We start from the raw sequence: 243793 nt of genomic DNA, 5'->3' as shown, positions 1-243793 counted from the left end.
GCGTACATAATTAAGACCGTAATACGTTAATTACAAAGCTCGCACATCCCACTGATAACAATAGCAACGGATTTAGCAGCAGATGCGTTCCAGACTATTGAAGAGATGCTAGAAAAACTGTAATTTGCGAAATTGGAAGTTTCGATTTTTCTTTCCAATTGTTCAGTGGCTTCAATTATTCCGAATGAAAGAAATTCGAAGCTGGCGGAATTGATGCGCTGCTTGCTTTATGGCATTTTTTTTTTTGTTTTTTCTCCAGTACACTCAAGGTGAATTCTCTTCTTTAACATTCGAAGAAGACTTCGACCGGCGAATCTGTATTCCGTACTGTGTACACCTTTGAGGACTTGGCCGTCGCTTTGCTGCTTCTTACTCGGTCTGCCTAGACCTTGATCGGTTTTTTTTTTTTCGCCCACCGTTCTTTTATTATGTCCGCCCTCCGTTTTCCCCCCCAAAATATCACTCGAGTCGCATTTTATTTTCCCCTAGGTGTCGTACATAGTCCCCACATTTTCTCTGCCCTTTTTTCGTAGCCACCTCCGAGGCCTGGTTATCGCCCTAATCTCGAATATCGTAAATCCACGAGTACACCGCCAAAAAGTAAGGTCTTCCATTATCCTAAGTAATCCCCCTCGAGTCGAATTGTGAATAATTGTTACCACCGGTTAGAAGAAGAATAAAGAAAATTTCGGAGAACGTCAACACTTTGAAAATCAACCCTGAGACCCAAAAATGAAGTACACGCAATTTAAACTATGCTTTGCCACGAGATACTTCAGAATTTCAAAGGGACAAAACTATGCGCCGCCCGAAGCAATACAAACTTATCACGTTTTTCGTCGCCTTACGCAAACTCCTCGCGAATTTCAAACACACGTGCGGTTCTTCTCTCCCACTGCCTCGTCTGCAGTGCTACAATTTTCCGACGGTGGATTTCAGGTGAATAATTAAAATACCAGGCGTCTCACCTGCGATCGCGATTTTACGTCCTTCACAATTTTATCATTCTGAGATTCGGAAGAGGGTAGAAACTGCCTCGGTTATTCGTCAGATATGTGGATCACACGACTCGCTCACAGAATTACAAATTCACCCGCACCGCGGTCTCTAACAAATGTTATATTAATCTACTACTCTGATCGGCTGTTATAATAATTGTCTTTTGCACGGGCATCCAATATTTCATAACTTTATCTAACCGGAGTCGAATGAAATTTTACTCGTACTTCCGATAAACTCGAAATTTCGAATCGAGTTATTGAACTTTTGGAATAGGTCAGGCCGCGTCTATTCATAACTAAAGTATTCATGAGTTGCTAAAGTTTCATCGTGATCGGAAGAACTTGCAAACCGTAAAAATGAAGAGTCGCCGTTAATATTCCAAGTAGACGCAGCGTTTGTAGTCTGAAACTTAAAATAAAAAACTACGTTCATCAACAGGCTCCAACCTCGTCGAAAAATTCGATGAATTCTCGAGAAACTTGGCTGCGGTAGGTCAGTCGATTGATAGAAACGGATCAAAATGATTGCAAACTTGACTGATGTCAAAAAAAAAACTGCTAAATTATTTGATGTATCGCAGAGTAAATATGACCATGCTCATAAATGAATCGCCGATTGAACTTGAAACGCAAATCAAGGGAAATCGGGCGAACCTTGACAAAGTTCTGTGGAGAGGGAGGAGCCCTTGAAATTCTCTGAGATCCGCTCGGTTGGACGGTCTATTTGAGAACATTATGCCACTTACAGTTGGTTACATTATTTTATAAACATGTCGTATACACAGATATTTTCCACGTAATCGATAACGCGAGTCTCCGAAACACGTCAAAGAACTTAGCACCACTGTCCCACTTTACGGGAATTAAATAAATCTTTCACAATCGTACTTTGCCGAGGATCCTGCCGTGCATCTTTAATATTATTTCTCGAATTTTCATGCCCCCGGTTCTGGTCACGTACTTAGATCGGTGCAAAGATGAGCTTCTGGTTTTGATACCCGAAGCGTCTAGGTAATGCCTTTACCTATGGTAATCCCTGTTCGTAACTTGGGCGAACTTTTCTTCGAGATAAAAGCTTTGTTAATGCAAGGCAGACTAATTTAAGTCTAAAGAAAATCGTCGCGGTATGGAAATACGAGGTTAATCATAGCGCGGCTCTAATTGAAACTTCGTAAGCATCCGTTTCAAGATTAATCTTTACCATCGATTCCTCTAAGCATGGCGACGGCTGGATTCCAAATGCTTATTGAAAGTTCAAGAGGATGTATCACTAGCCATGGAATATTTTCAGACAGGTTGGATTACGAAAAGCAAAGGTTCTGAATTCAACAGCTGCTCTCAATTACCGCTTCAGTTCGTCGGACAACAGTTCGATAATCGGTTCGAGCGCGTTGAATGTTTCTTGAAAAATTTTCAAGTTTCAGCGAAAGCTCCGCGTTTAACACCTTCTGCGTGTCAGTGTGGAGTGACATCAACCTTCGAATAAGCAATCAAGTTATCTTCTCCATGACAGAACTAAACTTTCCGCGATAATCTGCGAACGTCAAAATCCGAACGGGACAGGGTGCGGGAATGATGTACAACCCTGTACACTAATGACTATCCCCTTCGGAACAATAGTTCGTTGTGTTCGAGGCGTGTATACGACCCCTTTCCGCGATTCAAGCGCCTACACATCTTTGCATTGAAATTATTTTCTGAATAAACTTGTGATATGGGCCGGCAAACAGAATTTCCATTTGCATACGGAACAACTCAACCTGGTGTAATTAATCTTAAAGCCACTCGCTAAATTGATTCGACTCGCAAGTCTCCGCTCTGGACTTCACATACTCACCCGCAAAATTTCCACGGCTTTACGGTCACCAAACGCTCGTGCCAGCAAATCAACTACACCTGACATTTTTCATACAAATTTCTACCACGCTCATATATTTATAGCGCGAGGGACGAGGCTTCTGTCGTCCTGAAAAAAAATGTGACGATGAAAAAAAAAAAAAACAGGAAGAAAGAAGTCCTCTATCTACTTTTTCCAGATATAAAGTCTAAAGTATCGCACGGTAAAGAGCTGAGCTAGATGAAAGCTCGAGAGTTAATATTTGTTTTCAAAGATATATACTCGTCATCAAGAACTTTTGCGCTGCATCAAATATAAGGTGTGTTTAAATTCAAAGTTCGAGACGTTAGGTATAATTTTCTTGCCTGTATATTACAGTTGATCAAATTATATACTTGACGAGGCGAAGTTTATACAGGTGAACAGGTTCGGCGTACTCAAATAGCATTGATTTTTAATCAGAGGTAATTAGAAAAGGCAGGTAATCAAAACATCACCGGGTTTCCATAGAGAATCGTAATTAAGATAAAAGTTTTTTGTGTTTTCTTCTTTATTCTCTACAATTTGAACCGAGTACAGGAGAAATTCTATCAGAGTTGTTATTCGGCATGCCGAAAATTATAGTAATTAGGTAGCTTGATTGGGATCACTAATTCATAATTAAGGTCCCTGAGAATTACGATTCGGAATACAACTGAGATAGGTGATTACTGTTTTGAGGGAGGAAATGAAACAATCAAACGTCATGAACCTACTGTTCAAAGGTATCTAATTCGTAATTAAAGATTCCGTAACATACAATTGTGAATGGTGTTCATCGATACAAATAATGTGGTTGGAAAGTTGATGAGAAATTATAGAAGTGTTTCTTACCGTACAAAAGTTTTTCGTTGAATCTGCGTCAATGGATTACAACTTACATGGATACATAGAATCTCTTAACAAATTAAGGCGAAAGGTTCCTCGCTGTTTTTCGTAAGATAAACGTGCGTGGATATAAATCGATCGGAAGTAGATTTACAAGAACTTGTTTTCAGGATTGGTCCTGCTCGTTGTAGCCGTAACTGGTGCCTGGTATCGATCCTGAAACAAATGACAAGAAAATTTCATAAACTTCCACGCTTCGGTGAAAATATTCATGCGATACAAGCGTCACTGAGATCATATGTGCGGACGAAGTGGCGTGTAATGGCAAAAAACGAGAATGAAAAGGATAACGAACGAAGACAAAATGATAAAAACCGGGTAACAGCGTTAATGGGTAGAAAATAGCACGGCGAGCAAGTACTTCAATATCGACGCGATACTTGATCCTCCGAAGTAACGAATTTTCGAAAGACTTTTTCGACAAAGTTTTATACGACATGTCGATGCGAAAGCACAAAAAATGATCAGCGATGAAAAGTGTGATCCGGTTTCTTTACATTCTGACTATCATATGCATTTTAATCGATCGTTTGAGAATAAAAAATGTGACAATGAAAAACGAGACGTAATAATTCGTGCATCACCGGAGTTCACATTCAACGCAATTATAGCAGAGTAGTCGTAGTTAAGAACTGCTATATGAAAGCAGCGCGAAGAGCTTTTCCATATAATTTCATAGAATGAAAATGACATTAAACACTCACGATCCTCGTTCAAAGCATTCGAATTGAGTGAGTAATTGAGCATGCTCAATAAAAGAGGTTCGCAATATTGCCGTCAGACACTGGGGTTCGAATAGAAAAAAAATAAATAAAGAAATAAAAAAGGTTCAGTCACAAACAAATATATACGGTAAGATCGTAGTTGGAAGATACGCGAAACATTTTTCCTTACAGCTGTTACGCTTTAAAATGACGATTTATTTTCGCGTTTCAAGCGACGCGGCGGTGGACAACTTGGCGACGACACGACATGATGTATCATACGTCAGATTATATGGTACATATGTATATCCATTCACTATTGTTCGTTTACGGTGAGAGAGAGAAAATGTTCGTATTGAACTAATTGTGATTTTAATAAAACGAAACTTTTATCAATGGGTGTAGTTGCGGTGACGAGTATTGAAGGTAATTCTCCAGGATCGAAACTAACATGATTCGGTATAAAAAGCTTTACCGAGTTGCAGAAACCATTGTGATGTTTCCATCCGGTATTCGGTAACGAAGTGAACTGAATACCGAGTTATTTCGAATCGAAAATTCAATTGTCTCAGTCATAAAATGTCAAAAGGACGTCGCACGGTTATGGATGATAAAGAATTATAATAAAAATCGTTCCATACGAGCGGCGCGTTGCGAAGAAGAATACCGAACAATAGGAGTTTAAGGGTGTCGGTGATTGTTCTAGAGAATGAAATAAACTTCCTGATCAAGTATCGATTCAATAACCGTTGAGATGCTATATTCGTAAGCTCTGAAAGGTAGAGGGAATAATTTTCGAAGAATGGATGACCCGATGGTCGAGGAGTTGCGAGTTTACAGTCGACGTCTGGTGGAACGGCTAAAAGATAAAGAAGCGGAGGTGGCTGATTTACAAGAAAAATTTTCAAAACTTCAGGGCCGCTATTCTCAACTGGACTATGCGTTCAGGAAAAATTTAGAACTTCACCAACATCACATGATGGAAATTTACGACTTGCGTCTCGCCCAAGCAGGTGAGAATACATATTTTTCTGTATAAAATATGTCTGCACGTATGCAGCGGCTTAGGCGACAAAAAAAAAAAAAAATCACATATAGATACAGCTATATCAGAATGGAAATAGATGTATTGTCTTCACAGATATATATCGCCCACTGAAATTCAAACGTGAATTTTTATACTGCGATATTGGATATTATTTCGTATATCTTTCGGAGTATCGGTTGATAAAAATTTCGAAAAGTTGCTGTTTAAATATTAGCAAGCAATACGAATAATACGACAATCGTTATTAAGAAAGTTATCCCGATCCTTTCAGAACTGAGTAAAACTGAAAAGAACCGTCGGAAACAATTATACAAGATGGAAAATCAGTTGATTAATGTGACGAGGGAAAAAGAAGTCGCTAAAAGCGATCTCGCCTATTGGAAACAGTCTCTAATTGATCAAAAGCAATTCTACGAAGGGTAAGTGCTGTAGCAACGGTTAATAAAAATCGAAAAATGTAGAAACATAGATGTTATGAAACGAAAAAGATCACCTGGTGAAACGATAACCTTTCGTATAGCCTTGTGAAATGGATTGCAAATGACAAATAAAGCAAAAATGTCACAGACAATCGTATACAGGAAAACGTTGGATAGGGTTTTCCCGATAATCGTCATATCACGTCACTTCTTTTACGATACCCCTAACGAAACTCTGAATTAAAAACGAGATCGAATCGCCGAAATTCTATAGGAAAAGAAATAGAATTCTCAAATTCTCTACGCTATACAGCAAAAAGCTCTCAGAAGGCAAGCAATTTTTTTTCCCTTTTACGACCCCTCATCTAAACGATAAACCACAGTCGGGTTGTGTTAACCGGCCAACTGAACTTCCAACCAATGAACCTATAAAAAAACTTTTCTAATTCTCCAATACTTACTCACCAATGATTAACACGAACTTTCCCTATTGCGTGATCGTGATCGGTTTTCAATGATTGGATTTCTCGACTAGACTGCAACTACTCATTTCTCGAGATTTCTACACTCCATATTTGTGCCAACAAGTAGCAACGTGGAAGGTGTAAAGTCATTCGCAAGTACATCGCATGTACTCAGATAAAAAAAACTACTATTACATTTTAATAAAAATCACCGAGAAATGGGATAAAACATTTCGTGAAATATCTGGTCGGATGATGGACTGAATTTTAAGCTCGCAGTAAAACGGTATAAGATGCTTGAAATTATACACACGAGCTGAGCGATAAGATAATGAGAGTTCCTGTACAAATGACCAACAACCATTATACAACCGCGATGAGATTATATATATCGAATTTTGAAACTTCATTTTTCACGTAAGCGGGCTATGTAAAGTCTCACACAGGTCACCGCCATACCATGTACCATACGTTAACTAAATACGTAGCTAGTAGCTCCTGTCTATAAGGAGGGAAAAGGTGAGCCCGGTAACCTAACAAAGATTGATGAGGAAGCAGATTGGTCAGGAAGTTCGCATCGTCGGTTTTTGCCCACCCCCAGCGTTCGAAAAAAAACTAAATAAAATAAAATGAGTTTAAAAAAGGGCGAGAGCGATGTTTAGCTACACCTACATTATCCGCAAATGTTTATCGAAAACTCAAAATCTATCCCCGATGTCTCCGAGAGGGCGAGATTTAAAAAGCTCCAAATAACCCACCCATCCGAACATACACGTGGGTAAAGTTGAAGCTTTCCGTTCGATTCTGACGCTATTTTCTTTCTCTTTTGCACGCCCCGCTATACCTCTTCTTCCACCATTACGAAAATTCGACCTAAAAGTACCCGGTGTACAATATCATATTGGTATCGCTTTTAGATTCGATCGTTCAACGAAACGAAAAAATGAATCAAACACGACTTTGGCATTCGTCGTCATCGTGAAAACGTACTTAGATCGTCTATGCCGATCCCATGAAAGGCGCGATCCGAATCACCACGAAAGTGCCTGAAAGGGCATGAAGAGAGGAGGTATCGCATGATGTAAATTTCGTCCAGTTAATTACGTCCAAAGATTATATAACGTCGGCAGTACAGTGTATAGTCGCTAGACCCGAAGTAGCACTTCCGCAAAGCTTACGATCAAGTGTTGATGCCAGCTGCTTTTGGGAATAAATTAAGCTGTTATCCGTACGCCGGGCACGTATTAGGTGAGCTTTTCGTACAAAGAGAGAGAGAGAGAGAGAGAGATGGGGCGTTAAGTCGTAAGAACAGAAACGGATTAATTTCAAACCTGCACGTAGTTACATGTGTGCGCGATACATAACCGTGCGATATAACATACCTATGGCTGTGAGACTTGATCGAATTTATGAATACAAAAGAGAAGGGAACCCGCCACTTAATACTTTGGGCGAAACGTAGCTTTCCACGGAGAGGATTTTCCGCATAAAATACGAACGTGCCGGTCTCCGCCCTGTATTAACTTTGGCAGCTACCACCGCGGTTCATTTGCATGAGCCTCAGGAAACGTGAGGTATAGCAGAAATCCTATAAGGTACATAGGTACACGATAGCGTTAATGAGATTACAAACAGTCTGGTCGGCTTATGGGCTTAGATTATTCAGAAACCCGAAGACTATTCCAATCATAACGGTTATCCCAACAATGATTTACCCTTCGGAAATCTATCGGGGTGTCGTCAGAGTCGAGCGATAAAATATCGTAGGTATCGTAAATTGTCTTCGATTAGAATTCTAATGTTTCGAACGGAGAGGTTTCTGAACTCAGAAAAATCTCTACGCTGGAGAACACCCTTGACACGTCGGATGTGATTCGGAACTTTTTATCATTTCGCACAAGTGAGCCAGAAGGCGGATAAAAGTATACAAGCGAGTCAGATAAATGGATTCGAAAAACTGACGAATGATAACTAATATTATGAATGAAATACCACAGCATGAAATACACCTAACATAAAACTTTTCTAGAGTGTTCCGATTTCGTGACGTTGTCTGAACAGCGAATTGCCGATTCACCCTAAAACCGATACCGAAATGAAAAGTATTCTTTGGTGGACAGCCGATAGATTGATGGCGAAGCTTTCGTTGCTACAGACAAGATACGCGTAGGTAGATGTACATGTATCCCGGTAACCGAAAACCGAAAATTAAGTCATGTTCGCGGGTCGTTTTCGGCTTGTGAATAAGTATGGGTTGGACTTGTAGTGTACCTTCACGTGTCACTAGCCACGCCACTCGAAGCCACAAAGTTCTACCAGCTCGTAGAAAGTAACGATTTAACGAGAGCGAGGAGTTACGAGGGTTGTTGCTCGTCCCGGAGAATGTTACAAAGGAAACTCGGTGTTGGCGAGAAAGAACGCGCCATTTCACTATCATGCGAATTTATAAGATGGTAGTGGCGTGCAGGTTCAGAGTTTTATCAGATATATCTGCACCGCACGTACGCGTAGTCTTTTGCTCAAATTTATGCGTTCAAGATGCATTTGTCATTTCTCATAAAACTGTGATTTCCGCGTGACGTTTGTGCAGATCTTTATTGGTTCTGAAAACTTATCGGACAGGATTTTTTTCAACCTTCTCCCCAGAGACTAGAAATCGCTGCACTTTGATGAGAAAATTCAGTCTCTGTCGCCAGTATTTTCTACATTCGTTGATGCATGAAAGGTCAATCAGAAAAAGGGCAAAGGATACGAGGACGTCGGTGAAAAAAAAAATTAAGAAAAAAAGAATCTTAATGAAGTCTAGAAAGTCAACCTTTGGAAATATAACAAGATGAACAGAAGAATAGAATACCCCGTCTAATTGCGAGTTTAATTTTAGAAAACGGTGAAAGACGAGTGTACCCAAACTCACTCACTATGCCGAAGTCAAAGCGTGAAATGCACAAACGACCTGGTCTTCTGTTATTGCTTAATTTTGTGTTGTTCTTCCTTTTTCTTTATTTCTTTTCTGCTTTTCCGGGGTATCCTTTATTTAACTACCACAGCGGATGCGAATATGCTATTATCACGACACATCTCGCGAAATTGGTATATACTTGCGCAGGTAATTCGAATCCCTTCGAATGTTTGAACGGCGCGAAAACATTCAAACTAATTGCCCGGGTTTTTTGTTTCATAGAAACAGCTATAACGACGCCTTCATACTTACACTTGGCATCGTTCAACTATTACTTCCCAAACTATTTCAATGCAATATTTATTTTGTAATAATCCTCTCGATGGGAAAAATTCGCAGCTCAATTTAGTAAACGGATTCGTGTTCCTGAGGTCAAAATACGTGAAAAAGTGTCATTCAATGGATTTTAAAAATACTTCATTTCTAGCCAAAATCGAAAAAACCCCTTGGAATTTTGTCGATTTTGGCCCAAAAAAAAATTTTTTTTTTTATATGCTATTCTTATGTAATTTGAGCTCAGGAATCCGAATTCGAAAGTTAAATTAATTCATTTACAAAATTATTCGAGTTATCGCCATTTTTTCGCATTTTTTACCATAAAAATGGACATATCTCGAAGGGAAAAAATCGTAGCTCAATTTGGACAACGGATTCGTGTTCCTGACGTCAAAATACATAAGAAAAGTGCCATACGATCAATTTTAAAAAATAAAAAATTTTGCCTAAAATTTGAGATTTTTCCAAGGGGTACCCCTTACGATTTTTTCAAATTTCGACCAAAAATTTTTATTTTTTAAAATTGATCGTATGGCACTTTTCTTATGTATTTTGACCTCAGGAACACGAATCCGTTGTCCAAATTGAGCTACGATTTTTTCCCTTCGAGATATCCTCAAATTTATGCCAAAAAATGCGATAATTCGGCGATAACTCGGTCATTTTTGCAGATAGATCAATTTTTCTTCTGGATTCGGATTTCTGAGCTCAAATTACATCAATATAGACTAAGAAATCAATTTTTTATTTTTGACCCCAAAAAGCTGAAAATTGGCGATAACTCGGTGAATTTTAGAGATAAGTCAATTTTTCTTTCAGATTTGGATTCCTGAGATCAAAATACGTCGGAAAAGTGTAATACAAACAATTTTGAAAGTACTTTACTTTTGACCCAAATATCAACATTTTTTTATGGGTTCTTCTATGCTATTCTCATGTTGTTTGATCTCGGGAATCTGAATTCACGAGTCAAATTGATCTATCTGTGAAATTGATCGAGTTGTCGCCAATTTATGGATTAACAGCGGGTCAAAACTCACATTGATATTGAAGTGATACTTATGGTAGTCATACTGCTGATAGTTCTTTCCCTGGTAGTCATACTGCTGATAGTTCTTCCCCTGGTAGTACGTCGTATCCCTATGACGTGAGTTGACGTTGGTATTGAATCCCGACGTATTCACGTTACGCTGGTTGGAGTTCATGGATCCTGGCCAGTGTAGCGGATATCTCCATCTTTGGTCTGAGGACAGAGAAAAAAAATCCTGATTTGGAAGCCAGCTATAGAGACGTCGACGTTAGTAGAGACTCTTGGGCGACTTTACTTTGGTGGAATAGTCAGAAGTCAACAATAATATGTGAGTTACGCGAGTGTCGCGGGAAACTATAAGCGCGCACGCAATTTCGACGTAGACTTGAACCTTCGTTGAGGAAAAAAGCTTATATCCAAGCCGGGGTGACTGTTCAAATTCCAACTCCCAAAGGTATATAATACCGCAGACTCACGCGCCGGCTTTAGCAAAAAATACCAGCTCCAAAAACGTAATTCAAAGTCCCTTATACATAGTCATTTTTTTGCGCCAACGTAGAGAATGATAAGATCCCTTTGGTGGGTAAAATGGATAAAAGATGAGCCGATTCCGATCGGAGTTTGAACGCGTAAAAATCGAACACCTGTCGGATCATTGAATCCTATTGAAAGGATCATCGAACAAAGCACGTGACTAATCGCTTTTTTTCCATACTCTGCAGCTTTCGCGCATAAAATATTCGCATATCTCATGGAACATGAGGTACACACCGTATCGGAAAATAGCTACGTAACTTTATATAACCGTGAGGAATATTATGCAACGAACTTATACTGCGGACAGTAAAATCTTATCGGTTGCACTCACGATCAGCCCATAACCCAACTGCCTTAAGAACGATGTAAAACGAAAATTAAAAAATATGTTTTCGATCGGCTGATACCGTTTCTATTGATTTCATCGACTGGTACGAAAAAAGATTCGTGAAAAAAAATCCAGAACGAAAACGTTACAACCAAACTATTCCAATTTGTTTTATCTAGTGTTACCGCGCGAACACGCGTGGTGAGGAATGAAATTAATACGGCAAACAAAAGCTCGAAAGCATGGGTTACGTGGGTTTGCATCCCTAATGAGACTTTTTGCTTGATTTTTGTTACATTAGTGCTTAGTCATCCGTGCTCGCGTTTTTGTCACCGCTATAATGAGAGATTCGAGCTTCATGCTCCGAATTATATAGCACGGGGTGACCTCCGCCACTATTTGCACCACCGGTGTCATTATTTTGCCTGTCACCATGTGCTCTTTTAATTTGAAAAACCAAAGAACGTATCTTTTCAATTCAAAATAACGAGATCATGTGCCGCCAGCGTTCAAGTACACGCTTGTCATCGCGTTATGTTCTTTTATTTTTTCTATTTTTTGTTCTTCAAGAAAACATGAAGAATACGTCAGAGAATTCGAGTTGAGAATCCACGCCGCGGAAGCCGTCCATCAAAAAACTCTTGAGGAAACCCAGATTACAGCCGAAAAGCAAATTCAAACGTTGGTCGCTCGGTGGAAAACGGAAGAAGAAAAGGTGGGAATTTGCACACACTTCAACTTTTCTTTTTTTTTTTTTTTTCTTCTCATTTCGAAAATCTCCAGTTAATTCGTACGAACTTTCAAACAGCCCTTACGTTTTTATTAATCCAAAAAAAAAAGAAAAACTCCGTTAATCATTTTCATACAAGATCTCCAAACAATACATATTTTCACACGATGTGTATGCGATCGTCGTCTAAGTCCCCCCCGAAATGTTTAAGTTTTGTTGGTCCCAATGGTAACCAATTGGGGATGTGCGGTGAAATGAAAGGAGCGTTAAAAAAGAGGAAGAAAAGGAAGAAATAATCCTAATTTCCAGAATCGTTAAGATGGTTTATGCCATTATACCGGAAAAAGTGTAAGAAGGTTGGGGGGCATTCAACTATCCAGCGTAGAAGGAGGCAGGGAGATAATTCTTGGGCTGTAAAACTAATCCAGGCTCAGAGTGTGAGCGGGGATATAAATGCGAAGTTAGTATACGTGTGTATACGTATACCATGTATGTGAGTATTTTCCAGACTTGGTAATGTAAGAGAAGACCCTCTCGTTCGTAAAGAAGGAGAAATAAAGACCATTTGTCACCGCACGTAAAACATTAAGCACCCGTTCCCATGTTAGTCCAACGTTAGATGCTGTACGTGTATACGTATGTAGGTGCATTAGGGATGTATATCCATATACTTATGCGTGTATATACTTACAAAGACGTACGTGTCTCTTCCGTATCGATCTTCACCCGCGAAAAGGCGTTCGAGACAACCACCCTCTTCTATACGGACACAACTGCACTTTCTAGAATTAACCGAAATTAAAACGAGATCCGCAATAAAAAACTTAGAACGTTTCAAAATAAAACGTGTTGACCAACCGTTGATTTTCTTTTTTTTTTCGTTCGTCCTGTTTCGTTTAAATCATTTCCATTTCATTCGGAATCAAGATTAAAAATCTCAATCATAAAGTTCAGCATCATTGCACGTTGATCGTTAAGAACAAAAAAAAAAAGACACAATCTCACGACTCACGGATGAAAATTATGGAAATCGCCTTTTTTTTTTTCTTTTGAAACGATAATCACCAACTAATCGTACCGAGGTGACGAATTTACGTAGCGTTGCCATAAGTATAACCACGTCGCATTTAACCCCCGACTGTAGAAACCACACAACCATGATGGGAACGACCGAAAAAGCTGAGACACGATGTGCCTGTCATACGAAGTAGGTTACTAGGTTGTTTGTTCACCAGTCATCTTGATCACCATTTACTATGGGTATCATGCTCCGCACGTAGCAAGTTATCAATCTCACCCTGTACACCGGTAGGGGTTTGAATTTAAATGTCCATCATCACTCTTCGTTGTCATTGTATTTCGACCCTCGGCATATTGTCCGGGCTTTCTCTTATTTCATCTGAGGTCTATGACATTATAGTCTACGTAAATATGGAAATCTGTTACACTAATTGTTTCGAAAATAATAGGAAAAAAATAATATTAATATAGGATGGTAATACGACACCGCTATTGTTTATAATACTCGGTACACAGAGTGCTAATCATAAAATGTGCGAGTAATACTAGAAGGTGTAATTTTGTGTCGCTTTAAGTTCTGCTATTTATAGCACGCGTACGACCGCTCGCTCTCCTATGGAACTTCTGGGGTCGAAATGAAAAATTACAGCACAGAAAACAAAAAAAGACATTCCTTGCTTTCGTGAAATACTCGCACGAAGGTATCGCAATGGTCATTCTAAAAATTATGTTGTTTTTCTAGTTCTTTACTACCGTCCATGATTCGATGAAGTTTGTTTCAGGCTAAAGAGTGTAAAAGAAAAGAGATTATGCTGCAAGGTGACGTTGATGTCCTGAGACACAGGACCCAAGAATTAGCAAATCTGATCGAAGCCTTTTCGGAAACAAATGGCAACGTAACAGCGATCGTTAGTTGCATCGCCAAAGGTGAATAAATAGTAGAACAATTTTCAGTCAAAATCAGGATGAGATTGAAATACTGTTCGAGAGAATACTAATTGTCTGAGTTATCAATTTTCCACGACGTGTATTACGGAATGTTTCAGTATTGAGGAGTTTGAATGTTCCCAAAGACGATTACGAGAATCGACTGACATTACTCCATCAAGAGTTGAATCGCAAGACTCTCGAACCAACCATAAATCCCGACGAGGGTATCTCTGATTACAAAACGTTGAAGAGCCAAAACTTAGTATTAAGGGAAGTCGTTAAGAAGTTGAAAAGCGAATTGACTACAGTTCAAAAGGTAATTCGATTTGTTTTCGTTGGTGAAGTTCACTCCGGATATTACAAAGTGCATTGCCACTTTATTCCGGCGTATACACACGTTCGCGCAAGAGACGTACAAATAGTAAACTAAAATGCATTTCCCCCGTACCGGCGAGATCTACGAACCTACGATTCGACAGCAGAAAAATTAAATGAAATGTTGGATTTCACACACAGCGGTTATAACGACACGGTAGTAACAGAGATTACTTCGTTTTCTTTCAACGCAGAACAGAGAAGTCGTTTCGAAGTCGCTCGCGGAAGAGCCCCCCGCTGATACCCATGGGGAAGAGTTAGCTGGTGACTGTAACTCGAAAAACAGTAAAAGTCGGTGTTTGTCCCCGGAACATGACGTCGACGCGATAAAATCAGGGACAGAAATACGGAAAAGCACGGCGGAACGAGAAACGAAATCGAGTGAATATGGAGAGCGGACTATAATACCCGATGGAAATTGTAAACCGGGTAATTCTGTTGCGTTAACCAAGTCGGTGCGGACCTTCGAAGAGTTCGAAAGAGAAGGGCTGAGCTTTGACGGTAACGGAAGTCAAGAAGCTTATTGGCAGATTCGAAAAGGGCCCGAGAAAACGATCGAGGACCGAGAAACGCGAGACGACGTGAAGGGTTCTGAATCTAATTCAGTCAATGAAAATCTGGAGTCGTCGAGAAATAGACAACTGTCTGGAAAAGTTGATGCAGAAAAACTTCAAGAGCGGAGCAACGGAGACCAACCAATTTGTCGGGGTCGATTGGAGCCGATAGAATCTCACCAAAATTCCGTAACGTACAAAGAGTACACAATAGCGTTTTCGAAAAGTTTATATCTGAAAGTTCGGCATCCGATCTATCGGAGGTTTGACAGAGGAAAGTTTCAGCTGAGATCTGTTTCGTCGGAGAAAGAATATGAAGAGATACCCGTCGATCAGGCGGTCTTATTCCTCAATTTCGAAAATGACTTCGTTTTTTCTCAGAAATTTAGAACGACTAATTGCAGTATCCAGACTCTGCCAATTTCCACTGCGAGTGTCTTTACTCAGACAATTAAAGAGCTTGAAGAAAATCTGCCGGGGAGCCAAGCGCGAAATGGAGTAAAGGTACGTTTTTTAATTGGTTTGTCTGAGCAAAATTTTTTCTACCGTGATTAATTCGATTTTCGTCTACTCTGTCTACTCGAATGGTTTTTCACGCTGACCATTTTGAAAGCGTAATGTTAGGCACGTTGACAGATTACCAATAATGAGAATAACTCGTAAGTAAGCTCTGAAAGCTCGGAATACCTTTAACATTGAAACGAGTGTTCAAAATTCAGGCAAAATTTCATTGAAAACAAAGCAAAGGGTTTTCGTCATCCCTTCTGCCGGTCAGAAGAATATAAACGATTGCAAAGTTTTTTCCGACCGTGATATGGTAAATTTGACGTGAGAATGCTCATTTTCAAATATCACAGCTATTGGGGTTGCACAACAGCTGCGCGATTCGCATGATCCGGAATGAATCGTAAATGTCGAACGTTGTTGATCTTGCACCGCGCAAATATTTTCAGTATACTTAAACGCGAATTATTGGCACGTCTGGTTGACATTTTACTCGTGAATGCCAATTAATCGGGCAACATCTCCTCGCGTTCCGTAAATCGACCGTCTGCACGATTTACATGTCATTACATCTAGTCCAATAAACCTGACGATTGTTGCACACCGGTAATTTATACGCTTATCGTCAACTGCATACCCAATTCGAAACACCTGCAGTGAGGTCGTCTAGATAATTCGATTGATTCGTCAAGTGGGAGCAATTTCAGTAGTCAACTCTATACGTTCTTCCATTAATTCTGAACTACTTGCAACGACGCGTCGGAGTCGCAGAGCGTTCAAATTTAGCAAAACCGATCCTCTCTCTTCCTTTTATCGAAATGAAACTCAAACAGGGAGAAAAAGTGATGTATTTCTTTCAGCGCGGACGAATGTGGTTCTTCCAAAAATCACCTCGGACTTGTCATTTTTCTTTTTCCTCTCGCCATATCATTGATCTGATGTCGAGTTTTACAGAAAGAAAAAAAAAAACAAAAAAACAAACTTCGCCAAACTTAACCGCGGGGGGTTTTTTTCTTTTTTTTTCCTACGACGCCCTCGGCCTCAGACGAAACAGGTCACTTGTGTATAATCACGTCGCGATACATTCGTTGATAAATGGATCTTCTGCTTTTTTCTCGTTAGATATTGAACAGTGAGTGGCGGGCTATGGAACGCAGCGTACGTGATTTGGAAAAAACAGTTTCCGAAGCCTGCGAGGAAACTCTGGCGGACGCAAGATCCATGATTCTTAGCAGTAAAAAATTTCCGCCTAGCGAAAAATTCTTTGACTGCGTCAGATATTTATCACAGTGTCGTACTACGTGATATACCTGCAACACACTGTACATGATTCGAGTTGAATGTTTATATTTTCTCAAAAATGTAGGTACGTCGATTTTCTTAACTCATAACTCACATGTATTGAGAAAAATCAAATTCCATTCATTTATATACATATTTTAGAATTCATCGGTCGACACTTTCCAAACCAACTATCCAGTTCGAAAATTCGGTATCTATATTCCATACCCTGCACTGACCTACCAACGGTTTAACGCTACTTTTTCGATAAAACATACCATCCTGAATTTCATCGTACGACGATAAAACTACCTCGACGGTTGGTAATCGGACGACCGGTCTCCGAATCGAATAACGGAGTAAAAACGTCGGGATAATTTAATACCAATGCACATGTTAGTAACCGATACTTAAACGTATCCAAATGGAAATGCATACCATCCACTGAGGTCTTGAGAAAAACCGTATCATCTGTCGAACCCATAGGTTTCGAGCCCTCATTTTTGGACTGGTATATCAGCGAACGGGACATTGTAGGGATTGCTTTTTCCCCCCTCTTTGTACATACCTACCTGTTTGCATTTAGATTAATTTTTCCAGATTATCGTTCTGTAATTCGACGGATTACTTACTGATTGTGAGAGTTAATTCCGGCGAATTATCTTAAAAAAACAAGCTGTATCTTCACTGGGAAAAACAATCAATGAAAGAACTAAAAAAAACTATCTAGGCATAGCGTTTGCGATTAAACAAAAACGCTATTGGAAAACGCATAATATTATAAAATAAATTCATCGGTTGAATTAGAAAGTATACTCCAGCAGTTTTTCCTATCGACAGTTGGCAAAGATATTAAAAAAACGATAGGAAGGAGATCGAGGAGCAAGATATATAAACTCTGTGAGGTGAATTAGGTACTTGAACTGTTATTATTATTATTGTGATTATTATTAAATCTATTAATTATGTTATTGTTATCATTTTTCTTGTTATTGTAACTATTACAACTACATTATTTATTGTTAGAATTGTGATTGGTAAAATTTAGACTGTATACTACCGATCGTGCGCTATCCCATGTACTTTTAATACAATAATAATATTACATTTTATTTTCGTGAGTATGTGCTCAAGTGAAATTCTGCACAACCCGATAAACCGTCATAATTTATGAAATTAGTTAAATTAAAACTGCCACAGCACAATAATAGCGAATTAAATCGTGTGCGTGACGAGAATTTTACTGTTGGAAAATCCAAACACTCGATTCATCTATTTATACGTATAATCAAAATGTGATCATTCGAAAAGTAAGTAGCGAAATTTTCTGCTGTACTCAATCAATTGGTAAGCTTAAGACTAATGTTAATTGAATTTATTCCATATCAGGAGAAAAAACGCTGGTAAATTTTCACAAAATTAATTGCGAACGAAGAAATAGAGAATTGTCTTTTTCATTATTGTTTTTTCCATTCATCTATTCAAATAGATAGATTCAAATCTGACACAACATTTTGCTAAATACAAAAATATCTAAAGACATGACGTTTAGAAAACTATTGATGATATGAGGTATACATACTCAATATTTTTTTTTATGTGTATACCTATCATCTCTAAAACTACGAATGATTAATTTATGTATGTATAACTGTATATAATATTATATATACATATACATTGGCATGTGTATATGTGTCTGTGTGTACATTTGTATAATACAATATTATACCATGTATATGTCAGTGATAATAAATAACTCTGTCATTCTCATTATTATAATATTTTCTGTTTTCATTACGTTTCATATAGACATATTTTATATAGATATATGTATATCAACTAGGGTGGTCCTCAACAGGGTCGTTTTCGAATCTCGATGCTCCCAGGGACTTAAACGCTTCCAAATAAATTCAAAGAAAGTCGAATTCGAGGTCAAAGTTCAGTTTATATAAAATTATCATCAGAATAACTTTTGAACCAGTCGATTTGGCGAAAAATCATAAGAGATTTTTTTTGTAGAGCGTTGAATTGGCTATTACAATATGAATTTCCATAATTTTCTATATATTTGTCAACGACCTATAAAATGTCAAAGAACAAAACATGTTATTCTCCTGTTATTTCCATAAGAAACTTCGGTGGCAGTGAGGACTATCTTAGAGTTGATATTAAAAGCCCAGATTTTCAGGAAATTTCTTTAAATTTATTTGGGAGCGTTTGAGCCCCTGGGAGCATCAAAATTCGAAAACAACCCTGTTAAGGACTACCCTAATATCAACGTACAAAAACATTCCACAATTAGAATACAAATGAATTTACAAGAAAAATTCTTAGTCTCTTCAAAAGTCGTAGCCATTAGCGAGCTTTTGCGGTTCGGACTTCCCGTAATATTTGGGGCACCGACGAAAATTGCGTGAAACCCACTCTTAATCAGTAGAATTGAGGAATGTCATTTCTTTTTTTTCAAACGCACACAAGCTTTTTTTTACCAATCATCGATAAGTGATAACATCAAGTTAACAGAAGAAAAAAGGTTCATAATATTTAGGGGGTGAAAAACTAAAGGGAGCAAAAAACTTCTAATCCATGACCACTGTTTAATCCTAAACGTGACTCATTATCGATGACCGTTTAAAAAAAGCTTTACAAAGTCGTTAAATTAATTCTACTAACGTCACTGGATGACACGCCGCTAAAAATTTGGAACCATGAAAATTAATTTTACGGTTCCATGAAAATTAATTACTTGTAGTTGGGAAAAAATTGGGCAGTGTATTGCCACGTGATGAAGACTATATCCTCGACTATATCGTTCAAACACTAAGATCTAGCGTTGGGTTAGCGTTGCGTAGGGTCACTGAACTCGGAACGTATGAAATCCGAGTAATAACGTAAAGTGAAAGTAACAAAGTGCAGTATATTTTTATGTCCTGTCGTATTTGTAATTTGGATACCGTTGAATATGATATAATATGTACGTAGAGCACCCTCACAGTAATCCTGCATTTGCTTTCATATCAGATTTTATTTTTACCCAATTCGAATAATTGCTAATCGAGCTGAGTGTTTAGTGCTTCCGAATCCATGGCATGGACTTTCATTGGAACTGCCATCAGTTATATCTCGCTATTGTTGATCAAACGATTTGAACCACGATATGAAAGTCGACGCGTCTACCAGGGATTGTTATAAATTGCAAGCTTGTTACAATTATGTTGTGATTAATCTACTGTGAAAGAAAGCGGTCAATTGTTAAGAATACTTCTGTGTCGCCATGGCGTCTACACTAATTTCATATCAGTCAAGACGCACACGTCAAGGGCTGGTACATCCAACTAAAACGCATCAGAAACTCGTTCTATGTAGTTTTTTTTCAGTTTCGTAGTAACATAAGAAGTCGTATAGTCTAATTGCAGCGAGGCAAGTAAGATGATAATTAAAATCGATGTGGCGATTAAAATCAGATATTCATTACACAATTCAGTCCAAGTTTCATCGTCTCGCATTTCTGAATTGCAGTTTTTGACCCAACGCATATCAAACTGTCTCGTTATAAATTACGGTACATGCATACTAATTTTGAAAACGCAGCTGATAGTTATCCGTGTCAAAATCGACAAAATGTACGATTTCCTCTGAAATCAGTTTGGTAAATGATAATCTTTCATCCTAATGCATGGGCAAGTCATAATACAAATTAATCAGAATTCAATTATATCAGTTCGCCGTATCATGTCAACATCAAACCTGCCCTCTCCGTATTTTAATTCGGTAAGTCCCCTCCCTCTTGAATAGTTTTTAGTGCAACAGATGTGAATTATATCGGCTAATCGGAAAGTTTTACGCACTGGAAAACTGACGCAGCGATAATTCAAAATTTGAATTGCGATTTCATCGTTTCGGATAATAAGTCTTTCACGTGCGATGTCAAAAATCCGTGGGTAAAGTCATAGGCATTTGACGTTGTCATTAAATATGACAGCAGCGCTACCTTAAGTAGGGGTCTACCTGACATTACAGTTGAACTTGGTAGGCCCTTACCTTACTTCCATTTACAAATAATCACTACTTCAAGCATCGCAAATTTAAAAATCTTCGTTTGACCATAATTATTTAAACTATTTCTTTGACATTATTTATCTTTTCTGTTTCTTATGCCTGTGAGAAAAGGTCCGATGATCACGTGGGGCCTGGCACTAGGAGGTCGCGTTCCTAGTGATGCTCTGGACGACGCGTTGTCCCCACCAAGCTTCCAAGTTGAACGGCTCGAAGTCTGAATAGATAGGTTTATGGAATCGACTTTTTTGTTTTAGGTCTACTACATTCATTGATGCCGATAGCTACGGAGCGTGAAACACGTGCATTTTTTGTGCACCGCATCTTCATTCAAAGCACCTTATTTCCACATCGTCAAGCACAAAATATCAGGATATGCATACGAATATAGTAATTTATACATTACAAGCTCACGAAAAGCAATGTTTATCCTCAAAAGGAAGTGAAGAAATAACATCAACGTCTTTTCGTGACAACGCAGAACATTTCATGCAGTGAATTCAGCCAAATCGATTATGTGCGAGAATAGAATAAAAATATAATTTACGTAATGGAATGTGTGAAGCGTGTGAAGGCACTTCGAAAAGTAGGTTTGCTCGTTGTGTATCCTCCTTCCCCCCTTCCATTGAGCACGTTCACTTTCAGAATTTATGTTAAAGCGAATAGCTTTAAAATAGCAGAATGCAGGTCAGGAATCCAATACCAAATGAACGATGGGTAGAAGAGCGAATAATTCAAAATACTGTTAAATGGGAACTATATAAACCGTTAAGCGGTAGTTTAAAAGCATTGAATCATAAAAATGATCAGGGTTTCTGCTGCGATTGCATTTCGGAAAAAAACATTGGAGATAGTTCTAGGCTTTCAATCATCAAACGAATCAAGCAATCTGAAAATAACACATCAGTGTTGACTATAATGATGAATGTCATAGATTAAAAAAGCACTCGGTGAACGCGTGACTCACAATCAGAACGGAAAACAGACGCGATTGTAATGTGGGAGTTTGTCAGTGTTGATAAGCGTGGACATAAATGTTATAGGTCTCATGGATTAATTCAAGTGAAAAAATTATAACTGTGTTATCAGAAAGTAGCCAGTAGCCTTTATATTAGGATATTGCAGCAATTAGCTTTCAGACCGATAGCGGGAATCGTTCAATATTTGGTGATACACCGATAGTCATGATTACCATGCACGTGACCCTTGCAAATTAATGACTCAGCTAGATCAGACTTTGCGGTGAATTTGTGACACATTAAATTGACCTCAATGAAAGCATCAGAGTTTTTCAAATTGCAGCAATATATCTCGAAGGAACGTAGTTTAGACGTGAACTAATTTTTTTTTAGGAAAAAGTTATGAAGAAAAAGAATGATAAAGACGTTTTCAACGTCGATATTTTAATTACAATATCGTTTTGTGAAGTTGTAACATACAAAAAAAAAGATTAGTCTGAAATGTAAAAAAACCGCTATCAGTATAGGTCATCGCCGCAATGCCTACCGAACCAAACTAATCCAGTTTGATTCGAATCATTTTTTCAGACGAAACGGAAATAACTATTATTCGCGCACCAAGCATGTATTTATTTGACCTTATTTGAGGCGTGAATAATGATTTTATGAATATGATAGAACACACTTGTTGGCATGAGTCACTGGATGCAGATTTGTCAGAAATCAATGACCCACAGCTCTAGAATATAACGAATTCATGTCTCTTGACCGGAAACGAATTGTGGATCAAATGAATAGTCATTGGGTGAGGATAACGAATGGAGATGATGCAAGAATAACATATTCTATTTATTATATTGATGCTGTGCAATCAAGCCTATTATTTGTTATGGGTATGGTTTTTCAGAAAGATGTAGACAAACTATAAGCAAGTTTGTATATAGTTAGCATGCACATAATAGATATCAAATTCGTTGCGCATGGTTAATCAATTCACTGTGCAGATAGAGAATACGTTTGGAGCAAAGTTTTTGATAAACGTGCAATAAAAAGCATTGACCATGCGTTGAATTTCAATAAATCATGAATGTACATTATAACATACCTTTGAGCTGGGGATTGGGTGTTTGCTCCTGGTAGTATGTAACAAATGCTCCATGTCGATAATGTACATTGTTGCGTTGCTGGTGGCACATATCCAGTTCTCTCGAGACACTATTCCATGCTAAAGGAGAAATTATGATTTGGTGAACATCATTCTGTTGCTAATCAGATCACATAAAAATATAAAAATGTACAAATAAAAATATAAAAATAAAAAATCTTCATCCTTACAGTCGTAGATATATTTTATCAGGGCATCATGCTGCGCTGGAGGCTCTGGCTGTAGCCTAGCAGGAATGGCGGATGGTCTCTTCCCATTCATCGCTGCCATTTGTGATCTTCCACTATGACAGAAACATTTGTTATGAGAACCTAGGTGCTGTATGGATCTTTATACAAAATCTTAAAACCAGAATGATTATTATGGCTAGAAGATGATAATGAAGTGTTATTATATTGCTCAGTGTTTGCAGGAATTTTTTATCAGAAGATCTCTCATTTACGAGTTTCCTTGTGCATCAAATATAAGAGTAAAAATAGACGACACTTCAATAATGAGGTTCTATAAGTTGAATAACATATTCTCAAGTTCGGATTCATAGTTGGATTATTTAAGTATTAGTGGGAAAGTAATTAAATTCGAAACAGTTGGGAATATCATGTTGCTCAGATATCCTTTGGCATATGCTCATTATGGATTTGTGCTAATGCAGTGTAGATGAAAGATAAGCAGAAGAATGCTGGGATCGAAAAACCTGTTGTGGCGAACGTGTCAAAAGTCACGCACGTGATTAGGAAAAGGAACACATGCAAACCATCCCGATATACATCAGAAAGCAATATGGCCGTAGTCATTTATGACATTTGACTGAACAAGAACCTCAAAACAAAAATCTATAACGTCAAATAAGTATCTGCGCAGTCACACGTTGGCCTTAATAATTTTCGGAGAAATAAAAACAACGGGGAATTCACAACCAATATCGGTTATCCAATAACCAAATAACGCATGAACTTAATATAGAAATTACAAAATTAATACCTCATTTTTTCAGGGTAAATGTGTCAGTAGTCGATTTTACCCAGACTCTTCGGGTTTGCTTCTCAGTGACGGAAGGTGTTTTCTTCAATTTTATTATTCTGATGTGGTTTGAAACAGGCGGCCAGACACAATTCCAAAAAAAACTGTATCTCACTGCAGTCACAACGAACTCGACAACCAGCTATGTTTATTTCACACAACGGGCTTGCTCGAAATGCAATTGTCAACAAATCTGTCCCCAGTCCGTATCCGTACAAGAATTTTTGACACTAACTATCACAAGGTACGAAACTGTCAAGCCACTACTGCGCAGCTGTGCATGACGTCTACTATGGCTAGAGTCATCAGCGCCGTTACCACTGATCACTGGCGGCTGATACCGAAAATAAGTGAGGGCGTAGTAGGCGAAAATCCAAAATAGCTAGACGAAAAAAGTTGCTACCCTATTTTCTCTCTGATCTACACTCTACACTAAAAAAAATTTTTTAGACATCGTGTTCGAAGAAATATCCAACATGGCGTCATCGGCACGTAAAGGTATTACAAAAGTCAACTAATAAATATACAAACATGTTTCGGTTGAATCAGACGAATCAAATATTTGAATAAAATTTTTTCAATCGTCTTTTAGTTGGCTTCTTGTTGAGGGGATGGAATGAAATCCCCGAATTCGTTGGGTCATCGGTTATGGCATTGATTGGATTCGGCCTTGCTGGATCTGCTCTATGGCTCTATTACGAGAAAGAGGCCTGGAATAAGAAATACAAGATGCACTACACAGGTAAGGATGACAGCTCTGTAGAATCATTATTTTATCATGAGAAGTTCAACTATCCTATAATACGATGGTATTGCCAACACTTGGGTGTTAGAGAACATTACATAACCTGTCGCAGTTTTTGAGTTGACAGATAGTATTGTAACGATTGTTATTTAGTAGATCTTGGTGTAATATGCTTTTGCTTCAATCTCTCATTTCTCTCCTCACCAATTATTCTTTTGATAACTTTTTTCATGTTTATTTACAGTCATGAGGCCAGATGATCCACGAATCGCAAACATAAAAAAACACAGTGGCCTAGACAACTGATGCATCGTGACTTTCTGACCAGCATAGTAACTTTATAATATTTCCCTGTAATTATTTGTCTTAAATATACATATTTTAATTCTGTATCACTGTTTGAGAACTGTCACTTGTCCTAATCCTGAGATCCTTCCAAAATGGAGCTACAAACAAGACTTACAAAAATTGGATTCTACATGGTGTGGCCATTGCCAAAGATGTAAAACTACTACAAGTAGTAAGAAACAAAGAATATCAACATAACCGATGAACAAAGGTTCAAACTACTCTTGAAAACTCATGAGTTATCGATAGAGTTTTAACGTCATGGAAAGAGACGTTAACATCCTAGTACTGAAATGTAGTTTTGAATGCATTGCTTTGTCGTACTAAAACTTAAAGTAATCTTCAACGATCGGCAACGGCCATACCATGTTGAATACACCGGTTCTCGTCCGATCACCGAAGTTAAGCAACATTGGGCGCGGTTAGTACTTGGATGGGTGACCGCTTGGGAACACCGCGTGCCGTTGGCACATTTTTTTGGAAATTTTCCCAAACAGCTGGTTTCATTTTCGACTTGACCAAAATTATATTTTCTCCTTGTTTCCAAAACATAACGATGTCCGTTCACGTACCAATATTTCTGTCCATTTTACTGGGCTCTTATGCAATAGGAGCCGAGATGGCAATCTTTAGAACAACGAAACTGTAACATCTGGGCCATGTGTAAACGGCACCTACATGATTATTTGAATATGTAATAATTGCAATAAATGATTGAATTTCGAAGTATCATGGATGAAGCTTTGTCACTTAATTATACTTCGCGAGGCGCATTCATGGTAGAATAAATATGACTGTAAACAAGATTTACAAACAATATATATAGAATTGAGTTTAGTTCGAGTAAGTTACGGGTGCATTCATGAACCTTATCGTGAAATTACTAAAGTTGCAAATGCTCCGCGCACGTTCACATCACAGTAAATCATAATAATTTTAAACTACACAAACAATGAAGCTTATCTATTTTCCAACCGATTGTATTACTGCGGGAAAAATTCGATTACTTTCGAATACTCCATTACCGTAAACTGGAGCACCGTTTGTTCTATCGAATTACTAATGGATTGATTCCAAATTTTTGTTCTGCAAACTGTTGACTCGGATCATTATTTGAGTGGGTAATTTCCCGTTTGGGAAATATTGCATCAATTCGTCCACTACAAAAAACGGAGATAACATTAAATCGGAATTTCATTTTCGAAAATTCGAACCGTTCGAGTGTTGTTTCCCGAAGAAAAAACGAAATCTCCCTCCTTTGCCATTTAAAATCAATGAAAGAAAGTAACATCCACATCTGAACGAGAAACTTTTCAATTGAACTTATGCTACTTCTTTTACCTTATCAAAAAGGCCGTCAGGGACATCACCTATTAAGGTGCCATTCGTATACCGAAAGGCCTCTTCAAATCACCGTGACAAGAACCAGCTGAGGAACGTGCGTGCAAAAAGCTCTTGTTGATACGTCTGGAACAACACATAAGGCTCATTCGCTATGCACCCTCCGAGCTCAGTCGTGTACCTACATAGGTATAATCGAGGGTATAATATTGTTGCACGCTGCCAACCCCCGATCTACACATATCCCCTACGCACCAGGTGATTATCGAGTCTTCAAATTTCTCCCTTGTAGGCGGGTTCAGTACCTGCGGAGAACCGAGTGTACTCAGCAGTGATAGTGGCATTCCCTTTATTCGTTTATAATTCCATATATAGACGCGGAAAGCCCTGACCTGGTTTTATCGAGTCGATGTTTTTTGGATGCAGGTTTCCAAAAATCAATTCAATCGGCATTTAATGAAATCAGAGAATGCATTCTTGCGTTCCATATTACGCATTTAAAATCAGCAGGAATCGGCGAGGGTTTCAACACGCAAGATGCTTGGCAAGGGTGGTCATCCATCATCATAATCGCACGTGCCAGACCGCAATCGCACGTCGGTTGTATTTCGCTATTATCGTACGATCCTCCAACGTAATGGGAATCTAATCAGCTATGCCTTGTCGTCAACAATGTCGTCGTCCCCCACAGTATGACCCGGAAATCGCGGCATACTACTTCATTACTTCTATTCGAATGTAAATCTTGTATAAGCGAATGAATTAGTCATGTGAGTAGGATCGGAGCAAATCTATATCGGGCACTAATTGATTCGGTAACATGGAATTTTTACTGATCCTCAAGCGTGGATATGTTTAATATTCCCATGTAACGGAATGAACCAATTTTCATATCCGAATTCCACCCAAAAAATATTTTTAATTCGAATACGCATTGGAATTCCCTCAGGTGAAAATATCACCGATGTTGAGTCTCCGATTTGACGGCTCAAAATCGTGGGTATGAGCCGGTCGATGACGATCAAACGTCAAGATTGCAATCGATGAAATCCGAAGGAATTTGACGAGCTTTGATCAATCTCAATTTCCTCGAAGGCTACTACACAATGCCAGATGCATTTTATTCAAAGTTAATCAGTTGGGTAGTGAGCTTGCAGTTATGCCACCAACATAATGGAACACACAAAGTTCCGAACCACAATGACCCCAACAAAATTGTTAATAAATCAAGTTGACATCGAGTCAATGCGGAAGCTGGTTATTACCTACCTCGGCATAAGCAAAACAATATTTATGCCCCAAGTTTTCTCGTAAATCTTCTGTCAGTTGGACGCATCACGGAGTTCGTATACTTCGCAAAATTATCGAGACCGTATCGCCTTACAATCAGCTTAGAACAATATGTTGCTAACAAACAAGCTATATGGGGTGTAAAACTCGCGCATCTTCTCATCTCCATTTACAGAATCCTCGATCCTCGTGCGGCTCGGATGTCAGGTCTGAATTTTATTCAAACGAGAATTCTCCACTCGTTAATTTTACTCAATAAAGTTACACGCGGATTCCGCGTTATAGGTCTCATAAACTAGAACAGGTATAAAAATGAACTCCGTAGTCCCAGTTGCTCAGAGTTTCCGATATTTATATTCGCTACACGCACGGTAAAATAGCCATATGCAGAGTATATCGTGTGCGAGCGATAATGTCCGGCTATAGCTGTGTACGGGGTGGATGATGAAACATCTCTATGAACACAACGTGCACGAAGGGCGTATAGGTATACGTATATGCATATTCTGCAGCAACTGGGGCACACCACGTGCAAATATCCGAACATGCACCGGGCGGACTCTTTTAATTTACGAACAATTAGACGAACCAAAACAATTTTCACTTTTTCATATTTCGATTGACGCGAATTTCGGTCGTCAACAATTATAGATATTCGTAAAAATTTGTGCGACATTCGAAAATAGATGAAATTTTTTTCACAAGCATAGTATAAGCAAAGTATGAGGACTACATACTTGAAAAAAAAAAGAACAAAAAACCTCTCACGCCAATTGATTTTTAGTTGCTGGACATTTTTTTCTCGTCAGATATCGTCGTGAAACGAAAAAAAAAAAAAATTGCACATTAGTTTTTTCAGGGCAACCCGCGAAGTTCATCGTAATCACCCGTTACATATAAAGTAGACGTATGCGAAGGCACGCCTTTGTGCAGTCCGAGGCGTAACGTAGCGTATACCCTGTGGCATCTGTATGTATATGCTTATTCAAGTGCACATATACCAACGTGAAATTGTACAGAAGGGTCGGTCGCATGGTTCGCCGCTTTACGAGAATACAAGCCCATTGCACGAGGCTTATACTTATTCCCTGTATAAGCTTCCGTGTATGTGAATCCGATTTTCACGGGGTACAGTTTTTACACTTTCTTAAGTTCGCCGCTCGCCGAGCTCGGCGAGGATATTTAATGTCGGTGCCTGCAACTGGCGTTGCGAAAAATATTTAAAAGAAAATTTCTCCAACTGTTTTCCTTATTTTATTTTTCTATTCGTTGTTTTTTTTTTTTTTTTTCGTTTTGTTTTTTACTTTTTTCCCCCCTCACATTTTCTCTCCCATACTTGCTTTTTTCCTCGTATATAGTTCTGTTGACGAAGTGGCAAACTTTTCGCTATCTTTACTCGTTACCCCTGCTCCCAAACGAGTATTTTATGGAAATTTTTGAACCGCGAGAATAAATTTGGACCAACGCGTTTCGGGGGCCTATATAATACCTACACACGAATTGCGGGTAGTTTAAATATGAGTTTGCAAGGATGCAGTCGCGTGCAGATGCCAACATTTTTCTTTCTTTTTTTCTTCTATCTTCCCGCCTTACACTCTGTAGGGATTTATGAAACAGTCGAGGAAAAACACATTATCCTTGGAATACTCACGAGCAATCCAAGAGAAAATTTTATCGATCAATCGAAATGACTGTTAGAATTTGTATTAGGATAGAGAGAATTCATTAGAATCTCCTCTAATTAGTTCGGGAGATTTTAGAGGGAATCTTTTTGCAAGTAAAACTGGTTGTGCGTCAAGGTTATAACTGGCAGACAAATTCCTAGGTAATTAGCATAGAGTAGTTATCGTAATTACCTCGTCAAAGGTTAGAACAGCGTTGGAAGATTTTCTTGAATGTCCTTCACACGTGTTGCTAGGAGACTAGTACGTCTGAAAATCAGATAGGCGAGCGAAGAAAGCAGAGCTTAGAGTTGTCGACGAGCTTCCTACGAAAAATCTTTACTAGCAGCTGAGATTTTCCTTCGTCTCTACAAATATATCTCGGGATAAATTATCCCAAAATTTCGAGGGACATTTTTCACGAAGTGCGATAACGACCGGTATACGAATGAGATGAAGAAATCTAACATTTTCGTACATAGCATGCGAATAACGCTGCAAAAAAAAAAAAAAGCTTTCGCGATAGTTTGGCGATACGTGTACATAGAAATATTTTGTCAACGGATCGGTAACATAACTGCACTATGGGACAAAGGTATGTATGTACGTGGAGAAAAAGTAAGGGATTTATTTCGATCAGGATTTGCCAGACGTCGCTGAAAAAAAAACTCTCGAAAAACTGATGGTGAAGATACCAGAGTAATCAAAGCAACAAATCCGGAAGGTCCATTTATCAAGGTGGATCCACGATTGGATGTAGATACAACTTTGCGGCACTGGTCGCATTCAGGCTAATCCGTATATTCCGGCAATTCTCAGTTTGATTGATCGATACAAGTATTTCCAGTTTTCGAATAAAAAAAATTATAAACGTCATAATAATTAGATGGAATAAAGTAATGAAATCAAAATCTGTAGCTCAAGCTCAAATGAGTGATCAAATTTTCCCGTTTTCGATGCCCGTGATTATACTCGTGCTTTGCTTCTATAACGATAAGCTTTCTCCATTTTTTTTTCTTCTCTGTGCCCACAGTTGCAACAATATGAGCGCGTTCGCGGTGACGCTGTCGGAAGTGTACTTGCAGAGCGTATTTCAATACAGTACTTGCGAAACACTTGAAATATACTCAGAATCTCATGCTACTCATCATTACCCTCCATAGACCCGCATTCTATACGAATCGAGTCTGAAGCGCGAGGGGTATGAAATACGAGACGCGATCCTCGAAAGCCGTATCTCGTCATATTCATTGGCAAAAGCACTCGAAGAACTCTCCCGGTTGTGCATAATAGCAAAAATCGATGTAACGCAACTGCAAAAATTTTAGACAATGGAGCCAATCAGGCCGCCATATCGGACTACATCAAACATGCGGTATACGAACGTGAATCTGCATGAAGTTCGTCTCAAGATATTTCCATGTTGAAATCGTTGAACGATGCCATTTATCAACCAGATATACATTGAATAGGCAGCGTGTCGGTGTGTGAATCCACATGACAAGATTCGTCGATGGAGGGAAAGAGCTTGTCGATCATATTCCCACAGGGTTTTGTGGGTCGCGATCTGCCAATGGAGTTATCCTCGTCAACCTCACATCGCCCCCTGTCACCGTTGAAAATTTATTGTTTTTTTTTTTTTTCTTTTTCTAGGATAGATTTACGCGTACGTGTGCAGATAAGAGTGTGCGGTAACGTCTATATATTGTACGAAGTTAATTCACTACCCCCACCGATGTGGTAAGGGTGGTTGGGATTGGTTTACGATTAAAGATACAAATTGGGCGATACCAGCAATCGAACGGCCTTCGGGGTTCGCAGCTGAGAAATTTCCACGCCAGTTATACCGTAAACTTCGTTGTTCAATTAATGAATGCAATCGGGGATTGGGGAGTGAATAATTAGCGAGTCGAAATCAACCAATTAATCGCGAAGTATACTTTCGTGGTACAGTTTGTCACTTAATAGTGATACGTGTCAACAGTTGGGAGTTGAAATTATCGGTCTGAGACCGGGGAACCAAGGCAAATAGGGCCAACGATTGTTTTTTTTTTTTTTACCCCCTTATTTCAGGGTGCTCAACACTGATTTATTGCTGGAAGTTCATAGAAACCCAACGTCGTTTTTTCGCACGTACGCTGCAATGCGGAGCAACCTTTGAGGCTGAAATTCTACAATTTCGAAACAGTCAAAAAATCAGATGAGACAAAAGTGATTCATGAGAGAAAAAAGCAGAATACATTTAGCGAATCTCTGGCACATTTTCGTTTGACCAGAGTTTCTGGCGTAACTAACGGTTGCTGTAACCGACAGAACACCCCTTTGGACATCAAAATTCCAGCCTTCACTTTGACATGTTATCAAAGTTATGTCGACAACCTGTCGCCCAACAACTTCTATCTGATATAACAATAACAACCGCACTGCAAACTATTTCGGAATGCGAAATTGATCACAAAGCCAACAAAATTATGCATCACGCGATCCTGTTATCAAATCTTTCCTAGTGTCAAAATAATCAACACGTTATACCTTAGAAACTCCCGTAAAAAGGACACAAACTTTTTCCATGAATATTCGCCACAGATATGAAGAAAAAATGTCGAAAAGAAACATACAACCAATACGAACACGCGATAAAAATTATAAGCCAGGCTTAATTGGTGTTTGGATAAGCCGGCGTTACTGCAACATCCGCCACAAAGCAAAGTGTGTGTACGTACATTGAATTAGAATTAATGAAAAAAGCGCTACAAAGTCCGACAAACCTTTTTTTTTTATATTCCGTTATTTTTATTTGGTTTTTTCTCTTTTTCAGCATCCAGTTAGAAGCTCCCTGAGAATTTTACTTTGATGGCGTTTAGCTGTCGAACACCACAGGAGGCACACTGCACGTCCTGTCGTGCGATAGGTTAACGTCGTTGCACGTTCATAATAACTGGGCCACGCCACCCTCTTCAGCATCGCGACGTTTTTTTTTTCCTTTTTTTGTTTTTTTGTTTTTTTTTTTTCTTCGTCCATCCTCCTTGTAATTACCAAAACTTTTTACCAACGGTAAAACCCCATTCTGACCGAATAACGATGAAACGCCTTTGCACGTCTAGCTCGCTAATAACAACGGATAACATTAAATAATAAACGTGCTTCGGGAATTAATTTCTACCACCCTTCGAGGATAAAAAGTAATCGACCGAAAATAATAAAAACAACAATATATTTTTATTAAAAAAATATACGTCAAAAAGCTCGTGAAAAAGAATAACGCGATCGGTTAACCGGTTGAAAGTTTTGAGCTGATGCACTTTACTTTTAACGATTCCCCCCTGTATACCAGTGGACGTGTCGCACTAATCACGCTAACTATAACGCCCAAGAACGAAAGCTAGTACTTTGTCTAACTTGAGTAGAAAAATGAAGAGAAGAAAGAGAAGAAGAAAAAAAAATATCATAATTGAGCACTTTCAGTTCTTTCGACTTTTCCGCAACCGTAGGGGCAGTATAGGTATACTATAACGCGGTGTCCAGTAGTTTGCTAAAATTACTTCCCCTTACGGTCGAAAGCGTGAAGATATTTATCGAGCGCATAGAACCAAACGACGGCGGGGGTGTTTTCCCTCTAGTGAGCGGTGAATTTTTCTCTCCTACTGCATTATTTTTTTTTTTTTTTGTCCGTTCATTCTTTTTGCTGTTTTCTCTCTTCTTATCTCGAAATTCAACCCCCCACATAATATCCGACCGGTAAGAGCATCATACAATACATTGGAGCAGCGGGGTTCTGGGGGCAAACTGGAGAAGTACGTACATACCTATGCTCGCGTCGGATGAAATTCAACCAGAGTAACCAACCACTGGTGCATGTGCTACTACGACTGTCACATACGAAAGTCTGGGTTTTGTCTAGTTCGAAAAAATTCAGTACAACCGATAGGGCATTACGTAATTGGAAAAGCTGCGAATTGGCAAGAAACAAAAAAGCCAACTGTCCAAAATGACGTTAATTGATGGATTCATTCGCACCACGATGATGATTGTTAATTCTACGAGTTAATCGCGAATTATCTGTTGAATCTGAGCTGTTCGGATTTTTGTTGTACGTCGTGAACTTGAGACCCCTTCACTGTGGGACCCCATCGAAGGGTTGGATAAAATAAATGACCCGAAACTTTTTAATGTAACAACATTGAGGAAGGATTACCGAAAGCACATCTATAGTATATGCATGAAGTGGTGTCACATTTTGCACTGTAAGTCGTTTGCATCCACGATTCTTGAATTCCGTCTATACGATTAGGGAAAGTGTATAGGTATGTATGCATGTACAGAGGCTTCAATTTTTCATCCGAAAGCTGCTTTCACGGGTCATCGTATGCTTTAACTCGCAATCCCCCGAGGGTAGAGGAGATGGATGTATATATGTATATACGTACGTATATATAGATTTATAACGTCTACCGGGTGACCCTTGGATTTCTGTGCTTTATATGTAGCTCTCAAAGTTCAAGGTTTCTGACGCTGATTTCTTCGACTCCATAGAAACCAGTAAGAAGCTCATAAGATTTCGGTTGATCTTCGGAATAGCCAAACGCAAATCTGAACCGACGTAATGATGCTTCGATTTGAATTCACTCCCAAACTAGTCGATGAATTTGAGTTTCTGATGATATCGAAATACCATGTCCCGCTTTTCGATACGAAAGATTACCTAATTCCAAATACATCCTGATACTTTTTTTTAAAACGGCGACAACAAATATTGATAGGAGGATTCTAGCTGTTATGAAATTCAGAACACAGTTGCAGAATATTTCTCACCTTGGCTATTCGTCTTGGATATTTATCAAATTTACATCGTAACTCGCACAAAAAAAATAAGAAGAGAAAATGAAGCGTATGGAGTTACTCAAGCTCTCTCACCTGCAGTACATTGCATCCTGTCGTTTCGAACGATGAAAGTGTGATTTGAATATCGGAAAATGAAGCCTTGCAGATTACCATTGGAATTTAAAATTCAAGATTTTAACTTTGTCAATAGCTACCACCCGTTACAGCGAGAGGAAGTAATTTTAAATTAAAAGTCTCAAGTTCTGAAACCGCTATTGCAGCTTGTATAAATAAGGTAGCACAGTTGGTCAGTTGGAACTAGTCTGCCGGTGGAAATTGCCCAAGCCGACAGTTGAACAATCGTTAATCAGTATGCAAAATTCGACCTATTTCGTGTCCAGTGTCGAAGGACGAAGGACGAAGGACGAAATTCGGTAGGTGGTACAGAATAGAAAGCGAAGTTGACGTCGTCTCAAGCAGGTCTTCCGAAATCCTCCCGGCAGCCCTCTGGTTATAAGTAGAAGCCTTTAGGGTTACCTCGGTAAAATTGCGGGAAATTCCTCAGTTTCTGGGTATTTGGCAGCCGGAGGAATAAAGTAGGTACCTATACCTACCTACCTTCCCACCTACCAACCCACCTACCTACCCTCCTTTTTAGAAGGTTCGTGGTTGGATTTCTATACGAACACCAAAGACGCCCTGAATTGTACGAGGATGCCGCGCGGGACTCCGTCAGACCCGAAACCACCTATATGCGGGGTCACGCTTTGCATACTCTATCCTATCTGCTACCTTCCTTCCTACACCAAACTCCACAGCTGGGCACTCGATATATTTTTAAACTCTTAGTCAGCAGAACCGTTAGCGAAAAATTAGCAATAAAGGTACGAAAACGTGGCTAATCGATTAACAACCCTCCGTCAAAATTAATACCCTACAAGCTACACGCAGTTTGTAAAATTTCCCGTTCGTTTTTATGCACCGCAGGATCTACGGTTAAAATTCTCGTAACGAATCGCCTGTTTTCTGTTCTACAAAGTCGAAGCGCGTCACAAAATGCGCATAAATATTCAACACGTATCCCGTATCAGCGTTTCATAATTTTGTTTGATCAAAATATTCAAATTCACGTTTACGTTAATGCCGACAAAAAAAAAGCTCACAACGGATGTTGAAAAATACTTAGTTGATTTTTTGTAAAAATACCGACCGTAACCGATTCTGCACCAGGGTCCAAATAATGGAAATATCCGCGGTACCGACGCGACGGTGCGCACAACAGTGTGTTTAAATTAACCAAAATTTTTCAAATTTATAAATTGCCTGGTACAATCGTGTCGGACGATTTGTTACAACTTCGCTACAAAACCCTGACTTGAATTATTCTCGCACATATAAATCAGATACATGCACAATAACTTTCGAGCGAAAGAAATGCGACGTGCGGGTATGTAAAAAACATCAAAGAAGGGTTTTCCTCCGAAGTAAGTTGGAACAAGATATTTGAGAAATGAATAGCCCATTCCTCTGGCGGAAAGTTCACTGAATTTTCGTGGGTTTTTAGGACGACGATATACATATATATCGGGACTTGTTTTCGAAGAAGTATCGTAAGTTCTACTTTCGTACGTTCGTAGCAATATGTATAGGGAAAAAGGACGTACGAAATAGTTTCCACGCGGAATTTCCTCGGTATTACACCGCACATTTGCCCCCCGGTCAATCGAGTCCCAGCCACTTAAATTCCTACGGCCAAAAATAATTCCTCTCCCGGTCTCATGGAAATTTGTAGAATTATGCCTCGGGAAATAATGAATAAAACATGTAAAACCAAAGCCCGCAATAGGCAGAACTACCATTACTCGAAGAGAAATAAAAAAGAGAAATGAACGAAAAAAGCTCAAGAACAGAAGAAAATTATGCCTGCCGGATATCGTGATTAAGACCGGTAGGTAAAAAAAAAAAAAGAAAAAATTATGTGACGGAGGCGGAATGGGGATAGTGAAATAATGATCGAGGGGTGCAAGATATGTTCGTAAGAATTTACGTTGTGGACGGGGTTTTAAGAGCGTCGTGACGCGCAGGGTCGCAGGATCGCCTAGACGCCTCGAAAGCTTCCACCCCTCGAGTTACACCGATGCTGGTTCAGTCGACGCTTCGACTTTGCGTAAACCATTGCGTCGGGTTATAGAGAGGTATCGCAGTTTCGCCAGAGACACCTCGTCCATGTATTAATTCATGAAACGATCAATCGGCTCGTACGCTGATCGAGAATCCATTGACTGTGAAAGAAAAGTGGCTTATTAAAAAAAAGAATTCAATGAACGAATAAATAGGGTTTACCAAAATTTCCTCAAATATATTTTATCGTCGAATCTAGACTTTTGTGCAGTGTGTATTGTGAAAATAATGGACGTTGGTTATACCCCCATACCATAAAGCGGAATAACAGTCTGTGAATAAATCTGGCAACGATCGGAATTGTAAAAAAGAGAAAAACAGAAAAAAAGCAATACGAAGGCAAAGGGCCATTTAGGTCCTTATTTTCAGGTCGGTGTATGTCTCAACCGTTGAATATACTCGGTTCGAGCAGTACCGATCTACCTTCACCTCTGAGGTACGACGTTACTCACAATCACGATGATTATTTCAATTCGTGTCAAGTATCCCCTCGAACCAACGGGTTTCCCTAATTTGATCCGGTGACCGCCAAAATCGGCGCTCTGCTGCGAATCGATCAAATTCGATCACCGAATAGATACCGCGAAGAAGATCGAACTTTCTTCTTTCGTCGCACGTTTGTAGAATTTATGATTCTTCGCAAACTTTCTTCATCGTCAACCCGCTTTGTCTAGTCCTTCTCTTTTTCGTTGTCTGTTTGTTTTTTTTTCGCGTCCATCACACGGGGATTAAATTTCTCTGAATCCGTGTCGCACTCGTCGCGCACACACACTACTCTCGACATAATAATTTATGCATGTAATTAGCTGTCTGCAAATAAGGAGGTGTGTACGAGGTACACATAATTAGTCGTTTGCTACGACAAAGTTTTCACCGAGGTCATACGAGTGGCGGTGGTTCTGGACTAGTCAACCCTTACCACCTTTCGGTGTATTCCTCTTACTTGGTTAACACGTTGCATTTGGAGGTTGACGGAAATCTCGCACCTTTTCATTAGAGAAATTCGAGTCTCATGTCAATATTTGACTTGGATTATTTTAGACTACATGTCCTCGGATATAAAGGATTAGGACCGCGGTAAGTCAAACAATCGCCCGCGTCTGCAACTTGGTTACTCGGTCGGTGTGGTCGAAAGAAAATGGAAAACGAAAAATTTTCATCAAATACATCGCGCCTAGGCTCGATAAAGTGAGCCGGCTTAAGCCAATCAACTTGTAAGAAGAATTAGCCGGGTAAGAAAAATATTTGAAAAAAAGGTCCGAGTCACCTTAATTGAAAACCGAAAAAAAAACTACGCGATGTGCTGAGTCAACTTTTCATTATACTGATACGGATTTAGTGAACTTTTTTTGAAAAAAAAAAAAAAGAAAACGCTGTGGAAATTATCGTTAAAAGTAGAAAAAAGAGAAGCTGCGATCGCATGTCGGGTGTAAGGGTGATACAGAGAAAACGCGTACTTGGGAGTTGGCCAAAACGACTATATCGTCTGTCTAACTCGTTCTATATTCCATCGAGAGACAGCTGTTGCCTGCGCCTAACTTGTTGCACCCTTGGATTAAGTCTCACTCGTGGTGCAGAATGCAATAACAATTTCACAAGTCGTTGTATATGGGTGCAGGTACAACAAGTTTACCCGATAAATTACCCCAGCGAACATCAACTCGTGGTTATTTCGTTCTACGATTCTTAAGGGAGAGAAAAATAGCCGACTGTAAAGCTTCAAATCCTCTTTGAAAGCTTCCTGCCAACCGACTGGAAATTCTCGTAACAGATAAAATTTAAAATTCTAGTAACGAAAAGTAAAATGATAATGGAAGTCATTTTGTTCCGCAGGTATACCACCTGCAGTCATATCGTGATGAGATAGTGAATTTGTCTATTTCTTTTTTCTCTTTTTTTTTTCAATTTAACGTCCTCTGACAATCAGATATGGCTTATGAACTCACGCATGTATTTGTACAGTTAGATAGATCGGGAAGATTAATGTGTGCGACTAGGGTGTGCCCGCAAGGTTCGTTATAAACGTCCTCATACCATAAGCCGCCGAGCGCCATATGTAATTACTAGACATATCGTTTATTTGACTCAGAGGGTGTGCAAAAAAAAAATATAATTCAATTTTCCATTATATTCTGGACGAATCTCGACGGAGATTTTCCGGACATCATTTCGAAAAGCATTGAAAAAATTTTTTCGAATATGCAGATATCGCGGTAGGGCAATTCGTGATGAAAGTCTTTTTTCGAATACGTTATGTCGTAGGAACGTTGGAAAATGTATTCCAGAATAATTTATCCGCGAACTCGCAATAATTTTTTGTTTCTCTACTTTTTGTATGTATTTTGTATTCATATTAGCATTGCTCATGCAGTACGCGGTGTGAAAGTAAGCCGTAAATCACGAGGGCTAAGGCTAAGCTCGTGAGATCCATGATGAAAAATAATCGCCTGTACGCAATTGAGAAGTCTAGAACGACAGTCGGGCCAATTTTTCATTTATTTAAATTCTTCCTTTGTCAGAAAATAAGAGAAAACAACGAAAAATGAACGAATCTATATTTTGTCTCCGAGTACTGTATCAAATGCGTGCGCGTGGATCTAGATCAGGTTTTTCGCAAGTCGAATCTTTGTAAAAAAACAACTGTCGCAGTTCGTAGTGGACCTGATTTCGGTCCGGATGCGAAAGGAATATTATTAATCCAAAGGCTAAAAATCACGCGGAGTCAGGTACAAAATTGTGCATCTTATTATCTGGATAAAACCACCCCTTGATATACAAACGCTGTTAATCCAACTGAAAAACTGAGGGGAAAAAAATAACGGAATAAACAAGAACTGTAAATAACAAAACGCGGCAATTCTATCTTATAATTACAGAAAAATAAAGAAAAGTGTTCGTCGTTTCATAAAATTTTCAGAACCACGCGAATAATATGCATGAAAATTACAAACTTTCACGATTTAGTTTTGTAGTTATACACAAGAAGCTCGTACAATACGAGAACTTACTGCGAAAACTTCACTTATCCATTTTCCTCTTCACAGAAAGCCCGTTTTAAACTTCTAACGCGCATATACACGATGTACATTAAAATATACCGCACATCAACGAGAAGCAACGATGAATAAATTTTTCAATTCATCATTACGACGATCTCACTCAAACGCGCAATTTTTGTAACGACATTTTTTCTATTGTCAAGTTTTTTCGTCCCTCAAATTTTGTCGCCCGTGCTTACGTGGTAGTTTTTCAAGGGAACCCTGAATACCGCGTGAGCGTATTTTTTAATTACTCGAAAAAAAAAGGAAAGATAAAAAAATTAGGATGGGAGGAAAAAAGTGATGAACGAAAATTCCCCATTGGATATAGGTATAGTGTGCGCGCATAGGCGTTGACGATTGATTTGGTTCACCCCTTTATAAAATATGTATTTTTACAATGAGCGGTATAACGATTTTGCGTATATATACGTGTACATATACCTAGACGTGTGTTACGAGCGCGTAAAATAATCGACGTGTATAACCGGCGCGTATTATACAAGCGCGTTATGCTCAGTCAGCGTTATTGAAAAAGGATGTATTATAGGTGTATGTATATATAGTGCTCGCTGTAATTCCGCGGATTTTCCGAATTTATTCATTCGCTTTGCTCATATCATTCACCCTGCACCGCTTTATAACGATGAAATACCTTATAGGTATATCCGAAATAACTTGCCCGAATAATTTCCTTCTACGGTGTTTCTCGCCGACTTTTTTCTTTACCTCTCGTTGGTTTTGTTTTATTTTTCTCATTTTAATTTCGCGAACTAAAGCGGAGAACTGTTTGGATCGAAAATTGTATTATTTGTTGAATTTTATTTCATTTTCAATTAAAACTTTACCAACGAATCCCTCCCACCCGTATAACACCTACATTCATCTGCGATAATTCGTCTTCGTCCCAATACAAATCACACGACGATTGATCGTTCGGGTTACGGAAGTCACCGACCATAAAATGATCCATCTCTTCACATTTATTCAACCGGTGGCATCGAGTGCAAGTTCGGATTGCAAATAATATGCAAAAAAGCTTTAAATATGAATGAATCGAGGTTAAGGAGCACCGCAAATAACAAGCTAACGACAAGCGAAAATCTAAAACCGCACTCAGAATTTCCACTCAACCGCTGCAATAGCATGAAGAAAAAAATTAAATGTAATTGAAAAAAAAAAAAAAACGAGCCGTAAAACGTCCTGGTGTCTCGGACGCTTTGACCTTTTTTGGTATCGAACTCATTTTTTTTTTTTTTTTTGTCTAAAAGAATTGGCTCTTGTTTAATTTCCTTCATACACGCGGATTTTAATTTGATTTGAATCCGGCGAGCGATATTACTTCCGAACTTATTAAATTAATTAAACGAAGAAAAAAGAAATGAGTTTCGATCCGTTTTGAATTCTGAGAGCAAACGTTGCGTTTGTAATTATTTCTCCGAATTTTGAGGATGCTGCGGATTTTCAGAGTCCAAAGATCCTCGTCTGTTGAAGAAAATTGCGTAGTTCCTATCCGAATAGTTTTCGTATGATACTTTTGATGTCGCGTCGCGAATCGTTACGACGTTTATACGAATTAGTAATTTTCATCGAGAATTTCGTGATTAATCATACAGCCTAAGCTGGCAGACGGTGTTGGCGTAGATGGTAGTCCTCTGATTTTGACAGATTGCTTAATTACGGCACTCTGAACTCCACCCGAAACTCGCACTGGTTGCTATATTTCTGTACCTTCCGCAAAGAGAAGCTCCACACGTTCGCAATCCGTAGGACCTCAACGACTATTATTATACTCCGCACAAACCTACGAAAACTTATACTAACGATGCGCAAGGGATAAGGCCAGCTGGGTCAATTCTTGGCATAACTTCGGTGTTCATCTATATCGCTTATAGGTACGATAAGTATAAAAAAAAAAAAAAATTACATTCCCACAAACTGATAGAGAATTCAACCGCACGTATACCGCGGTACGGAACATCGATATTCTAGTCCACTTTGCGAACAGCCCACTATTTAAAAAACAGGAATTCACGTAGTTCATTCATTCGCGTGGGAAAGACACAGCTGACACCTACCCCAACCGAGTCAATACATTGTTCGATGCCTAATTGAAATACAAATTGCTAAAAAAAAAAAAAAACCTCACCATACTCCCGGCGCAAACTTCGGACATTTTTGACGAAAAAATTTTTCAAAAATATTCAGAAGAATCACTTCACCCGATGGATTTTTCGTAACAAATAAACGCAAGGTAACGACAAGAAAGAGGAATTTTTTTATTGAAGTTCTTAATTTGTTTGGTGAATTTTTGTTCCACGATTTATTCCGATTTTATTACTAGCCGGGCGAAGCTTTACTATTCTCCGCTCATCGTCGGGACGATTATTTGGCACGTTTCCCCCAATGAGAATGCCGAATGATTTATCGTGGGCCGGTATCAACGATGGCGAAATTCGTATGACATACACGTTGATTTAGTTAGGGAGGACAAATTTTCTCTAATCCAAATATATTTGGATTCGTTAGCTTTCGAATTAGAAGACTTCCCTCACTTTATGATGCGCCGTTTTGCGCCCTTGAGTAAAAAAGGAAACTAAGCTCCGGAGATGAATTAGTGGATAATTCATTTCGAATTACGTTCAGATCCGATTTACCACTTACAATAATTAGAAACACTCAGATGCAATATCCGGCGAAAGAATACACCGTGCAGAAGCACACGCACACCCACACACACACACGCGCACACACCCATACCTACACGTGTACTCCGCGAACTTCCAATTTCAAGATAACTGAAACTACGGTGGAAATTGCCAGTATGTTTACATTTCATGAGAACGGAAACGTAATCAGCAGTGATTAGCAATCTGAAATCGGGATTTTCAAACCTTTAGCAAGTCATTCAACGAGTGCTGAATCACAGCGCTGTAGTGAAAAAAGAATTAAGGACTCCGAATGGCTCTGAATTTTCATGGCAATTAAGTTTACTGATGATTTTCAGAGCTGCTGACGACGTTTAATGGTCGTTCATTAATGCTTTGGGAAAAGTCTTTGTACAAATCGTTGTTTGTATTATGACCTAATTCGGACTATACGTCAAGTGTAATGAAAGCACTTCCCTTGAGATGCACTAACAAGCAGTAATCAAATTAATTTATACCAGAGATTACAAATTATTTCTACCGGCTAAAGAACATCTCGAGTAACATCGTATGCTCCGATTCAACGAAATGCTGTTCCGATGTCATAGAAGATGTCGTTTCGTTCGATGGAGTTCGCGCAACGGACTCGATTCGCAAATATTTCACGCGAAAAATAACGAAGATGCGTTCTGTCAGACCTGAGAAATTTGAACAAATATTGATGAATTTTGTACAAACTCTGGCTTGGTAGGATGAAAAGGTGGACAGAATGGACAATTTTTCTGACACGTCAAAGCTGCACAGAACACGCATAGCCATGATCCCATGTGACCTGCAATCACGCGAAACGGGAACATCATCTACAATGTTCAATTTGCAATTTCAAACGGTCCGCTGACTCGTTTGGACCTTTTGTCTTCACCCGTGTTGCCGCAGGTTAGAGATTGAAAAGTGGCTATGAGCAATGTCCTATAATCTGCTTTGCGGCGACTGCTTTTGTTTCATTGATTGCTCGTGGTTCGGATTTAGCAAACCATCATTTTTACTCAACGTTTACGTACACGCGATGCGATCAGCTACCCTTCGCTGCATCTGATTGCGTTGCGGAGTGGTCGTTGGATTCCGAATAACGTCAGGACCCGTAGAAATATAGCAGGGGGTGTTCCAAAAATATGGCTGAATTTCTCCACGAGTTTGTCGTACGCTACGCACGGCATATTTGTTGGGAAGAAAGTCGAGTGCTCGTTTGCGAGTAATCTCATGCCTCGCGTTCGACTCGCATCGAGAAAAGATGAAATTACAAAAGGGACGTACCGTACCGTGCCCTCGCGGTAGTCGATCCTACGGGGACTCAGCCAGTCGATGCGACGCTGTAGAAATCAATCCAGAACTTCAGCTTTCAACGTAAAATTCCAACGTCAAATAATTCCGTCCGATCGATAAGCGCAGAGCTTTCTTGCCGAAAATTCTTACTTTTTTGCCGGCGTAAAGCTAATTTAGGAATGCTTGATCTCTCACCCTCAGTGTCTGGAGTAGGTGGTAAGTCGCGTTCCTTTCCATCCATCGATGTCGCGTCACGAAAGCGTTTCGCGTGTAGGATACGGTATACGTATATATGTATGTATGTATAATCGACGTACGTATCCGTTTCTAAGGGAAAAATTTACCGCCGGTATTACAAGATCAGAGCTCCTTTTCTTCCCCGCAGAGTCATCCGTTGTAAAAGAAGCGCGTGCGGTCCTACGTTAAATCCACCTCGAACAACGAACACATTTACCCGAACAGCCAGTCATAAAACCGCGTGTGGTCGGGTACGCCGATGTTTAGTTAACGAGACTCGAGGGACGTGAGGGCGGATGCAGAGGGTCGCAATTCTTCTTTTCTTTTCCTTCAATTTTTATACTTTTCCTGCGTTTCTTTTTTTCTCTCTCTCTCTCTCTCTCTCTTCCTCCCATTTGGACAAATTCCGTCTTTGGTACGGACAAAAGAGTCGTGAAAATAAGACTGTGTTTTGGTGCAATTTACCCTTTTCTTTGCTTCAGATGAAAAATACGACGACCGCTACGTACACACCGATATACGTGTAACGAAAGAGCTTTCGTTCTTCTTGTTGTAAAAAATACTCGTAGCGTTGCGAAAAACATCTTAATGAAAAGTAAAGCAAAGAATATCACCGTCTTAATGATAGGACGTAGGTTATATTGTTGTCGTTGTATTGGGATATTTTTATACGTCAGATCGTTAACGATAACGTCCAATGACAATGGTGTAACCTAGACATGGCGTGATTTACTTGATAAAAATCTTCACATAAAAATCCAGTAACGCCAGTGATCATCGCGCGACTCGACTCCTTTCTATCGAGACCGCCTTTTCAGGGTAAAACTACCCGCTCAATTTCCACCCATTTTACTTTGTTATCCTCTGCATTGTCGTACGCGATATACCGGGTACGATGTATCCGTAGTAATTTATGACATAGCCAGTCAAGCTTACTTTGATTTATACGGACAACGACCGATTTTTCGAGTATGTTAAAATCTCCGATGAGTGATCGCGTTCGAAATGAATCTAGCTTGAAAAAAACGTAGCTACAGTTGGGAATCAGTTTCACATTTTGATTTGTTGTTTCTTTATTTTTTTTGTTTTTCTTCGTTTTTGATGGAATCAAGAGTGGTGAAATTGCTGAGGGTACGCGGCTTCGAGTGCATAACGTCAATAAATAACTAGGCCGGACTACAGAAGGCCGAGGGGCTACTGCCGCTGGTGCTGCACAGGCTGTTTGATTAATAACAAACTTTGATTTGATTTCGCGTTGACGTTCGACTCGATAAAATTGTCCAACGATTGATCGATGGGGTATAATTACACGTGTGTGGACATTGAAATAAGGATCTCTGGAAAATCGAGAATAAATAATTTACGAAATTCGTTTTTTGCGTCATTCAATCCCTACCAGATTGCTGCCCGAAGGCGAACCGTAATCCGTTATTCATCTGCGACCGTACGTCTCGATCTTTTCTGCTGAAGTTTTTACAACAAGAACGGAATCTCAAGTGCTGCTTCGGTTACAGGTCAGAAAAATTCTCATTTCTAATCAGAACGAGCGCTTAGGCAGCTTTAATCTCTCCATCCTCGTTCCGAGCTTTTTTTTGCTCTCACGCAGTACTTGGCCTCCCGTAATGAGACACGGGCCGGAAGACAATGGACGTGAAAAAACGGAAACAAAAAAAAAAAAAAAGAAATAAGGTGAAAGAAAAAAGTATTCGAGGTCCTCGTTTTGCCACACTGTCATAAGTGAGTGGCGCGACTCAAGTTTACAACACTTTTGTACGACTTTATGCGTGTATGGGTATACTTTCACCGAAGTGTTTCCAAGTCGAATAAGGACAATCTTCAAATCGCACGCGGGAAAAAACGGCAAAAGAAAAGATGTGAAAAGAGGGAGAATGAGGGGACAAAAAAAAAATATATATATATATATATAATTGGAGAGGGAGAACAATTTTAATCTTCAACTTTGAATTTGAGTGATTCCTTCCGCGTAAGCTGACAGTGGCGGAGATACGCGTCTGAAGGTGAACTTAATCTGGTGAGATGAATTTGCCGTCGTCACGTGTATAACGTAGGGTTGGTGAGCTTTGCTTTTAGTTAGTATTCCGCGTCCTCCAGAAACAAATGCCGGTCGCGATACATGTGTGTCCGTGTATTTTGCCAGTGGGTGGGTTTTCCCCACCAGGTTTTCGCATCCTCCGGATCCCTTCAGTCGCGGTGGTACGTGGTTACCTATATAAAGTTCCACCTTTCCTTCGCTTAATGAACTTTTGACCCGCTTTGAAGAGGAAATTTTGTGGTCAACCGTATACGGTAGTGGTACGTGTTCACGGACTATTTATCAACCCCCAATCTTTAGAAAACGGCGCTTTAATTAATGACCATCAAAATCTGGGCCCATTGTGCCTATAGTGGGTATTTTTAAAACTAGAATGCGACTGCCAATTTTTTTTTTCTTCAACGTTGAAGAGGACATATGTGGTCGATTTTTTTTTTATGAATGGCAATTTCATTCATTATGTAACTGAATGTGAAAATGTAACAGAATTATCGATACGGTATTTGCAGTTTTCGCTCTTGCATGAAAAAGAGCAAAAAGAAATTCATCCGAGTTCACGTGTATTAAAAACGCGTTCATCGTCTGGCCTACATATAATATTCCGAGTTGGAAAAAATACAACGACCATGCACGCTACCATATCGGTCTTTTGTTTTGGGGTTTACCAAGAGAACGATACTGACAGCTATTGTTATGGCGTGTTCAGTGAGCGCGACGAATAATCGATTATTGCAACGTACCCCTTTCAAAATTTCTTTGTTAGTTGCTCGTGGACAATAAAAAAAAAAGCCAGAAAAAATGTGAAGATCGGTGTGACCAGCTTTGAAAAAATTCGAATGGTACCTTCAAAAAGTTCTTACGCTCCGATGGAATCTGTCACAGCGAATTTTTTTTTTTTTTTTGCAAGTTTGATAATCGAGTTGAGTAGAACTGATATTAATCCCGCTAATCAACCGTGCTTTGATCGCGAGTATCTAAAAAAAACTAGCTTTCGCCAATCTGGAAAGTTTCTAATGTAATTTTCAGCTCAAAAGTGGAAGCTTTTAAATCAGCACTGCAAGGAAAGCGAAGTTACCAAATTTATACGAGCACTTCCCGTTCGCTCTGAAGTTATACCTACCTACACGGTAGTTATCGCTTCGGTTTTCTCCGGATGCATATTATCATCGCATATTTTTATGTGAAATTCTTTTTCTCAAAATTTAGATTGCTTGTGAACAGAGGAGATAACGCATCGCTCCTTTGTGATGGATGAGGGACCGTATCTTCAATTTGACTAGAATAGAAATATTTTCGAAAAATATATTCCATTAGTACTCTAAATATTTACGTTGCGGGTTGTGAAATCTGGATTTATGGTACCGAACGCGTTATATATTCGTATGGATAACTTGATACGGGTGTACGTACTCACGCATGTATATACGTATGTACGGAACATTTGAGATTTACGCAAAAGATTTCAGGGCGTTGATTACAAGATGACTTTTGGCGATATCGAAACTCGGCAAACAACGCTCACCGAAGTTTCCAATCGGCTCGTAAATTCTGATTTAAATCCCCCCTGAACCGACGCCTCGAATTTATTCGTTTATCCTGTACGGTATACTTCTGCCCTAAATCTTTCATTCTTTTTTCTTCAACGAACAATTAGCAGTCGATAGGTTGATGACTACATCATACGTAACGCCTGTTTTCATTGAAACGAAATAATTGCCGCCGCCATAATATTTGTAATACCTTTTTATTTGCTTTCCGAATTGCTCGAGCTTTTATTTTGTACCTATCTGCTTTCGAAAAATCGGCTTCTGATTGATTCGACAAATTCCTGTGCAGATCTCGCCAATTCATTACACAGCGTTGAAAATTGTCGCGGATACCTTCCCCCTCGTGAATTTTTACAATTTCGTTTCCCCTTAATTTCTCGATACACAAGACTCTCTTTACGCGACCTTAGGAAATAATAATCAATACGACGAACCAAGTCACATTTATAAAACTTTGAAGTCAAGAATTGAGATGAAAAAAAGATGAAATAAAAGAAAATAATTTCAACCGAACGAAAAGATAAAAACATTAAAAAAATAAAAGTCGATTACAAACTGGAAAAGACTTCAAATTTATTTGACAAGTAGCTGAACGGAATAAAAAAAAAAAAGAAAAAAAAAAAACTCGTCTCATTTGCGTAGTCGGTAAAAATTCCACGGAAGCTCGATCCAATTACTTGTACAAAGAAATTTTAATCTCCTGTGATAGGTTGATGCTTTTGAGCCGGTTGTCGCAGGTTCGACGTTTAAAAATCAATGAAAATCTTAAGCTTCCGGTCTCGGTTCCGGTAGATTCTGTGATATTAGTTTGCCGAACGATCTCACCGCGACTGAAAATAAAATAACAAAGAAGACGTGATTCGCTTCGAATTCATCGCAGGTGTGTACGGGCACAATGGGTAACCCGAAAACGTACATGAACTTGAAAATCTTCCGTCAATATTTCCGGAAAATTTTTTCCCTCTTTTTTTACAAAAACCGTTTCATTGGGAAGTACGTTGAAACTCTCGCACGTCCCGTACGGTGAGATTTATAGTGACAAAGAAGAAGATGTGCACGGAATACATCTCACGAGAAATCAGTTCGGAGTACCAACAAAAGTATCATATTTTTGAAACCAAAACAAAAAAAAGAAAAGATGAGAGCAATATTTCACACACAAATATCAACCCATTCCTGAATAATATCGCACGATAATTTCGCGTCCCTTATGAAATAGTCAAATATAGCTCGACGGTATCGGATCAGATGCTTGTCAAAATAATGAGGCACAATCTGATCACAGTCGTATCGAACGGTACATTATACAGGGGGTGCTTTAACGTCGGAATATCGTCGCCTGATTACCTTCGTACAGTGTTTGTAAAGGAAATGGAAAAAAAAAAACCGACTGCACCTCAGCGCTTGAATTTTTAACTTTTGACTCGTCGAATTTTCTCGACTTCTAATGAAAATGAAGTGAACTATTGTTACATACGTGATTCTTTTCGTTCACTGAAATCTACTCGAATTGGAACGAAGGGGGTCTTCGTAATTTCTACGCCGAATGTTCGGTCATTTGGAAACCAAGAAGTTTTTTCTATTACATTTCTAGTATCGCGCGTTGGTGGTCCATATCCGAAAGTTTGCTTTTTTTGACGCCCGACTCGTCTCATCCTTTTTAAAAACCTCGAGAATGGAGAGCTAGGAGTATTATGTAAATCACGATATCTGCCACAGGATGAAGCGGCGTATACCTTATACATAAACTCCCAAGGCTTTTGAACAGCTACGACTTGAAACGATGGAACGACTCCGCTGTGCAGCTTCTTATCTCGACTCAGCACAACGAGTATACGAACTGGCAGATTGTACACGTCGGGCTTACACAGTTGGTGTATCCTTATCCTTTAATTTTCATCCTTTCCCGAATTTAGCACGAAAATTATGACGTCCTCTGATCATCTATGTTTGAAAATATCTCACTTTGTACCAAAGAAGAGTCTAGCTGAGAAAAAAACGTTCAACTTTCGAACCGACCTGCGTCATTACTTCGACACCATTTTGATCGCGTATAAAAATTTGCTTGAGTAATTTTACAAGAATCTCTGCGACCCAAGAGGTCATCATATTCGCAGAAGGTAGAACTCCATTTTTAATCAAGTATTTACGCAGAGTTATTTAGAATTCCTTTTTGCCTTTTCTTTTCAAATATTCACGTGCAAGGATCCCTCGCAAGAATGTCCCTCACGACTTTATTAACCGTGTACTTCTTCCTGTAACTGAGAGTAAGCGGAGAAAACCCTTTTGGAGGGCACGCGTGATTTGTCGGGAAATTCGGATCGGTTCACATTTTTGCAGAATATTCAAAGTTATTCCTTGTAAATTAAAAAAAAAAAAAAAAAAATGAAATAAAGTAGCTGTAACATCTGCGGCGGAACCGAAAATTGACTGGCAGGCAGACAGACCGTGTAGACCGCAAGAAGAAAACTTTTCACCACGGAATTCTATTGAATTTTATTCGCTACAGGGTTAGTGGGCCAAGAGAAAAAAAAGATAAAAAAGCTGCCTCTGCTTGCTTTCCGAAAAAAAAAAAATAAAAAAAAAATTCGAGACGAAGAGGACTAGGAAGAGAATTTGAAATTCTTTTATAGCAAGAGGTTTGCGAAAGCAAATTTATTTAGGACTCTCGATATATCGAAGGAAAGACTTTTATTCCTCCATCTTTGAACAACGCTTGCGAAATATCTCGGAGAACCGTTGTCTGATTTTATGGATATCCATCGGTATCGCGAGATGGTCCGAAGAACAGGAAACTTATTATCCCGACTCGAACACCTTCGCTCGTAGCTTCCTCGAGAAACTGTGAATAAATTTCAAATAGTTTGGAAAATTTTACTTTGACAACACATACATGGCGTACACGTGAAGATATCCGTAACACTTCGATACGAAATAATCAATATAGCTCTGTTCAGTCTCTCGCGAATCCTCGCTTCCCAGGTGATATACTTCCGTTTCAAGATTTATCGTCCAGACGCTCTCACAGCTAAACGAAATTCTGGATTTTTGTCGAATAGTAAAAAGAGAACCGCAGCTACGCCGTAGCTAACGGATCGCACTATTTGTCGAGAAACTTTTGCCGACCAACAAACAATCCTTCGTCACGAACACAAAAAGAGACGAACGTACTACGCGCACACGACGATCGAGAGTTTTACTCGACACGTGAGATCGACGAATCGGATAAAAATTTCGAATATCTCCGGAGCGATTCCTGATGTACTTTTGAAAATGATACCAATCACATTACGGCAATGTGATAATCTTTAAAAATTGATTCAAGAAAGTTTCATGTTCATGTCGAGTGTGAGATCGTACAGCCGGAAAGTGAGGATACTGTACCACATCTGTACCGTGCCCGTTTATCACGGGATTTACAGAACAAGGTGTTCAAGACCTCTGACAATCTGAATCTCTGACAAGGTGAAAATCTCTCATCTACTCGCGGTACGACAAAGTGAAGTTTTTCACAATTTCGAAACAATGAGTTTCAACAGCTTTCGGTATCGTTCGCTTCGAAAATGACCCTATCGGTGGGCGATTCCTTTGAAATTTTCGACGATCAAAAATTACCGTCGGACCCCGGGATAATTAATTCCACTTGGCATCCGTGTACTTCATTCTCATTCCGCGATGCGATTAGGACCGCTAATGGGAACATGTCCCTCGTCTCGTCAGCAGCAAACAAACCTTCTCTCATCCTACGCGGTAACGTTATCCGGATATTCGGACCGCTCAGACGTGACTAACACGTCCTAAAAAACATCCTGCGAACTCTCGTCAATTATCGCATGGCTTGTAGAACTCGAGCACGCTTGTTTTCTCCCTATAACTATACACGTGTTGACGCTCTCCAATAAATTTCAAAGCTCGATTCGAGCACGTACTTCGCGACGATAACAAGATATCAACTCCCTCGAACGTTTGGAAATTTTCAAAAATTTTCGTACATTCGATCGTTAGCAAGGGAGTGATTTGTTGTAATTCGTGAGACTGATTTCCATATTATTTTTCGTAGCTATCTTCTGTCTTCCACGTTGATAATAATAATCATTGTAACAAATTACAGGCGGCTCTTGCGGCTTATAAATTCTCAGGGATGCTGCGCTCCGATCTATAAGCAAGCGGGATATAAATTGTAAACAGGGCTGCTCCGTAGCCTTCTCTCTGAATATCGAAAGTCTTTAATAATATTCTAAGAACTTCGTCCGATAGCTACTTTCTCCCCGTCTTAGCGATATATACCTGTTCTTGCGTTATAAATTTTCCAAGATATAACTCACTTGAAAAGTGGCATGCCGAAACTCCGTCGTATACAGGAACCGCCAGCCTTACCGAAAATCGTTTTATCGAGTTAGGGTGTGTATTTGAAACAGTAAATTTCATCATAAAAATCGCCCTGTATCGCGTTCTCGCGAGCTTGAAACACCTCGCACTTATTCAGACGATCTGAATAAACAAGTATAAACGCTCGAAATGTGACTGATTTTTAGTTTTCCAAGGAAAAAACTCCCATAATTTGTTTTTTCCTCAAATTCCCATCGTTCCATTTTCACTTGACGGCCCGTCAGCCTCGCCACTTGTGTAAAAAGCAGGGTATAAACGTCTGGAAGCTTCTGTCACCCACTTTGGAAGCAACCTCGCTCTCGCGTTAATTAAGAAAACGAGTGTTTTTCCATTTTATTTTATTTATTTTTTTCTTAATTTTATTTTTCTTTGAAACGTATATAGGTATATACCAAAAAAAAAACGGAGCTTAAGAACCCGCCGAGAGGTGACCTTCGCGGAACTCGGTATCATTAATCTTAGAAGTTAATTAAATAATTAACCAATTTTTCCGTCTCGCTGGCGTAATTGGAACACGCTGCAGTCGAGTTAAACGAGAATTCTCAACTTGATATAACCGCTCCTAAGTAGAAACTCACCGGATCCAAAACGACATATTTGCCGTGCGAGGTGCAGGTGAGACGACTACGGGAAGACGAATTTTTTAGTAGTCGTACGCTCGACTTGTCTTGAGCGAGTGTTCCGGTTAGCATAAAATCACATTGGTAACCGGTGAACGAGGTTGTTCGACAGAATTTAGACTAGGAACGGAAACGATGTGCATAAATTGATTAGATTCTGAACATTCCGCAATTTGGAATTGCCCATAACTAAGCAGCTGAGTACTCAGACCGTGAGGAACGCCCCCCCCCCCCCGTGTCCCTCGGCTTTGTTCTCTCATATACATATATCCGGTATCAGCTCTATTCGAGAATGCTGACGCTCCTGGAGGACCCTTGTGCCCGATGGCCTCTGGGCGATTTCTTCGAGCAATATTGTATAGGAACGGAAAACTTGTAGATTCGACCAAGTTTCCACCTTCGACCTGAACCACTAGATATAAGCTATCTTATTTTATTCAAACCGGTCACGTAATGTGGATCCTGAAAATTTTCACCCCTAAAATTAGTCTATGATCATTTTCGTCGAACTTTTTTTTAGGAGAAGAACCAAAAATCGCAAGTCGTCGCTATATTTAAATTACCGTTACTTTATATTTCCCGTTGAATAAAAGCAAAGCAATAGTTACTCACGAGTAGTCATCAACGTCTTGGAGGGTTTATTGTTGTACAATGTGTATTACTCGCGGCTACAATATGTACATGTATAATTAAATCTAGGAAGGCGATTTCCAAGGGGGCGCTTACGGAGACAGCTTTTCGCCGGCTTAAAGCGCAGGAGGAAGGGGAAAATAGGTGGGGTGGTTTTTGTTTTGCGTTCAGCCACCGTTCTTTCGCGATAGCGAGCAGCTTTTACGCGCTGAAGATATTCTCGTCGCGCAAAACACAGGAAACGCAAGGTGAAGACTTTGTCAATGAGAAACGAATGACATCAATCATTCCGTTAAATAGCTTCTGCTGCTGCTGGTGTATATATTCTACCCGTGTATACAGAGCTCTACTCTCTTTTTCACGCGATACTTTTCATCGCTCGTTATTCATCGCTTCAACTTTTTTGAAACCCTTTTCACGTTGGAATTATCGCACCGCGAAGCACATCCGGAAATTTGAATCATTAGGCTAACCGCGTGTACGACCCCATTGAGAATACGCGTGAACCTTTTCATTAGTTATCGGAGGGTTTTCCGTTCAACGTACCTATCTATTTTGTGCAATCTGGTAATTTTATAACCACCGCGAAAAGCACCACCGTCTATCTTTACGCGAAATGTCACGATGAAAAAAAAAAAAAACCAAAAATACGACATCGGCATGGGGTGATAGGCAATTAGCTGATGCTATTAGGGTACATCGCTTAGTTTCTGAAGCTTCCTGAGCTTTGACTCGCGAAAGCAAAAAAAAATTCGGAAAAGTTGACAGACTGTTACTTTCAGAACGATTTTTACCTCGGTCAGTGGAGCGTACGGCGACCGAGCGATATCTGTTGCAAAGTATACTTTACCCCGTGAAGTGGAGAGTCGACAGTAAAATACACTCGAGTGTTATTCTGTAATTTAATTTTCTGAAGTGTTGAAAATTGATCAAGGTCGCCCGAATGCTTCTGATTTAATGTTTCACTGGATATGTATTGATCGAAAAATAGATAAGGACCTATCGCGGATACGTTCCTAGGGGATATCCACGCATGCATGCACACGTTTTTCAGCCGAATGAGAGTTCGATATTTTGAACGACGATATCGTCCATGTGATTTTAATTTTCTTTCCCAAATTGGCGAGTATAACGAACTCGAAGCAAATATACATACCCCTACATACACGCATGGTTTTTCATGAATAATATTCGACGCGAAATTATCAACGCAAACGATATATATATCTACTGGATTCGTTTTTTTTTTTTTTTTTTCATCTCGTCCGGCGTCACCAGGGGTTAATTTCCCATTCCCTTACATTCTTTAGTCGCCAAAGCGTTTCAATCGAATAAAATTTTTAACACTTAAATATACTACGGGGTTTGTTAAACATAAAATATTTGCGGTAGGCTGATGAACGGGTCGATTCCCTTCCTCCGCCTTCAACAGAAACTCAGCTAACGTTCAACGTTATAGCCAGTACATCCACCCGTACAGTTCGCTATACGGTATACGTACACCCTGATAAACCGTGGATGGATTTTAAAAATTCAGCGACTTTTTGTACCGTACAAACTCTCTCTCCCTCGCTCTTCTAACGTGTAAGTTTATAAACCATACCCCGACAGGTTTTTCGTATTTTTTATTTTATTTCTTTTCTCTACTTCTCTACGAACCGCACATACCTAACCGAATCAGTAGCTGCTGCACAGCCGGAAAGAGCTGCCCATTACGACATCGTCGATTGTTCGACAGCAACCTTCGTCGGTTCTGTTGGATCTAGATATGGGTATGTCGGTATAGATGGCCAGATGGGTCTTGATAGGGCATATTCGTGTCCGCGACCGCTACACGATTTTCCTTGTCAAAACTCTAAAACACATTTCCTGTACACGTGTTCCACATATTCCGACTGTCACGTCACTCGATGAGAAGGTGAAATGATATTTTAGGTAACGTGTACAATGATTACAATTCATCGAGCAAATATTTAATGACCATGTGTACCATCGCGGTGCGACTGAAAATTCGTTCTCCGATCTAATTAGATCGGACCAAATTGATAACTGCCGAAATGACAGCGCGATTCGAAATGACCGATGTATGTATGTGGGTGGACATAATTCATCCGAACTCGTAGGATATCGATTGATGAAATTTCGTACCTGTGAATATATTTTCTCCGGCAAATTTACCGATTTTTTCCCTTCTCTCGAATCACGTTTTGGTTCATCATTAGCGCGAACTCTAGTATCGTATGTCATGTGCATATCGGCAAGGTTTCAATAATCATGCCAATCGTCACGTCATTATATCGAATTTAATTGGTAAATGCATCACGTAAAACCTGTGCGGTTATCAAGGGAGTACAACATTAGAATTTACGATAACATAATCAAAAACTTTGAGTTACAATACAAATTTTATTCCGAACGATGGTGGTGGGTATCGGGTGAACTTTTTTCAAGCTTTTTTCGAAACGCTTCTCGATGCATCGATAATTTTTCGGGTGAAGTATTTTCCGCGAAAACTAGACCACTACGGTTTTACTGTATGGCGAGGCAGGTAATTGCAACTATTCTTTTCCAGAACGAGTTTGTTATTCGGAATTTCGGGAGGATTTATATTCCACTTTTTTTTACATTTTCATAAAACGTGCGACCCGCGCAGACGGAGTTGGGCAACGATTATTATTTATCTGTCGAGTACCCTGACAAGTTGTGCTCTCCCAGCGGAACGTCGCCATTTCTATTTCAAAGGTGGTTGAGCGATTCTTCTTTCCCCGAACTGTTTAAACCCGGTGTGCATAATTTCTCTGCGTGAGTCTACGACGACGTTTTAGACGACTTATTGGATCGACGCGGAGGTTTGAAAATTCTGGGAAAAATTAACTTTCGGTTTCTTCGACTCGACTTCGAATCGCAAGTCCGATTATTCGAATAAATCCCGAACTCTCGAGATCGCAGGAATTCATGACATCTAACATTTCGCGATAATGAATATAAGAAAAAAAAAAAAAAAAAAAAAAGAAACTTTTCAGCTCGTAAAAGCCCCTGGATCGTAAGAAGTTTATTCGAAATAAATCTTTTCGTTTTTTCCTGGTATTTATCGCGGTATGAGTCACCTTTATAAAATCCAGAATTGGGTCAGGCTTGCGGTAAGAAGACATTTAGCAATGGCGATAGGCTTCGTCAGTCGATAGAATTAAAACCCGAGGTTTTTGCTCGAGAACTTCGTGAGATCCTACGAATATAATTCTAACCAGAATTCAGCTTCGGGAGTTTTTACCAGCGATTTTTATCTCAGGAAGATTCGAATATATTCAAAAGCCACTCATCCGTTGACTGCAAGTATCAGACAGACTTGGGGACATGAGATGCCAAACTATCCCCATAACCATCCCCGCAAGCTTCGCTTTTTCAAATTCTCTTTTCCGGATCAGTGAAAACTTCCAACAACGGATATGTCAATCCAACTATTATCTCTGGTCTCCGAACTTCCGACGTCAAACGTCAGACACTCACATTCCGTGCATGCACAGTTACAGTCAATGACTGTTGGCTCGCATTCACGCGAAAGACTGAACGAGCGCGGAAACTGGAACGCTTTTACATTCGGAATAATGCGATGCTGGAGTATCGTAACTATGATATACCGATCAAGTTGTGCCGGTGGATACCGTCCGAACCATTGATAAGACTCTGCACAAACTACGCGCAGCAATTCTTGGGTCTATGTTCACAAACAAAGTTGGAAAGCTCACTGAATCTTTTAAACTCGACAGCTCAATTCTGAGTTTCCATTGTCTCGAGTATTGTTAAAAAATCTTCGAGTGAAACGTAAAAAGTTCCCTATATAGAGTAAGCATAGCCAATTGTTCAGGGATTCATTGTTTCAGCTGGAGGTGTGCGGGCGAATTGTGTGCTGCGTGCAGCGGTTGTGTGGTACAAACGACAGCGAACCAAGTCACAACAGTATCAGAGGAAGAGATCGCGGACGTCGTGGGGGGCAGGCGGTGGGGGAGGAGATGCCGCCCGTCGCCGTCAGCCCAAGTCCCGCATCCACCTCGTCTCAAGAAGATTCCTGTAAACCACCACCTCGCAACTGCTATCGTCTCGTTCTCCTGGGAAGCGCAAGGGTTGGAAAGACAGCTATCGTCGCCAGGTGAGTCAAAGTTTACGTCTCCTCGAAGGTAACGTTCATCGATCCGTAACCCAATGCAGGGCTTTTAGTCCTGAAACTTATACGGCGGGGGTGATCGGCGAACGCAAACACAAATGCAGCAACCGCTCCGTCGCTTCGAACGTGTTAACCGCACCGTTTAGTGGTAACCGTTTGAAAATCAGGTTCGTTCCAAGGCCTACAAATTTTCACAAATTGAGAAAAAATCGTCGAAGGAATGCTCACGGTGTGCCGGTGTATCTGTTCACCTGGTGCGCTTGTAATTGGCAAGATTAGGGGTAAACTCGGTTGCTGATTGCCCGATTGTGAGTCTCTGCGGAAAGATGAACTTTGGTCACGAACGTTTCGTGATCTCGAATAGGTTTCGTACGAGAGCTTTGGGGTGGGCATAAATTGCGCAACACGTCCGCCACCAAGAATAATTGTATCCGCATCTGGTGTAACCGGAAGCTATGCTAATTGACTAATCGGGCTAATTATTGTTATATCCATATAACGCGAATATTATAACGATCACACATTATGAGAACACTATTTCATCTCTGTACGTCGTAAATTAAATTTATATCGTCCCCGGACCTCTCGAATATTCTTTGATTTCCTCCGATTCTTTTCGCCCCATCGTGAATTCTTCAGGGTATATCATCTCCTCCGTCGTAACGCCGACCGTACATTTTTCAATAGAAATTTTCGAGATCAGAAAAATTACCTATAAATAAACCTCGAGTTTCGTACGAGTACGTCCGATTCGAGTGCGATAAAAATTTCACGTACGATCCAGAATATTACGGTCGGTAATGGAATCAATCAATCAATCAATTTCAGTTCCACAAAATTTCCGTGTAGAAGACTTTTGACATGAGCCGTGTATAAACCGCAAGAGATACCCTTCAATAGATTACTGTATAATTAAACACTATAATTGATTTTCCGTGACAAGCCTAGCAATTTTGAATCACCGTCACGGTGCCTGCTCAATGCAGTTATAATCCGTTTATATCAGCTAATGGCTATGTTCAACCGTGCAGTATGACGCGTTTAACCGAAGAGAAATTGCTCCCCGTTTTTTTTTTTTTCCTTCTCCAAAAAGGACTGTTCGGAATTGAAAATTTCAGTAACACAAACGCTCGCTACACTGACACTTCCGATGGTTTACTTACCACGAAAAAAGAGAAGGAAATAAATGTTCCGTCCATACGTTTGTACATACATTACGGGAAAAGAGTAAACAATTTTTGGGTCAAGCGAAGTAACTGTTCAATGTTTGTTTTCCACGTGCGATTTTTCCGAACTTCTGAGATCAATATTACCGTATACGTGACGTGAGGCGTGAATCTTCCCCGTTTTATTACAATCTTACGGAGTACGCTCGAGTGTTACGTGGACAGGAGGAGAGAAAAGTATATAGAGCGTGAATTTTATCGGAGAGTCCGTATAGAATTCACGTATGTATGCGGTGGGTTACGAGGGTGATTTTAGCGAGAAATATACCATAACTGGAAATAGGATCTATTTCCTAGCCAGCTACGAGTTATCGGTTCGAAAAATCCAGCTTATGTGGTATAAAGCAGCACGCGTGCTTCAATTGTCGGCGTGAAATTTTTAAGGAAGAATCTTATCCAACGTATACTGATGTTCGGATCAGGGATAAAACGAAGAATTTGCCGAACCATAAGCGGACGGCTTCATGTAAATCGTGAACGTGATATGGAAAGATTTCCTATAGCAAACTGCTCCAGGAAATGGAAGCAAAAAGGTAGATCCCCTGGCGAACCGAGAAAGGATCTTCCCTTTTTTTTTTTTTTTTTTTCCTCTTCTCTTTTCTGGCCGACTTTTCATTTCCAGAATTTGTAACAAGATTTAGATTTTCATTTTCAAGTTTTATGGGAAAACTGTTATCCGTCCGTATGGTTGACCCTTTGGGGATTTTTTTCTTCGGTTGACCTAGTTCGACAAAAAGGACTTTTGATTATCTCGAAGATTTTCATTCCAGGTTTCTGTCCAACAAATTCGAGGAGAGCTACACGCCAACGATCGAAGACTTTCACCGGAAGTTGTACAGAATCAGAGGCGAGGTTCATCAGCTGGATCTTTTAGATACCAGTGGAAACCACCCCTTCCCCGCAATGAGAAGATTATCATTTTTGACAGGTAAGATGTGAGAAATAAAAAAAAAAGAAATCACCTTCAATCGAAAATGTCATGGCTAGAAAAAATGCAGACGAGCTTTTTTTCTTCTTTATTTGCTCAACCCACCCACCGAAATGAGTTTTTTTTTATGGGTAACCTTGAACAGGGGTGAAAATTGAAATTTAATTTCAGCAAATTGACCGAAGAACGAAAAGAAAAAGAGATGTTTGTACTGACCTCTAAATTACATCTGGTTATTTTGATACTCTCGAGACTCTGAACAAATTTTGAACACAGTTGTTTGCTCGCCTAAGTCTCGACTCTTCGCAGCTCCGTTTACACGGTATTTAATGTAGGTACCGCGACGCTCAGCCGAATTATAAATGCCTGACTTTAATTACGGAGAATGTTTTTTTTTTTTTTTTATCTATTTCATTTATTTTTTTGTTCGTTAGTTTTTTACCCACGTTTCTTTTTTCTCTTTCGTATGCTCAGACGCTCACAAAACTCACTTCATATTCGAGTTAACCAAGTTGCCATAATAACTGTGTTTTATGATACCCCCGAGACTGCAAATGAACAAACAAAACTACAAAAGTCAGACATATTTATATAGCAGAGATATACACACAAATTCACCATGACATTAATTATACAAGATTTGAAAATAAAGGGGATAGTAATGTATCAAACCTTTTCACTCTTTAATTCGATGTAAACGTCGGACATCGTAATGTTGACGATTAAGAAAAAACAAAAAATCGTTTCGATCATTCATTAAAACCTTTTACTACCATTTATTTCTCCTCTCTGATTTGAGCTTCACCGAGAATTGTTGCTTTTTTTTTTTTACCAAGCTAGTAGTAAGTGCTTCCGTCCGACCGTTTCGTGATTAATCTGTCCCACGTGTAACTCCAATTTATTGGTAACCGACTAAATTTCTCAACACCGTCGGTGCTGGCGGCTATAAAGGATAGTAGTTTCCCACTGAAGCGTGAAAGGTTTACGCACTTAGGTCAAGAGTATAGGGTAGGTGGGTGGCGAGACTCGGGCTGTTGAGTAGTCAACAAGTTGAGCTGACGATCGGGCTAGCCAAGAGCAAGGCTAGAGTTGTACCGGGCTGGGGATTGCAGGCGCGAGGGTCTGAATAGCGAAAACGTTCGATAACCGGGCTTACCTTCTCAACCCCCTCCCCCTCCCCCCCCCCCTCCTTTCTCTCCACCCCCGCGAAGTCAAAGTTGACTCTCTATACAGCGTTCTCCGATACCTGCCTAATCCTCTGCTAGAAAGTCAGCTCTTTTCAACATCCGCGCGTCTCGTCTCACGACCAGTTAATTTCAATTTAGATCTCAATTTTGACGAGAATTTGGATCTGTAATGTACAATGGCGTTCCTGATACACGCATCAAAAGTTCTACGTATCAACCACACTCCGAAATTCAACGTCGAATAACCGCGTCAACCGCAGATTTTTTATTATTCGGATCGGAATTTCTCACAAGCGAATAATTCGCCCTTATACTTCTAGATAACTCGATAACTCGAGTAATTGCGTTTTTTTTTTATCTTATTTCCGGTGATTCCAAATATCGCGAACAGCAATGGGACGTGGGAACGTATGGGGTTCCTTTCGAAAAGAATCGATCTTGGCTTCTAGGGTCTTCGCGGAGGATATTTCTGATTTTAATTCCCCTTGACATAAGTACCGTTCAGAAACCAAAACTATGCAGATCAGTTTAGTGAAGTTTACCGAAACTGTTATATGGTTATTATACGGCGTCGACGTGGTTCGCGAGAAAATTATCCAATTTAAATTTCGTAGGACGTTTGAAACATTGTTTGCCATGTCCGTGGAACGTGCCTTTGAGGGTGCAAGGGTAGCAGGTGAGGACAAATAAAAAAAAAGTCACTCGCTCGAATGAGTTATGTAATTTGAAAATTGAAGCGCGGGCCAAGGTACGATATGAGAAAACGTACATAAAAAAAAAAAAAAAAAAAGAAAAAAAAAAGAGAGAGAGAAAAGAAAGATTACTCACGGAGCGATGGGGTGAACATGCGATATACCCGTAGCTACGACCTGTACGCGAATGGGACACAGAGAGTTGCGAATGACGAGATTACGTAGACCATGTGGAAAAAAAAACAAAAATAAGCAGAAAACGTGGCGGTGATGCGTCGGTGTTGGTGTAAGAAAATTTAATGGATCGATTACGAACGCTCGAGCGAATCTCGTTTCGCAGCTCGCGACGCTAGTTTGTAGGCACTTTGTGAAGTTTGATTGAACGTAGCCTTCGAGTATGTGTTTGTAGACCCATCGAGATACACGTAATCGCTTATAGTGTATGCGTTATATACACTTATCTGGTGTGTGAGCCGAAGCCTTGAAACGTAAATCATCGCCGCCTATATACGTATAATGTAATGGGAAGGGTTGAATTTCCACACACACGCGCGCACACACACACGCGTATTTCGCCATATTTCTATACGTGCAGGGCCCCGAGGTGACAGAGAGTCGGCAGGTGAAAATTAACGAGAGATAAATAATTTGACGGAACCGAAGAACAATTCTCGTGTTTAGAACATATTAATCGTCATTGTCGGAGGGAATAACACTCGCGTTGTTGTAGATTCGGCTAATCGGATTACTCAAATATTCCAACTCTGGATACGTCGTGTTTGATATTTCGCGGAACTCGACGGTTGCAGAAGATTTATCATTTGAATTTTAATCGTCTACGCTTGTTTCCAATAGCGGGAAACTCAGCATCGAATCTGGTCTGGTAAACTTTTCTAGATATCGGGTTCATTTATTATTCAGGCCCCGGCTACGTACACATTATATCGCGGCCTCGGAAACGAGACTCGTAATCTTCACTCCACATGACTTTGCAATATTCACTTCCGTAGCCAATGGTGCGAAGTAAGAACGAAACGATAAGTTATTGAGGGTTAAAATGAATTCAAGGCGTTCGTTCTTCTCCGTGGATCGGTGTATTTTGTCTTCTTGTCCCTCCTTTCCAATCCTCTACTTCCTTTTTTTTCTTTCTCTTGGACTCAAGAGAGCGAATTAATTTTGCTCAGGTAATACGGTGTGCTCCCCCCAAAATTTCATCGTTCCAAAGATAAAAAATGAGTCCTCCAAACAACCCTCTATGAATTTTCAACAGTTCCGTCATTCGGTTCGGTTCGGTGTCGTATTTTTCCATTTTTTAGAGTACCTTACACCCTGGTATTCATTTTCATAATAATGCCACGAACGTTTTTCATCGTACAATAATTATTAAAAGTAATTTGGTACCCAACAACTAATTGTAAAAGCGGTGCCGTCGCACAGAGAAAGGAAGAAGCGAAGAAAGCACATATTTCGGAGTAAGCGAAGCGGCGAATTTAACTATAAAATGACATGAATAAATTACTGCGGTTGGCAGTTGTTAATTAAGTCATCGGAGCGGTACTTATGGTCCTGCAGACTATGTATACCTCCGATCATTTTGCGTGAGAGCGTTGTGTAAACCATTTTCATTGCCGGGCAATTTATTCCGATCATCTTGATAGCGGTGCGTTCGATCTGATTCCATTTTTTGAACCGACTAATTTTCGAGGTAAAAAAAATAAAAATCAGCTAGTTTAAAAAATGAGAAAAGTCCGGCGATACGTGCGTCAAGATTGTAGTAATAAAAAGGAAAATTTATACACAATCTTCAGACTGAAATAGAAGTGGAACTGCTTCAAGACTTCTCTGCATGGAGCAGGGATCTTATCTCTGCTTGTAAAAGCACTCCGAACTGAGAAACTCGTATATTTTTGTGTGCAGCGTATATATCCCGTCTTCATTTTTCACGTATCTCTTCTCCCCTGGGAAAATTTGCCAGGAATTCCAAAGGATTTTTCATTTATGCTAAAAGTGGTGGAGGTATTGTCCCTGAAAAATATACCTCCTATTATAGCTCTCACGGTTTTTCTGTTCTTCATTTTCGCTCTCAATTATTAATTTCTCGCGGTCTGAAATATCCTCGACAAACGCATCGCGAACAACCTCGCGAACGACGATCAAAATAAAACAAGAAAATGATCTCGAAATGCGTCGACTCCGCAACATCGGGGTGGTGGTTGCAAAAAAGGCTGCATTCTCGTTTTTCCACATTTCAGGTGATCTTTTCGTCGTAGTGTTTAGTATGGACAGCAGAGAGTCCTTCGAGGAAGCCATAAGGCTGAGGGAAGCAATTTTAGAAACAAAAGTGAGCGCTACTCAAGGGGGTGCGAAGGGTAGAAGGCATCAAAACCTGAAAGTTCCAATGGTTATAGCTGGGAACAAATGCGACCGCGACATAAAGTAAGAGTCACATTATCCGTGTACCGCCTCATAGTACATCACCGGCGCGGACGTTAATTTTCGCTAATAAAGGTAACTAATTACAACCCTCTTTCCGCCATCAGAACTGTGACGGTTGAAGAGGCCCAACAATACTGTACGACCCAGGACGACTGTTGCGTTTTCATTGAAGTATCTGCCAAGCGGAATTACCACGTCGATGAACTATTCTACCAACTTTTTGTCGTCGCCGGATTACCCTTGGAAATGGCACCAAACCATCACCGAAAAGTTCCCCTCAACTTTGGTTCACCAACTATGCTACCGCCTTCACAGGTACGTACCCACCACTATAACATATTTATCTCTCTCCAGGGATTTTGCCTAAAACTTTGCGAAACTGCGTAACAAAAACCGACTGAAAAAAAAAAAACAGGGGATGATGACGTAAGTCCCGCCTTACCCGTACCGGTTGTAGTAGTAGCTTGTTAGCTATGCGTAAGAGCTGTGTAATTTCGGGTCAAGATAATTTGGAATTTCCCCACGATTATAAGCTGAATTTGGAAAACGTCGAGAATGCCGAGTGCACTAAAAATTTTCTGCCACATTTTTCAGCCGAAACACAAAGCCACTTTGAGCATAAAGCGACGTTTGAGCGACGCTTGCGGCGTTGTAGCGCCGAACGTTCGTCGCCCCAGTATTCGTACGGACCTTATGATCATGAGGACAAAGACGTGCTCTTTGGGAACCGGAAACGAGAACAACACGCCCGGTTCAAGAATTACACTGAGGTCATCGGACACTAGGAAAACGTGTACGATACAATGATACGTCTTCGCCAACTGAAAAAAGGAAATACCAGAGTAGAAATAAGAAACAGATTTCTCAGCATTACCCCCTTCCATCATCCCACGCGAGACATGAATTGTAGTACGCGTACCCAATGAATCACGGTTACGTTATAAATATATAAATACATATATATATATATATACATTGTAAGAATAACGATAATAATAATTGCATAAAGATAATTGAAACGAGTGTAGTAATAATGTTGCTGAAAAAAAGGAAGTAATAAATACAATAATTATGTTATAACAACAATAATAGAAATAAAAATTATGTAGAATATCCATAATGCTGATATCGATGATGATGATGATGATGATGATGATGATAATGATGATGATGCTGGTGTTTTAATAGTTATATAGCAATAGCCAAGTTGAATTTCAATGTTGCGCAAATATATTTCATTGAAATATGATATTTTTCTCTATTATATACATACCGTAGTAAACTTGACCATGAGGCTTTGACCAACCGATTTGAGCGAGCTTGTGCCTACGCATATTATGAGCCAAACGGATTTCTAATTGTAATAGAACGAGCATAATCTTCACGAGAAGATTAAAAAGAAGAATTTTTTTTCCATAACGTATAAATCATCCACTTTTAAACTGACAATCGATTTCCAATAATAATTGACGTGATTTTGCTTCACGTCGTTGATGAAATTTTAATTAAAAATCACGAGAATAATCCTTTAGTATAAGTTTTAGTCTCGAAGATATAATAATTGCGTAATCTCCGATTTGGAATGATTCGATAGTTTTTTTTTGTCCGCTTTAGAGCGCTATTAATGTTCAAAGATATTTGATTTTCGTTACGTATGTATATCAATTTTTGTTGTGTTTCGATAAATTTCGTACGTGTTGGCAAGAATTAATTCATCAAACAGAATTAGAACATAATCATGAAATATTTAATTACGCTATAAAATACACACCCCCAATTTTACTGAAGCAATAACATCATCGTTGTAGGTATGATAGATATTATACCGTACTAATTAAGTATATTGACTCGCTAGATGAACTTGTATAATAATGTGAAACTTTGAAAATTTATTCGCTCGTTAAATTCGCGGATGAACATGAAAGATTAAACAAAAAAAAAAAAAAGGAAAAAATAATGCGTCAGCGCTTGATTACACAGCTAAATCCAATGTACCAATGCGAGAAAAAAAAAAATATTATGAACATATTCAATAAGCAACCTGCGTAACGTACTTGTACATCTGACGAAAATTTTATTGCGATCATCAAGATACTCATATCAGTATACGTGTTCGCATTTTATATAAATAAAGCCTGTCTTATACTTCGTTGGATCCTGATAACCATTTCCTCAAACAACTTTTCATGATCGATTTGGTTGATTTTTTTCTGTTCTGACGATTATCGATTAATTGGTATAGATGTCCTAACAAATAATGGTGTTGATTATTACCGTTATAATTTTTATCCCAGAAATATAACGGACGCATTAATTAAACAGTGGAATCATCAAGTTGAAAAGTATTCATACCATCGATTCTCGAGGGAAGTCAAAAGGTGGGTCTGCGTAGAATTGGAATGTTGAATGAAATTTATACACGAACCTTAGTAATATCGGAACCGAGCGCTAATTGCTATTATCGCAGCTCTTGGGAAATTTCAAATAACCTCCATAATGTCCCTCGAGGTAACCCGTTATCGGCGATATGTGCCAAGATTTTTTTTTCTTCTTTCAAATATATTCGATAAGCCGGGACGATGAGCTTTTTCATTCAAAATATACAGAGTCGAAAACTGTGACGTCCTCGTGCGTTCTTATTTTTCGTAACGGTGAATTATTTAACAGCTCGTCTTGACAAAGGCGAAAGATTCTCGGTCGAAAATCGGAACAAAAACCGTGAAACCGAATAGGATCTCTTTCTAATTCCGAAGGGATCCATTAGCGATAGCATTTTCTTTCTCTGTGCAGGGAAGTTCTATTTTATACCATCGCAAACGACACGTATCTGAGCGACTCTACATATATAAATAAAAGAAAAAGGGTTTACTTTCTGGGGAGCAAGTTTTTTCCCTTTGGAGCGAATCTCTTTTTCTTAGCATATTCACTACTCGTAAGCCAACGAGGAGGACCCTCGATGTTGGAGCGGCCTACCACTATTTCAACGTTTCATGTGAAATCAATACGACTCTCTCGGGTTCTCTCTACGTGGATCTCTAAATCTGTTATGAAATTATCGTCCACTGATCCGACGACGTAAATAACATACATAGTTCGCGAGAATGGTTACACGAATCCCAAAGTCGCCACGTACCAGAACTTCGGATAACGCTCCTAATTAATCCCAGTGATTTTCGCAGATTTTCAACTCTCGTTTCAGTTTACCTTCCGCGTGTATTTCGAAAAGTGAAAAGTCAGCTGTCCGCGAACGAATTTTTTCAATTCAATTGACACTTTGAAAAGCACGGATCACAGTGCGGCTGGTTCTTATTCGCACCACTTTCGATTTCACCAAGTTCACGTATAAGCGGTGTAAAAAGAGCCGTAAAGCTCGTCCGTAAGCCAGGCCGAGTTTATATAAGAAAAACGTAAAGTGGTCCTGGAGGCGTTGTATTATCTCGGTGAGCACGTTTTGCCGATTTTCTGAAGACAAATAACCCGGTAATTCGGAATCACATAGCTCGAGATATCCGATGGATTTACGTTACATCGATCGAGGTATTTGACGATGTCACGATCGCCTTCAACTTCAACATTGCTAGGTTGCATTTTTTTTCAGACCCGGCATCTGATCTGCAGGCCAACGTCACGAATGGGGCATTCCGATGCCGTGACTGTGACAGAGGGTCGAAGGGGGGTAAAAAAAAAGTTAGGGAATCGCGAACGACCCTTGCGGGTTTCTCTCTTATCGAGAGAACTAAAATTCCCATCAGGTCTGACGAGCAAATCGTTCACAGTAGAATCCTGTGAATGGTGTAAATCAGACGAGAAAAAAAAAAAAATCTCAGCGACGTCAATGTTGACGAGAAGAGACGAATCGTATAAAAATATGTAGATCCGAGTCGAGTCTCACCCCTTATCTCTGTAGTCGAACGTTTTTTTATGAAAATTTTTTATTCCAACGGCTCACCCGGGAGTCGCGGGAACCGCGGGGCGTGGTATTGTAACCGAAAAAAGAACAAACAACTTTACGACGATCCCAAAATCCACTTTTTATGAAGATGTTGAGGCGATTTAATAAGCGGCGGGTTATTTCACGCCCAAGAGAAAAAGCACATTCCTTCGCTCGTACGTTTGCTTTTTTCATTCAGGTACTTTTGGTCCCAGGTTGTCACGTCAGATTCTGTTGTTGAGTAAGGGGTATTTTTCTCGCACTCTTCAAATTACATCGTGTCGATTAATGGTGTATCTACAATGAATACTTTTCTATTCGACCATTTGAGACGTTTTATAGTGATCAACGTTATGTGGTAATGATTACTCTCAACATTTCGCTTTTTCTCTAATCCTAGATCACACCATATACCTATGTTAATAGAAATTATGTACTGATTATTTTTACTCGGTATTCCAGGTATACTTTGACAAAAATATCTGCCCACGATCAGACGTGATTAACGTGACCTGTGCACGTAACACGCACTTACGTCTGTGGTCTAGTGTTTTTCAATGATATGTAAATGCAACCGATAGTTCGCTGTTACTTTTCTAAAGGGTTCTTTTTTATTATTCACACAAGCCGTGCGATTATGCGAAGGACGTGAAACCACTCGTATAGCGATATTTCCTCCATTCCATCAGATCAATTATGATGTCAGATATAACAGGAGACGTTTAACGAGGTGAGGAAAAAATTCTTTCATCATTTCCGGCAACTTCAATGCCCAGCTAATTAACCAGTTGATTGCAACACACGTTTTTACGGGGATTTGAAAATATCTGCGACCAACGACAGCGTTTATGCGCTCTGGCAAAAAAAGAAAAGAAAAAAAAGTCAGACCGCACTGACGTTTATCGGCAACATTTTCCCGACGCATTAACATCCCAAAGACGCGCCTGTTTTCATTGCGGATCATGAAATGCAAGTATAATTGACCTGGATATGAGTACAGAGGATAAAAATCATGTGTCGTAGACGCAGGCGCGTCTGATAATAGATATCTCTACGAGTGGGGATAAAATGGCTGATATTACATCAAGTTCACAGAGTGAAACTGTTTTTATCTATACGTTGTACTATCTTTGCGTTAAACACGTGATACCGCGATGAGTTGAACGAGCTTCGGTGGAACACGTTACAGAGAAAAGAGAAAAAAACGAATTAACACACGTGGTGTGCGGTAACGTTTTTCAACAACAGTATGAGCTACGGAGGCCGGATTCTATTCAATCAGAAAGTGAAAGCCGGTGGTCGAGGATCGCGACGCGCAAGTCTTCGAAGAGCTCATCGCCGACGACGATGTAAACGTTGATGCAGCCCTGACTTACGTAAGCTGCTGCAGCATAGTTGCGATTCTAATTTCGTTCATGTGATAATATTTGTGCGGCATTACCGAGTTTTTTCGTTATCTGAAAAAATAACGTTCGTCGTGTTCTAATTGTTCAAATTTGAAGTATCTCATGAGTCGCGAAGTCCGAATGGAACCGAATTTCGTCAGTGATGAAAAATCAACGAAGAACAATGCCACGGAGTTGAATGAAATTTAACAAATAAAATTGAACAATCGGCACAGTGGTTTGCCTCGAGTAAAATATCTTCGAACCCCAAGTTTATCCGTCCTTGTGTTCGTCGTCGTTCTATCGATTTTTAAAAATGACGTCGCGGGTAAACGGCAGCAACGTTTTTACCTACGAAACTCTCGTCCACGCTCTTTCGGGTGCAGCGGTTAGTACAAAATCTGAATATTCTTCCACTTTGAAATTACATCTATTCCTACAATTATATTTTGATAATTTTGTGTTTCGATTTGTTTTTTCACAGGGGAGCGTTGTCGCCATGACGACTTTTTTTCCCTTGGACACCGTACGCAGTAGACTACAAAGTGAGTATAGACAAAATTAAATCACTGCAGGTTGACTTTCCGCAATTTTATGCCGCTAATAAATCATACTGGAAAAACAGTAAAACTGACATTGGTAAGGTAAAAAAAAAAAACTGCATCTATTCAGCAAGACTTTTGTTTGGCTTCTACTTGATTTGCGGCGGTGATCTGCATATTGCGCGAGTATCAAGTGCAAAAACTTTTACAGAGGGGCAATTATGAGTTTCGTATCACATGAGGGGTCATTTGAAATTCAAATATTCTTCACGTACATTTCCCTTCGACGACTCTTAATTTTCACAAAATTAGAATTCGATGAATTGACTATGAAATTAACTGTCGAACAATGGACGCTGAAAATGATACCGAGAACAGTAAATATAAAAGAATCATGTGTGATAAATTTTTCAAATTACACAATACACGTAACCGTAGCTTCATACTGGCATAATGCGCTCACGTACGCACTAATTCGATTATCGGCTTATTCTAGAAATGTAAAATTATTCCAATCCGGTAAGTTCCATACAGAAGTATGCCGCTTATATAACGGTTAACTTTGTTCTTTTTCAGTCGAAGAAGGCCACGAGTCTAAAAACACACTGGCTATTATACGGGAACTGATCGCAAAGGAAGGATTGTAAGTTCTAGTCATCGTTTTGCTCATGCACATTTATGCAACGACATAACATAAAATTTTAAATAATGGTCATTGAAACTTATTGCGCCTGTTCCAATGGTTCTCGACGTTCGACTCGACTCTCATTGGTCACAGTAAATGGAAACAAATATTACAATATCCGCGCACCGCTTTGAAAAGTACAAAAATACACATTTATATACTCAGCTGTAAGGGAATCATGAATATTGAGCATAAAAATTGTCAAAGTAACGCTAAATAAATCATTTACATCATGCTTCCCATAGTTCTAAGTTCGGTCTACGCAACTCTCGAGTAGTTTTCGCTTATTTAATGTGTGAAATATCATGTCACAAGTGCGAAAATGCCGACGGATATGAAATTTTTGTAAATTACTTTGGTCAACATAAATTATTTTATTTTCAGGCGTATGAATATTGTGTAATAATAATAATCAGGACGATAATGAATCGCATTTTACAGCTTGACGTTGTACAGAGGAATAGTCCCGGTACTTCAAAGTCTTTGCGCCAGCAACTTCGTTTACTTTTACACATTTCATGGCCTGAAAATCCTAAGAAGCTCCCGGCACCAAAGCGCCGGAAATGATCTCCTCATGGCTTCGATCGCTGGTTAGATTAATTGCCCGAATCGTGTTTAACATTTCCGAAATTTCTTCTCGACTTGAAATCAATTACTTATACACGCAAGTTACGCTTTGACGTTGACAGTTTTTCTTTCAAATGCATTCAGGTGTAATTAACGTTCTAACGACGACTCCATTATGGGTCGTCAACACGAGGCTAAAGATGAAAGGAATCGAGACGCACAGCGAACAGAGCAAAAGCGAATTCAATACGCTTTACGGTAAGCATGTTCCAACATTTACAAAAAAACACTTTGATATTTGAAATTCAAAACGAACTTGTGTAAATCACGACACATGAAACAGGAGAACCTTTTTACAGACTCATCGAGTTGTCCCAAATAAATTTTCCACCGACGCGATGTTCTCTGACTCACAATCACATTCGAAGTCATCAAAGTTCTATTTATTCACAATAGAATAAATAAAATATAACGAAAGTTTTTTAAAGCCAAAATCTAATAACTGTTTCGCAAGTACAGAAGATAGAAATTCATGAATGACTCGAAATCTTCCAGTAATTCTTCGTTATTCGGTTTTGGACTTTTCACATCTAATCGAAAATGTTTTCGTCCACGTGTTGCAGCAAGTGAATAGAATTTTTCTCCACTTGTGCTCATTTCTTTGGCTAATTTCAGATGAATAATATTTTATCTACAGAGGGAATTATTCACATATGGAAAACTGAGGGTATCCAAAAACTTTGGGCCGGAACGCTCCCGAGTTTATTGTTGGTATCGAATCCCGCCATACAATTCATGACCTACGAGGCAATTAAGAGACGAATCGGAAAAATTTGCGGCGCAACAGCACCGCCCGCCATCGTCTTTTTTCTCATTGGGGCAGTAGCGAAGACCGTCGCAACTACCGTGACTTACCCCTTACAATTGGCTCAAACTAAACTCAGGGTAAGATCATCATGTTCATATTTCATTCAATTTCACTCTTTGGTAACCCGATAAAATAGAACCACGTTATTCTATTCTTTCAGCATGGCCACAGCTACCACAATCTATCACCCGACGCCGGGACCCTTCAGATTCTGATTTACATTTTGAAGTGAGTTTGCGCGTACTTGAATAATATGTATGACGAATGGCGTCATATTGACGAACAATTATTTAAGCATGCCACGTTGTATTTAATTATCGCGTATAAAATTACGTTGTTTGTTATCGGGTATTTACTTAGGCAGTACGTGTCAGCGTAAATTAACCTGATATTTAAATCCGTATATACACCTGTTCCAGGAAACACGGAGTTGCTGGATTGTACAGAGGAATGGAAGCGAAACTTTTGCAAACAGTATTGACGGCTGCACTCATGTTCTTGGCATACGAAAAAATTGCTGCTTTTGTATTTAGGTTATTACTACAGAATCGGATAGTACGATAATAAAATGATATCGAGTCCGATATGAGTGTTGTATAAATTACAAGGTAAAAAAAAAATAAACGGATGATTTTGATGCGAAGCATTTGTAACTGGTTGTACAAATTACATAATTCCTCACAGCATTCGAAAGTGGGTCTACGACTAAAACCAATCGATGTGTCTTATAATTTTTCTGCTCTCAACAGCGAATAATTGATGATTACTCGATCGATTGCACGAGTAGATAATTTTGGCTTTCAGATTTGGATTCCTGAGCTGATTATACGTGAGATTGCCCTTGAGAAGCCAAAAAAAAAATCGATTTTTAGGACAAAAGTAAAGTAGTTTGAAAATTGATTGTATTACACTTTTCCGACGTATTTTGACCTCAGGAATCCAAATCTGAAAGAAAAATTGACCTATCTGTAAAATTGACCGAGTTATCGCCAATTTTCAGCTTTTTGGGGTCAAAAATAAAAAATTGATTTTTTAGTCTATATTAATGTAATTTGAGCTCAGAAATCCGAATCCGGAAGAGAAAATGATCTATCTGCAAAAATGACCGAGTTATCCCCATTTTTTCGCATTTTTTACCATAAAAATGGAGATATCTCGAAGGGAAAAAATCGTAGCTCAATTTTGACAACGGATTCGTGTTCCTGAGGTCAAAATACATAAGAAAAGTGCCATACGATCAATTTTTAAAAATAAAAATTTTTGGTCAAAATTTGAAAAAATCGTAAGGGGTACCCCTTGGAAAAATTTCAAATTTTGGCCAAAAATTTTTATTTTTAAAAATTGATCGTATGGCACTTTTCTTACGTATTTTGACCTCAGGAACACGAATCCGTTGTCCAAATTGAGCTACGATTTTTTCCCTTCGAGATATCCTCAAATTTATGCAAAAAAATGCGAAAAAATGGGGATAACTCGGTCATTTTTGAAGATAGATCAATTTTTCTTCCGGATTTGGATTTCTGAGCTCGAACTACATAAATATAGACTAAAAAATCAATTTTTTATTTTTGACCCGAAAAAGCTGAAAATTGGCGATAACTCGGTCAATTTTACAGATAGGTCAATTTTTCTTTCAGATTTGGATTCCTGAGGTCAAAATACGTCGGAAAAGTGTAATACAATCAATTTTCAAACTACTTTACTTTTGTCCTAAAAATCGATTTTTTTTTTGGCTTCTCAAGGGCAATCTCACGTATAATCAGCTCAGGAATCCAAATCTGAAAGCCAAAATCATTTACTCATGCAATCGATCGAGTAATCATCAATCATTCGCTGTTGGGAGCGGAAAAATTATAAGACATATCGATAGGTTTTAGTCATAGACCCACTTTGATTCGTCGCAATCCATGCATGGGTCGAAATATTCGAATTCTTCAATTTACCAACGAGCCCGAGCTTTGCTGGAGTTAGCGTAGCCAGCAGCGTAGCGCTTTGTTGTGAGACGTCACCTTCGGGGCTGAGCAGAGGTCACGCCCCACAACAAACCGCTCGCCCGTGGCTACCTGACCCCAGCAAAGCTCGGGTTCGCTGGTAATTTGAGAAATTCGAATATTGTCAATACATGTTCACGTGGTCATGTATTTTTTCCAGCAACTTACTCTGTGCACAAATTGGCGCGATATTTTATGATGACAAATGACGAGCAATGGCTCGTCCAGCTGTCGTGTGGCGTCAAAATATCATGAAATATTCGCGTCCTTCCGAATTTTAAAATAAGCTTCGATAACTGAAACTTCTCAATTTTGCCGAATGTCTTACGGGCTGCCACCCTACTTTAATTCAAAATTAATGACATTCCCAACGAAGATTTTGAGTAGTTCCGAGTAACTCAAAAAATTCAGCAATGTAACATTCAAAAAATATTATACGCGAGGTTAAGCCTTGATTGATTCAAATTTCTAAGTCAATTTTCTCTGAATCAATTATCCCCGTCTAAACTGAAGGTGCATAAAAACCCCGAGGCCCCTATTCAAGGTATGCCCCATCTCTCGCCCCCTATGTTTTTCGTTTATCATTTTTCTGTGATTTCTTTCCCATCGATTTCCGAAAAATATATTAAAATTCGTCGTTCATTCGAAACAGAAATATTTTTAACACAGAATATAATTTCTGGATGCCGAATGGCACGATCGAGGTAACTGTTAAGAATCGGAATGACCGCGCAAATATGAGTAAAAAACAAGGTGGTACGAACTTGCGCGTTGGGGTCAGAAGTCCACAACGTAATAACGTGGTACTGGAAGCTTCTCCAAGTGCTGAAATCGCTTCCTACGATTACGAAGCTGTCACGAGTCCTTCGGAGTGCCGCGATACAGATCATGACGACGAAAACGAAGTTGAAGTAACTCTCGTAAAAGACTGTCCTCATCTAGGGAGGTGTGAAGTGACGTTGCAGGATCTGGGAAAAGAGTCAAATAATCTGAAAACTTCGTTTGCACAAACGATAGAAAAATTGACGTCAGATAGGGAAAGTATTGGTGATCCTAAGGATCAAAATGTGGCGAGATCAACATGTCGAACTACGGGCGAGTCGAAGACAGCGGCTGTGGACCTCAAGGTATGCTGAATTTTTACGATAATCATGCATTGGTTGGATCCAAAAATCATCTGCATGGTTTATAAAATTTGTTCGAAGAATTCGCCCGAGCGAGTAATAAATCAAAGAAGTGATGCGAAAAAGCACGAACGAATCCCCGCTATCGCCCGACATGAAAAAAGCAAGCAAAACCTTCAGAAAGTAAAAACGAACCTGAAGGATTCACTCAAACGTAAAGTCGTAAATTCGTCGGTTTTGGACGGCAATAGAAACAGCAAAATTCCAAGGTCTACTAAAATTGCCGGGGCCACAACAAAAGTTTGCCCGGTAACATATTTTCGCTTATATAATTCGGGTTTTATCGGTTACTGTAGAAATAATATTTGTCCAACATTATTTGTAACATTAGCGTGGCATGCCACGAACGTGTTCTAGATTGCCCAACTTCCTTCGAAAAGAAACTCGAAAAAATGCTTGCCTACCCGTCCAGTTTACATTCCTCGACGAGGAGCAAAAAAGTAAGCTCGTTTTCGCGATCAAACTTGATGTCAATTAACAATTTCTCTCTCAATTGTATCACGTGAAAACTGTGAGTATCGTACTAAAAGACCACATTCGTTTGATCAGCAACTTCGTCAGCGTACCGAAAGAGGATATATTGCGAAAAACTTACGAAAACTTAAGACACGTTCACCGCTTTCAAGCATCCGGAGTCGAAGTCAAATCCTCAGCGTTGAAATTATCTGGACATTTGTGAGTTGGCCTTCACTTTCTGGATGTCTTTCAGCGGGCGATTCTGACTACAAACTAAATCAACCCGATATTTACCTTTCTCAGAGTTGGTTTGCGAAAGGAACAATTCGCCGATACTAAGATAGTAAATAAAGCTTGCCTGGAACCTCCGAGGACATTGGTCATCGACGCGGGTGATAATTATTCGCCGTCGTCAAAAATATCTTCCCAAAAACTATTACCACTAAGAAAAGCCTGCCGCTCTTGCAACGATCAGAGAGAAACTCTCAATTTAAAACTGGGCGTACGCGAGGTTTTGCAGGATCCATGGAACGACGTAAGAAGTGCGCCAGAAACCCGATCCCAAGTCGGATGGCCAAAGTAATTGCGAAAGATCGGGTAACGATCGAACTACATTGATTCAGATTCGACAACTCTGTACGTCATACTTTACATTTAGTGACATGATCATTCGAAATTCCGATAGGACCCTGGAGATGGATCGATTCCGCGAATCCACGTCAGAGGAACTTGACCTGTCTTCGGACTCTTACAGTACCGACAGCAGTTTGAAACGGAGAAGGCAGAAATATTTTCAAGAAAAAAACTTTAGAACCAAAAATTCAGCCGGTAGGTCAAACTCCCCGCGGATCAAACCTCGTGCCAAAGTTCGTTTTTCCTTCTTGAACACCCTATTTGATATCGTTTTTTGGCCGTTTCTTTTTCTTCGTACAAATCGTTGAACACTATTTTTTTATCATCTGCTGTCGCAGAAACCTAACTGGTATAATGGCATGATCATCAACCGGTTGTGGTTGAGGTTCATTTTAATAAACAATTATTATTGTTTCAAATTTCGGATAAGCGAATACAATGTTATACAATATCGCGAAATATCGTGGAGTCCTCTTCGGTTTCGAAGAATTATCTCACTTATCATCGTGCATTTGTATCAATATTACGAGGTAAGTAGCAACTGCGCCTAAGAGCTGAAAAATAAAATACACATGAAACAAATTCCTTATAAACACAGGGGTGTGATTACTTACACTATGCACCATTTTACCGTTGACATCAAAGAACTGACATGCAGGGAAATCATGAATTTCCAGTTCAAGCTGCATCAAGAAATCTCGAATCTGTTGGGCAGACATATTACAAATATATTCAAATAAACGAAGAGACTAATCATGAGCTTTTTCAATTTTTGAGTCTGATCTAGAAATTTCGTTGAAAAATTCATAGGAATATTGATCCTCGCCTCATCCATCGTCGTGGAGTTATGGTTTCCCTTCATCATCAATTCCTGCAGTACAATAGAAGTAACCTTTGCTTCGGATACTGTAGATTCGCAAGCCCCGGTCACAACGATTAAACATGTGAGAACAAATATGGTCCAGCTAACTTTTGTAATAGCTATCAAAAGAACTGCAGTATTCATATCAGACTTCGTCATCAAATAAGTTTCCCAGAGTGAGACGGTTACCGTCATCAACGTAGTCGATGCTGCCATGAAAATATGTGGACCGTGAGCTTCGACTATCTTGGACCGAGAAATCATCGAGATAAGTAATGCGAAGACCGAAGTGCCCACAGTTTCATTTTTTCTTGCTTTTTTAGTAAAGAAACTTACCCGGTTCGCGATGTCCCACAATTCGTGATAGCATTCTCTCAATATTTTCAATTTTTCAAAATTAACATCATCGGTTACTTCCCTGCGAACAACTTATCTTTTATACAAAAGCATAGAACAAATAAGGTAAATCAATTTGCTGATTTTCACTGGTGCTCAATTACTCTTATTCACAATGTCAATGTGATCGTTAAAATCGTTCGTTAATTCAAACCTGGAAACTATCCTCGTCGTGATGTTTGCCTTCGCCCCACGATTGTCCATCCGACGGATAATCCCGTTTATTAATTTAAAACGTTCTCGGATTATCGAAAAAATGATACAAATAGAGCAATCTATCATGCTAGAGCCGTTCCTAAGCATTATGGTCAAAACGACGCTCATAAACGCTATTGAGTGATCTCCATTTCCACCGTTCGCCATCCAGTAATTGTAATAGAAAAAAGCATTCAACAGAACTGGCATCACACCGAAGTATACCAATTGCAAAATTAGGAGCCTGAAAGGTCTTTGAGTAATTTATTAAGGCTATAACTGTTATTCGTCACTAAAAATAAGATGTAATCAATTGACAGTGCCACGTTATTGTCTCGGTACTTTTTTTTTTCTTTTTACTCTATAATCAGTAGGATAAACCAACGCACGCACCTATAGGTGTTTCTGTTGTTCGCGCGAGCACCCAAACTTTTCAAAGCTTCGTCGATGATTTCAAAGTCGTTTAAAGGGATCATGTATCTGGAGAATTGGACAGATTTAAATGATACTTCGTTTCCATAACTAATTGCGTATGTATTGAAGTTGATTTACCTTTTTGAATCCAGAAAGGTGAACATGAAGTCTATGGTCCCCGATATTGTGTCACCGACTTGTTTCAAAATGCGGACAAATAGTTTCAACCAGAAATTTTGGAAATCCTTCGTTGCGTGGAACATCCAAATTTTGTAAGAAAGAGAAAATTCGATAGCGAAGATGAGAACGAGCTGAATTTTGAGCCAATACCATCTTGGGGAGGGTATTGGGTTGATTCCAAAGAGTCGCATGGCCACCAATAAAGGGCTGATGGAATTGGACAACTTCATTCCGCTACACGATATGTTTACTTGTTCTTATTTATTGAATCGACAAATCGGCGTAAATCTGTTTATAACTAAAATTCTAATACGGCCGATCAAAATCACTCATTATTCAGATTCGATGGTCCCGGTACGGCTAATGTATAACACACGAAAAATGCAACGACAATGAAAATCCGTGCGTTGCATATTATGCGCGATATTAATGGTATCAGATAATGTATCAAACTCCACGACCAAACTCGTGTTGCAATACACCTAATGGATCAGATATCTTTGTTTCTACATTTATTAACATCCAGCGTTTTAATGCTGTGAAAATTACATGTGAAAATCGATATAGTATATTTGAATAATTTATCCCAGCTGAAAAAAGCGTGCCTAGAAGTAACATTTATTATGCTTGAGAAAAGTGCTTTTTCGAGATGACGTACCAGGTCACTGCAAAAGTCTCACTACATTATTTTTTATGGAATAGCTTAATCCCGAGGACTCACTAAACATTGAACATAAAGAAAAATTTCTAATTGTCCAACAGTTTCGATCTCGGAAATTCTAACGATTGATCCACAGGTCGATATTCGTTTTTCAGAAACTATCGTCTTCCCCTATTTGTATCAGGATAACAAGGTAGATGGTAGCTGTGCCCAGAATCTGAAAAATAAAATACACCGTTGGGCCACATCGTTTGAGATTTAGAATTACGTTTGATAATCACTCACACCATGAACCATTGTACTGTTGACTTCGAAAAACTTGCACGCAGTAAATTCTTGCACTTCCAGTTGATGCTGCATCAAGAAATCTCTGATCTATAGTAAAATAAAAACTATGCATTTACGTATCGCAAGTTTTTCTTTTCCGCTGTTAGAGACAAGTAAGTTCCAAACGTTCGTTGGAAACTTTATGTGGAAGTGCGTTTTTATACCTCATTTTTCGTCGCGCTACGCCATTTATCTTTCATGAGTAACTCCTGGAGAACAATACCAGTAACCTGTGCTTCGGCTAATGTGAACTCGCAAGCTTGGGCCAGAAATAATAACCTTATTATATAAAGTAGGGCCCAGGCTATTTCCGAACTAACAGCCGCGATGTTATAGATGCCGGGCTTTACTCGTAGATAGGCTTGCCAAAGGCTAACAGTCACTATAGTCAACGAAGCAGCCGCTGCCACAAGGAGATGGAGACCGTAGGCTTGATTCACCTTACAAAAGCAAAAATACCAAAATGTTACGTCCAAAATGCTCAAGAATCATTTTTCCTTATAATAAATCCCCTTAATGGCTCACCTACTTCGTTTTATGCTATTATGCCTTTCTTTCAACAGCGACTTACCCGGTTTGAAATGTCCCACAACTCGTGGTACTGTTCTCTCGAAATTTTCAGTTCTCGTAAAACGATATCTTCTGTGACTTCGCTAAAATCGAGTAAAGACGAAAAATCATAGATGTATTAATCTCAGAAGATTCATTAATTTGGATAATTTTCCCGCACTGAAATAATCGGATTGTGAAAATGCGAGACGATTTTCTGACCTGGAAATTTCTGTGACCTCGGCGTTAGTCATCGGCCTATTTTTGGCCCGACGAATAGTCATATTAATTAATTTGAACCGCTCTCTGACGATTGATAAAACAGTGCAGAAAGAGCAGTCTACTACCACAAAGCTGTAGATTATCATTAAAGCAGAAGCGCCGGCCATCGCCGCGATCCCAATATAATCGTTGCTGTTCTTTATTAGTACGATTGAGTAAACGTGCCACAAACTCATTAGAAATGATACCACGCCAAAGAAGACCAGATGTAAAAGTTGCAGCCTGAAAGTCTTTCGGTTAATAACGATACTTCTTTACAATGCAATGTGACCACAAAATATGTCATTTTTTCTACGTAAATCCCAATTAATTAATTTATTTCTTTATTTCTCTGGTTATATGATAGGTAGGGTGAGACGTAAATCTACTTACCTATAGGGGCCTGTATCATCTACACGTAGGCCAAGATTTTTCAAGGTTCCGTCGAAAATTTCAAAGTCCTTTAACGGAATCATGTACCTAGAAAATCATTATGTTGGAATGAATCTTCAATTATTATGGATGCATGCTGCTGATATGTCGAACTCGATTTACCTTTTTGGATCCAAAAGAGTAGTGACGACGATAATGGATTCCGAACTTACACGCCAAGTATCGTGAATGGTGTACACAAACACGGTGAACCAAAAATTTTCATAACATTGTCCTAATTCGTAATGCCAAGCTTTCGACATTAGAAATAACTTACATGTGAATAGCAATATGAGGTAAACTTTCGACCAACGCGAAATTGGGTTGAGTCCTACGAGTCGGGTAGCCACCGATAAGGGACCGATGGCATTGCGTAACTTCATTTTCTTTCCAAACGACGGTTTCTAATTATTTTTTATATCGTCAAGGTCTGTGGCAACGTCGAACACAGAATTTTGATTCGACATATTATAAAAGTCAACGATCATACACATTCATTTCTAAATTATGACGCTCGTAATTTCAGTTCAGTGAATACGTCCCGGTACTACTGTTTCAGAAATGAGAAAAAGTAATAACAAAGTAATATCAATTAGTACATTTTCATATTTTTGATTACGTTAATGCTAACGGATCATCCGTCAAAGTTCACCACTGAATGAGGTTTTTAATATACTTAATAGATCAGATATATGTATCTCTCCGAAAAGTATACCTATACTTATCGCGTATTCGATATCTCACAATTGACCCGTTGTTGCTAAATTATGCGGTGTTCAAATAATGACATGGAATAAATGTCTGTCGAAAAGAAAACGAGTTTTTAATCATCCAACCGTTTAAAAAGCGCTATCAGCAAACGGTAATGAAAGTCTACTTTTTCGTAGATTTGACTTCTGCCTTTCAGAAGATTAATCAAAATTCGGTTTTATTTTAACTTCGGTTACAGTGGTACAAATTATTCGATAAATACGAGAAGCAATAATTTCTTCTCAATGAAATTACGTCAGTAATTATTTCACTTGTGACGAATTCCTGTCGGCTTTGTAGGAATTATGGCCTTCCCCCATTTGAATCAAAATTACAAGATAAGAAGAAACTGCGCTCAGAATCTAGAAAATAAAATTCAACTTTGGAATGACTCGGCTTCTAACATTTAGAATCGAGTCGTACAATGATCACTTACACCACTGACCATTGTGCGATTTATTTTAAAAAAATTGCACGCTGTAAAATCTTGAACTTCCAGTTGATGCTGCATCAGAAAATCTCGAATCTATAAAAATCACGATAATTTTGAATACACAATGGCAATGAGAAAATCTTTTATTAAGAAATACTCAGAATTTATACATTTGATTCCCTTGCCTCACTTTTCGTCGTGGATTGCCAGTTCCCGTTCATCATCAAATCCTGAAGCACAACGCAGGTCGTCTTTGCTTCGTGCACTACAGACTCGCAAGCTTGAGCCAACAAAAATATTCTTGACGTAACGAATACAGCCCATTTGATTTTCACACCGAGAATCCAATTGTCAGAGTAACCTGAATTCGTTTCCTCGTAACCTTCCCAAAGTAAGACGGTCGTTATCGCGAATGCACTCGTCGCTGCCACAAGAAGGTGCAAACCATAAGCTTCATTCACCTCGTGCGAGAGAAAAAAAAAAGATTATTATGATTTGGTTTTTTCCTTTTTTATTATTAGTTTGAGTGTCTTACTCGCATTGCAATGACCCACAATTCGTGATACTGTTCTCTCAATATTTTGAGCCCCCGGAACACGATGTCATCCGCGATTTTGCTGAAACTAAGTTCGAATGAAAAGACACCGTTAAGAAATGATTGTATACGTCAAACCCCTCGGATCGTGAAAATCTTAATCATTTAATTGGCAAATTTCCGACCTGGAAATTCCTGCCACTCTGACGTCCTCCCTTGGCCAAAGATTTTCGGCCCGATGAATGATCGAGTTTATTACTCTGAGCCGCTCTTTGATTATGGATAAAATGGTGCAGAAGGAACAATCTACCATTCCATAACTGAACAGTGACGTTATGGTGAAAATGTGACCCGTCATCATCATACTGAAATATTTGTTGCGTGTTGGCTCGTTGTAAATGTAGAAATTCCAGACGGACAGCAGAAATGGCGTCGCGACGAAAAAAATTATTTGTAACAGTTGCCACCTAAAATTTCTCTGGATATGTTATTCTCCGTAGCGAATCGTTTGCTAGGATAATGATACAGGTCTGTTAGATTTAAGTTATCAAAACTCATGTTTCACTTTTTTCAGCTCAATACACGGATTCATTTTCAGTTCCGGTAACCGAAAATCTAACACATAGAAATCGCATAAAATTATTTCGTCAAAAAAGATTTTTTCACTGTTCATATTCTGTCGATTATTCTACAGATGAGTAATGGATAATCAGGATAAATAATATAATCAATGGACATATTCACCTAAAGGTGCTTTCGTTATTTACACGTACTCCGAAGTTCTCTAAAGTTTCATCGATAACAGTAAAGTCCTTCAGAGGTAGCACGTATCTGCAATTAATCAGTTTTTCTCATGAGTCGTGGGTTTTGGAAACTTGTAATTACTCGATATACCTCGTTGGATTCAAAAATGTTGTGACGATGACGAGAAACCCTGCAACGGCTCGAGCTCCGTCTTTGAAAGCGTGCACAGTAACTCTGAACCAAAAATTTTCGACTTCTATCACACTATAATGGGCTTCCACAGATTCATAAAATATAAATGTTTGTGCTGCGAAAAAAATTATCAGATGAACTTTCCTCCGCCAGGATATCGGATTCATCCCAATCGTACGCGTAGCCACCAATAATATCCTGGTTGCATCGGATAACGACATTCTTTCGGCTCCGACCGTTTGTCTCATTTCGTTCATAACTTAGATGATAGGTAATTGAATAAAATTTCAAGATGTGAATCCTGAAACAGTTCTTCGAGAACTGACCCATCTCTAAATTTGATTCCGTCTATCTACCACGATGTAGTTTTAAAAAAGTGTAAAAATATTAGAAGCAAAAAAAGTCATAACAAAGTAGGCAATAAGCGATTCCCATGGGTATTGAATTGTGTCAATGTTATCGGTTTATTCGTCAATGACATCATTTCCAATTGGTCATTTTTTCTACGTACGCGCGTGCATTTAATCAATCAGACTGTTCGGTTTCATGTTATACATTAGCGCACCGACAACATCGGTGAATTATTATTATCACGCATCTGGTAATTGATTTTACTTATTCATCGGACGAGAAATGAGTGAAGAAAAATTTTCCGACTCTTTAATTAGGGAAAGAGCTCTTGGGTTTGCAATTCATTTATACGTAGCGCATCGCGTACGAGAAATTCCTATAAGTTCCCGAACTAACCGCGTGTGCTGAAGGTAGATCATAAGAGAAACTAGTTAATTCTTGCACAATAATGATGATTATTAACCAGTTGATTCATGATAGCACTGCACAAAAGTTTTTGCATAATTTGGAAATTTATCTAATCCTAATTCGAATGTGACATTTTTTATACAGCAATAGAAACGATTCCGTCCACACCTTTTACATGATTAACCTGGCGGTGTGTGACATTTTTTTCTTTCAATCTTCCTCATTTGATATTTGAATTTCTGAATTATACTGCGCTGTTGTTTGCCTCAATTGCAGCTAATCGACGAGCATTAGATCCACCCATTTGTATCAGAATCACAAGATATGTACAGACCGCACTTACCATCTGAGGAAACAAATCGTACGTTGATGTTACTTGTCAATAAAATATAGTGGCAATTGATGGTGGATATATTACTCACACCACAGATTAATCTGAAGTTAAAATCGAAGAACCTGCAAGCCGAGAAATTCTGGACTTCCATTTTTAGCTGTACCAAAAAATCTCGAATCTGTGAACAAACCGTTGCAAAGCTAGAAAATTTATCATACAAAAGCAAGTCGAGGATTCCAATGCCAAATCTAACGGTAATTTGGAACGGAAGAAATGATGAGTGTTTAACAATGAACTGAAAAATGCGAACCTCACTCTTTGTTGGCGAACGATGGTCCGCTTTTATTCCTGAAACTTGGACCACACCGATGGTAATTTTCGCCTCGGCAATCATTGACTCGCATGTTTTTGCTAACCAGAACAATCTTAGAAAGTAAAAAATTGCCCAGACGGTTTTCCCGGCGATATCATGAAGCACAGTTAAATTGGTGCCGTGGCGGGTAGAAATTGTTAGAGCAAAATAGCATTCCCATAATTTAACAGTTATCATTGCTAATGAAACTGTTGCTGCCACGAGTAAGTGAGGACCATAGGACATATTCACCTTTGACAAGAGTTGAGGAAGGTTTTCTTAAATTACAATGTCCGTAAAATTTATGCCTGAACAATCGAAAACTGCATACAAAGATGAAAACGAATGTTTCCATGTCATATTGCCGAATTACCTGTTTTATGATCTTCCATAAGAAATGATACTGTTTTCTCAACGTCTTCAGCTCCTTCAAAGCGATGACATCGCTATTTTCACTGATTGAGAAAACGAATTATTTCAAACGTATGAAAGATGAAATTTTTTCATTTGATTACCTGGTAACTCGAATAACTTCGATCCTCAAGTTCCGACCAGAATTATTTTCATTCCGACGTAGGATCGAATTCATCACCCTGAAACGCTCTTTGATGATGAAAAGTGTGGTAGCAAAACAAGAGTCTGCTGCGGCGCAAATTGAAATTGATAGCGCCGCGAAGAATCTACCACCCAGAAATAGTATGAACCTGGAAGTACCCACTGGTGGCAGGTACAGAGATAGATCCGAAATCCAGACCAGCATAGGTAATAGCCAGAAGTAAATGAGGTGTCGCATTTCCGCCCTGAAACTTCTCTGATCATTTCTCTGCGCAGGTTGCCGAATATGGTTGTAATATTTTTCGAAAATCTACATCCGATTCTACGAATATTTCACCAATCAGAAATTAATTGCAACGAAAATTTCGAACACTCACCTGTACGTGATTTTGTTGTCTATGGATACGCCTAAGCTTCTCAAAACTGCATCAAGTATTCTGAATTCTTTCAGCGGAATCATAAATCTGAGGATAATTTTTTGAGTCACGTAATTCACCAAGAATCGGCAGTGATTATTTTCTCTAAATCTTGATCGAAGCAGCGTGTAATAATCAGAATGAATTTTTTCCCGATAAACTTACCTATTTGAATCCCACAGGCAAGGTGCCAAAACAAAAAACGCTAATATCAGACGGCAGAAGTCCTGGAAAGCTCGTAAAAATACGGTAACCCACATCATGATTAGAAGATTTTGTTTCATGAAATATCCCCAAACTGCGCATAACACCGATAGATTAATTGCCATAACGAATACGGTGTGAATTTTATACCAGCTGGATTTTGGATTCATTCCAAGTAATCGCGAAACCAAAATTATCGGTTTAGTTACTTCCGACAGTGACATCTCCGTCACCTTTATCAGTTTCTTCTTCTGGTCCATGACTGATAAATACTACCCCAATAAATGAAATCCAAAGATCAAATACAGTAACGAGCAGACAATTCGAACGCAACGCGTTATGGTCGAACAATAAGCCAACCACAACGCGTTGAAGAACAAACCGACCACAACGCGTTACTATAGAATACGTTTTGGTCGCTTACTGCGCTTGGTATTTTGCAAGACACATATTTCATGAGGATTTTCACTCTTACGGGCAATTCCATTGTTACCATATTGATGAATCTTGGGTGTTTGCGGTTCTGAAACTGGATCAGACATTTGCAAATTGACCGTTTTATACGAGTATGGCTCTCATTACTGATATTAAAAGCTCTCGAAGAACTACATTCGTTTCCGTTTATATTTATCATATTTATCATAAACATGTCGTGATCTACAATCGCCTCCAATTAATTATAGAATAATACGCACAATGGTTTGACATTGTTGTACATGAAATTCATATTCCCACTTGAAGTTGATATGTAAATCAATACTACACTATGGACTCTAATATGATTGAAGTTCCACGCTTCATGTAAAAAGGAATCTGAATCGATTTTTTATTCGTCTCAACATCTTCACAATACTAGGACTGAGAAAAATAGATTTCAATTAGTTTTTTCAATGTATCAAACGGCGTACAAAATGTGATGTGAATAGATACGTAGAAAACATTGTACGAATGTTACAAATCGTGACAATAGCCTCGTAATTATTTCGAGATCATTTTGGTGCGACCGGTAGAGATTGTTTTAATCCTCGTTACTTTTAACAATTAACTTTTAACAATGTTGCATACGGACCTCGGTGATGCGTTTGGAAAAGCACTGAAATTATTATCGTGGCTATAGCGATATTGTACAGCTCGCCGATTCCTGAAATAAAAAATTAGGCAAATCGCTTCATAATCTAAAACTGCGATACAATTGATATCCACATAAATTGTAAATCATCTCCCGTTCTTACAATGTACCATGGAAGCTGTGCTCAAATTGTGCAAAGATTTGGTAAAATGTGACATAAAAATTGTTTCATGTAAGTTATCGATCTCCTCAACGATGTTTTCTAAAATGACCCTCAAAAGTTTATCATCCTTGATTATCGCTTTGTCAGCCATAATTCCAAAGTTCATATTCCCACCATAACTCAACGCAGAAACACCGATTCCGGTTGTACCCCTGTAAAGAATTTGTGTTAGTTTTTTAATACAAATTTGGATTATGATTAATGTCACAAAAATAATAATCTGTCCATGATCAATGACGATGGACTGACCTATGTGGGACCCAAAATACGATACTTCCGACGCGCTGCCCGAGAATTTGAATTTCTCTGGGCCCCGGAATGTTGCTGAACACAATAGTACTGTGGCTTTCAAGTATCGGTCGTAAAAGTAGTTCGGGCAATATCGCTGAGACCCATTTCATCACCCAGAAATTGATCAAGTAATCCGGTTCACCTCTCAGCTTGTACGAAGACTTCGCAACGTCAAAGAGACGCTCCAATATCGTGAGGTTTCTTTTTTTACTCACGATGTTCTTTGCCTCGTCTTCTGTACTCCCAGAAATACAGAGAGGCAGCAATCCGACGGAAAACCCATTCTCCAAAATCAAACTGTTCGTCGGAACCGACATTCGGGATGGAAGCACCACCGTCAAGGATTTTGGAGCTGATTCGCCGACCTGACAGTAAATTTTTCGTTAATGATACGTAACGAAGCATTTTGTGACTCTAAATAAAACAACTTTTGAAACTAATACCTGTGTAATGATATTGATATCGTGCAGAGGGTTTTACCTGTTCGAAATACTTGTACAGACTGGACGATAATGCAGCCAGAATGACATCACCGAATCTGGTACCGGTTGCATTTTTTATTTGTTGGATTTTGGTCAGAAGGCTTGTACCGTTTATATCCTTACTGGACTCGCTCTCAATCCAAGAAGAGATGATTTTTTCTCCAGATAATTTTGGAACATGCAGTGCACTGTAATCATTCATTGACATGTAATATAATTCCCTCCGAAAGCTCTGGAGCTCAAGTTCGCGAGAAAAATCGATTAACGTACCTGTTATCCATGCTGCGAAGTGCCTGATGCACAATACAAGACGGCATCTTCACGAGAACCACGACAACCGTGGAGATTTTGCAGAAATTAGACGATACAATCTCCACAAAATGTGTGGTAGAATTCTTGACTTTGGACAAAGCAATGCTGAAGAGAGCTTCGATTTCGTTGAATGAAAAGAACTTTCCTAGATTCGTCAGTAAATTACTCTTCAGATTTTTTTTCAACTGAGAACAAATTGTCAAACTGAAGGGCATCGAAGCTCCGAGAAGGTATTCATTATTTCGCAACATGAACTCGTTGCTGAAATCAGGAAACAGAACATTTTTGAGGTCGTTCATTTCATCTTTGTTATTTGGAACCGATTTTTCAGGTTTCGCTTTCCTCAGTTTATTTTCGAAAGTGATCTGGACAGTCTTAGAATCGGCAATCTTCGACAAAAGGAGCCTGAAAAGTGCGAATCCATCCCCAAGAGCATGATGAACCCTGAAAATGATCGGTATCCTGGCTACATGTCCTCGATCATCGATTTTCCCATGAAAAATTAATCCCTCTTCCATGTTTTTCAATCGATCGAACTCTGCGTTCGTATCAACATTTCTGCCAAGCAAAATCTCCCAAGATCCCTGATCCCCCTGCGGTAGGGGCAAAGTACACAATTTTGACAATATCCTGTCCATTCGGTCATTGTCACACTTCCCTTCAGTCAGATCATCATCAATGATCGTGTCCAACCATTTGACATGTTCCACAATATCAACAGTGTTACATTTCTCCCAGTAAAAGTAACCATATTTCTTTTTACGCAGGCACGATAATTTATCAAGCTCACTTTCTCCAGAAGTGAGAAGTCTCTGTTCGCTCAACCTTCTCAATTTTACCATCAAATCAAGATCGTTCGTATACACCTTAGATTCTAGAGTGGCTGAGATGTTAATGATAGATTTACAAGCTGAACTTTCGAGTGCCCAAACGCAATCGGTACCGTCTAAAAGTCCTCGAAATTTATCTCCTAGCTGAATTCTTAGCACCAAATTGATCATGCATCTGTAGACGTACAGGATTGTGAGGCACAGAAAAACCATTGGCAATATTATGAAAAAAGACAACAAATTCAAAATTAAATGAAACATGGCTTTAAATCTGATGTACTCCATTTGGAGAGGCGCTTCAAAGAGATCTTCCTGAAAAATAAAGTGCAACAGCTTTTCACTTTGGAATTCTCATGGTACAATTTATTATTTATAGCTGGTTTATAACATGACCTTATATCACCCAAATTGAAATTATTCGTACCTTTATCACTGTGGTCATCAGATTGGATATACAAGCCGTAGTCAAAAGTCCCGTGACGATTCCTAGCTCCGCTGGATTTTCAGTGATAAGTTCCTGTTCGTAATCGGTTTTATTCCCACTCATTATATCTGGACGACGCAAGATATTATCGAGGGTGAAATCAAATGCATCTCGAAAGCGCCACTCCATCTATTCATTGAGTAAATTAGATTCAGAACAATAATTGATCCTGTAAGGCAATTTACACATGATGATTTTTTCACACTCTCACGTTTATTCACGAAGACGTACTTTCTGATTTTTTATTCGACTGAAAGCTTTTACTTACGAAAAAATGATTCGTGTACACAATTGTAGTTTTAAGGGCGGCGAGGCATTTAATGGAGGTGAAAGGAAACAGAGCAACTCATATATCAGAATCACCCTACTAGTAAAACTGGTACATCCAATAAGGGTAATTGGTTTAAACAAATACGATTGCCAATAATACGTAACATCACCAGGCGACTATATGCGACACATTTTTTTACATAAAGTTACAATAACAAAAAAGGCATATTTCTGAATTCTTTTATTATTCCGATGACAATGATGATCATGATTCCGGGACATATAAATGAAAACAGGTAAAATTATTTACAGTTAATGTGCAGACTCGACATTGTAGATACAATGGAAATATCAGAAATTCTTGTCGCAGAAAGAAACCGTTGACGAAGTCCGGCTGCTTCTACAGCTACGTTTGGCGTCTTGAAGAAGTGTACGAAGTACAGAATTTTCGTATGCCAAACGATCGCATCTTCGTGCTTCGCGAGCCAGTAGAGCATTTTGGGTTGGGAGAATGAAACTTTCTGATTTACTCGACTTCACTGCAGTACTCTGAGCTTTTTTCAATGCATCCTGTAATCATTATATAATGTTAACAATTTTCAATTCGGTTACGAATACGAAAACTGCATACAAAAGCAATTTGTAAACCTGCAATGTTTCAACAGAACTTCTAAATCGAATCTCCTGTTCATCTTTTCGCTGTTTCAAGGATAGAAATTTTGTACATATATTTTCAATCGTTGTCTCTCGTTGGATCAACTTCTCCGCCAAGTCAAGTAGCCTTTGCTGAAGATCTTCGATCTAGAAGATCAACCAAATAAATTTTCAGTTTTTGATTCTATATTTACGAATACCAGTTACCTCCCTATCTTTGGCTTTTAGGATGCATTCCTTACTGGCGACGTCCTTTTTCAGCCTGTTATTTTGTTCGAGTAAAGCGTCGTATCTGTGAAATATCAAAAATCATAGCGTTTTTGCCAACAGTTTTGGGTGAAACACTTTTTGAAAAAATGTACTTCCGACTCCAGATACGCTGGACATCTTTTCGCAACGATTCCGGTAATGTGTTGATGGAAGTTTTCACGCGACCGAAACCTATTTCTGCGGCATTCTGACGAAAAAGATCTTTCGAGACAAGTTGAGTCAGTTCAAATATTAATGATGATAATGCCATTGTAAAGAATGAACTTACTTAACATATTTTTATTCCGTTTCTTCGCTTTGTCTAAATCGACCTGTAGGCTTATGTTCTTGACTTTGGTCTGAGAGTATCTCAAGGTATGCTCGGTTTCCAAGGCACGTGATTCGCGCAAGCTTTCGTCCAAGGACCTCAAATTATGCTGAATCTCTTTCAATTTATCTTCATAATTTCGTTTGCAGTTATCTGCTGGCAGATCATAAAGCTCGCAATTGTGCAATATGACCGTATTGAATAATAGGTACTTGACGAAAATTCTGTCTCGAGATTTTTCAATCCTTGCTCGTCTTCCGTATGTCTCGGAGCATCTACCGCAGAATCCGTGATCTCTAATTTGTGTTTATTTTTTCTGAATTCCAAATAATCATTCGACGAAGACACACCGTTGATTCCCCTCTTTTTCTCGTTCACATTATATGGAAGAGAATTTTTTAGATCGGCCTCGTTATCAGGTGACACAGGTTCGTTTTGACCCTGTCAATTTTTACATAATTTAGCCATATCCCTCTGACTGTTATCCATCAAAAGTCAATGGTATTTTTACGGTGTATGTTGAATGCCATTGCAGTGCAATCTCGTTACCCATTTGCTATTGCAGCGTTTAAAGGTTAGCAGGACCAGAAAAAGAAATTCTAATGACAAAATGTGATAGGCCAGAGAAAAAACGATCCGCAATTTTTTCGAACTTTTATTGCAAATGTAATAGCATTTAGTACGGCTATTGCTACAAGTTTTGATGAAGAAATAACATTTATATATATATATACCATACATATTCTTTTCGTTTTAAAAAAATAAAACTAAGATCATAACTGGTTTAAATCTTGGTGAGTAACAATAATATTCAGGTAACAGATAAGAATAATTTTCGTAAAAAAATAAAACATTTTTTTTTCAGTTGTTGAGATGAAAACGGCTGCTTGGGTCTTTGACTTATTTGTCGTCACTAGCAGCTTCAATATTTTCTACTTCCATGGTCGATTCGTCTTTCGGATCAACCGTTTTCTCTACGTTGTCTTCTGGTTTTGAGTCAGTCGGTTTCTGCGATTCCATACTGTCGGATTCCTGCAATATTGTGAAAAGTGGACTGTAGTGATTTAAATAAATGGTGAAATTTTTCTATTTCTATTTAATAATTTTGAGTCACATACTTTCTTGCCGGTTTCCTTGATTCCACAAATTTCGAGTAAATTATACTTTTTGTACTTGTAGTAATCTGGTATTACAGAGAGAAGACATACTGAACGTATCACTTCCACAACAACAGCAAGTTCCGGATTTTTCAAGTCTGCTTTGTTTCCAGGATTTTTCCTTGTGATAATTTCAGCAAGATCCTCGATTATATGATTTCGTTTGATACTGTTATTACTATGTCGACTGAAACGAAACAAGATTTCATGTGTAAATCATTCGTGATAATTGTGACCCTCATTGACTCTTTGTATACACACTTGATCACAATGGAGAATGTCCTTGGTTCTTCTGTAAAATATTTTCCAAGTAGTACATCAGCTCTCATTTTGATATCATCCAGGTATGCTTTACACACTATTTGGATGGGCAGTAGTCTCATCAAAAACCTGGTGCGTTGTTTTTTTGTTTCATTTAATTCTTTAACAATAGTTGAAACAACTTCCAGAGGTTCGGGCAAACTCGTTTGTATGAATACAACACTTTTTACACCAGTGTCTAGTACCTGCGTACAAAGTTAGTCATGAGATCAGAAAGCAACACCATTTTTATAGTTCCATCAATTCTGACAATAGATTACTCACTTGAAAACGACGCTTCGATGGGGGCTTTGCGGAATTGGCTTTTAGTTCTGCAACCTCTTTTTTCAAAGCCGTTGAAATATCCTCTTCTTCATCATCCTTGCATTCTTTGTCGGGACAATTATCTGGCAAGGTATCATTTGTTGATGCTTTTTCGTCTGATAGTTCAGTTTCAGCCTAGAGTATATTTTCAATAGGTATTTGATAATAGAATGCGAAAAATGTATGTATGTGTTCTTGACGGCTTAAGAAAGTTAGGGCTAAGAACATCATGATAAATTGATCAATAACTATACCTTTTCAGGACCATACAGATTATCTGCGAATTCAGTGAGAACGTTATACGCCTCTCGCACACAATCTTTTTCGTGAAAATTGCACGTGCAGAAAAAACCTCTCATACCAGGTTCCAGCTTGCGTTTTTTCGGGCTGTATTGGGTCATACCAAAATAATTTCTTTTACGTGTTACAAATTCCATTTTGAAATATGAGCACCGGCGTTACTTTCAGGTTATGATACAATAAAGAACGTCCGATCAACGTCGAACAGTTTTGAACGTTTGTTGTCGAATGGAATGAAACACACCGACTAGTCCCTATTCTGTGGCAGCACCCACTGAATTCTACAAATCTGCCCTACATCGATTCTTTTCAGCAACTAGTCTCCCCAATGGTTGGTGACGAAGGGCTGTGATTGGTCATAGGAATGATAGCAAATAGTGACAAGTCCGAATTCGTTGATCGAGGGTAAATATTTAAAAATGTGTAGAATACTTATGAAATGTTACACTTATCCAAGTCGTTAAATATTCCCATGGATAAATTATTTCTACAGGAAAAATACACCTACAGAATGAATAAGTACATTAAATTATAACATCGTTTGAATGTATAATGCAATTTATTTTATTAATGTTTAGCATAGGTATGCAAAGCGGCATTACTTCAAAATCAGAAGTCTAGCCACTGAAAATTTTTATTCTCCTGACTCGAGATATCACCTAGAAAATCACTGGACAAAAATGATAGCTGACTCTTCTGTGGTCTGTGCATTTGAATTCGTATATTCCGTATACCGGTATGGATTGGTTTAAAATCGTACAAATATCTTCATGGTCAGTTCCCAATAAATGTAACACATAAATAATCAATTATGTTACTCTATGATGGCACAATGACAGAATTTATTAAATCCTTCAATCGCGATCTTCAATCAATCTAATCTCTTTCCAATCATCAGCCTCACACTAATACTTACTTTTCCGTCAACAAACTCTACTCACATTTGATTATAAACCGAGAGGATAGATCATTTAATTGACTTAAACAATTCATAGATCCTTATGATCAAACATACAGACTTTGGCCTTTTATACCTCTGATCGGACATTGTCATATCACAGCAGACTGCGACTGGTGGGTTAAACTACAGGGCATAGAAACTAGACAAGTATTACGAATAGAAATAGGAAACGTTCCGTTCACATCTAATATTTGGATTGTGTTTCTCTATGACAGATATTCTGTCACTAACTTAAACTAAAGATATAATGACACTTTCAAGGAGAAAAACCATGATTCACTTCCAACTTGTGTTTGTTGCATACTTTCACGAAGATATTAATATGTAGTATTTACAGTGTTGCATATCAAGTTTTCAATGCTTTCATAGGAGATTGATGTTTTCTAGCCAATGTACTTGTCACAGCCATGTGAGCTAGAAAAACCGTTCTTATGTAACAACCGCGAGTGCCATTACAGGGAATTTCAATGTGTACGGTAAACGTTAAAGCCGGAGAACTGCCAGCGCCTTTCCATGTTTGCACCAATGCCAGATAATTCTTGCTTGAAAACTTGTGGAAATCGTTGCATGAGTGTTTCAACTTCATTTGGCCTAAGCCCAGGTTCCATCTTTTGTAAATAGGACCATACGTAATCCACACTAGCGCCAAATGGATGAATATGTAGAAACGTTGCTATTAAGCCTGCGTACATATGATAAAAAAATTAGAACTGTAAAATAACACGTCATACAAAGATCTGTTATATATTATATAGTACTCTCACCAATTAGTTTGGCATCTTTTTGATTGACTTGTACGCAGCCAGGAAGTAGCATCGGTGGTTTGGGAGGTCTGGGTTCTTCATTAACGTCATCATCCTTGTCCAATGTAATTATTTCACTTTCTGGAGGATCGTCTTTTTTCGTGGCATTCAATTTTAAAGTCAAGTCTTTTATTTTCTGATCATCTTGCACCTGTTGCTTCTTAGACTGCATGAGCTGTTCTTGCATTCCCTTTAGCGTTTGTTGCAACATTTTCATTTGCTTGTCCTTTGCGTCAAGGTCTGCTTTAGTTTCGGATTTCAAAAGATCCACCTATAATAAAAGATCAAACAATTTATAATTGCCACGGGTGTCTCATAATTCACGATAATTTATCTCTTGCTATCACACAAACCTCATTTTTATATGCCTCTAGTTGACATCGTAAACTATCATTTTCTTCTTTCAAATTCTGCAACCCCTCGACATCGTCATTGGTTTCGGATTGACTGCGAGTCTTTTTCCGCTGAGGCTCATCCTCCGAATCGGAAACATCCATTTCGCCCTCACCTTCCATCAAAGCATCTTCCAATTGTACTGCTTTTATTTCCTGTGATGAAATTCCATGAAATTCGGACGTGCATAAATTTACATGATTCAAGAGGTACTTGTACAATCACTGGCATGCACACCCTGTAGCTGGGTAAAGTACATTATTTGTACTGAAAATGAGAACTTGATCAGTTGGCTACATGGGATAGTGATAATTATATATATTCCATCGCTAGAAGGCTACTTATTGGTACGCAACACGTTTATACATGGCCTGGCTGTATATGTACATGACATTTCTTATTGTAGGATTATCTTCACACATGGATTATGAAATTTTATATGCACAGTTTGGCCATGTACGATGTTGCTATGTACTACTGGATCATATGCAAATTCATCATTTACTTGACAAATAAGGGAGGTGTACTTTGCATCAAGCAAATAGATATAAATCTTTTCTGTACTTCAGAACCCAAATGATATTCTCAATGCGGTAGTAGTGGTTGATGTAACTAGGATAACTGTTCAACTTGAGGTTCAATATTGCTGTTCAGTTGACCTCGTTAATTTAAAAGTATTAAGTGTTGAGTTTTTTTTTTTTAAATCATACAGTCCGTATGCCTCATATGTAGGTGCTACTCATTTTTATGTGATTAGTCTCCGTGCTTACCTAGACAACGAATATAATTAGCTGGTAATTCTTTTACTTATAATGCTTCTGAAGTACAGAAATAAACATACTAGTCAATAAAAAGCAGTGTCGAATTTTCATTTCACTGGTAATCCGTGTCACTTGGCTTCTGATCAGTGAATGATCCTTGTATCTTTCCATATGGATTTCAGAGCTCGATCTTTATCATTATTACCTTCTATGCCTGATATCCTGCGACTGACCGACTCTGAGCTAAAATATTTTACCTTCTCATTTCTTAGCGTATTGCCAGAGACAAATTATGTCGTGTGGAAAACGTGTCTGACTGTCTGGTTGTCGTTAACACAAGTTTTTGTGTTCTCTCAATTCCACTTACCTGCGCATTATCTGTATTCGGTTTTTTTTTTTAAGCTAAATATTGCATTGGTATTTGCATCGCACAATGCAAAATTGTATAGTTCAATTGGTGAATAGTTTTCCCGTAGTCAAAGCTAGTGTCCCTTTGTATGAGCCAGTTTGACCGAGGCGATGAAATGGTTTACTTTATTCAAATATTTCAAAGTGCGATCTATTTGAAGTTAATTTTTTTCAGAGACAAATTTCTACATGTGCAAGTAATTGAATTTTGAAAGTTTTTTAATTGTATGTAATCAAATAGGAAACAGATTCGTGTTTACTAATGCGTGTCATGAGAGTACACCTATAGATCTCTTCCAACTCTCTTAGAGTTTTTGATCGACAATATTGATGAAGATCGTGATCGTATTGATTGTCATGCAATTTAACAACATTGGAAGGCTATATACCATGAATTCTCAGATTTGAGCACCGAGCCTAGGCCAAACCTTTAGATTATTTATTGTTAATACGTTAAACTATTTGGGACACTAGGTATGTCAGTGTGAGTGTATTTACATACCGAAGACTGTTTCTTCCACATCTCAATATTCTTCCTTTGAGCCTTGGTGAAGTGGTCCCAGACCTTCTTGTGACTCGCCGCCGTGAACACACGTTCGATCTGACTGACTGTTGATGATGCGGATGTTGCATGTCGCATACAAGAACACAACAAATCCTCTATTGTACACCCTACTTGACTCGAAACTGAGATTTTATACTGTACTGTATGCATTTAGTTGTAGTTTTCTAACAAAGGTATATCCAAAGATCGAAGAAACAGAGGGATTCTCCAGGACCCTTCCTCTTTTCGTTCCACGACAGGTGAATCTTTTACCTAGACCTTTCAGTTACTCTACACAGCTCATTGGCAAAAGAGACGGGAAACTGTATGATTGAGATAATATAATTTCGCAAGATGAAATTCAGTATATTTATGAAGACCATTCGTAATAAAAATCTTGCAAAGCCAATATCGTATATCAGTTATAGTTTTGCCTATGAGCTTTGCTGAGTAGTTGGTTCAAAATTATGCCTACTTTACAACATAAAAACACTTTTAATTTCTGAATGTGCTGCGATGTCCAATGAGTGCCCATGGAATAATCACAGAAGTCACCGGTGTCGTTGCTAGTTTGATAAAAATAACTTAATAGCAGTTTAATAAATTCGAATATTCTGCTTCACACAGTTTTCAAGTCCACCCTAGTATCCAGTATGCCTTGATGAACTATAGAAAACTCACGATAGTTTCAGACTATAATTTATGCGATCACAGAATAATGTAACACAATAATTTACTTCATATTTTATGCACATACGCTTTAACCGCGTATGTAAAAATCTGTAATTTTCTTCGAAAACAATCGTGGAAACCAGTTTTGAATGTCAATAACATAGGATTGTAATAACTATGGTTGTTAATCACATGAATGCCAGTCTGAAACTGGGTGATGTGTAAAAACCGTAATGCCCAACACCATATAATTTTTGGAATCCCCAGGCATGCAATTCTTGAATATTCTATGTGGTTTAAAAAAAATCAATATCTGGAGAACTGCAAATTTGATCTTGAACGAGCAGAGGGAGACTAGAATCAAAAATTGTCTTCACCCACCTTATTATCTCCTAGGTTCTTCAACTGTTAAAGTGAGTCACAACTAATTGTAAGCTAATAATCGCAATGGTGATTGCATAGGACGTTCTTAGTATTGCAAGCCAATTAATACCATTAGACTAGTTCTGAAGCCGCATCAATTATTTTCCGTCAAGAATAATTGAATTTCAACCTATTCTTTGGCTTGCTATGGAATTACTTTATGTATCAACACAGAATTCACCACCACCCTGTTTTCTTATTCTCTGAACTACTCTGATATTTCCTTAAAAGTTTTATAAATAATTTCAGTCATTTAACATTTTCTATCACAACGCCTGTGTATAAACCGAATATTTTTGGAAGCGTTATCGATTGCATTTGACAAAGTTTTCGCATAATTTCAAGTCACTAAACAAAGGTGATTACTAACATCGATCTCAGTTTCAATTTATGTCTGCTGGAAATCAAGTACGTTAAATTATGGTGCGGCGATGGTCCCAACAATAAATGGCAGACACTTACCAGGGAAATTGAAACTTCGGAATCGCATTGCGTTCGTTGAGTAATGATATATGAATCAATAAGCATACTTACATTGAATTAGCAGGCCTTGCATCTTGCCCTTCATTAATTCCTTGGCTTTATGGAGTTCCTCCTCATAAGATGCCTTTTCCGTGAGCAGCCGACGGACGTGAGAATTAGTCGACTGAATCATTGAGTAGAATGTATTGGAGTTGCGCTTCACACAGTCACCGCGTTCCAACCAAGTTACTACCACCTATAACAGTCGTATTCGGAGTTAGTTACAGAATTTCATTGTTTCCGAACCAACATGATAATCAATATTACTGACCTGTACAGCTTTCATAAATGAGTCATCTTGCTTAATTTTTTCACATATGTTAGATGCTTCGTGATCTGTGTAGTGGACCACAGGTGGCGGACTAGAAGGTGGCCTTTGCCTTTCTTTTTCTACCCTCTCTCTGTGACGTTGCTCTCTCTGCAACTGTCTTTGTCTGCACTCCCACTCATACTGATCATCCCTTGCCTGCACAAAGTTAGCATTATAATGAAATTGGAAGTAGATGAGAAGATAAAATTTGGCAGATTTCAATGCAAGCAAAAATCTATGTGGTTTCTACCTGAGCAAAGTCAACATGAAGACGTCCGGTATTAGCAGCATCTCCGCTAGAACCAAGCCGGACTCTGTACCCTGACAGGTAAATAGCTGCGTCTACACTAGCCTCTAAGACAAATCGGATATGGCAAAAGTTCTTCTTCGATAGGCGCAACGTCGTGATTTCACCACAACGCTCGAATATTTCTTGAATAACAGCCTCGGTAATGTTTTCCGGAAGTCCTGTTACAATTTTTATCACTTTCATCATCACAAATGTCTTACAAATGTAGAATACTCTACCAAACAGTCGTACCTCCTACAAAAATGGTCCTGCAACCGGGAGGTCTTTCTCTTGTAGTTGGAGGTGGAGCATTTGGGTTTGGTGGAAATAATGTGCAGCTCTTACAATGAATTATTTCTTTCGTTCCTTGAGGTCCTGCTGGCGGAGGTGGCAGTGCTCCAGACATTATCTGTGCTGCAGCATCGGTCATTATTTGCTCAGGACCGAGCATCTGAGCCCCTAGCATCGCTCCATCATGTGGCATCATTCCCATTCCCATTGGTCCATAACCATGGCCCATATGATGTCCCAGAGCCATCTCACTCATCATAGGACCCATAGGACCCATAGGTCCCATCCCCATCATAGAATATCCTACGCCCATACCCCATACTCCTGTTGGAGTATCCATTTGAGGACCCATATTTGGAGTGTGTGATGTACCGCTTGTACTGGTATTTGAAGGAGGATTTTCACTGCCATTAGTATTGCAACTATTGTGACTAGAAATTGAATTGTTTCTTTCTTCAGTTCGCCGTTCATCTCGCCTATCTCTATCATTTCTATCATCTCGCCTATCTCTTTCGCGCTCCCTCCTCTCTCCACGGTCACTTCTCAACCTGATGATAAAGAATTCGGGCTAACTTTGCAAGTATTTCGTATTATACATATGAATGTTTGATGAAATTTTTCAAACCTGCGTCCACCATCCCGGTTTTCTCTTTCTCGATCCCTTTCTCTATCTCTATCCCTTCTGTTATCACTTTTATCACTTCTTCTATCATTACCATCATCAGTGCTCTCTCTGGCCATCGGAGGTTGATTTTTGTTTGTACTAAACTCAAGAGGAGAATCATTCATCCCTGGAATAGATATCTGAGGTGGTAATGGTGGGAAACCTGGACCCATCGCAGTCTGTGCGGTCAATTCCATGAATCCTTGGGGGCCAGGCATTGGGCCTAGAGGTCCCATTGGTCCTATTCCTGTAAATTGAATGAAAAAAATTCATGGCAAACTGCTGCAGTGATATTTTTCATATTGATTCTATCTATATTTTTTAAGCATACCGAACAGTAAAATATGGTTAAGTCTTACCCATAGGAGGCATTGGTGTGGATGGCATACCCGGAAAATTATATGCCATATTAATCTGGCTTTTGACTGCTACTACGGCCAAGAATTATTCTGTTACCATGCGACATCGGTAGTTAACACGAAAACCTTAATCGCACGGCGCGTGGGTCGATACTGAACGCATTCCTAGCTAGTAAGTAAACCGCAACCCTCTCACTCCACGCAAACACGGCTTACACACACGGTGCTCTACACAATCAACTCCAGAAATACCGATTCCAATATGGCAGATCATTACACCTCCTTGTTTATTATTTGCTGAAATTTAATCGTTCATACGCGCAAGCGCTACATTTAATAATGAAAGTGAACGAAAAGACCCGTCTTGTTGGCAAGAATGTTATTTTGGTACCGTATACAGCAACACATGTTCAGAAGTGAGTAAAAATTAAATACTTTGATAGACAGATTTCCATTCATGCGCATGGAGTGCAACCCGCCGGCGCATTAAAGGTCATTTCATTGGACATTGAACAATCGCAATCCGTGTATCGATTATCATTGTCGCACCAAAATTTCAAATATTCATTCGTGTTACACTTACAATTAGTTAAGTAATTTCTGTTGGTCTTTCTTAGGCCAACACTTGTTCCGTTTTTGTTAATTCCATACTCCTGCGATGCACACCTAAATCAATGCCCCATCTATTCTTTCTACCACTGACAATGAGTAGAAATTAAAATATTTCAGATACCATGAGTGGATGAAGTCCCCAGAACTGCAACACTTTACTGCGTCCGAACCGCTGACTTTGGAGCAGGAATATGCTATGCAAAAGAGTTGGTTCGAGGATGAAGATAGTATAAATTTATTTTGTCATAAAGAATTAGTATACCTAAACAAAAATTATCATTCAACAGTTGTTAATAATTTGTTTACACTTAATTCCAGAATGCACCTTTATCATTCTAGACAAAAGTCGATATGATAAAACGCATAGTGAAATTGGTAAGACAAATTATTTCATTTGTACTTGAAACAAACGGTGGAGTTAAATGCTTTCCTGTACAATTGGTTCCATAAATTTAGATGCTATGATTGGGGATACGAATTTATTTTTTAACAATTCGGATGAGAGGGGTACTGCTGAGGCCGAAATTATGATAGCAGACGAGAAATCCAGAGAAAAAAGAATGGGTTGGGAAGCTATGATACTAATGCTACGCTATGGTAAATACTAGATTGGTATTAAATTTGCACAACCGAATGTATTTCAATAAATTTCTACTCTGTAATGATTCCTGTGCAGGGTTCGAAAAATTAAAGGTGAACAAATACCAGGTAAAAATTTCGATGGACAATGAAAAGAGCCTAAGAATGTTTTCTAAATTAAAATTTCATGAGGTAATAATTCGTATTCCCCATCTACTTACTCTCTATTGTATTCGGTTAGCTCTAAATTGTGCATAACTTTATAATTGCACATTGCAGGTAGAACGAAGTTCGGTATTTCAAGAAATCACTTTCACCAAGGACTGTGAAGAAGATTGGATAAAATGGCTGGTTTCCGAAACTGCAGATGCAATACGGGACGAAAATTATGAATGATGTACCTTTTCTTGATGACAAAAAATATCGGTTTCATATTTTCCTGATTCTAATTACAAACATAATTGTTTAATTTTTGTTTCGCAACTATTTTTTCTCAAAATCTGTACCATGTTATATTTGCATAATAAATAATACACAACTCATAGAACACCCTCACAAAATAATGGCTGAAGGTTTCAGACTACTTTAAGTATATTATTGGTCGTGATTGAACCGAAGTGGCTTAATAACTTGAGTTCCTCATTCCCTCCATTTGATACATCAATGTCGGTCCAGCGTGTAATCAGCTATTTTGCTCCTATCGAACAGTTTGTACTCATAACAGAATATAAAGTCAAATTCAGTGGTCAAATTGTGACTAGAAACTGCACGTAGTGTGTGCAAATAGATTCGAAAATGAATCGCAATTTTTCGTGAAAAATCAAATAAACACAGGTTCAAAAAGAACTGTGTAACGACGTAAATAAGGTAACGTGAATGTAGTAAGTAAGCTAATAATTGTTGGGTGTAAAGCTAATTGTTATAGAATCGAGACAATTCCATAATACTATTCCGTACTATGCATTGTGACGATCGTTTTCATACAAATCTGTTCCGAATGTGTGACCTTTGCGATTAAATTTATGTTATTCATTGAGTGGTAAAAAAAAAAAAAAAAATACCAAATGTTCACCCTTACACCTATCCAGTGGAAGCTAATTATTATGAACAGCCGCAGTGCCATTAGGGGTAAAAAATATGATATAATTGTTACTGATTTTTTTCTTGGCGCACATTGCAAAGCGCATTGGAGCAATAAGCTCTATTTGGTGAGTTTGAGCTGCTCGAGAAGCTGCTCCTGCTCGGTCAATACCAGAGCGACAGCGTGCAGGCGAACGTCCACAGGGGCGTGAAGGATGAACGGAGGGAACTAGCAAATATATTTGAAATTATATCTTGTATACATGTGGGAACCTAAATCGAAAATGTCGTGTACGCTATGCTGTGAAAATTTATTCATCAACGGTTCTATAATAATATTTGGTCGAATAGAAAGATTCAACAACGAAATGTAAAGTGAATTTAATGATAGTTAGTCAACCAGGAGATCGTACATTGCTCAATTTATCTTTTCATCTGGTGAGTTTACAATTGATTTTTTCGAAAAATTTAGATTTTACGTTTAGAGACTAAAAGTATACAATATTTCATTCACAAACCTGTGGATAATTTTTAATCTAAACTATCTTAAAAAAAAGTAAAGAAATACCCGTTCTGCTAAATAAAATAAAATGAAAGTACCTATATCTATAGCACAATCATGTTTTTCTGACATCCTATGTATATTAAATATTATATCCATATCTGGTGTAACCAACTGGCTTTGTAATTGCAAAATACAAAAGCCGCATTGCGGTATTTACAGATACTAATATAAAAGCACCCTACGTTTGTCAACTACAATCTTCAATGTGTTTCATTTCGTCATGATGCTTTTCATTTTCCATTTCTCAAAACTCCCTCAAAATCCGCAGCTTAAAAAAGTGTGAAATTTACGTAATTTAATAATTGCAATGGCTTTTCCAGGATCTCTCAGCGATCAGTCCTTGCATTTGGGACAGAATATAAAATCATGGGCATTTCTTCAAGAGTTGCCCATCTTGGGACTCTTCCTCGTAGAAGACCCTTGTTTTTTAATGCTATTGTCTACGGGTCTCTCTACACATCGGCAGAATTTGTTCAGCAGACTTGGACAAAAAATCACACGGTGAACTATATTTTTATGAATTTCAACTATTCGTCTTGTAATTTATGTTTTCCACTATGAAAATTGTTAGCATTTACGTCTAATTATATTTATTATAGTATAATTTATGCATCGCAAATCTGAGAAAAGGTGTTTGTTCAATAGTCGACTCAATTTCCGTCGCAAGAAACAATGAAAAAAATTTTTGCAAAATTTTGTGTTATATTTTTTTCTTTTTCTATTTTCTTTATTCAGTTCAAATCACCTGACCAAAATCATGCCCCGACAATAATTGCCGTTGCCGATGGGCCTACCGCATGGCCTGTTGCGTCGGTTCAGAAATTGAATAAGGTATTGGGCCTCGACCAGGACGCAGCGACGATACCAGGAGATTACAATTGGGCCCAACTTAAAAGATTTGCAATCTACGGCTGCCTTTTAGCAGGCCCAATCTTACATGGATGGTATAGATATGCCTATACCTAATTCAGCTTATCATTTTACATGCATCGTCCTAAATTCGATTCATAAAAAAAATTATCTAATTTCACTGCCTTCATTCTCTTTCGCTGCATTATCCAATGTATCCCGGTATACATGTACGGCTTTCTCAATGAGCACTGCTTGAAAATTTATGATACATTATCCTGACCTACTATAATCGTACTATACACGTATACCTAATTCGTTTTCCGATATTTTCTGCACCTCTACATTAAGTTTCATAGTCGATCAACTATATTAATTAATTTTCTGTGGGATGAATAGTCATAGGATACATATATGAACATTCATGCTGCTAATTTGGATACAAGGTATATTCAATTATTATCAACAAATTGTCGTAGCTCAAGTGGTCCAATCCTTACAATGACTTCCAGTCTGAGATTTTTGAAAGATGCCGCTAATTGGATTTTTTTATAGAGATATGTCATTGATTCGTATGGTATTAGTTTGATTTGAGCGATAGTTTGAGGAATACCCCGTACCTTAATTATTTGACAATTTTATCGAACTCGCTTCATTTTGCCTGGACTCCAATCGCTCTTGTGATTTATTATTATACGCACTTTTTCAGGATCAGCACCAATGTGAATGCTACAAACTTCAAAAGATTATATCACATTCATTGGATTTAATTCTAATATTTATTATCACGTAATATACTACTGCGCTAACAGAAAAAAAAAAAAAAAAACTTTTACATCGTCAAACTATTTTATAAATCTTAAATAATTTAATTTGTCTAAAGGTACCGGTGGCTGGACGCTGTCTACAGTGGTACTTCCAAGAAAATTGTTTTCAAGAAACTTCTAGTAGACCAATTTGTCTTGACGCCAGCATTGCTCGCCTTCTTTTTCATTAGTTAGTTATACCTATGGTTATACATTATTACGATGGATTCGATTAATTGAGGAATAATTTAAAAATCGGCAAGTTTGAGAAGAAAACTCCTGTTGCAGGCATGAACCTTATGGAAGGAAAATCAGACATCTTGGCGGAGTGTAAAGCAAAATTTTTCGCCGCTTTCGGGGTAATGATGAATCCTTTAACCGATGTGATAATAAAATAACAACCAGTTTACCTTCAGAAATCAAACGGTTGACATGTATTTTATAATTTGTTTGAAGATTGCCTGCATTTATTGGATTCCTGTACAAACTTTGAACTTCATCATCGTTCCTCCTGCTTTTCGAGTGCTCTACGTCGGAGTCGCAGCCTTCTGTTGGGTTAATATTCTTTGCTACGTGAAACGCCAACCACAAACGAACAATACAAAAGGAGAATGTGTGAACGGTGAAATAGGGGAATAAAAAAAATTTACCTAGACCTCAAAAACATTTTTACTGGTTTTCGCCGATGTCATGCGTTACTGAAATTGGCTAATTACCAACAATATTTCTAAGTTGTAATATTTCAATTATTGATAACAATTAGAAAAAGTCTTTAAAACCAATGCTCAACATAATTACATTTTTTTACCACAAAAAATTCAAATAGGAAAATATTATTTAAGGGCTGTTTCGATGGTTTGAAAGTCAGTCATCTTCGCGAGGAAGTTCCTAACGTGAATGGAAAGAATCTCAAATCATGCTTGACTTCACTATCTATTGACCAAAATCTGGGCGTGCTGCAGTTGATCAAATCACTAAAAAAGATATTTTTCAGTCACCAGTTTTTTATTCAAAGTGATGTCCAATAGAGCGTAGAACGTCTTACTGTAGTTGGTAACTGGATTAGATATATAAATTTGAAGAGGGATAGTCATGGAGATTATTTATTTTTGCAAAATGTGATAAAAAATTTTAATTATTAATCTTTGCTTGAGAAAAATACATGATTAGATTCACGTACGTTTCTGATGAATCTATAGAGCTACAACGTTTCTCTAACTGGCTGATAATCATTTCGTAGACCTGGAAAAAGTTAGAAATTTAAAATCAACACACTCGGCTTTGAAAAATTCCGAGACAAGATCGAAGAAATAATAATCAAAGCTCGGTCGTTCTCTCCCACCTGGACATGGGTAGGGGTTCCCAACGCGATGTCCTGTGCTTGCAATATTGGCATGGACTTTACCGACTCAATTAGCTGGGGATCGTATTACCCGGCTGCAACACCAAATTTTGTTTTCACCATGCCTGGACTGACGCTCTGAAAGCATTTTTCTCTTCATTAGTTTTTTGTATTCCTTCGGTCATAGCTGTGACCGCCAATTCGGTATCTGGGTACAAAGACGAATGCCTTACCAGGAAAGTGACCCCTCACACCGTCAAGACGTGAAAGAAGGGCAAAGGAAATCAATTACCTGATCTGAGGTAAAAAACTACTCCGCATCTGAAATTGGGGGAAATGAAGAACACAAAAGCTGTATCAATTTTACATAATGTTTATTATCCATAGTGTACTCAGAAAATTTACGGCCACAACCAGTGGGCCACTTTTTATTTATCATTTATAATAATAATATTATAATATCATTCATCATTAATATTATTTAATAATATTATTTGATCAAATGCGATCATCACAATGTTATTTTCTATTCTCTGTTCCTTTTCGTTTTCTTTTTTTTATCCATCGTCCATTCTGCTTCGTTCATTTTTTTGTTTCCTATATTCGTTACTAATTATATACGTCCAACGCAGTAAATAATTATTACAAATAACACCTGATAACTCAATTATTTTTCTTTTCTTCTTCATCGGTTTCCCTCTTCAAAGTCTCCCTCTTTTTTGTTGTAATTTTCACACATATCTTTCATTATTATACCTATACAAATTACTTGATAATTAGGAAAGAAATTTTATTATTAATATAATGATAATAAAAGTAACAATAATAAAAATACTGATAAAACACAGTAAAAAATACAACCTATGTCTCGTAGTGAACTTAAATGAAATTAGCACAAGAAAAAAAATTGAATGAATGTATTACGCTTATACCAGTGAGTAAAAATGAAATTTGATTTTGTCATTTAGTTTTTCCCTTTTTTTCCTTGCTATTACAATTTATGTAAACTTTACAGAATCTAATTTGAAAATTGTTCACAGGTATTGGATTTACAATATTCGGTTGTAATTGTAATTTACTCATATAACTTTGTATAGTCACTATTTTTATTATTATCAGTTGATTATCTAATTCTGTTGTTATTATTATTATTAATATATCATGATTATTATAATCATTGTGATGATTATGATGATGAAATGATGACGATGACAATGATTATTATTATTATTTATATTGTTATTTATTATTATTATTTTTACCTGGTTTTCTTTTAAAAAAATAATCCCACGATCCTAATTCACCTTTATTACTCTTTCGTTTAATCTCTTATCCTTCATCCTCTGTCTCCGCTGCATTTAAATTCCGAACGCTGCAGATCGATGAAATATACATAATATGTTACAAAAGCATGAATTTAATATTCTTATAAATCTTCTTTTTTTTTCCTTATTCCACGCATCAATAATTGTATGTATTATATTTATATTAATAATGTAGTATGTAAATCAAATGATTAGGTAATGAAAAAATAAACGAAATGTCGTAAGATACATATAATGGTGTGTTAATAAAATAAATTTAGCAGCGAAAACTTTTTTTTTTCATCAAAATCAATATTTGGATGTTCGAATGAATAAGTTGATAACGAATCTTTTTGCAATTTGTATTTATTCTCTTATTTTTTTTTTTTTTTTTTTGTTTATTAAAAACACAGTCATCATCATGATGTTATATTCCCTGGTGTATTATGTCGTCAAAATCCTTTTTATTGTTAGTTCAAAGGAAAAAATAAAATATAACAAATAATAATAATAATAATAATACGAAAATGCAGTCGTGCAAGTGTATGAGATTATTATTCGACTTGAATTATATATGATGTATTTTAAATCGTTAGAAAAATTCGTTTCAATTATTAATTTATTAATTTATTTAATTAGAGCCGAGTAAAGTTGATTTCTCTTTGTCGAAATTTTGTAATTATTTCATGGGTCATAACAATAATGATAATTTTACTAATTCCCTATCAATCAGGACGATGAATATTCGTCATAGCACACAAACGATATAATTATTAATTAACGCCAAATATATTAACTTGACGCATGAGACATGAATAAAAAAAAATCATAGCTATATGCTCTCATTGATGCAATTTCTTTTTCTACATCAAAAAAAAAATCTTTGTACCGGATGAATTTTAAATAACCAGGAATAGTGTTTATAAGATAAATAAAACAATTAAATCACAATGAACTTGCTCATCACCAATTATCATCATTGTTATTAATATATCCTGAGATTTTTCGAATTCATTTATTTAATTGTTCTTCTGCAATTCGTAGCTGGTTAGAAATATTCAATCAATTAATAGTCTCTGTCTCTGATGAACGAAAGAAGACAGATGGTATAAGTTGGTATATAATAATAATAATAATTATTACTTATGTATTGGAAAAATGTCAGTATATTGAATTATACTCGTAATGTTATTATTAATAATATTATTATTACTATGATTATTATTATTAATAGTATTATAATTATTTATGTATAAACCTGTACCTTACATAAAGATTCGGGTTTTGTGACGCTATCTATATTTATATGATGTATCTGTACTTTATTTATATTATGTATATGGAACCGCTAGGCGCTTTTTTCTCAAATGTAAATGACAAAAATTCTAGCTTCTTTCTAGTCTTAATTTTGTCATCGTAGGTGTAGTGCTTCTAACTATTTCTTTTCCGATTCTTCAGTATCATTTGTCGCTGATATACCGTATCATTGTCAGTACTTTATGTTGTTCTTCCATTCCATTTTTCTCTAATTTTTACCTTCATCGCTCTCTTAGTAAGTATTATTTTATTTTTCACACATTTTGCTTTTTTTTTTCTTTATTTAAAATTTATCTTTTTACTAAATATATCACAAACTGTCGGTGAATTTGTTGTAAGTAGCTGTGACGTTGTAACTAGAATTTGATTTTAGTGAATTATTTAAATGTAGATGTGACAAAAATGAAAGCAAATAAAGTATCAAGAACAATATAAGAATATTGAAAACGCGATCACTAAAATATTGTAATTATTACTTATTGTTAGTCATTTCCTTGTTTTTCTTTGCTGTCAATGAAAAGTTTACATTATTGTGGTACGACAAACCTAATGAATATTTTAGTTATAACGTTAAAACTACTTTGCACCGCAAAAAAAATATATATATATATTTATATTTATAATAATATACTTGTTAACTGTATAATAGTATATTAATATTTATGTATATACGAATTATATCAATGTATATTATTATTAATATTATTACTATTATCCAATTAATAATATCATTATTACATAGGCTACGACAATATACTAGGTGTATGTACGAGATCCGAAATTTTTGAATGAAAAAGATCGAGGTGAACGTCTGACTTTATGTGTTTCTGGTTATTATAATTATTTTATTTGTTTAATCAATAATCTTTCATTTTTCATTTTTCATTTCTCATTTTTATTTAAGTACCGTATGATTTGTAAGATCAATTTATTGTGGCGTAAGTTTATTGAGTTTGGAGCGTCGATTGGGTATTTTCTGTACTTTTCTTTTCTCACTAGATCTGCGTGCTCTTGTCAAGTTTTATGTTAGGATATTTTTGATGAAAATCATCCTTGAAAATAACATACATGCATGTAACATTTTCAGTAAACGGTATGAAAAAATGAGAAAAAAATGAAGAGATGGAAAAAAATGCTACGAACAACTGAAAAAAATCAAAAATTGAGTGCAATAGTATAAAAAAAAAAATACAATGAGTGACCATTCACTTGTTGAGTTTATCGACACAAATATTAAATATCAGGAATATGGTAATGTTCTTCATGTAACAAATCTGTTGAATTCTTTTATCCCATTACGCATCAGATTGTAACCATTAGTAGGGAATTTGGATAGCTGAATCATAAGCTTTTTGCAAAGACGAGCACAGCCAAGCAGCAAAATAAAAGAAAACATGGTTGCTATGAAAATTATCAGTAGTTTTCTATTATACGACTGCGTATGGCATAAACCTACACGTCTGAGCGTATATTAATGCCTAAACATCGAATTTCTATGTGGAGTTGTACTTGCCCTCTCATGTATTCTAATATAATAATTTATCAGATAGAACGTTAGTCTAGTAGATAATATTTACGATTAAGGTTATCATTTTTGATTTGTTATAGGCCTATAATACGAAGCTAGGCAACTATACCCTATATCTATAACTATTTTTATATACGTCATAAAATATTGCAACTAATGGCGATTAGGTACGATTCTTTTTTTTCTACCTTTAGTTTACTACTTGCCTTTATAATTGTCATTATTTTGTTTCTCCTATCTTTGATCTCGAATAAATTGCATAGTCATAATCTAATTGAAATGATCAAGACAACATCGAAAGCTACACGTGGATCATAATAATATGAATAGTATTATGTAAGATAAGTATGAGTATAAATATTGAGAGATATCATCATTATCATTAATTAGTATTTCAATTGAATTATTCATTATCGTTTAATCAAGATTATTTTATGCATTCCTTTTTGGTAATAACTTAAAGTTATTCTTTTTCGTTTTTCTATTTTTTTCTTATTTTCACGCTATTTTATTTGTGTATTTATTCATCCATTTAGTTTTTTTTTTTTTTTTTTTCTCTAAAGCCTATACAAAATATGGGACGGCTTTAAATTGTTGTTCTTTGTTATTCGATTGTTCAATTCTCACATTAATCTTACTGTCTTTTTTTTTGTTTCTTTATTACTTCATATTGTTTTCGAACAGAAAACCTTAACTGAATTTTAATTACATTCAATAATAATTTGAACGTAATTAGATTAATCGAAAGCCACATATCCAGTTTTCGTTTTCTTGTTCGTTCTTTGCTTGGGAAGGGAGCGGGGGAGCGGGTCGCGTAGCGCAAAAGCAGCTGAGTACATACTACGAGTGCTATAGATAAAAAATAGACATAGATAATCGGTTTGCATTACATAAACTTGATACAGCTGCTAAAATCCCCTGACTAAAGTTAGGAAGCTCATCGTCATCCATTTTGTTAACTGGTCTTTTTTTTATTTTAATTTTGTTTTCATACGTATTCGTTCCCATGGGTATATGTATAAAATAATTGTTTCACTTATTTTATGTTCAGCTTCTTTCCTTTTCTTGATATTTCCTCATCTCGTCATCAATCAGTTGTCATAGTATATCTATGATACTTATCATGGTAGGTATCTAAATTTGTCTGCGTTTATTTATATAGTGCGTTTTTTTGTTTTCAACATTTCTCTTGATATTCTTCGTTTTTTCCCCTCATCTTTTTCTTTTCTCTGTCTAATTTTTGTTGCTGTTGTTGTTGGTATCTAGTTATTTCATAGTTTATTAATCATTTCTTAATTTTGTCGTGTAATAATTTTATTTTTAATATTTTATTGTTATTAAACACTACTTCGTATCGAAGGGAGGGACATAATATAATATATACGTATGCAATATTTTTATATCTGATTATTACGTGTTCTGAATCTGTATGTATGTAATTTCTTGTGATTTATTCACGTCGTTACTAAGTACCATTACCATCCTTATAATTAGATTTATTTTATCATACATATTACAAAGAGTATTATTGTTATTATCATCATTATTATTACATTGTTATTATTATTATGTTTATCACTATTACATCATATAGTGTTATACCTGTACATCATAGCTACGATTATGACAATTTAAATCTTATACAGTTATTTTTCCTTCAATTTGTTCATTCGAATTTGTCAGTGTTAATACTATCGAAAAATATGAAATAATTAAAAATGATAAATATCAAAGATGAGGTAACGTTAAATAGCTGCTTTTTTTCCTCCTCTTTCGTTTTACTTCTAAAAATGATCTGAAAAATAACTAATTTGTTGATAATACGTTAATGTGACGTTATTAGTAATAATAATAATAATAATTACAATGGAAATGATAATATTTAACTATTCGGGTATGTTGAATATCTATCTAAATATTGTATGTATACAAAAATAAAATTCGATACCGAATAACGGAATAGTCATGCGGTGATAATTACGGTTTTATATTATTTTTTTTTTTAATTTCACGATTGCTATGAAGAACGCCTGACGATGCGTTTTGTATTCGGGTTGTTGTTAATTATTACTTCTCTCAAACAATCAATTTTTTTTCCCATTACTTATTTCGCTACCCCCATTTTCAAATATAATTATAGGTATGATAGTTGTTGCTCTCGATTCATGAAAACGCACAATTCTTCTCTAGCTGCAATTTTTTTAACTTGTTTCGTTTTCTTTTTTTCGCTTTCTCACGATTGTTCATCAATTATCAAGTAATCACAATAAAATCATGAACTTCTAGTTCATTACGTGATATTTATGGTTACTCTTCTTGTTCTTCTCGGTTTTTCAACCCCTCAATTTCGTTCTCTGAAATTCTTTTTTCGTTTCAAGTATTTTAGTTATATAATGTAATTATATGTATATATATATGAAGGTATATATTTACATAAATAACTTTCAGCGTATATATATTACAATCTATACGCCTACCTCGATCTTTCCCTACTAATACCAAAGGTCTTTTATTCAAATTTTTTGAGGTTTAAATAGTGTCATTTGATTCTTAAATGCTGTACAGGAACATTTACTTACTTTGATAATAATTTATTCATTCTTATTGTAATTATCATTATCATTGTTATTATTATTATGACTATTATTCTTACTAATATTAGTCACGCTCCTTTTTTCTTATATCTGTTTTTGTTTCGTTTATTTTTTTAATCTTGTATATTTATAACGCATTCGTCATGCATTAATTTACATACGATCATTGTGTATGTAAGCATACCCATGATAATATCATAATATTATGGATATTATATTTTATATTTTAATTTATTTTTTTTTTGCTTCACTTTTTTTACTTTTTTTATTTGATCAATTTTTATATATATATATATATATGAATAGTTTTGTTTTACTTTTTCATTTCAATTATTTTATTGTAGTTTATGTTTTATGGTTCAAATAATAATTGAAAAAAGAACGGTGCCTACTAATTTGGGCCTTTTTTAGGAGGACCCCAAGTTAATACTATAATATGTGTGTATAGTATACAGAGTTAAATGACTAGTTCAAAAGTACAGTACCTTCAAGTCGGGGCTGATACAATTAGAAAAAAATTGCAAACAAAAAGAAGTAATACGGAATTATAATACTATAATATATAAAACTAAGAGTAGTAACAATCATAATAATAATATTAATAAGAATAATAATAATAAAAATAAAAACCTGTTATTTAATATTCAATATTATATACGTGCCTCTTAACTTAACATACACATGTAGATACACAGAAGACTGTAATACTTGGATTAATTTGTTTTAGGAACAAGTATCAATAATAAAAATAAATTGAATAATTAAAAAAAATAATAATGGCCGCACATTAGTTGATTTTCTTCGCACACATGTAATCATATAATTTTTCTCTTTTTTTTTACACGCTAAAATTTAGTTCATCACGAATTTTTTCTTTCTTCATTTTTATTTTTTTAATCTACGCTAAATTTCATTTCTTGTAATTATAATGATAATTTCAGTTGCCAAATAATCTCCTTTTAATTTTTGTTTATGCATCGTTGAAATACATAATACCTATATGCGGTTATTTTATGTATTTCATTAGATTAGATCGGAGTCCCCCAGCCCGCACCGAATTAATCTATTCTCGTCCGTAATATTCAAACTAGTAGGTAATCAAAGTTAATAATTCCTATGTATGAATTATATTCATGAGATATATCGTTTGTCACTCGTTAATTTCTAGTTCAATTTAATTGTTGTTTTGTATTCTCATTCTTTTTCGTGTGTTTTTCTATTCACGTCCGTTCATTTGATATTCTTGTCAAATATTAATGTTTTCTTTTTCTTTGTTTTTTCTCGCTCTCTCACTAGTTTAACTTTGTAATTCTATAATATATAGTTAATAATATTCATACATATATTCTATATATATATCGTTTGTTTTTTTTTCTGTTTTCGTTTTTTTTTTCTCTTTCCATATAACTATATATGTATCGAACTGATAATTAGAAAATATAATCGGGTCCTCATGTATAAGATAAACTGTATAGAATATCATATTTTAATGTATTTCAGACCCAGAAAACGTTATTACTAATATTACCATTATAGTAATTATTATTTTAGTTACTTTTTTTCGTTTTGTTTTACCCAAATAAAATTCTATCCATTAACTACAGAATTTCAAATGAAAATATGTATCTTACATATATTTTGTATATATTTTATTTTATTTTTTTTCATAGGAGGTCGAGGTTCCTTGTTCTTTCGCTCTTTTCATTTTTCTTCTTTTTTATTTTCGTCTTTTTTCTAACTGAACATACTTCGTAATATTTATTATAACATGATATTCACCATAATAATAATTATAAGTAAAATGTAAACGAGATAGCACCAGTTTTATTAATTACATTTCTGGGACTCAGCTGGCAGGGAGAAAGGAGGATGGAAAGAAAGGTTTTGCACGTTTTTGAACGCTTTTTGTTCTTCTTTTTTTTTGCCTCCTTTTCTGTAATTGTAATTACTACTGTTATTTTTCAAGAAGGGGGTTTCCAACAGTGCCAACATTTTTTCTATTCGATTAGCTTTTACTCGGTGAACTGCGCTTTCGTGCAGTCACCCCGTTTCAATTCGTTGATACATAAGAGTTATTTTTCTCGTTTTCTTTTTCTGTTCCTAATTATTTCCTAATCCTAAATAAATTATAAAGATTGAAAATCAATTTCAATTAATGTATCCTTTTGTTGAATTACGTTTTTTTTTTTTGGCTCATGTACTCGGGTAAGTGCTACCTTGCGGCGCGTTCTTGTCATGTTTTTTGCCTCGAACATAAATTAAATTTTTTCTTTTATTTCATCTTTTCCGTCAATTTCACATCTTCTAACAAGGTAAGATTATCATATCACCCACGATTTTGTATCCGTTTTATATGTAAGTAGTAACTAAAATTAACGATTCGACGTGGTAATTGTTTGCCTTGATTTCTTTTTCATAAGTTTCTCTTTCCTCCTTCATTTTAGATCTGTATAGTTACTTTACGTTATTATATTATAATATGAGAGACTCTATCAGATTTACTATGGGGTTGTGCTGGTTGTGGTGGCGGTTGTGGCGGTAGGCGTTGGAACGGATGCGGTGAGGGCCATGAGCGGCGCGGGTGGCAGAGATACGGGTATGTGGTAGTATTTACACTGGGGACGAACGCAGGCACCCTTTGCAGCGTCTCTGCACACCGTCACTCGGTTCTCGATCACCTCCACGCTTCCTGAGAAAAACAACGGTGATGACTAGAAAATATAGTTCGATCGATTGAACTACCCGCAATGGTATTATAACAGCTGGAGAATGAATCGTCGTCGCAAGTTAATATCGTCGCGGCAAGTCGAATTTGGATCCGAAGAGGAAAAAATGAAAGGAAACCGGCATTTTGACACGCGAATGATAACGACGTGTGATAAATCGTTGAAAAATGTTTATAATTAAACTCACCGTCATGGAGATGGATGAACTTGCAGGCGGGTCGATTGCACAACTGCCGATTAAAATCTTGGCACACCGGGAGGGTGTCCAGTAACTGAAATAAAATAAGGCCGACAGCTTTATAAGTTGATCGATGATTATTTATCCAGGGCATTTTGTTCTCTCTTCGTTAGTCTCTTTGTTATTACTCTTTTTCTTTTTATAGTTCTCTCTCCTATTTTTCTAAAAAGAACAGCCCAACTATGTTATCTTAATATTTAAATCTTAATGACTAATACAATCTTCCAGCTCCTTAGAGCACTTGGGTATAGTTATGAACACCTCTATACATGCTCTAAACATTGGATCCGATTGATTTATTATCCTAAATTATATGGTATAAATAAGTATAGTTAAACTATCATCGACTTACTCGAATAATCAACAACGTAATTTTTCGTAATTTGATCGTGATGCGACAAAAGAAAAAAAAATAGAAAACAAGTAACCAAAACCAAACAAAAAATTATCAGAATAGTCGTTGACTGTTCGGGTACGTTGACATTATTAAAAATAATAATGATAAATAACATTTTGATTTGCAGTAGAACGTTTTTCCTTTTTCTTTCGTTTTTTTTTTTTTTTTTTAAAGGGGTCCTGTATTCCCTGTACTTAATTATATTATAAGATTGATAGAATAAAATTGGAAACAAGAAAAGACGAAGTAGAAAATAACGAACAAAAAATCAAACTATAACTAACCGAAACAAGGAAAAAGAAAAAAATTATTGGCGGACCACCATAGCGATAACATTTTAAGCGAGTCCCTGAATCGCCGCCGTCTCTGCCATTATAATTTTTTTTTTCTTCGATTGCACTTCGATTACAAATTAAAAGCAAAAAGGAATGAATACGCGTGCGTACGATGATAGGTGATTTTGATTCGCAGGTAACATTTTCGGATAATTGAAAAAAAATTAGATAAAAGTTCACTAATGGGGAAAAGAACCAGTCCTTGAAGACAAACACGTCATAGTTAGTGTATATAACCGATGAAGAATTTTCGAAACAATTTTGATAGGATTTTCAATTTTCTTTTTTATGTCATATTTTTTTTGCAGCCCTCTCTCCTCGTCGGGCCATTTAGCTGCACGTAGTGACTAGACTTGATTATATATCATGTATATATGTGTATATGTAATGTATGCATTATTTTTTTTTCTTTCTTTCTCATTATGAATTTCTTTTTTCTTCATAATAGCTGAATATTATATACGTGTGTATCAATATGTATTCAATAACGGGAATATAATATAATTTCAGTCAATGAATTTTACATAGATTGATGACAACCAAAAATGTATCTATATATGTATATCAAAGCAAAAAATAAATCACACCGATTTTATCAGAAAATTCTAACACTTCTGCGACGAGATAAACTGCATGACAAACATTTAGTTGATGAAAAAAATGAATCAATAAAATCAGAAATGATTACAGTTACGCAATTAATTCGAGTAACTGTAACGATTTACGAATTTATTTGTACGTAAAATTGTTCAGATTCGAACTAGTTGATTACGAGCAGGTGTATAAAAAAATTGAATTAAACAAATAACTAATTAATTATAAATTTACCAATATCTCGACGTTCAACGAATAAATGCAAATATATGTATAGGTAATTCAGCAAAATTTGATTATATATATAGATGTATATATATATAGTTTCTACGTATAGTATAACATTAAATAAACAACAATATTTCAACAAATTTGAAAGATGATTTCAGTAGAACAAAATATATAGATAACAATATATCAGCAAGACGTTAGGTTTGGGTATGCAAATTCGAAAGCATTTTATAACAATCATCTACTGAAAAAACGAATATGAAGAATCATTTTTTTTTTCAAATTTATAAAATGAAAAATTTTGAATGAAAAATTTTTGTCGCATAAATATTGTATGTGTAGTAGTCATTGTTACAAAATATATACCAAGGCTCACCATAGAAGCGTGCAAATAGATTTTCACTGCATATACATATATAATGAACGTTTTAATATTCAATTAGGACCAAAAGCTGATTGTGTAGTAATAAAAAAATTTAAAATAAAATCAGAAAAAAATTATAACAATAGCAATCAGTGACAGTATACTAGTAGAAGTATATAGAAGTAGCGATAGCGGTAGCGGTATTCGTGTGTCGGTATCGGAACAAGAAAAAAAAAAATAAAATAATTAATGAACGGGAAATAATAATAACAACAACAATGGCATCAGTAAAGAACGATAATTAAATATTTTTTGGGTTATACGATAATTTCTTGAAATTGCGGTAGGTATAAATATATATATATAATATGTATAGGTATATAAGTAATTTTCTACGAACACATAGTCTGGTCATGCAAATAATGGCCCGGGAGAAGGGGGAGGAGTTTTTCTTTTTTTGATTTTTTTAATTTTTTCACTCCCAATGGATTGGTAAATTGATACTTGAACGATTGTTGAAAAAAACCAAATGTAAAAAAAATTAACAAATAAACTCAGGAGAACCAGCTCGCCTGCCCGTTTGATCGTTTTTCTGCGTGAATTATCGATATGACATGGAAAAAAACAATAAAAAGAAATAAATAGGAGAATAAATGAATCAAGAAATACATTCACTCGCTGTATGGTCACTACTCAAGCTACAGAAAAAATAAGGTAATTAAGATTCACGCAAAAAAACCGTGTTCGTAAGGCAGGGTATGAATTATTATTGACACAAATGTATAGCTGCGCTGAGAAAATTGACTGTAGGTAATTTGTAGTGGTAATAATAATGAAATTAATTATTTTAATAATGATAATAATAATAATAATAATAATAATGAACAACAACGTAACAAAATATTTGGGGACTTTAAGCTTTGAAATTAATAAATATGTATACATACATATATACGCACGTGTACGTATGACTTGTCGTACGTATATGTGTATACATATTTGATATGTTTATATTCTACTGCAAATAATTTCAACACTATTAAATCAACTGCGGCTCCGCAACCATAACCAGCATATTATTCAACAAAATATTCGTGTCTATATAGATATCAATGTTATCTCTGTATAACAGTACATGGGTAAAATATATATTCAGTTCCATTCGTTTCAACGCATCAAACACGACAATACCATCATACCAATATGGAAATATAATGCTTATATATTCACCGCGAAGCGTTACAAATTCTCTAAGCTTCTGAGATTTATTAGAACACGATTTTTCACTAGTTTGTTGGATTTTATTTCATTTTCTTTTATTCTCTCCTCTCTTTACTTCGTTCTTCATTTACCTCCGAACACTTCACCCATATTTTAGATTCGAAACAGGAATTAATGAGAATTTGAATGACGAAGGAACAAAAAAAAAGTTAAACCGACTGAAATTTTTCTCAGTTTTCCCATATCACGTATGCAATAAGTATGGAAAAATTCCATACTCGATATGGTAACACACGTACGGATCATATATGGATAATAGAATACAGACGAAGTGTAGTGGAGGGTGAAGTATTTGGAAAAAATGAAGAATTCAAAGAAAAAGAAAACGAAAACCAAACACATATACATGCTCATAATATATATAACATATCGATTTACGATTTGCGTTTGTGTGCTGTGTATGTGTTAAACAAATCGAAGAAAAAAAAAACAGAACGAATTAAACATATATTGCATATATTCGATCAAAACTGGAATTGAATTTATTTGTCATATAAATTTGGAGAGTAAAAAAATTAAAAAAAAATTATCGAACGACAAGTCAAGCAAATGTGATTTTATGCACATATTTCTTTTACCCTTTTTTTGTTTTTTCTCAATATCTGAATTTTCCAAAAGTGTTTTGTTATCGAAATAATCTACATCGATACCACATATAATGTAGCGTATTACAGCCGACAACGTATAAAATATATAATATATATATGCCATGTGTTTAATGATGATAACAATAATGGTAGTAATAATAATAATAATACTAATCATAATACCGTAACGAAATAATGATAGACAAACACCAGATATATAAGGCAGTGGTTATTTTAAGTTATAGTTGCGGTGAGCAGCAGTCGTGAGGGAGGATTCCCCCTAAGCTACGTGTTAGCCAAAGTTGCCGTAGGGAAGATGATGAAAAAAATGTATAAAAACCATAGAGTGAAACCAAATCAGAATAGCTACCCATCGAATCGAATGACAAAACGATGAAATTTATTGTCAAATCATTTACGTCAGAAAGTTCTTTTTCCGAAGAGTTGTATATTGAAAATTCCTCGAGCTGATTAAATTCGGAAAAAAATTTATAGATTTCTAATACAGGAGTTACAATAATTCTACACAATCCCTACGGCAACTTTGTGTGTTAGCGGCAATAAAAGTTTCGGGCTTGCAAAAAGTTTTGTGTAAAATTTCAGACTCTATAAATTTTCTCCTCTCCAATTTCGACTACTGTACTCATTTTTGTTTTGCCACTACGTTGAAAGATTGTTCCATTTTTTTTCATTTTTTTTCTTTTGCAAATAAAACATTATATTCACATTTACATGTACAGGCCCGATACTTGATAAAAACTGGTTACAATAATGAGTCTACCTGTCCGCAGCTGTCTGTGTAGACGACACAGTGAGCGTTTTGGGGCACCACTTGGGCCCCGACAGTGGCTAAGGCTGCTAAGGCGGTCCACATGCAGCAAACGAGGCAGTGTTCGTACGGTATTTTTTTTTTTTTTTTTTCATTTATTATACATGTATACATTTATATATTTTTTGGTATATATACGTATGCATATAGTTTTTTTTTTATAGTTGATAATGTGGTAGTTTTGATTTTTTTTTTTTTTCAAATTAATTATCGTTTGGTTTAACGTTTATTTTATCATTTGTTAAATTTAATTCAATTTTAATTGGTTATACCAATATTGTTACATATTTTTTTTGGTTTTTCGTTTTAGGTATACATTAATTATACATACGACGATTTACAAAATTTAATTTTTAAAATTTATTTACATGAAAATTTAGTTGAGTATATACGCAGGTATAGAATCGCCATTTTTTCGTTGATATGACGTTACGAGATGGAACGAAGGAAAAAAAAGCATTAATGACGAAAATAAGAAATATTGGAGGTATAATTTTAATACGTTTTAAGTGAAAAAGTTTTTTGTTTATTATTTATTCATTTATTTATTTATTTATTGTTTTTATTCACGCGCCACGAACAGAGACATAATTGTAGACGATTTAGTTGGCGTATCAATTTTTAACAGTATAGAATCATAAAGAAAAAGAATCGGAACGTTCAAAAATTAAGAGTAGATATCAATCATTGCGATGTGTATTTTATTTTATAAGTTGTGATTATTTTGAAGTTTTTTTTTAATTTGCGTACGTTAAGTTAAGTAATTGGAAAAAATAAAAATCAATTCATTTACATACGGGGGTTGAAAGATATGAATGTTCGCGCAAAAAAAGAGAAAATAATATTATTCGTTGGTTAATTGCAACACGATTATTATCAGAAGCCGCAGTTATTCATTTAATGCAACGTTATTATGTGATATTAAATAAAATCACGCGCGTGAATCGAGATTCGTAGTGTACCGCGAACGTGCGTATGGTGCGACAATTTCCGCGTTTTATTTTATTTCATTTTATTTCATTTTATTTTTTTATATTCGTTTATTTCGTTTTGAATTAAATTTGTTTAAATATGATATTATTACATGTAATAACGAGAATTACAAGAAGTGACGGGCATCATATGGCAATAATGCAGCGGCAGTGCACACATACCAAGCCAGCGATTCAGAATATCGAAATATACGTCAATATATATATTGGTATATATATTAGAATTAGGCGGTACAGGATTATAAATGGTAGTAAATAGTAGTAGTATAGTGGTAGTAGTAGTGGCAGTAGTAGTAGTTGTAGTAGTAATAGTAGTAATATAATAAGTAATAACAACATAGTGACGGCAATCCGCCCCCAAAAAATCGACGGCGGCGGCAGCAGCGGAGGATATAACATGGTATATATATTTATAGCACAAAACGATGTTCATCAAATATGTAAATTAAATTTGTTTGTTGTTGTTTGTTGTTTGTTGTCATTGATGTTGTTTTCATCATTATGAGTTTCAATATTTTTTCGATTTTGATTTTGTTGTTTTTTTTCATCCGATGATGAAACGTTACGTTTCACCGATCGTCAATCGAATGGATTTGAATAAAGGGGAAATATTATATCATACAACGGTTGAAAACCAATCGTTTAACACGGGTCATTTTTTTTTTTTTTTGCACGCATATGAAATTATCAATTCGTTTTCGTTGTTTGATCGGGAATTATGGTGCAGATACACAGAGAAAAAGAAAGAGAGGAGTTTACGAAATGGTCATAATCACAGAGTGATCAAATTTCGTTGATTCGGATTTTCGTTTCATCATCAATTGATGGGATTTTTTATTTAATGGTATTTTTTTTGTTTGTTGAGAAATTTTCGATTTTCGTTAGGATGAAGTTTGCAGGAACGAATACGTAAAGGATATTATAAATGTAACCAACATTAACATGCGTGTGTAGGATTCGATGCAGGAGGTGAAGACGATGTCGTGTCGTAGAAAATGGGGTATAAGGTGGTATACCAGGTACCAGGCGGTGCACAGCAGAAATTATTTCGGTTTTTGGTTGTTTTTTTTCCAAAATATTTGTAGCCAGGAATAAAGGATGATGAGGTATTGCGGGATGTCATTGTTTTCCAGGATGGTTATGGGTTTGGTGGTTTTTTTTTTGGTTTTTTCATGGTAATACAACGAATTTCAGGCCATATAGTCGTACACAGCGTCCATAGTAGGCAGAGGCAGGCATGAAACAGAAAGATCAAAGAAAAATCATGAATTTTTTTTTCTCTTTTTACTACACTTCATTCAACCTGGTTTTTCTTATTTTTTTATTTTTTTTTTTTCAACTAACATGCTCGGCAAATCTGAAAATTGTTGCACAGAAATATAAATAACAGAAAAGACAACAGATAAATTTTACTACATAGACGCGTACAAGTATATAATAGATATAATTATTCTTCGATGCATCGAACTGAAGTTTTAGGATGAAAAAATGACCTTTTTTTGTTCTTAATTGATGGCTTTCCTCATGCATGAATTCTTTCTTTTTTTCTTTCATGCATTATAGTTTGAACTTAGCATATTACAAAGTTTGTAGGACATTTATTTATTTTTTTTCTAATTTTAATGATGAATTGTTAAAACGTAGTCATGTAACATTTGATTTATAATGTTCAAGCGTGTTTCTTTTTTTAAACATATGTAGGCGTAGTGAATGATGTTGATGATCATGCAATTCTTCACGAGATTAAGATGAATGTGATGTGGAAATCATATGTAAAGTTTTACACTGTTAATTACCAAGAGAAAAAAAAAAAAAAAACAAACTGAAAGACAAAATTACAAGCAATGCAACGAACTACACACTTCTCACCTGATTCATGGAAAATTTTTAATGTGCATCGCAATAATTAATTGGCTGCAGCGAAATTTTTCGTATAGATAGGTACCTACGGTTACATTCGATTACGAGATCCAACATATCGAATCCGATGTGTTTAAAGCACAAAGCCTGGACGCAACAAAGCTGCAAACTTAATTAGATGTTTGATTTTTTCTTGTTGTTTTTACCATATACTACTACTACTATATATGTATATATATATATATCAATTGATGCAGCAGCTGCTTACCCCCCACCAAGGTGTTTTTTCACAGATGAGATAATTGAATGGTGAATTGTAATCTTTTTTCTTTCTCTCCTTTCATTTTTCCATCAGAAAACAGCGTCGAATTTTGCAAAGCCAAGTTAGTTACTTACTCTCAAAAACACACGACACCTGATGGACAAGCCATCGCATGGACATTCGCTGCTGTTTTCTTTCCATTATCATTTGTTTGATTTTAGTTTTTTTTTTTTTTTCTGTTTTATGTTCCTAATTAATTGATCGATTGATAAGCCATTTTGTTTCAACACCATCAACTACCTGCTGCTGATTGTCCTGATGCTGTTGCTGCTGCTGCTGCTAATTACTTAAATATATATATGATAAATTTATGTATGTATATATCAATATCAGCGTAAGTAAAATTTACTGCGTATACAGCGGTGCGCTACTCAATATGCCATGACACAAGCATTCAAGTAAATTCAGTAATGTAATATAATAGTACGATAGTAATGTTAGGAGTGATATAAGGGATGGTTTTTTTATTGTTTCATTTTTCAAGGAACTTCGAATATTCGAGTAGGCTGTGTATGCTAAAAGCGGGATGTAGGAATCCATTTGATTTTTCTTTTTTGTTTGGAACAAGGGAGTCCGAAAATTCACTTTTTACCCTGCAGGTAGCAGCGGCGTGAGACCATTACGAACACTATTCACGGGGACATGACGATCGGTGCAACTGGTTTATTCTTGTGATTTTCTTTTTTCCAAAACTTCCAACGTCCATTTCACGACAGGATTGAGGAACTGGAAATCTCGCGTGGACCAGGGAGAACGAGTCCGTTTTTGTGTACGATTGTAAAATGTGAATGGCGTACAAGTAAATTATAACGTTTTTTCTTTCCGATGTTTCTTTCTCTTCGTCCATTTTCTCTTCTCTTTTCGTCTGCTTTTGCGGAGACGAAAATGAATGAAAAGACAAAAAAAAAGAGAATGAAAAAAAGAAAGAAAAAGTCAAGGATTTACGAATGAATGTTTTGCCAAAGTGTGTAAATGATGTGATACTCTCTTCACTTTTCCCTAAGTTTTTTTTTTGTTTAATTATCTGTTAATTGTGAACGTAAATTGTTGCGATGATAATTTTAATTGATTAAAAAGCAACATCTAGTATCTACGAGGACCGCCCATCAACTAGTGCTTTGCTTGGCTTTGCATTGCTGGGTTTGGTATGGTATTTTTTTTTGTTTGTTTCAGTTTTTTAATAATTTCTTTTTATTGGATTGGATTGGCTTGGCATGATTTGGCGTGGCCTGGCTTCGTCCGCTCCCCGTAGCCCATCTTCCATCGACAGCTGATCGGTATTGCTCAGTGGTTGCAATTGGAAATGGTAAAGTACCGTAGGTAGTAGGCCGCTATACATGATGGTTACGTATAGAAGATCGTGATGTTAAAAAAAAAAAAGTAAAAAAAAAAAAAAAAAACGAAAAAATCCAAAAGAATTTTCATTAAAAATAGAATAAATTAAAAGCACAACTTCTCCGCACCGCCGCGTGTCGCAAGCAAAGCTCGAACAACAAAACCCTCTTTTACTTTTAGCGGCAACAATGACCAACATAACAAAGAACCAGGAAATATAAATAGGGTGGTGGTGCTGCAGCATCGACCTCGAAGTTCTAATTAATTTATATAGGGATCTAATTAATAGCCGACTTTCGTCACACCTCGTAGCAACAAGCGAGGTTCGAGGATCGGATTTAACAATCAGGTCATCTAAATAAACGAAACAAGACAAAGGAGTAAAAAGAAGATTAAAAAAATGCAAATTACTGAAAACCGCTTCTGAGAGGGACAATATTTTCACACCGGTATCACCTGATCGAGTAATTCACGATCCCGCTGATGCAATTCAGGTAATTAGGACACGACAAAGGTGACGTTAATTAAACTGAGAGTCATTGCAGAAGAATAATTAAACGAAAAACTAGTAAATTTAAAATATTTGTTACCAATATATTTTAATATATATGTGTATATATTTTTTGTTTTCTTTCTACTAACATCGCCTTGATCGTAGATGGTATCATAATAATATAGGATATATGATAATTATACCATGATAAAAATACACAGATATAACGTTTGGATTTTTTATGGTTCATTTTTGATTGATCAATTCTTTTTTCCTTCATCTTCTGAATGTGCGTGTAATAATTAAAGGGGTGTATGATAAGGATCAGCTGATCAGGATAGTTGTAATCGATAGATAGATAATATAGATGAAATAAGAATAAAGCATTAATAAAACAAATATTCATGCATTTTTCAAGCATTATTATTACAAATACTGACTGACTGACTTTCTCGCATATCTTTCAAAAAATTTCTCTCACACTTCTATCGCTCTCACACTCTTTTTTTGTTTTTTTTCTTGGTATTTTTTTTCACTCGACAGGCCCCACGAAAATGCAGACGCAATATTCCATTCAATCAAGCCGATTCCGATCAAATAATCAATTATATCAATAATTACTTAGATATTCAACTCGTATCAATTAATTAATTAAATACAAGTTATATATAAATAACTACACAACATCAATCTCTCACAATAATGATAATAACGATAATAATAATAATGATAAAGTTAATCAGAATAATAAAAAGAATGATAATAATAATAATGATAATAATAGTAATATTGTTATAATAATCTTCATAATAAAATCGACGGATAATTATTATTATCATAGGATCTCATAATTAATAATAATAATAATAATAATAATACATTAATAAAAATACATTTACATACATGTATATATGTATATGTATACATTGACTGATTATATATACGATTTTTCAGGCTATAGGTATTATTGTATACATATAGTAATAATATATATCAATTATTATAACACAATAAATCGATCGTTTGATCGATCGATCGCAAGGCGCCCGCGCCCTCGCAGACATACTTGGTGCGGTTGCTCGAAGAAATGGAGAAAAAAAAAGAAAAAAAAAAGAAATGAAGAACGAAGACGGGAACGAAGATTTGTTTACCTCTTTTCAAAATTTATCGGCGGTGAAATTGAAGCACATACGAGAAACAAATATAATTTACTTCTGTAATTAATCAAAACTATACCATACATATAGGTACGATATCCACAAAATGTAAACGAAAATTGAGGACTGTAGTCATTTTTTTATATATATACAACATATATATATTCGAATGTATGTATCATATTTATTCGTTGATTGTGTGCGTCGATGATCATCGATCAATAGAAAATTGGAAGAAAAAAATCACGAAATATGATGAAACAAAGAAAAATAAAGTTCTGAAGAGTGGATGTAAAAAAAAAAAAAAATACTTTGCATCTGCAATTTCCGAGGCCTAAAAATTAACACATGAGTGTACCGATAATAAAATAATAATAATAATAATAATAATAATAATAACAATAACAACAATAATAATAATAATGATAATGATAATATTAATGGCGATACTAATGATATATATGCATATACTATGAAGTGTATACAGATATATATATATGTGTGTATATATATGTAACAACAAATGTACATGGAGAGACAGTTACAGGACACAATGTAATAAATACTACCTGTATGTATGTAAATGTATGTAACTATGTGTTTGTTTGTTCGGTCATCTTTTTTTTATTAATTTTTCAAATATGTATGGCAATCAAATGCCGAAGTTCTATATTTTTTGTTTCTTATGTGTCGATTTTTTTCCATTCTACGTTTTCATGTCTGCGTTATCATTTTTTTTTTCTTCCTTTCTGTTACTGCATGTAATTTTTGTTCAGAAGGATAATAGGTAATAATAATTCTTAATAATTTAATAATAATTCGATATAGAAGAATAATAGTATTAATCAATAATAATGATAAGAATAGCAATATAGTAATGATATATATCGTATGTATGATTAGTATATAGGTAGGTAGGTGGTTAAATTTACTTAATTATTACCGTATTTTTTTTTTTTTGTTTTTTTTCTTCTCGTTTTCTTTTCTTTTTTTTTTTGTCTGTTTGTTTTTCGATTTTATCGTTGCACTTTGGCTAATTAAATATTATAGGTGTAGGTATGTAAGTAACATCATCAATCGTTATTATATATGTTATGTATATATATACATATGTATATCGAATATAAATGTCGTATGTGATATCTATATAAATTTCGGTTTTATATATTTCACGCATGGTATGTAAATATTATATGTATATCGTATGCGTGCAATGGTAGTTGATCAATAGTTCATTTATTCGTTCATTTTTGCATTTTACTTTTCACGATCTTGATGAGTGTTCTCGTGTTGAAAAAAAATTCCTCGCGATTGAGTTTTTTTCGTCAATGTATATTAATATTCATTTTATTTTCATATTCATTCCAATTCTTCGTGTATAATCTTTAAATATATTCATTCCGTATGGCAATATTTTTTATTCTTATTTTTTTACGTTCTTATTAAACGCGTATGATTATTAGGCTATACCGTGTGTCCTAGAGTTTACAATGCAGTATGTCTGGTTGCCTGCAGACGGACGCCGCCATTCCTATAGCGCCACGTTCATTCACGGACCTTAGTTTGAACTGCCGATAAAGCGTGAGCTCGATGGAAAGCGATCAGATATACTGCGGTGTAATCGCTGGGATACGCGGTGTATTATTATTATTATTATTATGATAGTGCTTAATGTAATGACAATTAATATTTATCGAATTATATATATTTCACTTCGGTTGCTTTTTTTCTTTCTTTCTTTTTTTTTCTTCTTTCGTTTCGTGTGTAAGAGACGTACGCGTATTTCGTGTATATATTATATATTTACGTAGGTGCAATAAAAGGCACTTGTATACCTATATAAATATATTATATAATATTTATGTGTATATATATATATGTGTATATAGTATGTCAGGTGGAGAATCAGAAAAAAAAAAAATTAAAAAATTAAAATCGACAAGTTATTCAAATCGTACGCGTTATTATTTTCCTACCAATTCCGTTTAAAGCTTTCTACTATATTTTATTTATTTATTTATTTATTCATTCGTTTATTTTTTCTATCGGTAGTATTTCTCTATATCTAGGTGTTCGTCCGTTCAAATTCTTTAATTCGATCTTGATTGTTTTGGACATTATTGGTTTCGAGAAAAAAAAAGAAAAAAAAAATTTTTAAGCCGTTCGTATAACATTATTATATTAATATGTGTTATGTGACTATTGTTATACATGTATATATTTATTATCTACCATTAGTATTTTATGGTTATTCATAGTAATTTATGTGTATATAGTACGATCTACAGGTATATATATATACCTATAATAATGTATATAGTAGGATGTGTGTATATTTTTATTGTATAGATACCTAGTTTTATGTATTTTTTTCTTTCTTTTTTCCTTCATTTTTACTTTTAAAAGCGTTATTCTAAAACGTGCTAATAGCTATCACATATTTTACGATTTTCACGTCATTAATCTGTAAGATTGATAAGTAATTTAGTTCACTACTCACTGAATAAAACGAAACTGAATTCCAGCCAATAAAATAAGTAACAAAGAAAAAAAAAAATTAAATATTGATCAGAAACAAGATACAATTAATGATCACACAACGTATGGTACACATCTGTAATTATCACAAGAAATTAAAATAACATAAATTTACCGAATTGCATCGAATGACAAAAAATTAAAAGAAAAAAAAAAAAACGAGAACAGAGAAAAATGAATAATCTACCCATCTTATTCGTCAAATAGTTTCGATTGATAATGGAAGACTGCTTTCGTTCAATTTGAATACATATGGACGACGGAAGAGAAAAAAGAATAATTGAAACGATAGCGAGAAAATCAAATGAAATACATTTCACAAAAGAATCTGCATCACCGAATTACTTTCAATTTTACTGCAAGGACCCTCATCATCGCGTTTGGTTTCTCATTTTTGTATTACATGTTGTCTCTTTTTTATTTCCATTTCTTCGGCTGATGAATTTCTGTTAACTTTTTTTCGATTTTAACCATCGGTACGCGTGTAATTATAATTTCAATTTTGTTCGTAAGAATTATATAATATGTGCGTTTACGATCTGCGGTGTAAATGTAATCGTTTTACAACATGAGTCTGTCGATTGTGTGTTTCAATTTTAGCGGCGTTTTTTTGTAAAACACGGTTTTTTATTCTGCAGTCCTTTGATTTTTTGCATTCTTCTTCCTCTCGATCTTCTTCCTTCGTGATTATCCTATCTTGTATCGAATATCTTTTTCATTTATTCATTTTTTGTTTTGTTTTTTGTGCTTCGGTTCTTTTCTTTTTTGTTCTATGTACCTATATACTCTCACATAGTGATTGATACTAATTATATGAATGTTACAGACAAGTTTCACTAATTATTATCGATACATATACGTTATACTTTGTTTTTTTCTTCTCCTATTTCCTTCGTTTTCTGTTTTTTTGAAACAAAACTATGTACGTTTTGGTATATATAATCAGTTTAATTATTTTTTTATTTTCGTTCGTTTCTTTCTTTCGTTCGAGCTGTAGTTTTCAATATGCCCACTTATTAATTCCTGTCGCTAGAAAAACGTATGCTTTCGTTTTTTTTTTTTTTTTAAATATACACATTTATTCTTTTTTGGTTTGTTTGTTGAATCAACCGATTCGCAGACGAGTTCGAATCTACGTTTATTGTTTTTTGATTTTCTCTTTTCCTCTCATTTCAATTCTCATATTACATCCGACCGGTATTTTTTTAAATACATATGAAATTGTTAGTGGAGAAAAAAAATATATATATCAAATGGAAATCAACGCAGCGATAATCGTAATCAAAGTCGCGTTATTTTTTTCCTTCCGATGTATGTACATCGTAATTAAAAACTTTGTTCGTAAATCTATGTATGTGTATTATAGATTTATCGCAAATTTTTTTTTTCCAATTTCACCGCCATCTCGTTCTTTCGATTTTTTTTTTATTTTTCTTTCCACTAGTTCTTTCTCAACGCTTTCTTTTCACTTTCCAATACCGTCATTGAATCACTTGTAACGAAGGATAACAATTTGGGAATCGATTATGATTTGTGATAATCATGCGTAGAAATTTTTTGATTATAAAAGGTAATGCCTAGATGCGTATAAGATAGTGGACTTGCAATTTGACTGGGAAAAGTCACTGAGAAAATTGAAAAAAAAAAGAAAAAAAAACATTATTCGCATATCGATTTGGATATTATATATTCCAACGCTACTTACAATTGAAACATTATTTCATATTTATAATATGTATATATCTATATATGTATATATTACACATTTATAAGAACGCTCCACGAATTAATTAAATATATTTGTATATAAAGTGCGTTCAAATTCAATCACGACTGTACAATATCTAATAATAATTAATAATATTATCACCTACATGGGCAAGGTTTTTTTTTTTATCTAGGAAACATATTTTTTCGCTGATTTTATAATTGATTTTTTTTCTATTCTGATAATTCATACCGGGAACTTTGACGACAACCAATATTATACGAACATCAATCAACATAATGATGAATATAGTACGGTCATAACGACAAAAATCTAACTAAAATACCCTATAATTGTTGATTTCCTTTTTGCGATTTTTTTCCGTTTTCAGATTTTCCGTTCTGTGTACGCGCATACCTTCGTTTCAAACGTTTTTAATTAATATATAGTATATGTATATGAATATCGAACGTGATGTACGGCGCATACGTGTCTGTGCTGTGTAAAAATACATAAAATGTACCTAGTATAAATATACTTTATTTGAATTTGCGTACATTGAAAATAGATAATGATTAGAATAATCTGGTGTATATGACGCTACGTAGATATAGTTACGAACTTAGCAAAATTATGATTAATAACGCGATATAGAATTGAAAATGAAATGAAAACGAACGTATTTCGTAGAGTTTTTTTTTTCACTCATCATTTATAATAATTTCAATGTTCAATGTACAAATTATTACCCTTTGAGGACTTACATTATAGTATATAACAAAAAAAAAATTATCCAATAATAATTAAAATGGTGAAGTTAATGACGTACGTCGCATATGGGGGGAGGGTCGCGTTCGCGAAATTAAAATTGAAAATAAAATGTAGGATAAAAAGATTCAATTTTTTTTTCCTTTCAAAAAATCGTGTTTCAATATTTTAGAATTCGGTTTTTGTTAATTTGTTTGTGTGCGTGTGTGGGTGTGTTTCTTTTTCTTTCCTTTCTGGTTGTCTCTCGTATCCCGTTCAAGGGATTTTTTGAATAGAACCGGGGTTTTTTGTCAAATTTTTTTTTTTTTCATATAAGGCACTGTTCATCGACAATGTCTGACTAGAAAATGAAACTAATAGTTTTCTCTATATCATATCATCAGTATAGTAGTAGTAGTCGTAGTAATAGTAGTAATAGTAGTAGTAGTAGTAGTACTATAGTTATAATAGTAGTAGTTTATAATTCGATGTACACGTAGGTATATCGAATATACATACATGTATGTATCAACATTATTTAATTCTTGAATGGTATTCTTTCTTTACGAAACTTGAATCTTATGTCGCAGTTATATTTTAGGCTACTTCGACCGATACTCAAAATTCAAAGTTCAGCGAACGATGAAATGCAATTACATATCAATATAAAAAGAAGAAGATATCTCACACGATTATGCAACGATGCATTGATAGGTAATAATAGATAATAAAACAATAAAACCATTGAGTCGATGGATCGTTGGCTGTATGTGTTTCTTTTTGTTTTTTTTCTCTCTCAACTTTTCTTTCGTCAATGTGAATTACCTCGTTTACGTGGTTTTCATTTTTTTGTACGGTTGCATAACGGCAACACCACTGTTGGCCGAATTTAGGGCGACTTGTGGTTGGGCGGCTATCGTGGCCGGTGAATTATTCGACGCCAACTGTGGGACACCGCCTACACCTGGAGGAACACCGGATACACCAGGTACGCCGGTCATACCCGGTAACATTGCGTACGGATTTTGATGGACCGCGTATGGATTACCCGATAATTGTTGGATGCCGCCTAAAGGCATCGCCGTTTGCATGTAGGATCCGGGCAACATTTGCGGCCTTATCAAGGAATATGGATTTATCTGCGCTTGTTGAGGTGGCGGTCGAGGGTAATGGAAAAGACCCGCTGACAGAGGAGACGCCAGGGCACCAGGAATACCCGCTAAACCTGGTATACCGAGTGCTCCCGGTGGTCTCTGCGACACACCCCCGGGCAATTGGGGCGGTGGCATCGTTAGGGCCTGTTTATTGAGAGCTACACCGGTGTAGTTCAACGCGGTCAGGGGACTTATACCGTACGATTGCTGTGATACGGATAGTTTGACAGCTTTGGCGTAATTTTTTTGTGCAACTTCCTTGGCTAAGGCGGCCGGATCCATTGTCGGGAGGTTTTGAACGGCGTTGAAATTGTTAAGAGCGTTTATATTCGCCATTGTGTAGTGAGCCATGTTCGCCATGTTCGCCATATTCGCCATTGACGTCATGTTAGCCAAAGAAGTTATGGTCGCCATGGAGGGTATGTTGGACATTGCCGAGGTCAAACCGGCGCCGGGCATGGAGGTAATCGGCGTCATCATCGAGGCCATCGAGGTCATCGGGGACATTGACGGGGGCAAGGATAATTGGCTGTGTATCGAGGGTGTATGATTTGCCGCGTGATTCAATTCTGGTGAATTGTTGTGAACCGATACCGCCGACGTTTGATCGTTATCGTGGTTATTCGAACTCGTCTGTTTATCAACCGCACCACCCGGTGGTGGAGGCGGAGGGTTGCTCGGATCAACTAAACCACCATTTGCTTCACCTATGTTCAAAGTATTCGTACTGTTCGATACTTGAACAGACTGGAGAGAATTTGAACCGGTAAGACTGGATTGGTTAGAGTTTTGAGGTAGCGAAGGTATCGGGGGTGTTCCAGCGTACTCACATGACACGGGCACGAATGGCTGCTGAAGCTGCATCAGTTGTTGATAGGTCGTCGCACCGCTTGGCTGGTAAACTGGCATGCCAGATTTGTCGCCGGCCGGTCGTTTGTACGGTACCATTCCGGGGAAGGCCTGAAAATTATTGAAAAAGAGAAACACGATATCAAAATACACTTCTTCTTTTTCCCCATCCCCGTTTCATTCGAGGAGGTTTATGTCTTTCGCTCATAAACTGGCACATTGGAATTGGGGGAGCGTATTTTTTTCAATTTCATTTTCATTTTTTATTTATTTATTTTTTTTTTGCTTGTTGATTTTCTGCACTTACAAAGTTCTCGTAGTAGAAAGACCCGACAGATTTCATGTCCATCTGTAACAAAGACAGGATAGTTTGAAGTAATTGGTAAGAGGCATCTCGGGAATAGAGGTAGTTACATAAATTTCTAGAGAAATTTTATTGAAAAAAAAAAAGTAAAAAAAAAAAAATCTCATCAACGTGGGCGGGGAGGGATGTTATATTGTGCCGATGACGCATGATGAAATTGTTGCCACTCACTGACATTAGTGGAAGAAGAAGACGCTATCGTAGCGTCTTTCTTTTCTGGATCGGTGATTCTCTCTATAAAATTTCTTGCGACATCTGTAACTGGTGTGGATTTTTCGTTCGCTTTTTATTTCTTTCCCTCTACTGATTTTCCAATCAAACTCAAGTCACGAAAGCGACCGAAGAAATGATAACTTTATTTCTTGTTTGATTTTTGATCTTGCGCGCAAAATAAGCACTCATATATACTTGTTTCAAACTACCATAATTGACGCGTTGCTAACAGAAAATGTACGAATACATATTCTACAAAGCTTTGAGACCCAGCATAATGGACCCCGAACAGGACGACAAACTTTCAAGAGTATTTGAGAAGAGAGAAGAACAAAAAAAATGTATACAAAATTTTGGAAGAGAGATGTAAAATAAGTTAAACAACTGTTCCAGTAATGGTGATTGTCATTTGAATGTAGAAAATATTGTTCAAATTAATTGAATGAGTGAATGATGATGAAAAATAAAAAACACCGAGTTCGTATATCGTCCTTTTGTGCAATAGCTGAACTTCATTATAATAGAATGCACCATAAGCGGTTGAAGAAAGCGAAACGTATAGCAAAATAAATATGACAGAATTTGGTTTTTTTTTTTTTTTGTATGGAAATGATCGTTGTTTTTAAAAAGGCTACGATCATTTGCGAAGCTCAAAAGCTGAGGTTGGGATTTAAGCCAATCGGGGTGATTTGGTTAAGGTTCGACAGTACACTTTCTAAAGACATGTTATTCCATTTACCAAATTCGACGACGCAGTGAAATTCAATGTTTCTTTTTTTCATGTATATGCGATTATGCGAATAATATAGCAGAATGATCAAATAATGAGTCAAATTTCACTTCGTCGACAGTAATGTGATAGTTGGTAGGTATAATGAATTGTAAAGGTGGTCCAGAAACTATAATAGCGTTGCGGTGAAGGTTAGCGGACAAGAGGTTTCATGGATATGTACTGTGATTATTTTTCTCCCGATATTCCTCAACATCCTTCTGGCTCGCTTCCCTCCTCTCATCACAGCGGTACGAGGAATCATTTTTTTTTTTTTTCTTCCAATAATTGATAAAAACATTTTTTCCCCATTTATCTCAATGTGCATGGCATCAACTCTGCCAGTTTACGTGTAAGCGATCTACTGTGCTTTCTGACCAATCAAACAAAATTTGTCCTGGTCAAGGTTCATTTCTTTTCGTATTTTCCTTTTTTTCTTTTTTTTTTTACAACAGAGCCATATCTATACTCATCATTTATACGTATATACATCATACGGCCCTTATCCTTGACCATCACCGCAAAATTACCTCAAGTAGTCAAGTCGCGAAAGCACAACATGCATCATCGGCGCAAGCTTATATCCATTACGGACACTAACGATAAGCGATGGTATTAAATCCGTACAGAGAAACCCTTAGTAATTTTATCCCTTGCGTGTATAGTGGAAAGTACATATTTGAAAAAGATTTCAACTATCGGATCTACGTGTATCAAAAGTTTCTGAAGACGGAATTTAACACTGCCGCAACTTCAAGTTAGTCGTATTCAGGTTCAGGTTTTTATATACGGTTGGAAGAAATAAAGTGGTATGATTTTTTTTTTTTTTTTTCCTTTTTCAAATAACACCACGTTCAGAGATATTCGAACGTGTATCGGAATAGAGTAAAGGAAAGTTCATGATTATAAAGAAAGTAGATAAAAAGAAAGAAAAAAAAAATAGTTTTGTAAGGCAAAGGAGAGCTGGAGCTCTAGCAAATATCTCTGTATACAACACGATAAGAAACGCAGTGATCACGACTGACTGACTACTTTTAGATTCAAGAAAAGTATAATATATATATATAAGAATACGTTATCGTGTATTGTACAAAACTACCGAGTAATCGATCGGAAGTTGTTGATCTCTGAGTAGCGACGATCGAAGGTAACGATCATTATCGCCACGATTGCATTTCTTTATTTTTCCACTTCTCCTTTTTTTCTCGTTTTTTTTTAAGGGAAAATGTGTCTCTCAGTGATCAACAACGTTCGTTCGTTTTCTCAATGACTACGAAAAACAAAAGTGTACTCCATGCAAAAGCTGTGGTACCATGAGCAGGTCGTCATTGGGATCGCGCATCCGTTTCTTGCCGAGTTCGACAGCAGCCATATTAGCGGCAGCAGCTGCAGCGGCATTCTGGAGTCCACTTGGCACTCCTGGGACCCCTGCGACGGTTCCAATTCCCGGTACATTCGTCTGTACCGTCGCCGTCTGCTTAAGACGATAGTCGTACCGAGTGTGTGGATGTGTTGAGGGGTGTTTTTGGTATTCAGTTTTTTTTTTTGTTTTTGGTTTGTGTATTTGTCGAAATTTGTGAATGTTTTTTTTTGTTTGGTACGACGTAGACGACGACGAAGACGAAGACGACGATGTTGGTACCAGCAGAAGATCGTAGGTTGATATCATTTCGTATGTTCGTATTGACGGCATTTGTGGCAGGCGTTAATTGGCAGGTAGCGAAGCGCACGGGGCGGTATGGGTTTTCAGCAAGCATGAAGCATCGCCAGCGAGAGGGCAAGATCAAAATCAAAAAAAGAAAAAAATACCAGTTGAGGATAGGCGAGTATTTGCATCATATTATAACAATGATAATTACTATTCGATTTTTCATAATTACTATTTCTTTCAACGCATATTGCAATAGTTATAGCGACTAAGAAAATACAATTCCTTTTCGTTGGTTTCTTCACCAACATCACCATCGTCGATGTAAAAATATCACCAAAAAAAAAAAAAAAACAAATACAAGTATCAAAATGAAAATGAATGAAAAATTCAATCATATTAGTACTACAGGATAAAAATGTCACTTTTCATCTCCCACGTGTCGAGACCAGCATCACCATCATCATCATCGACATCGTCGTCAACGGTAACCAGCGATTCTGAAATAATTTTTAAAATACGGAACAAGTGATGGTACCCCGTAAACCCTCTGGCAAAAAATAGTTCCACAGCTCGTCGAACGTCGGGTAACATCGAATCTGCAAAATTTTAAAACCACTGAAAACGTGTACGAGCACAAGTATTATTTTGCGAACGAACTCTGCAATCCGCACTCCGTGTTGGAACTGAAAAGTACATATACATTTCATACATTTTTACAATATTTACATGTTTCTGGTTTTTTGTTTTGAATTTTCTTCTTGTGATGAGTGTGTTTCGAGAAGAAAAAGTGCTGCCCATTGTTTTTCGCAATGGTGAGTTTGGTGTAAATTTTGTAAGTAGTTTGAAAAATAATACGAAAAAAAAAAAAAATTATGCAATTGTGTATTTTTTTTGTTCTTGTTCGTGTAAAAATCCGTGAGTGTGTCTTTTTGTGGTTGAACTTTGTTACTACTATATACACGAATATATGTATTACAGTAGATAATGCATGATGTAGTGTAAATAGAGAAATTATTTAACATAGTATTTATAGATTATGTACGTATATGAAAAAAAAAAATGTGCGTATTGGTCACGTTTTGGGTATTATAGATTATAATCCATAATTAATGTGATCATGATCATAGTTTTACACTTGACAAAACATCGAAGTACTGCGTTGCAATTCTAAAGAGTGCATTGAGTAATTTTAATAATAAAATGGATCTCTCTCGTTTACTAAGTACATAATCATGTACACGAAAATCACCATATTTCGAAACTGTGTTCAATCATTTTCCTCTACCTTCCATTTCTCTTTGCCTCCATCGAGAACCGGACTCGCGCAAATGGAATCGAAATGAAAATTTACGAAAATAATTTTCAAAATGAAACAATACCTTCATACTCTATATATGCATTGAGAGTATCTGTATATGTATATACATGTAATTGAATGAAGGAGATTTTATTCTATATGAAAACTAATTTTCTAGTATTTATGTCATACGCCGCGTTATATACTTATGTTTGATAAGCATGTAAAAAAAATTGTACAAAAAAAAGGATTGGAATAGAAAAAAAAAAAAAACTAACTATAAATTATAATGCACCCTTTCCGAACTGTAACCCATTTTTGTAGAGAATGAAACTTCCCTGCCAACAAGCTGGTCTGCCGCAAAGATCCGCAAGGTCGCCCGCTCGGTTTTCTTGTCTGTCTCTTGTCTCTCATCTGCATCTGCATCTGCAGTGTATCTCAGACAGATTCATCATCATCATCATCATCATCGTCATCATCACCAGATGACCAGAGAGATAGTGAGAGAGAGAGTGAAAGAGAGTGTGAGGGAGATAGTAAGATATATATAAAAAATGTATATATATATCTGTACATTGGTAAAAAGAGTACTCATCACGAATTCGAAAATCGAAAATCGAAATTGAATACAGCAGAGACTCGATAACGAGGTGGCTTTCTCTCTAGCTTCCACCTCACCACACCGCACCACACCACGTAGTTGCAGCTGCAGCTGAATCGAGTCGAGTGTTATCTCGTCAGAATCTCTCCTCGTTTACTGTAATATTGCAGTATGTGGAGGAGAGGAGAGATAATTGTGTCGTGGAACCATCGCGTGATTCGTTGTAGTTGTTGGTTTTAGTTTGCTCGGTTGTTTTTTTTCTTTTTTATTTTTTTTTTTTCTCTTGCACAAATAATTTTGAACCAGTCGAAAGTGTGCCCTTCCGTATATACGTTTTCTTCACTTCGAACGTATGTACCACGAGTAGTCGGTAGGTAGGTAGGTAGATCGATAGGTAGGTATATTTATTCATGTACGTTGTCTCATCTTTGGCGGAGATCAGATGAGACATGAACCATCAGACGCCGACCAATCCGATTGAAGAAACTGTGCCTCAACTGACCAAATATTTAAAGAATCGAATCAAATTTTCTGAACCACCAATCGATCGCTCTCGCAGATTTTTCACACCTGGAGAGCAAAAATCGAAAGAAAAAAAAAAAACGAAATATAATCATAACGAATTAACGTTTCGGCGCCATCTTCACTTGCGACCCTTATCCATCAGGAGACCCTTATCCGCAGATACTTACTTGACGTTCTCTCTCGTTGGTCTCAATAGTCGGGGATGAATGCAGGTGCGTCAAAATTTCGAATAAAAAAAAATATATCGTCAAGTGAGAAAGTAAGGGAAGAAACAAAAATCAAGAGAAGCCAGTCGAGGCACAGCACCGTAGTAGACGAAAGAATTATTTTTCTATGAGTTCACCATGTTTTGTTTTGTGTTTTAGTTTACCAACGCTAATGCCAATTAACATGTTACGTATATTATATTATGTATATATGCTGATCTAGTAGTGCGGTGGCTAGCTGCAGGTGGTTGCGTGATACTCTCTTTTTTCTTTTAAGATAATATTACATACTTTTGTTACAACTAGAAGTTGAAGATAGAAAAAAAAAAAAAAAAACCAAAAGAAATTAATGAATAATTCCGAACCGTTGGCACAAAATACAATTTATGGTTATATTTCTCACCCCCGTACGCGCAACGAAGATGTATCATTATTTGAAAACTAAAAAAAAAAAAATCGAGTAACAAAAATAACAACATCTCCTCGTTATTGCTTTTTTCCATTATTATCATTTCTGATCTCCTTTTTTCGTTTTCTTATTTTCTTTTTTTTTTTTTTTTGTGTAGCGTTTTGTGTGGGGCAGCAAACAGCAGCAGGGTTTTTAGCTGGGGTTCGTGCAGCGCAGCTTGTCAGCAGGGTTGTGTGTAGTTTGTGTGTCATTCGTGAAATAAAGGCTTTTCTCAAGTTACTTCAGCTACGATTATTTACAATTCACAATCTCTCGCTACGTTACTGCCGATTTCTTTTTTTTTCTTTTTCGCTTCTTTCCTTTCAATTCATTTATTCAATATCCAATTTTTTCCCTCTCTTGAAATGATCTACGAAACGAGTACTGCAATAAACTTGAGATTATCGATACGAGACCAGCAGACCAGCACGCATCGAATTACCGCGGGCGATCTGTTTCTAAATTGGGAGTACGATTTGATCTTCGATACATCCGGCTCCATTTTTTTTTTTTCTTTTCTCTTACTTCCGCGAAGTATCGGGCAGCAAGGTAACGACGGACGTGCTCGGTTACGATAACATAGGTATATTTACACATGATCTAATTATTTCGATCGAGTGAGAATTGGTGTGTTGCAATAACTATAGGTATACTGGCACCTGCAGGATAATTAATTGCTGCGATAGGCTGCTAGAAAGAGAGAAATAGAAACAGTGGTGTCGATGGTGACGATAAACAGATTGATTTATCTTTTTTCTTTTTTTTTTTTCTTTTTCGTCTCTGTGCAGAGACCTAGGACATAAATGATTTACTACAAACTACTTACTACTGACACGGCTAAACGTCAAACAGGATTTGGTATTTTACATAAGACGAATACAAAAGCACAGATGATCAAATGGGGAAAAGGGGATAGAGAATCAAACACGGATCAGAGTTCAAATCAATACAGAGAGAGAAGAATACTTGTTAGAGAAAGAAAAAAAGAAAGAAAAATAGTAATGAAATCATTTTGTGTGAATAAAATGAATAAAGAATTCCTATAATGCCAGGGTAATCAGGTCCCGAGTTTAACGAACAGAGTAAAAGTCAAATCATACAGGTATGTGTACGAGCGTCTAGCGTCGTTTCTACGTGTCGTAGACGTAAATCCCAGGGGCGTGGGGGGTGGGGAGAAGGGGCGGTCGGGGGTCGATGTGGTGTAGGTCGTCGACGTAGTTGAATGGGTTCGTTTAAAAAGGAAGACCGGAAAAAACGAGGGTGAAGAAGAGATGCTGCTCGCGTTAAGACCGTTTGATCAGTGAGAAGAAATTTTACAAGCTTTGCAGCTTTAAAGCATCACCTTTGACGGTATGAATTTTTCTAAGATAAAAGAGGAAAGATATTATTATTATCAGTATTATTTGCTCTTCAAACTGGATATATCTATGTGCAAAAACCATACATAGGAAGCGGCGAATTACCGTAAGATTTTGAAGAGTCGAGAGACAGACGCAAAGAAAATCTTTGTTGAATTTCACGACACATCCCCTCGACCCTCGGAGAGTAAAAGATCGAGGGTTCGATGAACTCTACTTTTTTGCTCGGTGAAAACAGTAATTATAATTAAGTATAACTCGCGACATGTGTATATCGTAGGTAGTAAGGTGTCTGGCAAAAAGCGGCGCAGTAGCAAAAGCTTTTTCTCCTCCCCATAAAAAATACGCAAACCAGGAAAGTCCGGAGGAAGGGAGAGGTAGAAGGGGATGTGATTATCATGTACTTGCGAGCTGTCTTAGTTGTGTGGAAGTAGAAAAAATTAAACGAAAGATTGAAAAAAAAAAAAAATACCGACAGATATTGGTAGAAAAAAAAAGGGAAAAAATTAAGTGACTTTCCAGAATATTAAAAACGTAATTCAACTCGCTTTGGACAAACTTCGTCAACCACGTGGTTAGAGAAAACTTCGGCGAGTGCATGCTTTTTTTTCACTTTTTTCGCGATGACATTTCATTGCGGATCAAATTACCGGTTATCACTTAAACGCGGGGAAAAGGTACACCTGATAAAATGTTGAAAAAGAATTCCAGTAGAGAAAAAAAAACGATTAAAATCAACGCTCAACGCAAGAATAATAACAGGGGAAACAGAGGATTCGTACAAAGTAGAATAGAAGCGCAGTAGTAGCGATTTGATTTTAAGGGTTGTGTTCAGGTGGACGCGGTATAGTATGTTTCTGCAGGCGGGAAAGAATTCGGGAACGATAGAAGAGATAGACAGACAGAGAAAGATAGAGAGAGAGAAGAGAGAGAAGAGAGAGAAGAGAGAAGAGAGAGAGAGAGAGAATGCATTACCGCAATGCTAGCCCGAGATTGTGCGGCCTTAATGTGGGCTTGAAGGTGCAGAGGGGGATGGAAATAGCGGCAGGGGTCTCGATTGCATCGGCCCTTGACTGCGTCCATGCAGACCGTCACAGAGCCGTCCTCGTTCGCCTGCACCGTCTCCAGGGGGTGCGCAAACCGGCACTCCGTCTCGCCGCGTTTGCACGCCCCGCGCTGGAACTCACGACATACCTACAGCAAGAGCGAACACGCATGGCATGGCACGGCACTCTAATCTATATGGCTTATGTGTTCGGCTATGGTGGCTGTCCTTCGTCACTACTTCAAAAATTTTCATTCGGTTCATCCGTTCCAACATCTTTCAACTGTATGCTATGGCTGTTGCAGGTCGCGGCGCACCGCGGGACGCTCTCAATTACAAAAAAATCATATTTCCCCATTTCCTCGCGAACTAGACAAAGCTCATTCTACTTCGTAATGGCAATGAAAAGAAAGGGGAAAAAAAAACCCATTTTTGACACGAGAAAGATATAACGAGCCGATCGAATCGTCGATATCGATGAATTTCTTTTCTCTTTCGTCGTCGGACCTCTACTCGTCGTTTGAATTTGTATGTATCTTCGAAATTCTGTGCACGATTTCCGATGGTATGCAATATACCTAACGCGGACCGCGAACACCTCGACATATTTGAAGGTGGAAAATTTCAATAGAACTCGAATTTCAGCTAGGAATGCTTCACCGAGCGAAGAGAGTAGTGTACTATGGTGCGGCGACGGAAAAATTTATATGGTTGCCAGAGGACCACGGACGTTTTCTTTGTCTATTTTTTTTTTTTTTTTCAAGGTAAAAAAATAAAAGTTACGAGCGAAAACCAGGGATGTGAAAAATAGATAAACAAATACGTAACAGAGGAATTGATGAATGATCGATATATAAGCGACGAACAACGCCACAGCAGAGAGTTAGTCAACGTTTGATATTGAAGAAAAAAAAAAAGTAGAATAATGATGATAAAAAACCGAAAAACAAAAAGACACTACAAGAGATATATGTACGTGTATAGAGCAGCTTACAATTAGTAAGGAAAATATTGACGAACGGCGGGTAAATGTAATACAAATACAATTACAATTACAATGACAATTACGATTACGATCAGGTTTACCTACACAGGGATGATGAAAGTAGTTATGAATTTGCAAATGATATCGCATATAGTATGTACTTGTTACGCGTTCACACACAACATGAAAAAAAAAAAAAGAAAGATTTGCTGCGGGGAAACGATAGAAAAAATCAAAAAACACATGTACGTACATAGACTTGTATAATGAATGTAATATTTGAGTAATTGTTTTATGTAATTGTAGATATATATCATGTATGAAAATAAAATTTAAAAATCATATGACTCTAGTACGGTGCAGATGGTTATTCCGACTTTTATTATCACGTTCCACGAAGGTGACAATTAATTCAATTTAATTAGATTCATTAAATATCTCAATTGCCAGCCACCAGCCTAATATAATACGTGATGGGCAGGGGGGCGGGGGGTTCGGGTATATAGCTTAAAAATGTATAACAGCTGTGACCAGTTGTTTAATATGTTTAGTGAGTGTTTAGTAGGGTGAGCGAATTAACTCTATATATATATTTCTAGGAGTGACGACGACGCTTTTCGAAATTCATCGAATAAAAAAAACCTAAAAAAAAAAATTTCTTTCTTTTCGCTAACCTAGGTATTAAATCAAGCAGCAGCAGCGGCAGCGCGTTACTCTGCGAGCACTGCGACGACAAAGGTTCATCTATGTAGTATGTATACATATACGTGTGTATGTATAATATTCGATGTTTGGATTACATAAAAATATAGTATCGTAATCTCATTAGAATTTCAGGCATTATTTTTTGTCCGGTTTTTCCTTTTTTCTCTTTTTTTTTTTTCGAAACGAAAAAGACGGCGACGACGACGACGACACAGGCCGCACGCAGCGAGCACAATATGCATCACATTCTATATAGATATCATTATTCAAATAGGTGGTGTATAAGTATTATCTATATATAAATAAATATATATATATGCATCGAAACACGACCAAAACGAAGAAAAAAAAAAGATGTAAGAGAAGAATTTATACACGCAAACGCCCACACACATCGCAGACACACGCACACAACGAAAAGTCTTCGAAAGTATATATATATGAATCAATAGATGAACAAAAATAATAGACGTGAAACATATGTCAAAAAAAATTGCTCAAACGTTAATCGATGTGCAATTATATTCAGTGATGATTTATCGTATGTACCTATATGTGATTAACGAGTTCAATCATACGGGAAAAACATGTAGAAAGCTCGATTTTTTTTTACGGACAAAAAGTGACAAATTGAATCGCGAAAGTCAATAGATTGTATATAGTTGATATTTTTCGTTCCCCAAAATTAATCAGAACTACGACACGAGCGATGGTAATAATATCGCCGATAAACTGCTCGTAAACTATATTACGATTACATGTTCACATTTCCGGGGGTAAAGAGAAAAAGAAAATCAATAAATAAAATGAAATGGTTTTCCGAAGAAATGCACATAAAATGTTCCTACTGGATATTTTCTGCGTGCTAATCATAGTTAATGACAAATTTTAATCAGACACATGTCGCACCTATACCTACACATCAGATAACCAACGAACTGAAGGAATCATAGTTATTAATTTATAGAAATCAGAACGACAGATCAGACAGAAAAAATACATAGATAGACAGAAAGAAAGTTCGTACGTGTATACGTGTCGTGTACATGTGTGTGTGCGATAGAAATAGAAAATAGAAATAGATTGGTTCATATACATAAGTATGTATACTAGGGTGGGTTGAAAAAAACTTTTTTTTAATTTTCTTAGCATAGAGGCAGAATTTCTACCTCATGGAAAAAGAAAATTTTTTTGCTGGAAGTACCCCACTTGATTAATTATTTATTCAAAAAACGAGTGGGCTACCTTAAAATATCAGGTAAAAAAATTTTTCCACCGGATGATTACTCGATCGATTGGATAAGTAGATGATTTTGGCTTTCAGATTTGGATTCCTGAGTTGATTATACGTGAGATGACTCTTGAAAGACCAAAAACGAATCGATTTTCAAGCAAAAAATAAATCATTGTTTTAATTAAGTTTCATATGCCTTTCTTACGTATTTTAACCTCAGGAATCCGAATCCGAAAGAAAAATTGATCTATCTCTAAAATTGACCGAGTTATCGCCAATTTTCAGCTTTTCGGGGTCAAAAATAAGAAATTGATTTTTTAGTCTATCTTGATGTAATTTGAGCTCAGGAATCCGAATCCGGAAGAAAAATTGATCTATCTTCAAAAATGACCGAGTTATCCTCATTTTTACGCATTTTTTGGCATAAATTTGAGGATATCTCCGAGGGAAAAAATCGTAGCCTTATTTGGACAACGGATTCGTGTTCCTGAGGTCAAAATACGTTAGAAAAGTGCCATACGATCAATTTTAAAAAATAAAAATTTTTGGCCAAAATTTGAGATTTTTCCAAGGGGTACCCCTTACGATTTTTTCAAATTTTGGCCAAAAATTTTTATTTTTCAAAATTGATCGTATGGCACTTTTCTTACGTATTTTGACCTCAGGAACACGAACCCGTTGTCCAAATTGGGCTACGATTTTTTCCTTTCGAGATATCCTCAAATTTATGCCAAAAAATGCGATAATTCGGCGATAACTCGGTCATTTTTGAAAAAAGATCAATTTTTCTTCCGGATTCGGATTCTTGAGCTCAAATTACATCAATATAGACTAAAAAATCAATTTTTTATTTTTGACCCCAAAAAGCTGAAAATTGGCGATAACTCGGTCAATTTTAGAGATAGATCAATTTTTCTTTCGGATTCGGATTCCTGAGGTCAAAATACGTCGGAAAAGAGTATTACAATCAATTTTTAAACTACTTTACTTTTGGCTCAAAAATCGAATTTTTTTTTGGTTCTTCAAGAGGAATCTCACGTATAAACAGCTCAGAAATCCAACTCTGAAAGCCAAAATCATCTACTCATGCAATCGATCGAGTAATCATCAATTATTCGCTGTTGGGAGCAGAAAAATTAAGACATATCGATCGGTTTCAGTCGTAGACCCACTTTGATTCGTCGCAATCCATGCATCGGTCGAAATATTCGAATTCTTCAATTTACCAACGAGCCCGAGCTTTGCTGGAGTCAGCGTAGCCACGGGCGCGCGGTTTGTTGTGGGGCGTCACCTCTGCTCAGCCCCGAAGGTGACGTCTCACAACAAAGCGCTGCGCTGCTGGCTGCCCTAACTCCAGCAAAGCTCAGGCCCTCTTGGAGACCGAGGAATTCGAATATTTCGACGCATGCATGGATTGCGATGAACCAAAACCCACCCTAATGTATACACATAGAAATGGCACATGCTAGCTTTCAAGGCCGCGTGATTGTTTCTATCTGATTGTTACATAGGTACTAACAATTACTATCTTGTGAAATTATTATTACTTTGCGATTGTAAGCTCATTACTTATATGTTACTTTCGTTTTCAATGCATTATTCTTGGCGTGTCGGGGTCAGGATTCGTTATCGTTGTTTTTTTTCTTGTATTAGTGCTAATTGTATTATTGTTTAATTTGTTCCTTTGTGTGCGATATATTTTGTTGTTCTTTTTCGTTATTAAATTTGTTGATCTTTTTTTCGTTAACTGATGTGCTCTCGAGATGTGCGTGCGTACGTGCATTATTGTCATTTATGTATAATTATTAGGTGTAAACGTATGCATATGAGTGTATCTATGATAAATATAAAGTGTTTGTATATTGTTCGTTTTGTTGTTATTTAAAAATCTTTTTTGTTTAGAATCTCTTTCCTTTTTTTTCCGATTCTCGTGTATTTTCTGTACATGTAGTATGTATGAATATTTACGGTTATGTGTAAATGTTTGCGTACATGTACGTGTATTTTTTTTAATTGTTATTCTGTATGATTGATAATATGTAATTTGAGTTGCTGAAAGAAATAGAGAAAATTCAGTCCCAAAAAATTCTACACACAACATTGACAGTAATAACTTAATAACAATAATAATAATAACAGAAAACAACGACAGCAATAATGATAAGATATTATATACAAAGAAACGAGCCAAATACCAAATTAATTCATGAACTGTGAGTAAAATTTGTATTATTCAGTCACTTGACACAGTTTTTTATTCTTTCAATCCCAACTTTCCTCAGCGAAGATGCAATTTTATATGTGTACAAACACCAAAACCAGAATTGATATGCGATTGGCTTGATTCTCGTACCCAGCAGGCATATAATTATTTTTTTTTTACAATTTCAAATAACAGTCAAAAAGAAAATAAGATAACCAAAATTTGACGAAGAACAATGAGGGGAAAAAATTAATAATTCTATCAATTCACATGAAAAAAGACCAAACTGAAATACACGACCAAAATCCAGAAGCTTTTGGTTCGTATATTTTTTCGTTTAAAATGAAAAATTTTTTTTGCACTTTTTTTCTATTCTCTTGGGTTTCTATCTTTTCTTTTTGTATGCTAATATTGTAACAACAGTAACAATAATAATAATCATCGTAAATTGCATGCGTTTTGCGTATACAAGCCACCCCCTCCTATATACGTATTATATATACATATGATACATAATATGAATATAATACATACGTATAACATAGCTGCGAAATAAATATTAATTTCATGTTGATTCATTGAACAATGGATGAAATGATAATAATAATGATAATTATCATTATAACAATAATGAATAGTGATAGTAACAATAGTGACAATAATGCGGTGAAGAATGATTGCATGAGATTAGCAGAAGAAAAAAAAGACAAAGAAAAATTGAAAAAATCAGGGCGAGTGCGTGTGAATGCAAGTATCAGTTGGTTGGAATTTGTAGAAATATATTTTTGATATTCATATTGATATAAATTAATAATGAAAGGCAGATGGGAACTGATACATAAAATTTTTTCATTTTCTTCAATTTTTTGGAAATTTGAAGATCGAATGAAATTGGTGAAGAAAATGAGACGAGAAAAAAAAAGAACAGACTATCAAAAAAGAGAAAAAAAAGGAACACGAAAAATTTCAATGGTTCTTTTGACATCTCATTCGTGGTCATCGTAATGTATAACGGCATGTCTAAATTTTTGTGATCGTTTTAACCCAGCAATTAATAAACAACAGCAACAGCGATAGTAATTATTCATCAAAGTATGTACATAGCATAGTATTTTAGTTGTAATAGTATAATACAATATATGGTAGCAACAGCAGCAACAGCAACAGCAACAGCATCAACAGCATCAGCAGTAAGTACAATATTATAATAATTAGCAATTACTGCACGCGCGGCATTCGTGTACATATGTATATACATATATATATATTTTTTTGTTCATTCAATTCTGTGACATACGCACCAAAATACATATATATATATATATATATTATAAAGTATGTGGCTACGATTAATAAATAATGATGAAAAAAAAAAAAATTAATTTTTATTCCCGAGAAGAAAAGAAAAAGTAAAAGAAAAAAAAGGTTATCAACGAGAATGGTGTAGAAATACCTCCATAGCGTATAAAATATAAATAATTGAGAATTTTTTCTAATTGTGAAGAATAAAACTAAAGAAAAATGAAGAAAAAGGAGAAAGCGTGTGTATGAAGTGTGTTCAATGCTTTTTTTTTTTCAACCAACTCTGCCAAGACGGAAAAATAAAAGACCAGATAGAAAAGAAAGAAGGAAACTAACACAGACGAATATCGAGAGCTAAGTAGAGGCCAGAAGGGCCAGAATACAGACGAAAATCAAAGGTTATGAAAATCAGGACATGAAAGATCGTTTTGATTAATCGCTTCCATATTGTTTCTCCCCCGAGATCAGAGGGTTGACTTTTTTGGAAATTTTTGCGGAGCTTTTCGGTCTAAAAAGCGTATACCTTGGAAAATAAAATCTTGTGTTCTTTTTTACATTTTTTGCTCTTCTATTTCCTTTCACTTTGAGAAAAGGCCCTTCTGGTAACACGACCACCCACATCGAAAAAAGAATGGGCTTTTGGGTACCGAACCCTCGATATGAAAATTAGAGAGAAAAATTTAGAAAGAAAACAAAAACAAATAAATAAATGAATTTCCCTTTATCGTGCGAAATCAGAATAATTATTTTCTCCTCGTTTCACCCTAAGAAACTTTTCCCCTTGTCAAATTATGTATAATGTGTTAAAAAAAAAGAGGAATAAGTAAAATATAATAAATTAATAGTTTAAAAATATAAATAAATTAACGGATAATACTAAAAATATGAGATACAAGTTAATAAATGAAAGAAATAATTCATTATTCATCCATTATATATGTATATTTTGTATTTTTATTCTGTTGTTGTTGTTTTGTAATTTTTTTTTTAAATGTTTCGTTTCATTTTTTTTTTCTTTTTCTTCATTCGTCCGTTTAATAAACATATTTATATGTAATGTATATATAATACATATAAATATAAGTATAATAATCTGCAGTTGCAGCATACATAAAAAATTCTACAAATATATAATATACACATTCAACTATATAGAGTATTTTAATTATTCATTATGTTACATAAAACAGGAAAAAAGAGCGAGAAAAAAATTAAAAAAGGTGAGAAAAAGAGATAATAATCGTCAAACAATAAAATAAATCCACATCTCAGACTTGACTGAAAAATATTGATGAGAAAAAATTTGAAAAAAAGAAAAATCAACAAAAAAATTAACAAAAAAGTAAAACAATCGATAACAACAACACATAGAGCTGTGTATAGTTGATTAACAATGACAGGCAACAGGCAACAATAATTAATGATTATAATTAATCGTTGATTGATTTTTTTCTATTGCATTTGTTGTCTTTTTTTTCGTTCTTCACTTTTATTCAATGTTTGGTGGTATTATAAATTCATATATAGGGGCAGGTGTGACTCGTGTTCAAATTATATGGACATATATAACATATAAAGTATATATATAGTAAATTCTGAATATCGTTGTTTGATTATTATTAATATTTTCCCTTAGTTATTTGTTCGATTATTTTTAATCTATTCTTTTTTTTCTTTCACTTTTTTCCTTCCTCTCTCGAGCATACCTTTGGTACACGGTACATGATAGTGTGTCCATACACAAACAAAAAGTTGTTAAGAATAATTTAGAAAAGTAAGAATCAAGAAAAAAATGTGAAAGAGATAACAAAATAGATAGAAAAAGGAAGCAAATGATAGTAACATTTTTATTCATCGAATCCACCATGTGTCATGGTATGAATATTTGTGAAGAATAAATTATCCGATTGTAAAGTTTTAGTCTAAGACATTCTATCGGAAAATTTGTGATTAGAGAAAGAAGAAATCTATCAAAAAAAAAAATGATCAATTTTTAAAACAAAAAACGAAAAAATTCTTGAAACCAAAGAAAAAAAAAGTAAAAACAAGATACGAAATCAAAAATTTTCGAATATCTTGAATAGTAAAATATACAGCAGAGATGGAAACGTAGGTTTTTTCTCTTTTTTTTTTGGTTTTTTAATGAAAGATAATTAACCAATAACAATGAAATTTCATTAGTATAAAACGTTAAAAATAAATGAGTTTGTTTTTTTCATATTATAATAATAAAACAGTCTACGCGTTATTTTAGTTTGAATTATATTCATTTTATTTGAATCAATAATCATCATCCAAAAAGATCCACGAGACCCCCGTGACTTATCGTTAGCGTGAGTCGTCGCATACATCATAATCCATCATCTTCATCATTATCATCATCATCATAAAATCATTATTGATCATCGTCATAATCCAGCATCATCATCACCATCATCATCATCATCATCACAATTATTATTAATATTATTACTATTTATATATCGTTTAATAATAATTATTATTATTTTTTCAATTATATGTATATTGTTATTCTGTATATATATAATTTTATTGTTTTTTACTATACGTATAGATATACAATCACCACAGCAGTTAAGAGATCAACTGAATTTTCTTCTTCTCCGTTAAAATGGGAGAAGGTTATTTTCAAAAAAATCACAATCAAACAATCAAGATTTGAAGCTCGCAGAAAACCTTCGACCCACATTTTTATACGATACGAATTTCTTCGCTAGTATTCCTTCTGGTTTATCAAACCTAGCCTCATATGAAAAAAGAAAATTCTCGAAGGCCTTGATCTTCAAATCTTTTTTTCTTTTCCTTTTTCAAATATATTACAATGATATAAAAAAGGTCTTGTTAAGGGGTCAAAATTTAGGTGATCACCTAATTTTTATAGCGATTGTATAACATTATATTACTTCAATCAGTGTCATTAATTTTTAATTCTTTTTTTTTATCTTGTTGAGTTTTTTTTCTTTTTTTTTTTGCAAATTTTAATTCTTCCCGTTTTCGTTATTTTTTTCTTCACATAATGTCGCTATATAATTGAGGATTATTAATGTTATTACATATATGGAAATTAAGTCGATGATTTTTCTTTTATAAATCGTCCGTGTCAATATAGTGATCGTCGCTATTGTGGTAATTACTAACATTATCAACGATGTTATCATTATCATTATTATTATTATTACAATTTTTAATATTATTACTATGAGATATTATTATCATTATCGTTATTGTTACGTCTATTCGCTGTTTCGAGTGTTATTATTATCCTCATTATCCTCATTATTATTATCATTATCATTATCATTATTATTATTATGAGTTGCTATTATTATTGTTACTATGAGTATCATGATTATTATGATCATTATTATTGCTATAGTAAGTGCGAATGTATGTGTATGTAAAGTATAATATATATGCATGCATATATACATATATATTGCATATAATTTACGACAATTGTCATATTATATTTTGGACGTGATGTATGTATGTATATACATATACGTATATAATGAACGCACCTTTAAATGTACGATAGGTTTTGGAAAAGATATAACAGTATAACAATCAGTTTCGTTATTACATCACTCGTCGTCATACCATCGTTATCATCATTATCGTTATTATTAATATTATTATTATTATCTTTTGACTTCCATGTCAGTATCTTCAACAGTGATATACACGTGTATGGATTTATATTACAGTCACTGCATATATACAACGATATGAATATTCTCCCTGCATCATAATTTCATTATCATCATCATCATCATCATCGTTCTTGTTGTTGTTATTATTATTCGTCTTTTTTTTATTAATATTAGTTTTGTTCCTATCGTTATTATCAATTGCAGAAATAAATATAGCTTCAATAAATTTTGAATAAATTCTACCAGAGTTTGAGAAGAGAAAACAAAAATGTGATACGATTTACAGTGTTTTTTTGTATCTTCCTCCCTAGTTAATTGATGATAATTATACAAGTTTTACCTTCCAAATAATTATTGTGCTTCCTTCACCAGTTTGTCTCTTCCTTCCTTCCTATTTTTTCTCTCATTCAATTTGTTCAATATAAATTAAAGGAACGTACCGAAACACAAGCTGTGCCGTGAACGAGGCTACAGTCTCTAGTTGTTCATTAATACGATTGTGACTGTTAGTATCGGTATAGTTTTATTATTATTATTATTTTTATTATTATGATTCATAATATTATTATTACTATTACTATTATTGTAGTTATCATTATTATTAGTGTCGTTATTAGGATTGGTATCGATACGACTGATTTTTATATATATTTATACGTGTTATGTAATATAGTATTATTAATAGCCGATAACGAAAATAATGTATACAAAAAAATATATTATATTATATGATATATTAAATATATATTCAAATTATACATATACAATATACATTGATATATTGTATGTATATAGGTATATTAGGGTATATGTCTATTAAACATATATTTATATATTCGTTACCTATTTATATATTAATCATCTACCGTTCATATTATGTATGTATCAATTTTTCGTCTTATCATTAAAATTTTGATAGTATATTTTTAGCATTTTTCGTCTTCTCTCTTTCGTTATTTTATCCCCTTCTTTTGCTTTTCTTTTCTATTCCCTTCTTCTCCCATTCTACTATGGATTTCGAACTAGGAAATAAAAATTCTTATCCATGTATGTATATATTCAGCGTCCAATCGGTATAGAATAAGTTAGGGGTTGATTTCTTCTCTTTTTTCTCTTTCTCATGCATCGTCCCTATTGAGAGATTCTTATTTCGTCCGATTAAAGCTGCCTGTATACGAAAAAAATAGTTCATTCCCAACTCATCTGTGAAGACAACTTTTTTGACCTGCAGTTTTATTCCCTTGTTGCATAATGCACTAATTTTGGAGTGGATTATATCAAATTGTTGTATTATGTCTTATTTCCTTTACCGTTTCGTCGATCCTTTTCTTCCCTTTCTTGTCCATTAATTACAACGATAATGATGATAACAATAATAATAGTGACAATAGTAATAATAATATTAAGAATGAGAATAATAATAATGATAATAAAAATGATACTGAAAGTTTCGTGTGTTTAAAGGTATACCGCGGATCTTAGCGTTTACACCTCAGTATGTCTGGTTGCCTGCCGAATGTGGCATTCGACGACAAGCAACCAGACATACTGCGGTATAAACGCTGGGACACACGGTATATGAATTAGATACTCTTTTTATACGTGTATAAACCGAATGCCGGTAATTCTTTCGTGTAAACTTATTATACAATAAAATTGAAAATAGTTGAATAAACTAAATTGTTGGACTAGAATTTACGATTTAAAAAACATCACAGACAGAATGGAGAAAAAAAGTTATAAAAAAAAAAAAATACTCATCACAATAGTAATTTCTCAACTGATCGAAAATTAATTTACGTAGCAATATTTTCAATCGCTAAATACGTACACGTACATATTTTGTCATATACGTATAATTCATATTCTACGATATCGAAAATAAAAACCTATAGTGGCAGAAAAACTATCAAATATATTTATACATTTACATAATATCAATTGAAAAAACCCATTAGTGAATTCAACTATTTTCCGTTCGATAATAGTGTGGTGTTTGCATATAGTTCTCGATACCGCAATTATTTTGTATCATTGTCGTCGAATTTTTTTGCTCTTGTTACTTTTTAGTTGTTATTACATTAATTTTCTTTTATATTTTTTTTGTTTTCTTTAAATTCATCCCTTCGATTCTTCGATCTTCGTTCTTCGTTCATTTGCAAATTAATTCGAAATAATGATTTTAATAATGAGCTTTGTTCATTATTAAATTCATCATGATAATCATCATTATCATCATCATCATTTCAAGTAATTGTATATAGATATTTTTATTCGGATTTATCTTCAGATATTTATTCCTATGTATAATATATCATATTTATTATATACATATCTATATAATATGTGGGTATGTATATAGTGTTTAGGTATCGTTATTCATTTCGTGTTATCATTAGTATTACTATTATTGTTGTTGTTGTTGTTACTAATATTATTATTATATGTAAATTAATTCCTTTACTTAATTAGTTTTTCATTTTAATAATCACGAGTTATCGTTGTTAAATATAAGTATTTAGTACATAGTAGTAGTATAGTCGCATAATAGTATATATACGTGTATTCGAACATTAAAATATAATTAATTTTGTATCGGTTTTGTTGCTAGTTCGTTTGTCAGTCATAGTATTTTAAAATGTAATTCAACGTCGCTAGTTGCCGTTGATGTTGTTGCTGCTGTTGTTGGTTATAGGTTTAGTATCTTTTCTCTTTTCTCTCTTTTTTTTTTTTTTTGTTCCAATTTTCTATTCGTTTCGTTAAAGAGTTATCGCTGCGATTCACCTAATCAATAGTGTTACAAGTATCAATTATAGTAATTATCAATAATCAATTAATTGTTGTTATAATTATCATCGTAACTATTATTGTTATCATTATTGTTGTTACTATTATTACAATATTAGTATAATTTATATATATTCATCGAAATATTTAGTTTTCATTTTTTCTCTTTTTTGTTTAAAATTTGTTGGTTTTTGTTTTTTTGTTCTTTTCTCTTTTTCGCTTTTCGTTTCTCCCTTTTAAATATAATAATTTAGTAATACGCGTGGACGTAGACGAGGTTGTGGAAAGGGTGGTGATGGTGGTGATGATGGTGGTGAGGATTGTGAATGGGAGTGCAAACGGACGTTGTTATGGTGGTTGGGGATGGGGATTGATTGACAGATTGCATTGTGGATACGGGCGATACCTGGTTGGGGGGACCTGTGGGCACTTGGTAAACGGCGGCGCCACCGTTCATTGGGCATTGGGCCCCGGCCCCATGTTGGGCCCCGTGTTGAAGGTAGTTTGGTGGTAGACATACCTCGAGTCGATCGCTGCGTGGCATTTTTTGCGGTACCGCTACCGTCTGGGGTACTACTCCTAGTGGACTTCCAACTCCCGTTGGATCGGCCGGTCCCATTATAGCTGGCATTATTGGGCCAGGCGCGAAATATGGACTGTATGTACTGCCGACCTGCGGCATACCGGTCAAGTACGGATTCGTCGCCTGCGAAAAACAAATTACAAAAAAAATTCCCAAAATTAAGTTAGTATATTTCTTTTCATTTCACATTTATATGAATAAAATTTCTTTTTTTTCACAGATATGCAATCGATCTATTAGAATGAATTTGCAATTTGCTTATCGATCATATAATCTATGTATATATATTCATTTGGAAAAATAAAAAACTAAACAGAAAAAAATTAAAACAAATTCATATTTTATATGAAAATAGTTTGAAACCATTGAAAAGATTTTTTTTTTTTTTTTTTAAATCCATTCTCGTATCTGGTTAGTTTTAAACTACTTCGTTAGTCTTGATAAAGGAGAGAAGATTAAACGAACAAAAAAAAAAAACGCGGTGACCATATAAGCAGCTCAAAAAAGGCGATATAATCCCGGAAGCAGAAATAGATATTATATACATTGCTTTTTTCTTCTTTTATACATACTTGAAGCGCAACTCAATTTCGTATTAAATGAACATAGATCGTGAATTGGAAGATAAAAAAAAAATTATTATCTCTATGAGTCAAACGAGCTATTCAAATTTTTATGTACAAATTTTGAATTTTTTAATTCGTGTTTTTTCCCTTTGTTTAGTTCATTACCGTATGTATATGTATAGTTTACCATCATACCTCAGCATTTTAAACATTCGCTCATGCAATTGCTGTGCGATAAAAAGTATTAACAATAATAAAAACAAGTATAATGAAAAATAGTTCAGTTTTTCCCGTTGCAAAAACTTCTTACAACAAATGGGTACATTTATGTAAATCGAAATATTTGTATGATAAGAAAACAAAGAGGAAAATAGATAGTAATTATTAATTTGTAAATTAATAAATGGTAACAAAAAAGAAAAAAAAAAAAGCAATGGACAACTATATCTACTCAAAATGGCAATTTGGAAAAGGTAAAAAACTTTGAAACAAAACTTGCCAATAAGGAATATCAAACTAGTGAAAAAAACCAATACATACACCAAAATCCACATGCTCATGTATCTTATGTAATAGTATAGTTGTCTTACAGGGAGAATTACTATTATTTACTTTCTACGTATATATCTGTTTATATATATATACATGTTATTTATATAAAATCAAATGTACCTATGTAACATTGCAGTAAAAAGTTGAAAATTAAAAAAATAGAAACGAAAATGTAAAGAAAATAGGAAGAATTAGACCAACGAATTTTCCATTCTGCAATGTTAATGTGTTGTATATATATCTTTGGCTCTACATAGAATTTTGAGTGATTCAGTTTTGGAAAAATTGAAATGAAAAAAAAACCGTGAAGGAAATTCTTTCTATCAAACATCCGAAAATGAATAAATATGAAATAATGCACTTTAAATCACTGCGATTTACGTGCGGTTTTTCAGAAGTACACGAATTATCTTCCATACCAATCATATTTATTTATTTCGAGTTTCAGGTATACCATGTGTCCCATCGTAAACACTGCAGTATGTCTGGTTTCCTAGAGTCAGGCGCCAAGGTTACGCTATAAGGTCATGTATATTCACGGGTCACGATTTGAATCACCGCTGTAGCGTAAGCCTGGCACCTGACAGTGGTGAACCAGACATACTGCAGTGTTTACGATGGGACACACGGTATACTTGGGAAAACAAATTGAACATATATAAATTAATCGTACAAAAAAGAATAATATTGAATTGAATCAATTGAAACAAACAAAAACGAGAGTAATTTTTTTTCCAAATTTTTATAACTTGAGAGAGAACCAAAAAAAATAAATAAATAATGGATAAAAAAAGGAATAAAATTATAATGAAATAAAATAAAATAATAACTTTAGTGAAAGCCAACCAAAACCAGGAGTTACCATAAAGGCGTGGGTAGCGAGGAGCTGTTGCTGGATTTGCTGTTGGAGATGATGATGGTGTGGTGAAGGAGGTGGCACCTCCTGTTCACCAATTTCGTCATTGGAGAACGAACCAACAACCACATTCGAGCGCCACAGCGACAACATAGGGGACAGACAGACAGGCGGACGTACGTGTGTAGTACGATATAGTTTAACAAGTTACAATAATAAACAATTATTATAACTGATATATATATATATATATTTGTAATTCAGGGTGAAACTAATTATCGATATTTCTTTGTATTATTGGTCGATTTTCTTTCTTTTCATCGTTCGGCAAATCGTAACTAAGTTATCGATCAAATTCAAGATTGGAGAGACAAAAAAAATTCATAAATAATTCATAATTTCATACCCATCTCATTTTTCGGATAAACGAAGTGACGGAGGAGAAAAATTGTAAAGTTTAAAAATGAGAAAAAAAAAAATGATAATCATATAAATTATAAATGACCCGGCTATATCGTGTCGAATTAATATTTTGTGTTCTACGGTCCTCTACGGGGTGCAAGACATAGATTAGCGTTAATAATAATAATAGGTAATCCAAAAAAAAAACATACAATCAGATCTAAAATGTAATCGATCTTCGTTCGAGTTGGCAAAAAACGACTCGTTCGTGGATAATCGGAAAATTTGTGACGATCGAATGAATAATTATCGATCGCTTCTGATTTGAGTATGTTTTTCTTAAGGTTTGGAAAAAAAATTCGAAAAAAAAATGAGTATAAAAAAAAACTCTGTGATTTATGGTGTAAATTAATGATATTAGACACTTAAAGAGCAGGAGCAACATTGACGAAACATGCGGCGTGCTAATCCTTCATTCAAAAATGTAAATTCAGTTCAATTTTTTCTTTCTTCTTTGTAATATGTGTACAAATAATATTTCAAACTCTGAATTTTTTTTTTTTATTTTCTTTGCTTTTTGAACTTCAATTATATGCAGTGACACGATTCTGAGTTCAATCATTTCCAATATGGCAGCATTGAACCGTGAAATTTCTTTGTCGATGCATATAGAATATAGATATTGAATATATTTTTGATATTGTGCGACCAAAGATTAAAAGAAATAGAGAAAACCAAAGGATAAAAAAAAAAAAAAATAATAAAAAAAACAAGATACACACACTATATAGACTAAATTTTAACTACCGTTTAAAAATGAATCAGACGTAAAAGACAACCAGAACAATCGAATAGAAGTAATGAATAACATGATTAAATGAAAAAATCACTCTTCAACTCAATATTTATGTACGTGGGGGTCTGGTTGGTGGAATCTAGGCGAGGTATAATTGGATAAGGAGTACATTAACCGTTGACATACCACAGTGGGCACCTGGCCTGATACTAATGCTTGCCCTGGTGTTAAGCCCATCTGTGCCATAAGAGCGTTCTTCAGGGCGAGATGGTTACGACCGTTGACCAATAATTGATCTTTCAGATGATGAGGAGGGTGAAAGTACTTGCATGGCGGCTTCTCTCTGTTACATCGACCCTGTTGACAAAAAAACAATAAAAATATATGAAAATTCACGTCACACAATTACACGTGACGTACACCGCATTGTACGAGCGAAAAATTTTTTCCCCAATTATTGGAGTCGTTGAAATTTTGAACATTTTGCGGATTCGAATGCGTGTGGAGGGATAAAGAGATATATGCGTGGACCTCCCGCCGAATCTAGGCGCCCTTGAATGACATTTGCGCATCTTCGGACACATTTATTTCCGAAACGTGTACGGCGTAAGAAAATAAGGAGCCCCGTGATAAGGAACGTTGTAATAACGCGGCGTACTGCTATTTGCACTAGTAGAGGTAGATATAGAAAATGGTCTAATACGTGAGATCCTTCAGCGTGGTACTAACCCCACTTTATAACCGGGCGACTAGAAAGCCCGTCCCTAGGGAAACTCGGAGGTGACGTTGCAGGGACGAGACGAGGATGATAGTTGGCGAAGGAGATCTGTTCGTAGGATCTGCAGGGCAAGGGGTTACGTGGAAGATTACTAGGATTTGCAGAAGAGATTTGCATATCGATTCCATCCCATGGGATGGTAACGTCGCCGATCGTGGCGGATGCTGATGCACCCCGTGAACATCGCCATTGACACCCATGAAGGAGAAGAAAAGAGAGAAAAAAAAGAGGAAATAGGGGAGAAGGAAAAAAATTCCCGCAGAGAGGTTCGTTCGAATTGGCGGACCGATGGAAAATTGGAAGCGATGCGGAGCGGTCTTGTTCGACAACCATGTACGATCAATCCTCGGGATTGACTGCGGGATGACCACCGGCTCGGCGATGGTGTTTTCCTTTGTGAAAACGGTGCCGGGAGAACAGAGTGATGGGTTTTTGGGTATAAGGGATATTAGAGAACGCCGGGGTCTTTTTCCATATCACCTGCACCATCGATTTCGACGAAGGGAACGAGATGTAACCGCGAGTAGAACGAGGAACGAAAAATATCTCGCGAGGAAGACGCTGAGAACTGTAGGCCACGGTGATCAATCTTACCTCCAATTATATGCCCTCGTTCCAAGAGGTAATTGAAAAACCCTTTTGTTAACAAATGTTCGCGCGGACTCTGAACAAAAGAGATAAACAAATACATAAGAATCGTTCGTGGTGCGTTTTTACTTCCCTCCCATACAAGACCCTAGTATATATTTTCCTTCTTTACTGGTATAATTAGTACGAATACAAGTTACTCTAAGTTGCAAACATCCATTTTTTCTCGAATTCGTACAATGAAATTGTCTCTCAGATCTGCAACGTATCGTGCGAACTGTGCCCACTGATTCGTTATCGCAGTGTACGATAAAAATAAAGTATACGAACTCAGCCAAAAAAAAAAAACAATTCGAAATTCGGAAGTATCAGGTTTTTCAACGCGACTCGTGACAATTAATCGAAAGCTCCAAGTCTTCAATTAACTGGTTTCGTAGGAAAAAGTTGTTCGTTCGAAAGACGTAAAACATTAAGAGAAACAAATAGGTTTTCATTTGCGGTTGAATCGTCACGAATTAGAGGTTCGCCGGTTTTCACCTTACGGAAACACACACGTGTTTCTCTAGAAGCTGTAAATTATTTCGAGAAAACTCAGTTATCGTTTAATGAACACCCCTTCGACTCTCCGAGTGAAGAGCCCTACACTCTAGTGCGACGTACAGACCGACCGAGTCCTGCCGCCTCTCAAGTTAAGGGTCGTACCCTCCCCCTCGAGCGCCGCGAATCTCTTCCCTGACCCTTTAATTTTCAATTTTTCTCTCTCTCTCTCTCTCTCCTCTTTCTCCTCGCGAATCGTGGAATAGCCGTAAGTCACGATAAAATATCGCGACAATTTGTTGTGAAAATTGGCAAGTTGTTAAATTTTTCACAAAATAATCTACGTTCCACGTACGTGGTTATTTTGTTCTCGGCGTAATCATAAAACGCGAAGGCACGTGAAAATTTTGATGAAGAACATATATTTTATTTTCGCTTTACGGGTCGAAGATGGCCGCCTGTAGGGTAGTTTTTGATTATTCGATGGTTTCGCGATACGATAAATTCCCCTTTTATTTCAGTTCGCTAGCTTGGAGAAAAATTCACCTCTACACAATTTCACCTCCCCTCTATTATATCGCTATACCGTTTGACGTATAGGAGAGAGAACTTGCGTTTGTACCGGTGGTTGAGTTTGCTTCGGGAATCGCGTGACCAGCCGCAATTTTAACTCCGATGAGACGACGTCTGTTTGCCCCCAAAAACTTTATGGACTAACCGAACAGCCACCATGAAACTTGTGTGTATATCGTAACTATCTGGGTAGCTACGATTGTTTAATCGAATCCACCTCCTGGCATATAACTCGCCTGCACAAATACGTATAGGTGTACAAACCCGACACCCGCAGTGCTGCATTTTCAGCGCAAAATAAGTAAACCGCTTGTAATTCCTGTATAAATGAAAAAAAAAAAAAAAATCTAAAGAGTTGTTTTTTTTTTTTGCAAATTATCATCGTCGCGAATCTGCATGTATACGAGAACTGTATAAGGCCACAAAGAACGAGCGCACGATCACACCAACACCAATGTATAGGTACGGTTTTATCGGTGGTTAAAAAATCACATGATCATCTGCCCTATATACTCACCTGGTGTGGTGAATATCGCCCAGGTGTTCGCGTTTGTTCTACTTGTTCCGATTTGCGGTGCGCGTGAAATGAAAGAAATCATGAAAAATAATGCTCACGTGAGATTCGTCAAGCCGGACGAAATATTATTTACACACGTCGACCTGTACGTATGATCTACACTTGTACACGCGAATACCTTTCAACCGTCGTGAAATATACGCCTCAATCACTTTGCACTCGCTCTCGGTCTCTCGAACTTCTTTCCCTCCCCTCGTCTTTATTTTTTTTTTGTCTTTCCATTACGCGTTGTTTTATTTTCCCCCGTTCTTTTTCTTTTCGTTTTTTGTCCAGGTGTGCGCAACCACCTGCTGCTGATCACCGTTCACCGGTTCACCACCGCCGGGTCGGTAGTTTCGATATATCGCGTAACGTACCTACGAATCCGAGACGGATCGTTGCGAAAATATTTTTACCAACTAAACGTAACAGAAACCACCGGAAGAATTCGCAATTTATTCGCTTAGGTATATTTATCATTTTTCGTTGTTCCAATCCACTTTCTCTTCCTTCTTATCCTTATATTCATTCGATTTTCTCTTCGCGATATTCCTCGTCACGACAAATTTCCTATGTCTTCTCTACTCACGGTCGAAAGTTTATGAATACGTGTAGGTATATAAGGTTATACAAGCACCGAAATATCAGCGGAGTAAATAAGTAATCTTCCTGCAATGGGATGGGAAAATGGTACAGACGTGCACATATATATGTATATATATACTATGTACGGTACATAGTACGATTTCCACTTGGCAAACATGCGGTTTGCTTTTTAGAGGGTGTTTTCTTCCTTTTTCCGAAAATCGTACGAGTACGTAACACAGACGTATATATATATACCAGACAGCGAGAACGAGGAAGAGAATTTTGCTTTAAAAACAAGATGATTAATACCCCCTCAGTTTTGATTTACGTTCAACGTAGCTACGTCACGATGAGAAAGATAGAAGTTGCTGTTCACCGTAACATCTAGTATAGAATTGAAGAAAAAGGATAAAAGAGAAACGAATAAAATAGTTCACATTTATTATATAACACGCACATAATTGAACGACCAAAAACGCTGCCGGGGAAGAGTAATTATCATCGGGAAAAAGAAGTACGAAAACCACGAAGCTCCGAATCAAAGAAGCAATCAACGTGCTTGGAGGGAAGAAAAAAAAAAAAAAGAAAGTTTTTCGGGCTCGTAATAAGAGGCGGAAAAAAATATAAATAATAAATAAAAGGCAGAAAAAAAAAAAAAAAATGGAGAAAAAAAGGAATACGATAAGTGAATGAGTTCGTATACGGCCGTCAGGAATTGTAAGCTAGAAGAGTAAGAGAAGAAGAAGGCCCTTGGTAGTGGCGTTGATTGCGTGGGTGGGTTTCGGGGGGGAGGGGGGTGCGGGTGTGCGTTGGCTCTGCGTGCGAGTTAGTTAATTGAATCGAGGATAGTTGATAGACCGTATATAGCAGTAAAGGCTAGGTCAGAGAGATATACCTGGTTAACTTTTCCAAATAGTACCGAGACACGCCAAGTCGAGAGAGAGATTGAAAGAAACAGAAAAAACGAGAGAGATAGTGCGCCCCGAAAGTCAGGATTTTCGGTATATTAATAACAACGACTCGACTCGAGGTGAAAAAGGGTGAACAGACGAGAAAAAGAGTGAATAAAAAATGGATGAACGAAAAAAAGTCAAAGTGAGATAACTTCTGGTTTTTTTTTTTTTTTTTTTGGTTTTTTTTTTTGACAAATGCATGGAGATAGACTCGTTCATACATACATAAATAAATATGTAGGCATGCGTGTTTCACCTATACCGAAACGCGAATCAACGAGAAACCTTCGCTATACGCGCGAGAGAAACAGATATCCGCAGCTATTCGTAATAAGGTAGGCATGACCAGGGGGGTGAAATCCCAGGGGAGTGATAGCCGAGCGATGTATGGTTATTGGCCGCCCAGCGGCATCGATTCTCACGGCAAGGGAGCCACAGATCAACCGGAAACTGAAACTCTCCTAACCAACACCCCCCTCCTCTCCCCACCTCCGCCTTTCGCCCCTCTCGAACTTAATTCGCAGTTTCGCGTTGCTTTGCTAAAATACTTTGTTATCGTTCGAGCTACGATCGATTCATTGATTTTGATTGATTCAATTACCCGACGCCGCTGTACGGATCGTGCACACGTTTGTTTCATTTTTCCTACTTCCTTTTTCCGCCTCTTTTTCGTCTGTAGATATTTTTTTTATACTACCGTTCCGAGTGATCCCATATTATATATACATACACGGGGATGAAACTCACTCTCGCCCGACCGTTTCATCCCCTCTGACCCTCGCCCCCTGCCCCCTTCTTCCCCTTTCTCAGGTTTTCTACGGCAATGCGTACCATGATCCGAACGAGAATTTACGTATTTATACGTAAGAACGCCCCGGTGCTATTTGCCTCGACGCAGAGGGAGGAACGAACGTTGGAACACCTATGCAACATGAATGTATGGTATATGGATGGATGGATGGACGGGGGATAAGGAAAGTAGTATTACATACGAAGATACGACTCCATTCCTCTTTCTCACTCTCTTTTTCTACGTACTTCTTCGTTTTGCTTTTTTCTTTTCTCTTCTTTTCTTTTTTCTTTCTTTTTCTTTTTCTTTTTTTTGTTTTTCTCTCTCTTCAAGTTCCTCGAGACTGGCTGGCTGATTGGGGAAAACTCCCGGGAGTCGTTTCCCCATCTTCCTCTTTTCATATCCCCTTCTACCTCTCTCACTCTCCACTCTTTTCCCGCCTTTATTTCCCTACCCTCGCCATACATAGCGTAGATATATACACTCTCTCTCTGGTGTTTTCCGCAAACCGAACCTTTTTGTTATCCCGTACCTGCAACACAATTCCCTCTACCTCCGCGCGAACACCCCTCTACACACATACGTACGTACGTATAACTCAAACCTTTCAAGAATTCATACCTGTGTAGGTGAGAATTCTTTTTCGATCGTACGGAAATAACTTGGTTTTCTTTTTCTTTTTTTTTTCTTCTTTTTATTCAAGGTCATCGGAAAGGTCAAAGGTCTGGAACACGGATGACGAACGGTGACTTCGAATGGTTCCCAATTCTTTCTTTTCCTTCTTTCACCTAGTCGTTAATCACGGTTATTTATATACTGGCTGTATGTATATGTATATATATATATACCAACGTATATATTACTCCGAGGAACGACTGTAAGGATGACTCAAACCCTCTTAATTAAATCGATAACTCAAAGGAATTTATGAGGTATACGCCTAAGACGATGACAGTGGAGTTTTACGATTGGGTAAACTTCATTCTCTCTGGATAATAGTTCCCTCAATGCGGTAATTCACTTCTAATTACATTGATGGTCCGTACGTCCCATTTCTATTAACGAAAAAAAAAAAGAAAAACCAAAGTTACCATCTGAAGTAAAACGGACCACGTGCAGAACGTGATTCGCTGCAAAGGTCGTGACCTTGGATCTCAGCAGCATTTAAGTGAAATTTCCGATCCCAAATGATCGAAGGATCGCGTACGTCCAAAGTACACGCTTTGAGTCTGAACTCCGTCATTCCCCAGCTGATTGTGAGTGTAAAGGGAGGCGAGGGTGCGAGGGTAGGGGGTACGGGGGGATCGTACACGACGGCTGGCGTCGGGACGCTCAGCTGATCCGTCCTGCGAGTATTCCTGGTAGGTGGTAGTTTCTGGGGGTTTCAAAGTAGATATCGAAGGGATGGGGGTGGCAGTCAGAGTGGCGCCGCGACGCCCGCGTGACGTCTGTCGGCGCGTTGGCCAATCAATAGCATCCCCATGGCAACCACAGATAACATCGGACGCACACACGGACGTAAACACGGACACGGACGTGCGCCTGGCTCCTGGCTTAAGTACTTCCTTGAGCCCCCGCGACCGTGCTCCTCTCCGCAACAACCGAGGAGGGAAAATTCCCTCCGCCGAGGGAGAAACTACCCCGGCTAAAAATTGGGGCCCCGAAAACGGCGCGCTGGATTTAGCGCGGGAAAAACGAAGAAAAAAAGGGATGATCGGAGGAGAGAAGACGTACGGGTACGGGGGGTCGAGTCTCGCGTACGAATATTCCTGCGTGTCCTCCGTCTTCGTTTCGACTTTCGAGTGGAAAGCCGAGGAGCGACAATAAGGCCGAATTCGCGGGCAGGTCGTACGGTTTGAGAAAATAGAAATTGGCAACGATCCAGAAATTGCGAGGAAAAAGCTCTCGCAACGTCATGACATCATGTTTAATGTTTAGTCCGTTGAAAATTACGTTCCACCGTAGTCCCCGGGTTTGGTACGCGAGTGTGCGCAACCGAGTCTGTGTGTGTAAACGTGGCAGGATCGTGAAAATGTCCATTTTCTCGTGTGTATCCTTTTGCTAGTGTATAACGTTATACCTATGTATACGCGCACGTTTATACTCACGGCGGCGTCGCGGCGCCGTTCCGATTTTACCCCCGTGCATCCCCCCCACCGCGCCGTTATCCTTTTTTCCACCCTCTTTCTCTATCCCGACAAACGACTACGGCGTCACGAGGAAAACTCGTGCGCGCGACCCGATCAGCTGGCGGACCGCCTGGACGTCGTCCAACGGGGTTAGTTAAACCTCGTTCTCAATCCCCAACCCCTTTTTCATCCCCTGCCTCTACCCTACCCCTCGTGCCGTTACTCACGTTATCCTGCGCCCGCGCAGCATACGTCTGCACTTGTCACAACATCAATTCAAAAGTCGGTCGAAGCAAAATTAAATACCCAGGTTAGAATTAAGGTTTGAGGTTTAGGGTTTCGCCTTTCACTTCTCAGATTTCAGGATTCGACACCCAATAAACTACCGTTAATACCGTTACAGGATTGAAAAATGGTGGGAAACGAAAAAAAAAAAAAAGAAAAGAAAACTGAACAATCGGCAGATCGGGAATCGGATAAAACGAATTATTTTATTCATTTATTTCAATTTCTCTCCGACTTTGAATTTCCTCTTCAAAAATTTAACATCGCGCGACATCGACTCGCGTTCACGGCGAACACGGGGGGAGAAGGATAGTTGGAATGGGTCTCCGTCGTTATTTGAGTCATTTCGCTCACAGCGTTGCCGTGGAATCCTCGGCATTTGATTGAAATTTCTCTCGCGCGTTCCGCGGAATGAGACCGACCGCCACCCGGGTGGTCCAGTATTCATCTATTCTCCCCCTGTCCCACATCCTTTTTACCCTCCGCTCTCACAATCCCTCAATTCTTTTCCTCCGTCCCCGTATCCTTGCAGAGGTATGCGGATAACACGCCTAATTGTTTTCGGGAATCACCCGAAAAACTCGTCTTCTTCTTCATTTCTTTTATCTCTCCATACCCCCGACAAATATCACGTGTTACATAACAACAATAATTAAACTATGCGACTATAATGTCAAAAGCAGTTTGAGCAAATTTTGCACAACGCGACGATATTTAAATGTCAGGCACATAACGCGGACTCAACGGCTACGACGTTTCTCTCCCGTGTAGCCACCCCCGGCCGACTGACGAGGGTTGCGTGGTATCAGATTTAAAAAATAAAAGGAATACAAATAGAGTGTAGCGTAGCGAAATTTTTCTGATTCTTCATTTTCTTCGATCCACACATTCGAGGAATGTAATTTCGTACGTTCTTCGTGAATTCGGGCGAGGAAATGAAATTATTCAAGGGAAGGATATGAGGCGGATTGAGATGTACGGAAATCGTGTAGCGATATTTTCTACCGAAGTTTCCAAGTTTGAATAGTAATAAGTATTCAGACCCGCTCTCGGGGTTGCGCGTTTGGTTCGCCACCCCCCCACCCCCAACCCACCCCCCACCCCCGAGCGCGCTCTAACAGTTGCACGAGAGTTTTCGAAAATTTAAGACTCACTCGAGACGTAAATAAATAAATAAATAAATGAAACTAGTTAGATGAGGTTTCTGCTCAGCTAGTTCTGGGGTAGTTTACCATCAAGCTACGGAACGGGCGAAATGGGGTGGCTTATTATGTTAGCCAAACAGACATAATCGTTACTAATATCCATTAGCTGCTGCTGCTGCTGCTGCTGGTGCTGCTGCTGGTATAATAATCACGGGAACTATTAATATCGCTTCCTCATACTACTCACTTTCTCCACCTTATTGCAGTTCTCAAGGAATCACGCCGGCTAATATATCTCCTACCACCCCCCCCCCCCCCCCCCCACCGAAATTTATGCCTCCGAAATCGGCTCATTTCTTCCTCACCCCGCCCGCGTGCCCTTCGCCCTCGATTTCTCTCTTTCTCTCTTTCTCTTCATCTCTCGCTCTTTCTTTTCTCTGTACGAATGGGTGTGTGTGTGTTATGATATACAGAGAAGATACGCGAGGTAACTCGAGCAAAACTTTTGATAGCTAATAATAAATTAGGAAGACGAGGAGAAGGAGAAGGAGAAGGACGAGAAGGGCCCCGTTCACCCGTTTCCCTCTATCACGTTTTTACCTCCCCTGTTTATTTTGGGGTGGATGTCGTCGTGGTGGGGGGTGTTTTATGCGGCGAAGGCAGGACTTGAAATTTGAACTTTATACTTGGCACGCGAACTCCTGCGGACCAACATACCGCTAGGTGTATATATATATGTATATATGTACCTATACAACGAAGAAGACGCACTCTGACGTTACAAACCACCCTTATACTGCCGCTGCTGTTGCTGCTGCTGCTGCTGCTGCTACCGCTGCCACCTCGTTACACTAATTATTATTTAAATCCCCAACGCCGCACTATATCACGCTCACCAAGACGTCCCATCTTCCTTTCCCCGGTCTCCCTCACCTTTCCAGACACTCGGTACATAACATGGATTTAGTTACGACCGCATGAATGATGAAGGGTAAAATATAGTGAATAAATCATTTTATCTTACTGATATTTCGCTTCTCACTTTACCGCGATATCGCTGAGTTTTTTTTTTTTTTTCAAGTTTGGTCGAAAAGTTTTTTCGGGGGTGATTTTCGAGCGACGAGAAATGTGTCGAGTCTACGTTTCCAAAGAGAAAAAAAAAAAAAAAAAAAGTAGCAAGAAGGAAAAGATGGCGTTCGGGGCACACTTAGGGGTTGGAGAAACGAGAGAAGGGAAAAGGATCATTTTACGATTTCGTTTAATTAAATTTTCATTCGAAAGTTTTAGGAGCAGAAAGCGGTCGCTGCTGCCGCTGCTGCTGCTGCTGCTTGGTTTTCTTCTGCCAACACTTCTACTTCCTCAAGTATTACGGGGAAACAGGGGAAATAGTATGTACAACACCGGGTGCGGTTAATGCATCGGCGAAAGAGTTTAACCACTTTTTTGTTGAAGCGCCCGAGAAACCGAGGCGACCTTTCCTCCCCAAAAATTTCTAATACGGCGCGTTGCTTCGGTTATTAGAAAGGTGAAAAGTAAAAAATTAAAAAAAAAAAAACTCCAAAGTATTCCCCCACTGGCGTTTGAGTTATTCTGAAGAAAAATAAAAAAAAAAAAAGGAGAAAAATGAACGAGGTAAAAATAGCAGACGTCCGGACTCTGGGGGTAAATTTTGGCGCTGGCTAGGTAGACGAGTACAAGAGGGGGGTGTAAGTGTAATAATCGTATAACCAAGGGTCAGGAAACTGCTGAGGGACCAAACAGGCACTCGATGGTCCTTCCGAGCGAGATATGCACGCGCCATTATCTCCAATTATTATCGTCCTCGTCGTGGTAACGGGTACCAGAAAACCCCGAAGTACCAGACGTTCGCCACATACGCTAAATTCACCCTCACTATGACCATCCACATCATCATCATCATCGTCATCATCGTCGTCGTCGTCATCGGCATCATTTTCACCGTCTCAACAATAAAACGGCGCGTAGCGTAAAGAGAGCGTAAATAATAAAAAAAGGAGCGTCGTTCGGAGCTGCCGAAATTCCGAATCTGGTGCGAAATCGGTAGAGGCAACAAGGTTAGCGTTTGCTTTCGATCGGGGATGATCCGGAAGCGGAAAAAGAGAAGCGTCGAGAGTTTCGGTCGGATTAGGGTTAGGGCGGGGTGGTAGTAACAGCGAGAGCGGTAGCAGCGCGAAGAGATGAGGGGGAGGGGGGGAGGGGGGGTGGTTTCGGAGGAAGGAAACATTTAGTAGTAGCTAGTGGCCGCCGGGCGGTCACTCTTATCGGTGGAAGTCGAGAGGAGTGTACCTACTCTAATGTAATGAACTGACCCCTCACTCCAAACTCGACCCCCCGCCCCTCGCCCTCCTGGGCCCTCGCGACTGCCCGACTAACCCTATCCGATGTTGGGTTTTACGAGATGCTCGTGGTGCTTCTCCCTCAATCCACTCTCGTCGTATTAGATGATGTGCCACACGTACGGAGGAAGGAACGAAGGATAGGTTCGCAAATAAGCCGAGCAAATTGGTCAGGTCAGAGAGAAATGGTGAAAAAAGAGAAACAAGAACGCGGTACAACTTGCAAACCTCGGTCATAGCCGTTCTTTTCTCCCTAGTTTTTGCTTTTTTCTTTTTTTTTTTTTCTTTTTTCTTTTTTCTTCTCGTCTCCGCTGGATTTCCAGTTTTGTTGATGATACAAAGTTGCCGGTATAACGTTGTACAACGGAAAAGACGATACAGGTATGTGTACCTACACCGTGTGTATATATATTGTCTGCAACATAAGCTGCTCCGGTATAATTAGCTTCGTAAATTTTTACGACCCTCCAACCCCCCGCTCAACCTGCTACCCGCTGCCATGTTTCTCCTCCTGTTGCATCATACGGAACGATGTTGCCGCTCGTAGATTGCAATTTGCAATTACCTGATGCACCGGGAACCGCGGGGTACGAGCAACCAATCCATAACGCGGCGCGTTGTTGGATTGCTCGTGGAATTTTATGAGGCGAAAATTTCGTCGTACGTTAAACGTGAAGGCGAAATGGGTGATTAATCGGATGAAATAGCCAAGTGAACCGATAATCAAAAGATGTTATTTTGCATCAGATAAGCGCAACGCGACGATGTCCTCGCGGCCGTAAGGATCAGTGATTGAAATTTCGGGTCTCGGAGTTTAGGGGTGGCGGGTGGGGGAGAGGGAGGGGGGGGCGATGTTACGATGGCGGTAGGTTATCGTTATCGCGAGCATTTCCCTTATTATTACTTCCTCCGCGTTCCGGTTGGACTACTGAGCGATCGGTCGGTCGATTCTTCGAGAATAAACTGTCCCTCGGAGGGCACTCGGAGAAGTAGAAGAGAAGAAGGAGGAGGGACCAGGAGAAAGATATTCGGAATGGTCGTGCATAGAATCTGTAGGTAGAAGCTTCGCGCCATTTGGAGTTTGTGAGTTTACTGTAGATGGTGTTTCGTGGGTGGGCCCGGTTGCTCTCCTCGTCCCTCCAACTTCCCTCGATTCTTCGCCTGCGCCTCCTTATTCGATCGTAGAAGTATGTAGGAGGTGTTGGCGAAGGACATAATAAAGGCAGACGGTTTTGCTGGCCCTTGCCCGTGGTAATGGTAACGACTATGGCTACGGGCGACCCTCCCGCGCGCCCTTGCTACGCCACGGGAACACTGGATTGCTGTTATTGGACCCTTAACTGCCGCACAGCTTTCCAGAGAGGCGATTCTTTCGCTCTCCGCTCTCCACGTCTCCGAGACCCACACAACCGACTTTGGGTTTGCTCTCGTATACGGGGGGGGAGGGGAAAAAAAAAAAAAAAACCCCGGATCAACTGGAACGTGATCAATCGGAGCCGCACGTAGGCGGGGTGTACCTGACTCGCCGAGTAAAGACTGAGGAATAAGAAGAGAAATAAAAAGAAAAAAAAAAAAATTAATACGCACAGAGAGCACAGAAGATTGGAAAAGAAGATTATTCCCTTTGTGCCCAGTTCTTCACTTTGCTCCGAACGTCAGTTGGTAGTCATCGCAGTCGGAAAGAAAGGGTAAGAAGAGATAGGAAGATAAACTGTGTAGCGTGAGAGGAGGTCGACGACTACAGGGAAATCTCGGATGTTCGCAGGCGTCGTCGGTTTTTCCGTCGCGAGGGGGAGGGAGGAGGGGTGTTCGGAGGGTAGTTGTTGGGGGTGCGAAATTGAGACGGCAATTGCGGAGGTTCCCTCTACTTCGCAATACTTCCCGGAGGACAAGGACAGGCCGTAATGCTCGGCCGTTAGGATCGGGTTCAGGTTCGGATTCAGGGTGATGCTCCAAGTGATGGCAAGCTCACGGGGATCGCGAGGCGGAGAGGAGAGGGGTAGTAAATGCCCCATGAATGAGCGATGAGCCCTGGGGCCAAGACGATCTAACCCTACGCCGCTACCCCTTTGCGTCTTCACCCCCTCCGCCCCCCCCTCATACGGAGCGAGCCCACCCCACGACTCCGCGGAGAATTCGAATCGGATTTCAACTCCGTGCCGTCCGCGGAATCGTGATCAGACTGGATTCCTCATCGTTCCTAACATCCCCCTTCGTCGGATATTGTATACATACGTACTACGCCGATACAAAATCTATATGCTAACGAAAACTACGTTCCTCAAGGCACGTTTCGACGCACTTTTTTCACTTTTTTCGGTCGAAAAACTGCCAACATTCGATTAATTTTACAGATAGATCAATTTGGATTTCAGATTTGGATTCCTGAGATCAATTAACATAAGAACAGTCTCTGAAACCGGGGAAAAAATGATCATTTCTTATCCCAAAATCGAAAAAACTCCAAGGGGTACCCCTTGGAAAATTTTCAAATTTTAAGCAAAAATTTTTGTTCTTCAAAATCGATCGTATGGCACTTTTCTTACGTATTTTGACCTCAGGAATCCAAATCTGGAAGAAAAATTGACCTATCTGTAAAATTGACCGAGTTGTCGCCAATTTTCAGCTTTTTGGGGTCAAAAATAAAAAATCGATTTTTTAGTCTATCTTGATGTAATTTGAGCTCAGGAATCCGAATCCGGAAGGAAAATTGATCTATCTTGGAAAATGACCGAGTTATCGCCGAATTATCGCATTTTTTGGCATAAATTTGAGGATATCTCGAAGGGAAAAAATCGTAGCTCATTTTGGACGACGGATTCGTGTTCCTGAGGTCAAAATACATAAGAAAAGTGCCATACGATCAATTTAAAAAAATAAAAAATTTTGGTCAAAATTTGAAAAAATCGTAAGGGGTACCCCTTGGAAAAATCTCAAATTTTGGGCAAAAATTTTTATTTTTTAAAATTGATCGTATGGCACTTTTCTCATGTATTTTGACCTCAGGAACACGAATCCGTTGTCCAAATTGAGCTACGATTTTTTCCCTTTGAGATATCCTCAAATTTATGCCAAAAAATGCGAAAAAATGGCGATAACTCGATCAATTTTACAGATAGACCAATTTAACTTCCAGATTCGAATTCCTAAGCCCAAATTACGTAGGAATAGCATAAAACCTAAAATATTTTTTTTTGGTCCAAAATCGACAAAAATTCCAAGGGTGATGAGAACAAGACTAGTAGTAGTAGCTGCTGCTTTTACTACTTAAATTCATTCTCAATTTCATTCGCCCCGCCATGTCAGGGAGTAAAATGTCAGCCGGGCCATTATTACACTTTTGCAGAAGGTCGAACCATCTCAACCATCCTCGAATCATCGGGTTACACCGGCTTCCTTCCTCCGCTCAAAGTGATATGCGACGCGATTTTTTTACTACCGTTGGTCTGACGACTCACGAAACCGTTTTCAGCGTGAATAAAAAAAATTCGAACAAGAATATAATTTCCGACGATCGGGTGAAATCTAATTTCATCCAGTTATCCCGTGTCGAAGAAGATTTATAATTTTTTGTCGATGCCTTTTTTCGTTTTCCTCATTATTGGAAAAATTGCAGACAGAACCACACATTGAAGAAGTTAAAGGAACGTATAGCAATTTGGTGATATATAAAACGATTGACACATGAAAGATTCATGGCGTGTACCGGTGCAACGACTGTGAATGGAAGATGGCATCACGAATGCAGCGGAGCACACGAAGCACCCGAAGACCCTGGCCCCAAGATAAATCCGTGCTGCAGGGTAGCAATCGTGGCGGTCGTCTACCGCTGATTAGCTGACCGGAAACAAGAGAGAGAGCGCGCACGCCTCTGCAGGGAACTGCAGAATCTAAAAGAAAATCTAAGAGAAAACTTCAAAAACTTCCTCGCTCACCTACGCCAGCCAGTGCGCGGCGCAGGGGTGGTCTTCGTTACTGCCAAAAATGGGGAAGAAAAAAACGATGAAAAAAAAAAGAAACTCGCAAGAAAAAAAAAAAAGGAACCAAAGAAAGGAAGGAAAGCAAGACTAATAAAAACGCGGAAGCTCCGCGTTCGACAATCGATTTACGCCGATCTAAAATCAGGAGACTGCTGTTTGTGTGGAATGAAAATATCGACGTCTGAGAGGGGGTGGGGGGGGGGGGAGGGCGGGGAGAGGGGGTGGCGGTATAAAAGCGAACAGAAGAAGAAGAGATGGCGGGTTAAATTTTCTGGTACATTGGTAGGAGCCGGGCGAATCTTTTGCGACGAGACCGAAATACGGCGGGGCTCTCGTCGGGCCGAGGGTGGCGACGCGGCGTAAGTTAGGGGCGGGGAGCCACTTGAGATTTCGGACGCGCACCGGCCCTTTCTTAACCTCTGCCTGGTCCGCGTTTTTTAACACGGCCTCTTTTCCCGCAACTGCCGCGCCTTCGAGCCTCTCCACCTCCTCTCGCGTGTCTTTTTCCTCCGTTCGAACGATTTCGAAATCCTCGCACCCGACTGGAATCAACTTCAATCACAACTCGGCGCTGACCGATCTTGATCCTATCGTTCTTCGATCAAAAACTCACTCAGGATGTTTTAAGTTGCCCCACGCCGTATCCGGACCAACCTTTTTCCTTCGACACGGCCGAGTTCACCTGAATTATTGCGCTCTTCGTTACAATTTCTGTCCGAAATTGTAATAAAAAAAAATAAATAAATAAAACGAAAAAAATCGAAAAAACTCGCGGGAAAAACGGGAACGACAAAAAAGAGATTCGGGTCGGCACTGAGGCAGAAAAATACAATGCAGATGTTACACGCGATGCAAAAAACAGCGGTTACTATCTATGTTAATTAACGAAGGGAGGGTAGAGTGGTGGGAATGGAAGGGAACGACGGTGGGGAAGGGGAAGGTTGGCCGGCAGGAATCGCGGGGTTCTTCCGTTCTTGATAATTACCATGCGCTCGCACCTGCCTCACTGACGTAAGAGTCGTAACTAATTACGCTATTATTTCAAAGCTGAACGGGCGGAAGGGGGGAAGGGGGTGGGGCCCGATGATAACCGACGTTCTTTATTCTTCCTATTTTGCGAACACCTTTCTCGGGGGATTTTATCCTCCTTCCGGTTTCTCAACACGTCGTCAAGGAGCCCAGCTGTTGAGGCTGTCAATCCTTCCGGGACTCGTTTATGGGATGAGAAACTAACAGAGCTGATAAAAGTGGAGGATGGAAGGGAAAAGAAAAAAATGGTATAGAAGGGAAGACATCGTCGTCGTCTTCGTCGTCGTCGTCGTCGTCGTCTAGTGATGATAAATTCTAAGGGATTGAGAAAAGAAGCCGGCGATCCATCGCTCGCTTGGGAAAGTTGCGAAGAAAATATATAGGAAAGGAATTACGTCGTTTGAATACAATATGCTTTCCATTCGTTCGTACCTTCGAACCCGACGCGAAGGTAACCCGCGATCGGTCGCGCATACATCTTCCTCTCCTTCTCCTTCTCCTTCTTCTACTTCTTCTTCTTCTTCTTTGGGGGTATGAAAAATGCATCCAGCGACCCCTCAGCTAGCGGCGCTTCCCCGACCTCCGAGCCATTACATTTTTCAGATGAAAAGTTACGAGTTACAATGTACATCAAAAGTAGTCAGGGGAGTAAAATCCGCTCCCTTATACAAAGAGGGGAGAAAACGACGAGTTATACCAAACACTAAAATCACGACGAAGAAAATATAAGTAAACTTTTTCAGCGATCGATGATCACGTTTAGGAGGAGAGGTACCCACCTTACCGTTACACTCGACATTTATTCGTCTGTGAAAGTTGTTTAATTTGTGGATGAGAGTCGAGGGAGGGAGGGGGGTCGGGTAGTAGATCGGATGAAAACTTTTTTGACAAACTGTTGTCAGCCTCGTGAATTTCTATACTTTCAACTCCCCTCCGTCACAAGCTACCTAACCCACTTTGTGAGTCTCAGTCAACCGAGTCGAACTTCTGGAGGTCTGGATAATCTCTGACGCCGGGTATAACAACTAAATTGACGGAATCAGGTTCGCCTTGGCTCGGCGCGTGACAGGAAGCGCGATCGGCGAAAATTACCTCTCCCCTTCCCACAATTTCCATCAAACAGACAGGAGTGATCCACGTCCTGCAGCGTTGCACCTGGCGTTAAAATGGGACAGGTATATTTTGCCAGAGGTAATACCGGATACCGTTTCCAACTCACCCCTCGGTTGCATCCTGGCAAAAACTACCCACAATAAAAAAAAACGAACCGCAACTAGCAAAACACGCAGGGTAAATATTCGCGTTGACTCAGAGATTCCCCGAAACCTAATGCAGTATGCATACGCAATGTCAATGTAAATTAACCAACGGTTGTGGCAATAGCGACGACTAGTCATGACGGATCTTCATCGAGTGGAGGGTGGCAGCCGTCCGTCTCTCGCTCGACGAAGGGACCCCTAAGGGTAGTTAGTACACGCGATATTATCCGCCTACAGAGACACATAATAGCATCGCCATGAGTCATATTTTAGCGAGAACGAGACTCGAAACACGATTCTCATGTGATAATTTGAAAAACCGGAGGACGAAAAAATAGTTTATCGTTGTTGTAAAATAACGAAAAAAAAAGGAATAATTTTGAAAAATGATAACGACGACGATAACAATAACGACGAACGATCGCAGCGTTGGGTTTTGCGAACGGTTTTGCCCACCTGTACGAGGTCTGAAATCGTCGTCGCGAAGAGTAGCGAGCAGCACTCAGAGATGGTCGGTTAAGCTTGAGGTTTGGCCGAATCGTAGTACGTGAGGCGTACAATGGCAATTAACGCCGAGAGACGAACGATTAGTTGTATAGCGGGTCGCTTACAAATTCTGTTCTCCGGTTGGGGCGCCGGGGGAAGAGGGAATAGAGGAGGGTGATAAGTCGCTTCGTATAATTGGTTAATTAATCACCAAAGGGAGCGGCGAGCCCGCAAAGAGGACTTTGGCTTTTCAGCTCCAGATATCGATCTCCCGGACAAAGCCTTTGAAATAGCGACGTTGCTGATTGCGAGTGAGCGAGCGAATTCTATGACGAAAAGAAAATTACATTCATAGCTCTCGCTAGGCTCGAGGTGAGAATTTCCATGTTATTTGATTGTTTCGTTAAATCCTTTTTTTTTTTACTCTCATCTCGCGAATAACTTTGAGATTTTAAACTACCGAGTTTTCTTCGGGGAAAAAAAGGTACGCCTCTGTACGGATAACAAGTGCAACTAATTGCAGCAGTGACGGTATTACTTCGCATGTGTTTTCGAAAGGTAGAGGAGGAAGAACGTTCGGTAAAGCGAAGCTCGAGTTTAGGTTTGTTTGCACGTTGCGGAAGTCGCGCCCGTGCAGCCAATCAAAACGCCCTTTTGATTAGAGGGTCTCAAAGCTCATTAACTATCGCGCCAATTAGCCCGAGATCTCTCTCATCTCCTCGGAACTCCAGGAGCTAGCTACTCGGAGCAAAACCGCCAGTTTCCAAGCTCGAGATCTTCAACCCGCTCTACAATCTCCGATGGAAATTAATTACCCGATTATTGACGTGTGTAGTTTCGTGATCGTCGATCTACGGATATACGCGTCTGTCCACCGACGACGACGACGACAAGTGCGTTCGCTTATGCGTACGTATTGCGAGGAAAAAAAAAAAATCACACACTTAACAGACTCGGGAGGAGAAATTACTTTCGAAGTTCGGGCATGGCGAAGATCGGCGAAACGTTTTTCGAAAATATATATACATCGTAAGGGTATTCAGCGCACGCGCTACTAACTTTTGATGGCTCAATCTTGCCGTAGGGCACTTGTGCAGCGGTTCCACCACCTCTACCCATCCATGGTCGTAATGTCACCAAGGCGTATAAGGAAAAAGTTTCAAACAATTCTAGGACGTGCCGCAGAGCCTAATATGTTTCGTATATATCCAGCCGGTAGAGCAGCACCTTCTATTTTCTCCCCTTCCCTCCCGCTTCTCAAACTCAATCCCACTTTCATAAGTTTTCCACCCCCCCTACTACCACTACCACTACCACCACTATCACCAAGTTTTCCTGGAGCCACAGAGGTCTAATAGCCGGCACGTCGTGATACCCCGCAAATCCCGACCAGGCCGACAGACACCACGCCGTCGAGTCGTGCCATCAGCTCCTTCTTCTTATTCTTATTCTTCTGCCTCTTCTTTTTCCCTATTCCTCTGCCTCCCCATTCTTGTTTTACACTGGCTTCTGACTCGGCGCGACTTTTCAGGACATTCCGCTGTCACTACCCTGTAAGGTCTACCCGACTAGAACCCCGTGTGCCACGCCTGGCAGATAGACGTCGTTTACAATTCACAGTGTATGTACGGACGAACTTGACTCACTTTGTCGCCCGAGAAAAGTTCGCATCCACGTTGCCACATTGGATCGCCAAAAAAGAAAAGCCTCGAATCGTCTCTGGATCGATTGATTCGTTAGGTTTTTAGTTTTGGGTATTAGTTTTAATAGGGTGAGCGAGAGGACGACGCATCAGATGCGTATGGAGTGTACGGGGCGACAGACCGAACCCCATTAACCCGGGCCGATCGATCGAGAAACGAAAATACTCTCCCAGGACGACTACTTTTCTAGGGGGTGAATCATGTTTATCGCCGATAAAAATAGGAGATCTTTTCCTCTTAAAATCGATGCTCATCTTTATAGTTTCTTTAGTAATTTAAAGCGGTGAAAAAACGAGCTTCGGTAGAAAAGGTGATAAGGTGGGTATAGTTTATGAAATCTGAGTTCAGCAAACGCGAAACGTCGTTTGAGGAGGTAATCTTCGTAGCGAAGGATTGGCCGTGCGAAAAAGAGAGAGTCGAGGGAAAAGAATTAAAAGAAAAAGAAGGTGGAGATTAGGGTGCGAAGGTAGAAGGGAAAGGGTGGTCGCCACCGTGTGATAATTTAATCCGAGAGTTAGAAAAAATTAAAAGTTCTCTCTGTGCGTCGCATTGCAGCAGCAGCAGCAGCAAAAGTAACGCTAGATAAAGAATAATGAAGATAAAAAAAAAAAGAAGCAAAATAAAATGAAAAAAATCTTGGAACAGCAGGGTATAAAAACTCGAAGGAGGAGAGAATGAAACTGGGTGAGGATACCCAGCTGCCGACGTAATTAATAAATTTGTCTCGCTTTGCCGCCGTAACGTAAGCATCAGAATTGCAAATTCGCCAAGAAATAATATCCCACCGCTGATGCGGAAGCTTTTGCCACCGTCGCCTTGAGACACTTTCCAATTAGAAAAAGTCGAAAAAAATAACAAAAAAAAAAGAAGATGCGTCACCTTATTCTGTCAACAGATTTTTCGTGCCACGCGTCTCCTCGTCTGATCGAATTCATCGTTATCGTCGCGATGATTTTTTTCGTACTTTTTCAATCGAACGGGGACTTCACGAAGTCGCGCGTAACTATTCCGCGATGTGAGACGGGCGCGTAATTTTTTTTTTGTCTCGCTGCAACGTTACGGAGTCTTCAGGTGAAAAGCAAAATAAAAGACGTAGAAGACGAAGAGGCCGGGTTTAGCCCCAGAAGTAGTTGGAACGGGAAGCGTGGCACGTAGTAAGAAGATCTGGTATGAAAATATATACATTTTATTTTGAAGTAAAATAAAATGGTAAACGTAGCGTGAAACGCCTTGGCTCTCCTATATTCCGGATCCCGGAGCGACCGGCGGTGGGCTACCGTAAGCTCTATATCTTGCGTGCAATACATTTCCTCTCTTTTCCTCATCTCTCTTTTACCCCCCCATACCGCTATTTTCCCCACGTCGCTCGCCGACCTGCACTACTTCCCTCAGACGACGGGGGAGATGCGCATTTTACGTTTTACTCCTACACTACGAAAGTCCCCACCTCCTTCCACTCTACGTAGTCAGCTACCGCTGCCGCTGCCGCCGCTGCATCCTGCAGGAATGGTAACGGGAATCCAGGGGGGGTGCGCGAGAGGAGGATGAAGAAAGTCGGAGTATGAGCATGCCGGCCAAGCTCACTCGGGCACAAATCCCCAGCCAAACAATATTCAACTAAGTTTCCGCTAAATTCGGCATTCTGGTCTATAGAATATATGTACACAGGTATACACGGACACGTATATGTATATATATGTATATATTTGTGTATAGAAAACGATAGAAACTGTAGAAGAGAGAAGAACTTACATATAACAGGAATAGAACCGTACGGCACGAGGAGATGCTTGCGCGGCGCGGCTTCGGATAGGATAATATAGAAGGGGCTATAGCTAGGATAGGATAGGGTGGGACAGGGTAAGCCAGGACGGGTTGAGTTCGGTCGGGTTCGTTCGTGAAACGTAAGGGAGAAAGAGAGGGAGAGAGAGAGAGAGAGAGGGGGGGGGGAGCAGGGAGAATAGCTGGGATTGTACAATCCGTGTACGAACACGTGCAGCAGAACACGGAGAAGGGGTTGAAGTGGAGTGAAGTCGAGTCGAGTCCATAGAGTGGAGTGGAGGTTCTGCATCTCTTTGCTTTGTGGAGACGAAAAGTTTATAACGAAAAATAAATACTGATTATCGCAAAAAGGCTCATTTTTTTGTATAATACCATCAAATCATCGTGGCGATACACTGGAAAGGATCGTCGATCGACTCCAACTCCAACTCCAAATTGACCCTCTTCTGCATCGTCGGAACAGCGTCTGATTCTCGGATTTCAGGAACTAGAAGCATTGCTTTTTGGGCGGTGGAGGGGGTTTAATAGCTGTTGCTACTTATGAGCCATAATGTTTTCCAGCCGACTGTGCGGAAGGGCAATTCGTAATCCGATGTGCAGGATTGCGAGCAGGTGGTAAGGTAAAGACTTGAACGGTTCCAGTTAACCAGTGGAATAGAGGGAATTGCATGTGAGCTCGGGATTTCGCCGGAGTGAAACTAGCAGAAGGAGAGACGAGGAGCCGGCTCCGTGGTTTACTCAATAAAATACCCTCGTTCGTTCGTTCCTTCATTTTCTTCCCCCCCTTCGTTCGTACGCGAGTCCCGAGGTCCGAGGGAATAGAAGTAGAAAGAGTGGAAGAGGGCGAGGATGACGGCGGTCGAGGTCCTGCAATGCGACAACTAATGAACCATCTTCCAGAGGACCCTCGAACTCCCCGGGGACGTGACGGCGCAATGCAGTAGCCTTTGACCTTTTCTCTACGGTCTCGCCTCTCGTACCGCTGCCCCCTTTGCCCCTCTACTTGATCTCTCCCCCTCCCCCTCCCCCCTCCCCCGCCCAGCTAACCTCCTCTCAAGATTTTTCCACAGTCTTCGTAAAATCGTAGGTACTCTCATCCCGATTCTCGTTGAGGATCCGTCGAAACTCAAACTACCGGGCGTACCGCGTATATATAATACACCGACCTTAGTTTAAAGTCACGGAACGTCCGCGGGTCAGAATAGAAGAAGGGAAGGTGGTTGTCCGCAAGAGATAAAAAGAAAGAAAAAAAAAGAAAAAACGAACGTAGGAAGAGGAGAAGAAGAAGAAGAAGAAGAAGAATAAAAGTCGGAAGAGGGTAGTCGCGTATCGACTTGTTGCCCTGGACACGATCGCCGTGGCTCGTCGCGCGGTATGGGGAAACCGACACACCACCCCCCGCACAACCTGAAGAGAACTGATCCAGGATTTTTCCAATCGGTAAACTTATCGAGAGATGAGCGGTCCCACAAAAGGTGAACGACGATCCAAGGGACGAGGGTGACTGGTGGAAAACTAGCGGAGTAGAAGGAGAAAACGAGAAAAAGAATGAGACTTTTATTGACGCTCCACAGGGGACTGGAACCCATTTCCCCCCTTCGCCCTTATAACGCGTCAAAGACGTTTATTAACAAATACCGTTTCAACAAAAACAGGATTGCACGCGGGGAATTTTATTTTACTCCGTTATCCATTTTTTTTTTTCCCCCTTTTTTGTTCCAGATATTAATCCCGTTTCGCGAATATTTTCTTCCAAAACTACTCTCACACAGACGAGCGCATGATAACGGAAACAGTAGATCAAAGCAGCGCATAAAAAGGGGTTGGAAATAATCGTTTGATTTAATTTATTTTTATTCAAAAGAAAGCTGGACAATAACCGAATAAAAAAAAAAGAAACGAAATTGAATGAAAAATGATATAAAACAAATGGAAGATGACAGAAAAAAGAAAGGGAAAAAGAAACAAAGAGGAAAGGGGGATGTGGATCGATTTTTGTTTACAGCTACTAGCTGGTACCGCTACTTTTTATTCAGGCAACGTCTTCGCCGACCGCTGTTACGCCCCTGGTTCGTCAGCAGAGCGAGGCAACGGTAGTTCCACCTTCTCCCTCCCTTGCAACGGTCTCTTTTCTTCCTCTTCCTCATTCCTTCAAGATTTAGGACTTACACCGTACACCGTGGCGTAGGTATTTTGCACTTCTACATCCGCAGGAGCGCGATTATTACAAGAAAACTTTGTTGCCTCAAAGCTGAAGAGAAAGACCGAGGGGATGACGGCGGTAAAATAAGAAGGTGGGGGGGCAGTTGGAAAAAAAAAACGAAAAAAAAACTCTAAGAAAGAAAGACAAAATAAAAATATTATCCCGAGATGCGGGGGGATGGTAAGAGAAGAGGGTGAAAGCGGGGGGAATTACACGAGCGATTATTATTTCGACGCGCGTTCAAGATTTAGGCAAATTGCGGATACGTAAAGGGGGGGCGGGGAGGGGTCGGTGACTACAGGATGCTAATTTCTAACCCTAGGCATTGTGGAATTGACGTGGTGAGGCACCCGAGCCCGCACGTTGCGATATAAGAAGCGCAACGTGCTGTCGGGCTGTTTCTGCAGCAGTCAATTAATTATAATTTAAGTCACGCGCTTCCCCCTTGCCCCCGAAAAGGTATGCGGGGGGTTGGTTTTTCGGGACGCTCGGAGGCCTACGCAGGAACGGCAGAGAGCCGAGGAACCGAGCGAAATAGTGCGGGGAGCGGGGTGAGGATTTAGGGCGCCATATTGTCCTGGGGTTTTTTTCAACAAAGGGATTTATCTACTTTGTAAATAAGTATAACTTACGTACGCCACCCTCAGTAGCTACCTACCCCGACATTATTTTTCGTTATTTATTTTCCTCTGTTTTAGCTTCGCCGTTTTTTTTTTTTTTTTTTTTTCCCCCGTTTTTCCACTCTCCCCGTTCATCCCCTCTTTATTTTATCATTTTCTACAAGTTATCGCTAATTTCGAATCGCTGTGAAAATACAGAAGAAGAAAAGGGAATCGATTCGACGTTTTCCGATCACCTTGTCGGACCGTGAGTCAGGGAAAAAAATCGCACACGCATATTCGGCGTATAATCGCAGGAGGGGGAGGGGAAGGAAAAAAGCGACGCCCGATCTGCGGGGGTTGGGCCGGTAATTGATCGTAAAGAGCGTGGCATGGATTTTTTGGAATATCGGTTTCAGGGTGGCTGATACGTTGGCACAATATTGATTCAATAACGGCTGAATTCTTTGCCGCTTTTGTAGAGCACGGGCGGGGTCGGGCGTGGCATGCCGGCTCCGTTTCATATCCTTTATACCACGGCGCAGAGCAACAGACCAAGGGCAAACTATAATACGACCCCTCGTGCTCGGCCCTCCCCTTCATCCTTATTTTTCTCTCCGTCTTTCTCTTTCTGGTAGCGGGAAAACATACGGGAAATAAGGGAGAAAACGAAAAGATTGGAACGAGGCAAAGAAAACAGCGAGAAGTCGAGGAGAATATTGCGGTTTAAGAAATATGTCCAACCGACTTCGATATAAGATACTGATAAACTTTTTCAAATACTTATTCGCTTCCGTTCGAGTGATTATTAAAAACTTGAAAAATCGAGGAAACTCGCGATCGGTTCTGACGTGATTTTTCGGTGGCGCGACCGAATCCAGATCCAAATCGTAGATTGAAATAGGAGAAAAAAAAATGGATCGACGAATCATTTTTTACCGCAGATACGCACGAGACGAGTAATGATCATTGTCGTGGAGACGGGGATTCACTTACTCATCGTTGAACAATGAACTCGATTGCTTTGTGATTGTTTGCATGGGGGGGATGAGTAGGGGGCACCGATGCAACCGAGTGAACTTTTGCTCATCCGATCGAAATCACGATTTCGATCCAGATCGAAAATACCCGTTGACTCCCCGCTGATCTGCCCCCGGTCTCCGTCCTCCGGGGGAAGTTTCGCAAGCTCTGGTTCCGAGGGAGGGAGGGAAGTAGGTATATTTTGTTTGGCACCGCGATATCGCGGTACAGCGAAACGAGGGTGAGCGAGCGAGCGAGCGAGCGAACGAACTTGGTTTAGCAAATAGATGGGAAAAATGTCATTTCAAAAGAGCCGCAACAGCACTATCTACAGCATGAACCTCGGAATCAGCACAGTATGGTGAGCATATCGAACTAGCGGACAAACAACGGCTGCCGGTCATGGATACAATAAAAATTGTCCATATTGACTTTTCAATATTTTCCTGCCACCGCATAACAACTCGCGGATCGGCATCCGGCGTAACATGACGATATGAAAAAAAAGTCCAGCCGAGTGTAAGACGGAGCGTGGCCGGTCGAAAAAAAATGGGAAAAAAAGCGCGCAAAGTAATGCGAGGCAACGAAAAGGGGGGAAGGAAAAAGGTAAAATAAAATAAACGGAAAATAAAGAAAGGCGATGTGCAGGAAATTTAGTGCAACTAACGCGGTTGCACGAGATGGAGTATGAGGGTGTTCCGAATGCGGGGTGAAAATGCAGTGGATACGAACTAATTGGTGGATTCTCGCGCGCCTAGTGGACCGTGAAGATTAACTGCCTCTTCCCATTCCATCCTCCCCCGGTGGTTCTGTTTCATCTCTTCTCTTTGTCTCTAACGGCGGAGAGGTTTACAAAGAGAGAGAGAGAGAGAATAGGAACCACCACCACCACTAGCATTACCAGTAGCGGGGAAACAAGCGGCGCAAATAAATTTCCGATAATTTTACTTGACAAGTTGGAGGGCAGTGGCAGGGTGATGGTGGGTACTACTCTAGTGGGTCCTGCCGGTACGGTGCAGTTACTTCAGTGCTATCGTTGCAGACTGACCAACCGACCTACCATGATTCTATATCACGATTTCCCCATGCAGTACGTTTCACCACTACCAATTCCATACTTTCGCATACGTACGTACGAGTTGTACCGTATATTGTTTACGCGGAACATTGGAATTTGCGACGGCAATATGTTGCGTGAAATTTAACGTCATGCATGACGCGGATTCCATAGCGTTAATTTGAAAAACGAAAAAAAAAAAACACAAAAAAAAAAAATAATATCGACGCAGTGCTTCAGTGAAATACGATTTTCACGGTTGATGGGGGCCCTCTTCATCATCTTCATCGATTCAATCTATCTCTCTGTCTCTCCCCCGAGATAACGAGGTACCAATTACACTCGATGGTTGATATTTTTGGGGACAGTGAGTTGATCAGTCACCTCTTACGGTGTTCTCGTTTTTTCCTTCTTTTATTTCCATCTAATTCCTTCTACGGTGTTCGACTCGATGTCCTCATTTGCTCATCGACGCGTGTGTCAAAGGTCGAAATGCGAGGCGTCGAATGATGAAGGTAGAAAAAAAAAAAAAAAAAAAAAAAACGAGAGAAGGAAACGACATCGCTCCCAGCTCGACGGATGATTACGTCAACCGATGTCGACGTTAGGCACTCCCTTGTGTGCTGCGGCGAAACAGAACTTCGCATATATAATTAACGCGAGAGTTTTCATAGTACCATCAACACCGCTAACTTGGATCTCGCTCGGCGTGTGTCTGTGTGAGTGCATGAGTGTGTGCGGCGAAGGGCAATTCGTTTTTTCCTTCTTTCTTTTTCTCCCCCTTTTACGCAGCGCACGAGACTTGCCAACGAGAACGGGCAGAGCATGTAGCAGAAAACGGAGCTTATTATCAGTATACACAAACCTGCACTCAACCGTATTTCATATCGTTCTATTCCGTTCCGTTCCAACCATACCTGCCTGCGCCTACGCTCTCAGGTCTGTGTCAAACTGTGTAAAAAAAGAAAAAAAAAAAAAGAAAAAAAAAAGGGCAGGGAAACCAGGAGGAGGCGAGTGCTTGCCAAGGGCGTGTACTACCGCACACATTGAACCGGAGTAAAAATTTTCTAGGCGGAGAGCCATTTCCTTGTTTGTCCAAAAGAAGCCAGCGGTGGTAAAAAGAGACGGTGAAATTATCATTATTATTTCTTTCTACGCTTATTAAACTTCACCGTCTCTTCGACGAACGGGGTTTGAATTTATTTTTTTCCCCTCCAAGTTCCATATCATTTTTACAAGCCCATGAGAACCCATAACAATTAGAATTAGCGGTGAAAACTCCAGACGATCTTACCGGACCGGCTGTTGGTGAAAAGCCAATTTATTTTCCATCCTCATGATAGTTGGAATGAACTTGTCGGCGTTCATTTATAGGAGGGTCAGGATCGGCATCGAGCAGTGATGAACTCAGGAATCGATTCCGTGCTCCAACGGAAAACAGTGCTGAGTCAAGTATTGCAAGGCAAGCAGGGGAGCGAGCTATCCTTCCCTCTTTCTGGACCGGAGTTTCCTCCCTGTAAAGTCTTAAGGCGCCCCGTAGCTTCTAGCTAGCTGTATATAACGTACCGGCTCATTTCTCGCACGCGAATTTCTGAAGTTATGATTTACCGGGGGTCGGGGGTTCGTTGCAACGCTACCCGCCGCGGGGCTGCCATTCGAGAACTCGGGGTAAAGGGGAGAGGGAGGCGGGCAACTTCCTAACAAGGCGGTAAGTTGCGGCTTAAGCAGCGCTATAAATGGAAAATATTGCCCAATGAGGTTATAGACGAGGAGGCGGTGACCGAAACCAGAAACGGATACGTCGATTCGGCGACTATCCGACGCTACCTTACATCTCATTACTAAATAATTCCTCGACGTATTCGTTCGTATATTTCGTCTCGCCGCTGTCCCCCGGTAGCGGCGCGCCTTTTTTGCCAACTTCTTTTTGCCACTCAAAGTGTTGCACCGCACCGCACCGCTATAAGGCCGGGGTGATCGATCGCCATCGACGTTGGTCTGGGTGTTCGTAGGTTCTTATAAAATTTAGAGGAAATTTATTGCTGTTAAGGCGGTCGGGGTCCAGTAGTTGGTAGTGGGTCTATATACCTTCTTCTTCTTCTTCTTCTTCTTCTTTTTCTTCTTCTTCTTCTACTATTTTTCCAGACTTTTTATTTTTGCCACTACTTTTTCCCCCTCTTCTCATTCTACTATCTTCAACTAGCCACGATGCCGCTGCGTCCTAGACTGGAGGAAAAAGTTTTTCCGAACCGTGAGAAGTTCCCCGTACCGTACAACGCTCGGGCTGGTCGCCGACGAGGACACCCTGGACCAAAAGTGCACCTTGTGCTTCGGGCGGCGGATCGACCCCGACGGTTCCAACTCTCATTACAGACTCTTTCCAGGAGAAAGAGGAAAAAAAAAAAAAAAAAAAGGTGAACCGGTCCAGGGTTTCAGAGTAATGCGGTGGAGCGATAAAACGTTACGCGATGTGCGGATGATTATTGGGATATCCTCGTAATTCCTCGTTTTTTTTTTTTTTTTGATCTTTTCGGAAATTCGGCTTCAAGATCCACCTGTAGAATGTCGATATGACGAACGTTCTCCGGGATAAATAGGGTGGTAGCGAAGGGTGGGCGATCGAGTGACTGATCGACCGACCGACTGTCTGTTTTGCAAAAGAGTTGGGGTTCATCTCGAAAGGAGACAATGTAACCGCTGACGGTTGATTGTCGGAAGGTATGATTTACCCCTGGGACACCATTGAGTGCCGTAGAATTCGATAGATACTGACACATTAGGCGATGGATCGAGTACGGAGAAGAGACGTTCGTCCCGGTTTCCCTTTCACTTCGAACCATTCCATTCCATTCCATTCGTTCCCTTCCGTTGGGGCGTTTCACCTACCGCTACGGCAAATTTGCGTTTGATGTCTGACGTAACGCGAGTGCACGTTTGCTCTCGTGATTCTCCGGCCGGGCTAGATGGGGTCCCTCTCTCTGTCCGTGTGATTAATGCTCCGCCACGTCGTTGTCGAGTATCAGAGTATGAGTGGGAACGCGAAAGCAGGCGAGAAACACGAGGGGGGGCGGAGGGTGGGCGGAGGGGGTGCTGATTTGGTGGGTTGAAAGTAGGTTTGGGGACTCCCGCTCGACGATCACGATGACGGAGAGCCGGGCGCATGACGCGCATTTTAATCACCCCCCAGGACACCGGGACACACACTCGGGGATCATCATCCACTCGGTTTCGTTCGTCGTCGCCTCACGATTACTTTTCCACGTCATTTGTATTCGGAAACGGACCCCGCACCGCGAATACACCTTCGACACGTCCGGCGAATAATCATATTCCAATGAATTTAACGATTCAATTAGATCAGCTGGATAAACTATCGAAGAGAACGATTGATTTTTTGACGTTGTTGGGTGAAAAAAAAAAAAATTAAGAAAAAATAATTATTCTCTTGAACCAAGCTTCGTTGAAAAGTCTACCCACTACGACGAGCCTCGCGTATAGAACCCCCCTTTTCGTTCAGTGTTCATTAATATGAAGGGAACGATTGTTCACCGTCTCCTTCGTACATACCTTAGATGCGTGTGTATAATAGCTACCGGTATAATACCGCGGCACCAGTCAACTACTATGGGGATATACAAAGGTTCGGCTTTTCTTCTTCATGGCGCACGTTTTGAACAGTAACCTGCAGGGCTCTCGATGCCGGTAACCAGCCCATGATGCCTTCGGGTTATTTGTCGCACACAGAAATAACCCCCAGGGATTCTATCCGGCTGCCCTTTACGTGCCTCGACTATCCCGTAACAACCCCATCGTCTTACGCGAAATTTCTAATTGGCTTTTATTCCACTACGCATTCGTTTTTTTTTTTTTTCTTCTTACCCCGATGAACAAATTAAGTTGAACAACGAGATGAATAGACGTACGAAGTAGCGAAAAACTTGAATTTAATTCTTCCAGATCTGCGGAGTTATCAATAAGATCGTAAACTTGTGGTCTTGGTATAATTTGTCGGGTGGAAGGAGACGGGGGCACGTACAGTCTACTATATACATATGATCGCGGAAGCTAGATAATTTATCTCCTAACGAGATAGTTATAGAGTTTAATTAGTTTTACCATCGTGAATAATCTGAGGATTTTATTATCGTGATATTTTATCCGACTTGAAACAGACGCAAAGATTCGGAGCATATCGAATTTTTCTCCTCTGCTGTGTACGTACTACATCGCGGCAATTTACCCTACCTTCTTCGTTTCAAGAAGCATGAATAAATGAATGCGAAAAAATGAAGGAGAGAAAAAAGAAAATTCACCCCACACGATTTTGCACCCTTATTGCAACCCGTTTTGCACGAAGCCTAATGACCGTTTTCCTATGTATTGTACGTGCAACGTACTTTTAAACGCTCGCTATAGACGAGCGAGTGAGTTAGTGACCCCCGTCACTCTCTGATGCATCGTTGCACCACGTGGGGGAACGACGCAGTGTGACCAGGTGATGGTTAACGTCCCTAACCATCACCCCTGATCGTTGCGAAACACGCGTCGCCTATATTATCGCAACGTGTTCTCCGGAATTTTTGTTTCCCCTCAATTTTGCAATTTTTTTCAAAAATCTTATCTCGAAGAGCATGCGTCGGTGCAGCGGTGAAGATCCGTCGGTCTTGAAATGGTTACAATGTTACAACAGAGTCGAGTTCTCGTTCGTCGTGCTTCTCATTTATCCCAGTGCATATTCCACACCTCATTACCGTCGATATTGTTGTAGCAATAATTGTTATTGTTATTACTGTGATTGGCGCATTCCATTACCTATGCGGCGTTATCGAGCGGGATATTGGCATCCCGTTACCCAACAAATAATTGGAAGCCCAAACAGAGAACAGCGCTCTCTCGTCCCTGATAGCTCGATAATTGGCTCTCTTATCAGCGTTTCAATACCCCTCCCTCCCTCCCTCCCTCCCTCACTCTCTTCCCGTTTCCGTTCTCACTGCGTTCCGTCTACCTATATAATACAACGACCACGTTCCCTTCCGAATGTGCGATAGTACTTATGCCGCGAAATGCGGTATTGGTATGGAGAAAAAAATGCTGTACAAAAAATTACCCGTCTTAATATCTCCTTTTTTCTACAGAGAAAAAATTAATGAAAAAAGGTAACGGACGAACGTTTGCTTTCGAGGATTTATTCGACGAAAAATGCGAATCCACGCAAAACCTGAAACGTCGGTGTAACGTAACGCAACGCAACGCAACGTAACGTAACATCCCTCGAACGTAGGTAATGCAAGGCAACACGCAGCTGCACCAACGTTATCTGTATTACGATGGTGGGGTTTACCGAAAGGGTTGGTGTTGCATGGCGGCGCAAAAGGGGGGTTTGGCGTTGCGGAGTCAAGGGGGGCAAGGGGGCAGGGATGAGGTCTGTCGGTCGGTAGGGGGTGGCGTTTTGCCCGCGGCATGGAAGCTGTTAATACACATTGTGCTGCACCTACACCAAGGTGTATTTATACCCATGGTATGGCACGGGGGAGTGAAGGGGGAATAAGGGAGGCAGGGTAGGCAGGTGGAAAGGCAGGCAGGCAGGTATGTACGTACATATGTACCTTCCATGTTCCCAGCAGAGTCACACGTTACCGAAAGCTCGCGATAAATTTCCGCTAAAATCGCTTCTGCGGTCGTGGACGGCGGGTCCCACCGACACCCCTTTCACCTATACCTGCCCGACTCCACCGGCGAGTAACGCCGCATGTGCCAACGAAAACACAACCCTAGTCGAGCCAAAATCGTGGCTCGACTGTATCGCGATGTACCGGCGTCATTAATGTTACATAATATAATACGGAGTGAAACAACCCCTTGATTTTACTACAATTTGACAATCATATATCGTTCGGATCTACTTCACCTCATCCGCGAGTAGCGCGTCTCTACCTAGGACATGGTCGATTGCTCCGCTTCGAAACACTCACCTGAAACAGATAAAGGAAAAATAGGGGTTAGTTTCTGTATTTTAAGTAGCTAATTTGGTTCGTTCTTTATATTTTACCCTAGGGTAATGGACTTTCGAGATTATCACCGTTTACCATCATCCGACCGATGATAAAGAGTGCTAGGTATTCTCACCGAGCAATTAGAAGGTATTCAAAAATAGCGCGTTCTTATTAGCCCTCCTCATAACGGAGGACCATAACGTCGCGGAAGAGGAATAACGGGGGTTATGGGGAAAGGAGGGGGGGAAGGGGGGGAGGGGGTGGGCGGTGGTACCTAGCTTGGTATAAAATTGGAGATTAAAGTTGAAGCTTTACAAAGTAATTTTCTTCTTGTATAGGTCGTCCGTGCGGGAATATTTATCGAGGAGGGAGTTTCATTTCCATAAGTATAGTAATATCATCCCTTATTATTATTCTTCTTCTTTTCCTTCTTATTCTCCTTATTTTTATTCTTTACGTCTTCGGTGTTGCCGGGAGGTACCACCAGCTTACCCACTGCGCGGTTCGGTGGCCCCGCAACCGACCAACCGCCATTTCTTATTGTTATTCCTATTATAATATTAAAGTTTCGGTGGTTGAATTAATTCCATACGTTCACGATTTACATTTTAACGCCGGCGAGGCCGAGGCCGAGCTCCTCGCCTCTCTTCCCTCTTCCCTATTCCCTCTTTCGCTTCATCGTCGTTACCAACGCCAACAGCACGTGGTGGTCCAACCGATCCGCCCGACCACTCCGCAACGAAGAATGGATTATTGATCGCTTTATACGTATCAAAACCCGCTCAAGCAGACACCGGAAAGGAGAGAAGCCCATAAGGCGCTGAGAGTCAAACCCGAGGGCAATCTGAATCCACCCTTGCTCTAAATTCCTTTTCCCTTATTTGTTTATTTTCCAAAAGTTTGAGCTTCTAAAATTCGCAGGCAAACCGATTTATCATACCTACTTTAAAAAAAAAAAAAAAAAAAATCAAAAAAAAATCATGCGCTATTTTTTTCTTCAAGAAATCACCACACTTTTCGAAAGTATCCGGAAAAATCTACGGACAGCAATAATAGCGACAACAATGTCAAGTGTAATACCATAACTCCGTCGGGGGATGAAATCAACTCTGGCGGTGTAGGAGTTTGGTTTCGTATATATACGGTAGAAAGTTACCGCGTGGTGATTTCCGCGCGTATTTGTAGGAGGCGGACAATTATTACGGAGGTTTATTGTTCCGTCGTCATTGTGCCTCTGTTCAAGCGGGTATTGTAGTGTTGAGATTTGTTGTGTGTATATATAGCGCAAGAGCGTTCGTACGTACACACGTGTGTATATATATAGGTACAATATTTGTCGTGTATATGGGGAGATATAGAGAGAGAAACGGAATAAGAGGGTGGTAGAATTTAGTTAGAAACAACAACAATTTGCCCTGCAGATACTGTTATAATTGGCATATTGACAAACGTCAGGGGAATAAACGTACCCCGGTAACGTTTTGTACCACGGTTATAATAAACTGCTAGCAAGCAAGCGCATCGGAGAATTGCCGGACAACTTTCTATCGTTGAAAAAGTGAAGAGGGGGTGAAAAACGAACTGCCATTAAAAGCCTTTATAGTTCACGTTATTAGTATCATCACTATCATCGTCATCGTCGTCGTCGTCGTCGTGAATCATCGTCATCCGACCGACGCGATTCGCGCAGCTGCAGCTTTCGAGAACGCAACGGGGTTGACCGGATCGCGTTGCGATACGGCGGCCTTTTTATATCCCGCGCACGTCCGTCCATCGTTGGGAGAATATACGCGTTTTTCGAGAGATTAAAAATATCGATTATAGGAACAACAACCGGTCGCTGCCGGAGGCCAGAGGCGAATTGCATGAAGTCTAAAATTAGCGATAGAAATCCGGTCGTTCACTTTTGGCGGGCAGACTGACGGACAGGTGGCATGGCTTTACCAGCTTAGTATATTTATGGGACGACGAATTTTCGCGCGAAAAACGAGATGAACAGAACGTGCGACATAACGTCGACGATGCGCGAACGTTCGTGTGACCGGAATATTTTCGAAGAGAAAAGCTAAAAAAAAGAAAAAAAAAAGAAAAAGAAAAGAGAGTAATGACAAATGGTAATAAAATAAATAAATACGTATAAAAGAAATTTGAAGAAATGGGAAGCCGGTCGTATAAAATTGTACGTGCAGGTGATATTCGTTGGCAATTTTCTCAATTACTCCCAGTTCCACCTTACATCATCTCTTCCGCTACACCCTTCCCCATACCTCCGCTTATTGCTCGTCCCTTATATACCCTCGTTTTTTACTCCTTCTCTACGGATTCGTCGTTCGAGTAAACGTAGAAGAAATAGCGGAAAACCCAGAGAGGAGAGGGCGGGCGGGAGGGAGCGAGGAGTCTGATCAATTCGATGAGTCATCGCGCACGTGAGGTGGGTACCTACCTACCTACCTACCAACCGAACCTGCGGTTGTAACTCGGGTGCGTGCGGAGTTCGTGAGCCGATTGTACGTGCGTGAGTTTGTTCGCGCGTGTCGGTTAAGAGAGCGAACGCGAAGTAGTAGCGAAGGAAGCCAAGGCCGGGAACGGATAGTACCGCGAACGCGGTGGATGGTATATCCGTAGGTGGATAGGTGTGGAAAACGATAGGTACACAGAGGAGACGACATAGAAGTGGTAGATAACGGGATCTCGTATGTCTCTACACCGTGTCGAGGGAGATAAGGTACTATCCGCAAAGGCGTACGGCCCGCCAGCCGAACCGTTCTCCGACCACCCCATCCGAGCCCTGGAAACCAATCCTTTTCGGTTTACGAGGTCTATTCCGAACTGCCTATATACACATACCTTTACCGACTGTACGCTCCGTCGAGAGACGCGTTGCGCGAACTGAATCGAACAATACAAGCGAAGGGAAGTCAATCGGCTTGACCAATCCTACTCTCTAGCGGCCGGTGATTGTGAAGAAATTGTTCTTTGCATTGCGCCGATGTTGCGAAATTTCAGAAAGTGTTCGTAGTGAATTCGGTCGGCGCGGAACGATGTTTGTCTAATACCTGGCTCTATGACTCAGACGATGATGTCGAGAGTGAGGTAACGAGGTTTGGGAAGTGACGGCCTTGAATCGTGGACGAAGGATCCGGGTAGCGACGGACGAACGGTCGAAAATCTACCTCTCTTTCTTTCTCTCCCTCTCTCACTCCAGTTTGTATTAGCATTACAATTTATGGTGCATCCGTATGAGCAGGAGTGTCTGTTGCTGCTGCTGCTGCTGATACTCTCGGCAAGCCCCCGGAAGGGCGGCGGAGCGTGTTTCCGGGGAACGAATGAACGAACGAACGAACGCATCGTTCCACGGTGTACCACACACACACACGCTGCAATAAATGGAGAAGAATAAGGACGGGAGATCGCGAAAGAGTGGGAAGCGTTTGATTTCGAGCGAATCACTCGGATGGCTACGAGGACATTCGACGTAGAAGCTCGCTGCTCGATCCGAGACGACGAAATTTCGGAACCTACCCGGAGATTCGGACGTCCCGTAGTCTTTCGATTACTCGAATCTTATTGGTGGGTGCAATAAGAATAAGCTGGGAAAATACAATGCAAATTTAATTACATAGAGAGAAGAGGAGATGAGTGGGATGAGGCAGGCGAAGGAGAGATCCGAGTATTTATACGAAGGCAGTTTGTTTAGGCTGTTTATTAATGGGACAGAAGAGGGTCGTTGTAATTAAGGGAGCCCCCCAAGTAACCGGGATTCCTTCGCCGCCGAAACATCGAGACGCCGGTCCCTCGCCGGCAATTTCACGGTACCCTCTCCCCCCCCGTAACCTGAAATACTCGCGGAAAACTCTCGCTTTTCACACTCACCCCACCCCCCCCCCCCCATCCTTCTCAGATAACCTTCGGATCGTACATGCGAGCTCTACTCGTCGTTCCGCGCGAAGAGCTTCTCCTCGATATCGTCAATCAATGGAACGTTTCATAAGACCATCTCGGTATTTCATTTCCACCGATTTCCAACGTTTTCACTAAGATTGGAAATATGTATTCCCTTATTTTCTCATTCCCACTCCCGAGGCCTCCAAGATGTGATACCGGTGTATGTATATGTATATCTGTTCAGAAGTCTCGAGTCTAGACACTCTTTAGGTATCCAGATACCGCTTTCACCGTCCTCACCGATACCTCCCCCTTTCGCCCCGCGCTCTTCGTCGCACCGAGTCTTAGCTTCCGCCCGGCTTGCAATTCCAGAAGTGTCGAGACAGCACTCCGCCACACTCCTCTGTGTCTGCCTAGACCGTATTAAATATTGAGAGGTATCTTACCCTTTTCAACCACTGTCTACGCCTTCACCTGTATCTAATACCATATCCGAGGTAACGCGGTGTTGTCCGATTTCTATTGGTTTGTTACTTTTTTTGTTTTTTTTTTTCTTTTTCCATCATTTGCAATAGTTCCTCCATTGATAGGCGATCGATGTGATTCGATCCGGTCATAAAGCGGACGGTATGACGAGTACAGTTTTCCGAAAATGATCCTTTTGGGATCAAAGAGTGTGGGTGGTGTTCCCTGTGATTCCGCGAGGTGAAAGATAAAGACAGAAACGGAGGAGAAGCCCGGAACAGTGGCACGGTGGCGTGGGGTACGCGATACGGGAGAAATCCTGAACTCTGGAAGAGTTGGAGGGGTGGTCGAGGGGTCGCGGAAGAGACACTCTCGCAAGATTGAGCCCGAATTCAATAGGGGATGAATAAAATATATACAGCGCTCCACCGTTCGCTACCTACCTAACGTTACCACCCACTCTCTCCTACACCCGTCCCACACACGGTGAACTAGGCACGGGTGGTGGTATGTACGCGGCGCAAAAGGTTAAGGGTAGAACGACCCGGCGTAAATAAATAAATAAATAAATAAATGAATAGCAAAACAGAGAAACGGCAGCGGAGCGGTATCGGTATCGGTATCGGATGGCAGGCGAAGAATCGCAGACGCGGATAAAGAGGTGATATTGATTTGTTCCGTATTTTTTTTCTTTTTTTTTACTTCTTTCGAGTTCGTCGAAGACAAAATAATTAAAACAAAACGAAAATGAGGAAACGAAGAGCGGTAATCAATTTTGAGCAAACAAAGAAAGGGGTGTTCTTCCTTTCCTCTGCGAACAACTCGTTGTCCTTAATTTAGGATAAGGGAGTTGGATCCGAACGAAAGAGTCCGCTTCAAAGTAAAAAAATCTTATTCTTTGTTGCGGTAAATTTTCTTCCGAAAATATCGTCACGTCTAGACTTTTTAAGAAGACGAATAAGAAGAAGAAAAAGAAGGAGGCTAAGGGGAATGAGAAGAAGAGGGATAAACGAGAAAGGGGGAATATTTCCTCCCGAGGGATACGATGTGGGGTAGCCGAACACCCTCTTTCCTCTTCTATCCGCGTTACCGCGAAGTCAGGTAACCCTGAATTGCGCATTTTCCAGTTTACTGCTAATTCATTCAAATTGTATTTGTTCCCAAATATACATCTCATCATCTTAGCCCTACCGAAATGTGTTCCTCGCCGCACTCTTTACCGAATTGCTGTTACCCCGAACTCCGACCCATACACTCTTACTCTACACTCGAAACTCTTTCCGGGGAAATGGTCTCTCCGAGGGATAAAATCCAACTCCTGCTGAACCCGATCAGCACCGAAGAAACACCTTCAACCGGACTCTTCGGACTACGATATCGAGGCACTTTCCACTGGATTCTACCGCTTGGAAACGTGGCTGAATTCTCACCTACCAATCTATGGGGTAAAGTGAACGAAATTTCAGTCGGAAGGAAGGAAGGAAGGAAGGAAGGAAGGAAGTAAGGAAGGAAGGTGGAAGGTTGTAGTAAGTTGCAGAGCTCGCTCATAAAATGCAAACGGGGCGCACAAGTTTAAGTTAAGTTTAGTCGAGCCTCCTTTTCCCACCCCCGAAGATATTCCCGTCGTTTCTCCACCGCGGCGTAACCAGCCACGGCCGACAATAATGAAATCCATAAATCCGGCTGTTGGTACGCGAAGTTGGAGGAAGTGGAGGTGGAGACAGGAGGAGTCTGAACTGTAAGAGATTGGAGAATCTGAAGGTGCAACCTGGAGCATTTCCTCATTTCGCTCACGTTGAAGAAAAGCCGAAGACTGTACACCTTCGAAGAATTATAAATGCCTGATAATTTTATATAATATATATAGATATACATGTATATAACCTTGGCACGGTGGCTGCTGGTTTCATGATGAGTTTCACCCCTACCACTCGAAAAAACTTAAGAAACGCCAGCCACTGGCTCTCCCATCTAAGACACTCTTCTCATACCGTGTTTAATAATTCAGAGCAATACCGGTCGTGTGTCTCTACGACTTGCAGACTGTGGGTGTTGCACCAAACCACCGAGCGACTACCGCCGGTACCACCACCAGCGCCGCTCGAATATAACCGAATAATATAACAGTGTCGGCACTATGTTCCAAGACACGGCTCGCATTTATACCATACGTGTTTGGAATGATATGAATATCGGTGGAAAAGAAGAATTTCAAACAGCAGCTCGATTCGGACTTTTTTTTTTTTACTTTCGGGTTGAAATATTTTCGGAAATTATTTCTGGAGAAAACTATTCCTAGATAATTCTCCTACATGACCACGATGACGATATCGATGAGCGTCGCGTCAACATTTTCCATATTTTTTCAAGTGTTGGATTGAATTTCCTAACGGGTAAGGTTCCTAAATACGTTAGGGGGTGCAGGTTAACGGTTAGAAATGTATTCGTGTCGTACGACACATAAATAACGAAGTTAGAGGAGTTAAAAACTTGAAAAGAGAAAAACGAGGGAAGGAAGGAAGGAAGGAAGGAAAGAAGGTGGGTACGGGTGGGGGGGGGGGGGACAAAAAGGGGCAGTTGGTACGAAGTAAAAGGGGGTAGTGGAGTGAAACAGGAAGAAAGAGCGAAAGGCGAGAACGCGACTGTGGAGCTCAATTTATTGCTGGGAAGGTACATACTGGGTTTGGTTCAGAGTTGGGGGTTTAGGTTGGACGTCTTATACCAAGAGCGTTGAAAGTTCGGCAGTTCTTGTAAACAAGTGCCCGCCACCCCGTCGCCCGTAATTCCTCAAGCGTACGTTATGAGGTTTATACGTTTCGTAAAATCTAGAACTCAAATATAGTTTGGGGGGCGAGGGGGGAGGGGACCACCTGGATCCCCACTGATGGGCAACTTTAATCTCACCTATCGATAAATATTGCCCCTTTTTATTTTCACCTGAGATTTTGAACAAACAAAAAAAGTCGAGGTATCATCCAAAGAGTACCCTTTATGATCCCGAAGGTCTGCAACAGGCGGTATAACTTTTTTTTTTCCACCCCCTCAAACCACACTCACATCAGAGATTGGTGGTTCTCGTCTACAGAGAATGGAGAGAAGAATAAGTGCTTATACCGAGCAAGGCAAAGAATAAGAAAGAAAAGAAGAACTGGGGAGCGGTGGGTAGGAGCAGTAACTCTGAATTGAGAGTTCTCTTTATCTTTCTGATTGTCGTGTCCCGTACTTCACTCCCTTCTCTCCGTGGGAGGGGTTGGGAAATAGGAGCGAAGAGTGGGAGTGGCACGAAAAAAAGAAGAAAGAAAAAAAAGGGGCGAAGCGCGACTGAACCTCTACTTCTAAGATTAACCGTCGAGCAAGTTGCCTTGGTTCGGTAAGAGAGAAACGAACGGGATAGAGAAAGATTGTAGAAGAGGGAAAAAAAGCAAAAAGCAAAAAGCAAAAACAAAAAAACAAACAAAAAAACAAAAAAACAAAAGAGCAAAATACAAATAGGGGTGCAGGTAGGGGAGAGCGAAGAAAGAGCCAACTGGCTTGTTTGTTTCACCGTCCGAAGAGAGAACTTGAGTTGACTGAGCGAATTTTCATTCCGCGAAAAAGGTGGCGGGAGTGGGAAACAAGGGGGGGTGGAGATGGAGAGAGAAAACGTAGAAGTGAACTACCGCTGCCGCTTCTGCTACTACGACTACCGCGCTGCCAGGGGATGGTCACGAGGTAAAAGTCCAGACAGTTTTGTTGTCCGAAGCTGTGGTGAATAAGAATGAACCACCCCGCGCCAACCCATCTCATCCTCATCCCCGTCCTTTTCCGCAACGAGAACCACTTTTTTTGGAACCCCAATTTCCTACGTTCACCACTTGTTATTACGATGAAAGAAAGAAGATTCTCGCTGCCGGGTAGGGAGACCTTCCCCATGGTTTCGGAGATTTCGCAGTTAAGTGCAATGGAAAAAATGAATCTACGGATAAATGAAAAATGATAATTTCCGAATAAAAGATGATCCACGAGTCATTCAATATTATCATTAACGTTCAATCGAAAAGTGATAGAAAATTTGGATGGGGATTATCGCCGTATTGTATGAAGTTGGAACGCGGCACTCGCGGCCGATATTTCCAATCAGAGGTATTAACTCCCTCTGCAAAACATCCCCTGTGTTATATCTATGAATACATACCTATACGTGGAAAAAGCATAGGCATAAGCACCGCACGATATTCATTACCAAATATTTGAGTTTTAAATTGAAAATGTACATTCGAACTACCCCTTTACTGCACCGTACTATACTGTACATCGTATCCTACCGCCCGATTTCAAATCTGAATGTGCTTCCGCCCGATTGCAGTCAATATTCGATACTCCAGAGACGATTATACTTCCTTCGAACCGATCCCTATTCTCCACCCCCCCTCGGTATATAATTCACCCTGTAAGCAGACAGACTGACAGAAAAATTCAACGGTGTCGCGAGACTTTTAAGGAAACATGAAAGACGGTCAAAAATATAATGAAGATGGAAAGCCGGTGATTATTTTACTTCTCGCGTTTTTTTTCTTCTTTTTTTTTTTTTTTGTCACCCTAATCACTCCGTTATCACCGGACCATTTTTCCAGATAAAAAAAATTAACAAAGAGTACAATATGATAAGGTGGTGGAAAAAAGTCAGGTGAAGGAAAGGAGGGTAAAAAAGAACGGGCGTGGGGCTTGCGGGAAAAAATTTTGATAAGATTTTCTCACTTCGTTCCATTATGTCTGTACATCAGTCGAATCGACCAACGGTTCGCTTATTTGAAAATTGGCGTAACTTTTTTCCTCGAGTTATTATCAAAAGTATGCCAAACTAATTTTCGAGTCTAATTTTTCTACCTCGACAACGTATAGGGTGTTGAGAAAGACCTGGTAACGATTGATCTTTCAATTCGTAATTCTAAGTTTTGCTATAGAACATCAACAACAGAAACTGGTCGAGGTGAGAAAAGTTCTTTGCTGACGTGCCGACGTTGCGCCAAAATGTAATAGCAGGAGAAACCGAAGGAAAGAATTCAAACACGCGACGTAGGCGACTGTATCGTACACTTTTTTAATCCAGCCTAGGGGTAGTGCATGTGCAGCAATTTTACATCGGTCAAATTTAAATCCAATGTAAATGGATTTAGTCCGATTATCCTATGTACATATATCTGATGTAACGCGCCTCTTGTATGATACGGTGGGGTGAAAACTTCGAACGTCAAAGTTGTATTCTCTTTTTCTTCTCCTCTGTGAGGGTTTGAAAATTTTCGTAAGGTGATTTTTGATGTTTGGACAAGTTTAAAAAGTGTGTAAATATATATATTCTACGAGGTATGTATTATACGCGTGTATATGAATTTCGTAAAAAGGGGATGAACAAGAGCGACAGAAGAAGAAAAAAAAAATAAAACAACCGAACGAAAAGAAGGGGAAAAAACCATGAGAAAACCGTACCGTTGCAGTGTGGCTATGGTCTTGAATACAAGTTAAGTGTCAGGGAATTTTATTCGCATTAGGGTAGAAAATTCGAAAGAAAGTTCGATAACTATGATCCTATACATAGCGGAGTAGGACGAGGGGGGAAAAGAATTCACGCGTGCAAAATGCGGAAAAGAACCGAAAAAATGCAGAGAAAAAAAAATAAAATGAAATAAAATAAAAAACCGATCAAACGAGAGAGAACATAATGTGTTGGGGTATCCCAAGTGGGATATAAAACAGGATGAAACATTGCAACGCACGCCTTGTCTTCCTCCTTAAATTGTCGTCGAATCTTTTTCAAATTTACATTGCTTCTCTTTTTTTCTTGCCTTTTATCCCTCTCGTCTGTTAGCGGAAAAAAATATTTTCTTTGCTCCTCTCTCACATAACGAAAGTGATGTTCACGCGGTGCGGGTAAATGAATATAGAGTGCAATTTATCGCGAAGTAAATTGCTAGATAACCTTAGTTTTGTACATTACTTGTATTGCTAGGATATAACAACGTTAGAGTGAAAAAAAGGTTCGCTCGCATTATTTGCTCAATTTATATTGGAATTTTTATTTTCACCCCGTGGTAACGGTGTAAGCGTCGTCGAAAAGGAGGAGCGTCAGCTAATTAAAGACTTTAATTTCGTTTGGAAAAAAAAAAAAATGGCAAAAAAAAAGGGACGCGAGAAAAAAAGAAGTAAAACGTAACTGAGCGTCGCGTTGTCGGGTAGCTCCACAATCTTGAATCTTATCACCAGGGGGAAGCGCAAACAGAGGGTCTTCAGCTGGTTTTACCCCCTTCCTTATTCCATCTCTTTACCAACCTCCTACCAATCTACTAGCCCCCCTTATCTAGTTTTCACAAAGAAATGTCGGCTGATACTATTTCACAAGTTATTCTAATTTCTGGATAATCTGAACACTATACACTGAACTCCGGCAGATAATATCCCCCATTTCTTTGAGGGTATTAAGAGAAATAAAACAAGGAAATAATAGAATGCGACGGTTAGAAGAAAAATAATGGAATAAATGAAATAAAACAAGAAATACGAAAATCTAATGAATTTCTACGCTGACATTAACCTCAATTTATTCATTTCCGTTTCTGAATCAGCAGGCATGCTATCTTATGCAACGAAAACAAAAACGAATAGAAGGGGAAAGCAAATAAAATTTCGGTATGCAAAAAGAAATAAGATGGAAAAAAAGAGAAAATGAAAAAAAGAACAGGGGCGGAGGGTGGGGATCATTTTTCTCCAAGATATTTCTGCTTAAAGAACGACCCCGGATAGCAGAGATGCTGGAAAGCATTCCGAGGATTCGCCCTCGCTCGCTCGCGGTGGCGTTCGTGGGAGTAGAGTAGATAGGTATAAGTATTTTGTATAGCTCCTTCGTTCCTTATTTTATTTTTTTTTTTTTGCCATTTTATCCCCCATTCCCTTTTTCTTAGCTCTTCTTTTCCTTTCCACTCCTTTTCCTACCATCTTTACCGTGTTATTTCATTTTCGTTTTTATTTTTCTTCTCGTCTGTATGTTTATTTATTTATTTATTTTATTTCTCAACCCCTCATGCCTCATCTGTGTACATATACAGAGCGGACAACGTGAAATTGCGCACCCCATTTGCACATGCGCGATCGTCGGCATTTGTTTCGCAGAATGTCCAACAACACTCCGCTTTCAGATTTAGCTGTCAAATACAAGGACCTAACCTGAACTTTTCGATGAGTGTATTTCTGTCGACATTTAATTAATCTCTCATTCAATTGATCAATTTTATTTGATGCTATGCCACCCTACTTATCTGTGTCTGGTTTTGTGTCGCATTATTCACCTGACACAACATACCTCAGTCATATTTAAATACGGCGATCTCAGCTGTATTGGTGATCGACAATTTGACAGCTACAGCTGAAATCTGAGGCTGTTGGTACAACACGCTAGCAGATGATAAATTCGTCTGTCGTTTTGATTCACGCTTGCGCACAAAATCTGGGTGCGCAATTTCACGTTGTCCGCTCTGTATATTATTGAATGCATTTTTCTCATTTTCTTCCCCGCGTTCTCCACTTACTTTTTTCTTACCTTATTTTTTTATATTATTTCCTACTTCTACGTCGGCAAAGTTGGCCGGCTGATTGGAATAGTTACCCGCAATATCCGCCGTCTTCTACCCTCCTGTACCACCGCCTCCAGTTATCACGAGACGGAAAATAGCAACGCTCAACCACCCCCTTTTATCCCCACATCTGGAACCCCTTCTCATCCCAAAACCTGGATCGTCAAAAATCGCGAACCTGATTCGCTCTACTCATACCGAACGAGTACCAAGTGTAAAACGAAAAGAGTCAAAGAACCGAATGAAGAAAAAATAGAAATCAACCCCCGATCGGTTCACGATCAATCGATTTTGACGAGTAGGTGTAGCGTGACATATATAGACGCGTGGGTGATTAAATCCGACGAATCGCATAGGAGAGCAGGTAGCCACAAAGAGTGATTAAGGTAGGCGGAGATCTGACTGACATTTTGGGGTTTTGAGGTTGCCGAACAGCATCATCATCCCCCCCCCCCCTTGTTCCCTTTATCTACCTTCCCCGTCCTCGTCTTCCCGATTCTCCCCTCTCTCTCTCTACCTTTCTCGATTTCTGGGGTAAAGTAGGAGCGACACAGACGACGAAGAACGACGACCCGCGTCACGCCAGTGGCTCGTAAAGTTGACAGGGGATGACAGGAAGACCCGTAAAGGTGACAACACGAGCTTATTACCGACGGTTCGTGAATCCGGAGTTAAACGTCTGCATTCATGGAGCAGGTAAGGAGAAAAAAAGAAAGAAATGCTAAAATGCAATAAAATAAAAATATATCAGAGCACAATGGGTACTTTGAAAGCCATGTTACCGCTAACTAGGGTCTACCCTCCTGGCTCCTTTCCTACTAATCCCGCCTTTGCACCTGCCCCCATCTTTTATCCTTTATACACCCGTGTATGCATAAGGATACGTTGAAAATAGCACGGGTATACACTAGCCACTCGAAAAAGTTTTTCAATTTTGTGCGGTGCGTTCCGTGTACCGCATCAAGAGCGTAGTATATTATAAAAAGAAATAAAATACAGTCACATTGTTCGGGTTTTTTTATTTTCAGCCCGATTGATCGTTGCTTTTTCTTTGAATTTTTTAAATTTCCCCTTTGCCAAAATTAATATGGAAATTCCGTTGAATGAATAGCGAAATTTGAGTAACGTATACATTAACACGACTGTAATATACATGTAAATAAAATAAAAAAATAAATACAGTGAGGAAAGGTGAAAACAGAAAGCGGGGGATGAGAGTCAGAGGTAACCAGAGATAATGGTATTAATGTAACCGAGCGCAGGTATGAATATGAATGAATATTTAATGACCGAAAAATTCACGTCTCTCCTCCACGAGCTGAAATGGTGGGCGTGCGGTGTGGAAGGTTGCGAGCGGCAGAAGCAACAGCAGCGGGGTTGGATAGAAAGAGAGAGGGAGAAAGAGGGAGAGAGAGAAAGAGAGAGAGAGAGAAAGTGAAAAAGAAAAGAGACGAAAGGTGTGCCGGAGTATAAGGGTGAGTTGAGAGAGAGGAGATAGGAAGAGAGTAGAGAATGACAATAAGCGAGATATCTAACCGGAGGGTTGGGAAAACTCCACCCTTACGGGAAGCGGCGCGGATCCTACGCGCCATTAAACGCGTTGTTTTATAATAATTTACGGAACAATATAACATCCTGAGGGTGAAAAGGAGGGAGGGAGGGAGGGAGGGAGAGAGAGAACGAAGTGGAGAGAGGCGCTGAACAAGTGCTCGGGAAGTACCTACTTTAGTTTTTTTTTTTTTTTTTTTATTGTGGATTCGCAAAACTATGCACCACCCCCCTCCTCTTGCGTAACCAAAAATTTACAGAAATGAAACGGAGAACGACGTTTTCCCCTCAAAGATGATTTCGATAACCTCGGTCACTTGCGAAAACTTTTTCTTCCCATTCCCCCTTTCTACATCCGCCTTAATTGCAACGAAATAAGGCGTGCGCTCCGGTGAACTCGGTGGATCCAAGTGTGACTCGGGGTAACACCAACGGCAAGAGAATTTCGGTGTCGGCTATACATACGTAGTTTGCATTCTGCGGTTCGTGTAACGCATTTGTTGAACTATAGTGTAAAGTCAAGAGCAGGTAGGACAGCAGTCACCCTTACCGCTCCGTACCCTCACGTCCGTGATTACGATGAAGTGGTGGTGCTACGCCGTTCCGGGTCGACCTGGGCCCGCATAGCCTCATCAGAAAGTCGTTAGCCACCCGGTGGTGAGCATTCGCCGAATAGCCTTTCGTAAAAGGTATACCCCAACACCTTACCGGTCGGACCAACAACAATGTGTCCGAAAACTGAAATTACCTTCGGTTGATTGTCGATAAAGGTCGTATCGCGAGGTGAACCTCGGGAGAGGAATAAAAATTGACAACGCGGGCTATGATTTTTCAACGGTGTGAACCTCGACGATGTTCGTGACCTTAGAACAAGGTGAAATTTCACCGGTGTTGAACCTGGAAGGGGTATGGACCGTCAGCCGGGATGTTCAAATTTCGTCGAGCGTTTTGCGGTCTATAGACAATTAAAACGCGAATCGAGCGTGGCGGTACGCGGTTACGAGACGCGGTACAAATATAGAATGAAATGACCGCGACTCCGAGAAGCGAAAGTGGTTACTTCACGGCGTAGGAATGCCGGGTCATATCACCGGGTGGATCGAGTCTGAGCGGAAGAAGAAGTATACGTAACGAAAAGAAAAAATGAGAAGGAGACGACGAAGACAACGGGATATACGGCAAGAAAAATATGGGGGTTGGTTCGGGTGGGTACGCTTTTTACGATAATGCTTGATTTACAGTTGGATGTGAATAAAGGCTATTATTAACCTTAAGAATTATTTATAACAAGGGCAGTATGGCGGCGCGGAGGAGGTAGACGGTTACGCTCGGTGCCGTGTCACGGAAACGTGATGGATTATGTAAATTCTAGTGTGCCTGAGTCCGCGTGGCGGGGTTGGTGTGTCGAAAGAGCAACACACACAGAAATCGTTTAATACCGTAACGTAGATACAGCGAGATTATGCTAAGCAAATGAATCGCCCGAGTCAATACAGCCAATAGATTGAATGATAAAGTTTTCTCGACTCGCCGGGTAACCACGACGTTTCTCGCGATACCCCGTCGTGCGATAATCGCTAGATGGACAGAGAAAAGAAAAAAAGGTGCACGAAATGAATGTCAAATGACAAACGAGAGCACCGGCTCCGAAAATCGTCCCGAAGAAGATTGAATCAGTCACCGGTTACACCGGTAATCGCCAGTGTTCGTTCAACGTTCGGAATATCGACGATATTTCAACCCTTCTCAAATTAGCCCGATAGACGTCAAGTGCGAATTAGTTCGCATCGTGAACCGGAACATAATTACGTCGAAGCTGAAAGAGATCACGCAATTTTCAACGCGATTCGCAAGACGTTCTTCTTCGCAATCACTGGACTGATAACGCGACGAAACGACGAACGAATCCCGCGATTTTTCGGAAGGAAATTGTATTCAGGTACAGGTACGAAGGTGCCGATCTCCATCCTTGATATGAAAAAAAAAAACCAAGGGGGTAATCACTTTCCTAATGGATCGTCAAAGTCCGGAGACGCGTCTCAGTTTCGTCAAATGATTGCCGCATCCCCGACTGTCGGTGGAGTTGTTGGTGCTGGTTGAAGGGAAAAAAAAAAAATGTATTCAAAAATACGGAATGATAGGGAGAGTACGCGGTATGTTATAGAGTGTGGATTGGCGTGGCGCGTTAGATTAGAGATTGGAGATTGCGTTGTTGGAGGTGGTTGATTTTAATTTCACGGAGCGCGAGCCTTCGGTTACGCTCAGAGCACAATCCACCTAAGTGTATCCACCATTCCGTATTCCACGTCCACCCCGCTGGTGCACATACACACGCCCGCCTACCTTACTTACACACATTCGTACAAAACCCTACTCCCACACACAACTCCTCGACTACACACCGGGCGAACCCAGAGTTTCTCATTCGCGCCGTTTCGACGTTAATTTTTTGAAAATTCAACGACCCCGGTCCACTCGGAACGACGAAGCGAGAGCGATTAAAAATTGCAAAAAAAAAATAAGAGAACTCAACTCGGCGTTTGTTCTCTAAAAATTGCGCGCCGTTTTGTCGACGGGATAATCATAGAATACGATAGATAAGGCTACGTTGATCGAAGTTGAGAGCGAAACGTATAGTTCGCGTGGGACGGGGGTGACGGATGGGGTGGCGTCAGAGCGTGTCTAAATAATTAGCTGTCCCCGCAGCAACCCCGAATCGTTTGTACTGACCACTACCCACAAAGCGTACGTACTGAACCCTGGAAGTAACACATATGTGGGCGCCGGGATAAATACATCTTCCGCCATAAAGAACCTCGTTCTATCTTTTCCCTATAAATTTGTAGAAAAAAAAAAAAAAAAAATCAGCAAAAAAAAAATATATATATTTTTCACGAGTCGATGCACGATATCTGCGTTTTCGTTTCGATGGACCGTTCAAATTTCGATATCGAATGCAGGTTTAATAAATTTCCACACGTTGAGTATCGTTTTATAGATACGCGTATACTCATACACGTGTGTACGTATATATATTTTTTCAGATAGGTTAGCAAGAACCCAGCTTCTCTATATTATACCGCCGCCATTCGCCTCGACGATGTTCCGTCATTTACTTTTACGACCAGGATCAAATATTTTCGAGACTCTTATTGTTAGAAAATATTTGGCGACCCGTTTGGTTTGGGGAGGGAGTGAGGTGGAGGGAAGGGAAGGGAAGGGAAAGGTGATTGTAGAGGGTAAGAACGCTAGCTAACGTTGCAGAGGGTGGTTCGGAGTCGTCGAAGGTTCGGAGTGAAGGAAGGCGAACACGAGAGCAACATTCGCCATTCTCGAACGTTGCGGAGTCCTTTCCCTCCGGAAGAGTGGGAGAGAGTAAAGAGGAAGAAAGCGTAGCGAAGGGTCCTCTCGTGGTTCGCCAGCCCAAAAATCCAGGACATGGGTCTCCTCTCGCGTTGCACCACCACCAGTGTTTCGCAATTCCTTAGCAATTTCCTTTTGTTTTGTTTTCGTATAGTTTTTTCCTTTTTTTTTTCCTTTTTTTTTTTTTTTTATATACCTCATTTGGAGCCCGACAACATCGGGAGGGCTCGAAAAACCTGTAGGTATTGCGCACCGTAACGAATTTACGAATTGCTGCGGTCAGTGGCGTACCTGGAGGGCTCGTGAAACCTCGCTAACCTTTTTTTTCACAATGGAAAATAAATTAGATACTTAACGCGGTTGAAAGAAAAGGGGGAAAAAAAAAATAGGAGGAAAAAAATTATTATTACCCATATTCCCGTTCGCGGATACCCGTCAAACTTCGGATTAGTTTAAAAAATCACAACCCGTTGGAGAAATGAAATGAATTTCTTCTTCTTTTTTTTTCTCTTCGAGTAACTTCAGGCTCGTCTTTTTCACTCACTTGCGGAGCGAACGTGGCTCGGTACACACGAAAACCGAGTATAGGTATACCATATCGCGTTCATTTCAGACCGGCTGGCCAGACGACCGCCCACCTGCCCCCCTCGGTTCATTCTCTCTTTATTTCTTGTAAGTTTTTTCTTTCTTTCTTTCTTTTTTTTTTTTTTTTGTTTTTCAATCTTTTTTTCTGTCCCCTCTTCCCTCTTCTTCGACGGTTCGGTTAACCGGGGGAGAGAATTCGTACGGGTATGAGAGGAGAAGATGGAGAAGGAGGAGGTAACAGTCGGCGTCTGATCGTGAGAGGGTTTCGGGTCGGGATCTTGGAAGCGTTTCTTCGGCATCGTTTGGTCGTTGACTATAACTCGCACACTCGCGCGGACGAAGAGATGGAGGAGGTTCGGGTACTATGCGCGAACCTCCGGCTCCTCGATCGCGTCCTCGTCGTCTACCTACTAATGGAGTGTTTAGTCTTCGTTGGAGATGTGGAAGAATCGGAGAAGGATGAAAGAGGAAGAGGATGAAATAAGGGAAAGAAAAGGAGAGAGGGAGAGAGAGAGAAAGGGAGTGAGGGGGGGGGGGGGGAAGAGAGAGAGGGGGAGGACTGGACATCCGAACTGTGAGAACTGAAACCAGTCCGGTGAACGGTTATACTGCAGAACGACGCTGCCCGACAGCAGTTTCCTTTGTGTCTCCTCCCAACTGCACGGCGAAAGATATTCGCGATGCAACGGGTGACCGAAATGAGTATACGGTAGAAAATTATTACGATGCGACGACGCGGGGGATGATTATTGTGCGAAGGGGGAGGATTCGCCGAATCGTATGCACGGACGAAACACGGTATTGACGATCAATAAACCTCAATAAAGTAAATTTTCTCTCGCAAACCTCCATTTGAATACCAAAATTTTGTATTCCGATGGCTAGGCATCCAGGCGCCGAGCGACGATGCACGTGCCTCGAATACCGTTTCAAACAAATTCATACGCAACTACGTCTCCATAATACCAACACATTTAGAAATACCCTCGAAATATCGCGAATGGATAGACACGCGGTACGATGATTATAATCGCGGCGACGACGACGACGATGATGATGACGATGATGATGATGATGACATTATTTCCCCATGCGGTATAATAATACCGCGGTAATGACGGACAAAAGTTAAAAATCATCCGAAGTTACCGGCCGCACCAATAAGTACTCCAGTTTTCCGAATGACTCCTTTTCCTTTTTTTTTTTTTTTTTTTATCTCGTGATATTTTTAGTGAGATAGAAGCCATCCCGGACCATTTATCCAGACCATTTACCACTCACCAGTCGCCATTTGCCGCTACCGATTCCCCATTCGCCATTTGGCTATCTGGGACATTAGAGGCTCACTTCGGAGAGAGCGACAACACGGCGTGAATAAAAAAAAAAAAGAAAAAGGAAAAACGGAGGTGAAGAAAATCTGCCCGTGAAACTGCGAGACTCCCGAACGAGTGAGAAAAGTGTAAAACGGCAAAGGAGGAGGACCTTCGGCAGGCTTTTATGAATTTTCTATATTGGGGGTAAAAATCGTCGGTATAAAAGTCGTTGTCGTTCGTCGTTTGAGTTTATTCGCGAACAGAAACTGGCGTAGTAAGACCAACTTACCATACCTCGTAAACGCAGCCTACTACCATCGTTCGCGGAAGTGATGAGATGAGAGGAGATGAGGTGAGGTGAGGTGAGATGAACGCGATGAACGGTCTCCAAAGTGCCGTGATAATAGAAATTGCTCGATAAATATGAACGGCAACTACCCATTTCGTAAAGTTAACTGCGCATTTCGCATCTTGCACCGTCAATGCCACGATCGCTACCAATACCAACGACGAGACTCTACCCGCCCATCATCTCGTCGGAATCAAATCCGAACGATTCGGAAAATCTATTTTACATGAGGTCGAAGGCCTGTTGAAAACTAGGCAATTCCTCCTTAAAACTTGTAATTGTTACGAGTTAGAACGTTTGATAACGATGAGACTGTATAGGACGAAAACCTCTTGTTATCAAAAAATCTAAAATATTCGTCAGTTTCTCTCGGCAGATATTCTTCGTATCTGTGCAAAGTGATAGTTTGGACTGCGAGTCGGGCATTAAAAGTTGAATTTTTCGTGGTCGACGGTCTGCATGAATAATATATCTTTCGTTGAATAATTATTCCACGATGTTTATGACGCGATGGTTATTTTTTCTTCACTTCCTCATTTCGATGAGTTACCGCCAGAAAAAAGAAAAAAAACAATCCGAACGAACTTCTGAGTATATAGTAACGAAGAACGACCGAGTATAATCTGATCATATCGTGAAGTGGTCGAACCACGTGAGTAAGAGAAGGTGGTGGTTATACGGGGGTTTGCGGTGTCATTCACATGATGAAAATGAAAGATATAAGAATAGGAATGATAAAACGTAAAAGAAAAATATTTGAAAGAGAAGACAAAAAACGATGAAAAAAAAAACGAATAAATAATTTGGAAAAAAAAAAACAAAAAAAAAAAACTAGAATAGCCGTAGAAAATAGAGAAGAAATAGGACATTATATAACTTCAAAGAGAAGAATAAAGAAGAACGAGAAGGAAAATGAAAAAGAAATAAATAAAAAAAAGTAAAAAAACGAACGCAGTTCGAGCTCGAGCTCGAGGCTGGGAACAATTCTTATTCTACTTTGCATTTCCTATCAAATCGTTCCTTGGCTCCCAGCCGTCTTTTCTCCTCCTCTCTTTTCTCCTCTCTTTCTCCCTCTCTGTCTTTCTTTCTCTGCCCACTTATACACACGTACCCCGGTAGAGACATATAGACACACGTACGCGTCCCTCTCAAAAAGTCTCTCTCACTCGCTCTCCGCCAAGCAGTGGACCGCGTAACGAGGAACGTAAATCAATCGACTGGCATTGTGGCTTCGTTCCTCCGCTGAGGAGAAAATAAATAATAAAAAAAAAAAAATGTATAAAAGAATAAAAATGGTTTGGAAATAAAAAGGAATGGTAAGAGAATCGCGTTGAAAAAATAAAATGAAATCAACGAAAAAACACGTACGGTTACAGGGTGGAGTACGTCCACGTGCGGGTCGCATCGTTCAAGTTCTTAAAAAATTCAGATTTTCGATTCTGGGGAATTGTGCGCAAAGGAAGGAAAAAATAAAAAGGGAACGGAATCGCGACCAACTCCAAACCGTCCTCCGAAAATGTTTGAATTTTTCCGTCACCGCTACACAACCGCGAGCAGTCCGCTGATGTATATATTTGCGTAGAGGTTTGTGTGCGTAAATATATGCGAAGTTGAGACGTGGCTTTCTGGATTCGAAAGTTGGGAACTGCTCGAGTCTTACGTATTGAGTGTTACAAGAGGAAAAACTTTTTGCGACTCGTATGAATATAACCGCTTTTGCCGGCGTTGCCCGTGCCTCGGCAAGTGCATTTCATGGACACCCTGTAGGCACAATTTTTCGAGTAAGAGAGAGAGAGAGAGAAAAAAAACAAGAGGAGAAAGAGAAGAAGAAAAAAGAAAGAGAAAACCGCCAACTAGTCGCGGCGAGTGGCGACCCGACTCTCGGTCCGATCTTTCGATTTGTACTTTTTTTCACCATCGACCACGGCTCGCCGGTACTTTTTGCTCGTGTAGTCCAGCGTCCAGACGATTCGTTGACTGCCTTCTTCCCTTATATACCTTCTTTTCCAATATATATATACGCTCGCCGATCCTCGTCGATCCCTTCTTCCTCCTCCCCCTCCTCCTTAAATACTTTTGTCTTCGGTAGCGATTTAATGTCCGCATATTGCTTTCGAGATCCTTCGGGTTTCTCGTCTCTTCCCGGGCATAATAATTAAAACGTACGTCGGGAGTCGACCGCACGGGGAACGCGTGTCCAATTCCGTAAAAAGATCGGGAGCACACACACGCCGCAACACCGCGGTATTATACGGAATACGAGAAGGCTGAACGCCAAGTTATAAAATCGCGACACGCGTTCGTTTTCCAACGCGAGAAGAACTGCTCGATGTAGTACGAAACGTAGACCGCCGCTATTCGTACGCGAGAGAGACGAAGGGCAGCTTTCGATAACCCCTGCTTCGCCTTTGACGGTGGACACCTTCGACGCTTTCGGGTTGCCCGGCAGCTCGCGTCACAACGTTACGCGTGTTGGTAGAAAAATTCCAACGGATTGACCACCGCGCCGTATCCGCCGTGCGTCGCGTTACCACCCCGAAGCCCTTTCCCCGAGGAATTTCATACTCCCGGCCGTACCGTGTTGTATTACTTTTTTTTTTTTTTTTTTCAAACGCAATTTTCAAACAATTTTTCAAATATCTTTTTTCTTTTTTTTTTTTGTTTTCTATTTTTCATCCGGGCACTCCGACAGTCTCACAAAGCCAGGAAACACGCTCGCGAACTCCGGTGGGCTGGATTTCCGCCCTGAACGTAATCTGGTTGTTTTGGGACTTTTTTTTTTTTTATTGCCAGTCAGTGCGAGTGGGCCGAAAGGAGAGAAGAGAACGCGGAAAAAGGGAAAGAAAAAGTGAAAAAAAAAAAACCAAAAGAAAAGAGAAAAAAAAAACTCCGTTAGGCAATAACCGTTTCCGATGATAGATCAGTGAAGGGTGACTTTTCCTGACTGGCTAATGTTTTTTCTTCTCTTCCGAAGAGAGCGTTTGAGTTTGATGGATTAGGGGGAGTAAAAGTAACTCGCTCCGCTTTACCCGCGTTTCTCGTCGTCGGTGCGGGTTCGGGTAGACTAAGGTAAACACACGCTCTCCCGCTATTCGGATCGGGGAACATTAATCTGAAGCTCATTACCCGGTGTGCCTTTTAATTAATCATTCATGCGAACCGCAACGTAGCAGCTGCGTGCCCACTGCCTAAAAACATCGCGTATACCTTTACGAGGAGAGATCAGAAATCACAGCATGATCAAGCAAAAGCGCGCTACACCCCTGCGTTTTACACCCATGAGATCCGGCCATTCGGAATAATGAAAATCGATAACGAGTTTTACCAGTTGTTATTGCCCATCCTCGAGCTTCATTTTTTATTCACTTGTTCGGTCTTCTTTTTTCGTTTCAATTTCTTTTCGGGCGCTCCCGTTTCTCGATAATTCCCGCCCCGCGCGATACGGGCTTGACGTAAGGACGGTGGCTTTAGGCCAAGGCTTTCAATCACTGTCTAGACTGTCTCTTGTCACGAGAACCAGACTGCTGGGGTCACGGGAAGAGAGAGGGAGGAGGAGGAGGAGCCGGAACAGAGGTAGCGCGGCGGTTTCGGGACGGGGAAATTGATAAAATGTGACGAGAATGAGGAACGAGACGAGGAAGGAAGTTCCGCCGCGGCATCTGCCCCGAGATAAGAAGCAACAAAGTGTAGTCGCAGTAGTGCAGGTTTCTTCTTCAAACACACGCTCTTCTCCGCGACGCTCTTCCTTTTTCAAGAACACCTTTGCACGCGACACACTTTAGATACCCCGGTTGTTTTTTTCTCTCTCCATTTTTTTCTTTATTCGGAGGGGTGTTTGAAGAACTTGTGATCCCTAAACCCCTGAAACTCGATTTGCACAACCACGAGTGACCTTCTCCGTCACTCCCATACGTCGTGTGCTTCTTTTTTATTCCCTTTCATTTCTTATTTCAACGAAGTCTGCGTAATCGATGCAACGCGGGGTATACCGATCGTATACTACAGTTTCGGGCATAAACCGATATCGGCAATAATCTTCATTTTTTTTTCTTCTCCTTTTCTGTCGACGTCTTTGCGTAGTTTGCGTTCGCCAGGATATTACGTACCGGGTTTCCCAGGTACCTAGGTACCAATTTCACGAATAGTTCGGTTTATGTCCCAAGGACCTATACCCCTACCGATTGGTGCCGCCGCATTTGAACGCGGTAAAATTTTACGGCCTAGCTACTCCTATTTGTATTTATAGATGGGTTAGATAGACAGATGGATAGACGGATATAATAACGGTGTGTACGGAATACGATGACGACGAGGAGTACGACGACGACGATACGAGAATAACCGGAGCACCGGCGATAACTCCGACAGTAAAATAAAATAACACGATGGAGAACGCGGTAAGATAGCGTAACCGCGCAATAATACAGTCGAAGAAAAGCCACGTGCCCCGGGTGGATTGGTACGAGGGGAATCAAACGACGGCCGACCTTCGAAGTGGATCCGCAATTACAATCCTTGCAAGTTCGATTAATCACACCCGAGTTCGTCGGAAGAGCTGCGGCGTTCCTGGTCCACTAGGGTTAGTTCAGACCCGGGGGTTTCGGAAGACGCTATTAGACCAGACAGATTGAGACACAGGAGCCTTCGCGCCCTACTCCCCTTCGCTCCCCTTTCATCGATATTATGGCTCGATGTTAATCGCTGGACATTCGGGATACCCAGCTGCGGAGCCCGGGCAAGACGACCAGATATACTTCCATTTTTTCTCTTTTTCTTTTTCATTTCATTTCATTTCATTTCATCCGGCTCCTCCTCCTTTTTCTTCCGCTCGAGTTGAGGTGATAATTTTCGAAGCAACCCTCATTTCTTTCTCTCATTTTTTTTTTTTTTTTTTTTATCCGAATCGCCACATACACGATGAATATCGAATGTGTTATCGTCCGCTCTGATCCTCCCCCGGCAACCGTGGAGGTCCTCGAAGTTGGGAAGGGCAAAACTCCTCATCGTCGATCCATCGGCCGCCTTCGCTCTTCCGGGCAGCGAGCGATCGAACTCGCGGGGTTACGGAGACGGGGGGGGGGGATCCGAGACACGGCATGAATTTCACGGGAATTCACAGTTCCGAAAGCCCCTACGTACCCATACCCACGCCAGAAACTGAGCTAAAACTCACCCTTCGTCCTTCTTTATCTTCACGGCCGCAAAGTCCTGAATATTTTAACGGGTACCAACGAAGTAGGTTGCTGCCCCTCGACTGCGGGAGCCGACGCTCCCGATCCTCGACATCTCCCCAAGGATCTTCGTTGTCTACTACGGACTCTCGGAGAAAATTCTTTAAAATATGTACATCGCCGAGAGGAAAACTGCGAGACTAATTGCGGTATGACTCGACTATGATACCGGTATACAAAAAAGCGAACGTGTTAACGTGCTTTTCATGGCCCGAACGGAATAATTGTTGGATTCTTTTTTTTTTTTTTCGCTTCAACGTTGGACGGCGTTGGGCGCGGCGGCAGGATCGGTCGAAAACTGCTCCTAATTTAATTCGAAGAAACTGTATACGTATATTAAGAACGTAGATATGGCCGCTCGCCTACCATCTTTGTTCCGAGATGGAATAGATAGTGTATCCCCCTTTTCTTCCCATTTTCTCATTTTCCACTTTTCCCCGGTCCCCTCCGAGCCCCTCGCCCTCCACGGTCCCTCTACCGTCTACGGTCTTCGCGAGTTTCTCGGAATATAATATCGCGGCAGCGAACCCTCAAACGTTACAAGATAATATTCGGAGCGGCAATTTAGGAATTAATTCCCGCATAAGCGGGTGCGAGAGAGTCATTTTACCGTGAAACTGCTCTTCTCTCGCTTTACCTCCCTCTTTCCTCGTGTTTTCCTAGCTTTAATTATCAGCGGCCCAGGAGCAGCGAGCGAAAGCCCGGGAAACCCCGTAAACCCACGGTCGGATTCGCCCTCCTGTTTTCTAAAACCGTAAAGCCCGAAACCCATTGGGCGAGGACCGACCCCATTGTCAAGTACTCTTCAACAACTATTTTCAACCTACTCATTGATTCCATGGGAAATGGAAACGGTGCCGGTGATATCCCCTCGACGTCAACGTTAACGCCGCGTCGTCGTCGTCGTCGTCTCCTTCTTCTTCTTCTTCTTCCTCCCTTCCGTTTACAATGCCGGTATGGATCGTAAAGGTTATCCCAACATCCGCATCGCGTCGGAACATCGGTATAATGAATGTAATTTAGACAAATAGTGTCGCAATATAAGCGGTATTCAGTGTAGCGATATAATCCGTACGTATCCCCAACACTCCCACGTATATTAGAACGGTACCTATGCATTGGGGTTTCATGCAGAGAGAACGACGGATGGATAGAAATTGAGGGAGGTACAATGTATACGTACGCGATAGAAGGGGTGGCAGCAAACGTTGGTACGTAGAGAACGAGAGAGAGAGAGAGAGAGGGGGATAAAGAGAAAGAGGGAGTTGGATTGGGAGCCGAGGTTTGAGGGAGGAGTGGAGCTGCTAGAGGGTAGTAATATAGCCGGGAGCTGCTTATATAGCAGGAGACCGAGGTGGAACAATGCCTTATCGAGCAACATTGTCTACGGCAGGTGAAATGGGAAAAGACACACCCTATTGTCCGCAAGGTCGGTAGCTGGTGTGGGAGAGGCGCCCCGGTGTATTGGTTCGCCGCGGCGCGACGTACTACCATCGCGAAACCGGTAGCCGGTTTACCGTTGCCAATCTCCACTGGATTAATACATAGAAATTAGTAATTGACGACAAACTCGCCGCTGATAATATCCACTTTCGAAAGAATTCCACCGACCGACAACCCGACGAGCCACGCAAACTCCACAAACACACAATCGACGAAAAATTCATCGCAAGAGTAACCGAAAACGATCGTTTTTCATTCTACTTTCGTATCTAGTCTGGTCACTACACCTCGCTACCACCCTCCATCCTCCGGACTCGGTAGTTGGGGGACGGGTCGGGGGGGCACCGGCGGGTACTCCGCACAAAGTGCTAATGAGTGTCGCCTCGTAAGCCAATTAATACTGCGAACACCCCGCCGCGAGCACCGGTGGTACGTCGAGACCGTCGTCGCGGGGTGATTCGAGGAACTGTAGGGGAGGGGGAGGGCGGGGAGGTTCGGAGACCTGGATAGAACGGGTACATGACCGGAATACCACCCGACTTCGGTATGCTCCGGTTCGCCTGACCGCCCCCCCCCCCAGCCAGCCACCTCGTCAAGTTCGCCCCGGTTATTCGGTGTACAAGATGACCACCGCCAACACCGTCGCACTTAAACGTCCGTCAACGACAAACCGACGTGGTGGACAACAAACTGACTCTCTCTCTCTACTGGATACGAACTGTGCGAAGTGTGTCCGGTTGCGAAGAGGTCCGTTCGGTAGACTCGTCGCACCAATTCGGGTACCGTATACTATTATTGTGGTTTTAGGAGGTCCGAACTCGCTCGCTACGTTCCTCGTAAAATGCTCCGGATTGTGATCTATGCACGGTATAGGGTTTGCGAAAGACCTGCGAACTTTGAAAGAAGAAAGAAAAGAAAAAAAAACAGTTAATGAAAAGCAACGTGTAAACCGAGCGGAGAATTTCAGGGGCCCAGAAGGTGTAAATTGTACATCTTACAATTACGCTGTACACTACGTACGGTGTATATAATTTGACGCGGTATAGAGAAAGAGAGAAGGTAGGAAATGAGAAAGGGTGTCTCGTAAGGCTTACTTCTTACTTAAATGTTACGAGTTATGAGTAGCACGTGACGCGTTGTTCGGATAACGGAGGGGGATTTTCTTCCTGGGAAAATTTTCGTTCGGCAACAGCGGGGCTACGAATAAGAAGTAGAAAAAGAATAAGGGAACGAAAGCCGGTGATATTAAAGCTTCGCAAAGTATCAGAACAAATTGTCACGACCTTTACCTTCGCTTCCCATACATTACCGGGTATTTTTCTCGCCTCCTTCTTTTTTGTTTCTCGTTTTACTTCTTTTCTTCCTTTATTTTTTTATTTTTTTTTTTTTCTTAATTTTAACGGCCCCGAAGGAGGAGCGCTTCGGGATCAGATCGGTATTAAATTCCACAGCTCAGTCCGGAGGATCTCATTATTCGGTCGTTATAACGAAATGCTCACTGTACCGCATTCGCTCATCGGTAAAACGATCGAATCGCGCTTTCCGCACGGATCTTTGGATAACCATTTTTTGAACCGTTAACATCACCTGAAAAACCTCCCGAATATGTCTCCGGCGGGTAAATTATTCCGAGTACACTGTAGTCATTGTCGGAAAAGAGATCCTATCTGGTCTCAAAGCGGCTCCTCCTCCTCCGACTCCTTCTCCATCCCTAGGTCTATTTGGAACGGTACTTAACACGTGTCTTATCTCTAGGGTGTTTGTGAATGAAGACGGTGGATAGTGTGCCGGGGGTTCTTCTCTACACCGTGCCCGTTCATCCGCTCCGGCACTGCTTTGCCGGGGTCAGAACGCGGCAGGTGAGGAAGGAGAGACCGGTACGGAATTGAAGAACAAAGGTTACACGAGGGGGGGGGGGGGGAAGGGGGAGGGAGGAAGGGGGGGCACTTTCGTCGTTGGATTTTTGAGGTAAGGTTAGGGTAAGAGCCGCGAAGAGCAATAAGGAATTATTGCGGTACGATCGACAAACGGCGGGTACGTGGCCGCACTACAGACGATATTCTCCGTTTACTCTTTTCCCACCCTCGCATCGCATCACCGCCGCCCCTTCCTCACCCCGTCGACCGCCACCCTCTTGCGCCGCGAACCCTTCGATATCGTCGATATCTAGGGCGGCTCAACATTTTGCTAATATTATTCGAAGCTTTAAGGGCGGCGGCCCCGATCGACGCTTTTTGGGTTTTAATATATAAGAAGGAAACAAGTTTTCGAATAAAAATAATTAAAACTTACCCCTCCGGAACTCGGGGTCTCGTTCTAATAGCATGCCTATCGAATACGATCTGAACAACTCACCTGGAACAAGAAAAAAAAAACAAGAATTATGGTTAGAGAACTTCAACGTTTACCGGTTATGTGATGGGAATAAAAATTTTCAACAGTCGTCACGGAGGGTGCTTTTGTAACAATAGTATATCAACGATCAGAAGTTCGATTCGAGGGCTGCCTATTCATTCGATCCGATCGATTAATCGCTAATCACAGGCGAAGATGAGCAAAGTTTGTACGCTACAAACGGTGTTTCGAGTGCCATTTTACAATTAGCGCCGTTTTAATAGCACTTGGCTTTAGAAACCGAGAAAATAGAATGGCGGTTACGATGAGATAAAAAAGAAAAGAAAAAAAAAAAGAAAAGGAGACGAGTGCTCTGAGACTGCCAACATAAATACATTACCGACGACTATCCGCGGTTAACGATATTTATGTTTTATCAGCTGGCATAGCGCCTCTCCATTTTTATCTATTATTTATTTATTTCTATATTCATCCAGGAATAATTTTCAACTTTATAACGCAACAACATTAGCTAAACCGAGCGAGTCTATTACCACTGCTTCAGAAGGAAATTCTCGTGTGATCCACGGGAGGGCGAAAAATGCGAACAAAAAAAAAAATTTCGCCCCTTTTTCTGAACATTGCTTTTTCGCATGCATAAATTTCGTTCGAGAAAAATTTCGAACAACGCTGAAAACTTGCGGAACGACTTTTGAAAGGTCGAAATTCGCGAAACGAGGTGCTAAGCGTACGGACATGGTGTAAAGAGTTAATTCCCCGTGCCGTGAAATTGGGGCAGCAGCAGCAGCAGCAGTAAAGCGCGAGAATAGCGGGAAACCTGCCGCCAGATAAGACTAGCTCGGGCGGTTTCAAGTTTCCTGCGTGTAATACCGACGATCGCGTTATCGCTTCCCAAAGTGTAATAAAATCGTTCCCCGAATCTAAATTCCAAGGATAGCGAGGAGTAGCGAGCGTGCGCTATCAGCTTAACTCTCCCTTTCTTTCTCGCAGCTATCCCTCCCCAAGCGAACGAACGGAATCCAGAAATTGTAGTTCTCAGATCACCGTGGATCGAAACGATTATATGTACCGTGGGTATATGAATATATCGGTTCACACGCAGCTGCTCCGTTCATCACGTAGAATTGTTATGCATGCTCGATCGGGTAAGGGTGGAAGAAGATTCCTACGCGCGTGTTGTACCTATTTTCATGAACAGACGGAGTGGACCGTACAACGAAATAGAAGGATATTCGAAATATGTAGGTGAATCGGGAGACGTGCATAGGATTTGCGCGTTGTATCGCATCGCTGCGCTCCGGAATGATCCTTTTCGCGACGTCTATCTGCGGCCGCCACCGACGTTATAGATCGTCAGAAAATAGATCGCGTACGGTGTACCGATTTCCAAGCGTATAATGAAAGGATTCCAGCAGGAAAACGCTATTTATACGTATCATATGTACGGTGTGTAGAATTTTGTATCGTCGCGAAATTATGAAGTCAAAGTTCAATTTTATATAGTGAAAAATAAAATTATTTTTTCAATTGGGTTTAATATGCTTTTCTTATGTATTTTGACCTCAGGAATCCGAATCTCAAAGAAAAATTGATCTATCTCTAAAATTGACCGAGTTATCGCCAATTTTCAGCTTTTTGGGGTCAAAAATAAAAAATTGATTTTTCAGTCTATATTAATGTAATTTGAGCTCAGGAATCTGAATCTGAAAGAAAAATTGATCTATCTTCAAAAATGACCGAGTTATCCCCATTTTTTCGCATTTTTTGGCATAAATTTGAGGATATCTCGAAGGGAAAAAATCGTAGCTCAATTTGGACAACGGATTCGTGTTCCTGAGGTCAAAATACTTAAGAAAAGTGCCATACGATCAATTTTAAAAAATAAAAATTTTTGGTCAAAATTTGAAAAAATCGTAAGGGGTACCCCTTGGAAAAATCTCAAATTTTGGCCAAAAATTTTTATTTTTTAAAATTGATCGTATGGCACTTTTCTTATGTATTTTGACCTCAGGAACACGAATCCGTTGTCCAAATTGAGCTACGATTTTTTCCCTTCGAGATATCCTCAAATTTATGCCAAAAAATGCGATAAAATGAGAATAACTCGGTAATTTTTGAAGATAGATCAATTTTTCTTTCAGATTCAGATTCCTGAGCTCAAATTACATTAATATAGACTGAAAAATCAATTTTTTATTTTTGACCCCAAAAAGCTGAAAATTGGCGATAACTCGGTCAATTTTAGAGATAGATCAATTTTTCTTTGAGATTCGGATTCCTGAGGTCAAAATACGTAAGAAAAGTATATTAGACTTAATTAAAACAATGATTTATTTTTTGCTCAAAAATCGATTTGTTTTTGGTTTTTTCAAGAGTCATCTCACGTATAATCAGCTCAGGAATCCAAATCTGAAAGCCGAAATCATCTACTCATGCAATCGATCGAGTAATCATCCGGTGGAATAATTTTTTTACCTGATATTTTAAGGTAGCCCACTCGTTTTTTGAATAAATAATTAATCAAGCTACTATAACAGATCGCTTTTCGTCATCGCGGCGAACTTCATGTTGTAATATTGTTATTAAAATCAATATTAAAAATCTCCTCCCTTGCATTGGTTTTTGGTACAAGATTTTTTCATTTATATAGAGGGATAGCTGCCGTGCACTGGATCAAAATAGCGATCGGAAACCACAAGACTAGGCTTAAACGGTTCGAGTACGGTACCGCCTATGATCCCATTTCTCATCTTCAAGGAGTTCTCGAGAAGGTGAGACGGCGAATCGAGTGCCTCCGTGTTTGCCTTTCCCCAGGTCCTTCAAGGAGAACGGAGTGAGGGTGGGGGCGATGAGGAGAATTCGGTCCAAAGAGTCCAGTCGACGAATTTAGCGGCGCGGTTGAAGCGTTCAATTTTGTGAATTATCTTGAATTACCGTAGCTCCGAGCGGCGTAGAGACCCCGGCGAAACCCCGGTTAGGTACACGGGAAGGGCAAGAGAGAAAAAAAATAAAGAGGGGGGAAAAAAAAAAAAAAAAAAGAAACGAGGGAAGCAGCGAAACTAGTGCTACGCGAAAGGGGCGACGGCATGCAATTACTACAGGATATCTACTCATCTCATGCTTTTGTACACGGGGTTGAAAAGCCCTGTGAAAAGATCCGCACGCCCCTGTAGTAGAGTAAAAGAGAGAGGGTCGTTAAAAGTAAAGGAGAACGAGGCAGCAAGACCGTACGTACGTACGCGCGTATCCGTGTGTGAGAATTTTCCTCCACTACCCTCTTTTCCCTCTTTATCCGGATATCTTTTCAGGGTCGCCGACGACCGAGAGGATATCAAGCACTTGGTTATACGAGGCGGTTTATTAGGAGCGAATGCATACACGCTGTGTGATGTGCATTGTGTACACACGAAGACTCGCCACCTAAGGGCGTGTAATGTGCAACTCAGTCAATTCGTTAGCTGAGGGCGGCGATAAGATCGCGCTTGGGTAAAAAAGAGGGGGGGATGGGGGGGGGGGGGGGGGGGATAAAACCGAGGAATAAAAATAGTGAGAATAAAAGGGGTTAACGTCCGGATGGACAGCTGCTACGGGATGACTAGGAACGGTCAAATTTGACAAGTGACCGCGACCGATAGAAATTAGTGGCGCCTGTGGGCGAAGCGGTGTAGGAGTTTCCCTTCGCCAACTCGCTCTCACTCTCGATATATCCCGTTGCTCAGCGCTATCCGACAATTCAGTTCCTATATTTCCTTCTCCTCCAGCAGCTAACTCCCTCCCTCCGTCTCTGTCTCGCGCACACAATTTGCGTAATTGAGCACTGAATTATTTACGGACCAACCCGATGCGTCATACTCTCCGATCAAAGCGACGTTCTACGTTCCACACGTTCGCTCCGTACGAATAATATCAAATCGACACTCCCGTCTACGACCGGTTTCCCGTTTATGGTCTGATACCGATGCCGATCGCCGTCCGCTACGCGAATCACGATACAATGCAGAAAAGCGCGCACATCTCCGGATTTTCTCATCCCCTCCCGATCGTACGGAAGTCAAAGAAATAATCGACCGTCCGTATAGCCAACTATTCGTTTTTTCCATGGTTTCGAGTATAAAAGAATGCGGGACACCGAGTTGTATACCATCGTCAAAGGCCATCGGAGGCATCGTCTATTTCCGTACGATGACGACGAGTACAGCGGTGGTATTATCCCGACAATTGGTCGATCGGTACGGGCGGTGGGATTCCACGGCTAGGAGGATACGACGCGTTACGACGATTTTCAGGCAACGCGAGCGCGACGTGAACGATAAAAATTCACAACGCATCGAATAGCGTTCGCGCTATTCGCTGCTTTAGCATAGTTCTCGCCATGACGATCATCATCATCACCGTGGGTTAGCGTACTTCTATCTCTGGTGTTGACGTCATCGTAGCGAATCCATTAACGAGACGTAGTTTGGTCATCGTGTCACGGTCATAGCGAGGCAACGCAGCAACGTATGACGGAATGCAACGCAACGCAATATACGCCGCGAATAGGACCGACGCAGGAAATTGCGTAACGGCCGCAGGGCGCCGTCATTGTGATTTTTTCACCGGCGGATAAACCTCCGCTCAAAAAGACGAGCACTGAGCAAATTACCGAACCGATATCTCGTAAACTGCAGGTTTTCTCGCGCTATATTCGCATCCACTTCAAGGTCTTCTTCGTGGGTTTTTCCATTTCCCGCATTTTTAATTCCCAGATTTGCCAGACGTGAAGGCAACGTTGGTTAGCCTTCTAGTTTCCTTGTTAATTTTACTAGACGCTTTTTTCTCCTTTTGTATCTTTCACCCTTCCTCTCGTTCTTTCGCACCCTCATTCGGAAGGGCTATACGACGGGATGGTGGCGGAGAACGTTAAAGGAGGAGTGGGGATGAGCGAGTGATTTGATTAGAGAACAATGGGTTTCCATTAACAACTCCCGACTCACCCCCGCCACCATCCCTGTACACCCGCATTTCTACCCTCTTTCCGTCTCTCTTCTTTTCCTCCTATTCGCCTTTATATATCCGAGACGACTACGGCTGTTTAAAAATTCGACTGGCACCTCCTCTGAAACGCAATCCTTGAAAACCACCGAGCTCGCAGGAATAACTACGCGACATTATTCTACACGAGGCTGATATCGGAAGAGTTGAGATACCGCGGGTATGGCTTTCGTAAAACACTTTCCAAACCACCGATTCAATTTATTCACATAACACCCCGCGGGAACGACCGAAGATTTTGTCAAAAATCAAACCAAAAAACAAAAAAACAAAATCAAGCAACGTTTTCATACCATTAAATCGGAAACTTCTGAGACCGTTTTCAAATCTTATTAACCTTCTTGGCTCCACAAAGAATGATTCCACAGCTTTTACGTTTTTTTTTTTTTTTCTTTTTTCTTTTTCTTTGATGATGAAAAAAATAAGCCCAAGCCATGAATTTCCAGGGTTATTTTTCACGTGGGGTGGCAACCTCAAAAAGTGTATCAAGAAAACTACGGAGAGAAGGCAGAGGGGTAAAAAAAAGCATTAGGGGTATTCTCCTTCGAACAGCTTTCGAAACGCCCGAGGCTTGTTTGTTTACCGACCTAACTATCTGCCTACCCCCTCGTACATCCGAAAACCACTTGCTTTTTGCATATTTTTCTATACTAAAACCTCCTCCGATAACCCGCAGATTTTCCCCACCCCTCTTTCCCCTCCCTTCCCTTCTTTTGTAGCCCTTTCTCGGCCGAACAAGTAATAAATTATATCGCAGGTGGAAAGCGTTTAGACCGAACGAATGAGTCTGGCGAACCAGCGAGTGCTGTGGGGATGAAAATTTCGACGAGAGTTGAACCGCAGTTACAGTGATTACGGGCACACGATGAAGACATCATGGTGAGGATATAAAGGGTGAAAGAAAGATGGAAGTTCTAGCGATACGGTGCAGTAGGCGAAGAATGACGAGGAATATAAGTAGTGGTAAGTATACATGGGGGGGGGTCGGTCGAGAACAATGATACCAAATGAAAAGCCGGTCTCACTTTAACGCCCCAAATAACAATGTGAAGCACTTCGCCCGAGATTTCACCAGCACACCACAGTGAGAGCAGGCCCGGAAGTAGGCGAAGGAAGGAAGGAAGGAAGGAAACGAGGCGGTTGTACAATAAATGATTACAACCTAAATAAAATCCAAATGAAGTCGAAAAAAAAAAGGAAGAAAAAGAAGGAGAAGAAGAAAGGCCGAACAAGAAAGTCGTCGCGGTTGGGGGTATATTGCAGTGGAAGACGCGAGAACAAGAAAAAAAAAGGAGAATAAAAAAAAAAAAACTAACTTTCGAGTAGAGGGGTCGGTGGAGAGAAACGAATAATAAAATCCCCGATGTCTCATCCTCGCGCAGCGAAAAACAAGAATATAAGTTTGCCTCGCGAAGAATCCTGCCGCTTAGTTTCCGCGAGTTCATCTATACCCAGCTATTTCCTGATATTCGAACTTGTGTTTCAAAAAGTAAAACTGATCCCTTTAAACTCTGAAAAATTCAAATCCGACGTCGGAAAAAGTTTACTACCGATATCGATTAACCGAGCGTATTCCTCGGGAGGGTGGAAAATAATAAAACTGAAAATAAATCGATAGAATAAAGGAACGAATAAAACTCGGATACAAACAATTCAAGAGTCAAGTTCTTTACGGGTGTCAAAGCTGATGCAGATGGCGTGAATTGATGTAGAAGGTTGAAAAGAAAGCACGACAGATAAGTTCGCGAACAAGAACGGATGAAAAAAAATAAAATAAAAGGAATAAAAAAATAAAAATATATATGCACGGGGGGTTGAGTGTCAAATGAACCAACGACGACGTTCCCCACGGCCGATCTGAGGCTCGCGTTTCCGGAATAATTGCAGAGACAATCCTCTCTCGAAGCATTCCACCGCGTTCGCGTATCGCTTTTCGCACGGTCGTCGGTTCCCGCTCACCGGTGTTAGCTATCTAGGGGGGGTCGGAGAAGAGAACTCGCGGTCGTTAAAAATAATCGATCCAACTGCTCTTGCTCCTCGTTTCACCCTCTCCGTATTTATATATACACGCGACCCTGTCTCCCCCTTCCTCCCCCTTTCTACCCTCTTTTTTCCTCTTTCGCGGGGTTGTGTCACGGTACTCCGCGATCATCACATCCCGGGCTGTTTCTTCTTCGTTGTAGAAGAATTCTAGGCGGTGGGACGGCGAAAGGTTGATATAGCTGCTGACTCTCATTCACGGGGTTGTATTCTACCACCCTACCTTTCCTACATCTCGAAAAATGGCAGAAAAATACCTGAAGCTTAGATGGAAATGACTTTTCGCATTCTCACCCTTTTCAGATTTGCCTGAGGGACCTCGGCGCGGGGTACGTCGCGCGCGGCACCACCCGACCCTCTCTACAATCTCTCGCCATCGTCTCCATTTTTTCCCCCATTTTTATTTTTGTTTGTTTTTTCTATTTTTTTATTTTTGTCAAGGTGCCCTTTCTCTTTCCACACCGCAAAGTCCAGTTTTCTTCGTTTATTCCGTTATTTGCGTACGACGTGCATTTTCGAATCTCTTTCGCGCTTATCACGTTCTTATTCATCGTTATGGATACATACAGTTCGTACGCCGCGTACGTGTGCGCGACCCAACCTATCGGAACACCATCGGGTTTATTTGACGTTAACTCGGGTCAGGTTTGGTGAGGGTGTTTCCGCTGTCGGTATCGGTTATCGTTACAGTCGCCAACCTAGGCGTGGGAAGTTTAACCACGGGTCGTTTCTGACGTCCGTTGGTTGCTTATGGTCGCGTGCATTAACGATCTCTTCCTTTGCCGTGGCTCGAAGCGCACACACGTTTCCTCCTACGGTCAAAAAATTTCACGTGTCGGTCGAAAATCATTTTCTCCTACGTGTACGCGCTCGCACGGGTGCCTAGATTCTTCATACAGTTTACGCACGAAATGACATGTAAGAAGAAAAAAAAAAAAGAAGCAGATGCGTAGATTTGTCCAACTGATTTGACTATAAATTGGGGGAAAAAAAACGCGCCTGTATGTATATCACGACGACCGGTAATACGCGTACACCGACATACAAACTGACAAGAAGAAGTCTCGCTGCACGCAGCAGACCGTGAACATTGAGGTACGCATCGTGACGATGACGGCGACGACCTATATAGAGAAGACCCACAATATTCCTAGCAGACAGCGAAGTCGTTATATCGTAGCTGACGATGTTTTATTTTATTATTTATTTTTTTTTTTTTTTTTATCTTTTAAGTGCGCAAGTTCCGTTCGCGATGTAGTGGGTATATACGTGTAAAGAATGTGTGTACGACATATAACTAGGAAGTGGATGTACGTAAAGAAGACTATAAGAGGGAAACGAGTGTTTAACTCATAACGTGGGTATCACTCAACGAGTGTGTTGGTTAAACGTACGGTGTGGGTTGAATTAATGAAACGAAACGAAACGGAGGGAGGGAGGGAGAGAAAGAGAGGAAAAAAAACCTCTCCTCCCCACCATAGGAGCGATGAAAATTTTCGGAAATTCATCACACCCACACACGTAGCGCGCCGTGGTGCGCGCTCAATGCAATATACATTTCGAGGCCCGGTGTCCGTACCGAGTTGGTGTAGGTTCGTATCGGACCGGAGACGAGGTCTCGGCATTATAGTTTTACGCGTGGACCCCGACCGGTTTTTGTCGTTCGCTCGCGTCATCTCGCCTCCATACCACACCACAGGCGTACAGGTATCGGTACGCACACGTAACGAATCTACGTGGGTATTCGTACGAAATACGAGGAGAGATAGATACGTGTACGGACGTTTTTTTTTTTTTTTTTTTTTTTCTTTCGAACAGATGTATGTATATATCGCGCACAACATTATCATCGTCGTCGTCCCGTAGTCGTTGTCGTCATCGCCCAACGCGCGTAGGTAGCTCAGCCAGCTCTCACAGCTCAAGCTCCCTAAGCAACAGCGCGGTAGCGGCGGCGAAAAAAATGAAAATGGAAAACTAAAGAGACAAAACCACGTCCGTGGAACGATTTTAATTGTAGTTTTCCATCCGTCTCGAATATCGGTTTCGAAATTTTCGGTCTAGTTTTATCGGGAGAGATTGAAAAATGGAGGGAAAAAGAATGTGTCTAGGGTATAATACAGATCGAATGAGGATCCGACAGACAATGCATTTAAATATCTAAATAGGAGGAGTACGACAAACGCGCGCGATTAGAAGGAGGAGCGGCAGCGAAAGCTATATAGGGATTATCCTTGCACGTCCAACGCGATAATGAAAATTCTTTAGATTCTCACTCGGAATATATATAGGGGGGGAGGGAGGGGGGAATATAATTCCGTCGTATTCATTGTGGTAATGGCGATGGCGGTGCGGGATAAGCTTTTCGGGGTCGATGAATTAATGAATTCTTCTGTAATCACCGGTTTTTTTTTTTTTTTTGTTCTTCGGATAATCGTTATTGTCCATCGAATAACTGCAGTCATTATTTTCGCTCTCGTTCCGTTCGTTCATCCATCATCAGAGTGTACGCGGTGAATGAAAAATCGATCCTCTTTGAAAAAAAAAAACAAAAAATCTTCAAGCAGATCGTTTTCTTTCGTATCTTCCGGGACAACGTTAACCAGCGCGGACATGATAAACTTCATGTACAAAAAGAGAGGAGACTTTCTATTTTTGTTGTGACGAAGCCATATATACATATATCATATATTAGTCACCCTGCACGATATACATATACCGTCCACCTGGGAAACGTGATCACGATGCCCGGAGGCGTTACGATACTGTTACGATATACGTGTACACGTACACCGATTCCCTCACCTTCTCTCACACGTTCGCCTCAATCTGTATCTTACATGCCCGTTCCAGCCTCCTACAATACGACGAGATGAGACGCGAATGATAAAAAACAAAAATAAAAATAAAAATAAAAATAATGAAGAGCAAAAAACTAAAGACGGAGAGAATGAGAAGACGGTGAGGACGGTGAGGACTCGGGACTGATCATCATCTTTCGGCGAGAGCTACATCCCGAATAATGCGAAGAGGAAAGTATCGTGTAGGTTAAAATATACATAAATTACGAACCTCGGAGTGAGCACATATCGAAATGAATGAACGGTTCTGTATGGCAGTTGAAAAAATGATTTGACCCAAATTTTCGTCGAGCTCAACCTTCCCCCTCCAGCTATACCTACTTTTCCCCTTCCCGCTGAATTAAACGCTCCGATCTTAATATAGGCGTCTTGCGATACGAGGTTGGAGTATTCGACTTTTACACGAATGGAGATATCGGAAAAAAGAATATGCGATCTAGTCGTCGGTTAAGTTTGCAAGTTTTGACGGTTGGCCCACCACCCGCATGTAACTCATACCGCGATAACAACGACGATCCGACGACGACGACGACGACAACGACAACGACACAACGACGAAACCGAATGTAAATTACTCTAACGAGTCGTAATTTGAATCGTGACTACATACCACGTACACCACACACATCGATACAACGCGCGCACACACACACACACACCAAATAGAACGTACACGTTCGTGAACCCGAATAATATAACGTTCATGTTTACTAAAACACACATTACGTTGTGCGCGAAGAATATAGAAACTCCGTGATAATTATACGCAATATACCATGGGGTGCTAAATTATATACTATACGTGCGGATATTGTCGTATTCCATGTGTTTAATGTTTCAAGTAATTGTTATTTTTTTCTAGTTCTACTTTTTTTTTTCTTCATTTTCACCCCTCCGGAAGTGTGTTAATCATATTTTGTTTCTCACTATAATTTCATGGGGTTGTATTTTACAGGGTATCGATTTTTTGCGATTTTCCACACACGTGTCTAGCTAAAATATTCCCATGCACTACAGGGGGACAAAAAATATCTATCCGCAGTTACTGTATCCTTCCATATTAGCCCATGTCTGAAGGTATGATGTGAGGATAGGTATCATAATGACAGCTTTGTTCCTTGAGACTATAGCCACATTGTTGTCACACACGTTTGCAAACTGAGCCGGTATAGAGGTAGAAAGAGACAGAAATAAGAGGGTGGAGGGAAATCGAGCAAACGCGAAGTCGCCCCCTGTGCCTACGTCAAAAGGACGATGGAGAGAACGGAGAGAGAGAGGGAGAGAAATGAGGGTGAGAGAAAATCCAGAGACAGAGGCATCGAAAGTGAGGGGAGGGGGATTAGCAGCCCCCCGGGGGTTTATCGCTTCCATTAGGACGTCTATAGCTTCCTCTATCGCACTGTCCCGATCGTCGCGTTTTCTTCCAAAACTAACATGACAACGATACCGAGAATACGTGCGGTACACCTTATTACATCGTCCGTAGAAATTAATTAAAAGAATCAACCGGAACGAAGGAAAATTACGAATTATATGCCAACCGTACACGCGGAGTCGACACAGACATCGGGGCGAACGCGTGACTAAAATATTTTCATACACCGCACAGGTAGACCTATACACAGCGTATACATGCTTATATCGATTATTCGTTCACACCCCAAAGAATGGCGGACGCACCGAGGCAGCCCTAAAGGCTTACAAGAATTTTTCTCCGATCCCTTTCCCCCCCCCCCCCCCCCCCCCCCGACGTTTGCACCCCCGCAAAACTGTGTACCTTTTTTCTACCTGCGCCATAACCGCTGCGGTATTACACAATAGCGACCTGCTGCAACGCAACCCTAAATTTTTACCTGCACAATCCACCTGCAGCGCGGCAGGGTTTTCATTTCTTTATAACTACATTATTAGGTATAGAGATACAGCTGCACAAGCATGTACGATATACCAATAGACACAAAGTTCTCATTCGATAGAGAAAGAAGATGGATAGAAAAAGTGAAACTCACCTTGATGCTGTCGTAGCATGCGGTCACTCTTCCATTCTGTACTTCTACGTTGGCAGGTGGGTGTGCAAATTTACACTCCGTGTCAGGTCTCGTACATTTGTTGCGTTGAAACTCTCTGCACACTTCCAATTGTAACCACCTCGAATCTTTTCCATTCAATAGGTTACCCATATTAACCATCGCCATCTCGTTGTCGTTTTCGTTGTTCACTCCTTTATTTATTTATTTATTTTTTTTGATTAGTTTAATCAACTTTTTTTTACGCAACAGTTAATATCCCGTTTCTTTCGTTTTATATATGTATCTGTATATACTTTTTCTTTTTTTGTGTAGATTTATATAATTTTCTTTTTCTTTTTGTTTTGTTTAAAAGTCTATATATTCGTATATATATAAATATACATATATATATATTTTTTTAATGGAAAAATTCTCTCGTGTCTTTCTTCTTCTTTTTTTTTTACGTTATTGTATTATTTCTTTTCGTTTCTTTATGTATTTATATATACATATATATTTATATATATTTCTCTTTCTAACTAATCTATGATTTATTTTACTTTTTCTTCTTTATATGTTTTGCGTTGCTTCCTTTTGGTTTTTTTTCTTCTTCTCTTTTTCGTTATCGTTTTCACACACTATAAAACTTTGGAAAGATGAGAACAAAATTAGCACAATTAAACATACGTATGTTCCCGCACAGAAATATTTTTTTTATCTTTTTTCGCAGAATTATCAATCGATATGAAACGTCGTCATTATATTTATCATTCTAATCGAACAATGGTCATCGGTGATCTGTGCAAATGTACACGTAATGTGATTATGAATAAAAAGAAAAAAAAACAAAAAAAATTTGTAATAATATTCAACAAATGTAAGATACACCTTGCATTGGATTAACACGAATTCATATGATAGATATAATGACGTGCTTTGATACCGGAGAAATATTTCTTATAATTTTGAGAATAAATGTGGAAAAATCGAATCCCGAACGAATAGGTTGATACCCGTATATTTTTGTCAAACAAAATTTCGACCAATCGTTATTTAATGATTCTAATTTGAAATCGAAATTTATTACGTATGGGTATTTTTTTTTATTTTGAATTTCCACCCGCACACAATTGAAAAAAAAAATTTTTCTCTTCCCGTTACTCGATTATTACACACCGTATAATTCGAATCCTCTCGTAGATCTCGATTTCCGCAACTGATGGATCTGGAATCATAAATAAATGACGAATGAAAATTTATATTAATCACATTCCCATCATCATCATCATCGTCATCGTTATTATCCTCATCATCGTTATTACCATCATCGAAAAATACCACGATGAATTATTGGTATATGCTAATGACAAACAAAAAACATACGTAGTAGATAATACTACAGATTTTCGGGATTATAATATCGAATTATGTCTTTCTGTTTGTGTAAATGGACCGCAGCGATGCTATAATGGCATGGCGTGAGATACACGTTTAAAATAAAATAACAAATAATGATAAATAAAAATCGCACCTCGGCCCACCTATTATACGTGCGCGTATACGGGAATAATATGCAGTGCTGAACCTGTAATGGTCAGCGGCGTGCAGGTTACACACACGTAACGACTTTCAGCACCTATACCGAAATACGTGCGACGTACGTACGCGATTACGTTATTTTCCAACGCAGGCGCAACGAGTTCAATTTGGTTTGCTGGTTTCATTCGAAAATTCGGTAAATTATCGCCACGACAGATGCGGGGATTATTGTAGCCGATAATACGCCCGAGGGAATCCTCCGCGCGCTACTTGTTATACGTATACACGTATACCCATTACTACACCGCTGCCGCCATAACGGCGCGCGCTTTTGACTAAATAACGAAAAAGACGGGAAAAAATTCCAAAAAAAAAACAAAAAAACGGGCAGATAAATAATATGCAACAGAAAAAAAAGTCGAAGAAAGGAGAAAGAAGAATGAAGACGAAAAAGATTCCATTAACCGACACGACAATCCTAATTGGACGTAGCAACTGCGCCACAAAAATACGTGCACGCACAATAAAGTTTCGTCAATAAGAAAAATCGAATGAAATATCGATGGAAAAAAAAAATATACATACATATTGGTTTCTGTATAAAATTTTATAAGAGGTCAGTTCAAGCGTTGTACAGAATGAGTTGGTATACCTATGCACATACGTTAAGTTATGCATATATAAGTAGGTACGTACAAGTGGTATTATGTGTGTATAGCGATGATATTTATGCGGAGTATAATATTACGAAACGAATTGAAACGAAACGGTACGAATTTTTTTGAATGTTGAATCGAGGAGATAAAAAAATCTACGAGAACAAAAAAAAAAAAAAAAAAAAAAAGAAAAAGATAAGCAGAGAAAAAATATTAGGAGGGAAAAAAAGAATGAAAAAACATCGGAAAAAAAAAAACAGAATAAAAATGAAAATAAAAATGCGGTTGCACCATCCGCCCGCGCCTTTTTTCATGTGTATACGAAGCTTTTCTGCCATCAGCACTCGCGGGTGGTATACGCTTCTATACTGGCTGGTGCGTCTGGCTTTTTGCCCATTTCTACAACTAGAATAACGATATAGGTACCCACAGAGAGGGAAATAGACGAAATATTGAATAGATCTAGTAAGAATCTGCACCGCTACACGCCGTTCTAACTGACTCAACCTCTGCATTAACGATACTTGGAGAAAGTGCGCATTAGAGAAAAGACAAGATAGAGTAAACTATAGTCGATGGCAAAAAGTCATTGATTAAATATCGGGTAGATCGGTATATTCGTAAGTGCGAGAGTAAATATCTTTGGAAATAAGAAGTCAGATCGAATGAATAGGAATAGGGGATAGAAAAGAAAAATAGAAGCGAGTTTTTCGGGAGCGAGCCGGTGTAGGGAGAAGGTATTTGCACCAGTTCGTTAGTTAATTTGTTAGTTTGTAATTCGTTGATTTGTTCGTTCGTTGGTTCCTTCGTTAGAAACTAGCAAGAGAGCTGTTATATCTGGTTACTAGTGTATAGTCACAGCGAGTAGGAACTCGCGGCTGCTGTCACGTGGCTAAAATTAACACGAGACACACCCACCCAACCACCCACACCGACGCGTGCATGCTAGCCGTATATACCTAGCCGGTTTAAGATGTGCTAGGAGAAACAACGATACCGACGACCACCGCTCGAGTCAAGTCTCGAACAATTTTTATTACAATATTTTTTTCAGTTTTATTATCTATTTCTCTTTATCTCCTCTCTCCCTCTACCACCTCCCGAGCAATAAACGTACAGATTTTTCGAAACTGTATCCAGAGAATTTAATCTGAAGAGCATTTTATCGGGGAATAAAGCGAGAGAGAAAAAATTGCAGAGAAGAAAAAGACATGTGGTTGTTATGCGTGGAATGAAAATTAATATAATTGATATACTCAGCGCCGCGTAGTTTAGCGACTTCGTCGCTATACATGTGTCTGTATATTTGTTAACAAACGATATGATAAACGGCGTTGAAAATTATTTTTTTTCTTATTTTTCCAGTGTCGTCTGATTACGGTGGTTACCCACAGGGTGTTAAAACTGTAGAACGAAACGACATCGGGGGCATTGCATGTATTAATAAAGTTGCCGTCTTAATGGCCGTTTCGATGAAATTTTTGCCACGCGGTGGAAATGGCGAGTGCTATGGGTATTTTTCTTCTCTCTAGACCCTCCCCCTCCCCTTTCACTTTTATTTATTTATTTGTTTATTAAAAAATTTCTTTCTTTCCCTTTTTCTTTCATTAATTACTTCTTTCTTTCATTCTTTTTACGTTCGTGATTGTGCACTTATTTTCTCACGACTGCAGCGTACACATGCGTTTCTTTTCGCGGTGTACGTACGTAACGCATAGCGCCTACATACCCGCATCGCGAATATGAGTGGGAAGGCTAAACCAAACGAAACGAAATGAAATGGGACGCGATTTCAGCGTAGTTAATTACCTTATACTTCACTCTACTCAACTCTACTCCAGTTTAGTTTACTTTATATTCTAGTTTACTTTGGTTCAGTTTCATTTAATTTACTATGATCTACATACATAGATATTCCAGTTAACCTGGTAGATGACCGGCTGCTAGCTGTACGTACGAACGGTCGGAAATAAAAGCGAGAAAAAAAAAACCACGTGCATGCTCGATAAGATTCTAATTTTTCTTTTCTTCTATATCTACTCGTTCTTTTTTTTTCTTCGATCGTTATTTCACCTCAGATTAGATATCATACGCGGTGTGTATATCGTATTTCTTTCGTAATTTTAGATCCGCTGCAAGAATGAGATAAAAAAAATCAAATAAATAATGATAAAACGAATGAACGAAGTGGCAGCATGTGAAAATGAGAGAATTGAATGTAATGAAAGAGGGGGTAAAAAGAACCCCCCTTGATATACGAAAGGCAACGATGACAATCGCTTTAACTACGTCTGCTGCTACGAAAAATGAAACGATGCGAAATTCACGCGGGGTAATAATTTAATAAAATTTAGCGCTAAAATGGCTATGCGAAAATGTTATTATTTTTCTTTTCTTCCCCTCGGTGTTCGAATTACGAGTCCCATTCGTTTAATAAATGATCGGTCGAATATAAACTGCGCATATCATATTACGATCGATTACGTCGATGACTCGATTTCGGTTTTTTTTACCTTTATTCGCGTAGAATCCCTTTAACGAATCGTAGTCCCTTTAATATCGTTAGCTTCGTATTTTCGAAGTCGTTCTCGATTCTTCCGTACACATGTATGTACACGTATACAGATACAGAAAATTCTGATATGACGTCCGTCCCACGTTTTACGTTACGCTGCTAGACTGATCAGCAGCTGAATTTGACAAGTTTAAAGCAGCGGGAATTGAGAATGCAAAATAATAACGCTGCTGTCGGTGATGATGCTGCTGCTGCTGCTGCTGATTAGGATGATCTTCTTCTCCTCCTGTCGTCGTCGTTCTCCTCGTTACTGTTAATAATAATAATTCCTCTTCACTATTTCCTGTCGCTATCGCTGATGCTAGTGCTGATGCTGGTGCTGGTGCTGGTGCTGCTGCTACGCTGCTGCTAGCGGCACACCGAGTTCCTCGATTGTCCGACCACATAAAACCGGCACCGGCACAAAATAACACACCACCACTATTAATTATTGTTAATAGACTTATTACTTTTTCGTAATTTTTTTCTTTTAATAATTGTGACGATTATTTGCTTTTCTACAATTGTATATCTTCTGCAAAAAACTGATAAATTCAACGTTGCTCCAAAAGCCACCGTCTTATCAGTTATTACCGGATGGAAAAAATCTCTTTTTTCATTTTATTAACATACAGAATTATGTCAAATTTGCTCATTGGCGATTTGGATGTTTATTTTTTATTTTGATCAGACGGTCGATATTTTATTCACACAATTCATGAGGTGTGATGGTCACAACCAAGAGACCACAACAACAATTAATGGAGAACGATTAACAATGTTGTAAAACTGGACCAATTAATTTTTTTTCATTTCAATTCTTCCTTTGCATTAAAATTCTGGTAATAATTATAATGTTATTTATTACCGTAACTTGTAAAAACTTTTACTTCCCAACATTTAAGATTAGTATTTAAAAGTTGTTCAAAATTTAAAATAAAAATGATAATTATCAGAACAAACGAGACGTTGTCAGATGTACTTTAGATACGTTCAAACTACGTGTAGATTATTGGTACAAATATTTATACAAACTGATTGTAAATTTAATATCTCAACGCAGTTTATTTATAAAACGATTGATTAAAATCGAGAGAAAAAATAAACCAGTCATCACACAATTCAACGTAGTATAATAATAATGTTAATAATGTAACAGATAATTTAATAATATACAAAATTAGACGATAACAACGAAGTTATTCATTTATATTTTGTTATCAGCTTGCAGCAGAGGTAATGCAGTGGTAATTTTCATGAAATTTGATTATGCAAAAACTGAATAACCAAAAAAACAAAATAAAATTATTTAAATAACTGTCCGAAGAATTTAATCTTGAACACGAGAAACGTGATGGATTTATTATCAATATTGTTATTAGATGAATGTGTTTGTTCGATAGTTTCAATCGACGATGTATTAAATTTATTTCAACCAAGTTCTCGAATTATTTTTCGTTTCAATCAAATTAAATAATTATTTAGTTTTGCTTTGCTTGTTTTATTATTTTCTTTATAACAACGTTATATTCTTTAGGGCAAAGGGTATAGGCGAGCGAGATACTGTTTAGGCTTGCTTATGCTAGCGGGGGCCTGGCGCGACTGAGTGACGACTGCGAGAGAACGGTCGCTGCGCCCCCACTCCCACGCGCGGTGCTCAATAAATTCACAAAATGCGCATGCGCGTGATACGAGCAGCTACGTCGCTAACGCTGCTACGCCGATGCTAGTCGGTCGGTCGGTTTGTCTGTAGATGCGTCTGTCTCTCTTTTTGCCTTAAAATCTACGTGTGTGTAACACGTACGAGCTTGCAGGGGAAAAGCGTTAAAGAAGAGACGACGACGCTGTCTACAATCTACATTCATGCTGAACTGCGAAGCTAACCGAACGCTTCCGAAGTTTTCGTCGGCCCGTCTTATTCCCTCTCTCTCACTTCTACTTCGTCTCGCTCGCGTCGCTGGTCTACGTAATTCCCCCCACCCTCAAAACTTATGCCGCTACTCCGTACGGAAAGCGGTGCAGCAACTCGGCTATACTTTGCCGCCTGCTGTTTCGCTGCCTGCTGCTACTGCTGACGCTGACGCTGATGCCGACGACGCTACTCTACGTAGAAGTAGAAACCTGCGACGCGAGAAACGGCGCGACGCGGTGCCCCTGATTTCATTTTCTTCCCCCTGAGACGCGGGACGCGAAGCCCGAAGTCCTAAGCTGCTCGCGGGTATCGCGGTGCGCGGTACCTTCGCTGTCCCCGCTATACGATACCATACGAAACGACGCGAGATTCGACTTCGTGGCTTTGCGGGTTTAAAAAATACAACGCGGAACACGAGGGGGATATTCGTTGAAGAAAACCCTGACCAATGTGATCGATATTATAACAGTCGACGATTCTAGCATGCATCGCAGTTGCTCACGAGCTTTTGTCCACAGCGATAACGTGTACGATAAAAATTTGTACCGAGGATCAGATAAAAAAAATTCGATAATAAAAACAGAATCGACGAGCAAACAAACGGATACGTGAACTGAAATATTGGTAATGAATAAGCAAACGGAATCGAAAAGAATAAATATTATACGTACAAACGTACATCGTTGTATGTATAGAGAATATACCGCATCCATGGTGGAAAGTAATGCGATAACGATAATGCTAAGACAGGATGTAACGTGGCTTCGGTGGAACTTGCTAGTGGTTTAACGATAAATCCGAAACCCCGTGCGTTTCCCGCTTTATTTTTTAGTCCATTGCTGTACAGACTTTCCCTAATGGTTAATATAACGTACATTATCCGCTAAACATTATCAATAAAATATTTCAATAAAAATAGATAAGACTCGTAGAAAGCGAAGAGCTGTTTCGGAATGCCGGTTCTATAAAAAATTAGGCATCGGTCCGAATATGACGATATTTCATACCATCATGGAAAAAAGAGAATGAAGACACAAAAATTCATGTGGAAAAAATACTAATTCCTCACGGTGGTCGCTATTGGTGCGCAAGAACGGCAACTGCAGTTACACCGTGTCTATAGGTATAGAGATATGCATCACCTGCAGCTAACTTTGAACAGCAAACGTTTATGATGTATTAGGCTACATTAGCACGCTTATTATACCAAAACGCCGTTCGCCGCGACTAACAGACGAGGAGTTTCCAGCAGCTCATCTCAACTTAGCTTCAGTTCAGTTAAGGTTTAGGTTTACCTTCGTAGCTTTAGCTTCACACGCTTACAGGATTTAATCGTTGAAGACCATGCCGCCAAAGGCCGATAGGGCAGAGCTTGCGACTTTTTACTATTTTTTCACCGTTCGAGTAAAAAAGAAGGAGATAATACGAGAAGATGAGAAAAGGACGAGGAAAAGAAAGATGCCGGATGCTGCCGCTGACCGAAACTAATTTTCATACCACACCTGGACTACAGAGGACATAAATTTTACTCTTCCTACTTACGGACGAGTTTTTGTTTGGAAATCAGATCGTTCCGCACAAGCGAGGAAAAGTGACAAAATATCCCGATTAGAGATATCTTATCGTTCGATATTTCTGATAACAGATACGGAGGGAAAGGGCGAGCGAAAATTTCGTGTTTGGGTCGAGGTACCGAACGCCCTGGGATCCTTGAGGCCCCTTTCGACTCTCTTTGGTCTTCGTCTCCTGCAGGGTTACGGGTTTCCTCTCACTCGTACTCATTGTCAGTGTAGCGGGATATATATATGCGATCCAAACGAATTGGTGTATTTATATATGTGTGTGTATATATACGTATACGGTCGAACATGTGCGGAGACGAAGACACGAAGTGGTCCAGCAAGTCGGGGGCGAACGAAGCTGGTTACCGCTGTTGCTGGGATGCTGCTGAGGACGTCGATGCTTCTGCTACTCCTGCCGCTTCTGCTGCAGCGAGTCGGCGAACAGAATTGGGCGGGAAGAATCCAGGGGGAAAACCTGCTCCAACTTGAGTCCAGACTCCAGACGAGGTTCTATAGAATGAGAAGTAGTTGGTAGGTGGTTATAAGCAGCGAAGTTTTACTCGAACTGCGAACCACCACCACCACCGCCACCGTCGCCGTTTTCTACCGCTGTGTATATCGGGAGTAATCGCGGGAGAAAATATAAGCAAGTGAGAAAAAAGGAAGAGTAGACGAAGCCTTGACCTCGTAAAACAAAAGCCAACTCGCGACTCGCAAAATATTCTCAACGCATTTCGCGTCAACGGTCACTTGTGCATGCACAAGTCGCGTTCAACCACTCGCGACGCCGGGCGCGATCGTTGTGGTATAAAAATTGAAAAAAAAAAAAAAAAATATATCACACGAATTTTCCGGCAGTTCCCCGCGATATTCTTTTTCCCCCTACGGTCGTCTAATTCCAATCCATAGTTTGATTGTACTACAAGCGATATAACGGACCGGCATCGCGTCCAATATCCGAACCTCCGCAATATCGGCGTTGAAACGAACGTAGGTGCGAATGTGTAGAATATCGTCGCGTTTGCTGTACGTCAATTCCCGAGTTGCGATCTGCTGCACGAAGAAACGACGTCGCATGACCGCAATCGAAAAAGGAGTTGCAGTTGGTTACTTTTTAAAAGAAATATGGCGTTCCTTATATAGATTCGTTCGACAATAGGGCTGGGGGAGTGTACGAAGGTGTATGTAAAAAGAAGGAAAAAAAAAAAAAAACGAGAAATCTGTATCTGTATCAAAATAAATGGGTAAAAAAATAAATAAATAAATAAATAAAATCTCGCGTACGGTACAGCGAAGAGGAGCAGCCGTTCAATTCCTGTATAGTTGTACCTGATGCAGCTGGCAATTCAAAAGACGCACACATATTAAAACGATAATACCCCTTCGCCCAGTGGCTCTGTGTATTAGCACCGCGCGCGGCCCCGTAATCTAATCTCGGTGGCAACTAGAAGATAAAACCTCGCCGCCATGAGCCCCGAGCGATAAGCTCGACTCCGCTACGGCCGCGCGTACTGCTTGCTTGCCTACGGCGATATCCTATCCCTTCCATCTCTCTCTTTCTTCTTTTTCTTTCTCTCTTTTACTTCGCGTCTGAAATGAAAACTCTACTTTTTTCATTCTCTCTTTTGCAAAATCGATTATAAAACGAGCTCATTCGTACGAAAGTTTTTTATAAACCATCTTATCAAATTCCGGACACTGAGATAGCCTCTGATGCCATCCACGACGACGATCCAGAGATGTGCTCGGATTTTACTTCGCGAAAAAACCGAGTGAAAATTGTTTCCTTTTTTTCGCAAATTTCGCGATGCATGCGTCGATGCTAGACATTGTGCATAGTGAAGAACGTGACGGTAAAGAGAGCTAAAAAAACTCGATATGACTAGAAAAAGACGAAAATCTTTGCAGGGCGAGGGGGAGGGGCGAAGGGGATGGACGATGTCGACGCTGCGTAGCAGATCAGAGTGCACGCGCGACCCCCTGGCCCTTGGCCCTTGGGGTCCGAGTCCAATAATGGATATTCCAAGTTGAGGTTCCCCTTCACCTTTTGACCTCGCGTATAAGAAAATCCTGACCAGTCTCAACTTTGATTCTAAAATCCGGTTGTCCTACCTGATACCAAACACCTCACCTCCTCATCCGACTAGGTACGCGCATATATTGTACGATGCGATCTCCGTTTATAACGTGTATCGCATGGGAATATTTCTCCGCAGCATCAAAATTACGATTCAACTAATACCTTTTACCTAGGTTATTATTATACCGAGCTCCAGAAAAAGCTGCAAGGATACTTAGAACGTTTCAGTTGAAAGAATCTCACGAGTCTATGTGTATGTATGTATAATATCTAATTCATCGTCATCGCTCTGCAGAGTTCTGCAGGATTAATCGATAGAAACGTATCGCTGTACATACCTGTACATGAAAACCGTATACTCGACTAGAATTTCATAGACCAGTTGAGACTGTTTATACCGATAGAAAATAAATGATCAACTATCGCCGTCCCGTACGTACGTACCATTTTTTTTTTTTTTTTTTCTCAGTCTATCGGATAAAAACTTACACGAATCGAAATAGAAAGGATTATTCGAATAATTGAATAAGATTTTACGCAATTAGTTAATGGTCATTAACCTCCCGCAGCTTCTTCTCAGATAATTTCCTAACGACCCTCTCGGAGTCTAATTTCTTCTGATCAGTCTGCAGATTGCGAGTCGGACTCCGCCACTCGGCGCGCACACACCGTCGGACTCCACATTATTATATCAGAGTTACATATCCGCTCCGCTCCGCAGGTAGTGAAATAAATGAGCTAAAAGCATCGACGACTGTCCTCGAACGCAATAACCGTACCAGGTAATACCTACGTGTAGGTGGTGCGGTGATGGAAAAAATAATGATAAAATGGTTCGGAAGAAAAAAATGTTCGAATCAAAAAAAACAAAGAAAAAAGAAAAAAGAAAACGTTAATCAGAGAACGAGAAAAAAAAAAAAACCAAAATTAACAGCATAGTGAGGGGGCGACGACTCGGTGTGTTATAAGGTTTACGTGTAGGGGAAACGGATATACGTATAGGCGAACAGTACCGAGGAAGCTCTTTCCCTTATAACTCACGTTCACGTAATTATTTTTTAACGAGCTCTGTATATATAAACACGAACACTGCACTCGCACGGCGTACACACGCATTCGTATTATTTATATAAATCTATAGACGTGATATATATAAACGTAACACAACACGAGATGAGAGTGTTGTCGATGCGTGCGTACGGAATCCATATGGAATCTTATGTGGGTACACAGCGGCATTGGAGAGGATCTAATGCGAACGTGGAGAAATGACGTAATACCGGTGACGATATGTGTTACGGTACATGAAAACTCATACGTTGCACGTACGTGAGATTCAGAGTTGGAGTCGCGGAGTGAGGCGTTAAAAAGGATGTGTAAGTCAACTTCTTGTTATGTACGTTAATGGAGATGAACTCATTCTGGCGATTCTATTTCTCTCTTTTTCTCTCATTCTGATTTTACACATTTTATCTTTCATCCTTTTTATTTTTTCATTCTTCTAACGCGCGCGCGCGATCTTCGGAGTTGCACGGCTAATTCGCCGATAGACGGATTCGAAAATTTGAAGAACCAACTTCGTTTCGAACCAGCGCACCCGACCATCGTGATAATATTTTAATAAGTAATTTATGACGAGAAATAAAAAATTGATGGAAACGAAAATCAAAAAAACCGATTCGATACCACCCACACTCTATGACGTCACGTGTGGAGCAGCGAAAGTTGACGAAACCTTGATGATTATCGCCAAAAGATCGATTAATATTTTTAGATCGACGTAAGCCTATGGATAAAAAGTTTCTGCATTCACTGCTGTTGTAAATGTTGCTCATGTGGCTCAACTGCTGATTAAATGCTTTGATCGTTTAGTATACACGAATAGCTACGGATGAGCAAACTCTAAAGTTACTCGAAGAGCGTCTTGCTTCTTTGCGTTCGTATCGAATGAGGAAGTAATTTTTTTTTTTTTCTCTTGCAAAAAAAGCTTACGTACGCCATCCTTTTTTTTCTCTCTATCATTGAAAAAAGCGCGTCTATCTCTCTGAGTAAAATCCACATCTCTCCATCCAATTTGCGCAAAAGTATATTTAATAAAAGTCAATGGAATACGTCCGATTAATAAATGGTTCAAGAATATATGAGTACGGTGTGAGATCTTCGGCGAAATATATACGTATATTACGATCGTTCGAAGAAAATGACCGGTTGCAAAATGACCCCTCCCTCCGTTCTCCCTTCGTCCCCCCTCCCCTTTGGAGTTATAAATGGTGAGCTCATATTATATGCTGGCTAAGCTGCAGCAAAGAAAAATACTTTGCACACACTTAACGGAATGTAGTATACCAATACATATTTTCCATGCTGCACACACCTATGCTCAGAGTCCGGCATAATGCCGAGCTGAAAGGAAAAAAAAAAATAATTTCTTATTCGTACCTCAGGTACAACAGCACAAGTGCAGGTGCGTCAGAGTCACCCTGCAGG

At 39.2% G+C, this 243793-nt stretch overlaps 17 protein-coding genes, 1 long non-coding RNA gene and 1 other non-coding gene across 39 annotated transcripts; 8 read left to right on the top strand and 11 right to left on the bottom strand.

Moving 5' to 3' along the window:
• Positions 1-3590: 3590 nt before the first annotated feature.
• On the bottom strand, positions 3591-24381 carry LOC105691394 (mapk-regulated corepressor-interacting protein 1). 2 transcript variants are annotated; one of them, XM_012409839.3, is made up of 5 exons: positions 24089-24381; positions 23278-23390; positions 23048-23167; positions 10676-10878; positions 3591-3921 (listed from the first exon to the last, which is right to left on the bottom strand). In XM_012409839.3, the coding sequence occupies exons 1-5, from the start codon at positions 24091-24093 to the stop codon at positions 3856-3858; spliced, it is 507 nt and encodes a 168-aa protein (XP_012265262.2). In that variant the 5' UTR covers positions 24094-24381; the 3' UTR covers positions 3591-3855. The 2 variants fall into 2 exon arrangements, with proteins under 2 accessions (XP_012265262.2, XP_012265263.1); XM_012409840.3 differs by lacking the exons at positions 3591-3921; positions 10676-10878 and adding an exon at positions 17831-21200 and having other exon boundaries at positions 24089-24371.
• Positions 3928-7342, top strand: LOC105691395. The gene is made up of 2 exons (XM_012409841.3): positions 3928-5482; positions 5789-7342. Exons 1-2 carry the CDS (start codon positions 5272-5274, stop codon positions 5938-5940), a joined length of 363 nt encoding a protein of 120 aa, XP_012265264.1. The 5' UTR covers positions 3928-5271; the 3' UTR covers positions 5941-7342.
• Positions 24382-24494: 113 nt separating the features above from the next.
• LOC105691396 lies at positions 24495-25262 on the top strand. Its single transcript, XM_012409842.3, has 3 exons — positions 24495-24625; positions 24720-24869; positions 25117-25262. Exons 1-3 carry the CDS (start codon positions 24604-24606, stop codon positions 25176-25178), a joined length of 234 nt encoding a protein of 77 aa, XP_012265265.2. The 5' UTR covers positions 24495-24603; the 3' UTR covers positions 25179-25262.
• Positions 25263-25571: 309 nt separating this feature from the next.
• On the top strand, positions 25572-25690 carry LOC112695053. Its single transcript, XR_003150332.2, has one exon. It is a non-coding gene; the product is annotated as a 5S ribosomal RNA (ribosomal RNA).
• A 10774-nt stretch (positions 25691-36464) lies between these two features.
• LOC105691349 (dexamethasone-induced Ras-related protein 1) lies at positions 36465-65775 on the top strand. Of its 2 annotated transcripts, none has more exons than XM_012409755.3 (6): positions 36465-36950; positions 56881-57146; positions 59158-59315; positions 63447-63630; positions 63735-63945; positions 64225-65775. In XM_012409755.3, exons 2-6 carry the CDS (start codon positions 57010-57012, stop codon positions 64435-64437), a joined length of 903 nt encoding a protein of 300 aa, XP_012265178.1. In that variant the 5' UTR covers positions 36465-36950; positions 56881-57009; the 3' UTR covers positions 64438-65775. The 2 variants fall into 2 exon arrangements, with proteins under 2 accessions (XP_012265178.1, XP_048508063.1); XM_048652106.1 differs by lacking the exon at positions 36465-36950 and adding an exon at positions 45143-45274.
• A 2861-nt stretch (positions 65776-68636) lies between these two features.
• LOC105691337 (peroxisomal membrane protein PMP34) lies at positions 68637-72251 on the top strand. Its single transcript, XM_012409742.3, has 8 exons — positions 68637-69334; positions 69431-69491; positions 70065-70131; positions 70615-70763; positions 70885-70998; positions 71438-71685; positions 71769-71836; positions 72028-72251. The coding sequence occupies exons 1-8, from the start codon at positions 69263-69265 to the stop codon at positions 72170-72172; spliced, it is 924 nt and encodes a 307-aa protein (XP_012265165.1). The 5' UTR covers positions 68637-69262; the 3' UTR covers positions 72173-72251.
• Positions 72252-74271: 2020 nt separating this feature from the next.
• On the top strand, positions 74272-76332 carry LOC105691314. Of its 2 annotated transcripts, none has more exons than XM_048652494.1 (6): positions 74272-74726; positions 74805-75032; positions 75141-75223; positions 75333-75458; positions 75543-75836; positions 75925-76062. In XM_048652494.1, exons 1-5 carry the CDS (start codon positions 74283-74285, stop codon positions 75820-75822), a joined length of 1161 nt encoding a protein of 386 aa, XP_048508451.1. In that variant the 5' UTR covers positions 74272-74282; the 3' UTR covers positions 75823-75836; positions 75925-76062. The 2 variants fall into 2 exon arrangements, with proteins under 2 accessions (XP_048508451.1, XP_048508450.1); XM_048652493.1 differs by having other exon boundaries at positions 74273-74726; positions 75543-75818; positions 75925-76332.
• On the bottom strand, positions 76296-78164 carry LOC110117325. 2 transcript variants are annotated; one of them, XR_007277545.1, is made up of 6 exons: positions 77878-78164; positions 77719-77805; positions 77285-77569; positions 77071-77152; positions 76487-76980; positions 76296-76426 (listed from the first exon to the last, which is right to left on the bottom strand). XR_007277545.1 is itself a non-coding variant. In XM_048652505.1 (5 exons), the coding sequence occupies exons 1-5, from the start codon at positions 78147-78149 to the stop codon at positions 76561-76563; spliced, it is 1146 nt and encodes a 381-aa protein (XP_048508462.1). In that variant the 5' UTR covers positions 78150-78164; the 3' UTR covers positions 76351-76560. The 2 variants fall into 2 exon arrangements, 1 of the variants encoding a protein (XP_048508462.1); XM_048652505.1 differs by having other exon boundaries at positions 76351-76980.
• Positions 78165-78677: 513 nt separating this feature from the next.
• On the bottom strand, positions 78678-80237 carry LOC110117326. Its single transcript, XM_020855449.2, has 6 exons — positions 80111-80237; positions 79679-79960; positions 79479-79560; positions 79072-79347; positions 78866-78955; positions 78678-78797 (listed from the first exon to the last, which is right to left on the bottom strand). The coding sequence occupies exons 1-6, from the start codon at positions 80191-80193 to the stop codon at positions 78732-78734; spliced, it is 879 nt and encodes a 292-aa protein (XP_020711108.2). The 5' UTR covers positions 80194-80237; the 3' UTR covers positions 78678-78731.
• Positions 80238-81039: 802 nt separating this feature from the next.
• On the bottom strand, positions 81040-83080 carry LOC110117323. Of its 2 annotated transcripts, none has more exons than XM_020855433.2 (7): positions 82762-83080; positions 82612-82698; positions 82053-82334; positions 81868-81955; positions 81503-81793; positions 81336-81425; positions 81040-81261 (listed from the first exon to the last, which is right to left on the bottom strand). In XM_020855433.2, exons 1-7 carry the CDS (start codon positions 83058-83060, stop codon positions 81163-81165), a joined length of 1236 nt encoding a protein of 411 aa, XP_020711092.2. In that variant the 5' UTR covers positions 83061-83080; the 3' UTR covers positions 81040-81162. The 2 variants fall into 2 exon arrangements, with proteins under 2 accessions (XP_020711092.2, XP_048508456.1); XM_048652499.1 differs by having other exon boundaries at positions 81518-81793.
• A 689-nt stretch (positions 83081-83769) lies between these two features.
• LOC110117322 lies at positions 83770-85879 on the bottom strand. 4 transcript variants are annotated; one of them, XM_048652498.1, is made up of 7 exons: positions 85385-85879; positions 85181-85267; positions 84764-85048; positions 84622-84703; positions 84207-84500; positions 83985-84074; positions 83770-83908 (listed from the first exon to the last, which is right to left on the bottom strand). In XM_048652498.1, exons 1-7 carry the CDS (start codon positions 85681-85683, stop codon positions 83807-83809), a joined length of 1239 nt encoding a protein of 412 aa, XP_048508455.1. In that variant the 5' UTR covers positions 85684-85879; the 3' UTR covers positions 83770-83806. The 4 variants fall into 4 exon arrangements, with proteins under 4 accessions (XP_048508455.1, XP_048508453.1, XP_048508454.1 ...); XM_048652496.1 differs by having other exon boundaries at positions 83985-84500; XM_048652497.1 differs by having other exon boundaries at positions 83799-84074.
• A 150-nt stretch (positions 85880-86029) lies between these two features.
• On the bottom strand, positions 86030-89488 carry LOC105691335. 3 transcript variants are annotated; one of them, XM_012409738.2, is made up of 7 exons: positions 89383-89488; positions 89055-89243; positions 87759-88942; positions 87487-87676; positions 86965-87371; positions 86663-86867; positions 86030-86564 (listed from the first exon to the last, which is right to left on the bottom strand). In XM_012409738.2, exons 2-7 carry the CDS (start codon positions 89241-89243, stop codon positions 86535-86537), a joined length of 2205 nt encoding a protein of 734 aa, XP_012265161.2. In that variant the 5' UTR covers positions 89383-89488; the 3' UTR covers positions 86030-86534. The 3 variants fall into 3 exon arrangements, with proteins under 3 accessions (XP_012265161.2, XP_012265162.2, XP_012265160.2); XM_012409739.2 differs by having other exon boundaries at positions 86656-86867; positions 89055-89283; positions 89383-89474; XM_012409737.2 differs by having other exon boundaries at positions 89055-89283; positions 89383-89474.
• A 522-nt stretch (positions 89489-90010) lies between these two features.
• On the bottom strand, positions 90011-91168 carry LOC105691313. Its single transcript, XM_048652167.1, has 2 exons — positions 91165-91168; positions 90011-90909 (listed from the first exon to the last, which is right to left on the bottom strand). Exons 1-2 carry the CDS (start codon positions 91166-91168, stop codon positions 90533-90535), a joined length of 381 nt encoding a protein of 126 aa, XP_048508124.1. The 3' UTR covers positions 90011-90532.
• An 86-nt stretch (positions 91169-91254) lies between these two features.
• Positions 91255-93051, bottom strand: LOC105691344 (THUMP domain-containing protein 1 homolog). The gene is made up of 5 exons (XM_012409751.3): positions 92651-93051; positions 92358-92531; positions 92034-92278; positions 91734-91959; positions 91255-91647 (listed from the first exon to the last, which is right to left on the bottom strand). Exons 1-5 carry the CDS (start codon positions 92831-92833, stop codon positions 91516-91518), a joined length of 960 nt encoding a protein of 319 aa, XP_012265174.2. The 5' UTR covers positions 92834-93051; the 3' UTR covers positions 91255-91515.
• Positions 93052-93236: 185 nt separating this feature from the next.
• Positions 93237-100475, bottom strand: LOC105691400 (ecto-NOX disulfide-thiol exchanger 2). Its single transcript, XM_012409849.3, has 10 exons — positions 100097-100475; positions 99699-99984; positions 99035-99621; positions 98744-98961; positions 98455-98649; positions 98196-98379; positions 96525-96631; positions 94814-95008; positions 94422-94731; positions 93237-94339 (listed from the first exon to the last, which is right to left on the bottom strand). Exons 1-10 carry the CDS (start codon positions 100143-100145, stop codon positions 94122-94124), a joined length of 2349 nt encoding a protein of 782 aa, XP_012265272.1. The 5' UTR covers positions 100146-100475; the 3' UTR covers positions 93237-94121.
• LOC105691401 (N-acetyltransferase 9-like protein) lies at positions 100309-101847 on the top strand. The gene is made up of 6 exons (XM_012409851.3): positions 100309-100512; positions 100826-100935; positions 101027-101083; positions 101165-101305; positions 101385-101479; positions 101567-101847. Exons 1-6 carry the CDS (start codon positions 100436-100438, stop codon positions 101681-101683), a joined length of 597 nt encoding a protein of 198 aa, XP_012265274.2. The 5' UTR covers positions 100309-100435; the 3' UTR covers positions 101684-101847.
• Positions 101848-101954: 107 nt separating this feature from the next.
• Positions 101955-105369, top strand: LOC105691336 (mpv17-like protein 2). Of its 3 annotated transcripts, none has more exons than XM_012409741.3 (6): positions 101955-102154; positions 103253-103433; positions 103668-103876; positions 104665-104777; positions 104876-104946; positions 105044-105369. In XM_012409741.3, the coding sequence occupies exons 2-6, from the start codon at positions 103299-103301 to the stop codon at positions 105224-105226; spliced, it is 711 nt and encodes a 236-aa protein (XP_012265164.2). In that variant the 5' UTR covers positions 101955-102154; positions 103253-103298; the 3' UTR covers positions 105227-105369. The 3 variants fall into 3 exon arrangements, with proteins under 3 accessions (XP_012265164.2, XP_048508463.1, XP_012265163.2); XM_048652506.1 differs by having other exon boundaries at positions 101955-102168; XM_012409740.3 differs by lacking the exon at positions 101955-102154 and adding an exon at positions 102181-102805.
• Positions 105370-115219: 9850 nt separating this feature from the next.
• LOC105683881 (protein muscleblind) lies at positions 115220-231339 on the bottom strand. Of its 9 annotated transcripts, XM_048652500.1 has the most exons (10): positions 231004-231339; positions 158718-158888; positions 157340-157420; positions 155297-155482; positions 141817-142035; positions 136068-136229; positions 133717-133758; positions 133391-133520; positions 115586-115670; positions 115220-115361 (listed from the first exon to the last, which is right to left on the bottom strand). In XM_048652500.1, exons 1-9 carry the CDS (start codon positions 231187-231189, stop codon positions 115636-115638), a joined length of 1212 nt encoding a protein of 403 aa, XP_048508457.1. In that variant the 5' UTR covers positions 231190-231339; the 3' UTR covers positions 115220-115361; positions 115586-115635. The 9 variants fall into 9 exon arrangements, with proteins under 9 accessions (XP_048508457.1, XP_020706776.2, XP_048508459.1 ...); XM_020851117.3 differs by lacking the exon at positions 136068-136229; XM_048652502.1 differs by lacking the exon at positions 141817-142035 and having other exon boundaries at positions 136068-136232.
• Positions 231340-231542: 203 nt separating this feature from the next.
• On the bottom strand, positions 231543-237374 carry LOC105693181. Its single transcript, XR_001103455.2, has 3 exons — positions 235712-237374; positions 232180-232228; positions 231543-231649 (listed from the first exon to the last, which is right to left on the bottom strand). It is a non-coding gene; the product is annotated as an uncharacterized LOC105693181 (long non-coding RNA).
• Between the last annotated feature and the right edge of the window lie 6419 nt (positions 237375-243793).

Source organism: Athalia rosae, chromosome 3 (genome assembly GCF_917208135.1).
Source record: "Athalia rosae chromosome 3, iyAthRosa1.1, whole genome shotgun sequence".
Taxonomy (NCBI): Eukaryota; Metazoa; Arthropoda; class Insecta; order Hymenoptera; family Athaliidae; genus Athalia; species Athalia rosae.
Note: the sequence above shows the minus strand (reverse complement) of the source record. Positions and strands in the feature narration are given on the sequence as shown.

Coding starts and splice junctions, on each gene's coding strand:
- LOC105691349 (XM_012409755.3), top strand. CDS start 57,010: ATGCCGCCCGTCGCCGTCAGCCCAAGTCCCGCATCCACCTCGTCTCAA. Junction 57,147..59,157: donor AAGACAGCTATCGTCGCCAG/GTGAGTCAAAGT, acceptor TTTTCATTCCAG/GTTTCTGTCCAACAAATTCG. Junction 63,946..64,224: donor CTATGCTACCGCCTTCACAG/GTACGTACCCAC, acceptor CACATTTTTCAG/CCGAAACACAAAGCCACTTT.
- LOC105691335 (XM_012409738.2), bottom strand. CDS start 89,243: ATGGAGTGGCGCTTTCGAGATGCATTTGATTTCACCCTCGATAATATC. Junction 87,677..87,758: donor CTTCGCAGCATGGATAACAG/GTACGTTAATCG, acceptor GAATGATTACAG/TGCACTGCATGTTCCAAAAT. Junction 86,565..86,662: donor ATTTGAGCACAGCTTCCATG/GTACATTGTAAG, acceptor TTTTTATTTCAG/GAATCGGCGAGCTGTACAAT.
- LOC105691314 (XM_048652493.1), top strand. CDS start 74,283: ATGCCGAATGGCACGATCGAGGTAACTGTTAAGAATCGGAATGACCGC. Junction 75,033..75,140: donor CCACAACAAAAGTTTGCCCG/GTAACATATTTT, acceptor AACGTGTTCTAG/ATTGCCCAACTTCCTTCGAA. Junction 75,819..75,924: donor TCCCAAGTCGGATGGCCAAA/GTAATTGCGAAA, acceptor AAATTCCGATAG/GACCCTGGAGATGGATCGAT.
- LOC105691336 (XM_012409741.3), top strand. CDS start 103,299: ATGGGCATTTCTTCAAGAGTTGCCCATCTTGGGACTCTTCCTCGTAGA. Junction 104,778..104,875: donor GCTCGCCTTCTTTTTCATTA/GTTAGTTATACC, acceptor CTCCTGTTGCAG/GCATGAACCTTATGGAAGGA. Junction 104,947..105,043: donor AATTTTTCGCCGCTTTCGGG/GTAATGATGAAT, acceptor ATTTGTTTGAAG/ATTGCCTGCATTTATTGGAT.
- LOC105691395 (XM_012409841.3), top strand. CDS start 5,272: ATGGATGACCCGATGGTCGAGGAGTTGCGAGTTTACAGTCGACGTCTG. Junction 5,483..5,788: donor CTTGCGTCTCGCCCAAGCAG/GTGAGAATACAT, acceptor CGATCCTTTCAG/AACTGAGTAAAACTGAAAAG.
- LOC105691344 (XM_012409751.3), bottom strand. CDS start 92,833: ATGGAATTTGTAACACGTAAAAGAAATTATTTTGGTATGACCCAATAC. Junction 91,960..92,033: donor ACATTCTCCATTGTGATCAA/GTGTGTATACAA, acceptor GTTTCGTTTCAG/TCGACATAGTAATAACAGTA. Junction 91,648..91,733: donor TCAAGGAAACCGGCAAGAAA/GTATGTGACTCA, acceptor ACAATATTGCAG/GAATCCGACAGTATGGAATC.
- LOC105691396 (XM_012409842.3), top strand. CDS start 24,604: ATGGCGTCATCGGCACGTAAAG. Junction 24,626..24,719: donor GGCGTCATCGGCACGTAAAG/GTATTACAAAAG, acceptor ATCGTCTTTTAG/TTGGCTTCTTGTTGAGGGGA. Junction 24,870..25,116: donor ATACAAGATGCACTACACAG/GTAAGGATGACA, acceptor GTTTATTTACAG/TCATGAGGCCAGATGATCCA.
- LOC110117322 (XM_048652495.1), bottom strand. CDS start 85,683: ATGGACCAGAAGAAGAAACTGATAAAGGTGACGGAGATGTCACTGTCG. Junction 85,049..85,180: donor GACAACAAAATCACGTACAG/GTGAGTGTTCGA, acceptor GAGAAGTTTCAG/GGCGGAAATGCGACACCTCA. Junction 84,704..84,763: donor GAAGTTATTCGAGTTACCAG/GTAATCAAATGA, acceptor TTTCTCAATCAG/TGAAAATAGCGATGTCATCG.
- LOC105691401 (XM_012409851.3), top strand. CDS start 100,436: ATGAAAGTGAACGAAAAGACCCGTCTTGTTGGCAAGAATGTTATTTTG. Junction 101,306..101,384: donor GATACTAATGCTACGCTATG/GTAAATACTAGA, acceptor ATTCCTGTGCAG/GGTTCGAAAAATTAAAGGTG. Junction 101,480..101,566: donor CTAAATTAAAATTTCATGAG/GTAATAATTCGT, acceptor TGCACATTGCAG/GTAGAACGAAGTTCGGTATT.
- LOC110117325 (XM_048652505.1), bottom strand. CDS start 78,149: ATGAAGTTGTCCAATTCCATCAGCCCTTTATTGGTGGCCATGCGACTC. Junction 77,806..77,877: donor ACCTTTCTGGATTCAAAAAG/GTAAATCAACTT, acceptor CCAATTCTCCAG/ATACATGATCCCTTTAAACG. Junction 77,570..77,718: donor AACAACAGAAACACCTATAG/GTGCGTGCGTTG, acceptor AAGACCTTTCAG/GCTCCTAATTTTGCAATTGG.
- LOC105691400 (XM_012409849.3), bottom strand. CDS start 100,145: ATGGCATATAATTTTCCGGGTATGCCATCCACACCAATGCCTCCTATG. Junction 99,622..99,698: donor AACCGGGATGGTGGACGCAG/GTTTGAAAAATT, acceptor CTTTATCATCAG/GTTGAGAAGTGACCGTGGAG. Junction 98,962..99,034: donor CAGGACCATTTTTGTAGGAG/GTACGACTGTTT, acceptor AAATTGTAACAG/GACTTCCGGAAAACATTACC.
- LOC105683881 (XM_048652500.1), bottom strand. CDS start 231,189: ATGGCGATGGTTAATATGGGTAACCTATTGAATGGAAAAGATTCGAGG. Junction 158,889..231,003: donor CATGCTACGACAGCATCAAG/GTGAGTTTCACT, acceptor TTTTGTCAACAG/GGTCGATGTAACAGAGAGAA. Junction 136,230..141,816: donor AATCTCGGGCTAGCATTGCG/GTAATGCATTCT, acceptor CGTCTTAAGCAG/ACGGCGACGGTACAGACGAA.
- LOC105691337 (XM_012409742.3), top strand. CDS start 69,263: ATGACGTCGCGGGTAAACGGCAGCAACGTTTTTACCTACGAAACTCTC. Junction 70,764..70,884: donor CCTCATGGCTTCGATCGCTG/GTTAGATTAATT, acceptor AAATGCATTCAG/GTGTAATTAACGTTCTAACG. Junction 71,837..72,027: donor ATTCTGATTTACATTTTGAA/GTGAGTTTGCGC, acceptor CACCTGTTCCAG/GAAACACGGAGTTGCTGGAT.
- LOC110117326 (XM_020855449.2), bottom strand. CDS start 80,193: ATGATTCCGTTAAAGGACTTTGAAATTTTCGACGGAACCTTGAAAAAT. Junction 79,561..79,678: donor GAGGTCACAGAAATTTCCAG/GTCAGAAAATCG, acceptor ACTCGATTTTAG/CGAAGTCACAGAAGATATCG. Junction 78,956..79,071: donor GTAGCGCGACGAAAAATGAG/GTATAAAAACGC, acceptor ATTTTACTATAG/ATCAGAGATTTCTTGATGCA.
- LOC110117323 (XM_020855433.2), bottom strand. CDS start 83,060: ATGAACGAAATGAGACAAACGGTCGGAGCCGAAAGAATGTCGTTATCC. Junction 82,335..82,611: donor AATAACGAAAGCACCTTTAG/GTGAATATGTCC, acceptor GAGAAATTTTAG/GTGGCAACTGTTACAAATAA. Junction 81,426..81,502: donor GTGAGGCAAGGGAATCAAAT/GTATAAATTCTG, acceptor TGATTTTTATAG/ATTCGAGATTTTCTGATGCA.
- LOC105691394 (XM_012409839.3), bottom strand. Junction 23,168..23,277: donor GATAAAATATATCTACGACT/GTAAGGATGAAG, acceptor TTTCTCCTTTAG/CATGGAATAGTGTCTCGAGA. Junction 3,922..10,675: donor AGTATCACTTCAATATCAAT/GTGAGTTTTGAC, acceptor CATTTGTTTCAG/GATCGATACCAGGCACCAGT.